The sequence below is a fragment of the Dioscorea cayenensis genome, chromosome 19, assembly GCF_009730915.1.
Source record: "Dioscorea cayenensis subsp. rotundata cultivar TDr96_F1 chromosome 19, TDr96_F1_v2_PseudoChromosome.rev07_lg8_w22 25.fasta, whole genome shotgun sequence".
Classification (NCBI taxonomy): Eukaryota; Viridiplantae; Streptophyta; class Magnoliopsida; order Dioscoreales; family Dioscoreaceae; genus Dioscorea; species Dioscorea cayenensis.
This window is the reverse complement of record NC_052489.1, coordinates 24,386,196-24,658,838: the sequence shown is the minus strand read 5'-3', so window position 1 is coordinate 24,658,838 and position 272,643 is coordinate 24,386,196. Positions and strand designations below refer to the sequence as shown.

Genomic DNA, 272,643 nt, shown 5'->3' with positions numbered 1-272,643 from the left:
GGGTGAAGGGACAACCTCTCCGAGTTAATCAGGGAGTAATCCAATTTTACCCATATTATAGGACCCATTTGACCATTGATCGTTGTGAATCTCCTGCTGAAGACTAGTGGTTCAATTATGTTCAGGCTATGAAGATCTTGGGTACAATATTTTCTATATTTGGGGTGCTATTATTTTTATCATAAACAAAAAAAAAAAAAATAGCATTAAAGTTTTTGCAAATTCATAAACAAACTTATTCCTTAAACTTATATAAGAAAATTTTGAATTAACAAGACTTTATTATAGAATGACTTTGAATGCCTACGTTTTTGGAAGAGAAAACTTGCTAATATAGAATTCAATAAACAAACTTGCACATTAAAATCATGCAAACTGAAATTTTAGATCACTAAAGAATTAATTTCGTTTGAATGCCAACAATGAATTGATAAAAGACACATGCATAAATAATTTATAATTATATACTCCTTATTTTATGGAATGCAATTAATAAATTCAAGTTTACCATTGGTAAAATTCATATTATGTTAGTGTCAACAACATTGAGCCATCTAAAAAAATTAAATTACATGTTATTAAAATAAATACATTGACTATGTAATTAACTAAATTCAATTTAATTATTTTATAATAAGCATGTGGAGTGGCTATACGGGCTGATTTGATCGCTCCTTATTTTATCAAATCATTTCTTAAACATAGTAATTAATTCACCGTCTATGTGTAAATAGTTGAACAAATATTAAAAGACAGTACCCCTTAGTAGAAGACTTGGTACTAATTATGATTAAACATAATTAATTGACGTAATCTCAACTTGACCACACATGCCTTTTGGATCTGGATTCATCTACTGCAAACGTGCAAACACCCTTACAATTTGCTCATGTGTTTGCACATGCTATATGTACATAAAAAATGTATATATATATATATCTATTCATGAATGGATAAACTATAAAGTATGTTTTCTTGAATAGAAGGCTTCAAAGTCCAAGTAAGTGCTGCACATAACAAGGTAGCTGCAACAAATCTTCACAGGTGGATGAACTCAAACGTAAATCACTTTTCATCCGGTTCTAACTCCTGTGACTTATTTTTTTAATTCAAATCTCCAACCTTAAAATAGAAACAATGAATATAAAAAGCATCCTCTCCTCGAGGGTTACATGGCATAAGTGACTTATTTACTCGATTTGATTTTTGTAAATCTTTTAGATGTGCACGTGATCAGTTTTTATTACTTTATGTAATACCTGACCTAGTTTATAAATACCTAAATAATCAATAAGTTATTGTATCTGGTTCAAAAACGTATTTATCTGTCTTTTAATAAACTTTTAAATAATTAAAGAGCACTTGTTACTTATTGTTAAAAAAAAGTTTATATATATGTTTATATACATAAATAGAATAATAGCAAATTAATGAACCCGTTATTAACATGCTCCGAAAGGATATATATATATATATATATATGGGTTCCCTCTTTTATGGAGCGCAAGTATTAAAAATTAACTCTAAGAAGAGCCATTTACTGGCATAAAAAATCAAAACGTATCAACACGAATCAAGCAACTAAAAATAAATAAATAAATAAATAAAACAACGACTAGTTTAAGATAAATATTTTATATATATTAACTTGTGGGTTGTGCTACATAGTTGGATGTACCATTGAGCCAACTATTAACTTTACATTAAAAATAACTTTTTAAATTATTTAGGATTTAAATGAACCTGTCAATCAATCTGTTGTAACACCTATATAATATACGCGCATGAATATTGTGTGTTTAGTTTGACTAGAAGAAGTCTTCAAACTCAAGTATAGGTTTCCACCTCACCCAGTTCAACTCCTCCTCCTCTGACTTTCAAAGATAATAACTAATTCAGTGACCTACCATTCTACCAATCCCAACGTCTCCAAGAGAAACACTAAAAATAACTGTTGCTGCTGCTCTTTGTGGACCAATCATCATTTATGCATACCAAAGACCAGTTCAGTCTTCTTCAAACATTCATGTACATGCATCATGGCAACTTCCAAGAAATTAAACCATCCTTAAACTTAATCTCTCCTATAAATAAGACCCAAAATGGAAATGGCAATACATTCAAGTCACACCTTCATCTCTAACTTGGCCTTCTTCTTCTTCTTCTTCTTCTTCTTCTTCTTCTTCACAAATCATCATCATCATCATCTCTTGGCTTAATAATTCTCACAATGAGTTGTTGCAGTACTGTTACATTGGACAAGGCTTACTCCTTCAAAGGAGAACAACAAATCAAGCACATGCTTTTATCTCCAAGAGTAGAGAAGGAGATAAAGATGGAACCATGCAAAGAGGACAATTATGAGCTTGTCAGCTTCGATGCCTTACCAAACTTTCTCAAAGATAATGAGTTCATCTTGAACTATTACCGATCTGAATGGCCCTGGAAACAGACCCTCCTCAGCCTCTTCTCTGTCCACAATGAAACCTTAAACATCTGGACGTAAGCTACTATACATCTACTTGATTTTTATCTACTCTATATAAACATATCTATTTATATCTAATATATGTTTAAATTCTGTATGTATTTCAGGCACTTGATTGGATTCTTCATCTTCTTAGCTCTCACTATATGCGCTGTTTCAATGGTTCCCTTTGGATCTCAACCTGAAGTGAATGGCATAGAGATTAACAAGACAAACTTGTCAGTGATCACCTTGCCTTCAATTGATCATATGATCTCATCTTCATTCAATTGGTACCTCCCAACATACATAGAGAAAGAGATTGCTAACGAAGCACAAGGGACAGTAACAAGATGGCCTTTCTATGCCTATTTGTTTGGAGCTATGTTATGTTTGTTCACCAGCAGTGCTTGTCATCTTCTCTCATGTCACTCAGAGAAGTGTGCTTATACAATGCTTCGACTCGATTATTCCGGCATCTCGACACTCATTGTCACCTCCTTCTACCCTCTTGTTTACTATTCTTTCATGTGTTTACCATTCTATCGAAACCTCTACATCGGATTCATCACCGCCTTTGGTATTGCCACCATCATGGTCTCGCTTTTCCCGGTCTTTCAGACGCCACAGTTCAGGTCTGTCAGAGCATTGCTCTTCTTTTGCATGGGAGTTTCAGGCCTGGTTCCAATCATGCACAAGGTGTTTGTGTTTGGCCATCAACCAGTGGCCATGATCACCACAGTGTATGAGTTAGTCATGGGGCTCTTTTACGGTGTCGGTGTCATCGTCTATGCTGCGAGAGTCCCTGAGAGATGGTGGCCAGGGAAGTTCGATCTCATCGGACATAGTCATCAGCTATTCCATGTGCTTGTGATTGCCGGAGCTTATACACACTACCTTGCCAGTGTTATGTACCTCAATTGGAGGGACATGGAAGGGCAATGTTAAAAATTGTATAAACATTATTGATTCATTAATTTATTCATTGAATTTGAATTCCAATACAAGAATCTTGGCATCTTTGTTAAGATATCCACAGGAATATAACTTGAAGTATTCCACTTTGTCCCCACTTTCTTCGAATGTCTTCTTCCACATAATCAATTAAATTCACACCAAATTTGCAAGCTATACAGACATACACACATTAGTGGTTGTGAATTCTTTTCATCTTTCATTACTTGTTTATTGGAATAAGAAAGGTTCCTACTATTCATCCTCTTCAAAACCTCATTGTTTGGAGATAATTAGATGAGCCTTCTCTTATTGTTAATCATCATCATCATCATCATCAACATCCAATGGAGTTGAAGAATGATAAGCTAATGAAGTACAACTCTTTGCCAGAGTACTTGAAGGACAATGAGTACATCTTAGATCACTACAGACCAGAATGGCCATTGAGACAAACAATCCTCAGCATCTTCTCCATCCACAATGAAACTCTTAATATTTGGACGTAAGCACATTCAAACACAAATTATCATATTTCAGTATATATATATATATATTAATCTCAAGCTTGATAATATTTTTATGCAGGCACTTGATAGGATTCTTCTTCTTCCTCATCCTCGCCATTCTCACTGCTGCCATGATACCAAGAGATATTCATGCATTCACAATCACAAGGATTGAAGAACTAATCATCCCATTAAACACCACCACTACCAATCCATATGTTCTAATGAGCACCATGATATCACCAATACTAAAAAGACCGATAACCCGGTTTCCCTTTTTCACCTTTCTCTTCGGTGCCATGTTCTGTCTACTAACAAGCAGTCTTTGCCATCTCCTGATCAGTCATTCTGAGAAAATTGCATACATTATGCTAAGACTAGATTACATTGGAATTGCATCTCTAATTATCACCTCATTCTACACTCAAGTGTTCTACAGTTTCATATGTTTTCCCTTTTTCTTCAACCTCTACATGAGCTTCATCACCGTCTTCGGTGCGGCCACCATCGTCATCTCACTCCTTCCAATCTTCCAAACTGCTCTGTTTCGCAACGTAAGGGCCATGCTATTTTTTTCCATGGGAGTGTCTGGAGTTGTGCCTATAATGCATAAGGTAATAGTCTTCGGTGATCGGCCAGAGGCGATGTTATCAGCATGGTATGAGTTGCTTATGGGGGTTTTTTATGGTCTCGGAGTCATCATCTATGCGGCGAGGGTGCCGGAGAGGTGGATTCCGGGTAGTTTTGATCTTGTTGGCCATAGTCATCAGCTATTTCATCTCTTAGTTCTTGCAGGAGCATACACTCACTACCTTGCAGGTCTTGTTTATCTCAGTTGGAGAGATGTTGAAGGTTGTTAGTATGTTATATATATATAGTTGTAGATGGATCAATTAAACATATGTTCCTATTCATTTCATTGTATTTGATATGATATAAATCAAACAATTGATCAATTCATCCCATAAATTAATTAACAGATTCATATAAATACATATGTATATATATATATATCAAGTTAAGAATCTGGCCTCCACCTCAAATCATATATTTTATATGACTAATTGATTCAATTTAAACAATCATATGAAAACTTTGTGGAATGAGTATCTAACTGATGAAATAAAAAGCTGTTAAATTGTGTACTGGAAGGTGAGTGAGTGAGATCTGCAGAGTTGAATAAGAATTTATAAGGACAATATATCTCATGTGAGTCCTACATTTCATGCCCATGACACCCACTTCTTGCATTTGTGCAGCCATCTAACTTATTTTGCTCACCTAATAATACCATGATTTTTTTTTTACAAAGGCCACAATGCCTAATAACATGATGTATTCAATAAATTTATTAAAATTAATTAATTAAATGGTTGTGTTCAGACTTGGTAATTAGGTGCAAGGGAAAATTGCAAATATATATATATATATATAATACCTTAAAATTTTTTCTATTGGTTCATATATCCCATAAAAAATATATTTGTACGTGTACTCTCACAAACCACTTATATTTGCCTTAGCACCCCTATAAACCAGTCAAATATACCCATATATCTTTGAAGTTTAAAAAAATCAAGACAAATGGAAAAAGGGGAAAATAATTTTGAGTTCTTATTTATATATATCACTAAAAAATTTTAAAAGTATGTGTTAATGAAAATGTTACAAAAAATATTTTGGATATTTCGTGAAGTAAATTGTTAAATATGATTGCAGTTTGTATATCCTAGCATATCTTTAATATTGAATAACCATAGTAATATATGTGCAAATATTAGTGTTTTATAAGAGTAAGCAAATATTATTTTTATGAAATTATGGGATTTTTCAAAGACATATGTTAAAAAAAATCTCTACATATAAATCACATAATATGTAGGTGATATATAATGCATGCAATTTTTTATAACACAATAGATATATATTTTTAATATACATTTTTTTTAAAATTTAAATAACAGTTGTGGAATATTAAAAGGCATATGAGTGCAAAGTAGGAAATTATTACACCAAGATATTCAACATACAACTTGAAAAAAATAAGTGGTGAAGATTAGGTGGGAGCCATATCTTCAATGGCTTTCCATTTGCATTATTTGGCACATGGGGGATTTGATTCATGAAGCATTTTTAGATCATACCTCCACTATAAGTCTATAACATGGAACCCACAAAATTTTTTTTTCTCTCTTATTTTTTTTTCTTAATTTAATTCTTTATTTAATGAGATATTTGAGGGTTTGCTTTAATTTATACTTTGACTATTATTATATACTAAATTTACTTTTTTGTTGGAGTTAAGTAAACCAGTCCTTTTTTTTTTTAATAATAAACCAGTCCTTTTTCCCCGGTCTTGTCAAAACCTAAATTTACTTCTTATTTTTTATTTTTTTGAAAAATATGCAAATATTTCTCTCTTAGGTTTACAAATAGATAAAAAAAAAAAAATTAATAGGACGTTAAAAAATAAAGTTTTTTATATTTATTCATGAAAGCAATGGATTTTTTTTTTAATAAAAAATTTTGGCTATTGAGTCAGCAAACAATCTCCTCATTTATTGTAAATTTGAAAAAATTCATCTGGTAACATTTTGCCATGGTGTTTAAGCAACTCAACACTCCACAACCAGAGAGACTGTGGAGCAATTGGATTTGGAGTGAAACTCATCCAATAAAGCCTGTTAGGATTTTCTAGTAAACTGTAAAAGCAATCACTTACCATATTGAATTTGCTAATAATGAATGCATTTTAATTGTAAAACTTTTTATCCTTTTAAGTCATTTGGAAAATTAGTCTTATATTTTTCTTTTAGATGGACATAGCTCCTGTAAGTAAAAAACAGTAGTTGGAGCACTTGGCAAAAGTGGTGAGGAGGGCATACAGTTCTTAGGAATTTTCATAAGCAAGGATACGCGCGGCCCTGATATATAGGCTCTAGACTCGATAGCCTACATGTAGACCAGTCTTGTTGGATACACCAGGATATATAGGAGAAACTTTCTACTGCAGGCATTCTTGTTCTATTATACTTTTTATCTGTTGTTCTTTTCTGTACTGTTTTTTTACACTACTGTTTGCCTTTGTTTTCTCTTTTGTTTCTTCTATCAGTTTTTGTAACTTTGGCTTAGTTGTTGATCAAAAATAATTAATTGTTATAAGAAATTTCCAATCGATTTCACATGTTTCTGCATCAATTTATTTTTTGTACATGTTTTCTCCTTTTAATAAATTCATGGTCTATTTTCTTTATAAAACAAAATGTTATTTGTCATATGTGATGTATTGTCCAATTTCACGGGGTCCCTAGTTTCTAATTCTAGTGAGCCGGACTCCACCACCTCTATGGCATGTGATTAGAGTGTTTGACCTCATGCGCCTCTTGATATTGATGTAGTTTGATCAATTGGGTGTATTTCTCCAAATTTTTTTTTTGTTGGGTCTTTTACTATAAGTTTCCTCCATAGTTACTTCTTTTTTTTACTTATAACCTTCTTTACGACTGCTTCCTATACTTTGAGTCTTATTTTATATTTTGATCTTAGTTTTTTTCAATAAATTGTTGTTTATCCATTAAAAAAACTTAAATTTTCAAAATATTGAATAATATCTATAAGGTAAAGATCTTAGTAATAATATTATTTATAAATCCAGATATAAATTAATCCATTCAGTGCAGTGTATATATTCATTTCCCCCGCAGTTTCTTTTGCTCCGGTGCAGTGTTTCAGAAAACACTTCTTTTGGACTTAACCACAGCTTGCAAAGTGAATAAGAGAGAGAGAGAGAGAGAGAGAGAGAGAGAGAGAGAGAGAGAGCGAGATGACGGTCCCTCCATGTGGCTTCAACTTAGTATACCTGTACTGGACATGATGATGCAACCCTGCAAGGAAATGCTTGTATTAAAGACATTCATCTTCTTTTCATTTTATTCACTTTCCTTTCCTATTATGAGAATTATATCACCATTATTATGCTTATCAATGCTAAACAGTAAACACTTGAAGAGTGAACAGAGTTGTATACTTATGAAAAGGGCCCCCTCATATCCCCCATCTGCTCTTCTTCATGTGATGTGGATTATTATGATTGTACCACCTTTCTGTTTCCTTCTTTCATAATGCATATATATTTATATGCAAATAAAGCTTTGCATTTCTGGTGAGAGTTCAATTCTCGGCTGAGGGCACATTTCTGGGAGTTGTGAATAGTGGTTGTGTATGGGTGGTTTCAGCGTTCACGTGAGCGCGGCCCCATCCCCATTTATTCCACCGAGGCTTGTGCACGTCCCTGGGTCTTTAGTGGGTTCGCCCCGCTCCTCTTTCCCAAAAAAAAAAAAAAATAAAGCTTTGCATTTCAATATATGTTTTATCAACTTGGATGTTCATGCATTCAATGTATGTACCATGGATTCAAGTTGATGATTCACAAGAAGTGTGTGTGTGTTTGTGTCTGTGTTGGTGTGTGTGTGGTGAGTAATGGCTCTTCTTCTTTAGGTGAAGATGGGACAGTGAACCCTTAAGTCATGTGGGGGATTGCACTTTGATGGAGGTGGCCACATGGGAGCTTGAGCTACCTTAAAGATATATTTGGCAAAAGAGTTATCAACAACTTTGTTATGCCAATCCATCCACATTGAATAAATTAACTACATTGACACAATATATTTCCACTTTTTTACATTTATGAAGATTCCCATAATTTTATCTAAAAATCAAAGATTACATGTCTATGTTTAGTAAAATCTAATTAAGAAACTAGAAAAAAAATCTTGATGTTGATTAACTTATTAATAGTAGAGGTTCTAAAATGTTTGCATTGTAACTCTACATCATTTATGGTGTATATATGCTTGATGTTAATTGAGTTAATTAATTTATAGTAATTTAGAGATATAATTTTGTTGAAGGAGATGAAAAAGCAGTGGAGGTTGTCATCAAAGTGGTCCCTTGTTTGAAATGGCTATCTGTGTTCATGTGCTGAAGTTTCTCAATGGAGAGGTTTGGGTGGACTTTGTGTGGCCATAACCATGATGATGGCAGTTAAGCTTTTCAATGCACTTCATCAATATATATTTAGGGTTTCATTTCTTTTATTCCCGTTTTGGTAACAACTAAGTTTAATTAGAGACTACTAATCATTTTTTTTTTTAAATCCAAACTATGTGTGAACTGCAACACATTTGATGAGAATATTCTTAAAGTCTTGCCAATAAAAGTTAAAAAAAACTAAGTCACAGATTATATATATATATATTGTTTGAATATAAAGGAATTGTAACAAAGAGGTATTAAAGTTCAATTTCCATGGCTACTAAATGAATGTCTTTAAATGCATGTATACAGTATAAACCCCACAAGAAAAGACCAGAACTGATCCCCTCCTCACCCCCTCTAAAGCTTTGTCCCATCTTCACCTGAACATATATAGCCATGTACATACTAATTAACACCTTCATTTGTCTAATGCTCTTTGGTCTCTCCGGAGTAAAATCTAATGATAAAAGCAGTATAGACAACTTAACTTAAAATAGTAAAATCATACATAGTTTAATTTGCAGTAATATCAATGAAGTAGACTTGAGAGTTTACCGTCCTTTGCTGTATTGCATGTGAGAGTGTCACAAGTGAGAACTAGATATATATATATATATATATATAGAGAGAGAGAGAGAGAGAGAGGAAAGGGAGGTGGTGGTGGTGGGATGGGTAAAGGACAAAACAGGTCTGGGATTTTGGTAGGACTAGAGAGAGAGAGAAGGTAGAGTAGTAGCTAGCCATTGTTAGAGCTTGAGAAACAATGTGGAGAATGGAGAGCTGGGAAGAGATGGAGGAAGATGGCTCAGAGTGTAGTAGTGGGTGTCAATCTGGATGGACTATGTACTTGGACCAGTCTTATGAGAAACACCACCTTCTTCCTTTTGGAAAAGCTGGAACTCAGCTTGAACATGAAGATGAAGGTGAAGATGAAGATGATGATGAAGAAGAGGAGGAGGAAGAGGAGGACCTTTCTATGGTCTCTGATGCATCTTCTGGTCCTCCTCATCTACATGAAGAGGATTACCATCATTGCTGTTGTTGTAGTAGTTCTTTAATGGTTGATAAGAGTGGTGGTAAGAGGAAGAGAGTTGGAGAGAAGAAGCACCAAGAGTTAAACAAGCATGAGGACTTCTCTTCCTTTCTTGATGATACTGCTAGTTCTCCTCTGTTAAGCTTCCCAGAGGTTTGTTTATTTGTTTGTTTGCTTCTTTTTCTTTTTTGTTTTTTTAATGTTTTGTTAAGCTCTTAAAGTTTGAGGTTTTGATTATGTTTCTTTTGGTGTTCCATTCAGAGTGGCTTCAATGGCAGCATTAGCAGAAGCATTAATCCACCAGCCATTGATGGTGTTTTGGAGTTCTCTTCTTGTTTCTCTGCAACTCATTTCAAGTTATGAAGATTAGAGGAAGAAGAAGAAGAGCAGAAGGGATCTTTTTTAGAACTTGTTCTTTGTTTTGTAGTTTTTATTTTTTCCTCTGTGAATGCAGTGGGAAACAACATGAGCAAAGAGAAGAAGAAATAAATTTGTTATTTTTTTTTCAATGACATTCTTTTGTCTTGAATGTTCTTATGAAACAAATACCAAAAATTCTTTGACGCAGAACAAGAGTGGTCACTTTCAAATCACCCTGCATTGTAATGAAGAAAAGAGAAAAAAAAAAAAGTGAAAGAATAATTCCAGTCATATCTCAGTAATTCAATTCAGGTTCTAGAAAGAGCTAATGTCTCAGTGTTTGATGACAAGGTTTTAAGTTGCTGCTCTTTAAGCTTCATTGGCCATTAGAAAGCTAAAGATGTCGAAAGCTAAAGATGTGCCAACGACCTTAGGGTCTATTGGTACACGGGTCATCGATAGAGCTCTCATCGAGTGGTAAGAGTTCGATTCTCGGCTGAGGGCACATTTCTGGGAGTTGTGAATAGTAGTTGTGTACGGGTGGTTCCAGCGCCCACGTGAGCGCGGCCCTGTCCCTACTTGTTTCACCGAGACTTGTGCACGTCCCTGGGTCTCTAGTGGGTTCGCCCCGCTCCTCTTCCAAAAAATTCAATTTTCTGCTAAATTGGTTCAGATTCTTTTCATTTTTTTAAACTTTGAAAGTTGTTTTGGCTCTTCAAGGTTGTCCCCTTTGGAACTGGCATTGGGTCATGTGTCATGCTCATCTTGATTTTTACTGTTTTTCCAGTCAAAATTCTTGGCTGCTGAAATTGATTTACAGAATAAAGAATTGAAAGGATTTGAGTTTCTGGGAATGAGAATCTTAAAAAGAGGTATAATGGAAACAAAATGGCTTCTCCCTCTTCATCCAAACAAAATCTTTGGCTTATTTCATACCTTCTCATCCTGCCACTTAAACTCTCTTCTTTACTGAGATTTATGCTGCTCTGCATGTGCTCTCACAACCAGCACACGCTCACATGCATGCACGTGCACCATGGCGCGCATGCACACGCTCACATGCGGACACGTGCACACGTGTGTGCTAGAGCTCAGGTTGTGCTTACCAATGAACTTGGATTGAATTAAGAACAAGATTTCAGAGTTGGCAAACAAGGACAGACCACATTAATCTCCATAACAAGCCTTGATCACAAATTGGCACATGCTGTGCTCTCCTCAAAAACAAAATAATCGTATCACACCGACAAATCCAAAGTAAAATTCTGCTAAGCACACATTGCATAAACAAAGTTTGGTTTCAAGTACACGACCGAAAGGAATAATAACATATTGATGAAAATATGATAAAAATTCGATTTCCTTGGACTCTAGCTATGATTGCATCGTTTCACATTCATCAGCATCTCTTGGGACTTCATTGAACATGTACTCATTCTGGTACTCCATCAAGTACTGTGTTGACCTCTTCACATCAAGAAATAGCCCGTACACCCTGCTTATGTCGTCTATCTCGACGATCTTCCCCTTCCTCTTTTGGCATGCCAGTGCAGCTGCAGTGATCAAGTGGATTGCATACCTCAATGAGGTCTCAATGCCTATCTTTGTCAGTAAAAGCTTTGCATCTTTGGACATCTCCACGTCTTCCTCTTCGCACCGTATGCCAAGAATCTGATGGATTTCATCCTCTGTGAAAGGTTGAGTAGATATGATGAGCAGCCGGTCGAGGAAATCTGCAGGGATGCCATGGGGTGACCTGTAGTTTGTGCCACGGATGGTCGTGATCCCTCGATTTGTGGCAATCACCAGGATTGGAGCCATCTCGTTCTCCAATGCACGATTTAGGAAGGAGAAGCACTCGATGTCGAGCATGTGGACTTCATCAATGAAGAGGACACCAGGTATTATTTCAGCCTTTCCTTCCTCCCTCCACTCTGCAACCTTAGTATCAATCTGTTCCCTGACTTCAGCACGGATTTCACCAGTATCACCGGTGAAGAGTGCCAAAAAACCCTGTGTTCTGAACAATAGATTCCAATAAAATCAGTGTAATCAAGAGCATTCACTGAAGAATGAACCAGAACATAACAAGTGAAGCTGTCAGACAGTAAAACATTGGCTTTAATTGCATAAAAGTGCACTTTCTCCTTAATAGACTTGTTTTCAGAAGCTCTGTCTCCACAATGTCCTCTGTCAATTCCTTATTTCTTTATGCGTTTCATGGAACTGTGGGTCCAACACTAAATTTATTCTGTTCACTTGAGAAATATATATATAAAAATATTTCAACATTTCTTGTTCTCATATGTGAAGTTCTTAAATCTGCAAAAGCTATCAAGTCAATTGTGATAATTTCCATAGATAATTTTATCTTTGACAAAACAAGTTTGAATAGCTGAGATCGTACTAGATCATTTCTCCTAAAGATTTAGGTTCCTCAATAGGTGAAAGCAATAACAGACTACATATCCAATCAATATAGGCATAAAACATAATGTTATCGAACATGAAGAAAAGGCCATTGCTCTACGACCTAAAATGCAACAGTATTACATTGAATTTCAAAGTATCATGTTCCTTTGTGAAGAACAACAGGAACTAAATCAAGAGAACACATGCAATAGGTGAATGCTAAACCATTTGTTCGACTGCCCTTATTTCAAATTTGAGAGAGAGAGAAAAACAATGGTAGACCACCTTAGATTGCACAAAGAACCAGCAGTCCCATAACAAAAAACGGACATCATCTAAGCAGTTTATAACAGCGAACTGAGAAAATTTACAACCCAAACAAAAAAAAAGAAAAAGAGAGACAACCAAAGATCAAGATCATGTAAAGTATCTTGGTAACTGATGCATAAAAATAATGAGGCCTACAAAAGCAACTTTTTGTTAAAAAGAAAAGGCCATGAATTGAACAAGTTGCATTAAATTATAAGGTTGTTTCATGCTTCTAAATCGAAGGGGTTCATTTGGAAGATTATAAAAGAGCCTAGTATCACACAGCCCACTGATTAGTTACTCCAAAGTAGGGCTGTAAACGAGCCGAGCCGAGCCGAGCTTTGCCTTGTTCAAGCTTGGCTCGTTACTATTTAATCGAGCTTGAACTCGAGCCGAGCTTTCTTCGAGCTTCATTTTTTATGTTCAAGCTTGGCTCGTTACTATTTTAACCGATAGTAACCGAGCTCGAGCTCTAATCGAGCTTCTTTCGAGCTTCATGCTCGAGCTCAACTTGTTAAGAAAATTCGAAGCTTAGACTTAGCTAGCTAACTTGATTAAGGCTTGACTATTTTTTTTTTATATTTTATTTTTTTATTTAGTAAACTTATTTAATGAATCATTATCAAGTGTGACTCAACTCGATTTGAGTTTGATTATATTAATGATTGTTACAAATAAAATTGTAAATGATACTATAAACGAGCTTTTAATTATACAATAAACGAGTTCTTCACAAGATTTAATGAGCCGAGTTTGGTGGTGTACAAGCTTGGCTCGTTTATCTTATGAGCTCATTTAACTTAATGAACTAGTTGACCTGAGCTTTTAATGAGCTTAGCCTTCGAACAGTAGTTTATAGCCCTATATGTGTAACTCAAATTGACAACAATGACATAGTCACATATACACCTTAATATACATATACATAAACATATATATATATATATATATATATAAACGAGCTCACAATCGAGCTTATAAACGAGCTTGTTCATGAGCTTGGTCACGAGCTGTGTTCGCGAGCCAAAACGAGCCGAGCTTTTGGCTGCTCAAGCTTGGCTCGTTTATTAATCGAGCTTGAAAATGATGCTTGGCTCGTTTACAATATGAGCTAAACACGAACGAGCCTTTATCGAGCCGAACACCGAGCTACTCACGAACGGCTCGGCTCAAATACACCCCTACTCCAAAGTTGAGGATTTCAAGATTGAATCAACATCCGTTTATGAGGACAAGACAGAGAATTCTAGAATAAGGAAAAGGACACTGGACATGTTTTACATTTCTGACCACTGACAGAATTCTAGATTTCAAAATTGCTAACACATCAACTTACTATATGAAATGGGTAGATCATGGGCCAACTACTTAAGTTTTATCGGTGTCTCCGTCCTCCATTACAAAGTCCATCAAAGATGGGGCATGCTGCTGACAAGAACAGGTTCATAAATGGCAAAATAATTCAATGATCCTTGAGAAAAATATCATAGCTTACAGAACCCAACACTAAACCTCTAAGAAATTAGCCATCTAGCATCATGGGAAGGAAGAGAACACACTAAACAGGGTCATAAACACCCACCAATATCTTCCATCAACTGTCCATCCACATGAATAATGATGAAGAGAATTCAACACAGATGTCACGTTATAAAGTGCAGAACACAAACACCAAAACAAGAACATAATCAACTATACATTGCAAGCTATGGTTAGTAGTCATGGATACCTAATCTACATTTGCGCTTGTCAAACCCTACTTATACTCTTAACAAACCCTAAAACGAGCCAGTACCTAACTGAAACTGAAACCTAATGCGAAGCAAAGACTTGATCTTTACCATGCCACCACTACAATCAATCAGAGCAAAGTAACTACAAGCAACGAATAAACAAGCTTGAAAAATTCTTTAATTAGCTCTATTGAAAGGACCTAGGAAACACAAACCTGCTGTTGATGACATCGATCTCATGGAGGGTAACACAGTGAACAACCTCCTTGCGCTTCTGCAGCTCCCCCTCCGGGCACCGCACAAACTTGGTATGAGGCCCAACCGCATCGTAGTCTCTAGACCTACCAATTGACCTCCCTAGTTTCGTCACTTTCCCGCTGGCCTTATCAAGCGCTATAACGTCGCCACTCTGCACCTTCTCCCTAGTCAGCGCCTCAATCATCTTCCCTCCAAGCTCGTACACCGTCTCCATGTCCGTTGTCTTCAAGGTCAGCTTCCCCGTCTTCGCTGCCGCTCCTCCAGCAGCCGGGCGATCAATGGTGATCTCCACGACCTCGCCCTCGATGACCTCGGCTTCCTCCTTGATCCGCACTCCGATGGCCTTCCGGAAGGCCTGGGTAAGGGCTTCGGTCTTAGAGAACTCAAGGGAGAAAAGCTCCGAAGCGGAGAGCGTGGCGAAGGGTGTCTCAAGGCCAAGGGACTTGGCGAGGCCCATGGCGATGGCGGTCTTGCCCGTGCCGGGCTGGCCGGCAAGGAGGACTGCTCGTCCGGCGATGCGGCCCTCACGGACCAACTGGAGGATGAGTCCGGCGGCGCGGCGAGCGGGAAGTTGGCCAACCATGCCCTCAGAGGCGGCGCGCGCCTCGAGGGTGGTGTCGAGGCCAAGGCCACGGATATGGGAGTGCGCACCGATGCGTTCAATGCGCGTGAGGTCGCGGCTCTCCGCGAGCTTCTTGATCTCCGCCATTGATGGCTCCAAGAAGCTCCAAAAGCTAGGGTTTTGGAAGGGCTTCTCTTCTCCAGTGGCAAAACTCGCACCTTTTCTTCTATAATCTGGTATTTGGCCCTTTTTATCGCACAGAACCCCTTATAAAACTTCATATTTTCACTTTCAGCCCTATAATTCATAAAAAATTTCTTCACATGATTTTTAATTAAAATTTTAGGTTTTCTTTTATCGGCACACCCCCTAAAAATAATCCAAATATATACATATATATATATATATATTATATAGTCTTCTATAGAAATAAAGAAAAAATGTAGTATTTTTTAACTTTTCAAAGGAGATGCTTAACAAAGAAGTACATGTATAATTCTGAACTTTTGCAGGGATATAAATATAAAATAATCTTCACATTTTTAGCAATTTCTGTGGAATTTATTAGATGATTAGCTCTCATTCAACATATAGATCAAATTAGGGTTTCCCAGACAAATGATCAAATGCTCTGAATTTAAAGGGCATAACTGCAGAAAAAGCTCATCTTTTTCAGAAACAGACACTAAAAGCTACAAAGGTTCTTTATCAGTAAGCATATACATTACAACAGTTTAAGAAACCAGTCACTAGTTCTAGCACCAACCACAGGATATACATGTGACAAGAATTAGCCTCCAGATAGAAAGGCCAAGTACTACAAATCAGTTAGTGCAGAAGGCTAGTTTTTGTTTTTTCGATACTTTTTCGCTGCCGATTAATTGCAGATTGTCGTCTTGAGCCGCTTGGCTGCTTGAACAAACCCAACAATCACCTGCAACTCGTCCAATTGCTTTGGAAGAAAGCAATCAGTTTAGAATGATTCAGTATCAAAAGTTTTTCAAGTTGAATGCAATTCATGATGGTTTGATGACATACCTGTGACATGAAATGCCTTTGGACAGCATCTATTAACTGTTCCTTTGAGGGATTAGGACTCGCATCCATCTGTAAACAAGTTGAGAATCATAGCATTCAGAAAAAAAAAATAGTAAACTGATGTTTGAATAAGGTGAGTTTTTTGAGTTCATGGATTTACAAGGTTGAAGTGATGTGAATATCTCCAGAGTGCAGTTGTTTCCAGCTTGCTCAAGTCTACTTTCTGCTCCATAAGTTTTACATTTTAGTGACGAAGATATGAATACATAAAATTAAACTGTTTGCAGAGGTTATTAATAGTTCGTACTGTGGTACTGCCAGAGGATGAAATGGATCCCTTAGAGTGCGAGTCCCAGGAAGGTGAGCGACTCAAGGATTTGGGCGTTGAACCTTTGTTTGTTCTGGATCGAGATCTCTGTGGTTTTGGTGGTCTTGTTTCAGCGAACGCTGCAAGAAAAAGAGTAGAGAGGAAGATGCATCAGAAACATAATGATAAAAAAGGACCCAAATAGAGGCTCAAGTAAAAGAGCAAAAGGAGCTGAAAGTGTTGTACCAGCAAACTCCACCTTAAGCAACAGAAATGATGCATTTCAAGGAAAATCCTCAGCCTCACATGATAACCCAAAGAAAAGATGTTTATGCTTTAAGATTCATTAATAGTACCAAAGCAGTCGTCCTAATAATACTTTAATTGCAGGCATTAATGTGTACAGAAATAGAAGTTCATATATTAACTTTCTCTTTAATCAAAATGGACTCAAAATTTGCAAAATTTTTCCAAGCAGAAACAGAATAAAGAAAAAAAAAAAGGTTACCTTGAATATCAAGTTTAGAGGTTGGCATACTAAGGGTGAGGATTATGGGTGCAAAAATCAAATGCTATCAAGTTTTAAGATATTAGGAATGATAAAAAAATATGAAGACATTCTCACAACCAGAAACTACAAGCATAAATAATAATGACGTCCAGTACATGCTCCCTAAATCAAATAATATTCAAGAAACATCTTTGGCAAAACAAGTCAATATACTCTGCCAAGTGCTAACAAAATTTTATCAACTTATAGGACTATCAATCAAGTAAATTAGGCTCAGCAAACAGTTTGATAGAGAACAAGAGCCTCATTCATTAATTTACAGAGCTAGCAGGATGAGCAACAAATGACATGTACTTTTTCCCTCTACATCCACATATCTTACTATGCACTTATGAAAAGCAAACAAGAAAAACCTGCAAAAATGCATGATGGACAACAATTCAAATACTAAGGAACACTCACCCAAATCAGAAGTATTCCATTGCATGTTTTCACATTCAAGCTCATCGTCCTCTTCATGACCAGTTGGTGCTTCAATCACGCTAAGGGCATTTCTTTGCAGCTTTACTTCAATGCCATTTGTTAGAACCTGAAAGCTTATGAATCAGGTAACTGCTGAATGACTTAATATGCATGAATTTCATCAGATAAACTTCCTTCCTTGACAAGATTATATTAGTACATTCCTCACTTATAAGCACAAAACAAAGAAATACAGAAGGCAATTGATTATGCTTATAAATACAAAAATCAGAGGAAAACATCTCTCTAACACAAACATAAAAATCTTCAAAGCAACTAAATTTCTGGACCATGATAAGGAACCAAAGAGTATAAATCTCAAGTAGAGAATATTATGCAATAGGAAGAAAAATTTATTGACAGCTGAAATATCAAATAACTCATACAATGCAGTGCATACACAATTTTTTCAACTACTCATATAAACATGTAATATAGGATTGACGCATCAGAATAAATAAAATGCATTAGTCAGCAGGGCTAGTAAACTGACATGAATCTTGAGAACTATGAAGCTTAAGGATAAAAAAAAAACCCTAAATTTGTGTTGGAAACGTATTAATTACAATGTTTGGCACAACAAACATTTATCATCATGCATATTCTGCCAGCTTGAGATAAATAACAAACAATTCCACAAAATTTAACTAAAATCACATCGAAATCATAGATCAGCGCAAAAGTATGAAAAGGATGATCCAACCACAACCAAGGATATAAGCCAAAACATTTTTATGAAGGGTCTAATTAATTTTAGAGGAAAAAAGATCATGCAATACAAGTTAGATTTTTACAAAATCAGTATCATTACTGATGCCAGAGAAAACATCAAATTTCAAACTGATAAAACTTCAAAATGAGAAGGTTTTCACCCAAAACAAATCTTAAAAATTTAGTCATTACTCAAGAGGAAAAAATCGATCAAACCTTCAGGAATCAAAACCTTGGTGATAAATTAGGGAAACATACATTATTTCAAAGCAAGGAATTGCGGATAAGGACTAGATGTCCGAATTAAGCTCCAGTAATTACACAACCCAGAAAGCCCTGATTTTCCAAAGAGATTAATTGCATTAAAAAGTTTGAAACCCAAAAACCCTAAGTGCTCATTAATTTGCAATAAATGCAGACACAGGACACGAAACCCTAATAACTCAAATCTTCAAGACAAGCCAAAAGCACCAAAAGTTTTTTTTTTTTCTTATTTGTTTTGTTAGCGAAAATCTGATAAAATAATAGCATATGTCTGAAACCCTAGGATTGCAAGCTAACTAACAAATTATATTAAAAAGAAAAAAACCCAATGCAAGTCACCAAAAAAAATATATGTTTTTCTTTTTAATCACAGACCATCATGGATAGCCCTATTGCGATCTAAATTGTACCAAAACAAGAGAGGAAAAGAAAGGGATGGAGGGGAAAAAAGCTTCACCAAGATCCAATTCTGAAACCCAAGAAAATTTTTTGAATAGAAACGCATCAATTCAAAGCCATACACTCGAAAAAAAACACCCACATTGTCAAACAAAACAAAAAAGAAGATAAAAAGAAAACCCATTTCATCTAATCACTCATCTAAAGACCATCAGACTATAATTTAACCAAAAAAAAAAGAACCCAAAATTTTTACCCCAAAAATACAAATAAACATTCAAAAACAAGATACAATTATCCGAAACAAGAGAATTACCAGCCAATGCCAGCCTCCAAGCCCAACAGCCTTCTTCACAACCCCTTGAAGCCCAACAAGCACCGACTTTGTGCGATTATTCCCAGTAACCACAACCTTCGTATGCCTCGGCAGCACCGAGAGTTCCTCCTCGCTGCTCTCCCCGCAGCTCTGGCCGTACCACCCACTCATCCCCCCTTCCAGCATCACACCAACCCCCAAAAAACACCACAAAAATGCACAAAATTCACGCCATAAATCAGCTTAAACAGCAGCAGAGAGCATTGGGAACTGAAAAAAGTTGTGATCTTTGAGCGAAATTGAGGGAAAGATGAGAGAAATTTGTGGAATTTTGGGGGGGAATTGGGAGGAGAGGGACAAAGGGAGTGTGTGTGTGAGTATGAGGGCTTGGGATTGAGAGTGACTCTGCTTTTCCTCTCTACCTCGCTGTCTGGCTTTCGCTTCCCATGAATCCTTTACGACCGTAAAAGCCCAGTAGAAAGTTGACGCGTGTCCACTTTCTCAGATTAGTGGGCCCCCTTCGCCTCGGATGCTGGTTAACGGTTACGGTCCTGACGGTTGCGTGTTCTCTCTCGTGCTCTCGTTACGTTACCTTCACCATGTCTATTTTAGTAAAATCAAACAACTCACTCACATCTATTTAAAAAATTAATTAATTAATTAATTAATTTTTAAATTCATAAAGATTTTTTTAGGCATAATACCATAGTTGGTCATTCTATTTTTTTTTTTTTAAAGATATTCTATTTTTCTCTCTCTTCTCTTTTGGTCCCTCTACTCATAAATACTCCTGACTAGTCTCTCTACTTTTGAAAATATACACTGGGCACATTTCTAAAAATAGAGGAAATGGACATATTTTCAAAAGTAGAGGGACTAGTCGGGTGTATTTCTGAGTAGAGGTACCGAAAGAGAAAAGAGAGAAAAGTACCGGAGTTATTTTGATGTATATATATATTTTTTATTATTTATATGTTGAAATGGTGAGAATATACTGCCACGTGGCATGCGTGAATCGGGTTGAGTTCAATCTTAAAGGCTTATCTTTCTCAATGAATGAGTGGCAGCGGAGTAAATATGTAGGTGGCGAGGAGTAAAAGTGGTAGGCAAAAAATAAATAAATAAATAAATAAGTAAGACTAACGCCGTAACGTCTCCAGCTGGAAGTTGTCGTTTGCGGGGCCCACGTCAGCAAAAGCACACCACGTCTCATTCCCACGTCAGTTTTCCCGCCATCCCCGCACTAGGCTTCCCCGTTGATCACGCCCGTCCGATGACGCGCGAAAACATACAGACCGTTCGATATATTAATAAATTATATGCTACTTCATTTCATAAAATTAGGAAATCCTTTGATCTTTGACAAGAAATGCACATTTTCCTTGCTTTTTTTTTTTCTGATAATTTTATGAAAATCAAAATCCAAAGCAAATCTTATCTCCTCATCAAAATGGCCCACAAAAGAGTCCTTCATGTCTTTGATCAAACATGCATTACGCCAAGAGCTCCCTGTTGGGATGATAAGATGCCAAAAATTGGAACCATATCTACTTAATCATGTCTCAAATCTTTGGAAATAACCAGAGAATGACCACAAATGATTAGCAAAACAATTTATTTCTCTGCAATAAATAAGCAGGCTGTCACAGTAATTTTGATTTTACAACAGTTAAATTGCAGATGATGATGAACTGTAAGTTATAAAATATGTTGACAATTTGTAAAACTAAGAAGGTGATATCGAAACCGAATGAGTAAACAATGTATCAGAGGTGCTCTCAAGTATTTTCAGATATTCACTTCAAGGACCCTGCGGTATGTGATGGACCTCGTCCATTATTGTCGATGAGTGATGAGCGAAAGACGACATTTTGTATTATCAGATTACCGGCGGTCAGGTTCTGCACAAGAAACAAAGATTTGTTAGGACAATATGTTTTCGGCATCGAGCATTCAAGGACACTTGATGCACAGAACAGACAATTTTCTTTTTCATAATATACAAAGACAAATATGGAATACAATTGTTGATTGTGATGAGCTTAAAATTAGGTGCATCATGAATGTGCCTAATAGAATTAGTAGAGAAGTTCTCACGTCTGTGGGGACATATGTCGTATTCGTAGAACTAACAATAAACCATAGAAAATAACAATCAATGATGAGAGAAACCAAGAACAATAACTGAAAATTTCACAAATTTGAAGCAAGAAGCCAATTGGTCAAAAAAAATAAATGGAAAGTAATGATGCAACTTTTATCAAGTAATTGAGAGATGTTAATTTCCCACACAAAGGCTAGACATGGAGAACATTTCACTGCATATTTGGAGCAACAGTTTCGATGATTGATAAATCCTTTGTAATCACAAGTTCATTATTCTGAGTGCCGACCAAAGTAACTATGCTTTTCCTTGTCTTTTGACAACTTGTACAACTTGAACCAAAATTCAATTAGACTGCCTGTTAACTGATAAAATTCCTGTTCTGCAAGATGTTTATGAGACTAAAATTAATTGCATCTATGAATCAATTAATAATTAAATGAAAGAATGGCTAGACAGTTCATTTAAGGAGATACAAGAAGAACCCGAATTTTCACTGATTTACTGTTGTAGGTTGAAAAAACACTCAAGAAGAAACTCGTAAGTGCCTAATGCATCAAGAAAATCCAAGCTGAAACCCGTTTTCCATGAGTTAAGACAACCCACCAACCATGTATACCAATGTTTGATTCATGAAAGCTAAAAGAACTCCACAGTCCACCAATACATTCAGAATCAAAATCACTCTAAGTAAACAATCAATACAAACATTTGAGTTCTGAAACAGAGATAAGTTCCACACTTTACGCTAAGACTAACACTTGATAATCCAATAATAAATAATAAACCTTCTTTCTAGATACACCATTATGGAATGTTTACTTTTTACAACCCCAATTAGATTCCCCATCTTCTCATCAGGAATAGAAATCCTAGAATTCTTATGACTTCAATGAGAAAAGAACACGTATATTCAAGTGCGGCGCAATCCTACCATATTGATGTGGAGTGATGATCTATAGTACAAATTGGGCCGTAGGATCCCTACACGAAGCCACAAACTTGTCCAATTTATACTAATATTCCTCTGATCAGTGGCATAGGTATCTGAACTTTTCAATTTTTCCTTTTCCAATGATACCTTCATGCATGAAAAAATATGTATAATATTCACTTTTCATTGACTAGAAAGCTTTCACTGACTCCAGCTAACCAGTAAATATTTTCCCAGAGGCACCTGAAATATCATACATCCTTTCATAACTATTACAAAAATATTCCAGCATCTGATCATAATATATTTGGCAGTCGAGAACCTCCACTAACAGCTAAAACTATCAGAATATCTTATTATAGAACTAAATATCAAGGATCTCGATTTTGTGAGTTTGGTCCATACATGAGCGTCTGCAACGTCGTTTCTTAAGTTGCAATGTTATATGTTCGAATAAATTCAATCGACATATGGTACGATGAATGCCATATATTGTTGCATATGCCTATACTATTAGGAATGTAATGCATTTCTACTACCACCCACAAAATCTCCAACATAATGAATTTAAGCATCCATTCAAATCATTCATGCAGTATAAAACCGAGTTTTATATTATTATCAGAACAAAGATGGGTGACATACAGAGTATAAATACAATCCATGAAATTCCAGAGATGAAAAAGAATTTATTAACAAGTAGAAGACAAGCAAGCAGCATACCAGGCAGCCTCATTACTTCATTTTGGATGCCTGATAATCCTCTGCAAGACAACAGTCCTTGCCTTCCTTATATCCCTGCTACAATGATCAACCTGCTCACCCAAATCCTCGATGCTCTTCATAAACATCCCGAGCTTCTTCTTGATCTCCTCAACCCCGAACCTCACTGCCCCCTCCTCCTGCAATGCAAAATCAGCACTTTGCAACAATACATTAATATGATTCTCCAATTGATCCACAAGAACCCGAATACTATCCAAATCCTTGATTGTAATATAAGTCCCCACTTGCATTGAACTAATAACCTCCCTCTGCCCTTTAAGCGCATCCTCATAATCCTTCCACAATGAATCAAACCACTTGCCCATTGAACCGAGAGGAATTGAAGTGGCGGCAGCGAGCGCTGCTGCAACTGGTGGCGCAGATATTGCAGCTGCAACAACCGAGCAGATAAGAACAGTAGCAAATGCAGCAGCAAAGATAATGCTTGACACCTTCCTCCATGATTTCACAGACTTGAGCTTTTTATCAAGCTTTTTCTTCCTCTGCTGCAGCTTCTCAAGCATGCAGCGCTGCTGCTTGTGGACGGAGTGGAAAAGTTGAAAGAATTCATCAGTGAAAGGATTACCAGCGGCCTTGAAATGCCGGAGCTCTTCCATTGTGCGCAAATACTTATTTTTACCGTCCTCTTGGAGGGAGGGATCAGCGTCTTCGTCCTCGAAGCGCTGAAGGGCGACATGGACAATGAGCTGAGAGTCACGAGCGCGTTTGAGACAGCGTTCGAGAGCAGTGCAGAAGTCTAGTGTTTGAAGAGAGTTGTCAAAGTAGTCCTCGACAAGATCGAAGAGCTCAGGGCTACGCCAGATGTCCTTCTTGCAATCAAGGATGATCTTGACGACCTCCTGGTTCATCTCCAAGAGGCAACCGGTGACCTCCTTGAGGGAATCGAAGGAGAGAGAGCGAACCTCCACGCCCAGAGCTAGAGACGAGATGACGCGGCTCGTGCGCTGCTGCAACGTGGTGTCGAACGTTTGCAGCTCTGGATCAAGCCTGCACGCCGCTTCATAGGAGCTCAGCTCTGCAGTGTACTCATTGTTCCCACCCGACGACACGCCGGCTGCCGTGTCCCGCGGCGGAGCAAGAGGAGGAGGCGCCTTTTGCCTGCTGAATTGGCTACCCATGGAGGAGAAGAAAAATTGGATTTTGATTGAACTCTGGGGTTGGATTCGTACTAAAACCAAGAAAGATTGAAGCTTTTATTTGGATTTCTTGAGTAACTAAAAATGAAGATGAAGATGAAGATGATGAAAAAGGAGCAATCTTTATCAATCCAAGCTCATAAACATCTTCAAAAAGGGCAAGATGTAAGCTTATAGAGAGTCAGTGATATGAAATGATGGAGCCATATAGAAATAGAAAGATAGCGAGAAAGATATTATATAGGGAAGAGAGGAGAAGGGGAAGAGTGCGGTGAATGGCGATGTCTTGTACGCATGAGAAATGAGGAGAAGAGGTGGGGAGGCAGCCTATGGAGAATCTGGTAAGCAACATCCCCCCCTTCTCTCTCTCTCTCTCTCTCTCTCTCTCTTCTTACCTTATCATATTTCTCTCTCTAGAACTGAAGTTTCTAAGCGGGAAGCAAGGCTGATGAGGTTGGCAAGAGGAGGAGTGAGGGAGACAAAAGCGAGAGAGAGAGAGAGAAGAAGAAGAAGTCTAGAAGAGGAGGAAGCCTACCTAGTGTGAATTTGGATAGGCTTGTCTTTTTACATGTTTTTTTTTTTTTGGTATGTTTTCCATGTCTGGTTGTGTATGAATTTCAGAATTTCAATGATTTACAAAGCTTCCAAAAATAACCAACTTAATGTAATGCAAGTCATGTGGAGATTCATGTATATCCTTATATAATCTTCCTCAAAGTCTCTTATTTGCACTTTTATTGTTAAACTAGTAAAACATTTTATTTTTGTTAAATTTCTCAATATTAAAGGAGAGTTTTTTCAACAAACACGAAATGTGAGAGTACAAATGAGTTGGGTTAATAGTTTTTTAACTTTATCTGATCTATAAAAAAAAATTATTTTATATATTATTTTTTTTTGTCTAAAATTACTATTGTAAAGAGATAAATTTATTAATAAATATATAAAAGAATATTTTAAATTTATCAAAAGTTGATGAGTACCACATGACATGTTAGATATTGAAATGCTTATTTTTATTTTTTAATTTTTTTTAAATTATTCAAATGCTTATCACACATGATAGATATAAAAAAAATGATTTGTTGACTTTCTTAAAAAAAAGCAAAAAACAAAAAAACATTGATGCATGAAGGAATCAAAATAATTGTTCTCATATCTTTTTAAATATATTTTTATTTTTTTATTTTTATGAAACAGTTTAATTTTAGATTTATTTAAAAATTGAAATAATTTCCAAGATTGTGTAAAAAGGCATGGTTTATATCTAGAACCCTGTAAAATATTTTCATAAGGCTTTTTACATATACACTCCTACCAAATCCCAAAATTAAATGCATGTACCACAGCCAAATGTCATTTTCACCGGCGGTTCCGCCCCGAAAGTAAGTGCGCGACGCGTGGCGTGACGTAATTGGTTCCAATTGAAAGCCACGTCAAAGCCGCCCTCGCCACCCAATCTTCAATCATATTCACGTCAAAACAAATAACAATTGGATTATCTCTTAACCAACCAAAGCCCAAACTTTCAATGAAACATAAATACTTACAAACAATATATCTAATTCTCGTTTTCAGTAAAAATCATGTTTATATACTTGAATACAATACATACAATAACAACAATGATTTTTTTTTTTTTTAATTTAAAAAAAAACAACAACAACAACAACAATGAGATTTCCATAGTTTGAATGGTGTACAATTCTAACATCTTTAATCATTGTTTTTCCTGGAGATTTCTGCTAATAACTAAGATGCTCAGAAACTATGATCAGTTGAGGTAGTTTGAACTTGTAATTGGCTAAAATGATGCAAAGCAACAGTATCTCTTCCCAAGTTTGGTGATCCTGCCAACAGAACCAGATTTTCCAGAGCTCTGTTGAATGTTTGGAGATTTATCAGGTTTAGGTGGCTCTTTGTTGTTGTTATTGTTGTTGTTGTTGTTGTTGTTGCTGCTGATTATTGAACCTATGAGAGAAAATTTTGCTGATCAGATTTTTGTTTCCATACAGTGAATGTATATTGATATGGAAGCATAAGTTTACCTGCTGGAGATGGCCTGATAATTATCTGGTTTGATTTTGCCGAAGCAGAGATGTTGAATTTGCAGTTTGTATGCTTATCATTTGTGAGTTCCTTTAATAAGGCATCTGCATCAAAATATTCATTGGAATCCATCTCCATAACGCTGGAGTTGCATGAATTTGAAGAAGAAGAAGAAGAAGAAGAAGAAGAGGACTCCTGGTGATCGATATCATTCAGTTCAATGTATTCCTCATTTATGAAATCAAGGTTTGCATCCTTATCCACCATGGTATTGTCTGAGGCTGCTCCATTTCTCTGATCCTCCCCATGAACAGCCTACAAACACATTTTGGGGTAAAATGAATCACTGAAGCTGTTTGCATAACTAAGATGGTTTACATGGCTTCATTGGTTGCTCGTGTATTGATAAACATGCTTTGTGGGGTAAATATCTTCAATAATAGATTCAAGACAATTCACCTTAATGCATGAGATGTGATTAAGAGACTATACTAGTAATTTAACATACATTCTATGCTCATGCATAAATGACTCGCCTTTTAGGCTCTCTGGTGATCTCATATTAGAAGCTATGGTCTACTTAAAATGTTCTCTAGTTATTTCAAGCTACCTATAGAAAAGATTATGGTTCCTATAAGATCTATGCACATAATCACCTTTTCTAACAGCAATCCAAAATGAAAGATGTATTATAAGGTTTGAATTCTGAAGCCTGACAAAAAATATATTGATTATGGAGTGAAAAACTCATGTCAAACACAAAGCAAACAAAGGCTCCAATTATGCTATTATCATGAAACCTTGTAAATCATAAAGGTGTCTATTTGCATGCACAAAGTCTAAGCAGTTCGATTATAAGAATTAACACATGAAAACCAAGAACATGGCTGAAGAGAAACAAATCTTTCTCAGAATTAACAAAACATATCAGCAGTAAACAGAATCATGTCACTTCAAAAGAGCACTTCAAAGAATGCCATGCTATGTTGGACAGACTGCAGATTTAAAAGGTAGCCTATACCTGGGTCGAGTTTGCATCATAATGAGGAGAGAGGTTTCCTTCATCCTCTTCTAAAAGGGACAGCATTATGGCTTCCAAATATTCAGCATCAGCATCATCCGTACAATCTAAACCTACAGAACTATGTTGTTCCTCATGTTCTGGCCTCCAATCACTTTGCCAGAACACTTTGCACAATGAGCTATATTCCTGTAACCACCAACCAAATCACACTATCACAGTCAAATCCAGTTTTAACAAACACTTAACAAATATAAGCTCCCATGAACATGAGGAAAAATATATTGCTCATCTCACAAGATACCTGTACAATTCTGATTCCTTGGCATGTCTTCCATTCAGTTTGATATTCATGCATCATCCAACAAGTTTTATCACCAAAGGGCGGGCTGCCAATATAGAATTCCAGGGCAGTTTTCCTACCCATCACATCACTTCCTGTTGAAATTTTTGAAACTTCACCCATAGTTTTCCAGTATCCATCTTTTGTTTCCCTAATTTCATTGCTTCCCTTTTTCCTTTGTCCGTCATCCAGATTGTACAGGTATAATATATGTTCTGCACACCAAAAAAGAACAAATCAAGTACTTAACCAGGAATGAAACAGGAATAGTGAGCTCTACTACCGTTCAACACTTGAGAAATCCTAAACAAATGAAACTACCTTGAATGAAATAATTCATCCATGATAATCAAAAAACAAAGTCATCAGGAACTGGAAGAGTAAGACAGCACTAGCAAGATACAACATGCTTGATCATAAGCAAGGACGAGAATTTACACATCATTCCAATTCTTCAAGCAAACAAGCAACATGTTCAAGATAAGAATGATTTAACTAACAATGAAATTAACTGGTTCAATGAAGGCAACAATAAGAAGGGTAATTAAAGTTCCTTCATTCTAGAAACACTCTTGGCGATCATCAGAGGCATCAATAAAAACACCAAGAATCCAATTTGCAATTTTTATCAAATAGATTGATACCAACCGGGAGAATTCCACGGCTCAATGCTAAAAGGGTTCACTTCTGTGATAACTGTAGCTGGAATGGGATCTCCAACTCTCCGACCTCCCAAGAATAACACAATCTCCACATCAGTTGACAAGGCATTGATGCCCAATACCACCGAATTCGAAACAGAGGTACACATCATAATCAGAAACCAACCTACACATTCAACAAAAACCCCAACAAAAATTCAAAAATCAATCAATCAACACCAAAAATACGAATTAAATTCCCCCACAAACCGATTGAACCCAAAAATCCAATTCCTTGAAACAACGAAATTCCCAAAACAATCAAAAGAACAAACACACAACCTCCATCTCCCATTTCTAAATAAATACCAAAAACCGCGGAAAAAAAAAAAAGCGGATCGAATGAATCGAGGCTTGAGATCAGCCGTGATTCCGAATTGGAAATCAAATGAAAAAACTCGATCACAATAGAGAAAAATCAACCTCCGGCGAGCTTCAATAGGTTTTCCGGCGTCCTTTTCACGCTCTCTATCTTCCCGCGTCTTTCTCACTCTCACTTCGCTCGGGAAAGCATGAGTTTATAAAAGCGATAAAATTCACATTTATATGTATATATAAATATAGCTCACAAATTATTAGTCAAAAAGTTTAGTCTTTGATCTACATTTGGTTTAGAAATTCATATTTCTGTAGGGGTGTATAAGTAAAATTTAATTTATCAATTAGCCTAAAATTTTATGATATATTCACGGATCTGCCATCAAGACATTGACTTATCGGTCAACGACTCCGAATTCGTTCTTGGCAACTTCCTGGTGTGTCATGTGTGTGTGTGTGTGTGTGTGTGTGTGTGTGTGTGTGTGTATGGGTCCCATTTAATTAATCTGTGTATTTTTGTTTCCTTAGTTGATATATATTATAATTTATAAATAGATAAAATAAATGCACAATTACTCACAATTAAACAGCCAGGTTTTTTTAAAAAAAAAAAAAACGGAAAAGTTATTATAGGCCAAGGAATATCGGTTGATGCTAGTTTGAATTTATTTCTTGTGGTTTTTTTTTTCTTGTATATTTTTTTAAATATTGCCTAATTTATATTTTAAAATACTTTTTCAGCTCAAGGAAAAACTTAGATTTGCAAGTAGTCTTGCTATAAAATTTATGTATTTTAGAATTATGCATCTATAATTTTTTTCATCACATTATATTTTTAAAAAAATTATTTTAGTTATTAAACATACACTTAAAAAAAAAATTCTGATTTTTATATAGATAAACAGGAAAGAGTTTTTTTTTTCTCCCTGGGCGTACACACATAGAACAATTTTTTCAAATCAAAGTCATTTCTTCTTACATAATATTCATTTTCTTTTAAAGGTAATATTGGCGCCTTACAATTTCAGTTAAAATAACTCATTGTCAGCTAAAACAAACAAGATTGAGATTATTGCAATAAAGGCAAAGATTTAAGAGAGAATTTTACGTAAGTAAAATACAAAATTATACCCCCTCCATGATTGATAATTCATTCCCCTCCCAAATCAAATGCAGAGGGTTCATAGTCTGCCCATATTTATTCAAATATATATATATATACATCAGTGCATAAATACAAGTAGAAAGAATTATAAAGGAATTAATACTTCTCCCTCCAAGGCCAATACAGGAACTAACGCATCTTTCTCCCAAGGTAAACTATAAAGCGGAAAACTGAAAGAAATATTCTTGGCATGAAAAAGCTAAAAAGCAGATGAAGTCCCTACCTTGGAAAGTAACTTCTAACTGTCCACTTGTTAATGTTGCTAATCACTTTTGTCAAATTGATTCTCTAATTTTGGAAGATTGTATAGCATCAAACCCACCACCAGAATACCAGTGCCGATTACAAACCAAAAGTTCAAGCTTGCACCTTGAGGAATATATGGTAATGGAAGTGAAAGGATAAAGATCGACATCGGCACTGCAAAAGCAAAAATTTTAAATATTGTTGCTCCAAAAAAGAGTATGAACAAGAGTTTGCTTTAAATTTTGTTTCTTTGTGAAAATAGTGAAATAAGCCTTATAATGAAAAGTAAAGGTTGAATTGTGAATCAATCCTCAGAAAACTAATCAAAGATAGAATGTAGGTGTGCAAGTGGGAGACAGAAAGAGAAAGAAGGAACCTGCTAATGTCACAACAAGTGAAGAAACTAAAGCCGATGACATCTTCACCAGGTTAAGCAAAAATATGTTGAATGCCATGTTTGTTGCAATAAAAAGCAGAGGCAGCAGTGGAGCTCCTTCACAACCTGAAAAATGTTGTCAAATGATCTATAAATAAGTTGTCTCTATGAAGGAAGAGTACTGAAAGGAATAAAAAGCATTGCAATAAGCTCAAATTTAGTCTTGTACAGTAAACACAAAAACCATTGTAGTTAAACCTTTCACAATTGAAGCTTTACTTTGGAAAGAAGAAAAACTTTCCCTTGGATAAGTTGGCTTATAATTCATTAGGTTCATGCTGGTGAAATTTCCAAGAGCGAGACAGATAAGCATGAAAATTCTAATTTGTTTTGACATTACCTTCTTTACCATCGTCAATTAAATTATTTATATTGATTTGCCATTTTATTTTCCAAATGAACACAATATTGCGTAAAAATCATGATCATGAAAGAGACTTGACTAATCCAATGAGAGTTTTCACTGAGTAATCAAAAGAGAAGAATTTCTGAAATAATTGACCAATGTATTCAGCTTCATCTAAAAATTCTCCCTTTTGTCCTGATAGTGAGAGCACATAACTTACACATCGATACCATTGGAAGTAACAAATTCATTCATACAACCAGACATCAAAAAGCATATAATTAATGTGATATCAGAGTGAGTTAGCAAACTTGCCTGTCTTGCTGTGCCCAACATTGAAAAAACATCCAGCCCCATCTTTGAGGTAAGTGGGGAGTTCAGGAAACGGAATACCTCTCAAGTGTGAAAGAAAGGGAAGAAGAAGAAATACAAAAAGAGCCTGCATATGGAAAAATGGGAATATAAATCATAATTAGGTGAAATGTCCCCCAATTTCCTAATAAATTCTAAAGAAAGATATCAGATATGAGATTACACCACCAAAAAAAGATGATAGGGTACAACATAAACCTGTTAAAAATACAATAATAGAAGCTGCCAGTCTTCACCAAAAACCAAAACATGGTTAAGAAAATGGAAAGCAAATTAAAAAACAAACCTGAAAACCAGATCCAAAGGAGTTGACGATAAAAATGTCAAGAGGCTTGCCCTGCACATTGTATTCATGACTAATTAGGAATTCCATGCACACCAACACGAGAATGAATCCACAGGCATTTGAGTAGAACCAAATAGAAAAGAAAAAACGCTACCTGAAGGCGCCTTGCACCATCAATGAAAGCGAATTCCTGACACATAAGGAAGATAACACGGTTTGAACTTTGAATAATAATTTAGCTTCCAGCACATCATAACTAATTGTTCGGACAAGAAAAGGAATTTACTTTGAGAATGGAAGCGCCAGCTTGAAAAGCAGAGGAAGCTACCATCAGAGCTGGCCAAAGAAAGCCAATTTGAGATAGAAATTGGCCTTCACTAGACCCACTACAGTTAATTCAACAAAGATAAGTTGCGCAATTTAGAATATAATATTGAGAAGAACTAAATTGCTTGATGTTACAGCAGGGATTGAAATCGAGTTGGCACTCAAAACTGATAAAAGCCAAAGACTGTGTTTCATATGCAGTAAAGTTCACAAATAAAAAGTATGTCACAGGACATCCATATGAAGACTTGATATCAAATCACACAAGATTTGATGCTCTTTGTAAGTGGAATAGTAATAGGAGATAAACAATATCTTCAGAGATAAATTGCCCCTGGACAACAAACCTCACTCTATATCAAGTCAGGCCGTCAATCATATACCTGAGAATTATGGTCCTCTACATGTTCAATAAAAAAATTCACTTTTTCCTAGGGGAAGAAATACTGGTAAAAAGAATCGAAGCACCTAGTTACTTAAACACATCCAATGGATGATAATGAAAACAAAGCAGCAATGTGAACTGGTAGTAGCATGTCTTGAAGGAATCAAAGCGTTATACCTTGCCACAGCTAAGACCACTCCAGCTATCACAAGTGAGCAACCAAGAACTTGGTTATAAGAATATCTTCTGCCCAAAATTAAAACCGAAAAGATAAGCTGCCAAACCAAGAAAGTCTGCAAATGAAGAACAGGCAATAATTTAATATACTTATAATGCATATCAACATGATCATGCAGAGAAAAACAAAAATATGGACATTTGGAACAGATATATGAGTAGAGAGATTGCCACATGATAGGAACGATCAAAGCAAACACAATTTGTCAATCATATTCAATTGGAAAAGCACAAAATCAAGCAAAATCTAGATACAAGGGTGACATATCTGGTTTAAGAATGGCTCATTACAATTCAAAGGTCAACTTCCAAACTACTTTTTTTAGGGCAGTTCAAGAGTTCAAAGTTCCATCATGCTAGACAGGGATCTGATTAATCTTTAAAGTGCATAAATTCTTATTTTAAACACAACCTAGCATACCCTGCTAGCCACCACTTTCAACTAATATGGCAATTCCATGACACAGTCAGCAATCTAATGCTATGCCAGGGATTCACAGAATAAAGGAAACTAATTTTAGCACATATATTGCTTTCAGAACAATGACAAGAGAAAACTAATTTGGTGAAGAACATGCATTGATCTTATTAATCAGGATAAGTTGTCTAAACTAAAGATCATGTGTTAAGGTGTTAGAAAAAGTTTGGTAATTTCAATTTTTGACTTGCATAAGTGTGCCAAATCATGTGGGTTTGTCAAGTTGAGTTTAATGATAAGTTTAGAAATCTAGATTTAAATTAGCCTTTTCCCTATTTGGAGTCAGGCCTTGCTTATATAAGTTCTCAAAACTCTATAAAAAAAAAGGAGATGAGTCTTCTAAGGAAATCAATCAATGAATTATTCTCAGATTTTTTCTAAATGCTTTATTTCAAGGTGCGATCATCTTTCATTTTAAGTGTGATTGCTTAAATTCTCTGGATGTTATTCCCAAGAACCTCGGGGTGATCATGTAACATATCTTGCATCACAATACCTAAGTATAACAACCCAAACCTTAATCTAAGTAAACTAAAATCAATTGGAAATCAACATTACCTGAGACAAGATAGGAATGGCAGGTCCAGGGAGCTGTGCTGGAGATGAAGGACAATAGAAAATGATGAAATTAATATGCAAAAAATAAAAAAATAAAAAATAACAAGGAGAACAGGCGAACATAGCTTGATAAATAACAGGGTGGCTTATATGGATTGAAAAAAGACAAAGTATAACATGAAAGACCCTCCAAAACTATAGTTTCTACATGTATTTAACTTGATTGATTAATTACATACTAAATGTTTTGTGCTTACATCCAGAATAGTGCATATGCATTGAAATGATGCAACAAACTCCTGCATGAAAAATTTTACTCCCCACCGACTGATAACTCACATGACATAATCAAAGGAGAGAAAAACACAAGAGCCACACAAAATTCATAATTAATTAAAAGGAAAATCAACTTTAGTTCTGTCATTTTATGTAGTTAGCTTTTACAAGAAAAAGGACGTGACATATATTACCTCCGGCAGCCATTCCTGCAGCAACTCCCAGGGCTTCCAGCAAACCAATCGCCATGAATTGAGATTTTGGCACCCCCAGCATTCCCATAGTCACAATACCCACGCGATACCTTACATATAGGATAGTGAAGTATACTGCCACATACCTACAATACGCCACATGTTATACTCCACAAAGAGTAAGTCTAAGAACATAGTTGAAACAGATCGCTTGCACTGAGCTAAATCAAAAGAATTTCAATTTTGATCATACGCATGAAATCAAACAATGTTACACTAATAATTAAAACAAATGAAATATAATTCAAGAACACTTTCCAAGTGTACGTCATTTACACTACCAATAATTGCAAGACATGATCTTTTGACGCAAAAAGAAAACAGAAGAACTGCGCGATTACCCAAAAGTGGTGACTTGGGCGAGAAAGAAAGGGTACTGCTTCATGGGAACAAGAGCAAGCTTATAGAGCACCCGATTCGCCACTGCCAGAGCAACAGTGACCATCGATCCAGCCAGAATCTTCCCGTCCACGACATCAGGGACCTCGGATTCTCCCCTCACAGCATAAGTCTTTGATAGGAGATAACGTTGCCTCAGAGGAGCCGAAGAGGTCCATCTCCGGCCGATGCAAACCCTAGAAGCTCCTTCACTGAGACGCACTGTGGATGATCGGAGCGAAGCTGAAGCGTTCCGGAGGAGCTTGGGCTTGGTTCGGAGGAGAAGAGGATGGAGGAGAGATGTGGCAGTGGCGACCTCCATTCGTCGGTGGTCCGCACCCTCGAAACGGAAGGAGACAGGGAGAAAGGGAACGGAAAAGGCGATGCTGAAAAGGAGAGGCCTACGTGTGACATTAACGGATTCGGGTTTGTGAGTCCAAAGATCCGATAACTATATGAAAATCCTTATATAGGAATTTAATATCAGTACTAGCTTCAGGAATCAGGGTTAGTTAGAAAATAAAATGTTATATATATGTTTATGTTTTTGTATTTTAAATATGATTTAAAATAGATTAATGGATGTAAACAACGGGTCGGATTTGAAAACCCGCTACTGACGAATCCGCATCCGATATGGGACTCGACCCACAAAGCAAAGGTTCAGATCTCCGAGCGATTCATTCTTCTCCTCCTTCCGCTCCCAACAAAGCAAGACGCCATTTTCAGAGCTCCATTTTCCATTCCTTCGTTTCATATCTCGATTAGCGCTCTTGTGCTTTTCTTCATCTTCGCAAGGTATGCTTCTTATCAGGGACGTCTAATTCTATTGTCTGGTTTTTGTTCCGTTTTTTGAATCACTGCAGTGCTATGACCGGTTTATTTATTTCCATTTTTGAAATTTCTGATTGAATTTGGGGGAAGAATTGACAAATTTCGTGTAGAATTAATTATTTTGTTATAAAGCTGAAGTCTTGTAATGTAGTGCATCTGTTTTGAGGTGGACCTCTGGATCGAAGCTTCTCTTAATCTGAAAATCAACAATGTGATGGAAGAGAAAGGAAGGAGAAGAAGATGAGAATTGGAAGGCTTGGCAAGCTTAGGATTAATCATGATCTTGCATTGCTAGTTATAAAGTTTAAAACTTGCAATTTATTGATATGTTTTTTAAGTTGGGGGCCTAGATCTAAAGTTTTTTGGGGTCATTTAACTCTGAAATTGGGAAGATGTTTGGAGATTGTGGTTGGAGGAGGTGGAGGAAGAGCTAGAAGAAAAGGATGTTCATGACCAAGGATCATCAAACTAATCATATAATTATGAATTTGCAATGTAGCTTGCTTGAAGTGAGGATCTAGATCGGAGCTTCTAATTGGAAAATCATCTCTATGACAACAGCTACTAATCCCAAACTAGTTCTCTGGTTGAAGGGGATTGATCCGTTAGCTAGAGAGAATGGAAGAAAGATTGTCCCTTGTGCTCAAAAGTTGTAACTAGGAGCAATTGTCTTGAATGTACTTTTGCATAAGAACCTGATACTGAGGGTCAATAGGACTAGTTATAAACCTACAAGTGACACATCAAAGGCAGAAGCTTATATTTTAAGGTGGTGTTTGGATTGGTAGAATAGAAGGAAAGATAAGAAAAGAATGGAAAATGATGGAAGGAAAAGCATGAATGCCCTTTCATTTACTTATCCAAATACACTGTAATGGTTTTGTTCGGTTTGATATATGTATAGGTGTATGTATATATTTGCATCTTGTTATCTTGTATTTTGATTCTTGGTGGATTTTCTTAATCAGTTTTTATCATAGTGTGTTAAGTAATAGCACTAGCTGTTGTTTGAGGAAGAGAAAAAACCAAGGAAATTACCATCATTACAATCAAAGTGTTTTAGCTGACAACTGGATTTTTGCTTGGAAAAAATCTCCTATTTAAGCATGGATTCTCACCCACATTGCAGCCATGAATGACAATATTGGAAACCCGGCTGGAATTCAGAGACCCCATCCTCCCGGTCCATTTGGGAATGCCTTCTATGGAACTGGTTCCGGAATAATTCGTGGCGGCCTGGGAGCATATGGGGAGAGATTCCTTGGCTCTAGCTCAGAGTTTATGCAAAGCAATGTAGGTGCCTGTGGAAATAGCTTGCAATTTTTTTTCAAATGTTAGTATTCATGTATCAATTGCCATAAATATTGTCCAATTAAACTTTGTATCCATTCTCATGAACAGATCAGTCAGCATTTATCTGATTCTCAATATTACTTCCAAGTGAATGGCCAATATGTGAGGAACAAGCTGAAGGTCATATTGTTCCCCTTCCTCCATAGAGTAAGCAATGGCTGACTTCCAAAATTTTTGCCATCATCAATAATGACATCTTTTTGCAGTTCTCACCCTCACTTTCTCTGGTTTCATTCAGGGGCACTGGACAAGGATAACAGAACCAGTTGGTGGGCGACTTTCATACAAACCTCCAGTTCATGATATAAATGCCCCGGACCTGTACATTCCTTTTATGGCATTTGGTACCTATGTTGTCTTAGCAGGATTCATGCTCGGTGTGTTAGGAAGGTGAAATAAATTTGGTTGTGTACTTATTTTACTCATCATGAACTTCAATTGTTTATTTAAATCATTGTGTTTATCGTATGGTTATAGATTTACACCAGAAGCGCTGAGCTTGCAATTTACAAAAGGACTAGCAGGCTGGTTTTTCCAGATCCTGCTTCTAAAAGGACTGCTGTATTCTTTGGGCAGTGGCGAGGCGCCGCTGTTGGATGTTGTAGCTTACACAGGATATGCATTTACGGGCATGTCTGTTGCTGTTTTCGCAAGGATCTTCTGGAATTACTCATACTTTTTTCTGCTTCCTTGGATTTGCGTTTGCATGGGGATTTTCCTGGTGAAGACCATGAAGAGGGTTCTCTTGGGAGGAACGAGGAGTTACGAGAAGCACACCAACAGGCACCATTATCTTCTGCTTTTCATGGCTGCAGCTCAGTTCCCCTGGTTCTTCTGGCTCGGCAATGTTGGTGCATGATGCTCCATGTTTCCTACCGTAACAAAATTCTTTATATTCAAATTTTTTTGATTGTTGTAATGAATCAGATAGTGCCATTGTCTGGTTCAATGACATGTTTGGCATCCAAGTTTCTGTATTTGTTGAACATACAAATTATCAAAATTCTTTGATTTCAAGTTGCCTCTTTTATGGCAGTGTCACATAATCTTGGATTCATTCAACTGGGAATCCATTGTCTGGTTCAATGACATGTTTTGCACCTAACATCGGTATCTGTTGAACTTACAAATGAACAAAAGCCTTTACTGCCAAATTGTCAATTTTAATACAGCATTCAAAATCGTCTCATTCTAAATCTTTAAAATTCAGGTTATCATTGTTGCAATGAACCAAAATGTGCTGTTTATTCATTGAATTTAGAAACCGTTGTCTGATTCAGTGACAGATTCTTCAAAATCAACATCTGTGTTGGCGGATCATACAAATGAAACACTCATTGCTGAGCCGGCCAAATAATTAAAGATATATATTTTTTTTAATCTGCTATTTATTCAGTAATTTATCAAAACCATTTTGATAGCAACAAGAGTGTCCACAATGCACATGGGATGAACAAAAATCAATGAACTGGATGAACAAAACTACAAATTTGTACACTAACAGCTACTCATTGCCCAACCAAAGATCACATGCTCCTTGACAACCAAATTCATCTGTTCAAAACTTTCAATTAATTAATTAATTAATTAATAATAAATTGACAATTTCTATAAAAGAAATTTATTTTTTACACAAATATTATTATTTTTACTTATTAATAAACAGTAACTGTTTTAACGGTTTTTCTTTCTTTCAGATAGAAAGAAGGGGGAGAAAGTTTGGCAAGCTTTGATTTTTCATCGCTTTGTGGGTCTCTGGGAACCTTCACACGTTTGTTTACTAGAAATCAATGCGTTCCTTCCGACAAAGAGCAGCTCTCGCGTTTGACGCCAGCTTCAATCCTTTGAAAAGATCCAAGCTTTCGCTCTTTTATTAATCTTAGGGCAAGAGCCCTTGTTTCATTGCCCCTTTCTCTTCGTCTTAGATCCCCAGATCCCGCGTTTCTTGGGCTTTCTCGGAGGGGAATTTGGGCGAATTGAGGATGGAATCGGAGAAGAAGCCGCTGGTTTCTAATGGCGGGGCGTGGGCGATGAATGTTGTTAGCTCTGTTGGGATTATTATGGTGAATAAGCAACTCATGTCTTCCAGTGGCTACGCGTTCACCTTCGGTACCAGATCTTCTTCTTCTTTTAATATCTTTTCTTTATATCTCGATCCGAGTTCGTAGATCTTCAATTTAGGGCTTTGATTTTGATAAAGTTTTGATCTTTACGAGGAAAAGTATGGTTTGATATCTTGATCTTTGTAACCGTATTTCTCTTTCATCTTGTTTATAGAAATCTAAGAGTTAGATCCTGATTTCAGTGTGCTTTTAATAACAAAAAAATCTGGCCTTGATTTGAAGGTGCGTGTTTGGGAGCTTGTCAATTTGAGCACTTGATGTTGTTTGGATACTTTTTGAAGAGATTCAAGGGAGAAACTGAATGGAATTTGTGGATTTTGACCTTGAAATCAGGACCTTTTTTTTCCAAACAATTTTTTTTTTTTTTTTTCATTTTGTTAAATTTGTATATGCTTGACGGTGTTTAGGGCATATGTGAAGGAATAGAAAGGAGAAACTAATTGGTTGTTTGGAATCTTCATGGTGTTTAGGACCTGCCAAGAGGCAGGAAGAAGAAACTAATGTGAAATTTGTTATTTATTTTGATAGTTAATGGTGTTCCATCCTTTATTTTGGTACCATTTATGCTTAATTGGTTTTAAATTGCCTCTTGATTGATTTTTGCAGCAACTACATTAACTGGATTCCATTTCATGGTGACCGCACTTGTTGGTTATATTTCAAATGCCGCAGGCTACTCTGCATCCAAGAAGGTCCCCATTTGGGAACTCTTCTGGTTTTCAATTGTTGCTAATATGTCAATTACTGGCATGAATCTAAGCCTCATGTTGAATTCTGTTGGATTTTATCAGGTATATTGTCTTTACCCATCTTTGAATGATATTGTTTCTATTGCATGATTCACATAATGAACCTTGTTTTGTTGTTAAATTGAAGATATCGAAATTGAGCATGATACCAGTGGTTTGTGTGATGGAGTGGGTACTTCATAACAAGCATTATTCAACGAGAGTGATAATGTCAGTGGTGGTTGTGGCATTTGGTGTTGGTGTCTGTACAGTGACTGATGTGGAGATCAACGGAAAGGGTTTTATCTGTGCATGTGTCGCCGTTTTTTGTACATCTCTGCAGCAGATTGTGAGTAGTTCACAATCCTTTCTTGTTTCTTTGTTTCCTTAGCAAATTCTATGGACAATGCTATTTGAATCTTGTTATTACTGATGCTAAACTTTCCCAATTTGACTTTCATCCTTCTTCAGACAATAGGCTCTTTCCAGAAGAAGTACAACATTGGTTCCTTCGAGCTTCTGAGCAAAACTGCACCAATTCAGGCAGCATCTCTTCTAATATTTGGACCATTTGTGGATTACTACCTCAACAAGAGCTCTCTATTGAACTACCACTTTACTGGTGGAGCTTCTGTAAGTTCTTAAGCCGGATTCATGAGCTAGACTAACCTTCATTTTAGATCTTCAACTTATGTTTCTAGCCATGGTTACATCTTTGCATTCATGATTGATAGAGATTAATTTAATGCAGTACCAGTGAAACATAGTCCCTATGTGATACTAACACTCATACAGATAACCTGTGTCTTGCCTAGATATGAACTCATGAACTGTGTGTGCATTTTTGCTTTCATAAGATGCTAACTTTTTAACAACTTGATTTCAAGGTTTTCTCTCTTTTCTTTGCATTTATTTAATGATTTATAGCTCTTATACCTCAATGAATTTATTTGCAGCTTTTTATACTACTCTCATGCTCTCTAGCAGTCTTCTGCAACCTGAGCCAATATCTGTGTATCGGCCGCTTCTCTGCAACTTCCTTCCAAGTTTTGGGCCACATGAAAACCGTGTGTGTATTAATTTTGGGCTGGATTTTGTTCGATTCGGCTCTCACAGGGAAAAACATTCTTGGCATGTTGCTTGCTGTGGTTGGCATGATAATTTACAGTTGGGCTGTGGAATCAGAGAAACAAACCAAGATGTCTTCGCACGTTAGTGGTGAAAGTTTAGCACAAGAAGAGGATGTAAAGCTTCTGAAAGAGAGAGTGAATAGGATAACCGAATCCGACCTTGAGCTTGGACAAGCAAAGAGTTGATTCTTTCTTCAAATTTTGACATTTTGTTAAAATTTCTACTCGATTATTTTATAGTACTCTGTCGCTTGATTGTTCAATTCTTTCGCCGCTATTGTGGCAATTAGAACTACCAATTCACTGTATCAAGTTGTAGCCATTCTTTTACAAGTAAACTATCATGTCCATTTGTTCCTTTTTTTCCCTTCTTTTTTATTTTGGTATTAAAATAGTTACCAAGTAGCTTGGAAAACCAGCACACACACACTTGGGATAGAGAAAAAAAACTATCAAAAATGAAAATCAGAAGAAATACTACACAGCTTCATTAACCACTTTGGAAGATCCCTTCCCTGTTGGAATAAAGCCAACTCCGGTGATCCTTGAGCAGCAAGTCTATCTGCCAGAACGTTCCATTCTCTCAGAATTAACTCGATTTTGTGATTCTCTACATTCCTTGAGCATCCGTGAATAACAGCAGGTCAGAAGAAAATGATTAGCCAAAATTTATTAAGAACTTTCCCATTTTGCAATGAATCCCACTTCTATACTCCTTGACATGCTCCAACAGAAATTCAGTTGAAGTCTGGTTGAGCACACCTGAAAATAAAGGTCATACCTGGCCTTATACACCAAGCATAACGTTGCAGAAAAAAAACAGATGTAGTAAAATTGGACTCACTAGTCACTAGTAGTAAATATAAGGCCAAATTAATAGCTTGAAGAAAATTATAAGTCTAAAACCTTCCATGCAAGATCAACCAAGTGAAAATTTTCACTTTTAGAGCCCCATGAAGTTTCAAGAGTCTATGCCATCCTTGCCAATAAAAGGTTTCTATATATCTGCAATTCAAAAACCTGTAAACTGTAGAAGTAATCTTATTATTGTTTGAAGCTGGGTACCAGACCCAATTAATTATTAGCTGAATTTATGACAATGGCACCTATGTTCCAAATTGGAGAATTTAATCAAGGTCCAAAAATGAATTCCAACATCAAGCGATCCCAATTGTCCTTCATCACCTTATCTAAAATCTGAAGATTACGTAAATCGATATTTATATTAATAAATATTGGTTTAAAAGCAAAGGAGTTTCAAAATATTGTAGATCATTAAGCAAATGGTATCTCAGTCTATTAACACCAGATTTATTGCACATGGGCGGAGTTTAGGAGTTGATACTTACGATTCTGACCAATAATATAATTAAAATGACTGAACACGCCAATGGCACGCGGCTTGTCTACATTTATTATAAAAACAAAATCATGGATTATTAAGAAATTATATTTTTTTCATTTGTTGTTAATGGACATATTATTCCTTCTGAATTGTCTTATCACAGACTGTGATCTTATCAGGTTCTTAAAAGTAACTGAATTTGGCCTTTCCAAGTTGTTCTGCTGTAAATCATCTGGTGTTTTTCTTGAGGTGGTATAGGAACTATGCAGAAATTTCTTTGATACTTTTGGTACTGATTTAAGATCATCCTCATTTATTGCAAGTTTCTTTGATCCTACTGTTTACACTTGTTCAATCACATCTTATTGTTTCTTTTTATATAATATTATGTAAAAACAGGGGGCAAAAAACACATTAATAGGAAAAGAATAAGAAACAAATAGAAAATAAAAACCTTAATTTATATATAATCTATCTAAAATAATAGACGTCTCTAATTATTTGTCTAATAAGTATTTAAGATAAATTTATTGTTCTAGTTAAGACAGTGAAAAAGGGATGAATAGAATGTCAATATAATTTTAGAGTTATTTTTAGCTTTTATTACTAATTAAAAAAATAATTGATACAATTTATTTATTTATTTATTTATTTATTTTGAAGTCAAAAGATAAAAAAAATCATATAAAATTTAAATAAATTACCAATAATTTTTTAGTTTATTGACATTATATTTCGTGTAAGATGTTTGTATTTTATTGATAAGACAGTTTCGAACTATAACTCGTATAATGTAAAAATATATGTAAGTTTTTAATACCGAAACATTGAACATCTAATAAAATGTGAAAACATTAAGAAAGATTGGAGCAACAACTAGAAGCATAATCACATCTGAATACATATAAAATATATATATATATATATATATATACATACAGTTCACTACACCCATTGTCCTGGTCACTTGAGTCCTTGATAAAACGTTACTAACGTGTTCCACATCATCTCACGCTAAAACGCCTAACACTTGCCTTCCAGGCCCGGACCACGTGTCATGAAATAGTTAAGTCAATTAACCTGTTCCATTCTACAGTCTCTTCTCACTATATATTATATTATATTATATAAATATATATATATATATATATATATATATACTTCTTCCTTTAGGCTTTAAGAATGAAATGGTGTGATTGGGATTAGGATAGGGATAATGCTATCCCCACTACTACTACTACTACTACTTATTCCAGTTGTTTGTTTGAGTTGTTCCTAATCTTCTGCTCTTATTCTGGTTCCGTTTTTTTCTATCACTTCTCTGGAAAACGGGAATAGCGCTTATTCCGATTTCTCAAAGATGATGACTTCCTGGATTCCCGCCACGTGTCCTCTATCCCTCGTCCCCGCCCCTCTCCGCAGAACTTCAATTGCCGCTATCCCGGCCGGGAAGGAGGCGGCGGCGGCCGTGGCGACGGAGTTTGACTTCAAGGGCTACATGCTTAGCAAGGCGGCGGGGGTGAACCGCGCTCTCGACCTCGCTGTGCCCCTCGCTGAGCCCCGACGGATCCATGAGGCGATGAGGTATTCCCTCCTTGCCGGCGGTAAGCGTGTTCGCCCTGTTCTTTGCATCGCTGCTTGTGAGCTTGCTGGTGGACATGAGTCTGTTGCGATGCCGCCTGCGCTTGCGGTTGAGATGATTCATACGATGTCTCTTATCCATGATGATCTCCCTTGCATGGACGATGATGACCTCCGGCGTGGCCAGCCGACGTGCCACCGTGCCTTTGGTGAACCTGTTGCTGTGCTTGCTGGGGATGCTCTGCTTGCCTTGGCTTTCCGTACTTTATCGAACCCGCAATCGTACCCTTCGAACCTCGTCGTCCCTCCGTCGCGTATCGTCAACGCTGTTGCTGAGCTCGCCCGCTGCGTCGGCTCGGAAGGCCTTGTCGCTGGCCAGGTCGTGGACATCGAGTCCACTGGCCTCGCTGAGCCCGTCCCCATCGATAGGCTTGAGTACATCCACCTCCACAAGACGGCGGCCCTCCTGGAAGCCTCCGTTGTCATCGGGGCCATCGTCGGCGGCGGCTCCGACTCGCAGGTCGAGCGGCTGAGGAGGTACGCGCGGTGCATCGGGCTGTTGTTCCAAGTGGTGGATGATATACTGGATGTGACCAAGTCGTCGCACGAATTGGGGAAGACTGCGGGGAAGGACTTGGCGAGTGATAAGACGACGTATCCCAAGCTCATGGGTTTGGAGAAGTCCAAGGAGTTCGCGGAGGAGTTGAACAGAGATGCTAAACAGCAGTTGGAGGACTTTGATCGGGAAAAGGCTGCACCTTTGGTGCATTTGGCTAACTACATTGCCTACCGGCAGAAGTAGGAGTGTTTGCCTTCTTGTTTAGATGATGATTCTGGTAAACTAATGTTCAACTCTTTCTTGTTGTTATTGTTGTTGTTGCTCTTCTTCTTCTTTCTGTTATTGTTATATTGTGTTTCTTACCTGCATTTAAATGCTGTGTCTTTCGTGATAAGTTTATCTGAGTTCCATTTACAGTGTACTATGTAGTTTATTAATAGCCATGCCAATTATGATTCAAGGGATTTTTATATGAATTGGTATGCCATATGCAATGGGGTTTTGAGGTTTTCCCAATTCTTTTCCTTGTCATTTGAGGTGAAGTCAGTTATGTTCCTTTTATGGGTATCTGAATATGCTATGCTTTCTTGTGAGTTGTGAGATTGAATGCTTTGAATTATATTTATGTTTTTACTGTTTAAGATATTGGTAGCTATGTCAATAATGATTCAATAATTTCTTTGTTGAATGACATGAATGTGCAGCTGTTTTACTCAAATTCTATTATATATGAAATGCTTGACATTTAAACTGTAGTTCAATTCTTTGTTGTTATTGTTGTTTTGCTTATTGACATTGAAATGCTATGCCTTTCTTAATGAGCTTGTAATTTTCTTCATTGAGTTTTATTTTCAGTTGACTATTCTGTACATTCAAGGCCACGCAATTAATGGCTCAATAATTCCTAGGCTGAACAATATGAATGGATGACCATGATATGGAAATCCTTGGTCCGGGGCCCTGGAGATATGTGGATTTGGATTTTTTTTTTTTCCTCAAATTAGGTTTTGATCCTTTGATGCAGATTTTTAACATTTAGGCTGAAGCTGGACTCTTTTAGTTGTTATTGTGGCCAGTGATGACAGTCATTTGCAATTGAAATATTGTTTTACTCAAAGCCTTTGTGTGCGCTTCAATTATCGAGTAATAATATAAGCACTCAATATATATTCAAATGTTATCTTTCTTTGTTGTTGATGAATATGTAAGAGTTCGATTTGTCGTGTACTATTTATTAACAGTATGCCTGTGCTGCTTTGAAGTGTGATGATGAATGGTATAAGACTTGGATCTTGGTTCCTGTTTCGATTTGTTGATGGTGATTTCTTTACTTATAGTGGTTAATTTTCTACTTTGAAATGTTATGATTACTTGGATTAAATGACATATTAGGTTTGGCACTGAAAGAGATTGAAACATATAATGCCATCTTCCTATACTTTTGTCACTGAAAGTTGGAAAAACTCTCTTTTGAATCTATCTGTCTATCTGTTGCATGGTGTCTTATCTTTGCTTACTTTATTACTAAGTTCTTTATTTGTAAGTGGTAACCAATGATTCTTGAACACAGGATCTACTAAATATTTTTTATATGAATACAGAGCAAAATTATAACCAGTTCTTTTGATGAATGTCTATATTGGAAATGTTATTCTTAATAGCTTTGATTTTTTTTTTTTTATACAAGTTATTTTTTCCTTCACTATATAGAGTGATGGATTCTTGATGAAGCTCAAAATATAATCTTCAGTCTGTATATGAAAGTACTTTTACATTGCCAGAAGTTTGTGTTATAGAGGAATTTATAGAGCGTATTCTGCAATTGTCTCCTCATATCACAGATGTTGCCTTTTGATTGCTCTTAACATTTATTATAACCCAAAAGACCCTTTTCATATGTAAATACCAGTAGGAAAAATTTTAAAATATAAAATGAGTGAAATAACATTCTGCGGTGAAGCTAGCCAATGAAGGTTGAGTTGTACAAGGGTTACTAGATACATGCCCTTCTTGGAATTTCTATAATTTCGTCATCACTGTATGTCAAGAACCTGTTTTACAGTTATTGATTCTTTTCCCTTTATCATGGTTTAAATTAATATTTTGTAACTGTGTAACAAAGAAATATTAATGCAGTAAATGAGAAATTTATATCTAGTCATCGTGTATGGTTATCCATCCATGCATTTACAATTTGCATCTTCCATGAGTTTGTGATGCTTATAATTCTTGTTGCGAAAGGCTTATAAAGCCTGCAATCTATTTTTACAAAATGCAGCTAAGCGTGAGATGTGTTTTATATTGACTTGATTGAATAATTTGATGTGCCTGACTGAATTTATCATCTTTCACAAGACATCTATTGTATTTTCTTTAGCAGAAAATGACTATTCGCAATTGAGTTCATAATGAGGATTCAGCACTAGAGTTCATCAACAAATGCAATCTTGGTGGGTGAGTTTATGTGAGATATCTCATGTACAAAGTTCCAGGGAGCATTTGTTTGATGAAAATAGAATAATCAAATATCTTAATCGGCAATAACATGGAGGGTCTTATCTCTAAATTCAGAAAATTCTCATCGTGACTTATGTGCCTTTGATTATCAGCTCCCACTGTTACATTGTTCTACTTGTGCATAACTTACCATTGTCAGTCAAAGTTTGCTTGTGCGGAGGTTATCACTGAATTTACTCTGACTCGGTAATTGCAGAAATAACCTTGATACATTTCTCTGTGATATTTCTATATCTTCAGTAAATATTTTTGTGGATATTTTTGCTTTGAATTTTCTCTCTGAAGTCAATTTGATGGTATTTCCCTTTTAAAATGATGAAGGCAATGGTGTATTCATGCTTATGCTACTTTGGTTTGAAATTTGATGCTTCCTCTTGTACAGTTTCTGAAGCATGATGGAACAATACGTGCGTTCATGCATGCAAAGCACCAATTCAAAGCTCAAACCATTGTTTTAAGGCTATTATACTCATTCATTACTCTCTGTAGAAATCCGTAGTAATTCCAACTAATTAATGGATCTAATTGATATGGGATGATTCATCAAGGTGCTTAAATTGCTTTGGGAACATGTTTATTCTGCAGAGCAATGTCATTTTAACTTATGTTGGAATACTAACATTCAGTATTTCTTATATTCATCTTTTCCAGATCAAAGTAGGATGTAAATCTGATGCCAAGGTTCTGAGTAATAACTGAAGATCAAGCACAATACTCATGATACAAATGAGGTAAGAGCTAGTGCCTACTTCGTACAATTTAAAGTTTACACATAGTAAAAAAAGAAATTACAAACTATTATCTTTGGATGCCTTTGATCAGCCTGTTCTACTTGTCCTGACTTCCGATTAATTTGTTTCTGCCATTTGCATCATCTAAATAACTTGTTAACTTAGTTAACAATCAGGTGTTGTTTAGCCTCATTGTATTAGATTTTGTTGATTGATCTTTTAGCCCAGTTGTTGTTCATGCAACCAAAGGAATAGCAACAACATATGGTGAATGCTTCCAAATGGTGCCATGAGTGGGACCTTTAACATATACCATAAATGCAAATATAAATAATCCCAACTGCTCCACCACAGACAATTACTTCATTCTGTTGATCATCATGCCATTGAAATTGTTTGAAAATGATGTCCAAATCCATCAAGGTCAGGGAAATTTTCTTTTTTTTCCCAATCTAATTTGATGCTGATTTCCTTGATGTAAATGATTCATCATTCTATTTTTAAGTGCAGACATTGGAGAAAAATCCATGTGAATGTTTCAATATATGTGGATAAATATATCTAGGGAGTGGTTTAGAGGCAAGGGAGTGTCTTTCTCATGAGAGAAGCATGCGTGGGCGTTTGGCTGAGAAAACCCCACACGTGCTTGACCACCCAAGTGCAATAATTGTTAGATGTGTGGGCCCCAGCATGTGTCTTGTCACACGTGTGTGGTGGCCCAAAGGAAAACAAATCACAAGCTCCTCCTCCTCCGCTTGTCTTATTATATCTTAATGGAGGAAAAGCAAGAAGTTTCCTTCTCATCAACATTTTTGCTAGATTTTTAATGCAACCTACTAAGATTTTACTGTCATTATACTAATTAGATACATCAGTAACATAGTCAGTGAAAACATTGAAGTCAAATGAATGAATGAATGAACTGGGTAAACTTCCTAACTGTTTGGAGACTTTGAAAACTTTTTCTTTGTTTTCCCCTTGTTATGATCTTCTTCTTTGTTGTGCTTTTTCCATGTCATGGGTCCCATGTTGGGTCAAATATTCAATGTGACTGGGAAGACCATCCCACTTGCAATTCAATCTAATCCATGCACTTACAATGAAGAAAACTAATTACAAAGTTGGTAAATGCATGAACCAAAAAGCTCTCTCTCTCTCTCTCTCTCTCTCTGTGTCTTTCTCTCTGTAGACTGAGTCAGTATAGACTATAGAGAGTTACAAAAGAGAATCCAATCAATCTGTATGATCTGCTTGCAAGTTAGCAATAAAGAAAAGAGAGAGAGAGAGAGAGAGAGAGAGAGAGAGAGTGAAAGTACTTCTCGTGAGCTTTTATTCCTTCTCTTCTCTCTCTCACCCTCGCCAAGCTCTCTAGTACTCATTGGAGTTTCTCTTATGGAGTTGTAAAGCAAAGAGGAGGAGGAGATGACTTCAGGAGTGGGGAGAATGCCAACTTGGAAGGAGAGGGAGAATAACAAGAGGAGGGAGAGGAGAAGGAGAGCAATTGCAGCAAAGATATTCTCAGGGTTGAGAGCTATGGGGAACTACAAGCTACCCAAACATTGTGATAACAATGAGGTTCTTAAAGCTCTCTGTGCTGAAGCTGGTTGGATTGTTGAACCAGATGGTACCACCTACCGCAAGGTACCTCCTTTTCCCAATTTTTCTTCTTTGTTTCCTTGAATTTGATCTGATGTTTTGGAAAGGTGGGTTTTTTCTTTGTGTTTCTCTTGTTTTTGCTTCTGAATTTGATGTGTGTTTGAGTAAGTTGCCTTCTTTTCTTATCTGTGAGATCTGTGTTGTGTTTCTAGGGTTTCTTTCTCGGTCTCTGATTAGATCTAATTGTTCTGATGATGGATTTTGTTCTAAGTTTTGCCTATCTATTTCCTGGTGCCTCGAATTCATTTGTTCATTTTGGAAATTGAACTATTGATTCTTTTCTAAGCTATGAGAATCTATCTTTAGCTTTGCTTTCTTTCTCTCCCCAATGAATATAAATGATACTTTTGTTTTCATGATTTCAAACCGACAGCCCTGTTCTTGATTTTTTTTTCCAATTAATTGATTGGGTTTCTTTCTAAAAGTTCTTATCTTTACCCATTAAAACAAAAAAAATTGCTTATACTTAACAACCTTCCGCCCTTTTTGACCAATTTCTTTTTCTTAGATTGTGAGATTCCGGTCTTCTCTGCTACAAACTTTACCTTCTTTTTCTCTCTGTTCTTTTGCTTCCACTCATTCAAACACTGTTCTTGAGGTCTTTGAGTAACTGTAGTCTTTCTCCGCTCCGTTTCTCTCTTCTTTAGAGATAAAGAAAAGAAGAAAAAAGAAGAACCCAAAAGACATCACATCATTTAGTTCCAACACATGCATTGAATTCAAGCAATGTACTTAATCAAATATTGTGTTATTTATGCCATCTTTCTTTTTTAAGTAATTCATAAGTGCTTCAAATTCATGCAAAAACACAAACATGCACCTCATAATTACCCAAGCAAATGAATTGAAAGTCATGCAACATAAATGCATCTAATTCATGTAGAAGAAGCACATGCATTTCATAATTAGCCAAGTGAATCAAAACTGAGAAGAAAGAGCATCTCAGTGAATTACAAGTCATGCAATGTGTATCTAATCTCTTTTGATGTTCTAATGAAACAGGGTTGCAAGCCAACACCACCGCCACCAACCGGTGCACCGCCACTCGGCCAGTCTACTAACATAAGCCCTTGCTCTTCCCACCACCCGAGCCCCGTCCCTTCCTACCATGCCAGCCCAACATCATCATCTTTTCCGAGCCCCACCCGTGTCAGTAACCCTGCCGCCGTCAACCCTTCCTATCTCCTTCCCTTTCTCCATAACCTATCGTCCCTCCCGCCTCTCCGTATCTCCAACAGTGCCCCAGTTACACCACCTCTTTCATCCCCCACTGCTTCCCGCCCGCCTAAAATCCAAAAGCCTGACTGGGATTACTCTGCATTTTGCCACCCTCTATTTGCTGCCTCAGCTCCTGCAAGCCCCACTCGTGCTCGGCAGCACTTCTACCCTGCAACAATTCCTGAATGCGATGAATCTGATGCATCCACTGTCGATTCAGGCCGTTGGGTTAGCTTCCAGCTGAGCACTGCTCCTGCATCCCCCACATTCAATCTAGTTAAGCCTCTTGCACCTGTGCAAGATACTTGCATTGGAACCAATGCCAATGTTAATGCAAGCATAGCGGAGATTTCCCGGGGTGGTGGTACAGAGTTTGAGTTTGAGAACAGGATGGTTAAAGCTTGGGAGGGAGAAAGGATCCACGAAGTTGCCGTTGATGATCTTGAGCTCACACTTGGAACTCGGAAGAATCATGGATGAGTTTGAAGGATCATATATATATATACATCTTGACGCATTGGTGGTTGTTGTCTCCATTTAGGAATGACTGATGAGTGATAATGTATTCTCTTCAGAAATGAGTTGTGTATGATGAGTGCATACATATTCATTCATTCATTCTGTTAGTTCTCAGGCTCAAATTATTGTGTTGAGAGTTCTATGTTTTGTTGATTGAGTAATGGTCTTGTTTGGTTTGTAAATGGGAAGAATACGTCTTGGGGAAGAAAGACATCTCTTCTTGTTTTATACAACTTGGATAAGTGGGAGTTCAAATGTGTTTTTCTTTTTATTCTTTAATTGCAAGATAATGGATTTAAGCGAGAATGAGACTCACTTATCATTTGCTACTTTCTGTGCATTTAGCTTCTTTATTTTTTGTCCTGAAAGAAATTTTGATTTTATTTTCAAAACCAGAAGTTTGTCCACTTCATGTAGACTTCAATCAACGCAATTCAAACAAGCCTTTGAGTTTGGAATAATTCTGGAAAAAAATTTGATTAAAATTAACAAAAGATAAGGATAAGCACAGTATTTTTTTTTTTCAATCTAAAATCCATCCCGAGTTCCATACAATCAAGAGAGGATAACTCTCTCTCTCTCTCTCTCCTCCTTCATCCTTTCAAATTTCAATACACGAGTTCCAAATTAAAATAAGTTTCATTCAAGCTAGGGAGTGAGGGGGTCCACCTCCCATGTGAGTTATGAGAGTTTTGTGTCAAAGAGTGTTACTGAACTAGGTAGTTGGTACCTGTCATGGGCCACATACTGCAAGTAACCTCCATTTCCCCCAGTAAAATTTCCACATCACCTGGAAAAAGGTCCCCTGTAACTTGGATGGAACCATTTCAATATAGACACTGCCACATCTTATGCAATGCAGAACATAATCAAGATTAATATTTCTAATCCATCATCAAATTGAAAACTAAACAAGTAATAAAAACACAAGCACAATCAAAGCTGACTTGTATTAGTAGTATTATGTTAGCATTGTAATGATACAAATGAGCAGGAGAGCAAGACAACAGGATAATACACAAGCTATAAAAACACATACATTGCATGATTGAGAACTAGCTTTATAAATTTCATCTCATGTCTTACTTATCATCTCTCAGTGTCTCATTGTCTGCTGGTTTGAACTCTTTGCCATGTGATGAGATGCAACCTTGAAACCTGAAGCAACTTGTTAGATGATCATTAACAATGCCTGCTGCTTGCATGAATGAATAAATAACAGTTGGGCCAACACATCGGAAGCCCCTTTGCATTAAGTCCTTGCTTATGTTCTCAGCTTTTGGAGACTTAACTGGTACTTGACGTGCGTATCTAAATCCATTTACAATTGGTTTGTGATTCACAAAGCTCCAGAAGTAGTGATTGAATGATCCAAATTCCTCAATGATCTACAATCACAGCTCACAAATAGATAAGAATCAATATATATATTGACAAATGACTTTGAGCAATTTGACAAACATCAATAGTATCAATGCTTGACAAGTGTGGTCCAATATGCAGAAATGGCGAAGCTTTTGTACCATAACTGCAAGATTCCCATCCATTAGGTACCATTGGATCATGATGAAGGAAAGCGGGCCCTAGTGTGCTTTGGATAGCAGGCCAGACAGCTACCATGTGATGCTTAATGGATATAAAATTCACATAATTTTTCTCCGAATGCCTAGCATAGAAGATTACACTGGAACATGGGCAGGTCTACTGCCAAGAGGACAGTGGTCCATGTTTTGGAGAATGGAACAGGATCAGAGTAGCATTGAAGAGTTTTACAAGATTTCATGCTGCAGTGAAGTCCTTATTTATTCCCTTTCTTCTTTAAAAATTGATAGGCAGCACAAAGAAATAATAGGTGCCTCTCAGAGAACCATTTAAACACATACTTAATTGATGGTGGAAATCCATGCTACGCAAACTATGGCAAAGGAGATGTCTGACTGAAAGAGCGCTCATCTTGTGGCTTGACTCATCTATGAGTGTATTCCACAAGGAGATATCCATGCAATGCTAGTCAAGAACCCTATTCTAGGTTTTCAATTGCCTCATGTGGTAAACCATCAATACATATATCCAAGAATCTTGTAATGACTTGTGTTTTCGTTAAACATTAAACCCAAGGATTTTACAATTAAATAGAGCTAGCAAAGGCAAATAAGAAGACATTGATGCTAATGATCACAAGGAAATGAGCAATTTTTCTAAGGAAAACAAAGGAATTAAATCACAGTGTAGTACACTTAATTGCACAGGTTGAAATTTTACCTTAAGTGTCTGCTTTGCATTCTCAACAACTGCACACATTTTCTGTTCAGATAGCAAAGTGCTGCCACTTGTTCTGATTGTAATTAGCTTCTTCTCATCAAACTTTGCAACAGATTGAGGGTCGAAATTGTCAAATATTTTCCTGCACAAGTTAAAAACAATGTATCTTATCATTCTTCTCCCAAGTAACAACACAAATCCATCTTTACATAAAACTACTTTGATAGAAACAATCACAATTTCCCCTTTGATTGATTGATAGAGAGAGTTTGCACGGTCGCATGCATGTGTGTATGTAAGGGAGAGAGTACATGTACAATTCGAAACAATGGTGCATGAATATTAAAGGCAGTGCATCACACCTGAATATGTCTCTGTTGCTAAGAATAGCGGGCCACCTTAGTTCGGCCAATGCCATTGACAACACCAGAAGCTCAAAGAGCTTCCGGTCATCATGCACAGGAACTCCCCATTCTTCATCGTGGAAAGAAACATAGAGAGGTTCTAAGAAAGACAACCATAAATTTTCCAAATTAGCGAGGCATGGCTAACAAGAGTATTAAACTGTCTTGAATACTTATTTAAAACAACACTCAATGCTACTCCTAGACCTCCAATTTTCTATGACAATTATGGGAAAGGCTCAAGAACACTAATCCAAATTTGTTGGTACGAAATTCTTTTTTAAAATTGGTTTGGGTGAAAATTTTTTGTACAAATTGACAGCATTGACTCAATTAATACTAATCAAAATTAAATTAATACTATATGTATATATAATATTTTAAAAAATAATTAATTAATATATTATTTAAATAATTAAATTTTACAAAAATGAGTTGCTGGGATAATTTAGAGGTGTTTAGATGGAGAATGTTGATAACTCACCAACCAAACATTACCTAATCACAATTAATCCACTATATAAGTTTGTCATAATATAGTAAAACCAAACTAAATGTCAGCATCTAATTTCTACTTTTAAAAAAATTCTTTCAAGAATAATCCTCCACATTACCATAATCAAATTTACGCAAAGGAGAAACACTAGCACTTTGCGCTCATCTCCAGAGGCACGTATGAAACTAGCTGAATATGCTCAATAATACTTCATCCTCTAGTACAGACGGAACCGTTCAAAAATATCTCCTTTTAAACAAATAATTCTTAAAATGTTTATTTTCCTCTTAAATTTAACATATTTAGCTCTGGAAATTTGGTGTAGATTTCTAAATGAAGTGAAATTTTGGAAACAAAATAGCATCTAAGACTCACCGGAGAATGGCGTGATCCAAGCGCACCTCAGCGAGTTCATGGTCAGCACTGGTAACGATAACGACGGCACACGCACGGAGTTCAGCGCCGCTTTAACAGAAGACTTCAATCCCGGTCCCTTCTTCAAGGATCCTCCACTGCGAGATGAATCCTCAGACGAGAACGAAGAATCAAGCCGTGTTTCCACAAACCGAGACTTCATCCCCCTTCCCTCCTTCCAAGCTTCCTTCTTCTGCACAGATCTGGCCACCTCCTTCCGTGGCTTGCATCTCGGCTTCACCGAGGACCTCACCGTCGCAGCGCCGGCCATTTTCAACAAAAACAAGCTCAGATCTAGCTCCAGAAACTCACAGAATCAATGGATTTCTCGGAGGAACAAGAGAGAATTTCAAAGAGAGAATGCCAGAGATGAAGGAAAGTGGGGAGCTTCAGAGGGTTTAAACAGCACAAAAGGCGGTCATTTTGGCTACCGTTTATAACAGGTTGATACATCCACGTGTCGGTTGCTATGGAGTTCTCTCGATTTGAAAATGACCGGCCCCGAGTAGAATTCCATTTCTGCCCACACTCTCTCTAGGAAGAGGTGTACAACATTTGGTAATTTTAAGGTTGAAGTAGGGGCACAAGAGTCAATATGAAGAACAGACAGCTTAGGCAAGGTGTCACTATCCCTCGTTTGGTGAACCGTTGAGAGTGGGGGGAACATAACTTCCACCGGAAGTTGCTTACCGTTATGTACAAGCATTGAAAATTTAAAAAACAAATAATTTTTTTTAATTTTTATTTTAAATTATGAATCTCCCTCCCTGCATACTTACTTCATTGATTTAGCAATAAGACCCTAAGAAAAAATAAATAAAAGAGTAAACCAATGACAAGCATTTTTTTTAATTTTTTTTGCATAAAAGAACAGAGTTTTTGAGTGCTGAATTATGACTAACGTACGAATAAATAACATGCTAGTGAAAAATGCTTATGAGGGCGGTAATTACGCAGATGTTTGTCCGAAGAGAACATGAAGATGTGTATATCATGGAGTTCAAGCAGTTGCGCCGATTGGTTCAGTAGCTTTATTCAACCATGCCCTCTCTTGTTCGTTGAGACGTGGGGCTAAAATTTGTCGGCAAGCAGAATGGTATGAATCGATCCACTTGATTTCTTTAGCATTCAACAAGGTCAGATCCATCAATTTTTTCTGATATGGTACCTGCATTTTGTCAAAAAGAAACATTAAGTTTTTCGATAGGACGAAAAGAAAATCTTAAGGTGCAGAGTAAGACAGATGTTGAAATTGGTTGCTGGTGTGAGCTTACCCATGTGATGTTTTCGAAAGATAAATAGCCTTTTTGTCCGAAGTTAAACTTCGTATTAGCATCTTTGACTATAAGAACATTTTCCAGTCTTATTCCAAAACACTCATCCTCATAATATCCAGGTTCTGCAAGAAAATATAAACAAAAAGCGGCATACAATTAAAAGCCAAAAGAAGAGGCATTCACTACATACTTTAAAAAACAAAGAAAAAAAAAACTAAGACTTACCATTTGTCACAGTCATTGAAGCCTGCAATGGCACATTCCGAGCATAAGGTCTAAAACTAATTAAGTGAGGCCCTGCTCAACATGAATGTCAATGTAAAAACCACAGGCAACAGCATAGGCTCTATGAAACAACATGCAAAAATTTATAGAGAGATATACTGCCAGACCCTCATGAACATTTAGGTATGATCCAACCCCGTGACCAGTCCCATGTCTATAATCAAGACCATCCTTCCACAATGGTACTCGAGCAAGAACATCAAGAGCATGTCCTGTTATAATAAAAAATGCCTGTGACTTTGCCTACACTTCTCAAGATACAACTAGCTACACTACCAAGGTTACTGGCAGTCCCTCTTACCGGTTGTTCCATTAGGAAATACAGCAGTGTCCAAAGCAATATGGCCTTGGAGGACCTACAAAACCATAATAAGTAGATGTTATGAATTGATAGCTATCAGAACTCACAGATATACAAATTTAAAAATCGATGCATAAATTAGCACAATAAACACTGAATATGTTGGTATTGTGTCTTGCATCACAGATTGAAAGGATCATGTTAATAGTTAAAGGGTCAAACAAAAATCATTGGAAGTAGGTATAATTAAATGGAAATTATCTGGCATTAAAATGGTAACTGAAAGCATACTTACAGCAGTATAACATGCTTTCTCGTGATTTGAGGGTGTGCCAAAATGGACAGTCCTTGTTATATCAGTTGTTCCATCTTGATACTTCAAAAACAAGCAGCATCAGTAGATTGGAGGACAAAATCACAATTTTAAAAAAACACAGACACACATACTGACGCTAGAATATTAAGGGTTTTAAACAGACCTGTGCCCCTGAATCAAATAAATAAATGCTCTCCGCATCAAGTTCTCGACATGTTTCGGCCTTTGGGGAGTAATGAATAACTGCTGCATTTGGCCCAACAGATGAAATAGTCGGAAAACTCAGGCCTTTGAAATGCTGCAGACAAACCATATTATGTGAACAGACCAGCAAATATTTCAGCATAACAATAAAAATCAAGGGCAGGATAAATTTGGGTCAAGGAGTCAAGGAAAATCATATTAGTGACAAATTTTCTGGCAGACGGGAATTAGCAATCTTGCCACCTCATTCAACTCAGGTCAAGTAGCATCCCTAGGCAAAATACTCTATGAAAATTAACCGGATAACCCATCTGAAAGAGAATGAATGAAAAAAACAACACCCTAGCTTCAGCTTCACTTCATAATTTGGTACAGAAGGAAAACAAGAGCGATTGTTAGCCAAATGCAAATCAACTAAATGTGCAGTTCTTTCTTCCGGGAACAGGGGCATCATTAGATATTTAATTTAACAAATATGTGAGAAGTATTATAGTACAAACAATTAGCTGATACAAAATCATGTGTTTAAAGAAGTATCCTTGATCAAACTGTGAGAATAAATCTTATAAATGGATCATCTTTCTTAAAAAACAAGGACAAAGAAAGATGAAACAAAGTCTTGAACCAGTAATTTAAATAGTATGGTTGACATGAACTATCAAGTCGGACTATCTCAACCAGAGATCATAACAATATAGGATTGTACATGCTTTAAAAAAATGTCATTGAAACAAAAAGAAACATACCTCTTGCTTAGCACGGAAGCTCTCCAACTTATCACTTACAGTTACCTCTGTTAATTTGATATAACCCCTGATGATACAGAAACCGATTAATAAACGAATGACACAAATTCCACTTGAAACAAAATAAAGGCATATATAAGAAAAAATAAGGATTCAACAACCAAGACGCATAGATATGCAGTGGAATGTAACTTTGCTGTTGGAGACGTACAGAAGGTAAAGATAGTAAGAATTTGGTAAAATAGACCAGAAAAATGGATATAGGGTTCAGTGAAAGCATATTGAAATACCTCTACAAATATCAAATGAATAACAAATTACATAGATGATGCATTGCTTTACAAGCTTACCATTTCTATCTTGTATAAATTAGCAATCAAACAAGCTACTTTAAACTGTAGTCTTCATTTTACTACATTTTAAAAATCAGAATTTCCGTTTAACAAATCAGATGGCTCTTTTATCTTGAAGACTGTGATTCAAATATCAACTCATTTCTCTCTTTAAGCGTGAAAGTAATTGCTCATAATGGGGCAACACATAATTTGGTTTATTTATTAATCACAGAAGGGCAACTATGCAGTATTATCTACAAATTGCGAATTTTTAAATAATAGAAACTTCCTTATCCAAGTATTAAGGATTTGAGCATGTGATGCTTCTTTAGATTGTGGATTCATTTTCACTTGTAATTGTATTTTTGTTATAGACTTTCAAAGACTACCTGTAACTGACTCAACCAGTAAGAGAGCCACCTTCAACAAATATATTCAGGGTTCAGAATTAAGAAGCATAAACAAAATCAGACGACTACCATCCAGAATAATCCATGCTACTGCAAAAAATCAAACCATGTAAAACACTAATAACAGTCACGGGGCTAGTGATGTGAAGTATTAGATACATTCATACATGAGAACCATAATAAAAGTTTTAATTACTTAACATGGATGAAGACATAAATACATGAATGAGTGGAAAACAAACTTACAATTTGTTACTTTCACAAGTTTTTTTGGGTTCCAAGAAGTAACCTGAAGCCCCACAAATTTCTTTCATCTGCAATATTACATAAACCAAGGATAATTAAGTTCGGATACACAATTTTTGGAGATGCAATGAAACAAAAGCAGATGAGCCAATGCTATTTGAGGGCCAAAACTTATAAATAAGTGGCAGAATGTGGACTGCCTAATTGAAATTTCTCTTTTATCAATCAGGGAATATCCAATTAGAAATGAAAGTGTCCTCTTATCAACAATTATTATAGCTTATTATTAATATCTATTATGGGTTTGAGCATCAGCTACAATAAGGAGAGGCTAATCATTAATTAATAAAATTTGAGCATGAATATGATAAGGCCATTTGCAATTAAACTACAGCGAATTTAATATCCACATCACTCAACTTGATCTGAATTGTTTCTAGTGCATGGAAATCTAAATCTAACCCTATGAGCTTCTAACCTTTTCATTAAATAGTAACAAAGTAATGGTTTTTGAAGACTCAAGCTAAAGCAAGATACGAAATGCTCACACCAAGTTAATTTTGATCCACATGTGCTTAAACATGGTTAGATGGACCTCAGTATCAGATACCTGATTTAAAGGGCCCGAGATGTATCTTTTATATCACTTTTTGAATGCTTGATCACTAAGTAAGACACCGCAAAAAAGCATGGCTATTTGCTCAAAATATTTAAAATAGTGTAGATTAACATCAACAGTTAAATTTTGAATTCCTATAAGATTTATGCATTTGTGAGTAAAATAGTGAGCTTCATGAATTCTTTTGTACAACCAATTGCCTCACAATCCAGTACATGTTACTACTGTTGTAGAAAAAAACAGGAGCCGTTATTCATGTCTTGAATTAGATGGTTGATAAAATCACTCAATATCCTATATTGTAAGAAAAAACCGTTATACCAGTTTTATTGCATTTACTACTCCAGAAAGTACGCCTGTAATTACAAAGATAAGATTTTCCTTTCATAACCTTTTTTAAAATTTAAATTCTCAGCTATTATCATGTATCGCCACAATTAGTTTATAAACACAAAATAAATGATAATCAACTCACAAAATGTCATCAAATAAAAAAGGTCAAGTGCAAAAAATGCTTGAAAAAAAAATGTAGAAACACCTTCACGTGCACAGTTTTAGGGACAAGGAAGACTTAAAAGAAAAAAACATGCCCAAATTTGATTGTTCTTATTCTCAAGGATAATAGCTTGACTACGTATGTGACATCTTAAGAATTTAGTGAGATGCAACATATGTAGACTGAACCAAAATAATAAACAGACTACATATTTGCCATAGTGGCGCTCAACTAACCTGATTATCGAGCCAAACAAGATATTGTACAACAGCCACACCATCTCGAACATGTGCCTTTCTCAAGCCATCAAGCTCAATTGGATTCTATTATTTAATAATGAAAAATGCAGTCAACAAATATTTTTCAAGCAATAGATTAATATATGATTGTTAAAATTCTGTTTACATGTCAAATTAGTAGCTTCCGAAATAACAATTAACACAAGGTATTCATTGCATGTGTACCTTAAGAGCTTTTGGCAGTGCCAAAGGTGACTGCTGCATAAGCACCTGATCAGAAGAAAGCTTCGAATACAGCTTAAGGCAGCATGAGTTAGGGTCAATCCATGTGACAAGATGCTTCACCTCCTCACCTACACCAGAACAAGACAGCTGCCCAGATCCAAGCAAACTAACATCAAATTCAACTAGATTGTACTCCTTGATTTCAATTCCATTTTGAACCATGTGATTATGGACCTGTGCCAGCAAACAAATGCATCAGACAAGCATAACAGATGCTTGGTATCTTAAAAATAATAACAATATTATTGAAGATGGAAAATTCATTCTAAATGATGATTCAGATATTGTGAGTTTTCTTTCAAATCCAAACTGACCTCAGAAGAGACCTTTCTCTTGTCAACATAAAAGAAAGCAGACTCTATTGTTACAATGGCAAATGCGTGAACAACTGGATTGTAATCAACATCATTCCCACGTATATTATATAACCAAGCAACCTGCACACAGTTTGAAGACAATGGAATTGGGGAATAACATCCAGTCTAGAAAATACCAAGGCCAAAATCTTTAAAGGCACAATGTTAATTGAACAAGTATAATAAATGAACAGTTAATGACCATAAAAAGAGCGTGAGAACAGGATACCTCATCAAGTGCTGTAATGATAATACCATAAGCTTTCTCACGAGTAAGTTTTTCTCTCACATTCACCAACTTATCTGAGACAGCTTGGCCTGCAAATTCCAAAGGCTGTACAATGACAGGGGAATATTGTGCCGGAGGCCGATCTTTCCAAACTTCATCCACCAAATTAACAGACAACTGAATTAATCTTTGATTTTTCTTTGAGAAGGCCTGCTCCCATCTCTGAGCAGTTTCTACAGATACACACCATGGGTCAACCCCTACAGCAGCATCTTTCGGCAGATTCTGATAAGACAATAGCATTAGAGTAGATGTCAAATTTAGTTACAAACTTGAAACAGAGATAAAAAATCCATCATAAAATAACCTGAAACCATCTACAGTTAAACAAATTGCTGACAAAGAATTCAAAGCATTGTCAGTCCAAGAGTTCAAGTCTTCTTACTAAAATAAAGCATGTCTAGCATTAGTTCTGCAGACATCTATACGAAAAAATTGATCATTTAACAGAATTCTACAGCAATAGTAAATAACAAATATGAAATTTCAAGAATTGCAGAGACCAACAAGTGAGTTCAATAAAAGAGTAGTATAAATGGCTCACGTCAGCTATCCAGTTCTCAACAGTTGGATCTTCTCCAATTTTCATGAGCTTCCACTGATCACTCAGCTGCTGTGTTGCTTGTAAGAAATACCTTCCATCAGTCCACAAAAATGCCCCACTGGTTGTTATAAGCGCCAAACCTAATGAATGAGGCATAGCAGGTTAAATGAATCACCACAAACATTGTTCACAGGAATATTCTTGATTGAAACCATATATCCAAGTAAACAACACAAAACACAAACCCAACTTTGAAAACCTTCAACAAAATCGCACTTTTCCTATAATTGAATAATAAGAAACATAATTCCAGCCATAATCAAAAGTTCAAGATGAAAATCTCACCAGCACTACCAGTGAATCCAGAGACAAAGTGGCGCCTTTTATCCCTCTCCGACACATACTCGCTCTGTAAAAGCAAAACGTAATCACAAAAACTTAAAAAAGAAAAACACAAGAAAATCACGCGATCCGGCAATGAAATCGAGTGACAATCTAAAGAAACCCCCATAAAACCTGATGGCTGTCCTCCGAGGGAACGATGAGCGCATCGAGCGGCGGCGAGTGGGATGCCATCAGGGACCGAATGGCCGCCAGCGTGTCCGCCATCGCTCCGATCTCTCCGAGGGATTGTTAGCGATTGGATTGAGAGGGGCTTGAAATCGTACTATATTGGAAAGGAACGCACTGATTGAATGAGCACCAGTGATTATACCCGCAATGAGCTCTAATGACGCTTGTTTTATGGACCCATTTCGCGCTTTGGTCCCTCTTAGTTTTCATATTTTCACAAGGCACTGGTCCTTTTTTTTTATCAGAATTTTGTTATATTTATATTTTTATTTATTTATTTATTTACACACTTGTTAAAAGTCTTAATTAGTGGAAATAATTCCCAAATTTAGCATGGAATTCCTTTTATCTTATATATATGCGACGATTAATAAAAGCAATTTAAAATAACAATTAATGATTATTTTCTAACTGGTTGATAGTAACGGGCCAAATCCAATCCACATTAAAACTTCTGAATGGTGAAATGGGCCAGGCCGGCCCAGAAGACATCCTTATATTTGTTTGCAAAACAGCCCAATCTGTTTTCATTATCCTTTTTCCCTTGAAGAAGTTTCCTAATTTTGGAAATATCTTCTCAACTATCTTTGATTGATCATCAATTGTATCTTTCATAATAATATCAAATAATTGAAGGAGAGTTTTTTTGAAGTACATAAACGTGGAATCTCCATGCTCGCCACTCACTTCAAAAGAAAACTTAGAAGTTCACTCAGAACATAATCAATCAGTGAGAGACATATACAGTAATTTCTCACTGATTGATGTTTACAAGGCGAAAGTGACGCAGACTGATGTTGATTTTAGCATGGAAGTATCATGAAAACAACTCCAAATTGATAGATTAACATGAGTTCATATAAATTAATAGCTAGTTCATGCCTACACAGTTACTACAAGAGGTACTTTTTTTGAGCTAAATGAATCATCTTCCAAATTAGTATATTAGAACACTAAAATCAGTGACCTCTTTGGGAATTCTCCACCTTAGTATCGTCAAAGGGTGTTGCTTTCTCAATCTCTTATTATACTTGTATAATCCGCTACTTTTCAAATATGCATGTGTTACTACTTATTATTATTATTCAATCCTCACCACAATGACTCTTTGTAACTATTCTCTATACATCGTTTTGTTTCTTTGTATTTTTGTACCTCTTTTTCTTCAAATAAAAACTCTTTAGAAATATGTTGTGAGCTCCACTTTCATCAAGTGGATCACAACATAATTGTTCTATTAAGTGACAATGAGGCAAAATTTCATTAAGTTTTATAATTGCTCTAATTTTTTTGCATTTGCTGCATGAAACAATGAAAACAAGAAATAATTAATTCTGAAATAAAACAAAGATAAGTGCAAACATTGTTATTACAAAGTTTTTATATTCTCTGGAAATAAAAGCTCAATAGAGTAAAGAAAACAAAGAGATACTTTCGCTAGGAGGTAATATAGTATAATGGCAATAACTCAGAGCATATGCTCACCTGATTCTTTTCTGACGCCAAGCATAAAAAGCAACGCTCCTCCATTGTTGCTTCACAAAGAATGTAAACAATGAGAAGAATCCTTTCATGAAAAACAAGCCAAATTGAATATCTTTTCAAACATAAAGAGAGAGAGAACAAATGTCATTATCAATAAAAAAAATACTAAAAAAAGAATCAACCAAAACCTAATCCTTTTTTAAAAAAATAATATAAAAAAAAAAACAACCCTAATCATACAAAAGAAAATTGACCAAAGAATTTTTAATTCAACAATATTAATTTCACCACATAAAAATATGGGGTAGAATTTTTAAATGTACTGAATTCAAGTCTCGCTGAATGCATGTGATGATAATTGATCCTCAATGTGGGTACTGGCTTACACTCTAAAATTTCACATCACTGAATAAGAGTGTACAGACTGAATGATCAATTTCTGACCCACATGCACGGCCCTGACTAACTGCCTTTTATCACATTTGTCTCAAAATAAAAATAAAAAAAAATTGAAAGAGAAAACTTATAAACACCGAAGAATGACCTACTTATTCAGTTATACCAGTTATGGTGATGTTTGGGACAGAACATCATCCACACAAAAGATCTTGATTCTCCAATCAACACGTGTGAAGACTGCCTTTCCTCGTACCCCGTGCGAATCACCAAACATATGGCACGCTTGCGTCACGCACTAGCTCACTTGTTCATAAACAAGTTGATGATTAAAAGGTATCAGAGAAAAAAAGAAAAAGTAGTTTAAATAAAAGATATCATTCTTCTTAACCAAAGTTTTATGGGCATAATTAGGACACGTTTCGTGATGGCAACACTTGTACATGTCTAAATCTCAGCCTTAATCTGGATTAAGAACAAGCTTAATCATGTATTAAGCATAAAGAACTCAAATGATTTGTTTAATGACCCACCAAACAGCTTTGAGAAGAGGTTCTCCTTCTTTATCTTTATCTTTCACCTCTCAACTAGTGGCTAAACTAGGGTTAGCTAAGTTTTCCATCATTAATTAATGCAAGCATTGCCCATTGGGTTGTTGTTCTCTCCCTTGAATTATGGCATGAATCATGGCACCATTCAAGGGTTAACAAAGAACTAATTACCATTAGTAATTAATTACCGTTAGTGACTTGATTAACAAACATATTATATATATATATATATATATATATATAAATACATACAACATCTAGAAGATGATGATATATCGCTATCGTTATCCATTAGAGCACACATTCAATGATCATATAATCAAAAGAGATGATATTGAGGAAATTGACTAGAGAGAGGGTGACACCGTGGCACGCGTGCACCTCGGATTGCGAACCGATTATATAATGTCTTAAGTCAAGCAAGGACAAAGTCATACATTATTAAACAAATAAACAACTTGGCAAATACTTGCAAGATGGTAAGAAAATTGCTTTGCCAAAAGGTGCTTAGGGACTGACAATATAATAAACAAGTAATAAACCTCGATTAGCGAAGAATCAGGAGGTTAAATTTAAAGTAATGAAGACTATAACATTAAGGATTAGGGGTTGGTGGTTAAGGGGTGATGCATGGCAAAGTTGGAGATTAGGAAACAAGGACTAATGGTGTCTGGGATAAGGATGGCACTCTTTGTTTAAGGCCTAAACATGATTTGTCAAAAGATTTGCAAAATTGAGGCTGCTAAGCCATGTGAAGGAATCCCTAGCATGCGCATCTCTTTTCAACTTTTTCTTCTTATAAAAAGTAGCATGCTTAGCAACCAATCAACCTAAGTTGCTCAATTCAATTGGACTCTCTCTCTCTCTCTCTCTCTCTCTCTCTCTCTCTCTCTAAATATAAATGAATATCAAATATATAACATGACCCACCCAATTCACAACCTTATATATATAGTAATGTGACTCACACTTAATCTCACAACTTTTAGCTAAAACCTCAGCAACCTCATCCAGAATTTCTAAATTTGATTATGTTGACAACATCAATACAAACAAGTTAAGATAATGAATTGGATTCTTTTTAAATACATGAACCAAATAAATGAGAGGAGATAGAGTTAAAATTAGGATAAGAACAAAAAAGAAATTTCATATAATTTTCATCTACATGCAGTAAAACATGAATAATCTCTAAAAAGTTTTTGATTGGTCAAAGAAGGCAGTAGAAAAGATGCCACAAGTGGAAATGAGTACCACCCACACCCACACCCACACACCACCCACACACACACACACACACACACACACAGAGACACACACAGAGCTCTCAACAAGTCATCAAGGCACCAAAGTCATAAGTCACAAGTCATCTCTCAGAGTGCCATATTTCTCTTTAAAAGGATGAATGAGAAGAAAAACCCACCAAACACCAAAAGACCAAGACCAAAACCTACTACAGGATGACACGTTTAAATGCTCACCCAACCATCAATCTCTTTCTCATGAGACTTTTTGTCCACCCTCTCTTCACATTCTTCCCATCAATCTGACCCTTTTCCCTTCACAGCAATACCTTGAATTATTCCACCTGACCTACAAAAGCAAGTCCACTTCAAACCTCCCACATTTTGGGTGTACACCTGTTAGCCCTTGTCAATCGATAGTTTTTAAGGTTGTCCCTGTCTAATAAGCCCGAAAACCCGAAGCCCGGTTGCTTCGTCACTCGAAGTTAAATAGTTAATACTAATCCAGAGCCAAACCCCAGCAAATCAACGAGAAATCAAATGAGTAAATTAATAATTGGAAAAAAGAGAAGCCCAATTGATGAAAATCTTCTTATCCACATTGCCAATTCAGGTGAAGCTACACACGTAGCTACAGAATGCAAATGTGACAAGTTAAATCAACCAAAAGAAAAAGAAAACAAAGTCATAAAGGTGGGGAAGGGATGGAAAAATGGTTGGATTGGATGTGGATAAGAACATACTCAAGAAGGCAAGCCAAATTCTGGTCTAGAAAACAAGGGACCATCAAGTTTCCATTTTTCCTTATTTATGCATAGAGGACTAAATTCAAATGAAGAACCAGGTGCAGAATCTCTGGAGAATGTAGTCCATATGCATGAATGAATATACCATAAATTTAAATATGGTTTTAATGAAAGGCCACCAAATTTTATATTCAAAAGACAATGAGAGAAAATCATGCAACTTTAAGACTACACAGCTCTAATGTCACAACTATCCCTTTCTATCCTTTTGGTACAGTCACAATTATTACACAACCCAACTCTTCATCCTTGGACAAGATAGAGAGAGAGAGAGAGAGAGAGAGAAAGAGATGAGACTTAGAAAGAAGCTCTGATCCCACAGTAACTGAGAGATAGAGAGCTGCCACCGTAAGTGGGTGGGGGCTTTTAGAGTGAAAGGGAGAGGAGGAGGAGGAGCCGTTAGTAGCTGAAATCAGCCCCCCACCAACAAGTGATTGGATTGGAGGGCGGCAGCCAAAAGCCACGAGGAGTGGACACGTGTCTGGACAGGGCCCTTGGTCCCCTCTCAGACATGTCCATTCTCACCAACACGTGTTTATCTTCCATGCCACCTTCCATGTGCCCCCCCACCCCTCCCTCTTACGGTCCTCCTTCTCTACACTCTCTCTCTCTGCTCTCTCTCTCTCTGCTCTCTAAACTAAACAGGTATCCTACCAACTACTACATCTCCTTGAAGCTCTATGTCAGCTTGGCTAATGGCTTGAGAGTTTAAAACAGGGATGTTTAATTTGTTCACGCAAAAAATAATAATAATAATAATAATAAGGCCGTTTAACACTACTATAATACGCGGCGAGTTGCAAGTCACTAAATCATGCATGTGGCCTGTACACATCAAGGTTAACTGAGTGAGCAGCCAAGCTTGTGTTCTTGGACAATGACCTAACAAATTACATCTAGTTTCTGTCTTTGCGTCACATATAAATGTACTGAGTAAGAAAAGGATTGGAGTTCAGCTTGGCTTGGCTAGGTTGCGTGAGATGTGTGTGTGTGTGTGTGTCATCCTCTGGACAGGAGAAAAAAAGATACCCATCAGACCGTACAGACATCGTTTAAGGTGACCATGACAGCTAGTGAGAGTGAACCCAAATGTACACGTCTCAAACCACGACTATATATAGATCAAACAATCAAAGGAATGGCTTACAGCTAGGCCTAAGAGAGGCTGGCAGTGAGGGCCACAAAAGAGGATAAACAAAAGGAAAAAGATATTTTGTTCAAGTATGCATAGCCATTAATACTTTGTTGGTAGTCTTAAGAAGCATGCAATTCTTTTTCATGAAGTGTACGTACTACTTGTCCTATACTAATACAATACGAAGAAAAAAAAAGCAAATGACAACGTAGCAAAAACTTTATTTTATTTCATTTATGATCACGGACTTCTCCAATCTTGATCCACTTGATGAGAAATGGAGAAATGGCTATCTAAACAAATAAGATAAATCTGAGGGGCATTCTCCTACAAGTGCTCATATAAATAAACCTCGAGACTTTCACCCCAGGATAACAATCCCCATCCTCAGCCCCACCAACAACACCCTCCTTTGGAATCACCAACACATAGAAGAGGCACTAGTAAGCCTAGAGTGAGAGAGCTTTGGTTCTTATTACACTAAGATGACCAAGCCTACTACCATTACTCATCTTGACGAGAAGATGCTGCTCTCTTCCCTCCTCACCTCTGAACTATACTCACAAATGCCTCAAGGTTTGTGCATGTAATTTACTGTCTATATCTTTGAATGGAGAACAAAAAAAAAAAAGAGAGACATGTGTATATGTATATGATCAGTGTGTGTACCTTGTCAACTTGTTGCATTTGCTTGAAAGATGGCTTTCTGTGAATGTGTAGGAGAGAACAAGGTGAGAAGAAGGCGAAAGAAGGCGAAAGGCGATGCAGCGAGCAGCGAATCGAAGAAACGGAGGCTCAGTGATGAACAAGTGAAGTTCTTAGAGATGAACTTTGGAAAAGAACGTAAGCTTGAGTCAGGGAGGAAAGTGCACCTGGCTACGGAGCTCGGCCTTGATCCCAAGCAAGTTGCTGTCTGGTTCCAGAACCGGCGTGCCAGATGGAAGAACAAGCAGATGGAGGAGGAGTACCAGAGGCTCAAATCCATGCATGACTCTGTTGTCCTTGAAAAATGCCACCTTGAGAATGAGGTCTCTTTTCTTTTTCTCTTTCTTTCCTTTTTCTCATCTCTATCTATAAACAGAAACAACAAAAGTGAATTGTTAGTTTGAATGCAATATTTTCTTCTTTCAACTTTTGAAGGTATTGAGGCTCAAGGGGAGACTCTCAGAGGCTGAAGAAAAAATAAGGAATCTCTCAGGAGGCCCAAATGGAGCAGCAGCAGTGGCCAGCCCAAGCTCTCCTCCATCAACAGTAACTCATCAACCTCTGTACCAAGAGCTTGGAATGGATGGAGAAGCTGATCTTATGTACATAAACGAGTACAATTACAATAACTATCTGATGGATTTAAGCTGGTATGGGATGTGATGGATGATACCATTGTTCGCAAATATCATTAATTTGTGTGATTAGTTCATAATGATGTAGATTAGTATTAGATTAGTATCTTTCCCCCCGAGGCTTCTCCTCACTAACAACAGTTCCTATTGTCCTGCTGTATCATTATTAGGCTTGTAGGTATACAAATCCCAGTGGATGGTGTGATGTAGTATTGCTTCTAGATGTAATTCTAAGTGTTGGGAATTAATAATTGGAAAGTGCTAAGTTTGTACAAACGCTGTTTTCATATGAATATATATATATATATATTATATTCTAAGTTAGCAGTAATTTGAGTATCAAGTTCAACAGCTCTTTTCGCAAGTCCTGTTTGTGATGGTTCTCTGTTATCTCTAAACGAATGATGTGCATATGATTTGACCATTGGCATGCTGTGCAAAATGGAATGGATTTCTACAAGGGAAGAATGAAAAGACAATGCCAAAGCCAAAGGTGGCAATGGGTGTTCTCCTTTCTTTTCACATACCACAAAGACAATTCAGTCATGGTGTCCTTTCAAGTGTTGCCATGTGTCATGGTCCCGCTTCATTATCTGTCTTTGTCGCCCATCCATGTGTGAACTTTGAAATGAAATGATCCAAGTCCCTTTCCTACCAATTACTCCACATTGCTTTCTCTACTTACTCTCCTTCCTCCCTAGACTCATTCAATCTCTATTTATCGTGTGTGAATAGACATAAAGCAGGACTATGTGTTCCCCTTTCTTGACTGATGGCAATCAATCCTCACCCTCATCATCTTCCTTTCTGATAAGATATGAAATTAATAGACGATTCCTCCATGGCTAAAAATTCCTTAAACCTTATATTCTCAATAACAGGTCATGTAAAATGGTAACTACTAACTGCTTTCATCAGCAGCAAAAGAAACAGCAGAAATAAGTTAAAGGGAAAACTTTGATCAATGTATTTCTAGTTCCATGTGTTTTCACACTTTGATTGCTTAACTTCGTGTTCATGTCAGCCAATTAATCCCTCGCATGATTGTCTACCTTCTGTTCTTTCACTTGAGAGTGGCCCAAATGATTCCACATCAATGTGTCAACTTCCTACTGGAGCTATCCCGAACAAAAGTTTGGAACCCAGAAAAAAAAAAAAGATTTTTAGAGAGGGCCACCCTCTGGGAATCATCGAATATGAAGAGCTACATGGAAAGGTCTAGAGTGCAAAACACCATCAAAGAATGGTTCTGAGCAATGCTAGAGTGAGAATCATTTCATAAAAATGGATCATTCAAACTAGGGAATCATTATAATTTAATCAAGGAACATTTATGATCATAGAATTTACTGGTAAAACTAAAGGCTGGCTAAATCTAAAATGCAATGTGATAAGACAGAGGAAAGTCATCAATGTATGATCAATGTTAGATAATGTTCCTGTTGAGTCAAAGTTCACCAAAGACTTCTTGTTTGTCACAACTGTATTATTTATATGTAAGTCCTGTAGACATCAACTATCCTCATACAGGAAATCGCTTCTTCAAGATTAAGAGGAATTATGGTTTCAAGCATTTACTTATGGGTTCTTGGACATGATACTATCGATAAAGATTGTTGCCAAAGTCAATATAGATGAATATTGCGAGTTAATCAAGCAGGGTTTATGGAAGAAAATATGTTATACAACAAGACATTAATTGAGAATTAGTATATGAAAAAATGGGAATAGAACCAGTTATCATCATAGAAATAGAACCCATCTCCTTCTACAGCTGCATGATAACAAACTATAGACATAAAAGCAGCGCATAAAATCATACAAGAAATAATGCATTTCTTTATCCATTGGCATGAAAAAGAACATCCTGAAAGCATTTCTTTATCCATTGGCATGAAAAAGAACATCCTGAAAGCATTTCTTTATCCATTGGCATGAAAAAGAACATCCTGAAATAGGTCCCCCATCCATAGCAATGTCTCTTTTTCTGATAAATTTCATAAACCACTTTCATTAAGCGAAGCTTGAAACTCATTAAAATCCTTATAGGAAAAGGGTATATTCAAGTATCTTGCATGAGGAGGTATGACAAGTAGGTAAAGAGCTTTCTTACCTCTTGTTTCAATGAAACAGTGTCAAGCCTTTTATCTCCAGTGGCAGAATGGAACAACTTACGAATTCGAGAAACAGGAATCATTTTCAAGAGGAATAAACGTAAATCTGAATGGCTCCAAGCAGATGGAAAATGCACAGTGCACCTGAAGAACGGAAAATTATAAAAGTTTGATGAAGTATATGGTCAACATTAAAATAAGTACAAGTGTTAGAAAGATTATTTATCAAGTCTCAGATCAACAACCATGATTCATGATCTGTTGTAAGTTAATAAAATACTTTACCAAGCTGCTAACTTAATGTTGATAAGACTGATAACATGACTAAGTTGTACCAATTTAGAAGCACATTGATATTCATCCAAACCTGTGTGATGATAAAGTTTGAAATCCATGTTCAGGCACCGTAAAAGTGAATCAGTTAGTACGAATCACTTTTAGTAAAAGGATAGCATTAAAATATTGGCAAAAAACTAAAGTAAACTTCAAAATGCCCACTAGTAGCCTCTATATGCCTTTAGCTAAAAAAACCACCACAAGAGGCATGATAAATGTAAATTACAATTCATAATCTACCAAACTATATGACAACATTTTGCTCTTAAGTCAAAACCTCAAACCACCATTACCAATCATAGCTAGTTGGTCCCCCATTACCTATCAATCCAAAAATGGTCACAGCTTTTAGCAATCAAATGAAATGTTTTACCATACTCTGTCACCAAAAGAATCCCCACAACCCCAGGTCCCAGCCTGAACTTAGTCTAAGCAAGTAGTTCCTATAAACATAAGCTTCCCCGAGGTCAAAACACACACATTGCGATTTCTAAAACCTAAACAAAATGTCACAAAATAATAATAATAATAATTACTAATAATAACATTGTGCATAAGCCCTAGTAAGAGAAGTTCAAAATGCATCATTTTCCACATAAATCCATATCATTAAGGAACAACACTCCATGATAGCCAGGTAAGAGAAGTTCAAAATGCATCATTTTCCAAATAAATCCACATCATCAAGGAACAACATTCCCATGATAACAAAGAACACCATCATCAATGCATAGAAATCAGAGCTAAAAACCAAAGGAACACTGAACAAAGCCCTAATCGGGCAGCATTCCACACATGAATCACCACCAAATTTGGAAAACAAACAAGAGGAAAATAGAGAAAACAAGGAAATACCAGCATTTCCCCCTTGATGAAAGGCTCTCACTTCGTTGTGGAAGACACAAACCCACATCCATCGATGAGAATACCACACAATCTAGATCAAAGAAGAACCACAAATCCCAAACTTTTTGAGAAGAAAGAGAAGGGGTGCTCTGTTCCTCACTGTCCTCTCTGCAGTAAAGATAGATGCATCCCCCTCTTCCTCCCTTTCGCGCTCTTGAAATTTTTATTTTTTTTATTTTTTAGGAAATTTGAGATATTTATTGATTTAGTCCCTCAAAACATAACAAATTTCCAAATATCCAAGTTGGACTAAATGATAAAACTAGTGTTATCACGTGAAATTTACGTGCATCAAGAAATATTTTATAAGTTTATTTTCTTAAAAGAATCTAATAATAAGACAGAATAATAACGGTGTGGTAATAATTTTTCGGGTGACTTTAAAATGAAAAACAGATCTAAAAATGGTATTTTATAGCACTTTTTCATCGATAATAAAATAGTACAGTACATTTTATGATTTGAATATAATAAATATTGAGACTAAACTTGAAAAATAAAATATCATAATTCTACAAATTATATATGTAGGTCCCTAGCGTATTGTTAGTAAATTTAAATATTTTAAAAAAATAAAACTAAAAAATTATAATTATAAAACACTGGTACCATACTTATAAATATGAAAAGGGCTGGGGTAAATTTCAAAAATACATAAAACCAAACATAATTTTCTTATTCAAGGAGTTCACTTGTAATATCAGATATTTAAAAAAAAAAAAGCATGTCTATTGAAGGGGTCAGTGGAAATTAAAGTTATTAAATTACAATTTGAATTAAATTTTCTTAGAAATACTTGAATCTTAACCTATAACATCTCAGTTTAATTATGTTCTTTACATTGCATTATGTTGAAGATCTGTACTAGTGATAAAAATGCATGCGTTTTCCACAATCAATGTTAGTTTCAGTGATCTTTCTAATGATGCTTGAGCGGAAATATAAATAAAAATATAAATACATGGCTAGAAGCTCATCCATAAAAGTTCACCAAGTTTGCATGGAAGCTTTTTTCCAATAAAAGAAGTTCGCCAAGATGTAAATTTTTCCTCTAGTTTCCAGTGATTTGTATGAATATTTTGCTTGCCTGTTACACCAGATTGCCAATCTAATAAGAAGTTCATCAACAAGTAGTTTATACAAATTAATAAGCTGGCAAACATATTCTACTGCAAATGTTCAGTAGAAACTGATAACTACCATTCTGAACCATCAGGGAAAGGATCAAGTGCAGTTTGCTTTCCATTGACATAGAATTCAACAACAGCTTTCATTCTTGGGAGCTTATCAGGATGGTAATTAACATGGACGATTACCGGCTTCAACTTGCGAAGATTAGCATCTTTTCTCACTGTCTTGAAAAGAACCTTGCTATTCATAAAGAGATACATGTCCATGGTTCTTTTAGAAGCATGAAGGCCGTCATAGCCGGGATGCGAGGGGAAAAACAGCTCCTCATTGAAAACCGCTTGGTCCCATACATTTTTCTGAGTAGAGAGGCGAGTTGCGACTCGATCCAAAAGTTCAATTGACGGACTTGTGGGTCTAATATAGAAAAAACCGGAATTGTAAACCCAAATCCTCATTGTATGAGCATACCTTGCCCACCCCATTGAAGGCTCGTCGAAGACATCATTATAACCATAAGCTGTCATGTTATTGTGACCATCACTCATGGATTCTACATCAGAATCCCTGAAAAGATGACCAAATGGGTTTTGTAAATAGACTATGTCAACATCTGAGAGAAGAACACTGTAACCAAGCTGCAAAAACTCTCTCAGTATGCGGAACTTCAAGCCCGAGACAGCATGATTCCCTCCCAACTTTCCAATGGAATCAACATCTTGATCAGGATTTCTTCGGTAAACAGGAACATCTTTTGATTTGCAGAATTGCTCAATGCTATCATCTAGTGCTACAACTAGGTAATTACGAATGCCCACTCTTTTGATATTTTCAAACCAGACCTCCAACATTTCTTTTACATTGGAATTGGCTAGTGCAACTATAAGCTCTTTCTGAACAGCAATATCTTCCAGTATCTTTGCCAACCTTGGGTTTACAGATTCATCAGGAAGTACTGTTGGATTTGTCCTTAGACCTTTGACAGTGCCAAAAGGTCCTGCTTTGCCCTGTGGTCCCAAAGATAGAAACTGCTCTTGGGCCTGATCTCTCTTTCGTTCAGTCAATTGAAGCTTCATATTTAGATCCCTGACCTGCTTCTTAAGTTCTGCGGTCTTGTCAGATAATGACGCCAACTCGGACTTCAACATATTTACTCTCTCAGAAGACTCACATTGCACTGAATTATCCTAAAGCTCACAAAAAATAAAACCAGAATAGCATTGTCCATTAACTAAATGCTTAACAAAGCAATTTCAGACTTCAAGACCAACAGTGTCACAGACAAAAAAAACATCATAATCATCATATCATTTATCCTTAAACATAAACAGAAAAACAATTAAGGTCTGAATGGTCACATCAATTAAGGAAATAAACTATAATATAAAAAGATAAAGAGAACTAAAACCATTCATAAGGTGAAATCATCCTAAGAAAATAATAGAACAAACCCTGAAGGTCGATGTGTATTAAAATTCAGTCATATCTATATATGAATCACTGTTCTATTTGTTTATCAGGTTTATCTTAGCGCAAGGCATATCAGTCATCATTTTCAATGTTACTGCTGGATATTCAGATAAAAAATTTTACTGCAAATTGCTAAATTTCCTCTTAATTACCAAAATCCAAACTCTATCAGAAAACAGCACTCCACTCCATTGATCAATTCCAACAAAAATAACAGTAAATTAACTTCATCATAATCAGCAAAAAAATGGCAAAATTTACTACATGAATTTTCAAGAATAATTAAAATGGATAGAAAACAAAAACGCACAAACGAATTGCAACTACAGATCTGGAGGCGTGAACAGGTATTTCGCCAAAAATTCATTGAATTTAGAGGAAAAAGGAGAATACCTGAAGAGAATTGATGGAGGCGATGGTCTGATGGAGAGAAGAGGAAGAAGAGCGGAAGAGGCCATCGGGATAGAGGTAGGCGCAGACGCAGCCCACGAGAAGGCCAACGGCGATGGCCACGAGAAGCCGGGAGCGGCGAGAAGGCGTCGACGCAGCGCCTCTCATCAGAGGGCCATCCCTCCTGGCAGCCATCGTCGCGAGAGGGAAGCCTAAACCCTATATCTCGCTGCCTTTTAGTATGTGAAGGGAAAGAGGAATGGAGGACGGCGCGACAGAAGACTTAGAAAGAAAAAGAAGAAAAAACCGGGAGATCTGGAAACGGAGAGAATCTACAAAATAAAAAAAAATAAAATTAAAAAAAAAAAACGAAAATGTTAAGGTGGAGCCCACTTTATTCCTATGTGGCAGTCAACTGCCATAACCATTAATTAATTAATTAATTAATTAATTAAAAGTAACTCAAGAACTTGAATATAAAATTTAATTAAAAGTAACTCAAGAACTTGAATATAAAATTAAACATGTAAAAAAAATGATCTCATGACAATTTTATAGTATTATAATAGAACAGAAATGTGATTTATTCTCATTTGTTGAATTATCTTAATTTAATGACTTCAAAAAAAATATTTTTTTAATATAATTATTCATCCATCTAAATATTATATAATAAATTAATAGGTTAAAAAATAAACCATAGCCTATGTCTGAATACTGTAATAGTTACCACATAATCAAATCAACTAAATTATATTTTTCTTATTTATTATTTATTATAAAATATGTTATTATAAAATATGTAATAAAAGAGGGAGAAATAATAATAATAACTATATAATAAAGAGTTAAAAATTTATTTAATTGGGGGAGTGGCCGAGTGGGGGCACAAATATAAAATTATCTCAATCATTTACAAATCTCATCTCAAAGAATTTGGCCATACCACATAAAAACTTACATTTATAAGTATATGGATAACATTTGGTATGTAATCCAAAATTTTAGATCAAATTTAAAAAATAAGTTGTTTTTTTTATTCAGTACAGTATCCTCAATTTAAGAAACGTACTACTATAAAATGGCCTTTGAAAAAGATAAGCATCACTCACCAACTCCTCTTCTTGGAGTTGTTGGCACGTCGACAAAGCCCACAGCTAAAGATGCCCAAGTCGTGATCAATCCATCATTGTGTACATTCTTTGTCCTCGGTGAAACAACAAGCAATTATAAAACGCTGGACAGGATAATATTATTCAACAGAGCGAGATATGAAAAAGATTAGAGTAAGAGAGGTTATCAGGAACAGGAGACCACAACAACCTTTATCTTTGACTCAAATATCAAAGACAAAAAGAATAATAATGAGTTATTGAAAGCAAAGCAAGGCAATCAGCCAAACAAATGTAAAGTTTACATTACAATACCAAAGCTGTTGCACTGTAAATAAACCAAATTCAAGTTCTTGACAGTTGTTTGGACCCTACACAAGTCCTACAAGGCAAGCTCAGATTAGAAATCAACAAATCATAACAGAGACTAACAGGTGCACCACCAGAGCAAAAACGTCCGGTCAGGTCAGCTGCTTCAAATGGGATAGAAAGACAAAAGATAGTATATATAGTTAAATAGTAGAATTGGCTAAAAGCTTTGATTTAATGATTTATCCAAGCAACCTAGATGCCCACATTGCGTTCATACAACAAATATGGACAGGCGAGAATCCGTATGTACATAAATTATGCAGGCTTTTCTAATAAAAATCGATTTTGCTTGACAAGAAGTTATGCCGATAGAAAGTTCAATTGTCAGAATCCGGATCTGGGTCTTGGTCTTGGCTTTGGGAACTAGTGGATTGGGGTGCATTGGAACCATTTTGGATCTGAAGTCGATTGGGTGCAGGGTTGTTGGGATCATCATTTAGATTTCGGCCCTCAGTTTGTCCTGGTTGAATAATGTCTTTCACAATCTGACTCGCTGATTCATTAAAAAAAAAAAAGGATAAGTTGTTGTGATAGGGTATAGTACCAATGTTAAAAATGTTGGCATACTCGAGACAGATGGTTATAGAAAAGCTTCCCAACAACAAACATGCACCATAGTATGAAACTCAACAGTTACACACAACCTTTTCAGAAAAATCTAAGGCTATGTGGTGACAACACAGAATATACATAATATGCCCACAATCCAACATTGGGCTCTTCCTAATGAATCAAAGGCTCCGTTATCTCATTCTACCTTGTAAAACCATCATAAATTCTTTGCTTGTTGATCACCAGTTCATGTAAGGTACACCAGCTAATTTCAAGAAAAGCAGTGGGGGGAGTTCATTACTCCCAGACCATGGCCCCATATGATCATCCAGAGAAAAAAAGGCTATTTGTCAATCATCCACACTCAGGTGTTGTTGCAGAAACAAGACTATATCTTAAGTACAATCACATATAGCAAAACAACAATAGGATGGTCACGAATTTGGTTCTTAGATATGATTCATACAATAGACCCATTAGGTTTCTGGTCCATACAGCAAGGTGCCAGTGGTCTTATCAATTGTTCTATGAACCAAAATCCTGTTGAGGTAACTTTTTTATTGAAATTATGAACCCACGTAGCAGTCAGCAAGAAACTATCATAGCAAATTACTTATGAAAAACATGAGCTATCTGTAGAGAAAATTCAATGTTTTGTCATTGTACTCAATGATTGTACTTTAAAAGATAATGTGTTTTAGCAGGAAAGCTAATGAAAATCACTAAATGGTCTCCAAATGTCAGAAATTACCATAACAGAAGAATTGATACCTGTTGTGGCGCACTTTTCAATCACAGACTTCAAAACTTGTATTTCATTCTGATGAGTGACAACAAATTTGGCCTGTGTAAAGGTTTGCATATGATAACATCAGATAACACACAGAAATTCTTGTACAAAATCTCACAAACATTTCAGCAACTATGTATGGTAGGTATAAATTGAATAGATAAAGTAACACGCAAGTAACTAACTGTCCAGTAATAATATTATAACATAGCAAATAATCATCTTTCAAAATTAGGATGCAGGACACCATAGACCACCTTAAAGAATAAGATTTCTTCCTTTTAAAGGAAATTCTGCATAGTTGCTGCCCAAACAGTTATTCACTATATGGAAAAGCACTTATTCTAAACAAGAACCCATTATTATTTCATTGCATGCAAAAGAGACCTATAAATGACTAAGGATCAGAAGAACCTCAAAATATTCAAGCATAAAATAGGTTGATAAGAGAAGAGACATACGATTTCATTGGAGGTGGCACCAAGTAGCTGATCAAGTCTAGCCTGATGTCTCAACAGAAAAGGACGCAGATATCTTCTGTAAATCATCCTTGATCCCTGATAAAGCAAACAACCAGGAGTGTCACATGGGGTGTGTGCGCCTGAGGTGCGCACAAGAGAAAGAATTCATTAATTGTCAATGTACTCTCTGTTCTCCAATTTCATAATATTTCTTTATTTATGTACTATACATAATCAGTCACAAAAGTTATATGAGGCGCTATGTATCTAGCAGACACATTACAGCTGGAATCTAAATTAATTTTTCTCAAAAAGATGAAACCATCGGAGGGAATTTGTTATTTTAGCTACGACAGTGATAGTGACCAAATAATATGTTTAAAAAAGAAAATTATATATTTGAATCGAAGGTTTCTTATAAAGGTCTTTTACATTACATACATTAGTGGTTGGTAGTTGCAGCCAGACAAGAAAGGCAAACTTCATATGATAGTAAAATGGGCACCTGCAGACAAAAGAAATTATGAGGTTCAGAATAAATTATCACTCAATTTAGAAGCAAAGTATCCCCACAGGTTGCTTAGATAAAATTATAAAATTGAATTAAAACCACTTCCTATAATAGCTTGAAATTGGAGGAATGCAAAGCTGAAGATATATCGTGCACATAATGCATCCCATATGTTCTACAGTTTTAGCATCTTGGATGATTAAATTCAGCAGGTTTTAAGACCCTTTCAAATCAATAGTCCATAAAGTTTAGCCCTTTCTTTATCTTTAGCAGTTCAAAAGCCAAGCAATTTCTTAGTAAATAGAAAATAGATGCAGTCAGGTATACAACCAAAGGGTTTCAGAGAAATAAAAGTTTAATATAAGCATTGAGTGACTTTAAGCCTGGATCCTTTTTTGTTGGGGGTGGGTATTGGTGGTGCGTCTGTGAATATATAATGTGACCATAACCAAATTTGGAATGTCAACATAAATTGGGAATAATAATTATGTATTTATGTTGGATAAAAAAACATACCAACATAAAAATTTATCCAGAAAAACCTCAGCAAGACTGAAAGATCCATAAGCTGCACATATCAGCAAAAATTAGAAATTTTAACCGGCAAAGAAACTAAGGATTAAGACCAATTACACAAGCATAGGAATACCATAACTCGACGCTACCAAGGTAAAAACATTAATGCACACCATTACTTGACCATTAAGCACTTAACCAAAACAAAGAAATATACTTCAACTACAAACCCAATGGGTATGCAACATGCTAAACCACAAATTTGTGCCATAGAAAAGGAAAGCAGTTTGGCTAGGGCTTGGCTACTGGTATTGAGAAGGGATCCTTTGAAAGAGGCTTAAAAAATCAAGAGCAATCCAACCACATGTGTAAAATAAAAGTATATGATTCATCTATAACATAAACAAATAAAAATAATATAGAGTTTCTCATAAAACAGTGCTGTATTGGGCATATAAACATTCAGAAGCAAAAGTTCCTCTAATCATTCCATAAGTCATACTAATTCATTAATAACAATCAATTGTTATCCAGATCTAATGTTTTAACGGCAAAAACATATTGAAATTTTAACATTTTTATAAGAGATTTATGGAGCTTGAGGAAACTAAAATCTAGGATGTGTGTTCATAAGTGACAAAAAGAGATGTCCATTGACATGCTGCATATCCTACAAATATTGAAGAACAAAACAAAGTTAAAAAATATTAAGAGCATGTTAATAGATGAATTCCTGATGCAAAAAAAAAGGAACTTTAACCTCCATCAATGAAATGACATAGCATTAACAAATGCGGTGCTATGAAAACTTCAAAACAAAAATTTAAGACAACCTGCCCAATATACAAGCCATTTATGCTGTTCACTGCAATCTCTGTTCTCTATAGCCTTAAAAGTTGAGTATACAGGCAGCCCAATCCCCACCGTGCAGCTACGCACCAAAAAAATATGAAAAATTCATAATAAAATCATGAAATAGTATTCAGGTGATGAATCTCATTTAGGAAACAATTCAAATCAAAACCAACAGCATCAATTGCATTAAAGACATGCAAATGTTATGAAGCCATCGGATTAGCAAGTCAATTGAAAGACTATGGATCAGTATCATACAGTTAATTCAACCTAAATGAGATTAAAACTCACCAAGCAGTTCTGATGACAATGTTACTACCAAATGGGCAAAGTAACAACCGCAATCCAACCTGCAAGGTCAAACCATTAGACTCAAAGAAAAACCGCAGAAAATACAAGGCATCTAATTCATCAACTCCAAAGACTGGATCTCTCGTAGTTAGAACTAGTTTACTACGCAATGAACACTCCAAATAATTTTTTTTTTTTTTACATAAATAAGCGATAAATGAAATAAATTCAAGTAGATTGATTAGAAAAACCTAAGAAGCACAATACTTCTCCAAACGAGAAATTCACGCAAAACTGAAGGGAGAAAGGAGGACAGATTAGGGTTTGACATGAAGCACACCTCGCTGGGGATGGCCGCCCCGAGGAGAGCCATACCGGCGGCGGATCCGATCGGAGAAGGGGATGGGCCGGGAATCTGGTGACGGTTTGTAGAAAGATCAAAGCCCTCGATGTCGCCGAGAGATCGCGAGAGCGGGGTCGCACGCGGGGAGAGAGACAAAAGGGGTGAATTTAAATGGATCGGGTTTTAAAAAGTAAGGATCCGAATCCGATAACTTTCGGACACACTACGGATTTGGGCACCGATTTTAGCTGGTTGAAATTATCTTCATTTTTTTTTTTTGGTAAATTATCTTGATATTTTTGGATAAAGGAATTTATTAAAAATAATCTACACTAATCCGAATTGTGGCCCGGGTAAATAGTACTTGGTAGAATCCCCAATGTTACTGGCGGTACCTTTTTTAGTAAAATTTTTTCGTAATTTCCTTATTCGATGGAGCCTTTTGTTATTAATCAAACAAGAACGTCTGGAGAGGTATATGTCCAAGAAAAGGAAAGGCTTTTATTTGGCTAACACAAGATAACAATATTCTCACCCTAAAAAATCTTACAAATAAAAGATGCAATAAGTTTTCAATGGCCACTTGTGTACTTTGTTATGTAAATATTGAATCTATGAATCACTTGTTTTTTCACTTCTCTTTTGCAATGTAAATTTGAGAATATTTCTGTGCAAGTCTGGTCTATTTTTGCTTGTAGCTTTGAGCTAAAAAGACAAAAACTAAAAAGTCCTTCAATATAGTCAAAGTATCATGGAGTTTGAATATCTTATAAGAGGTGAGACGAGTTGTCACGCCCCGAACCTGGCTCCCCAGGCCCAGTGCACTGACAAACAGCCACACACCCACCAAGCTGAGGCCCGAGAGGCATGTAAGGCCTCAAAACCCCGTTCTCAACAAATGACAAAAAAAGTCTAACAGAGAGCAAAAGGCTGAAACAAGAATGGAGTTCAACACTAAAAGAAATAACTAAGTGTCTTTGCATGATTCTTACAAATTTAATCAAATAAAAAAACTATGCCCACAACAACGGGACTTATTACATGCTAAGAAGATTGACGGTGCCCAACGATCCTTTCTAAGCTATCCGTCATCGACCTCTACTCCCCGATCCGAAGAAAAAAATAACAACAAAAAATTTATGAGCTCGATGACCAAGAAGCACCCACTAAAAAAATATAGGGATCACTTATCAAAAAAATCATAATTTAATGATTTGCAAAAACCAACCATAAGTTTAATTCACATAACATAGATGTCAAAAAAATTAAGCATATAGGTCCCCCAAACAACTATTGCCCAAAAACAAATCACAAAAATTCATATATTTACCCTCAGTGACCCGAGACAAAAACAAAAAGTCATATTTTTTTACCCTCGTGACCCGAGCCAAAATTAACAAAGGCCGATATTCGCACCGACGGCAAGCGGTGGGAAACTATAGTTTGTAGAACAAAAATACGTGTCGACACGGTCGAGTGTTTAACCCATGTCGATAGGGTTATTGCAAAGTTATTTGGGGACTAGTTTCTATGTCAAAATACTTTCGCTCACAAAACGATGAACTAACAAAAATTCAAAAACAAGCAAAGTACAAGAATTTACGATGAATATGATCCCAATTTTTGTCATATCAAAATACACCCAGCTTAATGGAATACAAACAAGAATAGATAATAAAAACAATAATATTCTTTAATCAAAAATTAAATAAATACCTGAAATTCAAAATAAATCAATAATTACACAATCTGAACTTTAAACACCTGAATTCAGAAATTTAAACAATTATCCGAAATTTAGAAATTTTAAACATTCATGATACAGTATATGAAATTTCAAAAGTAAAAAGGATCAGGATTTAAAAGAATTATTTGAAAATTTGAAATTTAATTAAATCAACACGTGGGGATTCGAAAGAATCTCATTAATTTGAATATTAAATAAATTAAAATAATTCCGAAAGTAGTATAAACAATATTTGAATAATAAACATAAACCTAATTATCACAAAATAAATAAATAAAATATTTGTTTTCACAAATTTAGCTAGTTTAAAAAAAAATCGTATAATTTATATGTGGATACTTACCTAAATGTCTCACAAATCCAAGACTCCAAATCAGATTATCCAAAATCAAGCACTCGAAGGATGCCCTAACAAACATAAAGCATGTGCATAAATGAATGAATAAACACAAAGGTTGGTGAACACATATCAAATTCCTTAAGGTAGTCTATAGGGTGGAAACTAAGGATGAGAATAAGTAAGATCTCACAACCACAATAAAATTCAAGCACCTACCTTGGATCTTTGGTCACAAAATTCAACGATGAACAAAATATAAGAGCCTGCCGCCAAGGTCACCACACGACACAAGAAGAGATAGGGTTTCCTCCGGTTTTCTACTCTCCTTTAATTTTTAAACCAAAACAAATATTGAGGATCCTCGCTCGGGTGTTACGGAACGATAAATCAGATCCGGGAGGCTGGGATAAGATAAGGGTCTCCTTTTAAAATATAAATAAGTAGATAGATTTAACTAAAAGTAATTTAAAATTAATTAGGATGATGGGGTCCACACGAGTAGACTTTGTTGGATGAGTGATAGCGTCGGTCAACGATATATTAATGTTTAAACTTGAAGCGCTCCCATGAATCTCTCTCATTTTCTAGAAAGAATTACTTTTTTGTTATATGTGGGCCTTTAGATCTTTATTTTACTTAGTGGGCTATTATATTTGCGTGCATTCTACTTATGTTGCTCTTGTGATGTATTATTATAATAATTATTAAAATTAAAATGTCACATATCCACTTTGTGGGGAAAAACATCTGCATATAACTGATAAAAGGAAACAGTATAAATAAACCTACAATTAAAAAACTTATAAATAATATGTCAAACATGTTATAAACAAATATTTTTAATGGATGCATACTGTAGCAATTTCACTGTAGCAGCCGGCATTACTATAGCAACTTCTAGATATTACTGTAGCAGCCGCCCATGCGGTACTGTAGCAGCCGTCAGTACTGTTACTATTCCACCAACCAGGGTATTTTCGACCGTCGGATCGAATCGATCCTGGCCGTTCATTCAACTCTTGTAACCCTATTAATACCCCCTCATTTTGTATACTTTGGAAGATATAGAGAAGAGAAAGAAAAGAGAGAAATAAAAGAAGAAAGAAGAAGAAGAACTTAATTCTTCAGGGTTTTTGGGTTTTTGGTAAATACTCTGGCTGTCTATTCTTATTACTATCTTTACATTTATAACATATATATATTCTTAACACGTTATCAGCACGAATTTGCTCATATGATTTTAATTTTCTTTGGCTTATATAATATATATATTATATATGTGGAATCCATTTCTAACACTGAATGCAGGAAAGTTCGACAGGTAATATAATACTGGCAAACCATACATTTTATTATTACATAATTTCAATCAACCATACATAGGGTTTTCTTAGAAGCATACATAAAAAACAGACAGTACTAAAGCCACTAAGGCTAATATTACCAGTACTTTTAAAATAAACAACAAAAACAATAAAATTATTATTACAATGAAGTTTTCCACCAAATCTAAATTATCAAGCATCATCTTTTCCTAAGTCTTCGCGGCGACCCTCCTATCCCGGCGATCGTTGACAAAACCTGGTAAAGATCTGTCGGGCCCCTTTTTTTTTCTCTTCTCCGACGCCCTTCTCACTACTTCGCCGGCCCCTTCGAGTTTCTCCATCGGCAACTCGGCCGGCTTTTCTCCGTCGGCCCCCCCTACTTTCTTCTCTCCCCTATTTTTACTTCTTCTTCCCTTTTAAATTATAATCACTTTCAAACAAATTTTAATTCCCAATGCTTTCTAGATAATTGCAGTGTATGTAACAAGATCAGTATACATGAACAAGATCAGTACATAAAGCAAGATCAGTATATAAACAGTATAAATGTTTTATATTTTATTCTGTACTCTCTATTCTAATTACATGCTGTATTATTATTTTGAAGAGAAAATGGCAAATATTGCAAAAAGAGAATTTGAGGCCCTTCAAATCTCGGGGAGCAATTATATATCCCGGAGCCCTCGATATCAAGCTCCATCTCGAAAGCAAAAAAACCCCGAGTAAAACTATTGAGGCTAATAACAATGAGCCTAGTGATAATAAAGGCGAAGGCCTTAATATTTATAAGGCATCATATTGATAATGGCCTGAAGAATGAATACTTGACCATTGAGGATCCACAAGAATTGTGGTTATCCCTGAAAGAGATTTGAACATCTCGGGAATGGTCTACTTGCCCAAAGCACGCAATGATTGGTCAAGCCTCGGGGTTTCAAGATTTTTAAAAAGCGCAAGAATATAATTCCGAGCTATTTAAAAATTGTTTTCAAGTACTACGTCTCGTGGAGAAACAAAGTGATGGAAGGAATGATGCTCGAGAAACATTTACAACATTTCACGCATCGAAATGTTATATTACAACAACAATATAGAGAAAAGAATTTTTACAAAATTCTCGAATTAATTTCTTGTCTCCTTGTGGCGGAGCAAAAACAATGAATTGTTGATGCGGAATCATCAATCTCGACCATCCGGATCGGCACCACCGCCGTAAATTAATTTTTGGGCAAAGAAGATGGGCGTGGTCGCGGTATTGGTTTTTAAAAACCGTGGTGGGACGAGGGTGGTCGAGGACTACGCGGTCGTGGTGGGGGCCGAAATAATATCGGACCACGCGATAACAGAATTGATGTACATCAACAAAAGCAACAAAGCCACAAGATGGGGTTAGAGACAAAGAAAGATACATGCTATCGTTGTGGCTCGGAAGGTCATTGGTCCGAATTTGCGGGACCCCAAAACATTTTTGTCCACCTTTTACCAAGAATCACTTAAAAAAACAAGAAAGGTAAAGATATTGAGACAAATTTTGCTCGACAACCCCATAGTTGATCCAATTGAGGATAATTCCATAAATAATTTAAATGTAACTCGAAAAATACATATTTAGATATGTCGATTTCTTATAGACTAGTTTGTAATATGTCTTTATGTTTTTATTAAATTATATTTTTTTCTTTTGTTTTGTTAGAATATGGTCGATGATGAATCGATTATTGATCAGGGACAACGCATACTATTTTGACAAGAAAAATATATTTTATATCCTTATCAATGAGAAAGGCATGTATAGCCACAATAGCAGGGTCATCAGACCTGGTTGAAGGTTCTGGAGAAGCAGCATTGATGTTGCCAAATGGAACATCCTTGCAGATGAAAAATGCTCTCTATTCCCCTAAGTCTAGGAGGAACCTTTTAAGCTTTAAAGATATACGTCTCAATGGATATCATTTAGAGACAGTTGATAAGGAAGGAAAAGAATATCTTTATATTACACAAGTTATTTCATGCCAAAAACGTGTACTTGAAAGCTTTCCCTGTATATCCTCAGGATTATATTTTTACACGTATTAAAAGTAATGGAATCACATACAGTATTAACCCGGGAAGGTTAATGACCCGAGATATTTAAAAATATGGCATGAAAGACTTGGACATCCGGGTGCTATTATGTTGCTGCCGGATTATTACTAGTTCTCATGGACACCCACTCGAAGGATTATAAAAATCCTAACACATAATGAATATGCATGTTCAGAGATGTTCAATGGGAAAAGCTAATAACCGGACCTTCTATAACAAAGGTGAGTGGTGAATCTCCTAAATTTTTTTAGAAAGAATACAAGGAGACATTTGTGGACCAATACATCCATCATGTGGACCATTTAGGTATTTTATGGTTTTAATCGATGCATCGACTAGATGGTCCCATGTTTCACTGCTGTCTACAAGAAATGTAGCATTTGCAAGGTTATTAGCACAAATTATCAGGCTTAAAGCACAATTTTCGGATTATCCCATAAAGACAATTCGCTTTTTTGATAATGCTCGGTGAATTTTCATCAAAAATCATTTTATGATTATTGTATGGCAGTTGGAATACATGTTGAGCATCCAAGAGTCTCATGTACATACCCAAAATGGGTTAGCGCAGTCATTAATTAAAAGACTCCGATTATTGCTCAGTCCAATGTTATTAAGGACGAAACGCCTACAAGTGCGTGGGGTCATGCTATTTTGCATGCTGCAGACTTTTAATACTGGATCCGACCCACTCGCATGTAATTTATATTCACCACACCAACTTGTTATGGGTAAAGAGCCCGATATTTCATATATAAGAATATTTGGTTTGTGCAATGATATGTGCCAATACCACCACCAAATCATACAAAAAATGGGTCCACAACGCAGACTTGGTATATATGTTGGTTATGATTCCCCTTCAATTATACGATATTTAGAACCATTAACAGGGGATGTATTTATCGCAAGATTTGCATATTGTCATTTTTGATGAAGTCGTCTTCCCCTGCATTAGGGTGAGAAATGATTACTCAAAATGAGCCAAAAGAAATTGAATGGAATGCATCACGATTACATACATATGATCCTCGTACCAATGAATGTGAACTTGAAGTTCAAAGGATCATTAAATTGCAAAAATATTGCAAATGAAATACCCGATGCATTCATCGATACTAAAAATGGTAACTAAATCATATATACCACTGCGAATGCTCCCTGCAAGAATTGAGATTCCTAAGAATCCATTGAAAGAAAAATCAAGTAGAAAAATAAACCACGACAAAAACGTGGAAGACCAATTGGTGCCAAAGATTCGACTCCTAGAAAAAGGAAGCGAAAAAAATAAAGATAAGGATCTCCCATGTGAAAAGGGAGAGGAAATTATAAAACCCTCGAACACGTTAATGAAGAATCAATGGGGGATGATATTTCGAAAAATGTTGAAAAATTCAATTTGCTATGTAGATGATGGTCAAAGATTCAATCGGCATGAGACCGAAATAAATGATATATTCATCTACAATGTGGCTACGAGATATAGAAATAAATCCGATAATGATCCGTAGTCACGATCCATCGAAGAATGTCGACAAAGAAATGATTGGCCAAAATGGAAAGAAGCTATCCAGTCGAGCTAAATTCCCTATCAAAAGCGTGAGGTGTTTGGGCGATAGTGCCAACACCGGAAGGGATAAAACCAGATCGGGTTATAAATGGGTGTTTGTGAGAAAAAGAAATGAAAAATAATCAAATTATGAGATACAAAGCAAGACCTGGTTGCTCAAGGTTTTTTTCTCAAATGCCTGTATTGATTATGAAGAGACATACTCTCCAGTAATGGATGGAATTACTTTTTCGATTTTTTTAATTGCCATGGCGAAAAGTAATAAATTAGATATGCAGATGATGGATGTTGTCACAGAGATATCCGTATGGATTACTTGAAAATGACATATATATGAAAAATCCATGAAGGATAAAGAAAAAAACAAACATTACAAATAATCATCATTTATACTCTATTAAATTACGAGATCTCTTTATGGGTTAAAAAACAATCCTGGACGGATGTGGTATAACTGTCTCAGATGAATATCTTATAAAAAGAAGGATACCAAAATGATAGTATATGTCCATGTGTGTTTATTAAAAAGTTATACTAACGGTTTTTGTTGTGATAGCGAGATATGTGGATGATTTAAATCTTGTAGGCACTCCTTCCGAAATTGCAACTCGCAAAGATCATATCTCGAAAAAAAGAATTTGAAATGAAAGATTTGGGAAAGACCAAATTCGTCTAGGTATACAAATCGAGCACTTATACTCGTGGAATATTTGTGCATCAATCAACCCTATACGGAAAAGGTGCTTGAAGAGATTCAATATGGAGAAGGCGTATCCACTCGAGTACGCCAATGGTCGTCCGAACTCTTGATGTTCGAGAAAGATCCATTTCGCCCACCGGAAGAAGGAGAGATCATTCTTGGTCCAGAAAGTCCATATTTAAGTGCAATCGGTGCATTAATGTATCTTGCAAATAATACCAGACCAGATATAGCTTTTGCAGTAAATCTTCTAGCGAGATACAGTTCTACACCGACGCGAAGACACTGGAAAGGAGTAAAAGATGTGCTATGTTATTTACGAGGAACTACAGATCTGGGTTTATTCTATCGACATGAGTCGTCATCCAACCTCACGGTGTTTTCTTGATCGTTTGGGTATCCGTCCCGATCCTCATAAAGGGCGATCTCGGGACTCGGATACATGTTTTTCTTACAATGGTACAGACTATCTCATGGCGTTCCACAAAACAAACTCTTACAGACTACTTCATCAAATCATGTCGAAATTCTAGCTCTCCATGAAGCAAGTCGTGAATGCCAATGGTTACGATCTATGATTGGGCATATATAATATCCCCGCAAATTACCATCAAGAACAACAAATGCTACATGAATTTATAAAGACAACAATGCTTGTATTTCTCAAATACAAGGAGGTTATATTAAAGGTGACTGAATCGAAACATATATCACCAAAATTTTTTTCTACACTCATGATCTCCGGAAAGAAGGCGTTATAGAAGTTCAAAAAGATTCAATCCAAAGTGAGAATCAGTCGATCTATTCACAAAAATCACTTCCCTAAGTGCATTCACCAAAGACTTATATACAAAATCGGGATGAGAAGACTTAAGGATGTAAGTACTTCGATATGAGTTAAAAAGTTATTTATTTGAGTGCTAGACTGCACTCTTTTTTTCCCTTCGCCAAGGTTTTTGTCCCAATGGGTTTTTTTCCGAGGCAAGGTTTTTTTAATGAGGCAAGAACCCTCAAATGTGCCAGGATAGTGTACTCTTTTTCTTAGCTAGGTTTTTATCCCACTCGGGTTTTTTTCCTAGCAAGGTTTTAACGAGGTATATCCTTTCGGTCGTAGGGCATCCAATGGGGAGTGTTATAAACAAATATTTTTTTAGTGGATGCCCATCGTAGCAATTTCATCAGATAGCAGTAGGCATTACTATAGCAACTTCTAGATATTCATCGTAGCAACCGCAACATCGTAGCGTACCGCCCATGTGGTACTCTAGATAATCGCCGATCAGTATTATTCCACCAACTGTAGTATTTTGGATCGTCGGATCGAATCGATCCCGGCCGCTCATTCAACTCTTAGTAACCCCTATAAATACCACCTCATTTTGTATACTTTGGAAGATATAGAGAAGAGAAAGAAAAGAGAGAAATAAAAGAAGAAAGAAGAAGAAGAACTTAATTCTTCAGGGTTTTTGGGTTTTTGGTAAATACTCTGGCTGTCTATTCTTATTACTATCTTTACATTTATAACATATATTCTTAACAAAACACACTTTAAAAAAAATATAACAAAAAAATTATAAAAAAGGTAAAGATATAAGAAGTTGCTTGTTAAATTTAAAATAATGTAAGCTCTAACTTATTTATCAAGAATTAATCATTTACTTGCCGAGTATACACAGCCAATATTTTTCTTTTTAATGAAAAAATTGGAAAAAGTGAATTTATGTAATTTAATACTTCTTTATGCATTATTTTGAGTTTACTCTTTTAATATAGTAAAATTTATAATTTATATGGATATAAATTTTGAAGAAGAATGTAAATGTCTTTATTATAGCGATAATGACCCCACCGTATAAGGCTTAGTCTGCAGAATTTTTATTACTCAAGTAAATACATATCAATTGACAATCATTATTTTTATGCACGTACCCTTAACTATATCATATTTGTTAAAAACAATTTAAATAAACTGTACATATTTATAATCCAAGTTTTTTATATAAATAAATAAGTTTGATATATATTGTGGTTTTTTTTTTGTTTTTGTTTTTTCTCATTATATTCAGTAGTCTTTTGAGAACCATGATTTGGTGATGTTTATTATAAAAGACGTAAAACTTATTTCTAAAATTTTTTTTTTCTAAAATTTCATAAATTGAAAGAAACTCTGTTGAAAAACATGCATTTTCAATTATTCAATGGTGTATAATGTGTATGATGATATGCATTTTAAGTAATTTACAATGAAATCATATCAATCTTGAAACGTATTGTTGCCTTATGGCTTAAGGTGCCCTCTGTCATATTACTGAAGTGTTGATCAGTATTCAACCTAAACAAACAGGAAGGACACATATTGATACTATAAACATCTCAAAGAACACACACCACGTATACATGTTTACCAACAAAAAAAAGTAGTAATATGTTTTAATTCTCAATATCCCAAAAATGAGTGTATATGTAATTATGTAAATACCACCATTGTAAATTTGTAATACATATGCAACTTTTTAAAATTTTCCAACCACTGAAAACAAAATCATAATATTATTTATTTATTTATTTATTCCAATAAAGGATATTTCAAAGCAAAAGAAAATCACAACACTATCTAAAATAATAACAAAAAAAAAAAAAAAAAAAAAAATACAGAATATGATAATGAAACACAACATCTAAGTTACTGAACAGGTATTTAAGGAGAGACAGTAGTGGCTAGAAAAAAACCGACTACGGAACTGACATCCAAATATGGAGGCCGGGGCCCACTTCCAGACTAGCACTTCCAAGCTGACGTGGCAGCCAGTTCCCTACCTCGCCAGCTCAGCACCATGGCACCTTCCTTTCCTTCCACGTCGAACCCATCCACTGGGGCTCTTCTGAGTAAGCACTCGGCCTGTGACTCGGTGAACTCGCTGAACGGCGCCGGCGAGAACCCGGCGGAGGCGAACATCTCCGGCCACGACGTGGATAGAGCCCCGCAAGAGGCAACAGTAGAGGAAATCCTGGGCCGAATCAAGAAGCGCTCGATTCGCCGGACCGAGTCGTCCCCCAACCCAGTAGCCGACGCGGCCGAGTCGAGCGATTCAAGCAACGCTGAGTAAAACTCAATCCCACTCGCAAACCGCCGTTTAAACGACGGCCGCGGCGGCGGCTCCGGATTGGAGCAGCAGCACGGCTCAGTATCAACAAAGACAACGGCGCGCGGTGACGCGCGGCGCAGGAAACGGAGCAGCGAGGCGGAGGTGTCCTCCGGCTCACCGGCGGATCCAAGGAGGTGGAATATGGCGGGAGTGAGGACAGCGGCAACTGACTCGCCGGGGGAGAAGCGGATGGCGGAGAGGGCTAAGGTGCCGAGATTGGAAACGGGAACAAGGTCGACGGAGAAGCGGAGGCCAAGAGCACGGGCGAAGTCGCGGAGGTTGTCGGCAGCGAGGGAGGAGTCAAGGGAGTCGGTAGGGACGACGGCGGTGAGGCGGAGAGATGGAGGAGAAGTCCGGGAGAAACGAGAACGGACGGCGAGCTCTTCGGCGAAGGAGGACCATTGACTACCGAGGCCGAGTTCGAAGTCGATGAGATGGAGAGACTTGGAGGAGGAGGAGGAGGAGGAGGAGAGGGATTCGAGTAGGATCTGGTTGGTGGTGAAGCTGGAGAATTGTGGGAGAGGGGAGAGGTCGGAGAAGGTCTTGTAGGCGGTGACGCGGAGGAGGAGGTCGGCGGGGAGGTCGGTGGGGAGGTAGGGATCGGAGAGGAGGGAAAGAAGGGAGTCTCTGAAGTGGAGAGCAGAGCGGTGGAGGGCGGAGCCGGAGATGGAGGGGAAGAGGTGGGTGAGATGGGAGAGGAGGAGGTGAGCGGTGGTGAGGTTGCCGGAGTCGATGGAGGAGGCGGCGCGGAAGAGGATATCAAGGAGTTGGTCGTGGTTGGAGGAGATAGGAGCAGGAAGAAGAGGAGGAGGAGGAGGAAGGGTAAAGTGGTCTTTTTGAGGGATGAGGAAAGAGCAGTTGTCGGTGGTGGAGAAGTAGTCTAAGGTGGCGGTGAAGTCCGTTGGGATGATGGCCGGACTTCCGGCGAGGTTAGAGTCTAACACTGAGGTGGGTTCGTCGTAGTAGTAATAATAATAATAGTCATCCACGTTAACAGTAACATTGGACTCTTGGTCTTCTATGTTTTGCTTGCTCATGTTCTTTAGTTTCTGTGTTTGTGTATGTGTGTGCATGAGATGGAACTTGGAAGAGGGGGGAGGTGGGAGAAAGCAATGGAGGGGAATTATAAAGAAGGTGGCAAATAGAATTGCATGAGTGTTATTTATTTATTTATTTTTAATTGAATGTTATTATTGGATTATGTTTTGTTAATGATTAATAGTGTGAAAGATTAGTTTGTTTTTTTTCTTTTCTTTTACTTTTTTTGTTTATGGTTGCCACGCCCTCAAGATGCTTTCCTTTGCTTTTTATTGGAGAGTTGTTTGGTAAGAATCATGGAGAAATTGACATGTTTGAACTTTGATTGCATGGAGATTGGAGAGAGAGAAAAACAGGTTGATTTGAATATGAATGAGACTCTTCTATGATGATTCATGTGTAGCATATCATGCATGATAATTAGTCTTAATTTTATTTAATTAGTTGATTTAGAATTGATTTTTTCATTTTCTCATAGTTTATATAAATATTTAACGATTATAAATCTCTAAATATTTTTTTATAAATAAATAAATAAAAAATATGATGGAATGTTCGTTGGTTTCTTAAGAAGGGATTTTGCTTGTTTCTTATGCTGTGTTCATGCCCTGAGACACCGTATATTACACTCTTGCATGTCCATCGTTGTCGGAGGGCCAGCGTGAATCTCAAAGCTGCTCTTCGTACTGTCTCATACTGAGGGGGGGTATCTCAGGTAATTTCCATGGAAGATAACAAGAAGACGACAAAGGTTGGCACATCTGTGAACAAGTCATCTAGAATCTCCTCTGATTAATTTTTTTCTAAAAATAAAATAAAATTTTTTACTCCTGTGAAAAGTTTGAAATTGGCATTTAGCCCGTCTTTTCCCAAATATTTTATAATTTTTCATTAGCTCTTTCATGTTGGGTTGCATGTGTACTACTCACTGTGTAAGAACCTGATAATCAATAAGGATTAGTTGTGTAATAATTTTTTTTTTTAAAGGAGTTGTCAGTTGTGTAATAATTGTAACACTATATTCGATTTAGAGTAGTAATAAAAATAAATTTTAAATTAAAATTTAATTATAAAAATTAGTCAATTAGATATGTACATTTATATAATAATGTGTAAAATTTTTTGGGGTAAAATCATTTCATTACTTTTTTAACGTATGATCAATTAAAAATGGTACAAAAACTACTATTTTTTTTTTATTTTTCAAGTAATTTAAAAAAAGAGTCTTAGATTATTCTTGTTAAATTCCACCATTTCAAACTTAAGTTTGTGGATGTCAATTCCCTACGTTAGGAGCAAAGTGTGAATTCAATTTATTTTATTTGAGATTGAAATAAATAAAACTTATCTCACACGATCAGTTATTGATAACCGTCTTTCAAGTACTTAGGATTCCATCAACCAATAAACATAATAAATTTTTAATATAAATAGACAATATAATCAAGCAAATTTGTTGTTAGTTTTGTTTCATCTTGTTACAATTTTAAAATTTTATTTAATTATTTATTTATTACAATGATGGGTTGGAAAAATTGGATTGATTTAGACAGATATATCAATATGATAAAATCAAGAAAGTTTAACAAGAAATTTAAAAATGTTCTCTTTGTATTCATTCATGAAAAAAATGTATATATTTTATACACGATAGCGTGCATACGCCAATCGTAGCATTTTTTTATTTGGAAAGAAGTCATATAAAATCATGAATATATTGTAGTTTCAATAATTAGATGATTTTATGAATAAATAAAATAAAAAAAACAATTTAGTAGTCATTAAGAACTTATTAAGTACCTTTTAATATTCTAATGATCACTCTAGTTAGCTTTTAATGTTTGGCTGAATGGCACACTTTAACCTAAATCACTTTCAAGTGGACAGGGACCAATTTTATCTAAAAAACAATCAACAAAACAAAATTGGAAGCTAACTTATAATTTGTCTTAAATGTCATGTTATCTTTGACCATATTTGTAAAACCATGGGCTAATCAAGTTTTCAAGTATTAATTAATGAACAGCGAGGAATCAAAGCAGTGGCACTCTTTGCATTGTTCCATTTTTTTTATTAAATATTTATAAAAAATTGATATAATATGGTTATTCGTATTCTTTTGGTAATTTTTTATTATAAAAAAGGGTAAAATATACAGATGTAATCACCGAGCTATATGGGTGTTCCTATCCTTGTCACTGAATTATAAAAATTTACAATTAAATCACTTAAGATTTGAATATAGTTTTTGTGTTTAAAGATAAACTAACATGGCATTCCAAATCAGCACTGCGCTAAAAATAGTGACTCGACCAACATAATCTTCTTTCCTATCAAAAGTTCCCTCCACATCATTGTGATTCAATGTGGTATAGATATTAATGCTATCTTGTTAATTTTTTAGGATAACATGTATGCAAGCACATTGTGTCACATATAAATACATCATTATAGGTGTTTATTTTTTTAGTGGGCAAAAATCCTTTGCTAATATATATATATATATATTTTGCAAGCTGCATTATAAGGATAAAAATCAATATAGGTAAAAAAAAAAGAATTTGTTGCATCTTCGTCATAATTAACCTCAGCATCCAATTTTTAATCAATCTCAAGTTTAGATTATTTTGGATAAAAATAAAATCAAATTCTTCAAAAAAAAAAAAAAAACTTCTTTATGGATCAAAGAACTTCTTTATCAACTAAAAAAATCTTCAAATAAGTATAATTTTTACAAAACATTGAGATAAATTGGATGCTTCTTCTATTTTATAGTAGATATACACCATACAAAGCCAAAAAACTTAGAGGGAAAAAGAAATAAGAAAAACAAGGGAAAAAACACCTATCTCCTTTTCCTAATTTCCATGGGCACTACTTTGCCCATTGTTCTCTCTCTTGCTTAATGATAGGGTTTCGATACTAATGACGGAGGGAAAAAAGGATTAGAGTTTTGGAGAAAGAGGAGGAAACTTAAAAAAAAAAAATATTAATCTCATTGGTTATGATGTATGATATAGCGAATCCCTTCAGCTTGCAATTAGCACTATAAGTGTCAAAAAAAAAATAAAAATAAAAATATAATAATCAAAACTTAAATGATGTAATTGTAATTTTTTATAGTTCATTAATCAAAATAGATTCACCAATGTAGTTAGGTGTATAATTGTATATTTTACAAATAACATTATTCATTTTGATTTCACTAAATGTCTATTAAAATACAAGTTAGGTTACATACGCCCATTTAATAAAATACTTTGTTTATTCTGTCTCGTGGTTATTTTTTCAATATTTATGATCTCTTAGTTATGTCATATTTTTTGATAAAATTATGTATATATATATATTGAGTTTGTCTCAATAATTTGGGTAAGCCCAAATCAGATTATGTTTGGTTAGCCACATTAGATTGTTATAAATTTAAAATATAAACGTTTATGTAATTGGTGAGTTAGTTAGCCTTATATATGTTTTGTTTTCAAAACTAGGGTTTCTGTCGTCATTGAAATTGTGAGAGCTTTGTAATTACTTATTCTCCATATTATTGAATATTTTCATTAGCTTACCGTCAGAGGTTTTCTCCATGCATTGGGGGTTTTTGGTACATCTTGTGTGTCTCTTTTATTTTTTTTTATACTTCATTGTGTTTGGTGCTCTTGTATTGTGTTTCTCCTTTGTCGTTATAATCTTTCGTTCGCTTCGGTCATAACAATATATATATAAGAAAAAGAAAAATTGATGAAGCAGTATGAACCTGCCTGAATTAATCTGAACCAGAAGAATATAATGTTGGATCATGTCTAAAGCAAGGGGAACAAGTTAGTGTTGGCCAACTTTAATGGTCTGATTTGGGCTATAAAAAAAATATCAATCCTTAGTCCATCAGAAAGGAATAAAGCGTTTGGTCACACAGATCGTTGATGGCATGCATGAGCATGATGAACAAATCATAAGAGATAAAGAAATATTAATAATATTTCAAGGAAAAAAAAAAGTTAGATAAAGCATGGGATACAGTGTATCACAGACCCACCTATCAAAAGTATCCTGCAAAGTATCATCCTCTTTTCACCTTTCGCGTTATTATTATTATTATTATTATTATTATTATTATTATTATTATTATTATTACTTATTTGTTTATTTATTTATTTATTTACTTTTGAGAAAGACGATAAGCGCCGGAACCCAGGGATGAACACGTGGGAGAGCCGCGCTCACCACCGAACCGGGCCCTCACCTTGCGTGAGATGGGGATCGAACTCGGGGAGCTACGCTCGACACTCGAGACAAACACTCTATGTAAAAGACCCGATGCCAATAGACCACATGGTCGTTGGCTATTTATTTATTTTTTTAAGTATAAGTAGTATTCAAGATACTACTCCTTCCAAATCAAGGGATTTTTAGAAATATAGAAACTGTAGTGGCTTGTTTTGTGGCTGGTTTTTAGGATATAGTTGTGTCAAATCATGTCCATGTATTTCTTTCTATCAGTCAGTGATTTTGTTGTATTTAAGCTGAAGTTAGATTAATGAATTACTATCTTTTCTCAGCAAACTATCCTTGTTCTGTTTTTCTCCTTTAATCCTCCAAGTCTTAAGCTCAAACTTCCAACAAATTGGTACCAGAGCTGTCTTCTTGAGGGACCTGTGAGTAAGAGAAACCCATCTAAACACCTTTCTTTTTCCATGGATTCTGAAACACCCTTCTCATCATTGGCACCACCTGTCTTTAATGGTGAAAATTACCATGTTTGGGCTGCTAGAATGGAAGCTTATTTGGAAGCAAATGATCTCTGGGAAGCTGTTGAGGAAGAGTATGATGTTCCTGAATTGCCAGCAAACCCAACACTGGCACAGATCAAGAATCATAAGGAGAAGAAGGCAAGGAAGTCGAAGGCTAGAGCTATACTGTTTTCTGCTGTGTCACCAGAAATCTTTGTCAGGATCATGACCAAGAAATCTGCATTCAAAGTCTGGAATTTCCTCAAAAGTGAATATGAAGGAGATGAAAGAATCAAAGGGATGCAAGTTCTCAATCTGATCAGGGAATTTGAATTGGTGAAGATGAAGGATTCAGAGACTATCAAAGAGTATTCCAACAGATTACTCAGCATTGCCAACAAAGTAAGATTACTTGGCACTGAATTTCCTGATTCTAGATTGGTTCAGAAGGTTCTTGTAACTATTCCTGAAAGATTTGAAGCCACAATCTCCTCTTTAGAGAATACTAAAGACTTGTCGAAAGTCAGTCTGGCAGAGTTGTTGATTGCCTTACAGGCGCAGGAACAGAGAAGACTCATGAGGAATGAAGGATCAATAGAAGGGGCATTACCGGCAAGAGTCCAATCAAGCCAAGTTGGAAAAGGAAAGAAGATCTGGAAAAGCAAGAAAGAATGTGCAAGTTCAGATTCTCCAAACACTAATGGAGAATCAGAATATGATTTTCCTCCTTGTAGGCATTGTGGAAAGAAGGGTCATGCACCCTTCAGATGCTGGAGAAGGCCAGACGTGCAGTGTGAAAAATGTCAAAAGATGGGGCACCACCAGAAGATTTGTAAGAGCAATATGCAGCAGAGAAATGTGACTCAAGTCAACCTTCAACAGAGAAATGTGGCTCAAGTTGCAGATCAGGAAGAGGAAGAGCAACTTTTTGTGGCAACTTGTTTTGCAACAAATAGTTCTAATGAAAGTGGAAAAATGGTCGTGGATAGTGGGTCGCACCAACCACATGACCTTTGATAGAGATCTCTTCAAGGAGCTCGGACACATCATATATCTCCAAGGTGAAAAATTGGCAATGGAGAGTACCTTGTCAGCAAAGGAAAAAGGAATTGTGGCGGGTTGAGAGTTTCTTAGGTACAAAAATTAATCAAAGATGTGTTATTTGTACCTGATATCAATCAGAATTTACTGAGTGTTGGTCAACTACTTGAAAGAGGTTTCAAAGTGATCTTTGAGGGCAAGCAGTGCTTAATCAAAGATTCAGATGGTAACGATGTATTCAAAGTAAATATGAAAGGGAAGAGCTTTGAGTTAGATCCTTTGGAGGAGGAGCAAGCAGCATTTTTTACAAAAAAGATGCAGGCTGAAATCTGGCACAAACGGCTTGGCCATTTCCATCATGTTGCAGTGCTGAATATGCAAAAGAAGAAATTGGTTCAAGGGCTACCTCACTTAGAAGCTGAGTTACCAGACTGCAAGGCTTGTCAGTTTGGGAAGCAAGCAAGACTTCCTTTCAAGCAAGCAACCTGGAGAGCTACTGAAAGGTTGAGATTAATCCACACAGACTTGGCTGGACCTCACAGAACTCCTTCACTCAATGGGAGTAAGTATTATATAGTCTTCATTGACGACTATACTCGAATGTGTTGGATTTATTTTTCTCGGGGTTCAAATCGAAGTTCGTCGGTGTATTACGGAGGTTCAAGCAGTGGATAGAAACTCAAAGTGGATGCAAAATTCAGGCCTTAAGGTCAGATAATGGCAAGGAGTACAACTCTGATAAGTTCAACCTGTTTTGTGAGGAAGCAGGAATTGAACATCAATTCACAGCTCCATATACTCCTCAACAAAATGGAGTTAGTGAGAGAAAGAATCGAACAATTATGGAGATGGCCAGATGCATGCTTCATGAGAAAGACTTGCCAAAGGAATATTGGGCAGAGGCTGCAAACACTGCTGTTTTTTTTGCTCAATAGGCTACCAACCAAGGCAGTGGAAGAAAAGACACCCTTTGAGGCTTGGTATGGTTACAAACCTTCTTTAAAAAACCTCAAAGTATTTGGGTGTTTGTGTTTTGCTTATGTGCCACAGATTAAGAGAGATAAGCTTGATAAGAAGGCGGAGTCGCAATCTTTTGTGGGATATAGCATGCAGCTTAAAGGCTTACAAAAATTTTTCCGACCTCATACTAGGAAAAATTCGATAAGTAGAGATGTGCATTTCATGGAGAATGACAAATGGAATTGGGCAAAAAGCGGAACCAACTACATCTCCTCGGTTGAACGAAGAAGAGTTGGTGGATGATGAACACGTAAGAGGCACAAGATTGCTCTCGACATTTATCGAGTTGCAATGTTGCAATCCTTGAACCCTGCAGATTTTTGGGGAAGCTAAAAAAAGGATCCAAAAATGGAGAGCTAGCAATGAAGGAGGAACTTACCATGATTGAAAGAAATCAGACCTGGAAGCTTGTGAAGAGGCCAAAGGAAAGAAAAGTAATAGGAATGAAGTGGGTGTTCAGAACTAAACTGAATGCGGATGGCTCCATTAACAAGCACAAAGCAAGGCTTGTTGTCAAAGGGTATGCTCAGATCTTTGGTGTCGATTTTTGATACATTTGCTCTCCGTAGCTAGATTGGATACCATAAGATTGCTACTTGCTATTCTTTGCACAAAAGGAGTCGGAAAGTGTACCAACTAGATGTCAAATCTGCATTTCGAATGGTATTCTCGAGGAGGAGATTTATGTCGAGCAGCCTGAAGGATTTGTTGTTAAAGGGCATGAAAATGAAGTCTATTTACTCAAGAAGGCCTTATATGGCTTGAAGCAAGCTCCAAGGGGCCCTGGTATGCAGAAAAATTGATGAGCATTTGATGGAGTTGGGTTTCAAAAAAAGTCTAAGTGAAACAACTCTTTATATCAAAGGTGATGAAATTAATTTTGTTGTGATATCTCTATATGTTGATGATCTGCTGATTACAGGAAGCAATGTTGAGCTTGTTGAGGAATTTAAAAGGGATGTGCAAAGTTCCTTTGAGATGACAAATCTGGGTGAAATGACTTATTTCCTTGGATTGGAGATCAAGCAAAAAAAGAATGAGATCTTCATATGTCAAAAGAAGTACGCAAAGGAGATCTTAAAGAAGTTCAGAATGGAGGAATGCAAGAGCATGGCTACTCCTATGTGTCAGAAGGAAAAGCTAAGCAAGCTTGATGAAGCTGAAAGAATTGATGCAGTCCTCTACAAAAGCTTGGTTGGTTGTCTCATGTACTTGACAGCAACTAGGCCCGATATTTTGCATGCTGTAAGTCTATTGTCTAGATTTACAAATTGTGCAAGCTGAAAACGCATCTTAGAGTCGCAAAAAAGGATCATGAGATATGTTAAGGGAACACTAAATTTTGGCATAAAGTATAATGCAAGCCAGGAGTGTTATTTGCATGGGTATTCAGACAGTGATTGGGCTGGATCTGCTGATGATATGAAGAGCACTTCAGGTTACTGTTTTAATCTTGGATCAGGTGTGTTTTCCTGGTGTTGTAAAAAGCAAGAAATAGTTGCACAATCCACGCAGAGTCGAGGTTTATGCACTACAATTTGCTGCAAATCAAGCTTTATGGCTAAGGAAAGTGCTGATTGATCTGAATTTGAAGCAAGAAGGATGCACTGAGGTGTTTGTGGACAATCAGGCTGCAATTTCTATCTCCAACAATCCTGTTTTTCATGGGAAAAACCAAGCATTTTAACATCAAGATGTTCTTTCTTAGAGAAGTGCAAAAAGAAGGGTTTGTTAGTCTAAAGTATTGCAGAACTGATCTTCAGTTAGCAGATTTGTTCACCAAACCTCTACCAAGAAGCAAGTTTGAGTTCTTAAGGGATAAGCTTGGCATTTGCAGCAACTAAAGCAAGGAGGAGTGTTAATGTATGCTTCGATTCATTTGTAAGACTTTAGCTTTACCAATAAGTCAATGTTCTTCCTTGTTTCCGCTTGTTTTTCATTCGGTTTTTTTGAGAGTTGTGTAGTGGCTTGTTTTGTGGCTGGTTTTTAGGATATAGTTGTGTCAAATCATGTCCATGTATTTCTTTCTATCAGTCAGTGGTTTTTGTTGTATTTAAGCTGAAGTTAGATTAATGAATTACTATCTTTTCTCAGCAAACTATCCTTGTTCTGTTTTTCTCCTTTAATCCTCCAAGTCTTAAGCTCAAACTTCCAACAAATCAAAAGTATTTTTTAGAGAAATTTAGATGAATGAGACGTTTATGAGTATAAGATACGAAAATTTCAACCATTAGAGTGATATACGAGAATTATTTTCTTAGATGATAGAAAACTAACTATGTTATTTATAATTTCAATTTTTATGCACTAAACTTTGTCTTTTTTTATCTTAAAAAAAATCAAATTATTTTTTTTAATGGAGCCATGGACAGGAAAAAAAACAATATAGCATATTAATGTCATGCTTATCCATATCACCTTATTTATGAACATAATATATTTTCTAATAATAATATTACTAAAACATGAAAAAATAAAATAAAAACATTCATAATGTTTAAAACATCAAACATATATGTAACACTCAATCCTCACCTAATTCTTTGTTGCTTTATAATGGAAATAATTTAAATTTTCATTAGAAAATTAATGGGATTGTGAGTGGGTGATGATTGTTACCTTTAAGAGCGTTGGTTAGATAGTAGACTCTTTGTAGGTGTTCTTTTGTGTTTCAGAAGCCATAAAATTTTGTTAGAACTTTGATGGGTGGGTTAGTTGAAGGCCCCAACCAAGATATACTTTGAATATGATGACCTTCATGCATGGTTCAATTTAGTCAAGTGATGAGCATCTTAAGGTCCATTATAATTCACATGTTGTCCCCCATGCTTGATGCTCTTCAAATATATATATATATATATATATATGTGAGAAAAAATGCTAAAGCAATGCTAAGTAATTAATTTGTATGATTTAAGTTTGATGTACGTATAAATGTTCATACGTGACTTATATAATATGATACTTGAATTTAAAATTAAAACTTCCCATGAATTGATCCAACTTTATCTTTTCACAAAGTTATTAAAAGATATCAACATAGCCGTCGCGTCATATATACTTTTGAATACCAAAAATTAAATAAAAAAGAAAACAAGATCAATTAAGATCTTATAGTTGCTGATCATTCTATCCTTTACTTAATTACTTGATATCCTTAATCACCTTTCCATTAGATTCTAAACTCTCAATTATGCTTTATTTATCCAAACTTCACTAATTACTATTAAGTATTTGAGTTTTATTTCAATTAACTTAATGGATCTTTTTTAAGTTGAATTAATAATATATATATATATATAATTAATAACTCTCTAATAAAATAAGGTCAGTGTTGGAATATATTCTCTTGCTCACATGGTCAGCGTTGTCTCCACGCGCAACACAGAGACCCATTAATTGTTAGTCTTGGCCATGCATGGGCTCAATGTATGAAGTGGAAACCCTAAGAGAGATTTATGTCACCATCTCTTTATATCTCTAGCATTATTAAGCCTTTCCCTTTTCTCCCATTTCTTATGGTCTCTTTTTTCTACATGTCTTACAGATTGGCCAAGTGGAGAAGATGCTTGCATTTTATGATTTGATATATGATCAGATAGTTTGTAAGGAAGTTGTTTCCTTTTTTTTTTATTATATATCTGTGTGTAAATAATATTGATTAACTAAGCTCGTGTTGTGCTTGTATGAGCATAAAATTATTATATAATTATTTTATTTGTAAAATACTTCTTCTGATTTATTTATTTATTTACTTTAATTAAATCACGTAAATTAAGAAACATAATTAAAATCAGTTAATAATATAAAATTTATAAAAAATTATACTAACTTTTTTATATCATTTTTTAAAAATATAATATAATTTAGTAAAATATGTAGTTGAACATAATTTAATAGAAGTTATTGAAGAAAAAAATAATATTTAATTTTTCATAAATTTTGAAATAAATAAATTAAAAAATAATAAATAATAAATGAAACAAATAAAAAAAAAAGAGTGGAAAGAGTATAAAATAGTTAATCATCAATCAGTGAATAATTTCTGATGCGGTATGAGATGAATAAAGCTACATCAGTGGAACAAGTCCAATTAATCTAACTATCAATTTCATCACAGCATGCACGCATTCCAAAGTCCAATGAAGGGCCATAATGTGCTAGTGAACCAACAAGTCAACACCACTTTAGCAACAACAAAGACAACATAGCAATCACAAGCAAAGTCCACATGCAGATTGATAGACACTGCCACGTGTCAATCATCCATGAAGATTCCCTCAGCCCTGAAACTAATCCTCTTTATCGTTCAACCATGCAACGTGGCATGCATGCACATCCAAAACCCACCACGTAGCTCATCATCTTCGTTTTATAAATTGAAGCTCACCCCCATTCTTCCCCACTTCGTTCTTAATTATCTCAAGTCAGAGATAACCACCAAAAGAAGTGAGAAAACATGGAGGGAAAACCAAAGATCAGATCCATAGTCTTTGTTCTTGTTCTGAGTTTTCTTCTCTTTGAGGCAGTTATGTGTTCAGATCATGAGTTTCCAAGTATTAGACCTCTTGTGGACAAGGAAAGCAGGAAAGTTTTATCTTCCAGCGACTCTGGATTGATCTCTGCTCTTGATGTGCTTGATAGATACAAAGGGGTTTATCATCTTCAGTTCATCACAATGGAGCCTGGCTCTTTATTTCTCCCTGTTCTTCTTCATGCTGACATGGTGTTTTATGTGCACACAGGTATATATATATATATATATATATGATGAATTAATTCATTGGTGCATGTAGTTTTGAGTTTATATATGTATATATCTCTATTAATCATTAATGTGTGTTTGAAGGGAAGGGGACAGTGACATGGGTGGGAGATGATGGAACTGATAGTTTGGATGTGAAGAAAGGAGACATTTATAAGCTTGATCAAGGTACTGTGTTCTATGTTCACAGCCATCCTGATGCTACAAGAGAGAAGCTAAGGATTCATGCTATCTTTGATACACAAGTATGATATTATGATTGTTATCTTTAATTTTGATCTTCATATATATATATATATAATTTGACTTGGTGGAGCTTTAACAATATTGTAGGAGAACTTTGTGGATGCTTATTCAAATCTCAGTGACCTTGTTCGAGGATTTGATGATAAAGTTCTTCAAATAGGCTTTCAAGTGAGAGAAATATATATTAATTAAGCAATGATAATAATTGGTACATATATGTATATATGTTGGTATTATTGTGTATATTTATGTTTAATTTTATGCTTGTTTGATTTAAAATTAAGGTTTCTGAAGAAGCAATTCAGACAATCAAAGGGGTAGAGAAACCTCCACCAATAGTTCCATTTAAGGTTGAGAATGAATCAGATGGCCGGTTTAAAAATTGGGATGAGAGATTAATGAAAGCCATAATTGGTAGTCAGAGACCACTAGACATGATATACAACAAAAAGAAGAAGAAAACAAGAGCATTCAACCTCTTGACAACCAAACATAATGTGGAGAACTGCAATGGTTGGAGTGTTGCAGTCACTAGCAGTGATTTCAAAGCTCTCAGAGGTTGTGACATTGGAGTTTTCATGGTCAACTTAACTAAGGTTAATTAATTAATTAATTATTATTCTATACTTCAATTAATTATGATCACTAGCTATAGCATGAATTTATTATGTATGTATATGTATAAGTGATGATTTTTATTCATGTGGTGTAGGGATCTATGATGGGACCTCATTGGAATCAAAGAGGAACAGAGATTGCAATAGCAATACATGGGCAAGGAATGGTGCAAGTTGTTTGTCCAAGTGAAGTGGGAGGGGATGAAGGAATAAGTAAATGCCAGAATGAAAGGTTTAAGGTGAAAGAAGGGGATGTGTTCATAGTGCCAAGGTTTCATCCAATGGCACATATATCATTTAACAATGACTCATTTGTGTTTGTTGGGTTTAGTAGTAATGTGGAGAAGAATTATCCTCAGTTTCTTGCTGGGAAGTGGTCTGTGTTTAGGACTATAAGAAAGGATATATTGGCCATGTCTTTTAATGTGGGGAATGAGACAGTTGAGGAGCTGTGGGCTTCTCAGAATGATGCTGTGATGCTGGAGTGTGCTTCTTGTGCTGAGGAAGCTGAGAGAAAAATGGAGGAAGAGATTGAGCGGAAGAGAGAAGAAGAAGAAGAAGCTAAGAGAAAAGAAGAGGAAGCTAAAAGAAGAAAGGAAGAGGAAGAAGAAGCTAAAAGGAGAGAAGAGGAAGCTAAGAAAAGAGAAGAAGAAGAAGCTAAGAGAAGGAAGGAAGAAGAGGAGGAAGCTAAGAGAAGAGAAGAAGAAGAGGAAGAAGCTAAGAGAAAGAAGGAAGAAGAGGAAGAAGCTAAGAGAAGAGAAGAAGAAGAAGAGGAAGAAGCAGCTAAGAGGAGAGAGGGAAAAGAAGAGGAGGAAGCGAAAAGAAGAGAAGAGGAAGAAGCTAAGAGAAGAGAAGAAGAGGAAGAGGAAGAAGCAGCTAAGAGGAGAGAGGAAGAAGAAGAGGAAGCTAAGAGAAGAGAGGAAGAAGAACAAGAAGCTAAGAGAGGGAAGGAAGAAGAACAAGAAGCTAAGAGAAAAGAAGAAGCAGCAGCAGCGACTAAGAGAAGAGAGCAAGAAGAACAAGAAGCTAAGAGAAGAGAAGAAGGACAACAACAAGAAGTCAAGAGAGAAGAAGAAGAAGACGCCGCCAAGAAGAGAAGAGAAGAAGACATAGAGATTGAGTACAAAGAGAAAGGTGAAGGGAAGAAGAGGGTTTTATCAAGGAAGATGATCAGTAGGGTTTAGTACTTCATATATATATATAGTGTGTACGTGTGTTTGTGTGTGGTGCTTGAAATAATATCATGAAATCTTCAAACTAGTTTCGCTTCTTGTGATATAACTTTCCATGTTCTTGTGTTTTGTTGCCTCTTTAAAGGGAATCATGCATACTAATGACAGCACTAGAAATTAAGAAAAGAACCATATTAATGAGTTGAATGTTTATACTTTTCATGAATCATGTGTGCTTCAATTGAATGATTGTGAAGCTGAGATGACTAGCTAACAAAGCACTATGTTTTGTTTGTATCTGTTTCGCCCCATATTATTTGGATTTTTTGTGCTTTTTCCTTGTTTGAATGCTTGATATTCTTTTGTCCTATTTCTTGACAATTTGGTACACCAAGACTTTGGTTTCTAAATCACATGACAATAACAATCCTGTTTTAGTATGACTGGAATTTTAAGTCAATGTAAAAAAACTATATAGCTTTGGTTTAGCCATCATGTTAGTTTCTTTTCATTAGTTTATATGCCAAAACTAAAGTAGTCAAAAAGGCTAAAAGATTCATTTAGTATCAAGATTAATCTTAAAGAAATGACTAGCATAATTACTGCCAACTTTTTTTAAATATAAATTCAACCACCAGTTTAATTTTAAACCATATTAATTAGCTGTTAGAAGTAGAACTGAGAAGTAATCCTTTTGATTAACTGGTTCATTAACCATCTCATGTCATGATTAGCCTCATGTAAAATATAAAGTAGATTAAAAAAAACACTGAATAATATCATCATGTAAGACAAGTATGAGGGACCATTAGGGTAATTTCATTGTTACCTGGAGTTAGTCATTCTCATTGTATTTTTTTTAAAATTATTGTTATTATTTTAACGAGATGTCATGCATTCGTCAATTTGAAAATAAAAATATGAATAAAGTACAATTTCATGTTAGAAAAAAAAAGGTTTTAAAAAAATACTTGATGGCGTTTTCATGTTTAACTAGCTAGTCTATTTCCCTTTTTTTTGTTTTGTTTTTTTTTTTGCCGATGAAGTTCACACTCATTATAAGATCATATTATTAAATCAAATTAATGCTAATTCAACTCAGCATTGACCAAGATATTTTCAAGAATGAGCTCTTAATTGGGATTCGTTTAGAGAAAAAGCTAGTTCCATCATGGGAATATGGATTACATCTGAATGCAATTAAACTACCATTGACCCAACGTGAAATGAATTTTTTTTTAGACAATTCAATATTTGAATGTCTTACCGTTTTACAATATAATTTTTAAAACTATCGAATATTAGGACCTCATGTTCCGAGTAATTTTGTGGAATATCAGAATTAAACGAAATACTCATATTTTTTATTTGAATGCCTTACTATTTTACAATATATTTTTTAAAACTATTAACATATTTTTTTTGAGGTTTCAACAGTTGCTGATAGTCAACAGCTATCTCTTAATAAAGCAATCTAGAATATTAAGCCCTCACTCAATTTTTAAGCACTAGAATCTTAAATCAAGCGGGCAATTCTGACCTTGATCAGGCACATGATTAGGCGTTTCATCTGATAGTTTGGGCAGGCCTGAGGGGCTAGACGGTGTCTTTCGTCTTTTCAGCTATTTTTTTTTGTATTTTTACTTCATGTTATACTTTGTTTTATTCTTCAAGCGGGCAATTCTGACTTTGATCTTGCACATGATTAGGCGTTTCATCTGATAGTTTGGGCAGGCCTGAGGGACTAGATGGTGCCTTTCGCCTTTTCAGCTATTTTTTTTGTATTTTTACTTCTTGTTATACTTTGTTTTATTTTTCACTTCTCGTAAGAGTATTTATCTTATGTTTCATGTTGTTCTTTTTATCCACATTTATTTAAAAAAAATCACTAAAGAAAACAACAAAATGAAAAAAAGGAAGATAAATTTGCAATTTAGAATCATGAATTTTAATATAGAAATAGAATAATGGAATTTTAAATTATTTTTGGTTTGGTTTTGGGTGGTGCGTTGAATGTTTTAAATTTTAATTTGAAAGTTAGAAAAAGAGGCTACAAAGAGTTGTACGGTCGGATCGAACAAGATGCCACCACTACGCGACAAACCATGTCCGTCCAAAAAGATAAGCTTCGATGTACTACCTCGGGATAATCACCCCCAAATCTTTACTATTCTTTTTTTTTTTTAATTATTTTATTATTTTTTCTTTTTGATCCCTATTACTATTCAAAATTACTTTTTCATTTATGACCCCCTCTCTTAAGTACTTGCACTGTTGCACATGCGTTGAAACTATTAAGAAAAAGGCATGTCGGCAACTAAAAAAATATTTGAAGGTCTAATCTCTCAAGATTAAAGATTAGCACGATGAGATGAGATTATAAACCATCAAGTAAAAAGTAATTAAGAAAGTGATTAAAGGAAGCATGGCTTTCAGAGCTTGTGGGAGTTGGGAAAAAGCTTTATGAGTGTAACAATAGTGTACTTGAAGGGGAATGACAATGCATTAATTAGGTGGGTCCATTACTTAATTACAAACTTTTGACTGGTCACATGCCAGACAACTCTCTTATACATATGCCACGTGTCAATACTTTACCTTAGTACCATTACATGGTTTTGTTTCTCAGCTTGCTGAGAAAGGTATGCATCCTTGAAGGAAGCAAACTCCATCAAAAAGGTACAAAATTTGATGCTTTAAATGAGATTTCCATCCGCTCTAAAGAGTAATCCCGGAAACATATTTTATCTTTAATTTATTACCCTGATTTAACCCATTCTAATCCAATCACATTCATTTATTGTTATATTGTTATTGTGACAAGAGTTCATGTAAAAGGCATTTTATCTAAGGAATGATAAAACTAAGGCTTTTAAATGCAAATTTAGGAAATGAGAGATTGAGACTCTTGGAAAATAAGGGGGGTGGTGGGGGTTAGTATAGCATTCAACTTGGTTTAATTGACAGGCCAAGCACTTCCATGATGGAACCCACTCCCCAACGAAAAGTAAGTAGTCCTCATCTGAACCCCCACTTTGGGTTCTACGGAAACAGTGGACCCACTTCACTTCCTCCTCTTTGTAACCGTCACAGCAACCTCACTTGCCATGTTTCTAAACAAGTAAACAACAAAGACAAACGGTTCTTCTCTTCCTCTTCATCCTCAAATCAGACAACAACCATTCCCACATTATCCTCAAATCCAGCTGAAATTCTCATATATTAACTTCATATAACAACAAAAGAGCAACAAATTAAACCAAAAATAAAAAAAAAAAAGATGAAGAAAAGAACATATCTAAATCCTCCTCTTCGTAAACAACTTGCTTCCTAGTTCCTACCAATAATACAAAATAACAGAGTAATGAACACGTTCACTCGTCTGTGTCCTTCCCTATACACTGGAGGGTTATACTTCCAGAGCTCGGCACTGCTACAGTAATGCCGGGCTGCTGGGTTTGCCATCAGCACCATCCCATGGAGTAGCAGGGCCAACTGACATGTCAAGGCCCGAACCAATCGAAGTAATCAATGCCGATAGGCCGCTGGTAGCGGAGCCACCATGACCCATTCCTAGGCCTAGAAAATCCATTGTTGCTGGTTTTGCTGTGAACAGGGACGATGGGCCCATCATCAACTCTGGCAGTCTGGTGGCATTGTTATCGTAAGTAAGACCGAGACGGAGCCCGGCTGAAAGCATATGTGGCTCAGGTTCAATCTGCTGGTGGTGTCGCCACTGCAAGCTTGTGTCGGGGGCACTGGTTTCTTGATGGGAAGGAGATGTTGAAGTACTGAGACCGAAACCACGGAGAAGTGATGCATTTGTGGCAGCTGCACCCATTTGTGCGGCCTTCTGCAGCAATGCAGTGGCGGATAAGTGGGGTGATGTTGGTGCTGGTCCATACTGCCTGCGCTCAGGTGGTTGTGAGAAGATGGAAGCTGAGCCATTGGATGAGAGACATAGTGAAGGTGTATCTAGAATTACTCCACGGTCCTGACGACTCATGGCTCCAATAAGATCAGAGAATGATGCACGCTGCGTGGTTGTTGGGGCAGTAGCTGGCACCACCGTAGTGGCAGTGGTGGTAGACGGGGATGTCCACAGGCTGGCAAAGAGACTAGTGGAGGCACTGTTACCACTGCTGTTAGTACTGTTCATTGTCACAGTGGGTGCTGGTGCCGCAGCTGCTTGAGGGATGCATTGCAGAACCACGGGGACAGCGTTGGTGGTGGTGGTGGTGGTGGTGGAGGAGGACTTCACCTCAGGTGGTGGCTCTGAAAAACAAAAAAGTTAGAGAAAAAGAAAGAGAGCAATGATGGGTGGAGAAGATTTGGTGCGCTTTGATCTTCATGAGGATTAAAGATTTAAAAAGATTTAACAAAAAAAAAAAAAAAATCAAAAATCTCTCTCGACTGCAGCGAATGGAAAGCAACTGGAAAGTAATGTTAAACAGAGGGATGCCTTTTAGGGACGTCTATCCAGAAAGGAACACCACCACCACCACCCAAATCAATCCTTTTTCTATGCTTTCCCGCTTTTGATCCCCCTTAATCCTTCCCTCCCTTCTATTAACAAGTGTATGGGATTCGGATTGGGTTGGAATGATTTAGATTGCTTGCAAAGCAATGGAGAGAGTTCTTTATTTTTAAAGAAAAGAAAAGAAAAGAAAAAAAAAAAAATCCAAAACTTGCAAACAGATCCGACAAAATTCTACGGAAACATAGAAAATGATCTATTTTTGGTGTTGGATTAGTCTAAAAAACTGAATAAAAGAATCAAGATAAATACAAACTAGAGAGACGCCTACCTGGTTTTTGTTGCTGTTGGTGTTGGTGTTGCAGCTGCTGCTGCGGTTCCGGCGACGCGGCAGGAGAAGAGCACGACGGCGCTTGGGCGGTGTTCACGGCCTCGTTCTCGGCTGCCGCTGCTGTGGCCGCCGCAGCCGGCGCGTGCGCCTGCATCTTCGCGCCCTCCACTGTAAGAGCGTCACAGAACGCTCTGTGAGTGATGAAGCTGTCTCTCCTGCACAAAGGACCATGTATAGATATCAAATTCAAAGAATAAAGGCGAGAAAGGTAGCGTTTGAATCTGGGACGTACATACCGAGAGAAAAGAGTGCCACAATCGCAGCGATACTCGCGAGTGCCGCAGGTCTTAGAATGAGCCTTCCAATCAGACTGGACTGCGTACTTCTTCGAGCACTTCTCGCATTTCCATTTCTTCTCGCCATGTTTCCGGCAATAGTGCTTCTTGATCCCGGTGAGGTCACCGAGCGCACGTGATGGTTCGTGGTGTACGCACGTTGGTTCCGGGCAGACGTACACCCTTTTCTTCGCCTCCTTCCCCGTTCTCTGCCTCAGCTTCCACGGCAAGTTATGCCCCCTTCGATGGAGCTGTAGGTTTTGATCTCGTTGAAACCCTTTGTTGCAGATCTCACACACAAACCTATTCGTTGCCATCAACGTCTTTGGCGACAACGCGATCACCTCTGCGTCCGGATCTGAACGGGAACCAAAGAAAATTAGCACAAAAACGTCCGATCATCGGATCATTTGTTAATCAATCCCCAAATCCTCTCCCGTTTCTTAGTTTCTAGTACCTGGCATTCCGGGGAGGTTACGCTTCTTCTTCACTGGAGCAACCGGCGCCTGCTGACCGGAGGAGGATACACTAGCCTCTCCAGATACCGAGTTCGACGCCGTCATCACCGAAGAGTTCTCCAATTCCGCAGGCATCACCACTGCTGCAGCTCAAACCCTCAAACCCTACGAAGAAAAAGAAATCACCAAAAATACCAGCTCGGTTAGCTCAGCTTGACCCTAGCTAGCTACCAGTCATGGAATCCAATCAAACCACTTACCTAACAATCCACAGCTAGAACACCTCCCTCCAGCTTCAAATCCACCACTCCGATCGCCCTAATACCTACCTGATCGGAGAACCCAGAGATCGTAACCTCTAAAGCTTACACTTGGTAACCTCGCTTCCAAATCCAAAGGATTGAACGGAAGCCCATGAACAGGAGGATCAGAAGCTAACGGCGAGTTCTCCGGCGAAGTCCGGCGAGAGGGCTCAACGACGACGATGAGTAGGAGAACCAAAGCCACAGCGAAGAAGAGGAGACTTTTTGAGAGGGAGGAGGATGATGGAAATAAAAATTATAATAATAATAAATAAACTAAGGCGGCGATGGTGAGAGCTTGAGTTTTCTTACACTTAACCATGGTTAACTGAACCCTTACCCTGGGTTACCGCTTCTTACTAACTTGTTCGCTGGATTGATCCTGTTCGTCCACGTGGCACCCGACGCAGCGCCCCTGGGAAGCGCGGCATCTGGCCGGAGGCCCGGGTTTAGTTTCGAACTCCCTTGTTTTGTCGTCTAGTGACAACCTATTTTTCGCCTAATTTTTATTATTTATTTATTTATTATTATTCTTTTTGGGACTTGAGTGTAATTTTGGTATTTGTTTGGGGGTTGTGGTGGTAGAACACTGTTGTGTTATTGTAGTCAATTAATGGGTCTTTGCCAGGCTGGCTCATTATGGTCCGCAAGTTATCCGGTTTGGGTCCATTGTTTCTTATATTGGGTCGAGCCCGTTATTTTTCATATAGGGCCCTTTATGTTAGTCGGAAATTACCGTTCAAGGAATCAAGTTTCATTTGGACCAGCGAAAATGGTCAAAGTTTGCCTAATTTATAAATTTTAAAAAAAAATTATTAAAAGAATATGGTAAAATTACTTATACACCCTATAAAAGTAGGGAATTGGTAATATATCCTTCTTATGTCCTTTTATAAAAATATTAAACAAGTTTGGTCTAGATTCTAATATATTTATTTCTCAGAAGCAAACAAAAGATTCAAAATTTTCAAAGGGTGTTAATGTAAAATATGCCGAACAGAAAAAGAAAGGCCAGCATGTTCTTTCCCTGCACCTTACTCATTGACTAATGCTTCAACAATTATGTTTAAAACTCTTAAATGTTATCTTATTTTTTTAATTTACTTGGTTTAGTTTGCTTAATCTTGATACCCTGAGATTTTCTCTATTAAACTCCATTAGTTTAATTTATTGTTCTCCTTTACATTAGCTAGCACTGACCAACCATGTCCAATAGTTTAATTAATTAAACACCGGTTGATGTAAGTTAATATATCATTTAAAATGTTAGACAGGGCCAGACAAAAAAAAAAGATTAAGAGCTGATGCCAAATCTATTAAATTATGAAAATAAAACAAGGGAACATTGAAGCATTCATCATCAACATGAGAGTACTTAACTTAATTTGATAATGACTACTTAAACCAAACTCTTTTTGGTTACTTGCTTGCATGGAAACCATTTTAAGTCCTTTTGGGCTTCATTTGTTATTTGGCTTGCTTTTTATTGCTGCTGGTCCTGGGACCATCTCTTGCTGCATCTTCAGCAGCAGGAAAGGAAAAGATTTGAGATAATGTATTTTAGTAGTTTTGGATAAAGGACCTCTTTAACTTCTTAACTATTTTTCAAAATTACCAAAGTAGATCATGTTTAGTTTTTTACATGGGTGCTTAATAAAAGAGTTGGTATTTTTTTTTTTTTCAACACTAAAAATGCACACTTTAAAAATTAACGTTCAAATTATTTTTCATTTTTTATTTGAAAAAAAATAAAATATAAATTTAATTATTACAGTGATGATGCTACAGAAAGACTAAAAAGAGAAAATTTACATAAATAAATGCAATTTACCCGCAAAATTTTACTTTGTACTTCAAGTAACGATGCTGGTTTTTTATTTCTTTATCAACACAAACATAATTGAAGTGTTCGTAGGACATGCATGCAATTGTTCATTATATTTTTTATTTTAATTAAAAATTACTCGTATAAATTCTGTCTATGAACTGTACTATTGGGCCCAGCCCAATATAAGGAATTGGTTGGATCAACCAAAAAGCAAAAGGCCCATGAGTTCCGGCCCAATTGTTCACCAAGCGAGGGTTTAGTGTTTTTCCCGGTGGCCGGGAGAGAACAAGGACATTGAGAGCGGAGGAGGAACGCGAGCTTAGGGTTTTCGGAGCCATGAGCGAGGAGGGGAACAAGGCCATGGAGAGCGCTCTGGCTAGTGCCTCATCGATCTCCGATCAGCGGCAGAAGATCGAGCAGTACAAGCTCATCCTCGCCTCCGTCCTTGCTTCTTTGCCCTCGGACATCTCCCATGCCAAGCGCCTCATCGATCACTGTAAGAGTTATGGATGTTTTCTTTGGTTTGTGTCTTTGAATTGCTTTTGAATCGAGGTTTTGGATTTGTGGCAGTGGTATCGGATGATGTGCCGCTGGTGGTGTCAAGGCAGTTGTTCCAGAGCTTCGCCCAGGAGTTGGGAAGGTTGGAGCCGGGCGTGCAGATGGAGATTGCGCTGTATGCGTTGGCTCAGATCCAGCCCCGGGTTGTCTCTTTTGAAGAACAGGTTTGTTTCTCATGATTTTGTTGTGCCATGAAAGCTTTTTATAGAACAGCAATTAGGGTTTTGACAATGAATTTATCGTGTATTGTGTTGAAAGTTGAAACTCCTGCGGTTGACTGAAGTTTTCACGGTGTTAACAAACAATTTAGGCAGTATTTTGCATATATTGTTGGCTGGATTAATCATTGAACAATCTTGAGAGTGTGCTAAGACCAAGGGAAAAGAAGATGGGGTTGGTGGGGTGGGAATTGTTTTCATATTTTCTTGTTAAATGAAGAAAATAACTTAATTGCTTTGCTGGCCTCACCTTCATGGTTGTGCATTGCTACTGGATACCGGAGTTTGTAATTGGTTTGGTAGTTGCACACATGTCTTCGTGTTGGAGTTCATCACATGTGATTCTATTTGTTTCTGATTAGACCATGTGTATTACATTTTTGAATTATCTCCTTAGAACTCTGTAGTGGTGAATCCTATGATATAGAATTTAACCTGTGTTTCTGATGACTGAATACCTAAAACATATTTGTATAAAACGATTTACGCTTCATTCAGGTTATAGTGTTACGGGAGAAGCTTGATACAGAATTTAACCTGCGTTTCTGATGACTGAATACCTGAAACAAATTTGTATAAACCGATTTATGCTTCATTCAGGTCATAGTGTTGCGGGAGAAGCTCGCAGAAATGTATGAATCTGAGCACCAGTGGTCAAAAGCAGCGCAAATGCTAAGTGGAATTGATCTGGACTCAGGAATAAGGTTGATTTTGAAATTCTTTTTGGAAGTTATATATATATATATATATATCGGGCAGCTTGTTTGGATGCATTTTTAATGATATAATAAAATTTTGGCATACAATCATATTTTATCAGGGTGCTTGATGAAACATACAAGCTGTCCAAGTGTGTGCAAATTGCTCGCCTTTATCTTGAGGTTTTTCCATGCCCTCTATATGAATTGACCAATTATTCTGGTTCAGTCACATCTGAATGTTATTTTGTTGCTGTTGCTTATTTCTCAGGATGATGATGCAGTAAATGCTGAAGCATTTATCAATAAAGCTTCTTTTTTGGTCAGCAACAGTCCACATGAGGTCTTGAATTTACAATATAAGGTGTAGATAATGTCAAATTGTGTTGAATACTGAAATCTAGTGTTTTGCATATGGTATTTGAACTGTCTTTGTCTAACTTTTTGACAGGTTTGTTATGCAAGGATATTAGATTTAAAACGGAAGTTTCTGGAAGCTGCACTTCGTTATTATGACATTTCACAAATTGAAAAACGACAAATTGGGGACGAGTATGCTAATTTTTCTATCTTTGTATAAATACTGATCTATATAACACTGAGATTCTTCATTGAATCAATGAATCTGTTGTCTGTTTTATTTGTTTCTTTTGTCTCATCCACTGATTTATCCATGTTCTATTTTTTCTGTTATGTTTTAACCTATTTCATTCCTTCACTCCCTTGGTTTATATGAATGCAACTTTTCATGTCAACTTAACCCTCATATTGTGTGTGGTAACTATGCTTCAATAGTCTGTGGTAACTATGCTTCAATATTTTAACCTTCGTTACTATGGCTCCATATCTTCTAAGTTGCTTTCCTACTAGAGTCTTAATGGTCTAGTAGAACTTTCCTGTTTTATTAATACAAAGCTGTTGTAGATGAATGGTAGTATGCTTTTGCTCTTCCACATGTTAACTAACTTTGCAATGAATTGAATTTTTATGCTAATGGTTGCTCATTCATTTGTATGAATGTATCATTTGATCTTAGAGAGATCAATGAGGATGCACTAGAGCAAGCTCTCAGTGCTGCTGTCACCTGCACTATACTGGCCGCTGCAGGTCCGCAACGGTCTCGTGTCCTAGCTAACTTATACAAGGTATGTATACAATCTCTTATCTGGAGGACTATGTGCTAGTGCTTCATATGAGAAATGTGTGATATGATTCCCGTCTTTCAGCATACACTTCAGTAAGACCTTTTGTGATTTAGATCATGATGCAAAAATTTGTAGCTGTAAACTTGGTTTATTAACTTTCAGATTTGCTTTTACTTATATTTGTTTCTCTTGCATTTAAAACCTATAGGTTATACCTGCATATTTGGTTCAAACTTTGAAGGTCAATCTACTGGTTGTGATTTTATTTTTAGTTTGTCTGAAATGTCTATCATATAAAAAGTGAATCTTGTATAGATATCAGGTTTTCATTCCTTGCTTGTTTAAGGATAAGCTACATGTAATTTGATATCTTTGGCGTTCATGATCAGGATGAGAGGTGCTCGAAGTTGAAGATTTACCCAATATTGCAAAAGGTACTCACAGTACAGAGGCTTTTATGGCTGGTGAAGTATGACTTGCATCTAATGAACATGGTTATGAATGTGTTCAGGTATACTTGGAAAGGATATTGAGGAAGCCAGAAATTGATGCATTTGCTGAAGAATTGAAAGCACACCAGGTACAATGGTCCTGCCTCATGAACATGATATGCTTTCATTTCATCTTTCTTTTAACTAAGTAATTGAGCCATCATGTATATATTTTTTTTTCCAACAGAAAGCTCTTTTACCAGATAATGTCACTGTGCTAGATCGTGCCATGATTGAGCATAACCTTTTGAGTGCAAGCAAGCTCTATACAAACATAAGGTTGACAGGAGATAGTAATTCCTTGCACACTAAACTTTCCACCATCAATATATCTCCTTATTAACTTTTACTTTCGTTTTCATCAGTTTTGAAGAATTAGGCACTTTATTGGGTATAGCACCACAAAAGGTACTGAATGCATTGACCATGTTTCTTCTTCCTTATTGTTAGCCGATCACTATATTGGTGTTGTTTCGTTTTAGTTATAACACCATGTTTGGATCAATATGCTAAGCTACCTTTCTTTATTATTCTTATTTTTGAGCTTCAAAGAAAATTGGGGCTTGTTTGTGTATTCTTTTTTCATAACTTCAATGAAGCTGTAAATCAATGTGAATTGCTAGATTGCTTGCCTGTTAGGAATGCTAGTTCTTGCTTTTTGATTGCATTGATTAACATCTCAAATTTGTTCTTACTGAAACTTGGGTGGAATGTTCTCTTAAGCATGATTGCTGTTAGTAAAAAAACTGGCATCCTTATTTATTCTCTTACATTTGTGTCGGCACGAACTCCTTTTGATTAACTTTGTTAAGAGAATTGTTTGATGTATTTTGGCAATGATTTTGTAGTAGTCTACTTTTCTTAGATATTGCCTATTGCACACTTAATTGACAGCATTCCTGAAAGTTGATATACCATTGAAATTTTATACTGTGCTGGTTGCCATATCTTGACTTTTAATTATTGTTTGCTTTGTGTTTGCTGGTATTGTTTTTTTAAATAAAAAAATCAAGTTCCTGACAGTCTTAGGCTTGAATATTCTTGATAGGCTGAAAAGATAGCTTCACGGATGATATACGAGGATAGAATGAGGGGATCAATTGATCAGGTATGTTGTCACAATAGTTTAGTTAATTGCTTTTGATACACGAAGCAGGATTATGCAGTCTCAGTATTATACAACTTCTAAAATGCCACTCTAGACATGCATATTCCAAAAGAATTTTTCTTATATACAATTTATGTATCTGACTCAATACTTGAGATATTAGATCCCTTTGATGTTTTAGTTCTCCAGATTATAAGTTATATTTTTCCTGTTTGCCGTTATTGTTATTCCATGATTTTTTAGTAGAGCTGTCTGTTTTTTCAGGTTGAAGCTGTCATTCATTTTGAAGATGACACTGAAGAACTGCAACTGTGGGATCAGCAGGTGAGTAATGACATTGCTGGTTACACGATACCTATCCAAAATACCGGTGATAACTTTATAAACAAGAAAAATCTTTTCCTCTGTCATTGGACTAAAAGTCAAGAATCTCCATTTCCATCATCCATTACCTATCAATAGCATGATATAATGACCACTTTATCAGAAAATGGTCGTATGTGCTTTTACTTCTCTGTTTCTGTTTGTCTGGAACCATGATTCACTGCCATGGGCTTGCAGATTGTGGGTTTGTGCCAAGCACTCAATGATATCCTTGACAGCATGACAAGTAAGGGCGTTATGGTACCAGTCTGAATGGACAGTCCTACGCAAGCATGCAACCCGATGGCTGACAAAGCTCAAGTACGGTGGCTCCCACACCCAAGTAAACCGGCTTTTTGATTTTAGGGAGATTTTTCATGGAAGAAACACTGTGTATTGTTCATGGATCTGGATTTCAACAGAAGAAAAAGAATAGGAAGGAAATATCATTGCTTTTTCTTTCATTTTCCTTGGCATTGGATTGTCTTATTTCATTATCATCATCATTATTATTTTGGCAAGTCTGTTGATGGATTGAGTTTATTCTGTGTTTATTCCACCAAACATGTAGCAATTTTATCCGTTATGAGAACAGTGTATGATCACAAACTGTCTTAATTAGCCATGTTACTTTTTAACTCTGGAACAGCTGATCTGGGTGCAGTGTTCCATTATTCGTTCAGACCGTTGTAAACAAGAACACTACCAACAGAATAAAACCAAAGACATAAATGCCATCTTAGACTATGACAAAGCAAGATGTGATCTGTGCATAATTTCAGACTGCACTCTATGGATGTCATAATCAGCCACAATGATCTGCCTTGTAGCATGTGCTAAATGGACACAGGTCTGGGTAGGTACCGGTTGCATTGGCCATTTGTTTTCGTCATATTCCTACTTCCAAGGTCACTGGAAGGAAAATGGGATAAGGATCAATGACCCAACCATCAACAACATAAATGATGAAAAACACAAAGACAATAGAGATAGAGATATACAGGCAATGCAATGCTTGTGCTTGCACTCTTAAACATGACACTTATTATCAGACAAGATTCGCGCTGTCCTACAAACCATACACTGCCTCTTTGTCAAAACGCAAGTGGTTGGGCAGATGACAAGATTTTCACTGCTTCATCTGCAAACATAGCAAGCCTGTGTCAAACTTAAAAGTTAAAACTGTCTAAATAACTACCATAACTGATAGGAGAACCTCTGAGCACAATTAAGCTCTTCAAATGACTTATAGCTCCCATACCTTTAATTGTTGTCAAGCTATATTTTGCGGGCACGTTTGATTCGGCTTCCACAGCTGCTTTTGCTACCGTTATGCCCACAGCGATACTTTGCATCACATCTATTCCAGCACAGATCGATGCGAGGATTCCACCAACCAAGCAGTCTCCTGCACCCGTTAGGCTTACCACTGATGCAGGAAGAGATGGAAAATGATAGGCGAAATAAGATGACTTCATTCCTGTCTCTGTGTAACAATGAAACCGGTTTGCAAGAGAGTTATTATTCACAAGTTCATATAGCTGCCTACTGGAACAGCTAGCTGTTCTTCGATTCAATGCTTCATTGATAAAATCTGGACCTCCTGTACAGCATACGAATACACCATATGAGCCCAGAGTCACGATGAGCACTTTGACACCCTTCTCCAGCAAAACACATATTGCTGGTTTTAGCATTTGGAATAAAGTTTCTATGGACTGGAAACTTTTCGTTATGAAATCAAACTTCTTGTTTAATGATAAAGCATTTGCCATAGAAATAAGCTCATTGACATTAGGGGAAGCAAATGTTATCTGCACAAAAAACAGTGTGTTGCTTGTCAAAAAATAATAAATAAAACAAACATACCATTATGACAAAAACTGTGAAATGTTTTGGGCCCAAAGCACTTACATAATTTATGATAGATGAAATTCTCACAGACTTGGTTATTGAGACTGGTTCAAACCATAGAGGAATGCTAAATTCTCCTGCCACTGTAAAATGAAACTAGATGTAAAGAATCAATATGGCTAATGATAGAATACAGACAATTGGCAATTAGTACACGAATTGGAATTGAGAATGTGTAAGCTAGTCCCAGAACTGTAGACTTTGTCAAGTCCAAATAACATTATTTTAGTTTAAAATAAATCGGATAAATTAGGCATATTGTTAAAGACTAGACCTTCAATATATGAAGTTGAATTAAAAGTCTTTAAGCAGATCAACAATATGATTTTAAAGAAAAACATAAAAATTTGACCACATCTTCAGACAAAGGTCAAGGATACCACTGTTTAGAACAAAATACAAGCTATAAATAATGGAAGCAATAGCCATTAAATTACGGTTAGTGGGGAAATACATGACTTCAGAAAGATGGAAGAAAGAAGACTGCAGATGATGCAACATACGTTGACAGGCAGCTTTAAGTGCTTGAGGATTCAAATTTGCATCAACCATCACCACTGGCGCGGAACGTATTTTGTGACTAAATTTTTGAATCCATTGTGGAGTCACAAATGTTTCCTTTTATGAAGATATCAGATTTTCAGAATGTAAGAAATACATCATTAGCAGTTTAAGAGATCCATCACAGTAAAGTTCTTCGGATGAACAGGTTAAGTTTATAACATGATAAACCATCAAATAACTTACAACTGCTTCAACGCTGGCCACAGCTGCAGCCAGTTCACCACTACAGTCATATACATTAGACACAACAGGAGTTGCCATGCCTTGAAGCTTGAGAATTCCTATATAAACATTTTACAAGAATGGCTATTATGGGATATGGATAAGCACTAAAATTTCAAATCATTAGTCCCTTGGAAACCCAGAAAGAAATAGCTAGAAGAACCACATGATACTTCCAACTGAGGGAAATTCAACCTCTGGGGAAAGTGTACAAGTCTAACTAAGATGCTTCCTTGGAGTAAATTGCATAAAAGTTCATAACATGGTTGGGACAATATATTAGAAAAAACAAAGAGATAAATAAATGAACAGAGGCAATAAAATTCAAACTCACTGGCATATCTTTTGTAAAAAATTGATAACAAACACATAGTAATAAATACTACTGCAAATAAGACACAAGAACTAGTAGTGTTGATTTCCTACAACTTCTACACAGTCATCGAAGCAAAACAATAACTACAAACCAATTGATATCAGATATTACCTTCTGTGGAAAAACCAGCAGATTTCCAGTACTTTAACAGCAATTCCCCTCAATTTCAGAGAACACAAAAAAAAAAACACCAGAATCAATTAGCAAATTTAATTCACAAAATGCAACATATCAACAGTGCAAAGGAAAATTCAACCACCAGCCATATCAAGTCCGACAACACTAATAATAAAAGGTCTTGTCCCAAGCTTTGACATGCATTCAGCAACATTCCTAGCCACTCCTCCACTGACATACTTAACCTGAACAACAAACCATTGCAAGATATCCAATTTACTGCAAAAATTTACTACTAAACATCAGGTAAACATAACCAACTATAAATCCAATCACTTAAAAAAATCACCTTGCCAGGCGTAGTGGTTCCAGGAACCGGGTGAGCATTAGGAACAGCATTGATATCCAATACCATGCCTCCGATAATGATCGGAGAAGAGGCATCATCGATTTTCTCCGACGAACTCACTGGATTCTGAGATTTATAGAACACCAATGACAATAGGTTCGCTAGATGATTAAACAACGAAAATCCAACAGACAAACGCAACGAGAAAAAAAAAATGAGGACTGGTACCCGATTGAGGAAGAGATCTCCGGTTAGGGTTTCCGATGGTTGGAGATGGCCAGCGATCGATTTGAGCCTCCTCAAGGCGAGGTTCTCCATCATCACTCCTCTCTCTCTCTCTCTCTCTCTCTCTCTCTCGCTCTCGCTCTTGCTCCCAGAGAGAAGAATTACTAATGTTTTTCTAATTAAACCCCATGAAATATCAAAATTATTTGAGTTCTAGAATTATTTATTTAAATTGTACACACTTGGAGGAGTTTTAATTTTTATTTTTATTTTTGAGAAATATCAAAATGAAATGGACTTCTATCAATTTTTTTTTTTTAATTATAACACCAATTCAATAGCTTTAAATTTATTATTGCTTCTTTAAACTTAATTGTGATAATTGCGACTATCCTACACTACTGGTTGAAGAAAAGTGAGGTTCAATTGAGACGGATTTAAAAATTTTGTTTAGTGAATGTAAATTAAAAAAAAAACTAATTATATTTTAATTTTTAATTTAAGTAAGAATAAATTATAAGAAATTAAATTTTTTTTAATTTATATACAATATATCCTATAGATTTTTTAAATCTCATATTTTAACAGCGCATCTCCTTATGTGGATCCGTTTGCTCCTTATGAGAGTCTACTAAATTACTAATCTCATTTTCTCTATTCATCTAATCACTAGTTATTTTTTTTTTAAGTATCAACAAATATATGGAATTCTATAACTATTTTTTTAAATATAATTTTGTTGTTGATTTATTTATTTATAACACCAATTCCATTTTAATGATCACTCTGTATGTGCTTCAAATCCCCAATTAATCGCAAATATTTAAGATCTTGTTAGTTTTGAATAATTAATATGCTTAATTTTTTCAAGCTCGAGTTTGTTGTTAGTTTTTTAGTCTGAGAATATATATATTGACATAGAACTAACTGTTTAGATATATCTATATCTATATAATATAATATTCAAATTTTTTTTTTATGGATAAACCACAACTTTATTGAAAGAAAGACAGTACAACCAAGCAAAGAGCGAAAAAACTAGAACACACTGAAACTCTCACCAGAGATGAAGCAAAACAAGGTAATTAAAAAGTCAAAAAACAACTATGTAGATAGGAACCACCAAAAGGAGATGTAAGTCTACAAGGCTGAGAGTAGAAAACTCTACTCTAACACTGGAGTAGGATATAGATCGCCGGTAGCATTGGAAACTCTAGCGCTGATGAAATTGATTAAGCGCTTGATCTTCTGGGCAACCTCAGCCTGAGTCTGGTGATGATTATCTGTAGCCGTTGAAAACCAAGAAAGTAGCATATTAGCAATTTTTAATAGCAATGCATGAGTAGGTAGTGCTATGAATTGAAATATGCGATTGTTGCGTTCAAGCCAAATATTCCAAATATTCCAAATATTAGCTCTAATGCAAAGATCCCAGAGAGGTTGACATTGAGGTTGTAAAGAAGTAATCCAGGAAGTCCAAATCGTTAAAATTGAAGGAGAACTGGGATTAACTTTCAAAAGATGAGCGAAGAAAGACCAGAAATGTGAAGAAAAAGAGCAATCAAAGAAGAGATGATCAATAGTCTCAGAAGCTATGTGGCAAAGTACGCATGTATCAGTTGTGCTTTGAGAGATACACCCTTTTCTAAAACGGTTAGTAAGGGTGGGAATTTTATCTTCCCAAGCAAGCCAAAAACAAGGATTTATTTCTTGGGGGTGGGAGAAACAGAGAATATTCTAGCGCTACAAGAAAAATAGGAATTTGGCACGGTAATTTTGGCACGGAAATAAACCAAAAAACCGTGACAAACTGATTTTGGCACGAATTTTGGCACGGAATATTAACCGTGCCTATAGCATGCGTGACAAATGTAATTTGTCACGGAATAGTAAAACCGTGACAAAATTGTCACAGTTTTTGTCATGATTGTTGACACGATTGATTTTGTCACGGTTTTTGGCACGATCGAGTTTGTCACGATTTTTGTCACGATCGATTTTGTCACGGTCAAATTTGTCACAGTGTTTGGCACGGTCAAATTTGTCACAGATTCTGGCACGGTCAATTTTGTCACGGTTTTTGGCACAATTGATTTTGTCACGATTTTTGGCTGTCACAAAAATAATTTTTGGCACAATTTTTATCACGTTTTTAAATTTAACATGATTGTTGACACATTTTTTGTCACGGTTTTTTTCACAGATTCGAATTTACTGATGCTATTGACATAATTTTTTGTCACGAAATCTGGCACAATTCTATTTGAAAAAATAAAATAACTCACAAATAAATTTATTTAATATTAGAACCTGCATTTAATTTCATCAAAATATAAATTACAATATTCGTTAAATATGCAAAATGTTATTACAATCATAGCACTATTACAATAATAAAGTCCAATCTAACATAACTCTATACATCATCATAAACCCTATACTTAATCTTAAAGAAATACGAGCTCTTTTCGGAATTGGACAGTGCTTAGCTGCTTCTTCAATGTCACTGCATATCGTGTAAATTTCATAAGATAATGCCAAATTAATATCCAGAGCATCAATACAATGTTTAACGACACATTGCAATTACTGTACAATTTCATAGAAGAATAAAGTCAGCAAGTTAGTTCACAAAGACAACATATTAAACCAGAAATTCCAAGGTAAAATGAGACAAAAGAATCTTGGGACAAGATAAAGATCCAGAGTATCAAACATTAGTACACAACAATCACAAAGAGTGCCTTCAATTCAAATATCTAATGTTGCCGTAAAGCTTCAGGGTGGAATTTATAATTGTGCCGGGAAAGGTGAAACAGATACACTGAATTAAGTACATCAAAGGTAATCCATAAAATATCCACCAGATTGACAACTATCTATTTTTAAATATGTTTTTATTTCTTTTCTGAAGATTGTCTATTAAGTACATCAAAGGGAATCCATAAAGTTTTTAAGAAATATTTCTCTTCTAAGTATGCATTAGGTTTTTAGTGCAGGGAAGCAATGAAGGGATAAGGCAATGCCATGGTAGTAGTGCAACAATCAAAAACTACCAGAAAAATACACACATCAAAACAAAATTAACCTATACTACAAATATGATATAAGATATATGTTTTTACCTATGTGTCCTTTTTGCCTCTCCTCTTTCATGTTTCATTTTACTTGTTTTTATCCACTTGTCATGAACTACATATATACACACACAAATGTAATGATAAAAGAAAGATAATTGGTATATAATGGGGCAGAGTAGCTTTTTAGAATTTCAAGTTGAAAAGAGTTTCATTGGAGTGTGGAGTGGCATGTAAACCACTCAAAGTCAAGCAAGAGCCGTAGCCCATAGGGAAGTTGTCTGATTGTTTAGTCATTAGTCCAAAATAATTCCTCACACTGTACTATGATTAATTTATCAATCTAACTTCTAGTCCTTCACCATCACCAAACCAAACAACTTGTGTAGTGACCGTCTTTCAAGTTTCAACTTGACCTCTCTACAAAGACATTGATAAAGATTAAAACAAAGAAAAAGATCCAAACAAAACTGAGCACATCATGACATGGTATATTGATAACAATATATTATTATTATTGTTAAAACAAAGAAAAAGATCCAAACAAAACTGAGCACATCATGACAGGGTATATTGATAACAATATATTATTATTATTATTATTATTATTATTATTATTATTATTATTATTGTTTATAAAGACATGTAAAGGAAATGAAGATGCCCTTTGGAGAGGAAATATATTCTATACAGAAATTGAAAAAGGATTTCAAATTTTGTATAATCTAAGAATGGACAATTGGCAAACACATTGGGAATTTATTAGCTTAAAAGTTTCCAAATTTATTTCATATTCAATAAGCAAACTTACCTCCAAAAATCATGTGTTCAGCAGAGAAATCTCCTTGGAGTGGAACATCTCCCTGAAATAATCAGATTACTAATAATTAAGCTGGAACTCTCAAAGAATTCACAAATGAACATTAATTTCCAAATTATTCCTACAGATTTCCAAAAAATCAGCAAATTTTATGCATTCCTAGTATTCACTCCTCTAAGTATCCACCGAATTTCACTAAATGTATCAATTTGGATCTTAGAAAAACTCACAGCTTAGCCAATGGTCTTGCTCCAGATCTTCAACAACGTCGTCGATTTTAAAGACATTAGATCAAATAGTATCGTGTGAAACATAAATATAATAACTGACCGTGCCATCGATTTTAAAGCCTTTTGTCCATTTGATAAGAGATCCTGACGCAATTGATGATTGTAAATGACTGTAAATGAGCAGAACAAATTTGACTTAGAATTCAATGAGAAAAAACATGGCAAAATCTTTGAAATTTAACATGTAAGAAAATGGACTCACATATTTGCAAAAAACTCAAAAAAAAAAAAACCTTCACTTGACGACAAGATCTATAACTTTCAACAAGCACAAGACAACATCTAAAAATTCAGATAAAACACGAAGAAAATACACCAATCAGGATTAGAGAAACTTTCAAAAAGAAAATCCCAATTTTAAGAAACTGAAAAAGAAATCTTTCCCAGCCAAGATCTTCAACAACGTCGTCTTTCCTGCAAAAAAAAATTCAAAAAAAAAAAATCAAAACCTAGAAAACCCAAAGCTCATGCGTGAATTAGGGTTACCAGATCCATTGGCGCCAATGAGGAGACAGCGCGATCAGGGTGCGATGTTGAGGGTGAAGTGGGAGAAGAGTTGAGGCTGGGCATCGTAGGCGAAGTTCATGGCCATCACCTCGATCCCGTTTGTCTCCATCTATGGATCCCTCCCTCTTGCTCTGGCGGCCGCGGTGGTATGACGGTGAGTGAAGCAACGAGCGGCTTAGAAATAGAATAGAAACACCCGGGCAAACACGTAGTTGGCCTGGTAGCTTCACAATTAGACGAGGAGTTTTGGGCGACGTAGTCGAGGACGCCGAGGGTGACGAAGAGTTCGCAAACGGTGAGTTGGGGCTGTCGCCGGAACCGGTGTCATCGGAGGAGGATGGTGAGGATGTGGAGGTGGTTTGCAGTGCCGTGGAGTTAAAGGGCAGTGGGTATGGGGACCAGATTTGGGGGTTAGGGTTTGGGGTGAAGATGGAGGAGAGGATGGGTTTTTGTTTGATGGAGGGCTCTTGATAACTTTGATGTTGGTTGTGGACCGTCGGATCTTGATGCCAATCCATCAATCAATTAAACTAACACATATCTATATTTTAATATTTCAAGATTAATAAAAACCGGAAAGTGAAGACATTGTTAAGAAAATTAGCAAGGAAATTAGGGATTATTATGTTTAGTTATGGAAATGAAAATTTTGACATGTTCCTTTATTTCTCACGGTTTTTGGCACATCCAAAACTTAAACCGTCTTAAAAAGCCGCCTTAAAATGTCAGTATCTTTCTGTTATCAGTGGTTTTTGAGCGCAGTTTAGCAACGCAAACAAAGATGACAATGATGAAAAAGGATGGTGTGTTTATCACGGTTTTTGAGCGAGGCAAGCCTAATGCAGCAAAAACCGTGCTAAAATGCCAGTATCTTTCATTATCGCGGTTTTTGGCATAGTTTGAAGCTAGCCGCTGCTAAAAACCATGACAAAGAAAGGGATGGTGTATTTGTCATGGTTTTTGGCACGACCAAGCCTAAACTGCGCTAAAAAACCGTGTCAAATACCATGTACTCTATTGTCACGGTTTAAGCTTGGCCGTGCCAAAAACCGTGACAAAGAAAGAGTTGGTGTGTTTGTCACGGTTTTTTGCACGGCCAAGCCTAAATCGTGCCAAAAAATTGTGCCAAATGCCATGTACTCTATTGTCACGGTTTTTGGCACGGTTTAGGCTTGGTCGTGCCAAAAACCGTGACAAAGAAAGAGATGGTGTGTTTGTCAAGGTTTTTGGTACAACCAAGCCTAAACCGTGCCAAAAATTGTGCCAAATGTCATGTACTCTATTGTCACGATTTTTTATACGGTTTAGGCGTAGCCGTGCCAAAAACCGTGACAAAGAATGAGATGGTGTGTTTGTCACGGTTTTTAGAGCACGATCAAAGCCTAAAGCGCGTCTAAAAAACGTGACAAATGCTATGTACTCCATTGTCAAGATTTTTGGCACGATTTAGGCTTAGCCGTGCCAAAAACCGTGACAAAAAATGAGATGGTGAGTTTGTCACGGTTTTAGGCACGACCAAGCCTAAACCGTGCCAAAAACTGTGCCAAATGCTATGTACTCCATTGTCACGATTTTTGGCACGATTTAGGCTTTTAGCCTTGCCAAAAACCGTGACAAAGAATGAGATGGTGTGTTTGTCACGGTTTTAGGCACGGTTTTGGCACTAGTTTTTGTTTAAATTTTAGACGAAAATATAAATGGTGCTAAATACTGTGACAAAATTGTCATGATTTGGTAATCGTGCCAAAGACTGTGACAACTTTGTCACTATCTTCAGCTTCGTGCCAATTTTCGTGAGAAATTTGTCACGGAATAAAAAACGTGCCAAATAAATGTGCCAAATTTATGTTTTTCTTGTAAGCTAGATTAGTGGCAAAATAATTAACTTAAATTATTTTGGCCCAAAAGTTGTTAGGGCTAGAAATGTAATATTCATGTCTTATATTCAACTCTTTTAAGTTTTATTTGATGTTTTATATTAAAGCACAAATTAATGTTTGACACATCTATTAATTGTTATGTCAAAACAAAACATGTCATTAGTGGCTCTAATCTTCAGAAATCTATTTCAACAAAAGCCTAATAATATTCATGTTAAATTTAATTTCCATTGAAGTCCCATGGCTATGTCATAAGATATTAGTACGATACTTATTAATCTTATTGTCTGCATTATTATAGCATATAATGAAGCATCTCATGTGACTAATATCTAATAAACAATTGCCACTCAATGATTATAAATTGGACTTGATTTATTATAATTTTGGTATTTGCCTAAGTTGGCATGATTGACCAATATAATTATACATATATAATATCCTTTTGTTGAGCTCTCTACGATATGTTATAATTAAATCAATCAGAGGCTCATCATCATGAACTTTTTATTTTCCCATCATTAGACGTTTTATAATATTCATTTGTCTTTGGTTGAAAATTCAAAACAATGTGTGTGGATAATTCAAGGACGATTAACAAGCCGCCATCTCTATGTGCTCTAGAGAGGGTTGGTAAAAGCTAGTAGTTTTCTCTCTCTCAATCAACATTTAACACTATATATATATATATATATATGTATGTTTATGTATGCATGATAAGATGATGGACACCATTGACAAACATGCATGAAGAGATGCAAAGATGAATGATCATTATGTTAGGCATACATGATACATGCATGCATGCATAGGTATGAATGCATGCATGCATGAGCTTATTTCTATAAGAGCAAAAGCTCAAAAGGGTGACAGGAACCAACCTTAGGCACACTTGATTATTTCATGAAGGCATACCATTATTCCAAACATGGATGACCATGTGAAATTCTATCACCTTTGATCATCTCTCAAAGAGAGAAGGTATGAAACCCTAACTCACTATAAGGTGGCTTTTACTTATTCTACATTGGGTATTGCAACCTTATCCATCATTAAGAAGATGATGGTGGATTTGGTCTTTGTATCTTTCAAAGATAACTCACTTGGCCATGCATGCTCTTCAAGTCTTTTAAGTTTTCTACATATATATACACCAAGGATGGTGTAGTACAAGTAGTACTAGGTTGTGTTAACTTTATTTGCTTTATTGGATGTTAACATTTCTGCATCAAATTAAAGATAACACTAAATTTTTTGGGGCCACATGAATCTATGCATGCATATGTAGATATTATATCCTATTCCTAAGATCTTGCTTGCATGAAATAGCTTTTTTAATATATATATATATATATAAAGAGAGAGAGAGAGAGAGTTAGGGTTTGTGAATATAACACATAACTCATTGTTGAGGTTCATAAATGAATAGCTAAATCATGATGATTTTATTATTGAAAAATTGTGGTTCAATTGCGAGAAGTCCGATTTCGGTTTAGATTGGACTTGTGGAAGTTTCGAGTTTGTATTTAATTTCGTACAATTATTTTACCTTATTTGAAAAGATTTCATGACTGATTTATTTCGTCGGTAGACTTAAATTTGAAAATTCGAAGGCGGAAATTTCAATCTAGCCAAATCTTGTGAAACCCTAGATCTAATAATAGTCCCCACAAAAAAAAAAGTCATTGTCTTTGAAGGCTTATACCTAATATGCATGGAATTTAAGTAGCAAGGAAAGTGAGCCCCCACTATCCTCTTTGATGATGCAGAATACCAGAAATATGCTCAACCAAACCCTAATATCATAAGAAATGATATTTGACCATTTTTTAAAAATTATTTTTCAATTCTAGAACTGATTGATAATAGAACACATTTCTAACTACCAAAGAACAAAGAGAGTGGTATATTTGACCATTTTTAAACTTCTATACCCAAGAGTACGTAAAGAGAGTGATATATTATACTATTTTTAAACATCTATAATTGTTCTTCTATAGTCTTGGAATAAATTTTTGGGCTAATAATTGGGCTAATTAGTTTCCTGTACTAAATTTTTCTTATTTTATAGCATAATTAATTAACCAATGTTTTTATGAAAAATTGGTTTATACACACACACACACACACACATAAATATAAGAAATTTCCCACCAATTAAAAGGGAGTTTGAGCATGCAAACTCTGACACTACTCCACTTGCTCTTTTTGTATTCATGCTGAAAGGATTGGTTGTTATCAACAATGATTTGCATCAAATGTTGTGAAAATATGACTATCCCCCTCACACAACTCACAAGAAGAAGCTCACAATTGTAAACTTTATGTTCAATATGAGTGACAGTTATTTTTCATTAAGTAGTAGACTCTCTTCTCTATAATTCCTCTTTTGTATCACTGTCTACATTGTTAATTAATCTATTCCCTTGAAAGAGCCAAATACCTATCAATAGGTGGTAGTAGTATATATCCCAGCCTTTTATTTTATTTTATTTTTTTGCTTTTCTGCATGTCTTCTTCAACACATTAATAGAACCCCATTGAATTTGAACTCTACTCCACCTTCTCCTATTTATATGCCTTCCTCTTAGATCCATAGACCTCATCTCCAACCTCCCAAAAACACTCACTTCCAAGTCAAGCTTATACTCCATGGCCAAAGCTGGTCACTTCTTTCTGCTCAGTCTCAGTATGTTTCCACTTTCCTTTCTCTAGTTTATACTTGTTCTCACTTTCAAAGCTTTTCTCAATCCAACTATGCATGCATTCTTCATTGTTCATTAGTATCCCTTCTTCAACTCCTCCATCTTTTCTAATATCCAAACATAGTTCATGAAAACTTTATCTATAGACTGTAAAGCTCTCTCTTTCTCTTTCTCTTTCTCATAACAAAGAAGTAGCTAGAGCTTGCAAATCAAAAGCCATATATATATATATATATAGATATATACTTATGAAGATCATGGTGTCAATGAAATGAGAAGCAACACAAGAGAATATATGATGAAACTAAACCCAAAGAGAGTATGGGTCCCCGGACCCTTGATAGTAGGAGCAGGACCTTCAGGGTTAGCAACAGCAGCATGCCTTAAAGAGAAAGGAGTGCCATCTCTGATACTAGAGAAAGAAGACTGCATAGCTTCTTCATGGAAACTAAGAACCTATGAACGTCTAAGGCTTCATCTCCCCAAACAATACTGTGAGCTTCCTCACATGCCCTTCCCCCCTGGCTTCCCTACTTACCCTACAAAACAACAGTTCATAAACTACTTAGAAGCTTATGCTCAGTGTTTCTCTATTGAGCCTTTGTTTGGCATGGAGGTCAAGTGTGCTGAGTATGATCATAGTATTGGGTTCTGGAGAGTTCAAGCTAATGACTTGGAGTTCATCTGCCGATGGCTTGTCGTTGCCACCGGAGAGAACTCGGTGCCTGTTGTGCCGGATATAATTGGTTTTGCAGACTTCCATGGGAGAGTTCTTCACTCTAGCTCTTACAAGAAGGGAGATGACTTTGAGGGTGAGAAGGTTTTGGTTGTAGGCTGTGGGAATTCAGGCATGGAAGTTTGCTTGGATCTCTGCAACAATCATGCTCATGCTTACATGGTAGTCAGAGGCAAGGTATATGTGTGTGTGTGTGTCTATATATATATATATATATATATATATTTTGTGAATAATTCATGAGTTCATGCATGTTCATGTGATGTTGAAACAATGATTTGTTTTTGCAGTTACATATCTTGGCAAGAGAGATATTTGGAATATCAACCTTTGGGTTATCAATGTGGATGATGAAATGGTTTCCTATGAACTTTGTTTATAGTTTATTGCTCTTCTTTTCATGGATGATTCTTGGAGGCACTGAGAAACATGGACTTGTTAGACCCAAAGTTGGCCCCCCTTGCAACTGAAGATGACCTCTGGGAAGCCCCTAGTTTTGGGTATTGGAACTTTTGCAAGGATCCAGAGTAGTCACATAAAGGTACTATAATCTATACATTATATACATTTATATATACAATGAGTAATTTATATGGTTTGTTGCAGGTGGTTCCAGGTATAAACAAGTTTGTGGAGAATGGAGTTGAGTTTGTAAATGGAAAGCATGAAGAATTTGATTCAATAATACTGGCAACTGGTTACAAGAGCAATGTGCCCTCATGGCTTAAGGTATGCTGTACGCTTAATTATATTAGAGATTTAAGAGATTAGAAAACTTTCATATTAGAGCTGCATGATGAGCTCGAACCGGAGACAAAGATGAACAAGTACATGCTATGCACATGATAGGATGCCGATACCGTATAGGCGAGATACATGTTATACACATGAGAGAACGCCGATACGGTATTATCGGCAAGATGACAAGCCTCCCTTGTACAACCTAGAATTTCCCTTTCAATAATATCAGTTAAGAAACATAAAAAGAGAGATCACAACATTAAGAAAAAAAAAAAGAAAAAAGAAAAGAAAAGAAAAACTCTTCTCCCACGCTTGAATATTGATGTTAAATGAGTAGGTATGGGCATAGACTGTGATTTCTTAAGCTAGGAAAAAGTAGAAAAATGTGCTTGGCTTGATGCTTGATGTTGATTTGATTACCCTGCAATCAATGTATAAAAAAGCCACATAGTCGATAATACAGTGACAAAATGATAGAAACTGAGTAGTTATGGGCAAATGCTAGTATGGACCATTTGTAGTAAGGCTTACTCTGAGCAACCCTGACCAAGGCTCATGTGTGGTTAGGGTGAAGGCTTGAAAGTCTTCAAGTATTTTATTAGCTTTGGCCTCGCTCAACGCTCAGGTGGTCCTCAACCGGTGTTTCTTCACGTGGCGTCGAAAACCACCAGTTCTTGGACCAACTACTATCGTCCTGCTATCATGGCATGATTCACTCTGTATCCATTAATCAAAATGTATATGTGTTTTAGTAATTGTAATGCTTACATGCATGAGATGAATTTTTTGACGTTGGAATTTACCAGGAAAGTGAATTCTTCAGTGAACAAGATGGTCAGCCAAAAGCACCGTTTCCAAACAGTTGGAGAGGAAAGAATGGGTTATATGCAACAGGATTCACCAAGAGAGGTTTGCTTGGAGCTTCTATTGATGCACAGAGGATTGCAGAGGATGTTGCCAGACAATGGAACTTCAAGACATGGCACTTCTCTCTGGAGTTTTAGACACTGTTGTCTGTATGTATAACAGTAGAAGACCATTAGTAACTAGTTTTCACAGTCATGGTTGTATGAAATACATCAAATTAAGACAAACAAGTAGCAGTAGCATCTCAAAAGTATGTATATATTTGGCTTTTTTTACTACAACTCACCTCTGGGGAAAAAAAAGAAAAAGAAAAAAGTCTTTGTTCATTGTCTGCCAAACCTTCACATAGGTTCACGTCAAGCCTGATCATGAAAAGCACCAGACATGATGATCACATGGTTGTAATTTAACCGTGGTAAAATTTGAAGTTAATTTGAGAAGACATTTGTTGGGCACCTTCATGAAAATCAGGGAATTCACTGTGAGCAAGTCTTTTGATGTGTACCACTACCATCTAGGTTAGAACAACCATGTCATTAGGTTCTCTCTCAAGCTAATAAGGTTCATTCTTCAAGAGACAACAACCACATAAAGCAGCCTATTTTAATCGGAGAGAGCGTAGCAACATAGGTTTGCAGGGGATAAGAATGGCCAAACACGAGGAAAAGACAGCACTAATGACAATGCTTCTGGAAAGAAATGGACATGCAATACTAGACAACAACTCAAATGCAAAAGGGACATAGACAACAAACCATAAACGTTTAAACACAAGCTCTGATTCAAGATATCTAAATGCAGTGAACATAGTACTGATTTCAAGCACGCAGATCATGATGGCAAAAATCTTGCTCCTCGTACATTTGAAACTATTGCTCTAAATTTTTAGTCTAGCTCTTATAGCACTATGAGAATATCAGAATGTTTAAATGTGTAGGTTAGTACTCTGGAATCTAGTGTCTAGGCTGGAAACTAAATGGCATGCGAGGAGATGAAGAATAATACCTTCAACTCTGTTTACCGCTCTGCTTTGTGTCAGCCTTAAATGCACATTGAATCATCAAAAGCAAAAATGGTACAGAAACTGAACGCTGCATGATCCATAAGGTGGCATTGGTCCCTGGAATCCCAGCATGCTTGACAATTTCAGAAAAAAACAAATAAACAAATAAGAGATGAAAGAATCTAATGGAATTCTGGGAAAGACAATTATCTCCTCGTGTTGAGTCAAAAAGATGAGATACTGTTCAAAATTTAGCAAAGTTGGCCTAGTGCAAAGTCTCTGTCAGTGAGCAGAAGGTTCACAGCCAACTGGTTTGGTCCCCATCCCACCTCAACCAGTTGATCAGGACAAATCAAAGAGATCTCGTCATTTTCATTTCGCATGCTCAAGAGGCCACACCCAAATTTTCTTTTTTCTTTTTTTTCTCTCTATTAGCTGGTTATGAGTCATCTGGTCACATAAGACTCTTCATCAGCCTAGTGGTTTCAATAGGGAATAGTATACACATCAGCATCCTCTTGTCCTTGACAATATCTTCAACTCTACTCCTATGAAGTGACTTATCATTTCATAACTATGATTGGTTTCGGATGCTTTCGCTTTCTCCAACAACCTAACCTACTCATGAGTTCAGAATTGTGTTCTGACTGCAAAGATTTGTGCTAATATAATTCCCGCAGAAAAGAAGATGCAAAGGATGTGAAGCTCATAATTTTTCTTTTAAACTGATGTTTGAAACTATTAATGAATAGAACATAAAAGTTCAGATATAGCAATTTATGTTGGATTTGCAGGAAATAGACTGTTCATCAAATTTCAGATTTGCATGAGTAACAAAAAGATATGATTAATATTATGAACAAAAGTTTACATAGAGATTATTTGATGGTCACAATAGTTTCAGTTTCACTTTTTCTGAACAACTTGAAGAATGAGGTTTGTTCTTCCTGACCTCCGGTGAGAGATGACTCTACCTTTGTTCTTCTGTTTTTTATTTCAATAAATCTGTCGTTTATCCACATTTAATTAAAAAAAAAACTTGAAGGATGAGGATTTCTTATCCTTTTTATTTTACAAAAAGAATAAGAAATCAATTAGTGTCCCAACATGCGAATTGCAAGCAAACAGATAGAAGCTACATCGTTGGATAAATTCTTTCCTAACTTTAATCAATTTCCACACAAAAAAAATGGTAAAAGGAATGGAAAATTGACAAGAAAGAAGTAAAAGCAAACACAATAACTGATATATACATGGAATTGAACTTTTCTACTATTCTTATACACAAGCATGAATCAGCGTGCATATAATAATGGCAGCAAAAATGTAACCATAATTCAGATGAGGACAAATGAAAATTCGATGGAAATTAGGTATCCTTGAGTATCATAAAAAAGATCAGGCTTGATATTGACCTATGACACAGTAGCTTATACAGAAAGTCCAACAAACAAACTGACAGGTGTGTTTATTACAATGCATAAACGTGTATAGTGTCATTATTCTCTTAAGGCATATTCTTCTTGCTTTCAGTATTGCCATCATTATCCATCTCCATAATGTGGCAACGACGCACCTCAATCATGGGCCCTCAGATTTTTACCAATAGCATGTGAAGATTCCTGATCAAAACAGTCTTATTTTGATACTTTTGCAGATAGATAAAGCTTTGTGTATCAAGTGAATCTGGCAAAATTCACAAAATCACCCTAATCTTCTTTTACTATTGATGCAGATAGATGAAACTTTGCATATCAAGTGAATCTGACATAATTCACAAAGTCCTCCCAACTAATATTCTTCATTACTACTTCCTTTTGGAGCTTATCCATCAGCATGCCTGCCACATGTTCCTATCTTTGAAACCAAGATAATTTTCAACGACAGTTTTGAAAATAGCCACTTAGTTCTTATCCATATTGTTCGGACAAAATCCGTCCACAAACCATTCTATGTTTTACTAAAAACTACTATAAAAAAAAGTACCTGAATAATAAAAGTTCTGGTAAAATAAAGAAACATTTGATTCTGCAGTAGATAACAAATGCTATGAGATGCCTGAATGCAAAGCTTGGTTTAATACAGTGATGATATAAAACAAAGTTCAAGAGAAGCTCAACTTTCATCTCAAAAGGAACAAATTACATAAAGCATGGTCTCTAGTATCGCTTTGCTTGATAAGCTAAAAAGAATCCATGGTCATACCAAATTAGAGTGAGTTGATTAACAAGTAAAGCACAAACACAGGCCCATGTTACCATGTATACTATTGTAAGCCAACAACATAAAGTTGAATCATGATTTCAATATATGTATCAGTTAACATGAAACCCAGTAAACCATATTACAAGCATGCCTGTTTGAATGGAGAGTTTGAGACTTACCGCCAACCAAGACTACTCAATCACTCTCCCCTGGATTGCTACATGTTATAGGGAGATCAAGGTTGAGACATAACACGGAAAAGACAAAAGTAAAATAATTCATTCTGTCAAAAGCAAATTCAGAAGCCATTTTCTAAAACTTTTGATATATCACTAGCCCAGAGAGTTAATGCACTCAGTGGATCTGATTAGTGCCCCTAAATCTTACCAAAAGGAGTGGAACATTATAAGACCACTAAGGTTATCTCAAATCAGAATAGAAGCAGGAAAAATTGTAGTTCTCTTGAACGTTGAAACTAAATTAAATGGAACCTCATTTCAGCAAGATGCCTCAGCGTCATTTCAACTATATTATACCTGCATTGCCAAGTGCTAATAACAAAACTCTTATCCTAAACATATCAAGCTAATCGATTAGCATAGCAAGACATAGTGCTGATAAAACTTTCACTAATTAATCTTTGATTCAGTAAAGATGAACCCACAGGATTTGCTGTGAAGGCACAAGGAAAAATGACTATTAAAAAAATACAATCATACCAGTTCAGTCTGTGTAATATTTGCATAATTGTACCAAAAAAAAACTTTTTATTTTATTTTATTATGTTAAAGTATTAAACCAGTCTTATTGACATTCATTCAAAAATATGCCAATATTCATAATTTTCCTACATGAAGCAGCACTAGAAAATTTAGCAACCAATCAATTTTGTTGGGCATTAAGTGGTTAAGGGCCAAAAACATGTGGCCTCACAAGACCAACTTCAGAGAGCATTCGGTTTTGATTTTCAGTCAGAGGGATGCAGCAGTCAGAGGTTAAACGAGACAGACATGCATCATTCAAGGTCACTTCCCAAGTTTTGGGAGAAGAGGCCAACAGTCATCCTGATGTTTATACCTCGAAAAAGACTTTAAAGATATCTAGCCTCTCAAAAACCTCCAATGTGAGTTGCACCAACCAATGAACAGCAAACAGAAGCTTTGACTTACATGTCTGGACATGTGATTCAGAAAATGGATGAAGACCACTTGAGTAAAAAACCTCAGGTCAACAACAAATTTATTTGACGATTTGCAGCAATGGCTACTGTCTACTGAACTACTTATACATCTTATGCAGGATCTCTGCTTTTCAACAACCAGAGACGCAAGTTTTTTTCATCTTGAGGTAAATCAGCTAGACAGCCTAGACCTAATAGTGCCTACTCTCATTCATATCTAACGTTTGAAGTTCATGATATTCTGGTGGATTTGACATATATTCAAGTTACAAATGAACATTTGGCACCATTTTTTATATTCAATGGCCAACCAAGAGTGCAGCGACCAAATTGAGAAGTATGGATGATGAGTCAACAAGCTTCTTGACTTCATGAAATTTGTGTCAGGAGGGATCTGTCAAAGCACTAAAAAAACTGTGAAACAGTGAATAGGTGTCCTCAGAACATTCTGCTGCTATTCTTCAATCGGTTAAAAGCCCTGGCAGAACCCAATGCATATACAACATCTCATACAAATATAAAAGACATTCTACTACAAGCAATTTACAACAGTAATAAAGTTGGTTTATTATCAATACAGTTATATACTTAAAGTAACAAAATAAGGCATAAACATAGGTGTTTGTTCCGCGGAAAACACAACGTTCTCATATTTCCATCACAAACATAAAAAGATCAACATAAAAATGGTCATCAAGGGCCCAGTCCTCAAATTTTGAAGTGCAAACAATTGTTGTTAAAATTATTAAAAGAACATTAACAGTTAACATTGAAAAAGTACAAAATGACAAACCAGAGAAGCAACAATCTAAATCTCACTGTAAAAAGAATTGAACAACTTAAAGTCCCAACCCGAAATTCCATGTGCTCTCAGCAACTATTTTTGGATCTATCTTTTGCTCCGCCAAATTCATAGATGCAGATATCTGACGACAAGTAGCAATGCCAAACACATCACATAAAAATTCATTGGCAGAAACAAGATAAGGTACGGCAAAAAAGAAAGGCCAACATGACAGTTTACTGAAAAACTTGAGAACATGAAAGTTTACAACATTTTTTTTTTTTGGTGTTTTCATAAAAATGTTTAGCCTGCAAACGAGAAACTTTGTAAATGTAATACATTAAAAACATTCAAGTTTAGAGAACCATTCATTCTGCTCATTTAAAAGGCAATGGTGATATACATACAAACAGACATAAAGATTTGATTTTTTATCTTGAAACATAGCAAAAGAAATACCTTGAAGGACCCATTGATGCTGGAGTCACGATTCCACTCAAGCCCCAGCAATTTCGTGGTGGTGTGGTAAGTGGCTTTGATGGAATCCCCGCCTTTACACTGATTGGAAACAGCAAAATCCCAAGCATTCTTTGAAATATCATAGCACGGCTCAAACACCGTCCGGCGAAGCTCCCCATGAGCGTATGCGTACTTCACCCTACAATTCCCAGACCCAAACTCATAGTTCACCGATACCTTATTTGCTGGATCGACCACCAGCGATCCATCAAGCGTCGTGAGATTATCCCCGCGAGCGTGGGTGTAGGTGAGGTTGATTGGCTTCTCAAAAACACTCACTGTGTTCATGAACTGGAATCGAACATCCTGCGCGCGAGAGAAGACCATAGAAACCAAGGAAATCAACGACAAAAGCAGAGCTCAATCTAGAAATAGCCCACCTTTTTGGGGACGTCGTAGTGTAATGCGAAGCAGGAGGGCTTCTCGAGTGAAAGGACGAGGCCATGATAGAGCGCAGGGGCATTGAAGAGTGTGGCGTCGGTGACGGAGGTCTTGAGCTGGAGGTCACCGGCGGGGATGGTGATGACGGCAGCGGCGGAGCTATTCTCCGGTTCGTAGCGTGCCTTCACCATGCCCTTCATCTCTCTCTCTCTCTCTCCCTCTCTCTTTCCCAGAGCTTGGGTTTGCTCGTCAATGGCGAAGGACAAAGGGCACTCGCGGTTTATACTTGGCGTGTGTTTCTAGGTTCTCTTGTCGGATTCCACTACCAACTTAGTCGCATGCGGTTTAGAACTCATGGATCCGATAAGGCAGTCATTCGGGTTATCGGATTTGGTAAGCGAATTCTCTCTTGTTGTTAGGGCTATTCTATGAGATATATGGATAGAATTTTTTACAATAAATTTATGGGTTTTTCATTTTTTTTTTAATTTATATATAGTTAGAACGAAATGCTCATATTTTCAATGATAAATTCTCGCTACATGCTTATATTATTATTAAAGTTATTTATATGTTTTATCGTGAGTTAATACTAACTCCAGAGGCTAAGAAGGCAAAATTGGAAAACTCTGTTGTCTCAGCAAAGCGCAACTTGGAGTTTTTAAGAATCCAAATGGATTGAGGCAATTATTGTGAGAGAGCAATCTAATTAGGACTTATCTCTATTGGTGTTTTTTTTTTATTTTAGTCCTTTTATAATATCATGGTTGTAGTTGTTGTGAGTGTTGTGCTTCTATTTATCATTTAGATTCACCCCTAATGGATTGTGTTCTGTCGTTTTTGTCTATGTTTTCTATTTTTCTCGTTTTTTTTTGTGTGTTTATTGTGTTTATTTGTCTGTACTTTTTTAAAATTTTAATTAACTATGGTTTACCATTTTTTAATAAAAAAATCTTACTTTTCCTAAACATTGTTCTTGAGAATTCATTCATTAAAAATAACTATTTGAATTTAATCTATTTTAGTACTTTTACCAATTATTTTTTAAATGTTTTACTTATTTCATAAAATGTGTATTTTAAAAAATATTAAAATATATGTTTTGCTGGTCTTGCTTCCTGAATGACAGTCTCTATTTGCTTATAAAATTAAGTATTTACAAAAAATGTCAATTTTATTAAAATCTAATTTCTAATCGCATATGAATTTCTTTTCATATAAATATAAATAGGTTAAGCCAGGGTGTCTTTCTACATATTTTTTTATATATTTTTATTTTTTATTAAAAGATGCCTACATGCTTAATAATTAGATTTGAATCCACTTTATTAATAATAGCATAAACATTTTACGTAAAAGACTCAATGCTAATAGATGGAGCAATTATTGACCGATTTTAAATTCAATTGACCACCATTGTTTCTAATAAAATTCCAATTCTTAGTTTTTAATTAAAAATTGCAGGCTTCCTATTTTCTAGAATTTCTCATATATTATGGTATTTTATATTTTCAATAAAATTATTATTCTCAGGGAAATAAAATGCATTGAATATGTGACATTACAAATTGCTAACTTACAAAAATATAGGTTGCTAAAAATATGGCCTCTATCTTTTTTTTTTTCCCAAACAAAATAACCCTAACTTTTATTGAAAATTAAGAAACCCCTTATTTTCATAATTTTCTTTCCAAATTTAACAACAAATTATTTCATATTACCTAAAATACCTTTCATTAAAAATCCAGCTGTAAATATATTCCCCCTTTAATGTCATACTCTTTTTATCTATCTCTTATATATCATTTTTCATGGTACCTCTTTTTCATATTTGCTCTTGGATCATCCATCATCACTGCAAAAGGTTAGGTTTTTATCCAAATATTATTTCTTTGTTGACTTGTATACATGTTAGTTGAAATATATTTGACTTGATATTTTTATTTTTATTTTTCTGTCTAATATTAAATACAATTCAGCACTTACATCTCTTCACAACAAATTTTCTTTAATTAATTTATTTATTTTTATCTTGCCTTTATATCTGTAAATTCAAATTGATAGATTTTTTTAAGAATTATGGATAAACCATGAGTATGATTTGAACCTTCTGTTTTTTAAGTAGAAAGAGAAACAAGATATTAATTACTTTATTGCAAATAGGTAGGTCTCAGTGAAAACTTCACATAAAAAATAAAATATATGAATATTATGCATTTTCTATGTTGATATCTTGAAATAATGTATTTTCACTGGTTAGGTCTTCTGCTGTGCTTATATGTATGTCATTCAAATAAAATAAACAAATAATTTCTTGGTATATGACATTAATTTAGTTTTGCTTTTCATTGGTGAAAAAGATTTTTTTTATCTTTCTAATCTGGAATAGGTATTCTATTGATCTCCAATTTCATTGCTCACAAGCCAAGTAACTTTTAAATGGGGCAATTTCAAATATTAATGCTGCAAAAGTGCAAAGGTATGTAATTACATTTGAGCATCTAATTGTTCCTGATTTCTTGATATCATGAAAATATTGTTATTCATTTATATATATATATATATATATAGCAAGTGCTGGCAAGTAAAAAACTCTTAATTGATTTTATAATTATTTTAAAATAATTTTCATATATTTTTTTTTTATCATATAATAAAATAATATTAGTTAAATAAAATTTATGATTTTAGAGTATTAAGAAAAACCTATGTAGTAATAGTGGTATTTCATTCTCTTTCATATGAAGTTTAGGAAAAATTAAAATATAATATTTTATACTATATAAGTAATGGTAATTTATGTTGAATGAAATGAATTTTGAAACATTATAATTTTAGAATAATATCAGTTAATTAATTAAATATTTTTAAATATTATTTTTTTACAAATATAAACAAATCAAGTCTCAGTAATTGAGAGGATATAACTTAGAGCAATAAAAATCTTATATCATCACCTTACGCAAATGAAGCAATGTGCCGCTAGGCTATAGTCTCATTAGCTCATCTTTTTTCAAAATTCATATTTATGTCTCTCAAATCATTTTAATTGGATAACACACAAACACAAACACAAGCACATCTTGATTTAATGGTCACAATTTTAATTGTAAATTACACTTTATTATCCGGAAAAAGGAAAAGATTCAGGAGAATCCAAAATTCAAATATATCTACATCTAAGTGACATGCAAATAGTAAAAATGTCAAATAAATAAATTTTGGTCAAACTTTAAAATTCAGTCCACCTTGTCATGCCAGAGATCATAATGTGAGTGGCAATATCTCATTGTCAGTTTGTCACCTTGGTTAACTACACAACCAAAAGAGAAGATGCTTACAAAATAGGGTAGGCTCCCTGTTTCGATCTCTTTTTTGTCTGCTTGCATGTTCCTGCTAATTTAATATATATGTTAATGAAAGATTAAATTAAATTTTACATTTAATTAATGTTCTTTTAAGTAGGGAGAAAGCACAATCAAACACCAATCTAAGCTAACCTGAATTCAGGTTAGATGCATGGCAATCTTAGACCAAACCCAAAAGAGAAACAAGGTGGCAGTTCCAACCTAACTATATATAGTAACCAATTGAAATTATAAGATGAAGCGTGAGATGTGGCCAAAATGGATAAGTCCAGCATGAGATCTTGTTTTTCATTCCTACTATTCCGAATCTCAAGTGGACTGAGTATTCAATGTTCTTTTCCCAAATTAGATGACATTTTGCTTATCCACTTGTGCTTGCCTCTGACCCATGCATGCATGCATGTATATATGGACTTTAATTTAATTGTTTTCCAGTTATATAAAGCAAGGGGAAGTCATGATGAGGAAACCAGTTGAGCAAGGTTCATCAATGGAGATGAAAGGAAAAGAGAAGAGGAACAAGTATGCTTGTGCTTGTTCTATCGTTGCTTCCATGATCTCTCTTTTGTTAGGCTATGGTAATTCATTAATCACTCACTTCATTTTCTTTATGTTTATATATATATATATATATATATATATATATTAACAAGAAGAGTCTTAATTTCAGACACTGGGGTGATGAGTGGAGCAATGTTGTTCATCAAAGAAGACTTGAAAATCTCTGATGTGCAAGTAGAAGTGCTTGCAGGGATCCTAAACTTATGTGCTTTGATAGGTTCCTTAACAGCAGGAAGAGCTTCTGATTGGATTGGCAGGCGTTACACCATTGTTCTAGCTTCAGTGATCTTCTTCATTGGTGCACTTCTCATGGGACTTGCACCATCTTATGCAATTCTAATCACCGGACGGTGTGTCGCCGGAGTAGGTGTTGGATATGCTCTGATGATTGCTCCAGTATACTCAGCGGAGATCTCATCGCCGTCTTTCCGGGGTTTCCTTACCTCAATGCCAGAGATTTGCATTAGTCTTGGTATTCTTCTTGGTTATATATCAAATTATTTGTTTGCTAAGCTTCCATTGATGTATGGATGGAGAACAATGCTTGGCATTGGAGCAGTACCATCTTTGATGCTAGCCGTAGGCATCCTGGCTATGCCGGAGTCTCCGAGGTGGTTGGTCATGCAAGGCCGGTTAAAAGAAGCCCAAGAAGTGATGCTCAAAGTATCAAATAGTGAAGATGAAGCTGAGCTAAGGTTTCAAGAGATAAAGACTGCAGCAGGGATTGACCATGAATCTGAATTACCGAAAAGGCCAACTGGTGAAGGAGTTTGGAAGGAGTTGCTTCTACGGCCTCCACCTCCGGTTAGACGGATACTAATCGCCGGCATCGGTATTCATTTCTTCGAGCATGCGACCGGTATCGAGCCAGTTGTTCTATACAGTCCTAGGATATTCAAAATGGCAGGGATACAAAGCAAGAACAAGCTGTTGATAGCCACAATAGGAGTAGGGGTGACAAAGACTTTGTTCATCTTTGTGGCTACATTTTTGATAGATAAAGTTGGAAGGAGACCACTCCTGTTAACAAGTGTTGGAGGTATGATAGTGTCCTTATCTGGATTAGGGTTTGGGCTCACAATGGTTGAACATTCAGAAGAGAAGTTAATATGGGCTTTAGCTTTGTGTATTGCATGTTTGATCACATTTGTGGCATTCTATTCTATAGGTCTAGGACCCATTACTTGGGTGTATAGTTCTGAGATATTTCCTATGAGGTTAAGGGCACAAGGAGCAAGTTTAGGGGTTGCTGTCAATAGAGTGATGAATGGGACTACATCAATGACTTTTATGTCACTGTATAAGGCCATTACTATTGGTGGGAGCTTCTTTATGTTTTCAGGGATTGCCGTCTTAGCTTGGTTCTTCTTCTTCTTCTTCTGTCCTGAGACTAGAGGGAGGTCATTGGAGGAGATGGAGGAGGTGTTCAGCCATGCATGGTGGAGTACTCCTAAGCCTGTGAAAAAGGATGGTCATGAAATGGAATTAACTAGTTAATTAGTGTCTTTGTTTTCTTATGTTTTAATTCTTAGATGTTAGAAAGATATATAATTTTGTACCAATGCAAATGAATGGTGGCAATATATCTAAGCCACAATGTTTGACTTGTGTGCTACTAAGCTACTAGCTAGCTCATTAATTTTGCTTGGACTTTTCTATGGAGGAAAACCAGTTTGGTTGGACTTATCTTTCGCACGTGTTTGAAGTCAAAGAGGGAGTGTTTGGAAGAGGGTGAAGAGCAATTTGTACTTGACCCTACACTTGATTTGTGGAGCATTTAATATAACCACATCATTTTCACTAGAAAAATACATTGGCTGTGATTGGAATCTTTCATAATTGGTATGATACTGTTTTCAAGCAGATGGTATCACAAACTGTTTGTTTTCCAACTAAAATATCATGAATTTTAAATATATTTTTTATTAGATGTAGAGGTATAGTAGCTGTTTACAATTTTTTACTATAAATGAAAATTAGAATGATCATATAATCGGTTACTTATGACAGAAATTTAATGGTTATATTTTCAAGAATTGTATCAACTTGTTTTAGATTATTTTTATTTTTTATTTTTAAATTATTTTTGTTTTATATTATCGTACGTTTGTTTTGTGAATGTTTTTTTCCCACGGCCGCTAATGAGAAAGTTTTGACCCATGAGTTATTTTATGATTGAATTGAGTGAATGCTTTTGCCAATTATATTATAATTAAATGCACTTTAATTTGAGTCAGTTTTTGTTTAGTCCTATGTAGGTTGTTTTTTTGTTGTTTTTCTCATGCTTGCTCCACTTGTTAATGAATTGCTCTCTATTTGTTTCAATGTTTTTATGTACTTTTATTTGTGCTCTGTTTGCTAGTTAATTTTGTACCATTTTTTAATTTATGATTTATTTAAAAAAAATAAAAATTTATAAAATTTTGGGATCTAAACTAAAAAAGATTTTTTTAATTTTTAAATATGAGAATTAAAAGAAAATAAATTTAATAAATAATAAATAATGACAAACCAAACCAGTTCAATTCACCATCATCAAGAACCTCATGATTTATTGATATATATATATATATATTTTTTGAGAAAGGCGACAAGCACCTGAACACAGGGATATGCACGTGTGGGGAGCAAGGCTCAACGCCGAGCCACGCGCCCTCACCTTGCGTAGGACATGTGATATTGAATTTTTTTCAATAGAATGTTTTTGTTCTTACTAAACATATAAATTTAAACTTTAACATTTAGATGACATTTTGCTTATCCATGGGATCCCAATTGGGGACTCTGGTATCAAAATGTGCCATCTACAATATGCAGATGATCTCCTGGTTATGTCTACTGGAGGGGTGGAAGATCTTAGGATTATTAAGTTGATTCTCTATTCTTTTGAGGGGCTTTCGGGTCTAGCTATTAATTCTGAGAAGACATGTCTTTATTCTTCACAAAAAAATATGGAGCCTCAAGCCTTTTTAGCTAGCTAAGACGCTACATTGCTCAGTTGGCGTTCTCCCGTTGACATATCTTGGGATACCTATTTCTGGAGGGCGGCCACGGAAGCAATACTGGGATATCCTAATCGATAAGGTTAGATCCAGACTAGCACTTTGGAAATCTAAATTACTTTCCTTAGGGGGAAGATTAGCGTTGTTGAACTCTGTTCTTACTGCTATTCCCACCTATTGGATGTCCTTGTTCAAGTTGCCTCGCTGGGTGATTAAGAGCATTGACAAAATCATGAGAGATTTCCTCTGGTCTGGTCCGGACCTGCATCATCCCAAAATTCGCTTAGTTAGCTGGGCGAGATTGTGCAGATCCAGAGAGCAAGGGGGTTGGAATATCCTCAACTTGGAAGTGTTTAATAATGCTCTTCTTGGTAAGTGGTGGTGGAAGATCATCTTGGGTGGTCGCTGGTGTGGGGGTGAGATTTTTCGAGAAAATTACTTTGGTAGTAGGCCAACCTGGAATCTTTACCATAAGCAGTATGGTAGAAGATCGGTCTTTTGGAATGGTATTCTCAAGGTCTTACCAGCTTTTCGGAAAAATATTAGCTCTTCAGTTAAGGGGGGCTCTTCCACGCTCTTCTGGCTTGATAATTGGGTGGAGGGACGTGCCCCTGCAGATATTTGGCCTCATCTTTTTGAGTCTTCTAGGGACAAGGAGGGTACGGTCAGGGACTTGCTCAACATGGAGTTAGCTTTCCCTTTTGGGGATTTCCCTCGGGAGGGTAGTTTGATTACTACTTTTCGTCTTCAGAATAGCACGATCAAGGATGGTCGACATTGGAAACTCTCCTCTAATGGGATGTTCTCTGTCAAATCCTTTTATCAATTCTTGAATGATGGAGGGCTCCACTGTAGGCGGACTCCCTCCATTCTCAAAGGTGGCTGTACTAGAAAAGTTAACCTCTTTAATTGGTTGACCTGGGATAACAAAATTCTTACTCTGCAAAACCTTGCTGATCGGCGGTGTAATGTCCTTCATGATATCACCTGTGTGATGTGTCATGCAGAGGTGGAATCTGCAGATCATCTTCTCACCCAGTGTTCGATGGCTTCTCAAATCTGGGGTTTTTTCTGCCAATTATTTGGAGATCATCGCAGGCCTAATTCCCTGTTAGACATGTGGGGGAATTGGCGCTCCCAATTTAATAAATCTCTTATTTCCTGTTGGGATTTGCTCCTTCGAGCTGTAACTTGGAATATTTGGTTGGAAAGAAATGCGCCCATTTTTGATTGTGCTTGTTCTTCTGCTACTTCTATCATCATTAAAATTATTCATTTGGTGCTTATGTGGATCAATGCAGCTCCTGACTCAAAGAAAGCTAAATTGGAGGAGCCAAGTGGCAAGCTTAGAAGAAGCCTTGATTTCCTTTTCTCACATGACTTGGAGCAGGGGGCTCAGTCAGATCTGGTTCCTTCTCAGAGTGAGGGATAGTGTTCTGATGCTTTTTTTTGCCCTAGAGGGGGTCTGTCCCCCTAGTGGTTTGTGTTTTCTTTTTGCGTCTTTTTTTACTATGTTCTGTGTTTTTTTTTTCCCACTTCTGGTGGGCCGATTGTTGGCACTTTTTTATTAATGTATGTGGTTTATCCACTTTTTCTAAAAAAAAAAAGAAAAAAAGAAAAAAGAGTTATGAGAGTGGGTGTTAGTGTATGTGTTGGGATGACTTGAATCAAGTCTTTGTAGATCCAGCAGGAGAGAGGAGTAGATTCTCAGTATGCATATGGAAGTATGATTTGTTTACTTCCTCCAAAATAAATAAATAAATAAATAAATAATAAATAATGCACCAGTACACCATCTTGGACTTGACTAACAAGCACATATTTTTATCAGAACTAGCACTAGGACATCTAACTTCCTTGCCTGGCCTTATCTCCGTATCCTTCCAAAAACAAACCAAAGATACTCCTCTTCACCATATAAGTCATGTGCATCTGTTCCAAACTTCCAAGTGAGCCAAGACATGAATCACCAGCTTATCTTACCCAGACTATTCCAAAAATAAATAAAAAAAAAGGACAACTCTTTCCTCTCAACTCTCAAGCTCAACAATCAATGAGGGTGCGTGCAATCAACATCCCATTGATGATCACCACAAGTGGCCTTAAATGAAGTTAAGGTACCAATCAAACAAGGAAAGCCAGAAACCATCTCCATTCTCCACCTTGGCTTTTTGTTTCTCTTTCTCAGCCTTGTGAAGTGGATCAAAGAAACAAAGCACTAGACTTGAAAAAAAGATGCCTAAGATTCCAGGAATGATGCAACGTAGCCATTTGCAATTAGCCCTACATCGTCCTTCTCTCTTTATCATATAAGGACCACACCAAGGGATGTGATCCTCCCAACACACAGCAAATCCATTTTTGGGGCCATCTCCTTTGTTTGGCTTGATCCACCACATTTGTTGGTCGGATGATTTCTCCACCATTAGACTTCCTAATCTTGCTCTGTGTTTTAGTTTTCTCAAACTTTTCTTTTTTTTAATACATGTTTTATGTTATTCAATTTGATGTATTAATACTAGTTTTACCAAAAACTAAAAACTTGTTGAAGAGTTTGGTGGTGGAAAGTAGTATCATCATGTTTACTTACCAAGAATGCGCTTTGTTGTCACATAGAGAAAAATATATATAACTAACTATTTGAATTAAGTGACTTTCGTGTTCCATGTTACATGTTGGGAAAAAATCTACTAAAATTAATGAACAAGGCCTGGTCTATTGATCGATTTACTGTTGAAAGTTACAGGCATTACCTTCGGACAAAGACATGACAGCCAATGGTGAAAGGAGCTTGAATTCAGGAGAAGTGATCAAGGGCATAGATTAGTCATATAATTATAATGTAAAATAAATCAAAACCTGGAATTGAAGAGATTTTGATATATTCATTCAACCTAACATGACATGTGGCCTGTGTCCTTCCTGCTCACCAGCCCTCAATCATTAACCACCAACTTCATCATCTATTTATCCCTGCTTCCCGCTCCCTTCCATTTCCATCATCCTCCAAGCTAGCTCCATCCCATGGCGAAGCCACTGAAACCAAAGAGAAACAAATATGCCATTTTGTGTGCCGCTCTTGCTTCCATGAACTCAATCATCTTAGGCTATGGTGAATCTATATCTATATGACTATATATATTTATATCTTGGAACACTCACACTTGTACTCACTGAGTTAATTTCTCTATGATTGATGCTTGCAGATGTTGCAGTGATCAGTGGAGCTGCACTCTTCATCAAAGATGATCTAAAGATAGATGACACAAAGCTAGAAATCCTAGCAGGGATCATCAACATCTACTCACTCATCGGCTCACTCGCCGCCGGCAGGACTTCAGACTGGATAGGTCGGAGATACACTATAGTATTAGCATCGGCCATCTTTTTCACAGGAGCTCTAATCATGGGTCTTGCTCCAAACTACGCCCTCCTCATGGTCGGCCGTTTCATCGCCGGCATCGGTGTTGGTTATGGTCTCATGATAGCTCCAGTTTACACTGCTGAAGTCTCACCAACTTCAGCTCGTGGTTTCCTAACCTCCTTCCCTGAAGTCTTCATCAACTTTGGCATTCTCCTTGGTTATATCTCCAACTTCGCCTATGCTAATCTCCCTGAACATCTTGCATGGAGAATGATGTTCTTAACAGGCGCAATACCACCCATTTTCCTCGGCGTTGGCGTGCTCGCCATGCCGGAATCTCCACGGTGGCTTGTCATGCAAGGCCGTTTAGGCGAAGCCGGTCGTGTGCTAGGCAGAACATCAGACACACCGGAAGAAGCCAAGCTCCGGCTTGCCGAGATCAAAGAAGCAGCCGGAATACCTGAGAGCTGCACCGAGGAAGTGGTGGAGGTGCCGAAAAGCAAGAGTAGTGGGGAGGGAGTTTGGAAAGAACTCTTGATATCTCCAACGCCTTCTGTCCGGCGTATACTCGTCGCCGGCATTGGCCTGCAGTTCTTCCAGCAAGCCTCTGGTATCGACTCCGTCGTGCTCTATGGACCCCGGGTGTTCGAAAAAGCCGGCTTTCAAACACAGTCAAGAACTAAGCTCTTAGCTGCCACCGTCTCTATAGGTTTTACTAAAACTATATTCATATTAGTAGCAACGTTCCTTCTTGATCGAGTTGGCCGGAGGCCATTGTTGCTTACTAGTGCTGGTGGAATGGTTGTTTCCCTCACAATGCTCGCCACCGGGTTGTTTGTGATAGACCATCACACTGAGAAGCTGCCATGGGCTGTGGGGCTATGCGTTAGCATGGTTTTGTGTTTCGTGGCCTTCTTCTCCATCGGTCTTGGACCCATCGCTTGGGTTTATAGCTCGGAGATCTTTCCCTTAAGGCTGAGAGCTCAAGGAACCAGCATGGGAACAGCCACAAATAGAATAATGAGTGGAGTTATCACAATGACCTTTATATCTCTTTACAAAGCGATCACCATTGCCGGGAGCTTCTATCTCTACGCCGGTGTTGCGACGGCAGGATGGCTGTTTTTCTATACTTTCTTGCCGGAGACGAAGGGAAGGAGCTTGGAGGAGGTGGGGGAGCTGTTTGGTGGTAAGAGGTTGGAGAGAAAGGCAGAAGCTGAGCTTGTTCATGGTGATGTAGTTGAAGAACCAGTGAAGAAGAGTGTTCAACCAGTTTGAAAAATTGTATTTTTTTTTTTTTTTTTTATTAGTTCTCTCATAACTTTGCCAGTTTGAGATTGTTTGAAAGTCTTTGTCTTGCCTTTTATAATTGCCTGGCAAGTACATACCATCTTCATGACCAAACAATATGGAACGCAAGAAGAGAACAAAATACTTTGTTTAATGTATTCATGCCTCCATTGCTCCTTCAACCACTTGCCTTAATTCCCTATGAATCTCTGCTTCTTCTCCTCTTTCTTCTATAAATCCAACTTTCAGTTGTTTTTTCTCACTGCTGATGCATATATATATATATATATAAATAGATGGATTCAGGTTATGGTATCCTGAATACTTTTGCTCCATGTCTACTGGTGAGTTTTGAATTGTTATTTGATTTTCATTGTCTATGTTGATTCCTTTTTTTTGTTTTGTTTGATTTACAAAGCAGAGCATCTGGAGTTCAATCATTTGGAGGTTTTGCATGGGTGTATTTTGGTACTCTCTTCGGCTCCTTCTCAGAGTTGTGCATATTGGGCAAGATCTCACTCACACCATCTTTTGTTATTCAATTTCAAACGGGTTGATAAATAAGTATAAGAACTTGGACTTGCATAATCTTCGATGTCTAGCTGTCGTCATTGACAGTGAAGATGCAAAGAATATCGGAAAAATCAAGAAGCTTTTGCACTCTTTGTCAAAGATTGGCGCAATGAATGTAATCTTGTATGACACCAAAGGTAAAAATATGACATCAGTTATAATTAGTATTTAGTTACTGCCTTAATTGATCATCATAGTTGACAAAACTCATGCTTAATTGTTTCAATTAGAATGCCATTTTTCATACATTCAAATGATCTTATGAATCTAAATGTGAATTCTGCTAACATTTTCTGTTCTAGGCGTGCTGAAAAAGTACATGGCATCTTCAAAGCTTTTCTGTAATGCAAAAACTACCTGCTTTGTGAGTTATAAACCTTATACAATTTGATGCCGAAGCGATGAGAACAACAATTTATTTTCACTAAAATCATCATAACATGCAGGATGCCGATCGAAGAACTGTGACTTTGATTCTACATGGAGATCAAATAACAATAGAATTTCTATCCTTTTCCGATAACAAAGAGATAATCAGTAAAGCTGCTAATTTCCTCTGTTCAAGACAATTGAAAAGCAATTTACTTGCACCCCATAAAATAGAACCTGTTTTTACTGATACTGACTTGTTAAATGCTCTGAAGATGGCAGGTGAACTCTGTTTCGATATACACGGTGTTATAAATTGCGAAACAATTGGTAAATTTTATGCTGTGATCTTAGGTTGTGGAGGATTGCATCCTGATCTACTTCTTGTTTATGGACCTGCTAGATGTCACTTAGGCTTTCCTGCATGGAGATTGCGATACACCGAAATTATGTAACCATTTTATTTTCATCATCTATTCAATGATGAATTTGATTTATTCTTTGACATAGATATGATCATGAATTTAATTTCAGGTATATGGGACCATTGAAATCTATGAAACATGGTGCCATTGTGAAGGCTGTTTATGATTTCTCAAACAGGAACAAGAACTAGAGTGAGTATCAAATTAACAAGCAAATGTGTCTCATTACTGAAGAAATTTTAGGACAATGTGTTTGTTCTTTTCTTTTGAATTAGGTTCTTGAGAGATTCTCATGGTCTTGTTGGAGAAAACATGAAGAAATTTGTCACAGATTGATGCTGCTCTTCTTCCGTTTAATTTGTTTTTTTTTCTTAGATAACTTTCTGATGTCTTATATTGATAAAATTGCATATTTAACTATCTTCACTTGCATACTCTTAAATAAGATCTAATTATCTATCCAATTATGAGTACTACTTATCCTTACTAAGTAAGGATTTTTTAAAAAATTTACATGACAGGATTTTAACGCTTGTTAATTGGATTTTTCATCAAAGAAAATTACAAGTATTTTGAGGAATATACCTGAAAAGAAAACAGTAAAAAGGAAAATGTAAAATGGTACCTATATAATTATAATAATTTATAAGGGTATGTATGAAAAAGGTCCAAACCTTTTCTTTTCCCATGGCTTCTCCTTCATTCCTCTCTGCTACCCTTCGTCTCTGCGATCCCCCTTTCATCCATCTCTCCATTAGACCTTTGCTCTCATTCCAGCTCCAAACCCCCAAATCTCTCCCGAGAATCCACGCCGACTCGTCATCTTCTCTGGATCTCCCGAAACCTATCTCTTCCGGCGAGGTTTGGTGATTCATTACGACTTCTTCTTTCTTTTTTTCCATGATTTTTCTGTGACTTCTGCGGATTTTGTTTGATTTCTATCGCTCTTGTGGAAAAGATCGGAGGATCGGAGTCTTCATTGTTATCATCCATCATGAATGATTCCGAGAAGGTATTTATATCCTAATCTTCTTCTTCTTCTTCTAATTGTCTCATTATTCACATATTCTGAAATTCAATACTAGTTTATCAAAATTTCAACAAAAAAAAAAAAGAAGAAATTTTTTTTTTTAACCCAAATTGTATGTAGAATTTAGCTACAAGATTGATGGTTGATGATCTATTATGATGTGTATTTCTTGTATGGCTATGAATTTCATGCTTATAGATCCATGATTCACAGTCCATATATTTAAGATTTGATGTTTTGTGTAATAGACCCACACGTCGACTATTTGAGAGGGTGGTCATGTGAATTTAAGGGTGGGGCTAACCCCTCACTATTGAATCGGTCCCTAGGAGATGTGGATCCCATTCTTGTATGCACTACTATGGTGTTTTTATTGAGATTGGTCAGTGTGCGACCCGAGCAGGTCTGGCAGGCTGCGCATTAGGGCCTGACAAAGGCTAAGTACCTTTTAGTCCCACATCGACTAATTGAGAGGGTGACCATATGCACATAAAGGTGGAGCTAACCCCACACTATTGGATTGGTCTTTTGGGATGTGGATCCTATCCTTATATGCACAACTATGGTGCTTTTATTGATATTGGTTGGTGTGCGTAAAATTCGGTCTGGCGGGCTGCTCAAGTAGGTTAATTGGCTGCGCACTGGGGCCTAACAAGGGTGTTAGGCTTCGATCGGGTGTTATGTACTCTTTAGTCCTACATTGACTAATTGAGGGTGGCTATATGCACATAAGTCTGGGGCTGGGGCTAACCCTCACTATTGAACTGATCGGGTTGCATGCTGGGGACTAACGAGGGAAGGCTTTGATCAGGGGTGTTGGGTAACAGACCCTTAAATCTCACATCGGTTAATTTAGTCTCACATCGCTTAATTGAGAGTATTTATGTGCATATAAAGGTGAGGCTAATTCTTACCATTGGACTGGTTTTTTGAGATGTGGATCACACCCTTGTGTGCATAACATGTATTTAGGATTATGCTCTTAGCTAAAAGTTGGTGCTTTTACCTCAAAGCTCTGTTCTGGTTTGATTTTTTTCTTAAAATCTCTTTTCCTTGTTAAGCCAAAAAAAAAAAGAAACAAAACAATTAGGTGTCTTCTTTCACTCAATTTTGGCTATGCATCTATGTCCATATTGTTTCGTTGAATGGTAGTCTGTGTAATCTCCTGCAACTCTAATCCTATAAGTTCCTTCTGTTCTTTAGAATTTTTTTGGACGTCTTGTGTAAGTATACATCTGACTAGCTTAATACTTTATAGGATATTGATTTAGCTGGCTTCTTTTGTTCCTCCTTCTGCAGATGACCTTTGGAGGTTGTTCTAGTGATTCAATTGGGAGAAGTGACACTCAATTGAACTCATACACCGACGGTACTTCACAACAGAGGATATCAATAAAGAACAATGTTGGGGAGATTCTTATGGGAATTTTACATGAAGCTGGTTCGGATGATCTTGTCATTCTGTGCCATGGATTTAGATCCTCAAAGGAGAGCAAGACCATAGTGAACCTTGCTAAGGCATTGGTAGAAGAAAGATTCAGTGTCTACCGCTTTGATTTTGCTGGAAATGGCGAAAGTGAAGGCTCATTTCAGTACGGTAACTATCGAAGAGAGGTTGAAGATTTGCGTGCAGTGATACTATATTTTCAGAAACAGAACCGGAAAGTGTGTGCTATTGCTGGTCATAGCAAAGGGGGGAATGTAGTCCTGTTATATGCTTCTGTTTATAACGACATTCCTCGGGTTGTTAACATCTCCGGCAGGTTTAATCTGAAGAGAGGAATCGAAGATCGATTGGGGAAAGATTACATGAGAAGAATCAAAGAAAATGGATTCATCGATGTTAAGGACAAGTTTGGAGCTTTCCTTTATAAGGTGACCGAAGAAAGCCTTGTCGATCGTTTAACTACTGATTTGCTTACTGCATGCCTTTCAATTGATCAAAAGTGCAGGGTTATGACAGTTCATGGTTCAGATGATGATATTGTACCATCCGAAGATGCTTATGAGTTTGCAAATCACATTTTTATCCACAAGCTTCATATTATAGAGGGGGCTGATCATAAATACATGACACACCAAGATCAGTTGGCCAAACTTGTACTGGACTTCGTCAAATCAGATTTAAAGGAAGATGACTCTGCATAGGAAATATTGGCATTCCATTTCTTGATGTTAATTGCTTGAATTGATCGTATACTTTTTTTCTATTGTCTTTAATTTATTTCCAGTTAAGCTCCCATTTTATTGAACTAAGACCATATAAACTGACAAAAGAAAGAAAAAACATAATGGAACTAAATAACCCAAACATCTAAAATATAAATTTCATAATGTCATTGATGGAAACTGATGATGTTCTACATTATGGGATCATGAGACAGAACTAAAAGAAAATGTAAATGTAACAGTTTGACAAAGCTAGGCATTTTCAATAATACTTTTTGCTCTTAATATAAAATACCATTTACTATCTTCAAGCTGCCCCGCCACCCGTGGCCATTCGGATAAACTGAAAGATGGCTGCCAACAAGAAAAACGAAATCAGGGTAAACGTATGCTGAACAAGAAGTTCAAAATATCATATCATGCCCAAGTAGAATTAATTCTTTTCATCTATATTACTATCCTCTGCCCTGTTTGTTTATTGAGACCAACTTATAGGTAAAATTAATGTTGTCTTAATAGTCTGCAGTGTTTATTATAGCAAGTTATAGGTAAAATTATCCTTGACTATTAAAGAAAAAAAAACAGTAGATCTATTAACCTAGATAGTTTATTTTTCACCTAATTTAGTTCACTAACAAGAGTTGTGGTGTGAAAAATCCAATAACACAATCAACAAAGTAGATCGACGAACTTACAGGATCCGATGACCACAAAGATGAAGAAGCCAAGCATAACTGGTCCAACAGGATAGTCAGATCCCTTCTTTGCCCTCGTCTCAGGAACAGAACCCCTCTTTATGATATTCTTCTGAAAAGCTGCTATTTTTTTGTCTGCAATCCGCCTTGAGGTCGTCTGATGAACAAGAAAAATCACCATTATAACCATTGCTAATTCAGTTCAACCAAAAATAAATAAGTAAATTAATAAAAGAGTAACACAATACCAAATACTTGAGATATTCATAAAGAACCAAGAAAAGTTTTTTCTATTGATGACACACATTCTTGTAACTTTCACCATTATAGTTTTTTCTTTGAAAATTTTGTGGAAAATATCACAGAAAACACACTTGAGACATCCTGGGCACTTGCCCTAAAGCACCCAAGTAAAATGCAACCATAAAGTTCAATATGTAAAGATGATAACTTGATTATGTAGAGTGAGCTAGCATAAATTGCTTCCAATGGTTGTCATCATTATCATTTCAAGGACTACGAGCACAACTGGTGGGAACTGACTGACTGATAGCCTAACTTCCGGATAAATTGATCCCCTACAACCCAGGTAGGCTTACTAAAAATGGCTGGGGTTTACCGATGTGAGGTTTAAGTCAACATTTTAAACTCAATATAATTACACAAACATTTGGCAAATATATGTGTGTAGTTAATAGCGCTATTGTCGGTTCAAGAACTATGAGTTTAACCACAGAAAGAGTTGGTAATTATTAAAGTGAAACATGTTTTTTTTTTTTTGGGAAAGAGGAACGGGGCGAACCCACTAAAGACCCAGAGATGTGCACAAGCCTCGGTGGAATAAATGGGGATGAAGCCGCGCTCATGTGGGCGACAACCACTATTCACAACTCCCAGAAATGTGCCCTCAGCCGAAAATCGAACTCTCACCACTCGGTGAGAGCTTTATCGGCGACCCGTGTACCAATAGACCCAAAGGTCGTTGGCAAAAGTGCAACATGTTAATAGCACACTAAAAAGACTCAATTTTCTTTCTTTTATTTCACAATTCAACATAAACAGCCAGGTGAAATATGATCACAAAATATGAGTGCAGCACATCAAGTACTAAAATCAGTATATCAACCCAAAACAACTACAAAGAATCCTATACTGACCAACACCATACAAGCGTAGTTGCTGGTATTCGCCAAAGCATAAACAAGAAGTTATTTCAAGAACTATTTTGAGATTTTTTTTTCATCTTCAATGTCGATCTGAATTCCCAGAAATCAACAAGGACGAAAACCATCAATTATTTCATGAATTATTTTGGGATCTTTGCATCGTCATTGTCTTTCTAAATTCCCAGAGATCAAAAAGTACAAAAAAGCATCAATTATTTCATGAATTATTTTGAGATCTGCGCATTTTCAATGTCGATCTGAATCCTCAGAAATCAACAAGCATGAAAACCATCGATTAATCACAAATAACCCAAATTCCCTCCAAATCTAGGCATCCAAAGAACACAATTGCATAAAATTGGAAGAGATTTCCCTTCAAATCACAACCCCATCAAATCAAAGCCTACAGATCCAATTCCAACCAAACCTTAACAGTTTAAGCCCTAATAGATCAAGCAAAACACATCAAAACATTTAAAAAAAGGGGGAAGATCCAGTGATTTACAACCATGAAATTAAAAAAACAATAAATCAAAGATCAACAAAAAAAAAATTAGGAAAACAGATCAAAACATTAGAATCAGAGGTTACCATGATCGTCGACGAGAGCAAGACGAAACCAAACAACAAAGAATGCAGCGAGTCGAAGAAGGAGCTTATCTGCGGTTTATATTAGAAACGTCGAACGCGGAATTCGAGATTTTTCTAATTTGGTCTAGTATTAATCATCACTGAATCACCGATAAAAATTGACTAAATAATCTAAATTATCCTCCCCTAACTTTTTCTATTTTAGTTTTTTTGAAAAGGTGGATAAACCATCGATAAAAATAAAAAGAAAGTACAAACAAAACACAGTCTCCCCCACGAGTAGGGAAAGGACACCCAACCACTAGCAGTGGTGCCAACAACACAAAACACACAAACTAACAGGAACAACGGCGAATATGCGAGATTAAAAAAGAAGGAGAAAAGGGGCCTCCTCCCCACCTAACAACCCAGAAAGTGGATTACTCCGTTTGCTGTCCCGGCGCCTCCTCGGCCAAAATAAACTCAAGATCTGTCGCAGAACAATGCTCCACCTCAGCACGGGGGACAGCGAACTCCAGACTCCTCCGAACACTCCCCATGGCCTCATCAAGCTTCCCCTTGTCACCCTCAGTTATCGTACCAGGACAATAATAAATGATCAATTTTAATAATGAGAATATGCACATGCACGACATTGGCATTAAAAATAATATCATTTCTAGCAAGCCAAATTGTCCACACAATAGCTTTCACAAATAAATCCACAAAAGTCCTGGAAGACGGCAACACCGACCACCTCCACGCGATCCAGAGATCGCTCACCGAGAGAGGTGGCTCCGGCAGATTGACCAAATTAACAAAGAAATCCCAAATCCTTCTAGAATAAGAGCATTGGAGGAAAAGATGATCCGCTGTTTCAATCGCCGAATGGCACAAAACACACGTAGCAGTAGGCAGTTTGTTACATTTCCTCCTCTCCAAATTCTCCAACGTGAGGACCCTATTCTTCCACACAAGCCAGTTATGGAGAATGATCTTCTGAGGGCAAGTCTTGCGCCAAAAAAACCTCGCAACTGGACAAACGATACTACCGTTACTGAGAAAATTATAGAAGGATTTCACCGAGAAAAGCCCGTTACCCGTGAGCAACCAGCTTTTCTTATCACACCTAGCCCCCCTATTCGCCTTTAAACAATCAAAGACCTGAGTGACACAAGCATTTGCAGAAAAAGGTGGATCTTCAAGGAGGGAGGACAGCTCATGAACCGTACCGTTCGGAAGATAACTACGACGAAATTCCTCCGGCCACAAATTCATAGGGGCAATGCCATTAACCCATCGATCCTTCCAAAACAGAGTAGTCTCACCAGAATTGATGATGTGCCCAATGCACCCTCTAAACGCTGGTAGACTGTCAAGAACACCTTTCCAAAAGAAAGAAATTCTACCCGTCAACCTGGGGTAGAGATGCCAGTTGAGAAGCCCATAGTTGAACTGCACAACATCCGCGCCACACCAACTAGGGTCCATAACAAACTTCCACCACCATTTCTCTAGTAACGCCAAGTTAAAAGTGCGAAGATCCAGAATCCCCCATCCTCCCTGATCACGTGGCCGGCATAAGTTCCTCCACCCAACCAGTCGACACTTAGGGTGATCAATATCCGGCCCCGACCACAAGAACTCTCTTCGGAGATAATCCAGCTTTTTAACAACCCACCCCGGAAGTCTAAAGATAGACATCCAATATGTCGGAAGTGCAGACAAAACAGAGTTAACCAACGTAAGTCGACCTCCCAAGGAAAGATGCTTAACCTTCCAAGAGTAGAGCCTCTTCCTCACTTTTTGAATCAGCTCCTCCCAATCCTGTCTGCGAGGTCGTCTTCCCGCAATCGAAACACCAAGATAAGTGACTGGAAGAGACCCAGTTATACAGTTAAGTGTAGCAGCGGCTTCCTCCTGCGGTAGTTCTCCCAACTTGCTCGAAAACAGGTAGGTTTTAGCAAAATTAGTCGCCAAACCAGACATACTTTCAAATAAAAACAGTATGAGTTTAATAATCCTGAGATCCTCAAGCCCTCTCGTGGTCATAATTAGAAGATCATCAGCGTAATGAAGATTACACTTACTTCCAAACTCACCCAGAGGAACACCCACCAGAATCTTGGAGCTAAGGGCATGAGTAAACATTGAGCTGAGTACATCAGTGACAAGCACAAACAACAGGGGAGATAAAGGGTCACCCTGACGAAGACCCCTATGATACCTGATGTACCCATGAGGGGATCCATTAATCAAAAGATTAGCCTTAGAGGAGGATAAGATACTCATAATCCAGCCCACCCATCTACTGCCAAAGCCCCTAGCCTCCAACAGATCAACCAAAAAGTCCCAATCGACCATATCAAAGGCTTTTGCAAAATCCACTTTTAAAATATGCCCAGGTAACCTGCGTTTATGAATGCTAAAAAGAAGCTCTTCAGCCGTGGCAATATTATCCAATATACATCTCCCTTTCATAAACGCCGATTGCTCTGCCTCTACCAAGGAGGACAACACCTTGCTCAAACGGTTCGCCAGAATTTTAGACAAGATCTTCATTGAGGAATTAATAAGGCTAATTGGACGGTAATCCGCTGTAGTCTCCAGAGTGACAACCTTTGGAATTAACGCAATACTAGCCCAATTAATTCTCTCCAAATTGGTGTGCCCAGAATAAAAGTCCTCACACAGTTTCAGGAGATCAAACTTTATCGTGGCCCAGAACTGTTTAAAGAAGAGGATCGGGAAGCCGTCAGGCCCGGGGGCCTTATTACTTCCTAAGTCGAACACCGCACACTTAATTTCCTCCATTGTAAAAGGTTGCTCGAGGTGCGATAAATCGACCTTATTCCTGGATACCGTAAGTCTCGCAAGATCGACCCTGATTCTCTTATCCCGTTTCTGTCCAAACTGCGTATTAAAATGCTCTGTGAAAATTCTCCCAATTTCACTAATCTCCTCCACCAGCGTGGGTCCCTGACGGATGCCATGAATGAGATTCCGGTTTTTCCGACCGTTAGCCACCGCGTGAAAAAATTTCGTATTATCATCCCCCTCCTTCAGCCACTGCAGTCTAGACCTCTGTCTCCAATAAATCTCTTCTTGCTTACGAATTCCCCTTAAATTCTCTAAGGTCAGTTGCTCTTGCTGTAGCTCTGTTAGAGTGAGTCGACGACTCTCTTTGATAATATCCAACTTCTCGACTTCCTCTAACAGCGCACGCTTCTTTAGTTTAATCGATCCAAAACTGGACCTCGCCCATTCGCGTAGATGGTTTCTCAAATACATCAATTTCTTAGAGAAGATAAAAGCACCACAACCCATCGGTGCAGTAGCGCCCCACCATTGCACCACCAAATCCTGAAAACCCTCCGCCGTTGTCCAAGCCAATTCAAATCGAAATGGCCTCGGCCTGAAGCAATGAAAGCCGACTTCCAATCTAATTGGGACGTGATCCGATCCCAATCTTGGGAGGCTTTTCTGTACCAATTTCGGGAAGCGGGAAACCCAGGCATAATTTACCAAAAAACGGTCCAGCTTCACCCACAAAGGGTCCGCCTGCCCATTAGTCCAAGTAAATTTCCTCCCGGAAGCCGGGGGTTCTAACAAAACTAGATCAAACATAAAAGCATTAGCACAACTAATATCATCGAGATTCGGAACACCAGAAGGTTTGTCCTCCAATGCAAAAATCGCATTAAAGTCCCCACAAACAACCCTCGGCAGCTCAGGATCAATGCAACAATCTCTAAGTTCATCCCAGAAATTCTTCTTAAGAGCTCTCACATTAGGGCCGTATACCGCAGTGCAACACCATTTAAAATTATCGGACCTAGAGCAAAATTCCACCGTTAAACTAAAAGCCCCCACCTTGACCACAACTCCGCATAAAAGACCACTGTTCCAACCAATAATAATACCACCCGCCGAACCTCGCGCTGGGGCAAACGCAAATTGATCAAGATTACGTCCCCCAACCTCCCGCCACTTAGATTGAGAAATCTCCTCAAGTTTAGATTCTTGAAGACAACAAACATCCGCGAAATGGAGTTCCAAAAAATCCCTAACTAGAAACCTTTTAGCCGGTCTCCCTAGGCCTCTAACATTCCAGGAAATAATATTCATTAAGAACTATTAGGAATCGCGGCCCTCAAGAGAGGACACCGCCGGCCTCTGAACTGAGGCAACACGTAACTGTTCTAACATACGAATATGCGCAATGCAATCAGAAACAGAATCAGTAAATACAATGCCACATGCTTCACAATATTTGGCAATTTGAGCATTAGACCAATCGGACAGAAGAAGGGGATTAGAGGTACCTTCCACGGTGTCCCCACGAGGTGTTATTTTCTTTTTAGTTGACTTTGGTGGCTCAGCAACAAATCCAGCATCTTCAGTAAACCTAGAAGAAGGCTTCTTTGGTCTTTCACTTCGACGGGTGCCAATTCGCTGATCAGCGGTAGCATCCTCAGCAGCACACGGCAAATCCGGAAGAAGAACTCTGAGCTCACGTTCAAAGACCGACACAGAGTCCTCAGACTCTGCACTCTTAGAAGGAGATTCCTTCACCATGGACTGAGACCCAGTACCACCCAAGTCATGCTGTTCAAGATCTGTAGCTGAAACCTCAGTAATTGACACACCTGGTACCATTGCCCAAACTCCCTCTAGAATCTTCCAGCAAAACCCCGGGGGCGGCACAAAGCATGGTGGCCCAATGCTAGCACTAATTACCTTCCTGGGGGCGTTAGAGACCATTGACCTTTCATTCCTATTAGGTATCGGCCCAGCAGAAGGCCCAGCAGCTTCTATCAACGGCCCACCCTCAAAGCTTAGCCCATCAGCACCCAGTGCTGGAATAACAATTGTCGGGCCCGAACTTGAGCCCACCTCAACAAGAAGAAGAGGATCAACAAATAGGCCCACTTCATCAATATGATTTCTCTCATGGCCCAACGCACGAAGAATATTATCATCCAAATCCACCGGGTCCTTTAACGCGCCAACACACCCCTTAAAACATTCGTCCGTCTGGACATTCGTGTGCATGACAGCCACTTGGCCCACCGGAGGAGCCGCCACGTGGCCCAGCGGAAGAATCTTAACTCCTTCAAACCTCGTATCCTCAGAACGTCCCCCCATCTCAACCGCGTTTCCCCCAGAATTCAAACCAGTCGACTTGCGAACCTTCCAACATTCGACACGTTGGTGCCTCGAGACCCGCACCCTCTCGTCATCACGCTTCGCCGACCTCCCCTCTCCGGATGACTGAGCCACGATCCGTGACCCACAGTACCCATCGGTCACCCGCTAAGACACCGCCGGACCAGCGGTCCTCCCAGATGACATCGGCAATCGCTGCCCAATCACCACCCCATCGGCGAGGGAGCAAGGCTCTACCGACACCGACGCTGTCATCGAATGCCCAACGCCGTCATCCATCGCATCCTTGGCATCACAGGCAATGATCCCCTCTCCCACGGCTTTGATCACAGAGTCCTTACACACCCCCTCCTGGCAAGAGATATCATCGTTAGGTCGGGAGCATTGCTCTACCGTCACCTTCTTCTTATCTCCTCGGTCCCGAACCACCAACGCCTTATTACCTTTATCTCCACCCACAGTCCCATGCCAACCTCTCCGGACGGTCTCCCCGGCACTCTCAGAGAGGACGTAACGACCTAGATCTCTCCTGAACAAAGGAAGAGTCTCTCGCTCCGCCGTGAAGATAACAGAGTACTTCCGCATTCCCAGGCTAAGGTCCATCTCCATTGGCAAGCTAACCCCGAGACGTCGACGAACTAGCACCGAGAAAAAGCGCTTGTGCGATGTCGACGCATGAGAGAGGGCAACTAACTCCCCCACAGGTCTCATGACTTCGGCAATGACATTCCAACTCCACGCGTGGAGTGGAAGGTTCCAAACCAATACCCAAAGTCCTTCCCCTGATGCCCGCCCATCGGCTCCCAACTCCGCCGTCCACGGGGTCAAACGCAAGGTGCAGGGACCGTCCTTAGTCGCAACCGAGAACGTCCCCAATTTGCAGACTTCCTTGACCTCATCCCGGCTCGCCAACGGCACAAGAAACGCGTCCTCGTTCAACGGCGTGATCGGGCCAGCTAACTGCCTATTAATGAAAGAAGGAGCCACTTCCAACACACTGTTCTCGTTGACATAGCCTGACACCACCGTGAGAACGGCCATCTTAGCTAACTCATCCCGAGTCACATTAATCTCCGGGGAGAGCGCCAGAGATAGCGCAACAAGGCGCGGTCGCTGCAGCATTAGAGCGTTGGAGCCGTCCGCTATCATGTCTGGGATAACTTCTGGACCAACCCCACTTTTGGTATGCGCATTGGCCTCCATAATCTTGGAACGAACATGGAGACGCTTCCTCTGTGGGCTTCTCCTCAGCACCACCGAGCACCTCGCAGCCACATGACCCACCCCAGAGCACCGGAGACATACAACTTGGTGTCGACATTCAGAGGTTTTATGCGACATTCTGAAGCACCGTCCACATGTCTTCTCAGCCGGAGATCGAGCACGCTTGGACCCCGCCAACTTCATCGCCGCACCACTCTGGCCGGACGAAGCACCCCCCGAACCCCTACCCTTGATCTTCGCAAACGAGGAACCCTCTTCCGATGATGAGGAGCTAACCACCTGCGCAAAAGTCATACCTTTTTCTTTGAAGTTCGTCAGTTCTTTTTTAGGACGAGGATGAAGCGCACCCTCTGCCTGACTGCCGCCGTTACCTCCGCCGCCTCCGCCAGCGTCGCGACCGCCACCAGTGTCGCCCCACAAATCACGGAGCAGACTCATGTCGCCCCCGTGAGATCCCTTGTTCCCCCGGGCCTTCCTATTTTAGTTACTTTTACAATTTAGTTCTCTATTTTTAATTTTTATTATAATTTGTTCATCCGACTATATACTATTAATGATGATCATATGCCATATATTATATGGCATATCTTTACTCAAAACTGGCATATGACCTGATATATATTGTTAAAAATGTATGCTCAGATAATAAAATCATAATAAAAATTGAAAGTATGAAACTAAATTATAATTTTTTAAAATAAGTGATCAAAATAGAAAAAATTAAATAAAAAATCATAAAAATTTTATAATAGTAAGACTTAAAAAAAAATATTTAAAGATATATTTATGAGAGAATCCCATTATCATTTGCTACCTAAAATTTACAGGTCTTGTCTTTTTTTTAACCGCTTAATCACTGATCTTGGTAAAAAAAAATTGATCCAATATTTATTTATTATTTAAATATCTTTATTTTAATATAAGATTGAGTTTTGGTTGGTCATGGGCCGGCCAACAATCTTGACCGTCCAACAACGTGCCAGCCCGGTTCCGTTATAGTTTAACGTCAGCGTGCAGATCCATCAATCTTGACCGTCTATCATATCTAAGGATTTTTAATAGATGATTTTTTTAAAAATAACTTGAGATCTTTTTAGGGCACTTTAAAAAAATAGCATTTCTCATACTTATATCATCCAAGTGTACGTGCTTGACGCCCATTATATATATTATTTACTATTTCAATTATTCCTAATATATATTTTATTATAGACATATTTATTTTACAAAAATATTTTATTATTTAATAAAAATGGTAAATTAATATGTTAAAAAATTCCATATTTTAAAAAATATATTATTAACATATTTTATAAATAATAAAACTCATTAATTAAAAATTACAAAAATAATAAAATTACAATACATTAAAAATTCAGGAGACAAATATTAAATATTATATTTTGATTTTATCACAATAGTTTTCAAATTGGTTAGCATTCATATGGCTAGTATTCATCTTTAGAATTTGATGATCGACAACCATTTCAAAAGATTTCTTTAAATAGTAGACTTCACACTATTTTTTTTCTCCATTCTCATAATTTAGTTCATCTTTTTTCCATTTCTAAATTCACATTTTTACAAGTGACACTTGATTTCCTCTTTCTCTTTCTTTGCCTTTGCTTTTGCCATTTTCTGACTGATGGGACAAAGTTCAACCTTGTTGACATCTATATTGAAACTTGTATCTGTTTTAGATGAAGAAGTGTAGGCATCACTTTTGTTGATCTTTATTTTCTTTGAAGACCTTGGAAGAGGATTGTTTACTTTCTATTTTGGATTAACTTTTAACATCAACTAAACATACTTGACATAAATGTCTTTTATGATTCTGAATGTAGAGTATGAGCATGTTCCTTCAACTGGTCACCGCTCCAACTTTTTATTCATGAAAACTCTTTATTTTTCAAATTATTTATTTTTAAATCCAATTTTATATGAAATTACTAAATTATCTCTAATTTTGTTCACTACGACAAGTGTTGGTAGGCTTGAAGAGTGGCAAGTTCATATTGACCGGCTAGATAAGTGGTGAGCTCACAAATGCAACTACAGTCCGGCTTGAGCGTATGTGCTTATCCCCTTGTGGCTAGGAGCAAGAACTGGCAACTCACCCTGCATTGGGTGTCCCTTGCTCAAATGGAGGATGGCGATCTTAAATGTTGGTAAGATATGTTGACCCCCCCCACCAAACCCCAAGAAAAAGTACCCCCAAAAAAAAGTAAAGTTTGATCATAATAATGGTTATAACCTTACAAAAATTGATAGCTAATTTTCTCTTCAAACATCTCTCAAATTTTTATTATAAATACCATTATATCCTAGTTATTATAAAAGATAGGTCAAAAACCAACTATTACTATGGTTTATTATAATTTTGATGGTGTTTGAATTAGAGAGAAAACAAATTGAGGTTAATGTCGATGTTTGGACTAACATGACGATTGAGGTTGGCATTAGGATTGGAGTTTTTCAAAAATGGATAAACCACCTTCATTCATAAAACATATATAAAATATAACAACCAAATAGGAAAAAACAATAGTAATCCACTAGATGTGGAAAATGTGAGTAGACTATAACAACACCAACAGTAGGAGAGAATACAGAAATAAAGGTTCAACATGACAGTTACAATGGGAGGAGATAGAGAAAAGTAACAAAACAAGGAACTTGGGAAAGGGGGAAACGAGACTAGGAGCTATCCTGACAAGGGTGCTCCTTATTATGTTTTCCTTAATTTCTTCATTATCGCCCGATTTTGAGTGATCTAAAGAACTCCAAACTATGTTTTGCTACAATAGTTAAGTCTTCCATCTCGCTTTCTTAACTTCTATAGCTACTGTAATTTATGACATAAACATATAAATAATTTTAACAATAATTGAATAGCACATAGAGAATTTATCATGGAAAATGCAAGCATTCCTTTCTAACTAAATATTCCAGGTTATAACATTGGCTAGGTTATAACATTGGCTAGTAGATCCCCGTTTCTATAAGGTGATGTGACATTTGGGTTTTCCAAATACCCCATAATTTATGCAGGGATCTCGGCGAATTTGAGAGTCTAAACACTTAGATGAAAAAGTGTCAAATGCAGTCCTCCACAGGGCAAGGGAGAAGCAAGTGATCAACAGATTCATTTATCATGTGATAGAAAACACTAGTGATAGTTAGGTGACTATGTACTTTCTAGTGGTTAGATTTTTTAATATAAAGATACTATTATTCAAGCCATCTAGTTCAAGAGATTGATTGAAATATTCTTTAGATGAGATAATTGTACTTTATAATTTGTATATTGTTTAACTAATTTGTAAAAAAAAAATTTTAAAAAAAATCATCAATTCTAAATTTAAGGTTGTGTAAGTAATTCCGATGAATGAGAGTGAGAAGTCAATATTTATTTATTTATTAAAAAATGAATAAATCACCATTAATGAAGAGTTATAAAAGAAGAAACACATTAGCAACATAAGTTAAAAAAACATGAGAAAAAGGTACAACTTGAAAGGCTCACAAAGACCAATAATAGTTCACTAGCAACAGAGGAGTACAACCCTTGACAAGTGTAAGAAATAGAGAGAAGACCTCATTGTTTTGCTTTTATTATTTGAGGTATTACTTCAATCTTTGCTTCACCTATATTCTACTCATATTTTCAAAAAAAAAAATCACTATAACACAGAAACTATTTCTTGTTAATAATACCATGTACAAGACTGTCATATCCACAATGAAATATTGTTTAACAACTACAAAAACAAGAAATCACCCCAAAAAAATACACCAACTGTTCATTATGATGCACACATTATATTGATTCAACTCATCAAACTTGTTCTGAACCATGGACGATTGATTCCAGCAATCAAAAACTCTAGCTTATTTCGAAGTTCATCACCCTGCATACATTAACAATTAACAATATAAGATTCAATTACTACAGTTATGAATAATCTAAATTACCACCGAGAATAAATTAATATAACAATCCATCACCTTATTCAAAACTTGAATAGCTGTTTGAATGACATAGTTTCCATAAAAATTCCTTGCAATTTTCTCTACCTCTCTTAGCCTGATATTTGCCAGTTTTTCAAGAAGTAACTTCCCTGCTGAGGATCTCATGCATTTCTCCACAACATAACTCCCTGATTTCATTATTGAAAGCTCCTCCATGTCTTCCTTAATTCTTGAGCATATAGCTTCATCAATACTTGGATCTTCTAGTTTCAGAACATGTAGAACTACAAAGTTCCTGCCATGGATCAAAACATGAAATATCATTAGTAATTAAAATTCATAAAACAGCAAGAATGCTAACAAGATACATGATTACACTGTACTCACCCATAAGGATCTCTAGAAAGTCCACGGCAGTTTCTTATAACTGCATCCAAGAGTATTATTCTTTGAGTTCCTGTCAACTCTTCTATTAACCTTTTTAGCCATATACATCCCACTTCATGCCTTGCAACTATGTGAAAGTTTTTCATAATCTCTTCAAAAATTATCTGCCAAAATATACATTAAATTAATATCATCACACACACACACACAGAGACATATACATGAGAGATACGGAGTAGTTTGGCATACCAATTTGTGCTCATAACTCAGATTGTCAAGGCAAAAGTTCACCAAAGAAGAGTAATTTCCAGCAATCATCAAATCAGAGATACCAGAAGCAAGAATACTTATCACTAAACCTAGAGTTGGAGATCTCTTCATAATGATAATAAGCTTCCTCAAAGATTCTCTCCTGCATGCATGCACACGTAAACACATCATAAATCTCATTAATTAACATAGTATGAACATGAAATAGCTCATTCATTTATTCATGCAAGCATGCATGCATACGTACCCATAAGGACTCATTGCAACTTCCAATAGTTTGGTTTTATCTTGAACCAAGCGCATCAAAATCATTTCCTTCCTAGTTTCATTGCAGACGTACAAGAACTTCTTAAACACCCTGTGAGCATGCATGTACTTCATGAACTCAAACACAGAGTCCAGAACTCCATGAAATATATAATCCTTAACTTGTGGTTCTCCCTCTGTTAAGAGTTCCCTCAAGCACCTGGTGCCCAATTCAGTCATTGCCCATGAAGGTCTGATCCCCCCCAATTCCAGTATTGATGCACTCATCTGTTGCTTCAGACTTGTTGTGCTCACTACTTGATCATGGTGGTCTTCTTGATTTCTTGTAAACAAAGTACATGTATTTGGAGTTCTTGAAGGGAAAGCGGAGTTCTCACAGCTGGTTAAGAGAGAACTGAACCTTCTTGTGATTTCTGAAAGGTTTACTGCGTTTGTATTCTCCATGGCTTTGAGAAATTAACAGAGAGCAAGAGAAGCTGTAGAGAAGAATGGTTGATCACTTTGATTCTTGGGAATATATAGAGATTTAAAACCACAGGTAAAAGATTGAGTTATTCAAGGACTAGGAGTCAATGATGAAGTTGGAGAAGGATTTCCATAATTAATCCTTCTTTGAATCAGAGTTGAATTCGGAGTTTGTAGGGACTTTGCTTTACTTATTTTGGAACTCTGTCAATTAAAGAGGTTTTTTTTTCAAGGGCTTTCTTGTAAAATTATAGCTACTTTTTTTTTTATAAAGGATTTGCTTACAGATAGCAACTTTTTTTCCGAGGGCTTTCTTGTAAAACCATAGCTACTTATTTTCAAGGGCTTTCTTGTATAGCTACTTATTTTCAAGAGGTTTCATGTAAAACCATAGCTACTTTTTTTTTCTAGGGTTTTCTTGTAATAATACGTACCATAGCTACTTTTTGAGGGAAAAGAGCTCGACGAGCTGATTTTATTAATATAAAAAATAATACAAAGTCCAAAAACCAGTCAGACAAAACAAAGAAACAAACAATCACACAGACAAAACATACAACCAGAACCTAGAACATCCTAAACCCATTAGCAAGGAAAACCTTCATAAGCCACCTAGGAAGGTCTCTTCCCTGAAAAAACAAAGACAGGGAATGCAGAGAAACATTATGACTAGCCAGACGAGCAGCACACAGGTTCCAATCTCTGGGGATGACATGGATCGAAGGAAAATCCATCTCACAAAGCTGACTCTGAAGGCCGGAGAAAACAGCAGCAGCAAGCCAGTCGTCCACCACTCCATCCGTCATCAGAGAAGAATGTAAAGCAGAGCAACTCAAGAAAATATGCCTGAAACGCACTCCATGCAATCCGGCAACCTGAAGAGCCAACGACAGCGCCTTGATCTCAGCATCAGTCTCTGAATTAATCAACACTGGACCACACCCTGCCAATGATACCACATAATCAGAATTAACAAGAAGGAAACCGGCACCCCCCAGCTCCAAATCCCTAGAACAAAAGGATGCAGTAAATAAAAAAGGCCCATCCAAACTGATAAAATTATTAAGTATAAGATTCTTCCCAACATTCCGGCCGTTAGCATAAGAGTATTCCTGAGCCAGCGCAAAAGCCCTACGCGCGATGAGTCCAAACTGTGGAGGTTCCAACTTAAAAATGGAATTACATCTTGCCTTCCACAGTAACCAGCCGGTAGCCACCACAACAGCCTTGACAAATTTGGAGAAGCCTCCATTAGCAGAGACAAGCCACTGGCCTGCAGCAAAACCTTCTGGGAAAGCAATATTCTTCTTAACCAAATTACCAACATTAACCCAAATGGCCTGGGCTTTAGGACACTGATGAAGAAGATGTTCAATAGTTTCAGGAACAAGTCCACAAAAAATACAAAGCTCCAAAGGGCCAATGTTTAAGGCATGAAGGAACTCAGAAGTCTTAACTTTGCCCTTAAACACCAGCCAAGTAAAATGTTTAGCACGAGAGCGATATTAAGAGACCACAATAATTTCCACCCCAACCAGTGATCCCCAAACCCCGAGCAATTGACAAGCTGGCCATAGACTTTGCTAGAAAGACTACTGCAATGAGGGGTCTTAGGGAACCAAACCCAATGTGAAGAGTCACTGGCATATATAGAACCAAGTCGGAAAGCCTCAGTATTGATCTGCTCTCCAAAAACCCTCTGGAGAGCAGCCAAGTTCCAGTGAATATCCACCACAAAATCATTAATAGAGAAACCATCAAGATTTAAATCCATATTGAGGTAGGTTGGTTTAAAAGCTAACGGGATTTCAAACAGCCAAGGATCAAACAAGAAAGAGACATCACTGGGATTAACATTCTTAATCCAAAGAAAAGGTTTAATCTGAATCAAAGTACGACAAAGACCCCGAAAAAACCACGAACAATTCACCGGAATTGAGTCCTTCCAAACATTAAAACAACCATATTTATGAAAAATTAAATCCACCCAAATTGTATCCCGCAAATTCAGATAATTAAAAGCATGTTTAGCCATCAAAGCCACTTTAGAAAACCTCAAATTCTTAATAGAGAGGCCCCCCTCAGATCTACCAAGCATAGTATCTCTGCTGTTAACCAGGTGCATGCCACTACGATTACCACTAGAGGACCAAAGGAAATTCCTAGCACAAATAGAAATCTGGTCAAGCATAGTATCTCTGCTGTTAACTAGGTGCATAATATTAGATTTGTGCCAAGTAGCAATAGATCTCTCAACTTTCTCAACCATGCCCCTAAAGCAGGTCTGCGCAAGCCTTCTGGGAGAGATAAGTACTCCCAGATAGGTAAAAGGAAAGGAACCCTGCTGAAAGGACAAAATGGCACAAATGCTCTGAATAACCCTCCCATTAGCCCAAGAAGGAAAGAACACTTCCGACTTCGCAGAATTGGCAACCTGACCAGTCAACTGACCATAAATTTGAAGACAGAGCTTAACAAATCGAGCAACCTTACGAGACGCAATAGTGACAAGGATCAAATCATCAGCGTACATTAAGTGATTAAAGTTCTGGCGAAGACCACAACTAAAACCCGGGATCATATTATTTCTAAGGGCATAATTAAGCATAGCAGTGAGATTTTGAGAAACCAAAATAAATAGATACGGCGAAATAGGATCTCCTTGTCTCACCCCACGCGAAGAAAGGAACCAAGCAGTTGGCTGCCCATTGATGATAATAGAAAGGGAGACAGAACTAAGGCAACCCTTGATCCAAGAAATCCAACGAGGCGGAAAATGCATTTTAGTCATAGTGGCAAGAATAGCAGACCAGGATAACGTATCATAGGCCTTTTCAATATCTATTTTAACTAGCATCCTAGGGGGCTAACCAACTCTCTATTAAAAGAATGAGCAATTTCCTGAAGAGCAATGATATTATCAAAAGCATTCTGACCCGACACAAAGCCACATTGCTCCCGCCCAATAAGCTTAGGCAAGACATGCTTAAGACGATTAGCAAGCAGCTTGGAAATAACCTTATAGCTCACATTGCACAGAGAAATAGGCCGAAAATCAGAAACACATTTGGGATTAGGCTTCTTAGGAATAAGAGTAACATAGGTCCTGCCCCAGGAAGCCGGTAAGGAGCCAGTTTTAAAAAAATGAGAAACAACATCAAACAAGTGGTCCCCAACCACATCCCAGAAAAACCGATAAAACTCAACATTCAAACCATCAGGACCAGGACTCTTACCCGAAGGAAGAGAAATCAACGTTTGGAAGACCTCGTTTTTAGAAACATCCTTGACCAAAAAATCAGCATCACAATCAGAAAGCGAAATCAAATCATCAGGCAGGGCAAAACAAACATCAGAAACATTTTTCGGATCAGACTCAGACCACAACTTACCATAAAAATCAACAAAAACCTGCTCAATCCCCTGATGCCCAAAACACACATTACCATTAGCATCCAAGATATGGGAAATAGAATTAACATGCTTACGAAACCGAACACAGTTGTGAAAAAACCCAGTATTATGATCACCATCTTGAACCCACTGGAGGCGAGCCCACTGGGCCCATTTACAAGCACTTTGCCGCTGCAGGGCAGAGAATTTGTTATACAGAGAAACCAAAGAGTTATGTATTTCAGGGTTAGCAGGAGAAGCACTGTCAAGTAATTCAAGAGCATTAATCTCTAACTCAGTATTCACAAGACTCTTCTCAAGGGAGGACTTACCACTAGCACGCCACAAGCAAAGCTGTTTCTTACAACGAGCCACTAAATGATAAAAAGCATGCAACGGATTAGAGTTAGGCTGGAAATTCCAAGCATTACGAACTATACCATGACAATGTAAATAGTCCAGCCAATAATTATCAAACCTAAAGATTCTGGTTTTACCAACAGGCCGAGCAGACATCTTAAGAAGGAGGGGAGCATGATCAGAGCAAATTCGGGGGAGATGAACAGTAACATACACATCAAAATTCGCAGCCCAAGCCGAGTTAACCAAACACCTATCAAGCCTAGCCCAACGACGAGCTAAACCCGATTGATTATTACACCAAGTAAACGCCGACCCAGTATAACCAACCTCTAATAAACCATTAACAGCAATGAAGTTCGAGAAAAGTCTGGCCTTACGGGCATAATAACGAAACAAACCCCCTTTATGCTCATCACCATGCACAATAGAATTAAAATCACCAATAATAACCCAAGCAAGGTTAAGGGAGGACAAACCTGAAAGTTCATGCCACAACCGCCGTTGACCACTAACCCTACTATCATTATAAATCACAGACACAAACCAATCAGAGTTACTATTATCAGAGATAACCAAATGAAGAGCAAACCTGGATATCGCCATCGGAGTAACACAACCCACTTGGCGCTTCCAAAGGACAATAATGCCACCGGAGTAACCGTTAGCTGCAACAGTAGCCCACTCCCACTCCTTACCCAACTTAGCACAAAATCGCCGCAAACGAACCTCATCCGCACGCGTCTCCACAAGACAACACAACAGCGGTTTATGCTTGACAAGAAGTCTACGAATATGAGAAATAGTATCACGCCCTGACACGCCTCTGCAATTCCAGCACATAATAGGTCTAAAATCTATAAAAGAAACCATAAAAACAAGAAAAGATAAGAGATAAGAGACTCCCATGAGAAAACTCTTCATGCAAAACCAGAAGACAACAACCACAACCATCAAGATGTTAAGTAGCATCAGAGCTCAACTCCACTCTCCCCTTCTTCTGAGGAGCTCCCTTAGCTTGGGAATTCTTACGAACAAGGGCCCTGCGACGAAAGCTGAGAGGCACCTGATCAAGCGTCATCGCATCATCCAATTCATCCTTCCCGGAGTCACCAGAAACATAATCCCCTTCCTCCGACCCATCCCCAGACCCCATGTCAAGATCACTACTGGCCGAGGCAGTCGGAGAGGCACGAAGAGCATCCGAAACTCGAGCGACGAGCGAGAGGTGACGCTCAGAAGAACAGGCACGATCAGCACCATCAGTATTACTAGTAGACGAGATGAGAACAGGCGGAGGGGAAAAGACCCTAATCCCATTCCCTTTCTCATCAGCCGAAAGTCTCTGAGGAAATGGGCCAGATTAAGGGGCCCGAGGAGACTGCTCACTCGGGACACACACCTTCAGTAAGGCATCAGAGCCGTTGGATTGATCAGGAACCGTTGAAAAATCAGGAGGCACAGGAACCAAAGGGACGACCTCCCTTGGCCCCGTGTCAGACGACATCAACTGCTCCTGAGCCGAGCTTGCTTCCAGGAGAAGCAAGTCCTGAGAAACAATGCGCGAACCAAGGTGGCCGCCCCTACGACGTCCTCTCATTCCGCCACGTGTCGTCCAAGTCGCATCAGCCTGAAAAGCTGGCAAGCGAGAAGGTTCCGGAGGAGTACCGTTGTCACCCACGTGCCCCTCACGAGACCCCAAGTTCCGGACGCCACTGCGGCCGCGAACACGGCCACGCCGCCGTGCGACTAACATCCATGGCCCGAACTCACCATCCAACTGCACAGTAGTCGGCTCCACAGAAACCTCGTTTGCCCCCATGACTACCTCCGGACATACCAGCCCACCCCTGACCTCCGACCCATCCTGATCCCCAGCACCAGAAATAGGAGGTTGAGAGGGGCGAGCTTGGTCCTCCATCGGTCGCCGATTGGAAGTGAGGGAACCATGACCCACTAAGCCACAGTGGTAACAAAATGTGGGCAACTTCTCATAAAGGACCACAACAAAGACCCTCTGTTCATCATCCCCGACCCATAGACCTCGCTTCAAGGGGTTTGGAGAGATCTAACTCCACACAAACCCGAGCAAATCTCGATCGGGACAACGAAGAAGTGTAATCATCGATCTTCAGGAGCCGACCGAAATGGGATGTGATGGTATCTAACGACTCCCCATCCCAGAAATCGACGGGCAAATTATGCAACTGAATCCATATAGCCGCAGTGTTCATCTTCGCAAACGCAGGTTCAAAATACGGATGCCAAGGAGCCATTTGCAGGGTAACTCCATTGACAGTCCATGGACCCTCAAACAGAATCCGCTGCATGGCTTTATGGGCAGCACACCTGATTAGGAGATACCCATTCGGAAGATCCGAGATGAAGATCTCACCAAACTCCTCCCACCTCGCAAGCAGGTTAGCTTTGACAATATCAAATGGAGGAGCCTTACCAAAAAATTTACCATATAAAGAGTGCTGGAATTGCATCTTCGCCCGGTTCTTAGCTTCCAGATCCATGAAGACAAAGTCAGACGTCGTCTCCTTCAGTTTCGACAACATAGGGCCTTCCACAAGAGGAGAGGGGGCCACCTTGCCCTTACTCGCCGCAGCAATCTCCGCCCAGCTAGGCGGAGAAGGATTGTGGCCCTCACTTGCCATGGCAAGTGAGGACACCAGCCAAGCACCGAGGACGGAGGCTCAGAGGAAAAGACAGAGGCTCAGAGGAGAAAAAAAACAGCTTTCGGCTACTTTTTTTTTTTTTCAAGGGCTTTCTTGTAATACCACAGCTACTTTATAGCTTTTCTTTCATTAAAAAATAAAAATTAAAAAAAAATAAAGAGGTTTTTACAGGAAAGCCCCTGATAAATACAGACATTATTTTACTTTTAATTTTATTTTACTTACCATATTTAAACAAATTGGAACGCTTTAATATTGGTCAAAATAGTTTGTTAAGCTTTTGTTTATATAATATATATATATATATATATATAAGAATGTCTTCTGATTTTAATTAAAGAAAGCCAATCAATAATGTATTTTTTTTTATGAAAAAACCATAATTTTATTTAAATTAATTATATATGATATGCTTATTAGAAACAACTTTTTTTTTTTATAAACAAAGGATAAAAGAAGGCCTTCTAATCCAAGTTAAAACATCAAAAGCTGTTTCATGAATACAAAATAAAATAAATTTTTTTGATGAACAACAATTAATATTTGATAAATCAAGGTGTGCAACAGTAAAGTAATTTTTAGCTATATCTCAGGTGTCATAGGAAAAAACCAAGTAACTTAATAGAGATCAACGTCAGCAGTAAACAACGGCACAACAACAGAAGAGAATAATTGAGAATTCTTTTCATATATAAAGCTCTGCTGTTTATTATTACACAAGAGTCAATTTTATGAGTCACAATGAATAACAAATTTGACATTTATCATATATTACAATTACCAAGAGAATCAATACCTTGAGCAACAAAGTTCAATCTCATCTGGTACCTACTAAAACTAAGCTATTTGTGCATCTATAGTCCCTGAATAAGTTTCAACAAATCAAGATCAATTAAACAATATCGACAAAAATGACTATAAGCCTGGCATCATCCATGATCAGCTGTCGACTCGGAAGTGATGTACAAGGTTCATTTGGTGCAGTATTCAAGCTCTATCTTAACTTTGCTTCTTGAAAACAAATGAGAATGCCGTGCTCGGGAATTGTCTGGTTTCTGGATTCAAGACCATCTGCAACTGCAATGCTAACAACCTGCAATAGATTTCAAGTTTGAGGATGAAAGGAATGAACACTTTCAAACTGAGAAGTAGAAATGTTTTGTGTGAATAACCTGTTAAGAGGGCAGTTCTATAAGTAGAATTTAGAACTTAGGAACCCACTCTGAAGCTTGTCTTTCGGCACGCTTGGTCATATAGCCTTGCACCTGATTCAGTCAGTCAAACAATCCATTTAAGGCAAACGTTAGCTTTCTACAAATTTGGGTCGGCTTGTTCAGAATCGGGCTCGAAGAAATAAGCTACAGCTGAGTAGAGCTGTTCTTCCTCAAATGGTTTGGAGACGAAATCATCCATGCCGCACCGAACACATTCGTCATGTGTCGCTTGAAAAACATCTGCTGTCATGGCCAATATGGGTATGTGCCAATGAGCTACATTTCCAAACTTCTCGGCTGATGCCCTGCCAGACTTAATCAAGTCATTGACATCATTTTCCATGTTGCGGATTTTTCTTGTTGCTTCAAAGCTGAAAAAATTGAAGTTAGTAGCAGTAAAAAAAAATTCCATATTACAGATCATATATGAAGAAAATAACAGATGATTACCCATCCATCTCCGGCATTTGCACATCCATAAAGCAAGCATCAAACTCATGCGGAGGCTTCAGATATTCCAAAGCAGCTTTGCCACTGTCAGCACATGTTACAATAGCTCCGTATTTCTTCAAAGCACCCTCGGCAACCTTGCGGTTGACTACATTATCATCCACAACCAATATCTTCTTCCCATTCAACAAACTTTGAAGGATTGTTAGTTGTTCTTTGTCTTTTTGCTGTTTGTTACCTACACCTAGAGCTTTTCGGAGGCAAGCAGACATCATATTAAGGCGAAGTGGTTTTATTATACTATCTACATATCCGGCTGCCTTTAGCTCATTAGCCTCAGTTGAACTCATGGAAGTTGCCAACAAAACCATCTTCGGGAGATGCTCAGGATGTTTTAATCTACCATTTTGTCTGAGCTCTATCAAGGAGTCAGGAAATGCCATACCAGACGCCTCACCCCAAGCTTCTTTGTCCACCAAAACCATGTCCAAACGCCCTGATCCACTGAACAAGCAGTAGAAGAAAACATCAGTGACATGTTAGGAGAAAATATCATAAATAACTGTTGAAAAACAATGCAAAAATTAGAGATCAATTGAGAATGTGTAAATTACCTTGACCTACAACTATCTATTATGGACGAAATTGCTGCTTTTTCATTATTTGCGATGTCAACATGCATCCCTAGTCTTTGCAAATGATATTTCGCAACTTCGGCCCGTATGCATCTTCTGTCAACAACCAGTCCTCTCATTCCTCGGAATTCTGATGTGATTGAATCAGGTTGGTGCCTCTTCATATCCACTGAACTCCTCGATCCTTCTTGGAAAGCAGCAGTGAATGCAAAAGTGCTTCCAATGCCAGGGCGACTCACAAACCCAATCTCTCCACCCATCAGGTCTACCAAACATTTGCTTATGCTTAAACCTATACCGGTACCACCATATGTCCTGGAGGTTGAACTGTCAGCTTGCATGAATGGCATGAATATACGGCCCTGAGCATCTTCCGGAATTCCTACACCAGTGTCCTCAACTGTCACAAGCAAGTTGACCGCATCGGTAGCTTCACTTGGAAATTTGAATGCTTTAAAGTTTTCCCAGCTCTTCCATCTGTCAACTACTTGAAACCCGCTAAGACTCATGCGTGATACGTCTGTGTCACTCCTCAGTAGCTCAGGTATTTGGTTTAGAGCTTTGTTGCTAACATCAGATGAATTCTTCACTTCCTCCACCAAATGCACTGATACAAAGATATGCCCTTCTTCTGTAAACTGCAGTAGTGATCATCCAGATTATTTATAAGTTGTTATATACTGAAAGATGAAGGTTTACAATCAGGACCTTTCCCCACTCCAATTATATGATATTCTACTATCGATGGTGCCACCAAAAGCATCATGTGGGGCATCATATGGTGTGAATTTTGTACATTTCGGTTAAAATCTGCTATTTTATACTGTTATATGAACCAAATCGAGCAATGTACCTTTACTGAATTTCCAACCAAATTTGTAATGATCTGTCTGAAACGCCCAGGATCGCCAATAAGAACCTCTGGAACCCGATCTGAAATATACACGGCCATCTACCATCGCCCAAATGAAAGGAATGAAAATTGAATGAGATATCATGTGGATGAATTAGAAATGACTGAACTCGAAAAGAAACTGTACACGATAATTATTCTTTACCTCAATGCCTTTGGGCTGTGACTTATCAGAGAAAATTGGTAGCACGTTGTCGAGAACACCACGAACATCAAAAGGGACAGCCTCTAGCTCAAGTCTCCCTGATTCTATCTTAGCCTGGTCGAGAACCTCATTAATAAGAGATATAAGAACTTTCCCACTAGATTGTGCAGTCATTGCATAATCTAGTTGAGTCGCATCCAGATCGGTATCCATCAGCATCTGTAACATTCCTGAATGGAGCAAGGAAACAATTTACTACCTTTCAAGTACATCAGCCAATTCAGAATAAGAGAAAATAACAGAAAAAATAGGTGCTCAATCATCTGAAGCACTCTTACAAGTTACATACCTAAGACACCATTCATCGGAGTTCGGATTTCATGTGAAACTGTGGCCAGAAACTACAATAAAGATCAACATGCCCATAAGTTAATGAAAATCAAAATAAATTTTCCACCATAATCCATAAAATAAATTGTGAGGACTAAGGCAGGCAGTTATCCACTAGCACACAATAATATTATGTCAGAAGGGTTCATATGTCCAATGACTCCAAACCCAAACAACATTGGGATGGCCGAGCAACAGATTCAGTACCCAAGGAATTGCCCTCATGATGAAGAGTGATCCACAGCAGAAAAAAACTCACCCGGGACTTTGCAACATCAGCAGCCTCAGCTCGACCTTTTAGATCTCTCATTGCACGATAATCATCTTCAACTTTTTCAATTCGGTTTATGGCTGCATGAAATATATGACCAACAAGCAAGACAATCACTGCAACCCCAAGAGATGTCGTTATTGCTGACCAAGGTGGTGGCGGCTCTTGCTTGAATCTAAAATTGACAAAGATACCTCTAATTAAGATAGAGGATTTCCTTGAACAGTGATCTGAACCTAAATGAGAACAGTTACCTGCAATGCATTTCGTGCCTCCGGAAGGGATCTCCGAAGTCCAAATTGCTGACATGCATCTCACTAGTACTAGAAGAAGTAGGACCATACATCCTAATAGGTCCTGATGAGTTGGTTGTGTCATAGACATTAACGATGATCTTTTGTTTGCTGGCAAGCTGTTGAAGAAGCTTCTCCACCAAAGATGGCACATCAAAGGATGCACCAAGATACCTGTTCAAGATGACAAATTTCAGTAGTCAGACTCCAAGCAATAGAATAACTAAAGAGTCCTCTAACAGGCATACGGGCTGTAAAGCAATGAGAAACAGATTGCCACAGGTAACTCACCCTTCAGTTGCATTAATCCGCATTTCTTGTGTAGCATCAGCAGGAAGATCAGCATTATAAACCGCAAAAGTAAGAACCACACCAATATGATTGGATTTCAAAAGGGGAAAGGGGGAAGTCAGAACCCCCTTCCCTGTCGCTCTTGCACGCAATATATTCTCACGATCTTCCTGGGAAGAGCAGCAAGGAACAAAAACAGACTTCAGCAGATTGTAATTGATTGTGCTATAATCAAACACAAGCCAAAAAATACTAGGTTGCATGCATCAATGTTGACAAACAAGGGCTTGTGAATGAAGTTTACTGTCTATCTTCTCCTACAAGTTGCAATATTATGTTTCTGATGCTTGAGTTCAAATTCAAAGGTGACAAATGTTATATTTCTCAAGGAAAACAAGATATGGTACTTTGACATATAATGACTTGTGCATTTTATGGAAGTAATGGACTATAACTAATTTGTTGAAAAAAAAACTTGAACAAGTCAGAGACCAACTCAGGCGAAGGGTCTTTTAAACATGATAAAATGAAATCACCTTCCCGGACATCATATCAACAGACACGATGTGAGACACAGTTTCCTGTGAGAATATAACTGGTGCATATTCATCTTGAACAGGTGAAGGGTCAAGCTTTTCAGGTATGTATTCATCCTGAACAGGAGACTGATCCTCTGTCTCCATCTTCTTTATCCTCCATCCATGTTGTTTTTCAAATTGCTCCCTTTGTGAGTGTGGTACTCTCAAAGCATAGGCAACACCACTCATTAATGGCCTTTCAAACGCTGTTCTTGCTGTAAACTCTGCAAATGTTTTCTTCCCGATAAATAAAAAAAAAGGTCAGAATTGCCAGGAATTTAACTAAGAGTATGTTCATAGTACTTCAACTATAATGATAACTTCGTCTGCTTTACAGCTTAGCAGCCTTATTCATCTAACTATAAAAGTCAATTCAATAAAAGGTTTTAGAGAAGAATATCTTTCCATAAAGGTAAGTGGCTCCGAAGCTTCAGAATGGAACAGTAACAAATGACACAACAATATACAAATAGGGCTAATTGCCAAAAAACATTAGCAATAAGAGAAAGTGCATTAGAATATGCGAATACCTGGTCAATGGCGGAAGGGTTCTTGCCATGGTGAAACGTCGAGACTAAAATGGCCAATGCATTCACGTGGTTCATGCTCACATTGAACTGTTCTTGCAACATCCGTGCTCTCTCATCACACATGTTCTCTAGAGTCTCCTTCCTCCTTGAGATGATATTTGCATTCATGCTCAAAAATATCCATATGGAGACCAAAATTCCAAGAACAACTCCTAGAAAGAGCAGCTTCTTCCTCCACCTTCCACCACCCTTAGAATTTTGAGGCTGGTATTGCTGCTTTTGCAATTGTGACGGTTGTTTAACTTGCTGATCTTGTTTCTTCCATAATTCTCCAGAAAGAGCGAAACCTTTACAGCCAACAACCATTCCTACCAAAATCCACCAAAATATCTTTGACAAAAGATTTGTAAACCACTCATAATGCAGAGTCTTGCTAGATGCCATGTCCCTTGTCTGTTTGTTTTCATTGCCCTAAAAAATTAAACAATGGATGACATGGTGATCAACTTGGAATCAATATGCTCAACTCACAAAATCTCATCAGCACTCCAGAAATATGAATGCAAGAATTGGAGTCTGGTGATCAGTCAATAGCCAATGCCATACATAGCACTCAACACAAAGCTTTATAATCCAGTGGTCATATTAAAATGCACCCGATAACAAACCTTGGTGCAAAGAACCAAGATCAAAGTTGAAATCATATACGGATTATTTAGAAGGGGATGAATGACTTGTGACACCATTTATCCTCTAATTTAACTTTCTTTTAGCATCAACACAGACATTTGGAATCCTCCAAGTGAAAATTAAATGGTTGAAGTGAAAATTCATAGCTCCAAGATTATTTAATAATATTAGCCTAATTTCCAGACAAGGTTCTTGGAAATCTTTGAGGTTCAGAATAACAGCATCATTTCAGAGTGAAAGGGCATACTATAGATAATTTTCAGATTGGCATGGACGGCATGGTGTGGGAATCTATCCATGCAAGTCTACAAATAGATTAGTCAGGATAGAATTCTGGGATAAAGGATCATCACATGAAAGCATAACATCCTTAAAGAGAAAACAAGTGCAATTGATGGTGATTCGTGAGGTGCTTTTAAGCCGTTCCCAAATTTTCATAATATATAGACGTGGAACATGCTCATTTCAATTCTACCTACTTGAAAAAACTTGCCAAAGTGGCCTTTTCCACATTTCCTGAAAAAAAAACTTGTAATTTTACCTCTTGATTGAGGAAATTCTTGGGTTTTGGCACAAAATCTTTGTAGAAAGCAAATGGCATTTCCCATTGTTCTACCGATGAGTGCTTGGTCTGCTCTAGCACGTCAACATCAGGAATAGGACATTTCTCATGAAGGTCTATCTTTTCTCTCACCAATGCTTGCTGATGTTGGGAATTCTCCCCTTTGGAGAACAGAACATTCAGAGCATGAGAGAGGCCATTACCGAGTCGCCTTTCAGATAATGTATTCACTATACATTCAGATAGTGTTCTCTGTGGCACAAAAAAAGAACGGGAAGTAGGAGTCAAAATAATTTCCAAGAGCTGTGATGACGTTCTCACATCTTTAAACAAATAATTAACATCTATTTTTAGACAATATTAAGTTTTGGGCCATCTTCAAAATCACAGCACTTATGCCAAATAAAAAATACAGAGCAACAAATTAAACCTATTGATATTTGTTAGCAAGTACACAACTCATTCTCATAAATATTGAAGCTGATCCTTAAATTCAACAGTGTATTCCCTATGCTAAACCATGAGACAAACGACAGAAAGAAACTGGATGGATCTGACAGTATGATGCAGCAAACATGATTGATATATGGTACCACATGAAACCATAAACTCACCAGGCCGCTAAACAAGCATAATTCCAGTTTAGTTCTGTTAATTTTCCTACAAGTGATACTTTTAAATGCGCATTTGCCAATAAGCACTTAAACAAAATAGTTTTGATGTATATAAGTTTTAATATAAAGGAGTAGATCGTTACTTCAGACTTCTGAAAGTGCATCTCTTTATGTTTGATTGGTCTTTTTCTACAGAGAGCTTGGTTGAAAAAAAAAACTAATCCAAAGATTAAATTAGTAAACTTCCTTGATGAAAGATTCCAATGGTTTGTCAAATATTCAGATAACTACAGCTCAGAGCCTCAGACTAAGAAGGGAGACACAAAAAGCAACTCTGATGATCAGCTACTTAAGACAATGATATCTTCTGGCAAGCACAGGCAAAGCAACAACACAAAACAGCCATTCAAACAACAAAGCATCATGAATCTACACTTTTTGAATCATTCCAAATCAAAAGATTCAAAACACATCAGAAGAACAAAGCAGGCATCAAAGATCCAAACAAGACGAATCAATCATAACTATATTCCTCAAATCAACTCGGGGAGGAAAACACTCTACTTGGTTTTCCCATAAATCATTTTCAAGTCAATCATAACCATGGATCAAAGAATTGTTATCCAAATGGAATAAAAAACAGGAACTTTCACTGAATTGACAACAGAATCCACCTTTGGATGTCTACAGGTCCACAGGAGAGCAGAGGGAAGAAGGAAGTACCTGATCCGCGGATGATAAAAGAAAGGCCAGGGCCTGAAGTTGGGCCATGCTGAGATTGAACTGCTCTCCCAAGACCTGAGCTTTCTCATCCCATGAGCTTTTTCTAATCACACCCTCCCTTCTCTTCCAAACGCCATACTCTACCAAACCACAGGAAAACCAAATGGATCCAATAACACCACTCAACACCCAGAGAAGCATGAATCTAGCCCTCCACTTGCCGCAAGCCTCACATTTCTTGACCGCACTCCTCTTCCAACCCATCCTAACAAGAGCCCACCTTCGAATCCTCCCAAAGAGTTCTGAAACGGCCGAAAAACTCATGAAGAGGATAAGAACTCAAGAAGCCAACTTCAACTTCAACTTCAACTTCAACTTGCCTGAGATTTATCATCACCATACCTTCTCTTTCCCCTTCCTTTACCTGTCCCCAGTTTGAAATCCCATCAAGACCACACCTTTTTTGGAGAGAACCCAGTCCAGAGATCTCAGGAATTTCAATAGAGTCTCAGACCGTGGAAAAAAGCCGGGATTTTCATCTCAAGAGTTTCTCCAGAATTGCATCTCTATGTGCCTGAACACCCCAAAAACCTCATCAAGATCACACCTTTTCGGAACCTCAATGTAGAAAAACCCAGTAACAAGTTGGTTTTTTTCTCAATCAGGGCTGGAATCATTGACCACAGTATCAAAAGCAAGATAAAAGGAAAACATATATAGATGTCTCCTTTATTTTCCTACTTTAAATGAAAAACAATTTATATATATATATATAATAATAATAACAATAAACAGCTAGATAAATAGATAAATAGATAGAAAGAAAGAGAGTTTCACACTCCAATCAACTTCTCTCTCTAGCACCCTCTCTTGTTTTGTTCTTTTCTCTTCTCTCTCTTTCTACTTGTGCAGGTTGGTATGGAGCATTTGTTATTGGATGGTGCTCCTTTTGAAGACTCTTTGTTATTGGGGTGTTGGCTACATCATTATCTCATCATCTCTGTGGGGGCTGCTCAAGGGTCCCTTGCTCATAAGAAAGCAGAAATTTTGCACCATGTCTGCAAAAACTTACACCCAAAAATGAAAAACTTCAATAATCAAATAAACATAATGTTCATTACTAAACTCTACTCTTGACATTCCACATATTGTGAAATCTTTGTAAGTGATGCAGCAAACACAAAAATACAAATTTTAAGAAAGTTACAATTGAAAGAATTGCATGTATATTTGTACGGCAATTCTTGTCCTCCTCCTCTCCTTCATTTGAAGATTGATAAAGAGTGATAGTGAGGACACACAATACACACACAGGACAAAAGCAGGGGAAAAAAAAGCATGTGAAATAATTACCAAAGTTTCTTTCATTCATGAATCCACCAAGATAACTTCTCAAATACACACATGCAAACACACCCACACCCAGAGAGGCAGAGAAAAAGATAAGGGGCCAAACTCAATAATTTTTCCTTCTCTCCATTGTTTTCCTTTTTATCACTTCCAACAGGGGACAACTAAAAAGCAGGTAAGTAGATGTATCAAATCAAATGGTTAAGGGCCAACCATTGGTTCATGAACAAGTCCAATTATTCAACAAGGTGACTCTTTTATCTTCTTGCTAATTCAACATAATCATACTTATTTTACTTTCAAACAAAGCAATTGACCAATTCATTTATATATACTTGTGATTATATTTACTTTTAAAAGGTTTGAAAACCCATGTCTGGAGAAAAAACAAAAGTACATCACATCTGTGTTGATGAAGTGTAGTGGGGGACTGCTTGGAAACAAGAGCTTCAGGTTCTCAGTTTATAAATGAAACCCATGTCAAATAATAATAATAATAATAATAATAATAATAATAATAATGTTGTTAAGAAAGCTAGGTAAATAATAAGTTACTATTTTTAATTATTGGATAGCCCAATGATATTATACAAAAGTAAAAAAAAATAAAATAAAAGTTTGAATCTTTCCTATAATAATATTATTTATGTTTAGTTTATGCACTGTATATTTGGCTCAATAATATTCATATACTGTTTACGGATATAAGTGTAAGTTTTTTTTGGGAAGAAACAATAGTTTCACCGCTCCATAATTAGAAAAAATGAGATTTTTTATGAGGTTTATAGGCCACCGTAACTGATACATCATTATATATATATATATATGTTCTTTTAACAATCTTTTAAATGGAGCCACTTGTCGTCTATTAGTTAAAAAATAAATAATAATAATAATAATAATAATAATAATAATAATTTTACCATTTTACCAGCCTCCAAAATGGATCCTCAAATTATTGAGATGTGATCATAATGGCCTCTTGGCCCCCCCGCCTTGCCCAAATAATTGGATCTATGTCCAAATAATTGGATCTATTTGGGGTAAATGGGTTTGGGGGCCTTCCAAGTACCAAGACATAAATGCAATTAAGGTAATAACTCACGTGGTACACGTGGTCAGGTCAGTGGTAGCGATTGCCAATTGGCTAAAGAAAGCTGTACCCTGTTTGTGAACAGAGAGCTGATCCCAAACCTTGTACTTTGGACGGCCAGGATATTGTGGATGTGGAATTGATTGTGAGCATAAAAACGTACGCATGAAATTGGTTTCATTGAATTGGGCGTTTGATGATCATGGTCCCTTTTTGGATTTTGCATCAAATTAATTGTGGCTGCAAGATCAATTAATGGACGGTAGTGATGAGAATTGCAGGGTTTGACAACATAAGTACACATCCATCTGGTGTAAAATTATATATCATTTATATATGATATTTTATTTATGATTATTGTGAAATATGTCTATGTTATTTTTTTTATAAAAATAAATAAACTACACCATTGCGAGAAATTAAAAAAGTACAGTTATAAATATACACTGAATTGATTATGATGCTATGTTTTCATGTACCATTAATAGTAAAAATAAGAGCCGATAAAAAAAAGATATTGTAACTATCAATAAATGAATTACAACTACAATAAATTATCGGTGATCCGAAAGAAGCACAAAATAGTAAATACTGAATTGTTTTTTGTATTTATTGTTATCGTATCACCCCATATCAAAAGTTAATGTAATCATAAATTTTAATTTTGCAATATACAAGCCATAGTGGACTAATAAACAATGGTTAGTGCATGCATGCACTAACCCTAAGCCTAACCCTAACCCTAACTTTACTTTTGTTTAAGATTGTTGAAAGTATGGGGTTGTTGACAAATTGACAGATATCCAGATAATAAAAAATGTGGAATGAGCTCATTCTTGATATTATATTAAAAATTTCACATGAAGGAGAGAAAAGTAAACAACAATGGAGATGCAAGGATGGCAGCCGCATCATATTTTCAACTTTAATCCAACTTCATTATTATATATATATATATATATCTTCAAATTAATATAATATTTTTACACCTTGTGACAAAGTTCTTTGATGGTGTGTACATTTGTTTTTCAAACCTCAACCAATGTTGTGGTTCCTTACAATGCATCACTTAATTGACTTGTGTGAACTAATTTTGATAAATAAAATATTTATATCATTTCAAGGTTTGTGTTTCATGCACAAAATTTAGGATCAATAAAGACATCCAAAATATTATGATTAATTTTTTTTCTTTCTCCTTGGAAGTTTTGCACGCATAGCCAAGATATAGACAGCAACTTCCATTCACATTAACCTAAATCAATTTATTTTTAAATCAAATGAAAATTATAAGTGAACTTCTCTTTCAAAATATATATATATATATATATATCTTGACCGGTGATGGATAGTTGACCTTTTGGGAATCATTTTCTGAAAACTCAATTTCACACTTTATTTTAGTAATGTTCAATGATCTCTCTGGTGGTTTGGCTTGCCTAATTTTTAATTTTTTATGAAGTATTTAATAAATGAAAAAATTAGATATTTTCCCTGAAAAATAATATAAAACAATTATTTAAATATTTTTCCTAGAAAATAATATTGTTGTACGTGGAAATCTCATTCTTTAAAATTGAAAGAACGTGGTTCCATGGGAATGGAAAGTAAATCCACTTGTTTGTCCTAAATGCCCTCACTCACATTATTTCATCATAATTACTCTCTCGCCTAGGATTTTTCTACTTGTTTTTATCGAAAATATCAATTTTTAATAAACTATAGTGGGTATTACATATTATAATAAAATACAAGTTGTTTTCGATGAATTTTTAATGTGTATGTAGTGTATAAATATTGCAAGTTTGAATTTGATGATTTTTAGCTAAATGTTGGTTAATGTTTATTACACTAATGAGATTGTTAATGTATATGAAAGATTAATATTGACTATTATATCAATATTAAAAAATATTTGAGAGGTCTATGATTGTAGAATAATGTAAGAGCATTTTTGTTATTATGCCAAAAAAATCCTTAACAAATGTCTTTTCACACTAAACATTGAAATATTACCAGATTTTTCAACATGTCAAAAAATATATATATATATATTACTTCTTTGTCGTAAAAAAAAAAAATACTTTTCAAGAATCACTTTTTCATCAATTACTTTTTCATATATTAAATTCCATTAGTCTCTACTTATCATACCTCCATTGCAACATATATAAATTACTATTTTCACACATGTTGTAATTTTATTTATATATACATTGCTATTTTCGCACTTGTTGTAATTTTATTTATTTAATATATATATATATATATATATTTTGCTCAATGAGGTTTATCCTCTCCACTTGTGTACCTTGTCTGCAATCTATTTGTACAACTATTTTTGCACATAATGTAATTTTTTTCTCTATGTTTGTAAAATTAATTTTGTCTAACACATTTTCAGCGCTCTTTTTAATTAAAAAAAAAAAAAGATCCATAGGGTTGTTGTATTCAATTTTAATCTCTTTTTTCCCCAAAATTCACTTTTGACATTAATGCCATTAGCACACTAAAAAATTATAAATAAAACCAAGTTTTAGTTTTAATATATTTTTTTTTAAATAAATAAGGCAGGTACTAAAAAGTCTAAGCCCAATCTCAAGAAAAACCAGGCCCAAGAAGCCATAATACAAAGAGGTTAATATATACATATATATATATTTATATATTTCATTAATGAATGATCAAGAATAATCATCAAATTATATGAAAGTAATTAAGTGCCACTCAAGGCTAAAAGAATCTCTCTAATGGCTTCAATTATTTCACAATTCACACAACTTTTACTGCAATTAAAATATGTTTGCAGTTCCTCTAGAATACTAATCAGTACTTAGCATTTCATTTGTTTCTTCAGTTATCTTTTCATTCAACTCTGCTCACCATGTGTTCTTGGGTCCCTTTGTCCAGACTTTCATGTGAATTTTGTCAGTTAACTAATACTTTTTTTTTTCTCAACACTTTGTGCCCAGATTGATCCTTTTGTCAGATAACCACAATTGGCACAAAACATTCTCACTAATTGAATCTGAATCAGGTTCCATATATGCCTGCATTCTTGTCCTTCATTTCTTTCCTCTAAAAAAGTCATCTAATTATTAATTTCTGACTAGTGTTTCTGCTGATTACTGTTAATTTTATTTGAAAACTCTCCACAGAAATGAAAGAAAAACAAAAAAAAAAGGAGATGAATATATGTATATATATATATTCTAATTGTAATCAGATAAAACTACAAATTGAGCAACATATATATATATATATATATACTGCTTACAAATGAAGAGAAGTGTCAACATATGATGTTGTCTCCCTGACATTGTTAGTAGTAGCAGTAGCAGAAGTAATAGTAGTAGTTGCAGGCTTATTACAAGGCCACAATCCAATGGAGAGTGAAGTATCAAAGTTGGTAGACACATGAGACAAGTCATGCTGAAACTTTGAAGGATGAAGCAAATCAGGGTGCAAGAACAAGCTTGGTTGTTGCTCATTTTGATCAACAAGTTGCACATTTGGTTTCGGCTTTCCGGCTTCTATAAACATCTTCATGAGCTCCTTCTCCTCCCTCAACTCCTTCATCCTTTGAAGCTGCCTAAATCTCTCTTGCAAAAGAGCAATGGAGGAATGAAGAGTTGTTGCATTAGTAGTAGTGCTAGTAGTTGGATGCCTTCCCATGTTAAGTGTGTGTTATATATGTAAAGAGTTGTTGTTATAGAGAGAAAGGAAAAGGAAGGAGTGGAGGTATTTATAGGGAATGGAGAAGGGGGGTCTTGAATCTTGATGGCAAATAGATGAAGAGTTTATTTATCTTGAATTGGATTGGAGAGAATGGGAATCATGGAAGGGTGTGCAAAGGCCAAGAAAGAAAGGTTTTTGTAGTTGCATATGAAGTTGGGTTGGTGGATGAGTGTATGAGGCAAAGGGACTTTTAAAAGGGGTGGAAAACTTGGATGTTTGCATTTGGATGTGGAATAACATGTTGGATTGATGGAGAGGACCTTTGCCTCCTTTTCTTTTATTATTATTTTTATTTATTTATATGTGTTTTCCTTTTTATTTCATTTGAAACATTACTAATTCAAATTACATGTATAAAAAAGAAATTGGGGAAGAGAAAGGACAAGACAAAGGGGAGAGATAAGGAGGGAATGTGAGGATAAACTATTGGGTTTGATGGAGATGTCTTTAGAGAAGATTAAGAAGGCTTTCTCTTGTTCTATATTTAATTTAATTTAAATTTTTTTTTTTTTAACTCTTCCTTACTTGTCTCTCTTTGTACTTAATTTCTCATTTGTCTTGAAGTTACTTGGATGAGAATGGCATGGATTTTCTATTCCATTTTATGCTCTTGTCTTCATGCTCCTCTCCTTGGCCTCTAGTTTCAAGCATGATGTTTTTTTAAAGCACATTTTGTAAAATATATTGAAATCAATTTGGTATTTCTTTCTTTCTTGCTTTCTTTCAATCAATCAATCAATTCATGAGGTAATTTGCAATCTTATAATGATATTTTCTTATTTATATAATTATTAAAATTATTGTTGTTTATTCCAAGATTCTCACCCTCATGCTTATGTACATGCACATGCACAACAAGACACTTGTTTTAAGTTACTTTTGACTTTCTGAATAAGAGATGAGTGCAATTGACAAGCAAGATAGAGATGTCTCACTAAAATTAGTTTTACAATAACTGATTCAATAGTTTGGTTCTTTAATTTATCTCATATTGGTGTTGAATTTTGAATCATTCAAACAAACCCTGATTTCTTATTGTGTCTTGTGTTTGCAGAGAAGATTCTGCAAATTCCAGGAAGTTGCCAAGACTTTTTATCATCTAAAACTTTTGAGCTTTTTTTTTTTTTGGGTCTGCAAACAGACACAAGAATCACATAAACAACTCAATTCAAACATACACTTCCTTCAATTTCTTAATCTTTAAACAATTTGGAGCAATATGAGACCTTAAACAGAAAAAACAAATAAATAAAAATAAATCCTGTAACAGGTATTAATACAAGGAGATAATTCAATTTATCTCATATAAGACCTGCTGTAGAACTTCCAGGAAGCACAAAATTTCTATACATGAACCAATCTTTGAGCACACAGTTAAAATTAACAGAGGAATACAAACACATCAGATAAGTGTTGGGAACATGAGAAAACCATGAAATGATTTTATATCCATGTAAGAATTAAAGAATGCGATTGAGAATTACAATGTGATCCCTCCAAGTGATTCTCAAGTTATTTACATACAATCGAAGGGATATACAACAACATGAACTCAATGACAGGATGATGTCAACACGTGATTTATTAACTTCACCAAGCAACAAACATGGTTTTCTTTCTTTAATTACAACCAGCAAGCTAACTCCTCTTATTGCCTTTTTCAGCTTTCCGTTCTTCACTGGAAGACGTGCATCTGTTTTGAAGATATTTCTGTAACCATTAAGTATTAACTGTGACATAACAACAAGATCCCATGTTTTCTTTAATAAATGAAGGAATTGAGCAGCTTGCACTCACAAAACTCAGCAAGCTGTTTTAGTTTTGTTCTTAATGCCTGTCAACACAGAGAAAAAAAAAAGGAACAACTTAAGTTCTTATGACTAATAATATTGAAATTATGCTCCTGAAAATGTTGCATATATATCCCTCACCCTCAGTACATGTTCCAAGTATATAATTGTGATTCAACTAATAATAACAATGGCAAGGGCATGGACATGAACAGTTGGGATCATGTTTTGACATCAATGTCATTTTGGAAGCATTAAAGTGGAACTGATATGTGCGTGTATATATAAATTCTAGTGCTAGGACAGGATTCAAAGTAGCAAATGGTGACTATCAAAGATAAGGAGATTTCAACAATGAAGCAGAGACGCAAGCAGTATCTCTCATACTAATTTATTAAGTCAAGCCAGATGGATAGGGAGGCTAGCTATGTTGTTGCAAAATAGAGACAAAAAACCAGGTGAAATTAAGGAAACTGCAGGCTTTTGTTATTCTTTCAGTGCTAGAAGATAAAGACAAAACAATAAAACGAAGTTGACCAAAGGAATTGAATATGATTGGGGAGCAGATCGATGAGCAAAGCCTATCAGTTAAGTCCATAAGTTAAACCAGAAATTATAGTTTGAACCTTATATTTTAAACAGCAGTATATGTGTGCACATTTGTATGTGGTGAATAAACAAATCATTTCTAAGTGGATTTGCCTTCTAACTTACCATCATTATGCAGTTGAATCCGAACTTGCTGCGGCTGAATAAAATTCCTCTTGCTTTATTGAAGGATGAAAACTTGTGGTTCCATAAATTGGTTCAGCATTCTGTGCCCTTCCATCAATATGCAGATCTTGATCAATTTAAACTTCCCCAATTCAATGGCTTATTCTCGGGCCGAATTATGACAAGAGGGAATCCACAGATCCTCACATCACAAGCAAAAGAAACCATTTCAATGGACTACCCTTCATTCGGTATTTCTCTAGCCAAAATAACATACGTTTGGAAAGTGGGGATACAGTTCCTAGCTTCCATCACATGGAGAAATTTCATACACAAATCTGGTCCACAATCTTTGAACAGACCATCAATGATGACCGTCCATGCGATCTCATCAGGATTCCAGCGGTGAAGCAGCATGCCTTCAAAAAGGGTTTGAGCCTCTTCCACCCGCCCCACTTTGCAAAGAGCACATATCAGTCCCTTGTACCCAGCAAGACAAGGCTCAAAGGCCTTGGCAATCATTGTATTAAATATTTCTAAAGCAAGATCTACTTGCAATTGTTCGCAAGCTACAAGTAACAGACTACTACAAATTTCTACATCAGGAGATAAGCCTTGATCTTTCATATTTCTGACCAACTGATCAGCCTCATACCATCTACCTTCTCTACACAAACCACTCACCAAAGCTCTGTAAACATCAGTTAGTACATCATGTTTGAACTGTGACAATCTAGCTATTAGAGTAGAAATAATGTCAATGTCCACAGTCTTTTCTTCCAAACTGAAACTTGAGACTGCATTTGGGAAAGCTGCAAGTCTTTGTTCTGTCATCTGATGCTCCTTTAGCAATCCTTTCAGCAGAACACTGACTGTCCTGTAGTTTGGTTTACAACCTGAATCAACCATTGTCTTTAACAGAGAAAAGGCAAGATCAGTCCTGCCTAACATAACATAACCATCAATCATGGATGTATATGTGACTTCATCAGGAACCAATTGTTTTTCTTTCATCTCACTGATTATTTTCTCAGCGTCCTCAATCTTGCCTTTTTGGCACAAGCCATAAACAAGAACACTATATGTGTGAACAGTGGGCTTGCAGTTACTCTTTATCATCTCATCCATGATTTTTATAGCAAGAGAAGTAGAACCATTCCTACACAACCCATCCATCAAAGTAGTGTAAGTAACAACGTTAGGCAACAGACCTTTCTCTCGCATGTCTGCACACAGACTATCTGTTTCTGTTAACCGGTTTTCCTTTGAGAGGCCGTTAATTAGAGCATTGTATGTCTGTATAGTTGGTTCACAACCATTCTGGTCCATCTTCTCAAGTAAGGAAAATGCAAAATCTACTTTCCCATCCTTGCAATACCCATCTATCATAGCAGTATAAGTAACCTCATTTGGCTTTAAACCAAGACCTACCATTTCCTCAAACATCTTGTAAGCTATATCCAGCTTCCCTCCACTGCAGAAACCACAAATAAGTTCAGTATAAGTCCACTCATCAGGCTTGCATCCATTCTCTTTCATCAGATCAACCATTCGAACAGCGTTACTGAGATTGCCAACTTTACAATACCCATCGACTATAGTATTATATGTCACTTGGGTTGGCAAAGGACCTCTTCTGATCATCCTATCAAACAGAACCATCGCCTTTTCAGTCATTCCTATCAAACAGAACCCCCTTATGAGTTCATTGTATGTCTGGGAATCTGGCGAGCAACCCCTCCTGTCCATCAAATCAAAAACCTTCATGGCAGTGTCAATCATCATCTTCTGACACAAACCATTTATCAGAGCATTATAAGTCACAGCATTTGGCACCAAAGCATCCAATGCCATCCTCTGAAACAACCCAATAGCCAATCGAAGCAAATCTGAGCCGCATGATCCACTGATAAGTGCAGTGTAACTCTGAACATTCAGCGGACACCTCCTCATCCTCATGTCAGAGACCAGCCCAAACGCTTCTATAAGCCGCCCGCAGCTACCCAGAGCCGCAATGGGAACAGTATAACTATACACAGTAGGCTCAATACCCTTGTCAACCATCTCACTCATCAAATCCAATGCCTCATCCAGCCTCCCATCATCGCAAAGCCCATTGATCAGAGTCGAATAAGTCACTGCATTCGGCTCGCACCCTTCCTCCGGCATTCTATCAAACACCTTGAATGCAGAATCAAGATCAAAATTCCGGCAATGCCCAAGTATGAAAGAAGTATGGGTGAAAGTATCAGGCTTGAGACCACTCTGAACGAGCCGATTCAAGACTGAAGCCGCTGAGCGAACCTTTCCATTCTTGCAGAGCACGTTGATCACGGTATTGAAAGTCACCAGAGTCGGCTGGACATCGCTGTTGAGCATTTGGTGATAGAGACTCACGGCATCCGCAAGCATATTGAGCCTTCCGAGCTGGATCAGCATGGCGTTGTAGCTGTAGAGGCCGAAGCGGAACTCGTTTACGCTGATTGGATTGAAGAAAGCAATAACGCGGGACATGTCTTCCCTTGCGTCGCAGGATTTGATCGCGAGGACGCGAAGGCGGTCAGCAGCGGAGAACATCCTGTCGAAAAGGAGCCTGTTTGAGAGAGTGAAGAATGCGTCGAGAGGGTGTTTGATGGAATGCCGCTGAGAGAACCAGTGGAAGAAGTGTAGAGCAACAGGAGAGGGCAGAGATGGGGATCGGAGGAGGAGAGGGAGGTGGTGAGGAGGGAGGGAAGGAGCAATACGGAGGAGTTCAGGATTGGAAGGCCAGTTGGGGAGGGTGAGGATGCGAAGGATTTGGGGAATGAGAGGAGAGGAAGAGGACGATACCGAGAAGAAGCGGCCGATGGGTTTGCTTAACATCTGAGAAGATCGAGGAGATCATGTGCCGGCCGTCGGCGAACGGCGGCGAGAAGCGGCGGCGAGTAGGTGGAGGAGAAGAAGGGAGTGGGGGAGGAGAAGGCCACGCAAGGGATTGATCGTTGGCTTCAAAAAAATGAGACCAAAAAAAAAAAAATGAAGACCAAAATGATGTGAATTTTTCATACAACCCCCCATCTGAGGCGAATATTTATTTTTAATAACAAAATTTTTTTTAAATTTCAGCACAAACTTGTTTTAATAATCTCTTACCAAAATTTATTTTCACACAGTATTTCTAATTAATCTTTATTGAAGTTTCTTAAAATGTAATTTTTTAAAACAACAGCCACATGGATTGAATATTAGTTCTTGTACTGAGGGAAATGAAATGAAATTTTTTTTTTGTTAACATAAATTTCTTTTAAGAACTATATGTGACGAAATCAAAACACATTATTATTAAATATTAATTATATAATATTTATAAATATTTTAGAGTGTGTACCAAAGTTTTAATTTTTTCCCCTTAAATAGCTCTATAAAAGTAATAATTTCATAAACCCCTTCTAAGTAGTAATTCATTACATAGTCAAAATTTAGATAGATATGTAAAAATTATGTTAAAAAAAAGAAGTGAAATAATATTATATATTATACATAGTACTATGCGTTGGATTAAACAGTAAATACAAAAATATATTATTTGGCAGTATACACTCAAGTGAAATTTATATTTTATTTATTTAAAAATATAACAGCATTCATCTTGTTTATTATTAATTATTTCCAGAATAAATCGTTTGGCTCCAACTCTCAAAATCAGGAAATATAATCCAAGCTTGGCACAATGAAACAAAATAAGCTTATCTTGTTAATATAACAAACTACTGTGAAATTATTTAAAAACTGAGGGGTAAAAAATAATATTGTTATTTTTGAGGGGCTATTGAGTAAAAATATCTTGCAAAAGTGCTTCATTCTCAAGAATGCAGCACCCTCGTGCTTCTCTTCTGGGCGACCATCGCCATGCTGACACTCCCGGCGCCACCCATTCAAGCTCCGCCGTGCTCGCCGGAGTCGCAGCTCGCACTCCTCCATCTCTGCAAATCACCGCGAGATCTCCACCAACTCCACGCCTTCTCCATTAAATCCGGCCTCTTTCTCTCCCCCTCCGTCTCCGCTCGCTTCCTCAGCCTCTACTCCCGCCCCGACCTCGGCACCCTCTCCGAGTCCCTATGCCTATTCTCCCATCTCCCCCGCACTGACTCTTTCTCCTTCAATGCCCTTATCAAGCGCTATGTTGCCGATCACCAACCCCACCTCGCGCTCTGCCTTTTCCGCGACATGCTCTCCATTCCGGGAGCCACTCCCGATGGCTTCACCTTCCCGTTGATCATCAAGGGCTGCGCGCAGGTAGACGCCGTTCACGAAGGTAGGCAAATCCATGCGCTTGTTTTCAAACTTGGTTTTGCTTTAGATGGCTTCGTGCAGTGTAGCCTCGTGAGCTTTTACTCCAAATGCGGTGACATGTGGTCTGCCCATCAGGTGTTTGATAGAATTCGTGACAAAGATTTGGTTACGCGGAACTCGATGATTGATGGGTATGTTAAAAGCGGGGAGATTGATATTGCCAAGCGACTGTTTGATGAAATGCCCGAGAGGGATTTGTTCTCATGGACTTCGTTGGTGAGCGGGTATTCCAGATGTGGGAAGGTTGAGATTGCCAGGGAGGTATTTGATTTAATGCCTGAGAAGAGTGTAGTTTCTTGGAATGCCATGGTTGATGGGTATATGAAGAATGGGAAAGTTGAGGCTGCAAGAGAGTTGTTTGATCAGATGCCAGAGAAGAATGTGGTGTCATGGAATTCGATGATTACTGGGTATGAGAAAGCTGGGTTCTTTAAGGAAGCGACTGAGGTTTATGATGAAATGCTCACAGAAGGAGTGAATCCAAGCTTTGTCACATTTGTTAGTGTCCTCTCTGCTGTGTCTGGTCTGGCACTTCTCGAAAGGGGGAGGCTGATTCATGAGCATATTTGTAGGAATGGGCTCAGTTTGAATGGTGTTCTTGGCATTTGTCTCATAGAGATGTATTCAAAGTGTGGGAGCATTGAAAGTGCTATCTCTTTGTTTGAGGAGATTTCTAGAAAGAAGTTGGGGCATTGGACTGCGATGATTGTGGGATTAGGACTACATGGTATGGCAGATTCAGCTTTCAAGTTCTTTTCAAAGATGGTGAGAATTGGAATGAAGCCTAATGCTATAACATTTATTGGAGTATTGAATGCTTGTAGCCATGCAGGAATGGTAGATGAGGGTCATTGGTATTTCAAACTCATGAGGGAGAGATATGAGATTGAGCCGACAATGGAACACTATGGTTGCTTTATAGACCTTCTTTGCCGAGTTGGTAATTTAGATGAGGCAAGGGATGTGATAAATGAGATGCCCATGAGGCCAAATAAGGTAATTTGGATGACTTTGCTCAGTGGATGCCGGAAACATGAGAACAGCATCAATATTGCTGAGTTTGCTGTGCAAAATATTATGGAACTTGACCCTGGGGCCACTGGATGCTATGTTCTATTGTCCAACATATATGCTGCTTCTGGCCTTTGGGACAATGTCTCAAAGTTACGACAAAAGATGAAGGAGCAGGGAGTCAGGAAGGATCCTGGGTGTAGTTCCATGGAATTCAGGGGCAAAGTTCATGAGTTTTTAGTAGCAGATAGATCTCATCCTCAAACTGAAGAAATATATAACAAATTGAATGAGATGGGTTTGCTACTGAGACATGCTGGATATATTCCTGATAAAACTCAGGTGCTCTTGTGTGTAAATGAGAAAGAAAAGGAGACTGAATTGTCACTCCACAGTGAAAGGCTGGCAATTGCTTTTGGTTTGATCAATATTGAGCAAGGGAGACCAATCAGAATTGTCAAGAATTTACGTGTTTGCAACGACTGTCACAATGTAACCAAGCTCATTTCACGTATTTATGACTGTGAAATTGTTGTGAGGGACAATAGTCGATTCCATCATTTCAGCAACGGAAAATGCTCTTGCATGGATTTCTGGTGATTTGTCCTCGAAGGTTGTTTTTCGTATTCATAGATCAGTCTTGGTACAATTTTTGTTCTTCTTCGATGTTGATTAATTTTTGGAGATGAATGAGTGTGCAAAAAGTAAACAGTAAGTTGTGAAAAGCTGCAGTATATGGTTTTCAATAGAATTGGGAAGCTGAAGAAGTGAATATGGAAACCAAAATGGATATCTGTGTATACTATGGATTTTTGATTGACTGGGGATTGAAGAGGACTGAAAGAAGGATTTTCGCCAGCTTTAAGATATTCCCAAATTTATGAAATTGACCTGTAGATTGTTTGTTGTTTTGGTCAATGGCATTTTAGTTTTGCTGGAACAGTGAAAAACAAGTTGAGTATCAGAAATTTGTATAAATCGCTCAGATTTTTGTGTATGAATTTGAGAATGATGGATTTTTCATGTAAGAGTTTTTGCATCATCTGCTTGTCACTGAGAAATCAAAATACAAATCAAGCAAACAATATTTAATTGTTTATATAAATATATTCAGTAATTAAAATTTTAAAGTACAATATATGTAAAAATATTATCACTAATTAAGAAAAGAGCCCATTTAATTCAATAATCAGGCTAGAAAATCAAACAAGAAACAATAAAAAAAAACATGAATACAAGTCTATAGTGATATTGCAATCAATATCAGATTGAACAATAACATACAAAAATATGTATTATAAACCATTTTTTTTAATAATTTAAATTATGATAAATTATAGGAGCCATTTAAGATGGCGAGGCATAACATTCAAGAGGAATAAACATATTCTCAAAGGCAAATTTTAGCCAATTAAAATACAGCTACATCACAATATAACACCATTTAAAGAAACTGTAAGCACATTGCATTATTGGTTTTCCAAACAGCATAAGAAAATATCATGGTTATGTGTCTTGTAACCATCTTTACATAAAAAAGATGTTATTTTGAGTCTTGGTCACACTGAAAACCTAAATGTCGAGAATAAATAAACAAATACATATTACAAAGCTAAGTACACAAGGGAATACAGAGCTAATCTTTAGACACGCGAAATAGCCCTTAGCTGCAAAGGTGATGAAGGAGAATGATTTGATCTGCTGGTGAATCATGCTTCGAGCTTCAAGGAGACGACTCGAGACTGCCTGTTGCGCTTGGCTACCTTCACAAACACTGCCGATAGACATGATGGAGCCCACCATGGCCTACGAACTTCTTGCTCCCCTTTCAGGCACGCCACTGCATGGGTACACAAAGCCAATTTCATTATGTGTAACTAATCTAATGCTTTTAGCCATATTTGCAACAGCCTTTGTTCACAAGAGTCCGGCAAGCATGTTAAAGTATGACACCATAATAATGAAAATCACATACCATCTGAAACATGCTAAAGCTATAGTCAAAGTAATTACTACCGACAAGGATACATTGTAATGGCATTTGATAATCTGTAATGTAGAGACATGCATTATTTCTAATGCAGTTACAGTATGCCTGATGTAAAAGGCAATCAAAAGGAAGTTGACAGGATATAGTGGTGAAATTTGTCAAGAATGGTTGGCAAAAGCTTGCGGCACTAACTGATTAAACTCTTCAAAAGAATTACTGTAGAAGTAGGGTTTTATAAGCAAGCACTTGATGATGGGGGAAAGATAATTTCGACCATCATGGTAGATTTCATCTAAAAGAGAAGCGAGGAAGATAAATGCAAAATGTATAAAGCCAAGGAGGATATTTGGAGAAGATAACCTCCAACATGCTTACAGAACTCAGAAATGGCAACCAAGATCAACAGCAGTTTGTGTTCATTGTCGAGGCACAAAAAAAATAAATAATAATAATAATAATAATAATAATAATAATAATGATAATAAATCACAAAAAAGCAAAGCTCAGAATACATAGTTTCCAAAAGATCCATACTGGTGACCAAATATGCATCGAGATTAAGGTTTTGTATTTGACAATATGTCAGCAAATAAATGAGGATCCATTTCTACGACTCAAATTTAACAACAAAGAACCGCCAGATTATGTCTTAGTGACTGTTCTTCCTTTCCTAAAATAGGCATGACAAAGAAAACAAGCGATCGACACATGAAGTTCCTCAGACTTAGCCAAGATAAAATATACATATATAGATAGAGTAACCACTAACATATTAATTTGTTGTAGTATTTAAGCACTTGATAATAACTGGAAATTTTAAGGTAAAGTGAAGCTTTTTCATGATTTTCATTACCAACTCATGACCATGTAGTGCCCACTGCATATAAATAATGACCACCACTAGATTGAACTGGGTGAAACTAGAAGTGCGACAATAAAGTATAGGATAGAGATCAGGAGATCCAATTTAGATAATTTAAAGGATAGGTCAAAACCAAATAGCTGATAAAAGTTCCAATACAAACAAGGTAGCTAAAATAAATGGTTAAATGAGACCATATTAATGGTATTCTCTTTTAGGCAACGGCAGGACTAAGGTCATCCAAACCAGAGCAATCTTCTCATCAGGTAATGAAAGGTCTAAATGTTCTATCCTTTTCAAACGTTGTAGAAGAACTAAGTCATACAAACACCATTATTCCTTGATGAACAGGCATGAATTTCTTAGATTTTCCACATGCCAGATTCTTTTATGGCCCAATTAATGGGTTTGTAGAACTTTTGCTAAAAAATGCATCTTAAGCAATACATGTGTGTGTGTGTGTAGAGAGAGAGAGAGAGAGAGAGAGAGAGAGAACCTTTGATGCGCCTTAGCTCTTTGCATAATGTAATAAAATCCCCCCATTTCATGTGGCATCGTCTGATAAACCGCAGAATCTGTTCTGTTGTGAACATGGACAAGCTCTCCAAGTACTCCCCATTGACCCCATTCTCTTCAAACGCCTGTTGATAGCTCCCAAGATTTATCTCCTCAAGCCACATCCCAACATCCTGCAATCAAATTTCTTTGTCAAGAAAGTATGAGTAGCAGATCAATGAAATCTGCTTCTTAATTTTATTTATGCATTTATTTATTCATTTTGTGTGTGTTAACAGAGCTATACAATAGCTAGATCACTAAACCTGGGATACAAAAAGGACCATAAACATTCAAAAGAAGCTGCACCCAGTCTGTTGACTCTGTTCACTGGCCCTCATGACCCATACAGGAATAATATCTGCTTTTGACCGCCAATGGTTTAAGCCTAAACCTGGCAGTTGTTTATTAACTTCATATACCACATTAAAATATATGGCCGAAGACTACTAAGAGACACGAGGTAGAAAACAAGAAGTTCAAGTGTTTGTAAGGTTGGGAATGTTAGTTATGGGACTGAGAATTATAAGAAAATTGACAAATAGCTCAGCATCATCGAACTACATTCAGTGAGGGAAATCCATACTGTAATGAATGCTCATGCCAAAGGAAGCAAGGCATCAGGTTCCGTCATGGTCTTAATCGCAGTGCAATGTCTAACTGCATTTTAATCTGTATTTGAATATCCAATCAAGAGCTGTGTTGAAGTAATCAAGTACAGAAAAGAAGCCAATGCAGCTCGAGTTTTTCCCTCAATACTACAGAACTAAAAGTCTCAGTTCTCCTTCATACTTCCTACAATTGCTTTTGGCGTTCAGGCTCTTTCACAAACAAATCAAAGTGCATTGTATACTGTGATCTCCTAACCAATGATCTTGTGCAATCCAAGAAATAACCTAACTGTCACTGCATAATTATCTCCCTCACAAAATCATTTCCACCGAGACCAGAAGCAGAATAAAAACGAGGTCCCTAATCTTCAAGATCGTTTGAATTGCCATTAGACTTTCATTCATTTTGTTGAGCAAAAGGAAGCAGCACAAAACAATCAATACACTGAAGATTGCATGAAGAAACTCCCATATCCAGTGCCAATGATTCAATAACCAACACTTTATCTTCATACTATAAGCAATACATTCCCATTGATGCCATAGATCACTATGAAATCCAATGCAATGCACACAAGCAACAATTCCTTATATCAGAGAAAAATCATCAGAAAAATAAATCAAAAACCATTCTTTTAGTGTTCATATCACAATTGTCCACTAATTCTCGAGCCAAAAGTCCCAAAGATCAAATTTTGATCAAAATTTCCGGGAACTGGGTAAAAAATACACATGATTAATCTTCAAATAAACACAGGAAAAAAGAAAATCATACTTGCACTGTCCAAATAAAGAAATCCAAGGGCTCCGGTCGGCGCCCTTTGCTCATCTCCCCCTTCTTCTTCCTCGAACCCTACCAAATTCCAACAAATCCAAAGATTAAATCTCGCACACTACCAACTAAGAAACCAAAGAGCTCATCAACAGCGAAGAGGGATTACCGTCGTTGAGGAGGAAGTGAGCCCGCACCGAGTTCGGGAAGTGGACTTCCGGCCGGATCTCGGAAAAACAAGACTTCCGGGAAATTCTCTGAAAGTAGAGGGGAGTACAAATGAACTAATTTTATTTGGCACCTTCCATTTTATGAAAAATGTTTAAGTACTCATTAAATCTCATATATTAACTTTTTCTTTTGTTAGAAGACGTGAGAAAAATAGTTTATCCACTTTATAAAAAATAATAATTAGATTAAATTAAAAAAAGATTAAAAAAATATTTAAGTATCATACCAACTTTTTAGTGTAGGAAAAAAATATTTAAGCCATAAATTTTTTTGAGGAATATGTTGAGGGTTACTTAGTGACATAAGTATTGATGTGATAGATGTGAATTAGTTGAAAATTATTTATATAATTTTTGAGTTTCTATGAAAATAATGTCAATTTGATATGTGAACAATTAGAAAATTAGGAATGTGGGACCAACTTAGACAATGGAAAAATTAATGGAGAACATGCACATTTTGTTCTAAAAAATTACAAATTTTAATTAAATTATAATTTACAAAAACTGAGTGTGGGTGACCTGTACCATAGTCAAAGAAAAAAATAATTAGAGAAGAAAATACTGATATACTAATCCGAGAAAGAAATATTGAGAGTTCTACGTTTCAGTCTTTAACATTTGAGGTAATCACTATTTGATTAATATACAAATATAATTTATGTCTTAGAAATACTTCCTCTATCTCATTATAAATATCCACCTCTACAAATATATATAGTTAGACTTAAAATTTTATTAATAATTTATCTTATTGTTTTAATTTTATCAATTTTTTTCTTCATCCATTAAAATTATGTATTTAAAATAATAGTGGTGGAAAATAGTGTATTTAAGTAAGTTGATAAAATTAAATTTTAAAAAAATTCAAGTATATGGATAAATAATTTGGAATATGAAGGTTTGTGGGCATTTAGTCATTCAAGGCCCAGTATGCACATCACTATACGAGCCGAAAGCCCAAAATGTTCGGGTTTTGGCCCACGGGCCCAAATCGCTCTACATACCACAGTGAAAGTGATATCTCCAAGATATTTTGTCGTGGATAAGCTTCGAATGGGGGAGAGAGGACGAAGAGCTCGAGGGCTCACTCCAATGGCGACGAAGAATGTTCTTCGATTCCTTTAGCCACGTTTCACGCCCTAAAATGCTGTGCTTGCATCCCATTGCCCACCGGCCTTTCGTCCCTTCGCCTTCGCGAATCGCTCCCAGTGTCTCGCACCGTGCCGGCATTGGCTTCGCTGTGTGCTCGTCCCATTCCAACCCCAGAATCCTCAAGCCCAACCGTGGCTATTTCTATGACGATGATGATGGCGGGAGCGAATTGGAAGAGTACCCGCCCTTCGGCGTAAGACCTTCTCTGGATTTGGGCACTGGGTTCTGTGAAATTTTGTTATCTTTGTTTGAGTTTTCCTAGTTTTGTGGTGATTGAGTGAAAGTCTTTTTCTTTTGTTTGATTCATTGGTGATCTTTCTGTGCTGATGGTTTGAGCTTAATTCATGAAAACTAATTCTAGTGATTTACTTTTGAATATAACTATTTTGAGAGAAATAAAAGACAGTCTAGTGAGAGAAGTATGCAATATGAGTATTATATGAGCAGCGTTTGGTGAATTTGATTGATGCCACACTAGAGGTTTCGGTTCAATAGTGAGATTCATATGATTTGTTGGATTTTTAATTTGTGACTTGCCTACTTGATTGCTTGGTATGTTTTAATTTTTTCTAGGGTCTATGTATACTGTGGTAGCATTGGATACTAATTTATATCTATTTTATCATCAAAATTCTATGCTTCAAGGTTTTGATCCAATTCTCTCTCGTATTATTCAAGTCTATCTTATGAAAAGAAGATACTTCTATTCTTCCCATCCCAAAGTTGCCTTTTATTTTGGTTGATTGCAAATTTTAGGTGTATTTGGTATAATGCTTAGTTTGAATCTTCTGAGCACTTCATTTTATGCTATGTTATCAAAGCAACAGCATGTTAGACATCAAACTATATACTCATGCTTAAACAAAGTATTCTGTGACTTCCTTCCATCATTAAATTTAAAGGTGGAACCTTTACCCTTTTGATGTACACTTCAGTTGAAAATTTTAAACTACGACACAAAGCGTTTAGTGAAAATATTCTTTTTGAGAAAGGATCTGATAATGTATGAAGTAGGGCCACAATATTGATAACAGGGATATGTATGGCCATAGGAAAATTCATTGTAGCAAATGATAGAAGGAGAGACACCAGTATCATTTTTAGCTCTGTAAAATTGGAAAGTAAACCTCTCACATCTTAATTTTATGACAAAAGAAACCTAAAAAGATTACTTAGAGCTATCTTTTGTTTCATTTTAGACTTCTGATAAGAGATACCCCAATTATACAATTTCTCTATGACTTAATGAAGGAAAATTTATTAGCAAGGAGTTTTGGGGCCCTGGTGGCTGGCCCTAGTTCTCAGACAGAAAAAGATTCTTATTTATTATTTCTGAGATCAATTAGTGCCAGTCTACTGGTAAGCATTAGGCATACACTTCTTTGCTTTTTCCTACATATCTGTTGGTTTTCTCAATGTTACATATTTCCTTGATAAAATTTTCATATTACATTTCTGATGAACATGTATTCACATCAAGTGCATGTTTATTTCTATTGTGTTTCAGGATGACTTTGACTTGGAAGAGCTCACTAGTAATAGACATTCTGATAAAAAGCCCACAAATTTCTATTCCCTGGTTCCTAATAAGAGACCAGGTAATCTTCAATATTGAACCGTTCACAGCCAAGTAGCCATACTGATTGAAATCCTTCCATGCAGGCAGTCAGAAACCACCAAGGAAAGACAAAGTGATTCCTGCAAAAATTAGTTCTAGAGACCTCAGTTATATCAGTGGTTCTACAACAAAACCTAATCAAATAGATTTGTCTACAAAAGAGAAGGTGTGTGCGTGCGTGTGTGTGTGTGTACATATATCTGTAAAATTTCCTTTTATTCTGTGGTTTGCTTTTTTTTTTTGGATTTAACCTTCCCATCGCATGTATTAATATCAAAAAATGGTCTGATCTTCTTATGGCTGTTGAAGGTTGAGCACGGAAAGTTCACATTGAGTAGATTCCAGAAACTGGCTGAAGAATTAGACTTTGATGAAAAATGGTTTCCTCTAATTGAGTACTTGAGCACATTTGGCCTCAAAGAAACTCATTTTATTTCCATCTATGAGAGGCATATGCCTTGCCTTCAGATAAATTTGGCATCTGCTAGGGAAAGGTTGGACTTTTTGATTGGCATTGGTGTGAAACACAGAGACATCAAACGGATTCTGCTGAGGCAACCTCAGATTTTGGAATACACTGTAGAGAATAATCTGAAATCTCATGTCTCCTTTTTACTGGATATAGGGATTCCCCAATCGCGAATAGGACAAATAATTACTGCTGCTCCTTCATTGTTCTCTTACAGTGTTGAACTCTCTCTCAAACCGACAATTAGGTATTTGGTTGAAGAAGTCAGTATCAAAAGAAGCAATTTGAGCAAAGTCATTCAGCTGAGCCCCCAAATTCTGGTTCAGCGGATTGATAATTCCTGGACTTCTCGATTCTCCTTTTTATCAAAGGAATTGGGGGCACCCAGAGAAAGCATTGTGAAGATGGTTACCAAGCACCCACAGCTCCTTCATTACAGCATTGAGGATGGGATATCACCAAGGATTGATTTTCTTAGGAGCATTGGCATGCGTAATTCTGATATTCTGAAAGTTCTAACCAGTCTTACTCAGGTCATACTTCCCTCCATCTATGATATTCTGATATCTGCATTTGTTTGTTATCTTCTGGAATTTTTTTACATTTTATTCAACTACATTCTAATTTATTCACAGGTGCTATCTTTGTCTTTGGAGGATAATTTGAAGCCTAAATATCTCTATCTTGTAAATGACCTTAACAATGAAGTGAAGTCCTTGACCAAGTATCCCATGTACCTGAGCTTATCTTTAGAACAGAGGATTAGACCCCGCCACAGGTTCTTGGTTTCACTGAAAAAAGCTCCAAAAGGTCCATTTCCCCTCAGCTCATTGGTACCCACCGATGCAAGTTTTTGCCAACAGTGGGCAGGAACTACGTTGGAGAAGTACTTAGCATTCAGACAAAGTTTACTACTCTCAGACTTAGCAAAGAAATACGAAAGGAGACGATAACTCACCACTTGTGTCTTGATTTGGCACTGAGGTTATCAATAAAAAGTTTTGGAAAAATAGAGTGAACTTATTGTTATTGTAAGTTTCTAATTATCAACAGGTACTTTTGTTCGTTTTCCCTACAGAGCATACTAATGAGATTTCGAACAAATGTTTGCAGATACTGACCTTGATCTATGTCAAACATGGTTCTTCTGCTATTATAAGAAATAAGATGCTTGGAGTTACTATCATGGGGAGGTACTACAAATAACCTCTTGTTCATATCTTGTAAATGTGTCTGTAACTCAATTTGAACTAACTTGCTTTTTGGTTGTTTTCAGACTCATTTACAAGTGTTGAATATTAGCCAGCAAATTATCACAAGGATCATACCAAAAATGTACATTTTCTTTTTTCTCTCTATGATCAAATTACTACAGTTTTATGTAGATGAAAACTTTTTATGGAAGTTATGCATGAACAATTTATAGTGTTTGCTTTGAATACATTTGTGAAAATAAATAAAATTTATATTTCTCATTCTGCATTGAAAAAGGAAAAATGTATATATATATATATATATATAGATACTCAGAGATTTACTCCTGAGAAATCGGATTGCATTAATTTGAGCAAGTGGATGATTCCTTCATAACATTTTATATGCAGGATTTTGTCCATTGATACAATTATTTTTCCTTCCTTTTTATGTATAATTACATGCTATTTTAAGAAATGCTTAATTGAATTTGGCTATTTTCTTTTGAAACAAAACAAATTATTTATATTTAGTTTGAAATTCAAAAATGATAATTTGAGATTACAACCAAGTCCAGCCCACCATTCGGGCCAATCGTAACCGCCATGACCCGTTCCGGCGGGAAGCTGTAACACGCTTTCATTCCGTTACTCATCTCCAGCCGGTGGAACCGGTCACCTCCCAAGCTAAGCGCATGTCAAATGACCAAAATAACCCTCAAGAATCCCACCAAATTCTCAACTAATCCCCCCCACATCCCTCCATGGGTCCCATCTTCTTATCCATTTCATTCTTGACAATTTGGAATTTAACAAGGGTTTTTCTGTCAATGTAATTGCCACTGTTGGTATGGATTAAATTTAGCTAGTGATTTGCTCCATTCTGTAAATGATATTTTATTTTTGGGAAATTTAGGAATAAACCCTGGAATTTTGGGACTATATTTTGAATTCAAGAGAGGCTTCAATTTGTGAGATTTGCTTGTGTCACTCTGTCTCTCTGTCTCTCTTCCTCTCCTTCTCTCTCCCTCTCTCTTCTCACCATGAAGACATGATCAGTGCCATGGGAGGAGGAGGTTTGTCTCTCTGTTTTCCCAACCTTCATTTTATTTTCATTGGAAAAGTTGTCTTTTTTATTATCATAGGATGGTTTTGAATTGTTTTGTAGTGTTTTCTTGGGCTCTTATAACCAACATTGTGTTTGTATGAAGAAAAAAAAAAGGATTTTAATGTTTCTTTTATGTCTTTTGTGTGTGTGTGTGTGCGCGCGCGCGTGTGTTTTTTTGCTTGAATGTTCCTCAAAGATTGTTTCTTTTAATTATTATTATTGTTATTTAAGTGATCATACCTAAATATCATGTAGTTTTTATGTAGGGTATGTTGCAACCAACATTGTGTTCATACAAAACCCAGAAAGAATTGATTTATGATTGTGGTTTATTTTGTGGTTGCTTTTGTTTCGTTCTTGTTCTTTTTCTTTACATAAGCATTCCTCACAAAACATTTTAGTAGTAATTGTTTTTATTTTCATTAGGCAGTTTCATTCTGCAACTTTTGTAGATTGAGATTATTTTTCAGAGATTTTTTTTATTAATTTCTCATTGTAGAGATTCAAAGTGATGAACAGTGAAAGGGATCACCATTGATTTCTTGAGAAGATGTTATGTTAATTTGCAGAGACTCGATACTACGAAATGGATGTTTCAGACTTGACGAAGATCATATTCAATAGAATTCAAAAGTTAGAGTCAGAAAATGCTCTCAAGATTGCTGGGTTTCTATTTTTAAAGGAACCTGATGAGCAGGAAATGCGACATTTAGCATTTGGTCCTGAAAATGCATTCCTGTCTATAATTAGTGATGCAAAGACCATGCTCAATATCTCAAATAAGACTAATGCTTCGGCGGCCTCTGATGTTCCTCATCAGTTTGGTCACTATCCTAATGCCTCTGCCGCATCCCGGTCATTTCCTTCTCCTTTAACGCTTCATGTCCCAGCTCCATTCTGGGATTCTGATCAGCAACACTCCATGCACAACTTGGATTACGTCCCCTGTCGATACACTGTTTCTGTTGGAGAGGACTATGGACTTAGCAATCGAGCTCAGTTCATTGGATTGGAGGAGCAAATGGATCAAAACACCATGGGAGCCAACTTTTCAAATAATTTTTATTACCATGATACTGCTATAGGTGGTGCCCTGACTTCAAAAACTAGCAGGAGATCGCCAGGACTTCCTGACTACCCAATCAAAGCATGCCATTACTTTTATAGAGGGTATTGTAAGCATGGCAGTAACTGTAGGTACTTCCATGATCAACCATTACAAGATGGCTATTCACAGGTTTACAGCCAAAGCCTCAATGAGGCTGGTGAAGAACATGGCTTCTCAGCTGGTTCACTTGATCAGCTTGAATTGGAGATAGCTGAGCTCTTGAAGTCAAGGAGAGGGCAACCAGTTTCTATCGCCTCGTTACCCATGCTGTATTTTGAGAAGTATGGCAGGAACATTCAGGCTGATGGTTATCTTACTGAGAGCCAGAGACATGGCAAGGCTGGATTTAGCCTGACAAAATTGCTTGCTCGCTTGAAGAGCAGCATACGGCTCATTGATAGGTACTTTTGACGATTCAATGCAATGAAAACACTTGGTTTGATATAATATATTACAATTGTTTTGATTGAATTGCAGACCACATGGACAGCATTCAGTGATACTTGCAGAGGATGCACCAAAATACATGGGTTACAGAATTGACAGAAGTGATTCTGGTGGAATGGTTTCTAGTTCGCATCAGATTTATCTTACATTTCCAGCAGAAAGCACATTTAATGAAGAAGATGTTGCCAATTATTTCAAGTAACTCCCTATAAACATCAAATTACATGTGAAGGATTTTCATTGACTTTTTTTTTTCTGTTAAGAATGTTTTATTCAAAATTTTCTCCTTTTGATCATAAGGCAATATGGGCCTGTTCGTGATGTGAGAATTCCTTGTCAAGAGAAACGCATGTTTGGGTTTGTGAGCTTCCTTTATCCAGACACTGTGAGCCATCTCTTGGCCATGCGGAAGCCTCATTTTATCTGTGGTGCTCGGGTGCTTGTTAAACGATACCGGGAAAAATCAAGGATCACCGAAAGGTATATGTCTTTCTTTAGGAATAGCTGAGCATCAGCTTCTTCATGTTCTTTCAATAAAGTTTCTAAACATATTTTTTTGGATCTTTTCTTATATCTCACAGGTCATATATGGACAGGATTAAGCCTGCAATGTATTATAATCAGTATGCTCAGTATCTTGAAATGGATCCTGAACTTCATGCAAGTGAGTAGCCATTGACAAGATTCAATTCATTTTTCATAAACTTAAATAAGTTAAAAGGGGATGTTATTACTGACGTTTTTCTCCATGAAACCTTTTCTCTTCGTGTTAAGGGCCAAGAGAATCCGATAGTTCTATGATGCTTAAAAGGCTAGGACAAGAAAAGATGCTTGAACTTGAGCGTAGGCGACTTGCTGAGTTTAACATAGTTCAGAAGCCACTAGTCCAACAGCCATACTACAGTTTCAGCATGGATGAATTTAAACTTCCTGAAGGTCAGATACACATTTCTGACAAAGAATAATCAATCACAATTTCTTCTACCACTTCTTAAAATCTCATTCATCTTATATTGGTTCTTCAGGTCCTGATGAATTTGTCCCTGCTGATCACTTCAGTTGTGTGCTTGATGCTCTTAACAACGGCTCAACAAGCGATGACAAAGCTAATAATCACACAGGCAACAATTTCAGTGACCAGGAGAGGTAAATCATGAATGCAGATACATTGTGCTTGACAAATTCATGAAATGTATCAATTTTTTTTTTTTTAATGTTTCTGCTTGCAGCAATCAAATTGAACTCCCAGAAAGTCCATTCGCATCTCCTGTAGGAAGCAACATTTCTGCAATCATACAATGATGAATAAAGTTTTTAGAGGATATTACACCAAACATGCAACAGAGAGGATGCTTCTTTCTCCATTCCTTACTAGCGCGGAGAAGGTTTGCTACACGACACGAAATGCGAAAGTTTACCCATTAATAATGAAGTAGAAATTGACATGATAAAAGCAGTGGCAGTTGATATTTTAGATTAGCAGTAAAAATAAAAGTCTCATTGTTGTTAGTTGACTCTTCGATAACATAAATGACACCATCGATATTGTAAATATCATTTCTGATCTATATAATCTACTCAGTTGCTCTTTTTTTTTTTCTTTAAATCCTCATTCCTTGTAGTGTTTGATTGGTTTCATAACAAAACTACTTGATTTGTATTCCTTCATCAATAAAAGCAATCCGTGTTCATTAAAACATAATTAAGGTGATGTGGTCATTATGTTTGTGATTTCAAGCATGTAATGTGGGGAATTAGGGTTCATGTCCCCGTCTTTAAATTTTTTGGACCACCAATGTGGGGGTAAGAGACAGCTAGATACTGGAATATGTTCATGTGGTGGAGGTAATGAATCTATCTTAAGGAAATCCTCCAATGGATAGAGTTTCAGATACTTGGGGCCACCTCTACCTGGTTCAATTATTCAAATGTCACACTTGAAACTAATTCTCAATTCTTAAAATTGTTTTTAATTAAATTATAAACAATGAGAATTAATCACTAAAAACATGAATTTAATTTGAATAAAACTGATATTGAAAAATGCTCCTTTGAATATTTACAACCAGTTTCGAACCTGACAGGGAAGATACATTTATTTTAAATAAATATATCAATAATTAATTGTAAACAATATTATTAATTAATTTTTATTTTTATTTTAAAGTATTGAATCCCAACATCTACCTCACCATTTAACCCTCAACCAAACCAATGCTTTCTTCTTCTTCTGCAGGTTGACTCATTAACGCACAATTTTTTTTTCAAAGTCAATGGGAACCTTTAATTGAATTTCTTAGCATTTTAAACTAGTCTTTTTCACACTGAAGTTATTACGCATCACTTCCTAGTCAAAAGCTGAGAAAGAAATGCATAAAGAGTTTCACAGTTTGACCAATCCACATCATGTAGACAGTCAAAAAATGTTGGATTTGAAAAGATCAAACAATACAAACAATGCACAGAGCGCTCAGCCAATGGTCATATTGCTGGGAAGATATAGACATGAAGAGTGGGAGTTGGAATGAAAAGGACTGGAAAAATGATCCTATAAACAACTTGATTCATTAGATCACAACCATTATTTTAACCAAATGCCGACGATTGTTGTCTTTAACTAACAAAGACCTTTCATGTTGTTAAACAGAGCCAATCAGAACGACAACAATGTCCCGATCGAAGCCGCCCGAGGTTGTCGATACACCATCGTCTGATCACTGTCATGGAGCTAGAACCTGTTAGCAATAAACAGTTAACAAGTTCACGAGCATCTCATGTTCTTCAATGTCCCAGACCTCTCATTTAATCAATTTCCACAGCATAAGATGCAGAAAAAAGAACAAACAACCACAACCATTCATAGTGAACGAAAGTGGAAAAGGATTATATAAAAAACAAAGGCATCCAAACCACAGCATTATTGTAAACACAGATACTCTGCAATATTGGAAAGATATACTATTCATTCATTTGCCATATATGATAACTAAAAGGTATTCTTTGCAACTGTTTTGGTGTACATATGTCCATTTCTCAAAACACTTGATGCAGTTTGCTTCTATGATTAACTATAGGCCTCTGTAACTTTAGCTGTATAACATCTTTGAGATCTTCATTGCCAGTTGAGTATTAGAGTTGTGAAAGAGAGAAACTGTTTACTGTCTGTTGTCTGTTCATGGTGAGTATGAGGAGCCAAAAAGAGGAAAAGTTTAGTATAGAGCTGTAGATGGAAAGCAGTCTCTCTGTGCAGCAGAAACTAAATCTTCAATTTACTGCACACCTTCCATCAAAAACACCGACGATTCCTAGTGAGACGCGGCGAATGGGCTTTCAGGAAGTTCAATGTGATCACTACAAGAAGCAGAAATGGGAAGTCATATATTTGCAGAAAATGTAATTTTGGTTCTAGTTTTTGTAATGAAAATTTTCAAGAGGTGCGCAAGTTTACCCATCATGATCACTGAGATTGTTGATGCTAAGTAGATGAGCTTTATCATCACTCGGTGAACCACTGCTTGGAACAAGTTGGGAAGCAAAATTATCTGAAAACCAATGTAATATGAGATTTCGATGGGCTTTCTATTAAGTTAGAGGCTGGCTAGATGATAAAAGACAATTTTTAACCTTTAGGTGCGCTTGATTCTTGTGTTTGATGACCAAGATAGGGAAACTGAGTCACCGGTTTAGGGGTCTTCGGGGTTAGTTGCAGCTCAAGCAAGCGTCTGCTCTCTAGTTCTAATGCGAGTTCAGGATCTTCAGCAAAATGGTTTGGGAGGAATCTTGAATTATCAAGGAATCTTGGCACTGACACTGCAAGGAAAAGCCGTAAAGATAAGTACATTAAGCTGAGTTCAAGAACCTTAAATTTACAAGGAGAGGAAATTCATAGAAGCTACTCACTTGTGTTAATGTCAGGATCCATTTCAAGAAACAGAGCAGGTTGATAGATTGGATGCTCTATTCTCTCTGCAAATTTCCTGCATTAAAGACTATAAACATCACATCCAGGACAAAGAAAAATCGAAGAATTAGCAGAAAAAAATTCTCAAGAAGACAGGATGATAAGGATTACAAATTTCACAGCAATCTGCTCATATTTTCCCATTAGTAGAAGTTAAAAACTGGCCTGGACAAAGAATGGAAGATCATTTGGTCCATCATGAGAACATTTACAACCTAACCGATAAACATAGACCATAAATTTTATAAGTTTTGTCCTGTCCCTCAACCACCATAAAAGAAAATCATTTCATGAAAGAGAAGTTTCCGGCAGAGATTGATCACTCAGAAAAATAAGTACAAGATTCTTTTTGATGCAAAAAATGAAAAAAAAAAATCTACAAAGCACATCCATTCAGAAATGGTTGCAAGTGATTCTCTAAAATAACTGAAACTTACATCATTCTAAACCCACACATGTATAAGCACATTCAGAACATAATCAGTGTTTTGTGCATCAAATATCATTCAAGGACACATTTTATGTTCTATTGCACGATACATACATTTTTAGCACATGATTCACAGAATGTCACCAAAAAGTAAGAAGTTTATAATATGAGCTAAAACCAACGAATCTGAATAAAGAAAGACAAATTCTACTAAATGTTAATAGACCATAACAACGTAACACTGTAAAGATAAAATAGAGATTCCATCAGAACTTTAAGAACTTGGCCATATCAAAAAATCAAAATATATAGAAACAGAATGCAAATTATACCTGTCACTTAGCTTGGGCTTTTCCTTATACGGCTTGGCAAGAACACGTGAACCACAGATGAAATGGGGAGGTCCCTTGTCCAAAACAAGTCTCACAGTCTCTGGGTAGAGGAAGCTCACAAAGCCAAACATTCTCTTTTCCTGGCGCGGAATCCTCACATCACGAACAGGTCCAAATTCACTGAAAAGATGAACACGACAAGACGTTAAAAACAAAAACGAAGCATATCGTCATTGACAAACTCAACTGCCGCTAATTCATCAATTGAAATCCAATTAAAGAAGTTTACTTGAAATAGTTCATAACATCTTCTTCAGTGAATGTACTATCTGCCGGAAAGGTAAGATATATCTGGCAGGAACTGGCAGCTACTTGCAGAAAATCAATCCTGTCATTCCTGTAATCCGCATATTTGGGAACATCTTCCACAAGCACCACAGAATGCTGTCCATGTGGCCTACACACCAATCATTCATTATAAGAAACAGATACTGCATACTAAGAATTCCTCAATATTTTCCAAGAAAATGTGGTTGTTGCTGTTGTTGTTCTAAACAATCAAAGATTATATCATAAGAAACATACCGATCGATAAGACAGATGCTATTCTTCAAACGAGCAAGCAATTTTGTCAAGCTAAAACCTGTCTTCCCGTGTCGCTGGCTCTCGGTGAGATAACCATCAGCCTGCAATGGTCGGCCATACTTCTCCTGATACAGCATTGGTAAAGAAGCTATAGAAACAGGAATCCCGCTCCTTGCCTTCAATAATTGCCTGATCTCTAATTCTAACTTCTCCAGTGAACCAGGCGGAAAAACATGGTCATCATTGGCAAGCTCATGTGCATCCGAAGCATACATAAGGGAGAAGTTATCAGGGCCGGCATGACCATGATAATACCTGCAATTTATCCCATGCCTACAGTATCCTCTGTAAAAGTAATTGCAAGCTGGGGGTGATCTTAGGCCAGTTCTTCGAGCTGCATCCTGATAGAGATAATTGCCAGAGAACTCCGGAGACATTCGGTGCAATGAATTAAACTTCTCCTCTGAACCAAAGAACTCAGCTTGATCATGAAGGCCCATGTCATCTCCAAACATATCATTGAATGGTGGAGAATGGTTAAGATTATAAGTGGGCATCATCTGTTGTTGTTGCTGCTGCTGCTCTGGAGCAAGATGAGCATCCCAAACCGGAGATGGAGCAGCAACACGAAAGCTCGTTGGAGAAGAGAATGGTCTAGAGATTGTAGGAGAAGTTGGCAAGTAATTCATGGGGTAAGGGTGATCAAATTGGGACTGCAAAGGGCTAGAAGCAACTTGTTTAGGAGAGGATGCAAGGTATTCTTTGGCTTTATTGATCAAAGCTAGGATTTGTTTATCAGGTCCTAAGGCACATTCAATCATTTGCCTTTCAGAAAGATTCAGAAGAAGGTAACCCATGATTTTTGTAGCCATTTCTGGCTCAAGCTTTTGAAGCCTGTTAAGCATAATCTTTGTACACTCAGGGACTTCCATTCTTGCCTGCAAATTAAAGACAAGAATGAAGATGAAAAACGGAGAAGATTAAAGCAATATTCAAGAAACAACTTCTCAATCAATTGAAGAGATAGAATTGTAAATACAAAAACCAACACAAAATATAGAGACAAAAATAAAAAGTAAAGCTAACATTACAGATCTAATTGGGAAGGATGACATAAAAAGAAACCAAGTGCTGGCTTCGCATATCCAGCACCAAAACCTCAACATTAAACTCAAGGAAGCAGCTTTACACCCAAAATAGTAAAGATGAGAAGAGAAGGCCATTCAGTGCTGTAAAACACCCCAACAAAAGAAAATACAGAACAATAGATGCACTAAAAATAGACAGTCATGAAATCATTTATGCTCTTTCCAGCAGCACATCAAAAACCGCTCCAGAACATGATTACAGTTTCTACACTATCTACAAATAATGTGAAGCCTAAAAAAATGAGAATTTTTTTCATAAAAGGAACCAAGTTTAAACACAAAACAGAGTTAACAACTTCCATTTGGAGAAAAAAAAACACATATATTAACAGAAAGAAACTCTTTCCCCCAAAAACACAATACCGAGATCTAACCTTTCTAAGGCAAAACAGAGAAACCATCTCAAATTCATTTTGTTTAAGCACAAATCTAAGAAAACCAACCCAAAAGTTCATCTTGAACATGAAAACCAAGCAAAAGATGCAAACAACCTCAAAAAAATTGAAACACTTTTTTTATCAGAAAAGCACATCAGAAGAGGATTGTGGATGACTGCTGGTGCAGTGATCTCCTTTTTTTTAAGAACGCCACTTACTTCTTTGCAGGATGGAATAGAAGAGTACTACTTCGAGTCAAAGGCTTTCTAAAACCTCTTGTCTGTGAAGGACTGCATCATCTCTTAAAGAACAGTACAAGGAGAAGGGGGCTATTAAAATATTATCATAAATGTTCAAAACGAGGAGGAAACATATTATTTTTATTTTTATTATTTTTATTATTATTATATATATAAATAATTTTTCAGAAAGAATCCTTATTTTTTGAGAATTTCATAAATAAACAGATAAATACAAACTTTATTTGCAAACCATTTTTGCAAAATGTTTTACAGGGTGTCCAACACATGATGAAATGCCCAAAATACCCCCCTGAGAATGGTGAAACAAGGTAGTCAGATGGATGTTGAAGTGGAGCCGATGAAAGTAATGGATGTGATGGGTAGGGCCATTATATAAAAAAACACTATTTATCTTGGTTGTATCATTGCACTAACAAGCCTACCATTTGTTCATGCACTAATTATGAATAATGATCAGTATCAAACCATAAAAATGTTCACCCTGACGAAAGAAAAAAAATGGTTACTTTTACCGTTTTCACACTTTATAATTTCAGAAATTCAAAAAAAAACAAAAAAAATAATTTCAGAAATTCTAATAAAAACAAATTTGCTTCAAGTATATCAAAATTATATGCCAAACAAAACAAACTTAGTGATGTGCCTCTATGCATGCAATCCACTTGTCTTCTAAATAGAGACGACAGTGGGGTATTTTGGTCATTTTGCATTCAACACTTTGCCAAAAAAAATCTCAACATTTTTTACAAAAAATTTTATGGATAATCTTAAATTTCCACGAAAATTTTGGGATTTTATTCTGTTGCACAGTAGATTACGCACATGGAGTAATTTAATCAAACGATTATTATTATTATTATTATTATTATTAAGAACTAATGAGCAATGAATGGAACACAAACATCTTAATCTTTAAATCAAATGTCTCTTATCCATTGCCCAAAGTTAATATAAAGAGAGAGAGCTCCTCGTGAGCAGTGTTGACATGAAGGAACCGGCGCTGTTCCGTGTCCTGAACGTTGCTTTAATTGTTGGCCCGGAACCACACCCAATTTTTTTTTTTTTTTCCTGGTTTAAAAGAAAACAAGATCAGGTGGAAAAGAACTTGATTAATTAATATGAATTAGTGATTAAGATAATTATGTTTCAACAGCACTTAATTAGCAACTCTTAGTTGTCAACATTCAATTAATGTCTCATTAATTAACTTTGAAGTTCAATGACATGCATTTTAAAATATACATGAGATACTATGACTACAACTTTTGGTACAAAAAAGGACATCATTAGTGTTGTTGCTCAAGTGTTCATTGATTTTTGTCAGTAATTATTCAAAGAAAGTTAGATTAGAATTGTTGAAAACACTCATATAAACATGTGGGGCCAATAAAGAAAGAAATAAAGAAAGAGAGCAAAAAAAAAAGAAGCAGAGCACAAAGATGGCCACATAATAGTAGTGTCTCTTTTTCAGCCAATGCCTTTTGCTAGCTATCCAACTCACATGTTCTCACCTAATCATCTCTTGCTTTCCAGCAATCCCTCCAAATTGGAAATTGAAAAGAAGGTGAAATAAAATGATTGACATTTTTATTAATTAATGGAGAATGAGAAAAAGTGCTTCTCCCCTCTGTATTTACATGATTAGTTCCACTTTTAGAGGCTCTGAAATCATCAAACTCAATGAGAAAGTTACATTGATGAATTACAAAGTTAATTAATTACACTTATAGAGATGAAGAGCTCTCTGCTTTGTTTTGACAGCAATGTACTATTCTTTTGACTGATAACTTGTGTTTTCAATTACAACATGTCATATTTGGATGTATGAGAGTTGCAACAAAGTAATTGCAGAAACGACAGGGGCAGTCTCAAGGTCCCATAACCAGATTTCCTGCTTTGCTGTAATACTGGTTTGGAGGATGATTGATAGGAGCACTGAAAGTAAAACCATCTCCATTGTTCTCTCTTGATCCATGCAAGCTATGGTAGAAGATTGCATTGAAAGAAGTGGTAGAAAAGTCTTTCTGATCAACCTGGGGAATTTGAAGTTGATGACTCTCTGCATGTTCAGGTTGCAGAGTTTGCTGATTCTCTTTCGATGACCCGTGCCTCGGGCTGATTCCAACACTCAAATCAAGGCTGATTGTGTCCATCTCATCAGATTGGTTGTAGTGATGGCCAATGGATTTAATGTCGCAAGTCCTTAGCATACCATTCAAAGCTAGTGCCATGCAACCGTTGAGAGTGTTGGCACCATCTTCAGCTGGTGCCACAATGGTGTCATGGCTGCTGTTTCTTGAGACAGGTACATCATGGTTGTGCTTGCCCTCATATGTTGTTATAACTGCTTTTGGATCATGTGAGGCCCTTTCTACATGTTTCCTTACAGGGCACCCAACATTTGTACATTTGTAATAACTCCTACAGCACAAAGATAAAAGAGAAGTCTTACGTCAAAAGAGAAAAAACTGAACAAGGAGAACAAATTTAAGAATATGCCGAAGTTGACAGATCAACAAAAACTATTAAATTTGATAAACATTAGGGCTTAAAAATGGGCACATACCTTGGGTTAGGATTTCCTTTAACTACTTTCTGCCCGTACTTACGCCACCTGTAACCATCATCCAAGATATCAACCTCACTCACAGTTTGAACCACAACACGTGGTTCGCGGTTAACTTTGCCAATCTGCATGGAATCAGTGACGTTTGTATCCTGCTTCCTGCACAGAGTTGATGAAATTAAAATGGGAATTATCAGCCTATGCATAGCGGATGAACTCTCATGCATAAACCGGCATTTTAGTTTAGGCAAGGCCACCTGCGTTTTGACTCCGGATCATCACCATCAGCACCCTCATCACCAGTATTGTTCAAACGACCACCTCCATTGGCATCATCATCACTTACTAAGACAGGAGAAAGCTCAGGATTACCATTGGGATCCGCATGACGAGATCCTTGTCCATTTGCATTTAATAACTTATCTGCAGATATTTGAAGATATTATGACCAATGAGCAATTTCATAGGTAGAAACTGGTAAATTTTATAGTGCAAGAAAAAAAATGGAGGAAAGATACCCTTACCTTCAGCATTTACCAATGAAGAAAACCCCTCAGTTTTTTCTTCTCCATAGCCTGCAAGAATTGCACCAATAGCTACTCTATGGCTAGGTTGAGGTTTCAGATGATCATGGTGGCCTTTATAGATTACTTCTGTAATTTGTCCATCATGAGAACGCTCCAATTGCTTCTTCATTTGGCAATTGGGATGAGTACACTTATAATAGCTCCGAGGAAATTCACACCCTTTAACATGTTTCTGCCCATATTTTCGCCAGTTATATCCATCATTGGATAACTTCTCAGGTACAGCGGACACAGAAGAACCTTTGTTGTCAAGCTGCAATAGAGTTAGCCCATGGTCTGAACCAACAGCCTCTTGCAAGTTACTACAAGCAGCTTCAGCTGGTGGGCGTGTCTCTGCCACTGTTAGAGTCAGTTCATGTGCGGAGAAAGCGCAGCCTTCGGCTTTCACTGACTGGGAGCATTCCAACAGCTGCACTACAGATTGTCTTAGAACTTGTCCACAGGTATCATATTCTTGTCGCCTTGAACCAGCAGAAGCCTGCAAGAATGAGTCATGCAGCCACATACGCTCAGGAAACCATGAATATAAGAAAACTTTTCCAATCCCACATAAAAGTAGAGATAGCAATAGTTGCATGGCCTTAGATATACACTGACAGAAGTTCTAAACAATCATGCTCGACGTTTGATCTCAGTCACAAATAAATAAATAAATAAATGTAGGATTTTCTCCATTTGTTTATCTTTTAGTACAGAATGGGATACCTGGTAATACCTCAAATTGTGCTTAAAGAAAATTTATAAACTCTAAGGCAACCAATCAGGGAACAGAAATTCACATGCACAAACAAGAAACACACTTCCACAAAGGCATGCAGCTCTTGCCTCTTGTGAGGAAGCTTTTTATGTTACCAGACAATAGGCTGTTCTAAAGGTTCATGTTGATGAATGATCTCATAAGGTAAAGTGCGCTTAGTCTTCAGACTTCAATTTAATTGAGGTAACATTATTAAAAAGCATTAAAATTAATATTTGAAGAAGCCAGGATTCCAAACTGTTTCATAGACCTATAATTAAATACTGTCACCAAGATGTCTCCACTTTTAGAAATCTAAAATTGCCATGACTGCCAACATTTGCAAGTTTATACTTCCTAAATATGGGGCTAGTGAAAAATCATAATCATAAGCAATAATTAAATAAAAGACCTCAGAGCAGGGCTGCAGGAGTATAATTTCCTTTATATGAAAAGATAACCAAACAACAACATGAAATACCACAATTTCAAACATTCATGCTGCATTCAAACATTAGATGGCCCAATATATCATACATGCACAAGGTGGGAATTGTGGTGGAAAAGAATTGTATTCCAGTCTTCTAATCAAATAAGAAATAGGGACATAAATTACCAAAGGTGCCAATGAGGATAAACCTGACTGTATGTTAAGCTGGAACTCAAAGCTTCCAGAATGACCGTCACCATGTGTGCTATTAGATTGCTCCCCTGGAGGAGATAATGAAGAATTGGCCACACCCTTTACCATAAAGGGCATAGAAAAGGTACTGGTAGTTGGGGAAGGCTCTGCCTGTATATGAGAAACATTGAAATCATAATTCAGAATAGAATACACTTGGCAAATAAAAAAACAGATAAAAATCAGCACAAGAGGTCATTTGTTTGTGGGCTTCAGTGCCCTGATTGCAAAAGGTTCATAACCAGAGAGATCTGCTTCAGCATAAGTGCATTAATAGCAGTAATAATGTTTGACAGGAAAAGCTGACCATACGGAACCTTCTTAAAAGTCAACTAGGGCAAATTATCATATCAGCCTGCCTGCCATTCTGTACCATAAAATTTTAATTTTGACTTTAACCTTCAAATCCACATAAACAAACCAAACTTGCAGGAGGCAGAATATATATATATATATATATATATAAGATCCAAAACAAAGAATAAGAATCTTATAATAAACTTATTACTCTGTCCCTCTTCAAGATAAAAATGCCTCCAGTCTGCAACACCTAACAAGAGACCAGAATTGTGGCACCAAGTCTGACACAAAACAGTAATGGTTGGGGAGAGCAAACGCAAAAGTATATAATTTCACTCATGGCAACTGAAATAAAAGCTGAAAAGTTCACATACAAAGGAAGAAGACTAAGACCACCCTCCTTAAAACTGACTATTTACTAGCTTCACTCTCTAACTATGAATCTTTACTTGGGCAAAGCATTTCGTTGCATTGGCGTGCCCTTACTAAACTGTGCCACATCAATAGATCATTTAGCTCATGGAAGCTGAAACAAAAGCTGACAAAGTTCACATGCCAAAGAAGAAGGCCGAGACCACCTCCATAGAACCACCCTTCACTAACTTCACTCTCTAAATACTAATCTTACTTGGAAAAAGTCTTTGCTTCCATTTACCTTACACCACATCAGTGCACAAACTCCACCAAGGAAAGCACTCCAATGAAATATACTCACGAGAGAAAGAAAAAGTCAATACGTCCTTTTTCCACATTTCAAACCAACATTAAAAATTTTGCAAACATATCAACGTACCAATCAAGGAAATGCTAAGCGCTTCTCTATATGAACCGCTAATGTTCTTCCAAATGCCAAAACAAGATGAAAAGCGGTAGAAGCACCCATGAAAATATGGCTTCCGGATCCATTCCTCCATCAAAACAGGGAAAAAGCAAAAGTTTTACAAGAGGAAGACATATTCCCACTTCAGGTCAATAACAAAAGAAGATGCTGTGATACACCCCACACAACCACATCTGCCGGCATAAAACACAGAAACAGAACAGAGCAAAGCAGGCATGGGAATCTCATTGATAGCTATATGCACGCCAATCTGCCAACTTTTCCGAAACAAAAATAAAAATTGTTCAATTTTTTTAAGCACGAAGAGCATAAACTCGAGAACACTCACCATTCCACGCAACAAGAGGAACATGATGCCTTAGTTCTGTGCACTGATAATACAAAACCAACATAATATACTCGATCGGCGAGAACCACAACGATCCCAAGTCTACATGCAGTTCATACACAAATAAAAATCAAACCTTTCTCATTCAAAAATAGTCAAACTCCAGCTTTTGTTTTATTTTTTATTTTACTTCCTACCCTTATCTCATGTTGAAACCTCAATTCCATAAACTAAAATTGAACAACAAAACATCACCAACTAGAAAGATGGTAACAAATTCATGAAATAAAACGGAAACCCAGAAAAAGAAGACGGCCCCTGACCTTGATATTGGTGAGGAGGACGGGAGACTCGAGGAGAACGGAAGGGCTGAATCCGGAAGGAATGGTGAGGTGCAGGGACCTCGAGATCGGGAGTTTAGCCGGCGACATCGACTTGTACCGTGCTCCAGAGATTTCCACAACCCTAGTAGCACTCCCGCGCGTCTTCTCTATCGATGCATCATCACTCCGCGCACCAAATCCATCAAACTGAAGCTCAGGAAATGGGGAATTCGATTCCAAAGCTTGGTGTGCGATCTCGCCAGATGCAGGCAGTGAATTATCAAGCATTGGAGAAGGGAGAGACAAGCTGAGTGCGATGGTGAAATAGAAAAACGTTGGATTTTGATTTTGCGAGTAAAAGATAAGGATATTATCGGAATTTCAGGTTCGCAGTGGGGTTCAATTCATTGGTTTTAGTGGTCTTGTGGGCATTTTGGGCGGGAGGCTGCGGCGTGTGTTCCGTGGCCTGTGGGTTTAGCATTTTTGTACAGTGTATTTAACTATTTATCTTTTCTTTTTTTATTAAAAAATAAACTTTAATTATGTAGATGCATATTACTCCTGCCGGTTTTTGAATAAGGTGGATAAACCACTAATTTATTAAAAAAAGAAATACAGGGGAAGATGCAGATACAGATAGTAGCTGAGAAAAAATTTAGAAAGATATAAAACCGTAAAAGTTTCACCGGGAGATGAGGGAGAGCAGAGGCAGAGGAAACATGAAAAACACACAATAAAAGGGAAAAATCTGGAGCCGGCGAAGTCAATCATCTGAAGACATAGGCCTGTCCAGAAACGGATGTAACAGATTACTCCTGATTTCGGCTGGGCGCCAGCTCGCTGGAGAAGTCGGTGGATTTGGAGCTCAGGAAGCTTAAGGAGCGCTTGATCTTCTGAATGTCCTCTGAAGCTTCCTGCAGATGAGATTCCGAGTCTGCAAATAACCAAGTAAGAACCAAGTTAGCTGTTTTGTATAAGATAGAAGAAATAGTAGAACAACTATGATTAAAAAGACGATTGTTGCGTTCCAGCCAAATAATCCAGAAAATGGCTCTGGTACAAAGATCCCAGAGATTTCTAATGGAGGGATTCAAAGAGGGAATCCAGTTGGTCCAGATAATTAATTAATTATCTATATTTTATAAAAAAAATTCATTATTTTTTAAAATTATTCCTATTTATAACTTCATCGGTGGAGAATATAATTTAATATTTAGTTGATTTTGATTTATTAAAAATTATACAAGTACATTAAATTAAAGGGTAAATTTGAAAAAAAATTATTTAATATTGCATAAAATTTCTAATGTGACCAGTAAAAAAACATAAAAGAGCTCTAAAATATAACAACTAAAAAGGAACGTAAAGAGTATTAAATAATTAAGTAATTTATTATTTTCATAGGTGGAATTCAAATACATGTGCTATTATCATTCATCAGCATTGTTTGATTAAACCAAAAAGATTTTATCTATTCTATAATATGCTTGGTTCACAAATCAAAATAAATTGCACTCAATATTTTTGAGGGGCAATTTTTTTCATAGTTTTTGTTAATTAAAATATTTTAAAAAATTCAAATCCAAAATCTTTTGAATCACGAATTCCTCACTCATTTCATGATTTATTCATATTTATTAAAAACGAGATAATTACATCAATGCTATCAACTCACCGGGAAGACAAATGCATTCTATTCTAATCCATCAAATTAATTTCACATTTACCATTACTTCACTTGAAAGAAAAAAGTAATTTACAGTTACCTTCCCCCAACTCCAACAATCAAGCAGGCTAACTTAAAGATAAACAAAAATTTAAATAAATAATTAACATTTGCTAAGAAAACCATATGAATAAGTAACAATAATATTAACACTTACTAAGCAAGAAAAAAAAACATCAAGAAGAGAAAAACTTATGAAATTAGACAATTTTGCTATGAACTCATAACCTCTTCGTTCAAATAAATAAATTTTAAAAAAAAAATTTTGAAATCATTTATATTTCATAACACATGCTCGTTCATAAACCCTTCTACTTATATTCTGGTGCGCATCATGCATTTGTTTATCTTATGTTCTCAAATCCTTCAAAAAAAAAAATATATATATATATATATATGCTCCAAAGGTAGAAAGGGGTTTTATAAAACACCATTGAAGATTTAACTCTTCTTTTAATTAGTGCACTTCAAATCAATAGTCATCAATTATCTCAAAAAAATAGTAACTCATGCCACTCCCAGATGAAAGGTTGAGGGTTTGACTGTTGTAATAAAAATTGGGATATTTTTTTGCATATTTATAAAAAAAAAAAAGAAAAAAATCTTACAAAGAAACGATGCAACTTTTATAGAAGAGGCATCTCTCTAAGCATATAGAAGCCATGCACATTGTTTTCAAGTGAATTTGTTAATATATATACATATACATTGGATGAATAACTCTCATGTCGATATATTTAGATTGAGAAGGCAATGAAGGAATGATGATAAATCCAGCTGTTTATTTTATTATTTTTATTTTTATTTTTTATTTTTTGCTTTAACCAAGCAAACAAATGCAAATGCTATTCAGACTTTTGTGTTTTCTTTTTATTTTATAATTTTTCATTAATGGTTTTTTTATAAAAAAAATCCAAATTGGTTAAAAATTTTATAATATTTTCAAATAATTAAACAACATTAATCAATTAATTAATTACTTTTAATATAGATTGAGATAACAATTATATATGTATATAATCATTTCCTGGTTAAATAATAAAAAAAAAGAAAATTCCATTAAGTTGAGATGATATGAGTCTATAATTTATTTTAATTAGAAAAATTATTTAAATCATAAAATTATAGTTGTATGATTACCACTCTATAAGTGAATGAATCTTTTATACGCACACTATTTCCATTCTCATGCCAAGCACTCCCATTGCATGACCATCACCCTATTTCAATTTGTGAGACTGTGTTTGGAAGTGTGGTTCGCAAGACTCTAGACTATAATCCATTATTATAAACAAATTAAATATAATGGTATTATTATTATTATTATTAATGTATTTGAAATTATGTGATATATTGGAGGAAACCAATTCCAAAAAACAGGAATGCCCCTTTAAGTTCTCGGAGCAAAAGTGGCTCCACAAAAATAGGCATATATATCAAATTCAGAAGTATAGCTCTATAAAATTGAAAAGAGTGAATTCTATCAGTTTAGTTATATTACAGCTCTATAAAATTGAAGAGAGTGAATTCACTAACTCACTTAGGAATAATTAAAGAGAGTTATTCACAACATGATTGATAGTTGTCTCTCACTCAATAATAATTGAAGAGAGTTCTGATTCTTGTTTCTAGGAATAATTTTTTATTTAAAAAATAAAAATAAAAAACTTGTTTGATAATATGTTTTGTTAAATTATTTTAAAAAACAAAAAAAAAAGTTTTTGAGAATAACTTTTCTAAATTTTTGTTTTTAAAAGCAACAAAAAAAATTAACATCCACTTTTTTAATTTTAAAATTTTTAAATCAATTAACATAGAAACGATACAAACGATTAAAGATAAAAATAATACCAATCCCAATCTTATCTCAATGGGCCATTGCAACTAGTATTATTTTTATTTTATGTATTATTGTATAATTTTAATTAGGAAGATAACCAAAGAAAGGTTTACAAATCATTGTATTGTTGCAAGTTTTTGTATTTTTTTTTCAAAAATGTTTTTAAAACCTTTTTTAAAATGGATTTTTTTTTTTAATAAATCTGTTCTTTAAACACCTGCATTTAAAACATGTTTTCTTGTATTTTCATTTCCAAACTTGTTCTAAAGAACACTTTTATAAAGTAAAAAGAAAAACAAAATCAAACATGCCCAAACTTTAAAATTTGCAATGCTCTTTTTAAGTGGATAATAAAGTGGGATTTACATTTATTACATTGAAATTTTTTTGGCAATTGATTTTTCTATCATCTTTTTTACCCTTTTCTTATCCATCCTGGCAATAAAAAGGACTCTGGTCAAGTCATTAATTTAAATCAAGTAAGTGAGGGATAATCCCAGCTAAATATTTTGCTACCAAATGCACTATATTCATATATCTTTTATGGACCAAAATCTTTCAAACCCTCAAGTCTTGAGGCAATTTGCTTGATTGATTAAAATTTTGAACACAAACAAACAATGAGTCCATAACAAATGCGGAATAATTAACAATTTTAAATCTTCAACACAAACAAATCATTAATTCACCACATTCGTGTATTTATTCAGATTAATTTTAAAAAAAATGACTAACAAATTTACAAGTTTGATAGAAAGGCTACTAGAACCAAACAAAGGAGGGACGTGAAATATCACCACTCTCTCTCTATATATTTCTAGTGGAGTGATCAAAGCATTATATTATCTTCAATAGAAACACCGATGTAATCAAAATCATTACTCAAAGTCCTCCCTACTGACGTTTCAAAAGGAAAATATGATAATTGCTATAAAGGTGGAGAAAAGAGAAAAGAAACACATGACTTCCAGGAGCTATGGAAAACTTCAAGGCTTTTCCTCATTAACTCCCACATCATACAGAAACCAAAATTTACACAAATGAATATACTTCATACCAAAACAAGGAAAGGAAATGGTTTGACAACTTAAACATGATCAACGAAATCAGTGCACTGAATGCATATACACTAACAGTGAAAAAGAATATAATGCCTCTATGAGAACTATGCATAAGTATAGCAAAGGAAAGGAATGACACAAGTAAATAAATAAATAATACCTCATGTATTCTTCTGAAGTGACAATTGAGGAAATGATAAAGTATTGGAGCATAACCATCTCTTTGCCATTGTAGGATCAGAAGAATTGTCATAAAACCAATATACGCATATCCAAATGATTGTCCAATATTTTGGAGTACCTTGAGTGATTGAGACTGGAAAGGGTGAGACAGACAAATTATGTAATATGGGCATATGCATGTAAACAATCTTGGTCATCAATTGTCACGGGAAATTCAGGTGACAATTGTTGGTTATGATACTGCAGACATTCAATTTTAAGAAGTTCAATAGAAAACAAAGTACAATTGAAGAAATAAGGTGCAAAGACTTCAAAGAAATCACTAATAGAACAAGTCACTAATAGAAAAAAGTCCAAAGGATCAGAATACAGAGATCAATACAATAACAATCAAAGGAAAGTGATAGTAGAAAAAATAAACAAAGAACAAACCTAACATCATGTGCATTATATTTCCCCTCAAAAATAGAAACAACATATTACATACAAAGGCTGATTACAAACACCATTTAATATGTAATGAGCAAATCCAGAGCTGATCACATATATTATGAATCACTTAATACTCAAAACTACAAAAACTCACATTCCCATACAAAAATAACATTCAAAGAGGAGTGGTAAATTTAAGAAATCAACACTAAGAACATCATAAAGTATGAAACAAATATCAGTTTCAGGCATAATGTTGTGACCATGTAAACCAATCTAAATCATCTAGATTGAGGGAACTGTCAGACTTCATTGACAACTTTTATCACTCTATTTGCCCTGTGCCTTGAAAAATATACTTTAAGCTTTTAAATTAATAGAGAATATTAAAATCATTCAACTAACTCAATAACGGAACAAGCAACTTGTCATCAATTATAATCGTTCTCACTTTTTTCCCATCCAATAACTACAACTGCACTATTGAACCTTTACTAACAGAGTGTGCAATTTGAGCAAGAAAATTCATTTTCAGAGTCGACGTTTCTGCCCTTCAGTGATGTTTGTAATAACATGTCCAAAAGTACTGTGGGCAGAAAAGCTTCATATCATGACATGAAAATTATCAGTAAATAGAACAGAATCATAAAAGGACACAGAAAACAAACCAAAATTATAAAGGACTAACAAATTATTGAAGGAGAAAATATAAAGAGATTATAGGAAACCTCACGTGAAGAGAGATCATAATAGTAATGCATCATCTCCATCGCATGTTTAGGCATCAGACCAACATGTCATGAGAATCAAGAAAGTATATACACCAGAAAATTTGCACAATATGAGCCAAAAGTTTTGAGAGCTGAAAATATGACTGTAACATCTTCATGTTGTGAAGTCATGAAGCAAACTAGGAAAATTAACAAGCAAAGACCAAAAGATAAAGATAGAAAATCACCATGTTCCCAAGGTACTTACCTGCCTTATTCTTATATTTCAAAAATGTTTGAATGAAGATTCCAGCTTGTATCAAGAGATACACGAATCAATCAGCAAATATGTTACAACCCAAAATTTGTTTTTGCAGTATCCGTAAAATTGAAGTTAATGAACAACTTACAAGGTTCACACTCATCCAAAGACAGTACCTACATACAGCAGTAGAGTAGCCACAGCCAATCCCTCCCCCCTCCCCAACCCCCCACCCTCTGAACCCTGTCCCACGGCCCCCAGCCCCCTCCCAACTGAAAAAACCCAGCAACAGGAGGAGGTTTTGCCTAAAGAATGATCTCAGAGCATTCTTATATAATCTCCAGCTAAGTTGGGGAGAAAAAATTTCACGCACCAATTAAATGGTATGGTTCCCTAAAAGTATGACATACATACTTAAGAGAACAAAAGCATAAACCACCATTCAATTTCCATGCAACCGAAAAATTTTTCTCCATTCGAAGAGTCAGTTGCTTGTAGAAAGTATATATGCTTTCATGTGAAGGAGATATGAGCAATCCAGTTTCACAAATAAGTGAACAAAATCATCAATCTATCCAGCTTGCAGCTCGTTCTTTCCTGACTTCATTCTCCTCCATTAAATGCCTCACCTTCTCCACACATTCCCACCTTCCAGATTCTGCATGCATATTGGAAACTGATACATAAATCCCTGAACTTGAAGTCTCTAATTCCATTATTCGTTCAGCTACTTCTTTTCCTAACTCTACATTCCCATGAATTCTACATGCTCCAAGCAATGCATTATATGCCCGGATACTGGGTCCATGTGGAATCTTCCTGATCCAATCCATTGCCTCTTCAAAATGCCCAGCTCGGCCCAAGAGATCCACCAAACACAGATAGTGCTCTTCTTCAGGAAAAACACCATGTTTGGCCATGGACCTGAAGCACTCCAAACCCTCTTCGACAAGACCAGAATGACTGCAAGCACTTAGAAGAACAACAAAAGTATTACTATCTGGCTTTGTCCCAACCTTAATCATCAGTCCAAACAATTGAATGGTGCCTCTCCTGTGCCCATGCTGGCCAACAGCAGACATCATGGTATTCCATATAACCACATCTCTATTACTAAAATCTGTACGCTCAAAAACCCATAGCCCTCCAACCAAATCCCCACATTTGGAGTACATGTCAATGAGAGAACTAAGAACAATAGCATTAGGATGAAAACCTGTCCTAATTATTCGAGCGTGGATTTGCTTCCCATGCTTAAGTGAAGCAACAGAAGCACAAGCACATAGACTACTACTAAAAGTGAACTGATCCGGTGAAACACACTCGCCCACCATCAGTCTAAATAAGTCCAATGCTTTATATGAATAACCATTCTGTACATACCCTCCAATCAAAGCAGTCCAAGAAACAGAATTCCTCTGCGGCATTTCATCGAACAGTTTGTGAGCAGTGATAAGATCACCAGACTTGGCATAACCATAGACAAGTGTGGTCCAGGCGAGCACATCCTTGACCTTCATTTCATCAAACAGCCTCTTTGCATCGCTCACATACCCACATTTCGAATAGGCATCAACAATAGCACTTGAAACTATGAGATTCGACAAAAATCCAACAAGCAAAACCTGCCCATGCACCTGCCGGACAACGCACAGCTCCTCAAGCCGCACGCAGGCAGTAAGAAGACCAGAAAAAGTGTGGGCGTTGAAACCAAGCGGAGAGCGGCGAAGCCGGGAGTAGAACCAAACGGCGTCACGGGGTGAGCCATGGCGGGCAAGGGCGATGATGAGGGTGTTCCAGGACACAACATCACGTACAGCCATGCGGTCAAAGAGGCGGCGAGCGGCGCGAGGCATGGCCATGCGGGCGTAGCCAGCGAGCATGGCGTTGTAGGAAAAGATGTTGGGTTGAGGCATTGTGTCGAACAAGTCGCGTGCGCGGTCGGGGAGACGGAGGGCAAAGAAGAGGGAGATGAGATGGTTGGAGAGGAAGGTGAGGGAGGGGTAAAGAGGCTTAAGGGAGGTGAGGTTGAGATGGAAAAGGATGCGGCGGGCTAGGGGGAGGGAACGGGAGAGGAGGCATCGGCGGAGAAGGAGGGAGAGGGAGTGGATGGGAGGGCGGAGGCCGCGGCGGGCGAGGAGAGGGAGAATGGAGACGGCGAGGTCAAGGTGGCCAGCAGAGAGGTGGCGGTGGAGGGCGTCGAGCAGGCAGGAGCGAGGGCGCTGGCGGACGGTGGGGGTGGACGGGTGGGGCATTGAGGGGATGGTAGATGGCGGATGCGCGCCGCCGCCGCAAGCGGCTTCATCAGCGCATCAAATTGGGAGACCGGGCCAACACTAGCCGGTTCATCCATCCAGTGGATTTAGATTAGGATGAGATTAGTATATAAATATGGTTTAATACCCTATTTAGTCCATTTAGTCCCCCTATTATAATTTGTCCCCCTATAAGTCCCTCTATTTTAACATTTGAGCAATGTAGATCCCTCCGACAAACAGCCGTCCATTTGGCCGTCTAAATTGCTGACGTGGCGACATTAAATTTTAAAAAAGTAATAAACAAATCTTCGGTGCTGACGTGGACGAGATTATTATCCCATTAACCCATAAAAGGGCATGTTGCCCTATTTCCTATTCTTCATCCCCCCGATAGCCGTCTCCCTCCCGGATTCCCCAATCTCTCCAAATCATTCTCGCCCCGTTGTCCACAGTCAATCTATCGACAATCAAAAGCGAAAGTTGCCAGCCAAGTTCTCCAATTGCTCCAGTGCTCTTGTTGGACCAGTCCTCTCTCGTTAATCAGGTGTTTCAGTGCTCCCAGTGAACCAGTTCCATCTCAGCAAGTGCGCCAGTGCTCCCGGTGGACCATTCCCAAAAGGTGTGTGTGTTTTAGGCCAGAAATTAGACTGACTCAGGATGTTAGGATGTACAACGTCCAGTTCAACAACTGGTGAAGCCCCAGAAATCTTAACACAACAGAGTACAACAAATGCATCAGTTGGAGAAGACTATGAAGCTTGAACCTTGCTGAAAGTAGCTAGAGAAGATGCAGAACAACCTCAAGCTTCCTAAAGGCAGCTGGAGAAGCTGGAAAAAAAAATCCTCAAGCCTGTTATGGATGTTTTTGGATAGAATAGGTTAATTATGCACACAAACCTATTCAATATGGTTTTCTTTTGTGTGTTTTTGGAAAGCAAATCTTAATTATGTACTAAACCTTTTAAAGTGTGAGGGATGAAAATTGCACACAGCTTTTGTATATTCTGTGCCATCAATGAAATTTGCAAACATCTTTTGTTTGTTTTGTGCCATCCAATTATATATGCACCCAATTTGTATGTTCTGTGCCATCAATGAAATTTGCAAACATCTTTTGTATGTTTTGTGCCATCGAATTATATGCACACAGCTTTTGTATGTTCTGTGCCATCAATGAAATTTGCAAACATCTTTTGTAAGTTTTGTGCCATCGAATTATTTGTACTAAATCTTAAAAAATTCAAAAACTTTTGTATGTTTTGTGCTATCAAAGTATCAGGGATTTATTACATGATCAAATTAACAACTGTATTAATGCAAATTGTCTTTCCAGAAATACAAATACAGCCATTGAATAGTTGTTTACAAATTACAACAAGCGCAGCCAGGTTTGTGTATTTCTCAATCAAACAAAAAATCATTCCGTTGAAGCACCACCATCACCAGAACGAGGATGTATATACATTAGCAATTGTCGAGCTTGGGCATTAATGAGATGAGAGGGGATTGGAGCTTGGCATACGACTGTGGCTTGTGGTGGTGGGGAGGTTGCCATCGGATGATGATGCTTGGGCAAGCTCTACGAACCCTATGCGCGAAGGTCTTCGGGAGGGAGGCGGCTATCGGGGGGGATGAAGAAGAGGAAATAGGGCAACATACCCTTTTAGGTATCGGGTCCGGATCCAAATCGGATCCGGACCCGATAGTTATGGGTTAATAGGATATTAATCTCGTCCACGTCAGCACCGAAGATTTGTTTATTACTTTTCAAAATTTAATGTCGCCATGTCAGCAGTTCAGACGGCCAAACGGACTGTTGTTTGACGGAGGGATCTACATTGCTCAAATGTTAAAATAGAGGAACTTATAGGGGACAAATTATAATAGGGGAACTAAATAGGCAGATTGACCATAATACAGGGACTAAATAGGGTATTAAACCTATAAATATCTATGTGATTTAGGGCCGGTTTAATGACCATATAGGATATGAACAGATATGATATGAAAACTGGATAAATGTAAGAAAGGATATGGGCATAATAAGCTTATATCCTATCATATTTAATGCGCACCGAATAAACATTAGATAGCATTCTGTTATCCTATTTTATTTTATGTTTGAAATGTGGACCGGATAATAACTGAATATTATATGAATGGTATGTAAATAAAAAAAATTACTTTTTAGTTATATATATATATATTTTAAATAATTTTTTTTGAATTTTTCTTTAATGATTTAGTTATCAGTATATTTTAAATTTTTAAAAAATAAATAACCTATAAATAATGTCCACAAATTTATAGCTTGTAATATCACCAACTTGCAAAAATTATATTTAATACCTATTTCATTGAAGAAAATCATACACAAAGCCATCGATATGATATAAAGCTAAAGTAACAAACTCATTAATAAAATTAATAGATCACATCAAAATCAATTTGAAAAAAAAATCATAAGACTAGAGAAACTAAAAATAAGACATAATTAAAAAACTATATTTAGATGAAAAATAATTTGTTCAAGCACGAAAATTGACTGAGAAACCTTTAACCACTTTAAATGGGTAAAATCCTACCTAAACTAGTAAAATTAGTGTTATATCTAGTTGTTGACAAGCTTCTTATCCAAACACAGTGTTTAAAAGATTAAAAGAAGAGATACAATGAAACCTAGATAAGGTAAACAAACTAAATAATATGGTAAAAAGGTAAATATATTTTTTTATCATATCCTTTTCTATCCTGACTCCCCCACATGATTCATTATCATGTGTCCGACATGATAAAGTGGGCCAATAGGATAAGACTATCATATCCAATTGGCACACCAAACAAAGGACAGCAACATGATATGATAGTCTATCATATGATTCATATCCTATCGTTCTTATCATGTCTACTAAATTGACCCATATATCAAAGCAAGACATGGGGTTGTTTGCTAACCTAACATTTAGGGGACAAGCGCACAAATAGAACCACCACCAACATCACTAGTAATCAATCTTGATAATCAAACCCAAAGCTTCGATAATTTGGACGACATTGCACCAACTCAATCTCTTAATAATGACACACCAACAAGCTCTACTTCTAGGGCTAGGGAGTGTAAAAAATGTGGAAAACGTGTTAAGGCGGAGGAAGAAATCATACAAATTGAGAAGAATTGCAAATTCATTAAAAGCGGACAAGAGTCAATTTATTGGTAAGCACTTGTTTGATGAGATCATGATTTTGAGTGATTACTATACCGAATATGATCTTGAGCAAACATATGACTACTTGCTCTAGAATATCTTTTAGCAAATGTGTTTATGAGTAAAACCCATTCCTTTCGTTGTCTTTGGATGGATGATTTTCTTTATTAATTGAGGGGTGATCGTTGAGCATGAGTTATTATAATACCATCAGATATCATATTGTATTTTCTTTTAAAATTTGGACAAGTGTTATGTTATATTTTATTTTATTGTTTAAATTAGTGTCATGTTTGTAACTTGTAGGATGAAAAGCTGTGGGGTTTTTCAGTCTGCTTTAAGTTATCATGTTGTTATAGATTTTTAATGTTTTTAGGGCATCTTTAATGGCTTAAAAATGGCTTTCATTTTATTTTATTAATAATATTTAAGATTTTTTTTTCTAAATTATTTTAAATTTAGATAAAAAAAAATCTAAATTTTTTAATTTTTTTAAAATTTAAATATTAACCAACTTCAAATTTTTAAAAGATTTTAAATCATAAAAAAAAAATTAAAACAATATTTTTTTAAATCAAATATTTTTATAATTATTTAATACTCTGCTTAAAAATTAATTTATTTAATAAACTTTATAATAAATATAAAAATATTTAATATTTTAAAAAAATATTCTTAATACACATAAAAAATATAATAAAATAACAGAGATCCTGGGGGTTATTGTTGTAACCCCACAACGGGTTATTAACCCTGATCACGAGGTTACTATCACCCATAAAAAAAAATATTATTATTCATATATTTTTATTAATTTAAATATTTATTTTCAATTTTATTTTTTACAATACATTAGATAATAATTTTATTAATAATATTTAAGATTTTCTTAAATAAATATGTTAGGTGTTTCCATATACAAAAATAATGTTATTAACATTAAATGTAGAATGCTATATATGCGGATGAATTTTAATGATCTTATATTTTGATTTAAATATTTTGTGATGTAATTTTATGTTAAAAAATATTATTTGTTAATTAAATTTAATGTTTTTTTTAAATAAACATTAAATATTTTTACATTAAATAAATAATGTATTTAAGTTAATTAATTATTAGCTTAAATTAATTTGTAGGATAGATATTAAATAATTAGTATTAAAAATTAATGGAGATAATCTCACTATATCACTATTCTCATTTCTCACACTTACATCAAACTAAACACATGAGTAAATATAACATTTTTATTTACATCAAACTTAACAACAATGATGTAAGTTGAAATACAGTATTTTCATTTACATTGTGAGTCCACTTACATGTAATTTAATTTACTGACAACCAAACAACCCATTAAAGAAATAGTGGTTTTATTCGTAAAAAGCTATTTGTAATTTAAAAGTTGATCGTGATAATAACTTATATCTCTTTCCCATTTTTTCCCCTTCCCACCAATGACGATTGACCTAAATTTTAGCTGCTTAAATAAGCAAAGGCTTTCCATGGGATTATTAACATTATACCAATTTTAAAATTGAATAACATACATAAATGAATGTAAGATGTAATATTCATATTGATATTAAAAAAAAAATTATACAGTATAAAACACAAGATTTAATTCCAAATTTTATGTATTTTTGTAAATTGAAATATGCAGAAACCCCCAATGTCTAGAGTCTACAAATGAAATCCCCCTTGGTTTTCATTGGACGAGCGCAGCCAGAGATGGCATGACCCACTAATTTGCGAGAATTCGAATAGTTACCAAACGCAATGGCGGAGTGAAATGCGTGAGACCTATAAAATCTCAGCGGTTCGTAACGGCAGAGGATTTTCCCCTCAGGAACAGAGAGAGCCAGAGGGGAAGCTTGCCAAAGAATCCCTCTCCTCTCCACCTCCACCTCCATCTCCATCTCCATCTTTTCTCAGGTCCTCCTCCAACAAACCCATCCCATCCCACGTCCCATCCCTCAAAAGGACCGAACCAAATGCATTAACAATCAGCATCCACATTAACAGTCGGCCATACAAACCAAAGATTACCAAAAGGCGAGAGAGAAAGACAGACCTGGGGATCAAACGATACAATGATGGGGGACGGGACCAAGGCGATGCTCGCCAAACCGATCCAGTTAGCGGACCAGGTCACCAAGTTTGCCGACGAGGCGCACAACTTTCGTCAAGAGTGTTTGGATCTGAAGCCCAAGACCGAACGCCTCTCCGCGCTGTTACGCCAGGCTGCGCGCTCTGACCTCTATGAGCGTCCCGCACGCCGCATCACGGACGACACCGAGCAAGCGCTCGACAAGGCGTTGTCCCTCGTGCTCAAGTGCCGGCCGCACGGCCTCCTTCGCCGGGTGCTAACTATCATCCCCGCTGCCGCGTTCAAGCGCGTGCACACCTCGCTCGATAACTCGATCGCGGATCTCTCTTGGCTCCTTCGAGTCTCGTCCACGTCCCACTCGGACGAGGACGATGACGACATCCATCTTGGGCTCCCACCCATCGCGCAAAACGAACCCATTCTTTTCCTAATCTGGGAACAAATCGCGGCGCTGCAGACCGGCGGGTCGCTCGAGGCGCGCGCGGACGCAGCCGCGTCGCTCGCTTCGCTCGCTCGCGACAATGATCGGTACGGCAAGCTCATTGTTGAGGAGGATGGTATCTACCCGTTGCTCCGGCTCGTCAAAGAGGGCCGCATGGAGGGTCAGGAGAATGCGGCGAGAGCCATCGGACTTCTGGCGCGAGACCTCGAGAGCATCGATCGAATGGTCCAGGCCGGCGTTTGCTCCGCCTTCGCAAAGGTCCTCAAGGATGCGCCCATGAATGTCCAGGCCACGGTTGCCTGGGCCGTCTCGGAGCTCGCCGGAAACTGCCCTAATTCGCAGGATGTCTTCGCGCAGAACAACGTCGTGCGGTTTCTCGTCGGTCATCTCGCCTTCGAGACCGTGCAGGAGCACAGCAAGTACACGATCCAGTCAAAGGTGAACTCCATCCACTCCGCCGTGCTCGCCAACAAGGACACCAGCAGCGGGAAACCACCTCACATTCCTGATGACTCGCTGGAGAGTGGGAACCACGGCCACGTGGTAGCCCGGCCGACGACGGCAGCGAAGCCCTCGAGATCCAACAATGGCTCCCTCTCCGGAGCGAGCATCAGAGGAAGGGAATACGAGGAGCCAGCTACAAAGAACTACATGAAAGCCATGGCCGCCAGAGCCCTCTCGCAGCTGTCCAAAGGCAACCTCGCCATCTCCAAGAGCATCACCGAATCCAAAGCCCTTCTCTGCTTCGCTGTCTTGTTAGAAAAAGGGACAGAAGATGTGCGTTACAACTGTGCCTTGGCGTTGATGGAAATCACCAAGGTCGCAGAGCAGGACGCCGACCTCCGCCGATCCGCATTCAAGCCCACAACCCCGGCAGCGAAGGCAGTAGTAGACCAATTGCTGAGAATCATTCTCTCCGAGAAACCAGAGCACGACGAGCTCCTCGTCCCTTGCATTGTAGCACTCGGATGCTTATCAAGAACATTCAGAGCAACGGAGACAAGGATCATCGGGCCACTGGTGGGTTTCCTGGACGACAGAGAAGAGGTGGTGATCAAGGAAGCGGCGGTGGCGCTGACCAAGTTCGCGTGCACTGAGAACTATCTCCACCATGATCACTCCAAGGCCATCCTCAAGGCCGGAGGAGCAAAGCACCTCATCCAGCATGTGTACTTCGGAGAGCAAGGTGTTCAAATGGCGGCACTCATCTTGCTCTGCTACATTGCACTCCATGTGCCGGATAGCGAGGAGCTCGCTCAGGCAGAGGTGCTCACCGTGCTGGAATGGGCTTCCAAGCAGGCGTTCATGGTGCAAGATCCAAAGGTGGAGGAGCTCCTGCATGAATCCAAGGGAAGGTTGGAGCTTTACCAGTCCAGAGGTTCTAGAGGATTATATTGATTGGATTATACTTAACAAAACACCATTCCATTTTTTGCAACTTCATAGTTTTCCAGATTGTTTGTGTGTATATACTATATATAATAATAATAATAATATCATATTATATATAAATGAAACTCTAATTTTAATTCAATTTTAGTTCTTGGTTTTTCAACATTCCTGCTCAACTCTCTGCAGATAATTAGTTTCATATTTGACCAAGAGATAAACACCAAATCTCAAAAAACCATAGACAGAACATTTAACCATAATAGTTGTTAATTATCCTACAAAATGGGGGTTACTCTCTTAGAGCCATTGAGTACTATGTGAACTTATAAATTCTCTCCAGATCTGTAAGGTTTTACTTGATGTTTAGATTTATTTTTAGGGACATATGCACATGATGAAGAACATGGTTTTGGGGGAACATGCCAGCTACAAGAACTAACTCTTTTCTCTCTTCATGTAAGTTATTAGGGTAGGAGTGTTTGAATTTTATGCAAATTAACAGCCTCTTTTTGGAAACATAGAGAAACCAGAATGTCATGAACAATTCTAGAAATACATAATTGTTGATTATCATTAGTTCAAGGACAATACTTCTTCCAGCACAGCTATTGTGCACAAATGTTGATTATGATTACCCAGGTTTCAATTGTTTTGGGGTTGAAGCTGTTACTTGTCAGCTAGTTTAATAAATATGAATATAAATTTACAAATTTGGGTTTTAATTTGTTAGCTTAAGTAGTATATGGTTGACTTCAGTGTAACAAAACCAAGCATTCTTGTGAGCATCTTCTATATCGTTAGGAATTTAGATCAGGGACTGTTACTTGGAGCATCCATGAACAATTACTAGATGCCTTTTCGGAGTATTTACTTTTGTACCTTTCCCTTGCAGTTACACAAAATTTAAGAAGAGGGGTACATCTTAATTAAATCATCAAAATGAAGTTAAATGTTGTAGAAACTGTAGATACTGAATGACATCAAAATCCATATGTATAGACGTGGTTGAAGTTGTCCTATCATTCAAAAACAAAGGTAATAGCTGCAATGGGATTGGCTAAATTTTTTGCAGAAAAATAAAATTAGATTAAGAAACAAGACTTGGTAAATGGTTTGCATGGCAGATATTAGCATGGGAAAAAATTTATAAGTTATAATATTTTGATGAGAAAATATAAATAATAGCTTCAAAGATTTTAGCAAATGAAAATAAAACAATCATTAAATGTTGAAAGAGTGGAATAGAATGAAATTTAGAGGATATTTGTATGGATATAGCCTTAAACAAGTGTAAATATATGACCTTTCTTGCTCAGACACCATGAAAATATCTCAACTACTAAACATCCATGCACATATATATCGACCATACTACTCTCGATAATACTAACATTATCCCGGGGAAAAAGTAAAAGGTCTAGCTCCATCAGTTTTGGTGTTCACTATTTTGAAAGGTATATATATGTGTGTCTTTAATTTTGGGTGTATATATTTTAATGCAATATTTGTAAGCATAGATCTTTATAAAGAAAACCAAAGCTTAGACTCCCACTACCTAGTACAGTAAATTGTTAGTTAAATAGTAAATACACAAGCTCAAAATCAAATCTGTGGTTAAATAGTGAATAAGCAAACTCAAAATTAAATCAGTGGGTTGATAATACTATTGTTTAAGGGATTGTAAATCACAAAAAAACTAGTTTTAGGGAGATGTTGTCGTTTTTGTTATAAAAAAAATTGGTTTATACCTCGATTTTATTTTATTTTTATAAAGTGTATAAAATATATTCATTTAAATGAAAATGAGGAAAATACAATATTGTGAAAAAAAAAATACATCAATCCACTAGAAGTGGACATTGATTATAAAGTAGGAAAAAATAAAAAGCATGTAAGCGTCTGATCATGTGAAATTTTGGCACTGCTTATATAGTGTTTTCTCAACATGTGATCACTTGAGATTGAATGGTGTTATAAAAATTTTAAGCTATAGTTTGCGGTCATAGTTGAGTCTTCAATCTAGTTTTTGCATTTAGAGAAAGGATGATCCGTGATAATATCATATAAATAATTATTTATAACAAAATATATATATATATCACGAGAATATTCTAGAAAAGCTTTTCATACAAAATATCATGGGTTATCTTGTAGATCATTGATCTTACAGTAAACGTTATATGATATACAATAAATACCATATTTAATGTCAACACTGTAACCACAAATGAATAGCAAATACTTTAAGAAAAAAATGATACTGGAGTTATTTTATTGTTCAATACCTCACATAAAATACTACATATATCATTATAATTTGTTTATAATAAATATATATATATTTTTTAAAAAAATATCTCAATGGATTTTCCTTGAAGTTCCTTTCACAGCAGATTCCACAGTAGAATTATCCATAACAAACCATTGTATGTATTGTATTCAAACAAACACAAAACACAATATCCAACAGCACTAGACTAGCAAAGTACTTATACAAATCCTATTTAGCACTCTCTCTAGATATGCTATCAACCACTACCATGCTCCACCATTCTCCTCCACCCATCTGAATTCTCCAATCCTCTCCCATCCCCTCATTAACAACCTCTTCTTTTTAATCCATCTCATCCTCCTTCTCCTTCTCTACTACAATTGTAGTCTCCTTCCACTTCCATCTCCACTGCAGGACCAATGGCTTCCACTGCAGTGACAGCCTCAGTCTCCCTCCCTTCCTCTAAGACATCATCCCTTGTTCTTCCTTCAAGGACATACATCTCCTCTTCAGACAAGCTCACTCTCAACAAGGTACTAATGCAGTAATTCATTTGCCTTTTTTTTCATTCATTCATTCATTCATTGATTCATTCATTTTCGTCTTGCAGACTTGCTTGTACACCAAAAGTGTCTCCTTTTCTACCAGGAAGTTGGTCACTGTAAGAGCTCAGGTCACCACAGAAGCCCCTGTCAAGGTAAAGAAGGAATCCAAGAAGGATGATGAAGGGGTTGTTACCAATAAGTACAGGCCTGCAAATCCTTACATTGGGAAGTGCCTTCTGAACACTAAGATCACTGGTGATGATGCTCCAGGAGAGACTTGGCATATGGTCTTCAGCACTGAAGGTACTGTCGCTTCCTCAATATTGATTTATTTTTTTGTGGTTTTCTTTTGGTTTTTGAGTGTTGAGGATAGTGGTTTTGTAGGGGAGGTTCCTTACAGAGAAGGGCAGTCTGTTGGTGTGATTGCTGATGGAATTGATAAGAATGGAAAGCCTCACAAGCTTAGGTTGTATTCAATTGCCAGCAGTGCTCTTGGAGATTTTGGTGATTCCAAGACTGTGAGTTTGTGATTTCTCCATCTTTGATTTATGTTCTTGAGAAGCCAATGATTTGTTTGGATTGATTTAATTTAATAGTTGTTTTATCAGTTTGATGTTTTCTGATTGCTTGAGCAGGGTATCAGCAACCTGTTTAGGTTGTCAATAAAGATGTGAATGTCTAGTTATTGATACTTTCTTTCATGCTGCATGGATAAATCTCTAGTATGCATGGATGCATCATTGCTATTTTGGTAGGTTCTTATTTGATGATTCCAGAGAAGACCACGTTTTTACATGAAGTTTCTTCTAAATGAACTGTTGATGAAGAGCTTAACTAGATGATTTGTTAGGATAATGGGAAAAGAATATGCAATTAAAGATGATAGCATGACACAAGAGCATGCAAAAATTTGATGTTTAATATACGAGGAACAGCTTGAATGGTTATGTAGTGACACATTTAAGAAGAAGCCATGTTAATTACTTCCTGCACCTATTATACTTTAAGCTTCGTTCTTCGACTGCTTTCTCTTTTCAATATTGTTCATGACCAATATAATCTCAATTGGATTCAACTTTTACAAAGGCAAAATACAAACTAAGAAAACGAGTTCCATATTAGGACGTGAACACCTCAAAATATTTTATGAGGGATTTTATCTACTGAACATACCATTAGCAATTTATAGTTCCAAATCTGTTAACTGTGCCTTTGTTAGTTTTTACTTACTGAATTTGTTATTCCTAAACTTATAGATTTATTTTTCGTGTTTGTTTGTAGGTTTCATTATGTGTGAAGAGACTTGTATACACAAATGATCAAGGAGAGATAGTAAAGGGAGTGTGCTCTAATTACTTGTGTAAGCTTATCTGCTAGCACATGGTCTATTCTTATATTATTTGAAAACTGGTTTTTCTGTTCTTTGCCATAACTTGTATCTCACCTACAAATTGATCCTCAATTCTTCGTAGGATGTTTGACTGTGTTTTATATTGCAAGTGTCCTTGTTATTCTTTTGCGTTAATCTTTATGCATTTCAGGTGACCTGAAGCCGGGGGCTGATGTTAAACTTACTGGACCAGTAGGAAAAGAAATGCTTATGCCAAAAGACCCCAATGCAACTATTATAATGGTAGTTGCCATTCTCTTCATGTTTTACTCTTTCTAAGTACTGTATTGTGCTTAAGGATGTAAATTATTGGGTATTCCGTTTCAGCTTGCAACGGGTACTGGAATTGCTCCTTTCCGAGGATTCTTATGGAAGATGTTCTTCGAGAAGCATGAAAATTACAAGGTAAAGTGTATGGCCGTGAATGCTTATTTATGGATATAATGATTGGTTCTTCAAACACTTTTGACAGTTAAGTTAGTTGCAATTGTATCTTTTTGCAGTTTAATGGGTTGGCTTGGCTCTTCTTGGGAGTTCCTACAAGTAGCTCTTTGCTCTATAAGGAGGTATGTCTTCTAATGAATTACTATTCATTTTGAATCAATTTCTCTCTCTTTCTATTGTGCTTCTTACTCCATTCACTTTTCTGATGGCCAGGAATTTGAGAAGATGAAAGAAAAGGCACCTGATAACTTCAGGCTCGACTTCGCTGTAAGCCGAGAGCAAACAAACGAGAAGGGAGAGAAGATGTACATCCAGACCCGAATGGCACAGTATGCTGAAGAATTGTGGGAATTGCTAAAGAAAGACAACACTTTTGTGTACATGTGTGGACTAAAAGGAATGGAGAAAGGAATCGACGACATTATGGGGTCTCTGGCTGCCAAGGATGGTAAGTTATATCAAGTATTACAGATAATAGTCTCGTACCGGTTGTTTAGAACCAATGCTGACATTTTATTATATCATTCTTACTTAATTTTGAATCAAAATGCAGGAATTGATTGGTTGGACTATAAGAAGCAATTGAAGAAGGGAGAGCAATGGAATGTTGAAGTTTATTGATGCTTGCTGCTACTTTGTGCAAGCTGTTTCCATTTGCCAAAAGGACCGATCTTTTTCGTCTTTGTGTCTACTCAATGTAGATAGGTGATATTTTTCTTTTGTGGTGTATTTTCCTTTGTTTGGTACTTACTTGTAAGTAATCTCAACTTCAATTTATAAACTTTTTCACAAGTTTGATACAATATTTTCTCATCTTTTGTTCTCTTACTTCTTGTACCTTCAACCTTTTTCAATACAGATTGCTTTCAATATAATTAGATAATATTAAAGAAGCTGTTTGATAATGCCTTTTGATTCAATCATATTAAAAAGAATGAAATTAGACAAGATTGCATTCTACATTTGGGCATCAAACAGCAGGGGAAGGGGGTCTGCTGTTTGATGCCCAAATGTAGACGAGCTCTCCTGCAAACATGGGAACTATATTATACATTTGGCGCCGTGGGTCGTGCAACGGGAGAGGGCCAGTGGGTCCATATCTGGAACCTCCCGTTGCATGCATGGTGCTGGTCCATCCTTGCTGAAGTTCTCAGGCCGGTGGGAGAACTGGTGGCCATCTCGCAGGCGGAGCTTCATCATAAGTTCTTCATTTCAGTGTTAGTGCATCGCCAGACTGGTGTTTTATTGCCTCTTGAGCTTGATTTTAGTATGGGTATGAGAAGGTATCAAGTGCTCTTCACGGGTGATCGTGGGGCTTTGCCGGTGTTCCGGCGTGAGCTAGGGAGGTACATGGTTCCGGACTCTGATGTGTCTGCAGGGTTGAAGCAGGGGACGGTGGTGGAGAGTGCGCGGATGATGGTAAAGAATGTTGTGGTGGAGCCGAGCTCCCACAGCAAGCCAAGTGATCACAGTGATAAGCCTGAGAGGGAGGCGCTGGAGGTCGTTCCGGTGAGGGACCAGGATGATACGTGTTTACCGGTGGTCGAGCACGGCTCCCACGGTGGGGACGAAGCGAGGATTCCGACTGGTCAGAATGCTGCGCGGCGGACCGATGGTTACTCGGAGTTCCGGAGAGGGACCGATGGTCACTGGGGGGCTCGGTCTCCCGAGCGGGGTTCAGCAAAGAGAGGAATATGGGTGAAATCTCAGTCGGGAGACGTGTCGACTGTGGAGTGGTTCGGCAGAGTAGGACGCTGGACCAGGTTAAGCTGCTCATACGTGGCTCCCAGGTTTCGTCCGAGGTTTCCGCGGGGCACGTTAAGGAGGGTCCGGTCCAGGTTAAGGATAAAGAGGATTACTTTAAGGTTGGGCTCGTGTCGGGATTGGGGGATAGTGCTTCGGCTGTGCCGCTGGTACAGGATAAGGTGTCTGTTGGGCCCTTTTCGGTGTTATTGAATAATGAGAAGTTGGGGCCGGTTGTAGTGGAAGAAGACCCTATTGCCCTTCTTGTTGGGCCGTTTCCAAACTTGGGCCAGGAACAGCTTGTTCACTCTAACCCTGATCCTGGTGATCCGGTTTTGTTGTGTGATGTGGACCGTCAAGTGGGACCGATTCTTGTATCTAAACAAATGGAGATTTCAGGAGGGGACATGGATAATGGTGAGAATGGTTATTCAGGGGTCAAGGGCCTTCTTCAGTCGAATTTTACACTAGCAAAATTAAAAGAGGTGGACTTCAGAGATATTTCCGCAGCCCCAACTTTGGAACCCCCTATTGGCTTCTCTTGGAAATTTTTGTCGGGGGCTTGGGTCCTAGCTCCTGTTGATTTACCTATTGACTCTGAAGACCCTAATGGGGATGAGTTACTTTATGATGGGGAGGGAGAGGATGGATCAAAGGCCCGGTCTACTGATGCTATTTCACAGGGGGTCGATGTAGAGTCGGATGACTCTATTACTGATTTCGAGAGGAACCTTCGGGTGCTGTTGCCGGGATTTCAGGGTGGCAACACTGAGCAGGAGCTAGCGGTGGGAACTAGGAAAAGTGAGAGGCCGAAGAAACCTTCTTCACGTTTCACTGAGGATGTTGGGTACCTGACTGAACCACCAAAGTCAACCAAGAAGAAGGGAACTGGAGGGGAGAAAGATAAAAGTAATTACTCTAAACCGCTGTTTATTTCTGAGTGGTCCAATGTCCAAATTGCTAAATATTGTGATACATGCGGTATTTCTTTTTCTGAATCTGTGAATGATTGTGTGAATCATATTCGCTCGTTAGAAAAGTCTCACTCTATGACCGGTAAGGGTCCAGTGGTCACCCCCTCAGGGGGGTGTGGGAACTAGGTGGTTGTTAATGAATATTATTAATTGGAATGTGAGGGGGCTGGGTCGGCCAGCTAAACGCTTTTTGGTTAAAGATTTTTTTCACTTGCATTTTGCGGATGTGTGTTGCTTGCAAGAAACAAAACTTGAGTTGGTTCAGCCAGCTATCTGGAGGGAGATTGGGGGTTCGAGTCTGGACCAGTTTACCTTTGTTCCTGCTAAGGGGTCGGCTGGGGGTATTGTTTTAGGATGGAACAGTGCCTTGTTGATTGGTACTGTGGGACAAGTAGGGGAGTTTTGCTTGTCAGTTGACTTTGTGGTTTGGAGGGATAATTTCAGATGGCGTTGTACTACGGTCTATGGGCCTACTGAGAGATCTCGTAAGCGGGATTTCTGGGAGGAACTGAGTGGTTCCAGAGGAGTTGCGAGTGTTCCATGGATAATTTGTGGAGATTTCAATGCGATTTTCAACGTGGCAGATAAACCCTCTGGTAACATTAGTTGGAACGATTTCCGGAGTGCCAATGCCTTCTTGAATAAATTGGAGCTACAGGAACCCCCTTCAGTGGGGAGGAAATTTACGTGGACCAATGGGCAAGTGAACCCTATTTGGGTGAAACTGGATCGTTTCCTGGTTAATAATGAATGGTTATCACATTTCCCTAGAGTGACTCAATTGACTCTCCCTAGGCTGGGATCCTATCATGTGCCGATTCGGCTTGAGGTGGGTTGCCATATTTCTAGGCCTAGGCCTTTTCGGAATGAGCAGGTGTAGACCACGATTGAGGGCTTTCATGATCTGGTGCAGCATTGGTGGTCCGAGATTGAGCATGGGGGATGTGGTGCCTTCATTATCTCTAAGAAAATTGTTGGGGTGAGGGATCGGTTGCGTCAGTGGGCTAAATACAGTTTTGGATCGATTAAACTCAGGAAATTAGCTCTGATGCAGGAGATGGAGGCTCTTGATATTATTAAGGAATCCAGAAGTCTTACCTCTGGGGAGAGCCAGGTCGAACTTGATATTTCCTGCAAGTTAGAGGAAATCCGTAAGCAGGAAGAGATTTACTGGAAACAAAGATCGAGGATTCAGTGGATCAAAGAGGGTGATGAAAATACCAAATTTTTCCATGCGATTGCGAATGGTCGGAAGAATCGCAATTTCATCCCTTGTATTTTGCAGGGAAGCACCCTGGTTAGGAACACCGGTGAAATTGGCAAAGTGTTTACTAAGCACTTTAAGCATCAGTTTGGCTGTAGTAGGTCCTTCAAACTTAGGGTTGATCTCTAGCGACTCTTCCAATTGAAAAACACTGTTGATTTATCTATTTTGGAAGGTCCTTTCTCTGTTGAGGAAATAAAAGGTGCAGTATTTGCGTTAGGGGGGGGACAAAGCCCCAGGGTCGGATGGCTTTCCAATCCATTTCTTCAAGCAATTCTGGGATACGATAAGTGCGGATCTTGTTCGGCTTTGTGAGGATTTCTATTGGCACTGGGCCAATTTGGAAAGGATTAATTGGGCTTGTATTGCCCTTATTCCTAAAGTGAGTTCGCCAGAGTCCCCGAGCGACTTCAGACCCATCAGTTTGATCAATTCTACTTTGAAAATTATTTCGAAACTGTTAGCGACGCGATTGAGTAAGGTGATCAACTTGTTGGTGGACAAGGATCAGTCTGCCTTTCTTAAGGGGCGGTGCATTTTAGATAATATTGCAACGGCTGAGGAGCTCATTTTCAGTATTCACAAGTGGAGTATACCGGGGCATATTTTGAAGGTAGATTTCAACAAGGCCTTTGATCGAGTCGATTGGGACTTTTTCTTAGAGCTTTTGGAGGCTCGAGGCTTCGGGGAACGTTGGTTGGGGTGGATAAAATGTATTCTTAAGTCGTCTAAAGCATCCATTCTGGTTAATGGTTCCCCGAGTGGATATGTGAGGTACAAGTGTGGGTTGCGACAAGGTGACCCGTTATCGCCGTTGCTGTTTGTTTTGGTTACTGATGTGCTGAGTTCGATGTTTGCACACGCCCTTCAGTCGAAGGTTTTGATTGGTGTACCTATAGGGGAGTTTGGCAATAGATGTAATTTGCACTATGCTGATGATTTGCTTGTGCTGACCACAGGTGGACTTAAGGATTTGCGAATTATTAAGTTGATTCTCTACATGTTTGAGGGGATGACTGGGTTGGCTACCAATTTCTCCAAAACTTGTCTTTATTCTTCAGAGGTGGGGGTGCTTCCTGATTTGGAAGCCGCTGCTACGCTTAGCTGTGAAAGGGGTATGCTCCCTATTAATTATCTGGGTATTCCAATTTCTGGGAGAAGGCCACGGAGACAGGATTGGGAGCAACTCATCTCTAAGGTGCGAAGTAGGCTGGCGTCGTGGAAATTAAAGCACTTATCTATTGGGGGACGCCTTACAATGGTAAGCTCAGTGCTTACTGCTGTACCAACGTACTGGATGTCTATGTTTAAGTTACTTGGTTGGGTTATTAAGGAGATCAACCGGATTAGACTTGACTTCTTGTGGTCTAGGACGGACATTGATCACCCGAGTTGCAGACTGGTTGGCTGGAATAATATCTGTCGTGCGCGAGATCAAGGGGGGTGGGGTATCTTAGATCTTTAGAATTTTAATCAGGCGTTAATGGGAAAGTGGTGGTGGAAGTTTATGACGGATCCGACTTGGTGTAGCACGGAGGTGATACAGTTTAATTATGGTATGAGTCGGTGGAATTTATTCCCTAGGCAAGCGGATAGAATTTCCTTTTTCTGGAAAGGGGTACTGCGCTGTCTCCCAGCTTTACGGTGTTGTATTGCTCATGATATCCATTCTGGGGAGGCGACCCTGTTCTGGAAAGATAATTGGGTTGATGGCAGAGCTCCTATGTGGTTGTGGCAGGAGGAATTTCGAAGAGCTAACTCCCCCGATGGTTCTATTAGGGAGTTGCGTTTGCTGTTGTCGCAGGCGCCTTTCTCTGAGGAGGCGGGTATACTGGCTGTCAAAGATCGATTGGAGGCTCAGGACCGGGAGGCTGGTGACACCAAGAGTTGACGTCTGACGGGGAATGGCTGCTTCTCGGTTAAGTCCTTTTATATTTTCCTAAATGATGGTGGCCTCAGATGTCCCGTGGCGAAGATCTTCTGGAGAAGTACATGCCCAAAGAAAATTAATATCTTCAATTGGTTAGCTTGGAAAGATAAGATTCTCACCTTGGAGAATTTAGAAGTTAGAAGATGTAATCGGCTCCCAACTGCTACATGTATTTTGTGTAATGCGGCGACGGAGACAGTGGACCATCTGTTTCTATTTTGCCCTCTGGCAAGACAGGTGTGGGGGTATTTTGGTAGGCTATTGGATCTCCCGAATCCGCCTAGTTCGCTGAGTCTGGTGTGGGCTGAGTAGAGATCAAATGTTAGACCAAACTCTAGGTTTTCGGGGAGTTAGTGGTGAAGGCGATTGTGTGGAATATTTGGCTTGCGCGAAATGATTGCATGTTTAATGTTTCTAATATTACTGCACATGCTATTATTCGGAAGATTGACCGTATGCTATTATACTGGGTTTCTGCAGCTGCTGAGGGGCTTCGTGCAAAGATGGAGGAACATCTCCCAGCTATCAGGCGTAGCTTGGAGTCCTTTGGTACTGCGGTGGAGGAGCTGGGTGTGGAGCCGACTCCGGAGGAGGATTCAGAGATGGGCATGTGCTAGAGGGTTTCTTGTCTTGGGTGGTGGATGCAGCTGTTTTGCCTCGTTTTGTTTGTTTTGTCTTTTGTCTTCTGTTCCACTGCTTGTGGGTCCTTTTGTTCCCATGTTCCTTCTGGAACTGGGGTTGTGGTATTCTTATTATTTTTTACTTTAATTGAAGTAGTTTATCTACCTTTTCAAAAAAACAAAAACAAAAACAAAAGCAGAGGGGAATATTTGTGCCATGTTTTTAATTGACAATGTGGGCAACTCACTTCCCCACACACACACACCGAAAATCTTCAATCATATTTTAAAAAAATTATATAAGTTATGAAAACCACATACCAATAATTAAACATTGCCGAACAACATAAGCACTTCAATCACCGAACAACATAAGCACTTCAATCACACAGACATATTTGAAAGTGATGCACAATGAAAGCTTGTTTAAGCCTCTTAATTCTCTTTATTTGTCACGTTTTTACTAAATATTTAGCCCCTTAATTATGCATATGCATAATTCAGTAAATATATATATATATATATGCACGTATAATGTGCATACATATATACATACTTATTCTCTTATAATTATTATCATTATTATATTATAACTAAATTATTTGTCAAGTGTATCTTGAATTTTGTGGGGACTTGATTGTATTATTCAAGCTGTTTTGAATTTATTTCAGAATTTTTTTTTAATGATAGATTAGGCTTTAGATATGTTAAGGTTTATGTGTGTTTAAGCGTTTTTGCTCTTGTATTCCAATAGAGATTATTCTATAAAAACACCATTGAACTTTGTTACTTCTGAAACTACGGAAGGCACATCATTCTCCTGAACAATATTAATGATGATGATAATAATAACACTTCTAAGTCTTCTATAGATCATAATATTTTAAATAGTTGCAAGACTAATATTAATAATAATAATTAACATCAATAATAATATTTTGTTTTATAATAATATTAATATTAATATCAATGATAATATTTAAATAATAATTTTTTTCCTCCATTGAATATAATTCTAATTCCAAAATCTCTAATCAAATACCCCCTCCATTGACTATCCCAAACACCTTTCTTTCAATTTTCTTTTCTATTAAAATAACAAAAAAAAACTTTATTCAAAATTAGTATCTTAATCCAGTCCTGCTCTATTTTTTTCCTTTTAAACACACAATCAATAATTGTGGAACAATTCAATGGATTTACACAAAATATATATATATATATATATATGAAAAAACTTGCAAACTATTATAAATACTTTATTTCGATGAGCATGTCTAATGATGCTAGTTTATGAATTTCCACATGATTCATTTTGTGTATTATTAGCAACTACAGGACAGACAAAGTTTTTTATTTCTTGGATAATGGTCAGAAAATTGCATTCAAATTTATTATAAAATATATGGTTTATAATTTCAAAAATTTGCATATATATATATATATATATTGCAGAGGAAGAAGTTATTTGTATATTTATGATCATTGGTTATATTTAATATTCTAGGTTACAAGATGTGTGGGTATATGTTTAGACATATACAGACTAATAACCCTAATACACCCCCTTAAGATGGTATCCATTCTGTAACACCAATCTTGTGACAACACGTAATTAGTTTAGGACATGCAGAGGCTTAGTGAGAGCATCTGCAAGTTTATTAGTAAAAGAGACATGAACAATACGAAGTGTCAAAGACTGAACAAGATCACAAACAAAAGTGGTAATCAACAACCAAATGTTTCATCCGAGTGTGGCAGACTGGATTAGCACACAAATAAGTAGCCCCAAGATTATCTGAGTAGATAGTAGGTACACGTAATACAAGGATATAAAGCTCGGTAAGTAAAAATCGAATCTATTGTAACTCAGCAGCAGTACCAACAATAGCACGATATTCAAAGTTAGTGGAAGAGCGGGCAACTGTCTGCTGTTTGGTGGAACGCCAGGAAACGAGATTGGCACCAAGAAACATAATATAAGTTCCAGTAGAAGTATGGTTGTTAGGATCACCAGACCAATCATCATCCGAGTAACCATGAAATATAAAGATGTATCAGATAACAAGTGAATCCCAAGATTTCGAGTGCCATTAAGATATTGAAGAAGACGCTTAACAGCACCCCAATGAGTTTCAAATGGGGCATGCATAAACTGAGAGAGTTTATAGCATAGGATATATCTGGGCGAGTCAAGCAAAGATATTGAATACCACTAATGACCTGTCGAAAACGAGTGGGATTAGTAGCTGGGGATCCATCAGATATGGATAATGAGACACCAACAACAATAGATGTAGAAACTAGTTTGGAATCAAGCATGTTATGGTGCAGAAGGAGATCAATAAGGTATTTATGCTGAGTAAGAAGTAAACCAGTAGAAGTTGGTAGAACTTCAATACCACAGAATTGGCATTCAACTATTGAATGATGTGGTCGACCAAGGATAAATCACTGCCTATAATAATAAGATTATCTGCATATACCACAAAGTAGATTATGTTATAATTCTTGATGAGAATGAACAGTGAGGTATCAGCCCGAGAGACAACAAAACAAAGAGTTTGAAGAAAACCTGTCAGTTCATTATACCAAGCATGCCTTTTTAAGGCCATAGAGAGCTTTGCATAAGCGACGGACATGTTGAGGGAATTGGGGATCAATCATACCCTATGGTTGTTCCACAAACACCTCTTCAGTAAGATGCCCATTAAGAAAGGCATCATGAACATCCAGTTGTTTAAGAGGCCACTAATAGAGTAGGGCGATAGAGAGGATCGTACAGATGGTAACAAAATTGACAACTGGACTGAAGGTCTCATGCAAAATCAATGCCAGGATGCTAATGAAATCCTTTTGTAACTAGTCGTACCTTGTATTTATCAATGGAGCCATCAGGATGATGTTTAATGCGGAAAACCCACTTGTTGCCAACAATATTTTGTTTTGGATCTGGAGAAACAAGGTTTTAAGTGTGATTCCGAAGAAGAGCGTGATACTCATCATGAATGGCCTGTGCCCACAGTGGATTCTGCATCGCTTGGGAGACAGTGAAAGGCTCAGTGTCACCAGAAACTACAGTAGCAATACCATATTTGGGATTAGGCTTAATGATGGAATTCTTGAGTCTGATGATCATGGGATGAGATTTCCCATGAGAAGAAGCTTTGGGCTCCAAGTTAGAGGTGCCAGGAGTAGAAGAAGCCAGAGGAGCAGTGATGGTGCCTAGGGAAGCATCAAATAAGGCACACTCAGCATCCAGGATTGGTGCTACTTGTAATGTGACTGAAGAAGGAAGTGTCGGATCACTTGGTGCCAAACAGTCAGATGAAGATAATTGTGGTACAGGAAGCCATGAGGTAGCATTTAGTACTGAGTCCGGGGTGGAGCAAGACAAGGATTGATAAGATGGATATGTGAACTCATGTTCAACAATATGAACATGTCTGAAAACAAAAACACGATGATCAGAAAAACCAAAGCATAGAAAAGCACTATGAGTGAGAGAATAGTCAAGAAAGAGACACAGATGAGATCGAGGAGATAGTTTGTGAAATTGTAAGGACGTAACCACGGAAAACAAAGACAACCAAAAACTCAAAATTTGATGGATAGCACCTGTTTGTCGAAGAGCTTTTGGAAGGAGGACAAAAAGGAAAGGTTCTCCTTGGGCATTAGATTAATGAGATACACAGTTGTGGCAAAAGCATGAGAACAAAATGTTGTTGGGAGAGATCCATGATGTAATAGTGCAAGGTCGGTTTCAACAATGTGTAGATGGTGACGTTCAAAGTAGCCATTGTGTTCAGGTGTATGTGGTGGAGTGGTGAGATGAGTGATGCCACTAGTGGAAAGGAGTGAGCGAAGAGCGACATATTCTCCTCCATTGTCTGTAAACAAAGTTTTGATGATGGAAGAGAAATAATTTTCAACAAGAGCTTTAAAGGTAATAAAAACAGAGTAAACATCATATTTGTTTTGGAGGGGATAGTAGGAAAGACAATAGAATAATGATGACCGGATCTATGAGGAGATGGCCTGATGTTGAGAGAAAGGACAAGAATGAGACCTGATCTATGTTATGGGTGACCGGATCTCACTTGTAGATGCCCGATCTAGGAGGAGATGGCAGGATCTTGAGAAGAGAGAAGATAAAGAGAAAATGACCGAATGTTGTAGATGGCCGGATCTTAGTTGATGATAGCAATGTCGGTGTTGTTGATGATGTTGTCGGTGTCGGAGGAGGAGCTTTGGATGGAGTCCAATCGGTAGACGGCATGAGGATCGTGAGTTGTTGTTAAGGCTCTGGTGCGATGTAAAGAAAGAAGTTATTTATATATTTATGATCAATGGTTATATTTATTATAAGTTACAAGGTGTGTGGGTATATATATATATATAATATCACTGAAACATATACAGGACTAATAACCTTAATATTTTTTACTTCAACTTAAAATAGATGATTTCTATAAACTATCAAAATCAATGTGCGAAAAATAATAATAATAAATTCATAATATTTTTTTATAAGATATGAATAATTAATAACATGAATAAATCTTTTAATATATTTGTCTCATGATTTTATTTTACTTTTTTTGGGTAGGATATAAACACCATGGAGAGAAGACCCATTAACAACGGACCAAGAGATTATTTATTTTAAATAAATGAAGGGTACAATTAATTTTTTATTTTTATATAAGTCATCTTGACTATTGCAGTGTGACTAGCCTGACTCACCTGACTAGCCTTACTAATATGACCGTCCTCGCAGTTGACCAGACTTTGGACCCAACTGAGACCTGACATGATCCCAACCCTCCATTACACATCCAACGTTCTAGATAGCACAAAACAACATTATCCAGAAGAAAGCAAACCCTAACCAATCTGACGGCCCAGTTTTCATGCTTATCGATTTTCCTACCGTCCGATCTCTTTTGGATGCCGACTTGACCGGCGATGTGATCCTTTCGATGGGACCCGCGGATAATTTCTTTATACTTAAACCCCTGCAAACATAGATAATTATATATACTTCTTCAACGCAATAATTCTTGCAAAAATATTTTTAAACAAATCATGTAGTCTTTTATAAAAAAACATCCCTATCCCCTTCCGTGTTTTATTGCAAAATTAATTAATTAATTAATTAATTAAATTAAAACAAAACAAAAAAAAAGTTTCAATATTTAGTTTTAATAGGGGTTAGAATGCAAAAAGAAAGAGCACGGTATAAATAAAAGAAAACAATGGGGGGGTCAGCATCGACAAGGGCAGGAGATCACGGTGATCAGCAATGGCGGAGAAGGAGAAGGGGACGGTGAAGTGGTTCGATTCGTCGAGGGGTTTCGGGTTTATCAGGCCGGACAATGGCCGTGAGGATCTCTTCGTTCACCAGTCCTCGATCCAGTCTGATGGCTACCGAACCCTCACTGATGGCGAGAAGGTAGAGTTTTTTATCAGCGAGGGAGATGATGGGCGAACCAAGGCTGTCGATGTTTCCTCTATTGATGGAGGAGCTAGCCAGGGTGGAGGTGGCCGTCGGGAAGGTTATGGCCGCGGCGGTGGGAGGAGAGGTGGTGGGGATGGGGGTTTTGGTGGTAGGGGAGCGTGTTATACCTGTGGGGAAACGGGGCACTTGGCTAGGGATTGTCATCAGCGTGGTGGAGGCGGCGGCGGCGGCGGCAGGTATGGAGGTGGTGGTGGTGGTGGTGGAGGTGGTGGTGGGTGCTATAATTGCGGGGAGACGGGGCACTTTGCGAGGGAGTGCCCCGACTCCAAGCAAGGGTAAGGATCTCTGGATCTTCTAGTGTTCATTTCGTTGTTGTTGCTGCTGCTGTTGTTGTTATTGTGGTTGTTGTTGTTGTTATGGTGTTGCTTTAGATCTTGGTCAATGTTTGGATGATGAATGTCGTGTTTGATGGCACATATATATGGATTTTGATCTGTGGTTTTTTTTTTTTTCTTCTCTTTGTGATCTCTTGCTTCTGATTCTGGATAAATTCTCAAATGTATGATTGGTGATTTCTTTGTTCTCTGCTGGCTACTTTGATTTCAAAGTTTATTTCTAGATCTACTACGTTTTTCCTTGTTAATATTCTATGTTCATTAGAAACATTTGAGACTTCCACTGAATTGCATGTACTTGATTGAAGAGGATCAGATAATTCTATTTTATGTTTATCTTGTGATATCTAAGAGGATCTAGCATCAGTGAGGAGGTGTTTATTTGCTTTGAAGTGATTTGAAGTGAAGAAGTGCCTGTGAGTCTTTAGAGTGTTTTGGAAGTAGTATCATTTTTAGCTAGTAGTTTTGTTGTTCATTTTGCATTTTGTGAAAAGTGAGAGTATTGAAGTAGCAGAAGGGAGTTTTTATATACTACTCACTGCCTCCTTGTCAGTGAAAATAAATTTTGAAGTAGATTTAATTCATATTAAAGGAAGTATTAAAGTAATGGAAGTGTCGTCACTTCCCCCATTTTAAAGGCATATAAGCATTTGAAGTAGGTGAAGTCAGTCCACTCCAATGACTTTCCCACTACTATAGTGCAAATAAACTTTCTTGAGGATAAGAAGGAAAGCAGTAGTTGAATCTTTTCAGTAAAATGGGGTGATAAAATGTGTTTCCCATGAATCATATTACTCTCAGAGTGACGAGTGCTTCTATATGTTTGGGGTTGCCAAACATACAACGTTTTCCTTTTTTATTTGGCGAAATTTATGTGTTAACTAGAAACATTTGAGAGCATTTTACTGACTTACATATAGATGATTGAAGATTACCAGATAATTCTTTTACTCATCAATTATCAAGATGGGGAACTATCCATTATTATTATTATGAGGAAGAAAAAATGTATTGATTTAATTTAATTTTCTGAACAAATTGCTTCTGTTATGAACCATGATCTTATATATTTAATGAATGGTGTGCTACCCATTGGTTTGGATTGCAGAGTTTGATGCAAGCTAGCATTGTTTAAACACAAAAGTTTGTCTTTTTTTTATTATTATTATTTTAATGTTTGAAGCTACAGGTCCTATGGATTTTATCCGTTGTATGTGCAACTAGCTTTTGCGGTCAAAAATTTCCCTCACCCTTCCATTGTTTGGCACAATATATTATTGCTTTGCTTACAAGTGTTTGGACAGGAATAAATGAGAAGTAGCCCTTTCCTAAATGTTCTATATTTTTTTATCCTAAGTAGCTTAAAGCGTTTAGACAGGAATAAGTGAGAAGTGGCCCTTTCTTAAATATTTTATTTTTTATGTTAACTAGCTTGAAACGTTTGGTCGGGAATAAGTGAGAATTATCCCTTTCCTAGATGTTCTATTTTTTATTCTATCTTAAAGCGTTTGGATGGGAATAAGTGAGAAGTAACTTTTTCCTAAATGTTCTATTCTTTATTCTAACTAGCTTAATCTATCTTGCGCAGTTATGTGGATTAAGGGTTTAATTCCGAGATAACTAATCCAATTCCTTTTAGATATTAGCAATAGGTTCTCTCCCATGTGTGGTTGAAAGCCATGATTTTTGTGCCTTGCTTATAGGAAAATGTTGCCAGCTCGTAGGATTGAGGTTTGATTTCTAAATATTCAGTCTGAAACCATCTTATAGGTTTTTTATTTTTGAAGCGAAGATAAAACGAAGTTTGGTACAATTTATGTTTTTTAATTTGTGAAATAATGTAAGAGTGAATCATAATCAACTTCCAAGTGGATTCGCGAGGCTCAAAATCTGGTGCCAAAGAGCATGGAGGTTTGATTCCTCAAGGTATAACATTGAGAATAGAGCAATTCAGGAACAGGTTTCAGATCCATAAGATATTGACATACCAAGTATCTTATATGTTGATGTGAAGCTTTCGAATGATTACCGGTAGAATTGGAACAGGTAATACAGCAAATTACAAGATCTTGGTGATATTCTCTATCTAATTAACAAGGAGTCTGTTTTAAGATTGGCAACCTAACCATTCAGTGACTTTAGCACTTAGGAATCTTATACTTTATTTTATAAATAGCATTTTTCTGATGAGATAATTATAATGGAATTTTCATTGATTTTTGGACTTTGCCCTTTGTTTCTGTGGAACATGGGTTGTAAATGTTGATTATACTCTAAAATTTATTGATAGTCTCTGGTTATTTGCACCATTTCTCTGGCCTCAGCACCGGGCTAAATGGAATTCCTTCTGACATGAAGAACTGGGTCTAAAAATTATATCTTTCTTCTTTTCTCATTCCTTTTTAGTCAACCCAAAGTCATATGTATGGGTGTGTTTATATGGGAATATTAGTATTAGACTTTGACAGTGGGCAAAGAGTAAAGTTGATAAAATTAGCAGTGTTAGGTTTTGGTATTTGTTTCAGGTGAAATAAGCTTTAGAAATTAAGGCAATTATCGCCCGGCATTTCATATGTTTCTTTTTGCCATAATATGAATGGTTTGGGTTTATTTTCAGTCCAAAAGATACAAAACTACTGAACCAGGGAAGTGGGCGTGCCGTACCTTACACATATGTTACTTACACTCAATTACAGACGCATAAAAAAAGGTGCCATTCCCCATGAGCTGTGTGTATGTTCATTAAAGTATCTGAAATCTATCTGGGGTGAAATGCTCTCTGTTATATCCCGGATTCATGGCCTTTTGGTGTCCTCTTGGTTGGAGGTAGAACTTTGTTGCTTTTATGTGGTTTGTTGCTCATAGCCTCATACTGTTTTTGTGTGCAGTGCCATTGGAAATGAGTTTTAAAATGTGTCGTGTTCATAAAAACCAACATATTCTTTGTGTAAATCACTCTTTCATGTGTGTGGAAAACCTTATTTTAATAATAATTATTTTTGTGTGAAAAAGGAGTTTATCACTTATCACTGCAATCAACGCTTCGACATGCACAATAACAATAATAATAGTTTGAAATTTGGTTTTCCACTTAATTAATCATGTCATAATTTTTTTTTTCTTGCACACTGATTTGCCACAATAGTAACGTGTGGTAAGATAGACAAGAATTCAAGACTTCAATTCTAATATTTATCCACATATCCATATGTATGTTTCTTTATATCGTTTTGATTAAACCATATGAACAGTTAAATGGATTTAATAAGTTGCTGTTCATTATACTTATGATGTACTAGGAATATATATTAAGTGTGTCACATGGGTCCAATCATGTTGTTTAGTACTTAATAAGCGGGATTTGGGTCAAATATAAAGGGATTGGTCAAAAAACCTAAACTCTCCCTATCAACCTATTCCAACACATTTTCTTTTGGCGCTGCCAGGATTACATCATAGGGAGACAAATGCGCTTCTTGAAGCTTGAGTGAATTTGAACCATTTATTTTCTATGGATAGTATATACTTGATAGATCAAAATCCTTGAATGTGTTTTAGTGTTTTAAATTTAAAAGTGGTAATTAATAGAAGGGAAGTATAGTAGCATGTGATAATGATAATTATTGTCTAACCTTTACTTTTGGAATGAACCGTTGAAATAAGAAAGTGAGATTGACAGGATCATTTATCATTTCATTTCTTCAGCTTTATTTTTTTCTAAGTTGAAACAATCCTGTCAAAAGATGCGTATTCTATTTATGCAAGAGGGTAATAGTTCTTTTTGGGAAAAGCAAGTACCCATTACTGCTGTCTGCATTATATTTCATATTTTTGGCCAGACTTAATTTTTATAGCAAGGCAATACACCAACAATAGTTTCTTTTCAGTTTTCCTTCAACACGGTGGAGGTTGGAGATGTATTTGGAACAAAAATAAGAAATAAACAACAAGAATAACAACAGTAATACGAGAGTGAAATGCATAGGATTCAGTTAGATTACTGTGGTGGATTTTAAACTTGCATTTCTCATCATTTATGTTTGGAAAATTATTTTGGAGATAAGCCAGCAAGTTGTGATCTGAAGTGTTTCATTATTTCAATTGTTAATTAATGCAATAAAATGAAAGGTGTCCTTTGAAGCAATGACAGTCCTCCACTCCATTCTGCTACCTCTTTCCTTTTTCAGGTGAACAGAGGCTACTGATTCTTGGGAAGCAGTAAAGTTAGTAGTCATAACCCCAAAAATTCCAGTAGGACTATTCTATCAGAATAAGAATAAAGTAGAGCAATAATGCAACAAGGAGAAAACCAAAAATAAAAATTAAAAAAAAAATAAAAAGACAATAGTGCGCATGAGCAGAAGATAAAGAGAAGGAAAGCATTTAAAAATTACAACTCAAACCTGTTTCATTAGAGTAATACAGTATTGTTTTGAACAATCAAATAAGAAGTACTCTCTAGTCCAATGCAACAATGCCCATTAAACTCTCTACTACTACGTTCTACTGATGAACTAGGAGCTTCTCTGCTAGCTTGACAAAATTAAACCGAGTCCATTTCATTTGAGCTTGTCTTGAACCGGTTCACGGCCTATGGTGGTGGTGGTGGTGGCCATGACGGAGAAGCTGATGAACAATAAAAGCCGGGGACGGAGCCGGAGACGGAGAAATAGCTGCAGTGCTTGTGTAGTTATGTGTGCTTGAAGTTAATGGTGATAGAATTGGTGCAATGGTAGTAGGAGCAGGAAGCATAGATGGCATTGTTGGTGGAGGTGGTGGCGGTGGAGGACATTGGTAACACTTTGTGAAAAGACCAAATGTATCAATTTGGTGGATGAAATTAGTCATGCTAGCCCATCCACCGAACCCAAACCCAACCACAAAGACCCATGCCACAATTAACATGTTGATCGCATAGGATCCAACCCATCTTCCAACGAACCTTGGTGGTTGCTCGACCGCATTCTGCGTTTCATTAAAACTATTAAATTATTCTTCTTAAATAAATAAAATAATTAATAAAATAAAATAAAATACCTCACGAGCAGTGGCAGAGCGGAAGGTGAACATGTGAGCAAGAGCAGGGATGATGTAGACAGTGAAGCTAACAAGAAGAGAACCAACAGTGGAGTTAATAGGACCGAAGAATGGGAATATGATGGCCAAGAACCAGATCGGTATCACAACGGGCAAGCGCGCAGCAGCGCGCTTGCAAATGCTCGGGCAATCGTGCATTCCTATAGCTTTCTCCCAAACAAAGTAGAGCGGTGTGCAGGCGAAGCCGAAGGTGATGAACTGGTGCACCAGCATTAGCACCACGGCAGAGTCGCGCCATGGCGTGCGTGGTAGCAGAGCGAACGCGTTAGACCGGTTGAGTAGCTCGTCGCCGAAGGCCCAGTAGACACTTATGGCTGAGGGTAGTGTTAGTGTTAGCACGTACAACGTTGCCATCAGGTATATGGCCTTGAACTTTTGGGGTTTCCACATTGCATGCATGATCTCCCTGAGTTGCATTGATTCATTTAGTTCATTAATCAGAGTTAATTATTGGTTTTTATTATGTTTGTTGTTTTGTCACGTACAATCTATGCCAGGGACCGGAGAGGGAATACTGATAAAAAGTGAAGTGGCCTGTTTGACTGGTTATGTTTTGCATGAAAATGTGTGTGTATAATGTGTGTGTGTGTATATATATATATATATATGAAAGGGAATCACATGAATGGGTTGGCGGGAAGAGACAGCAAAGAGTTGTTGTCGTTATGTGATAAGGAAAAGGCAAAGTTCGAGGAGGTGCTTTTTTTTCTGGTTAAAGATTAGAGTTAGGGAGTGAAAAGAGACACACTTTGTGGAAGAGAAGTCACATGGAGAAGATATTTAATAATAAAGTGGTGGAGCTTTTGTTTAAGATGATTCATAAAAATGGAGTTGTTTTTAGAGGTGTACTTTGGGAAACAGAGTGGGGTTTGTCGCCTTACACTGTAACAGCGTGCCCTCCGAATGTGTAGAGAATGTTGGTGGCTCCTGTAAAGTATAGGACCATCTTCGTAGGACCAGAATGCTTCACTCCCTCAACCTGTGTATTATAAAATTATAGCATATATATAATAAGTATAAAACCTCTTTTTTCTTCCTTTTTTTTTTATTTAAAGATGATATACGTATATATGTATATATATTTATATATATACCTGGCCATGGAGGAGAGAAGCAACGGTGAGATACCAAGCAGTGTAGGTGGTCATGACTAAACCTAGAAATGACCACATTCTATAGTTATGGAATGAAGGGATGAACACTGTGGTAGCACAGCAAGCTCCAAATATGTATGTCCATGTCCTCTTATCCAACTTGTCATTAATGTAATATATATTGCTGCCATGAGAGATGAGACATAATAAGCTACGGACAAAACATTGAAAAATAATAATAATAATAATAATAATGACTTTGAATGAAGGGACGAATGACAAACCTAGCACAAGCAATCAGTTGAATGACAGAACCAAAGAGAAGAAAGGTGCAGTTAAACGCTAACCCCACATTCCTCCACTGTTTTCCCAGAAGTCCATCCAACACTTCAAACCACTTCAAACAAGACATCAAACAAATATCTTAACAACTCTTTAAATCATTCTAAACTTCTTATGCGTGCATGAACATATAAAAATAAATTTATACCTGAATAACATGGTTTCTGAAGTCCACCTTCTCTCTTTCTTTCCTGGTTCTATACTCCACATAAAGGATGCTGATGAGATAGGCTGTCCAACTTCCCAAGAGTCCATAAAAGAGTTGTAATGTGATCCCACTGGCCATTCCCAGTTGGGAGAAGGAGTATGGCAATGTTAGTAACACCTGAGCAACCTGAAAACAAACACCATGCATGCAACCCCAACTTCATTCATTCACTCATTCATTCATTTCATTTCATTTTAGTTCATGAAGGATCATGAAACAAAGAAAAGAAAAAGTAATGAAGAAAATGACCTGGTTGGAAGCACAGCTAAACCATGCATCATAGGCTGAGCCACCATGCCAAAGAAGACCAGAGAGACGAGATTTCATGGTTTTGTTCTCACCATCCCTCTCCATCTCTATGTACCTTCCAACCATCACTGTTTCCACCACCTTGTCATCTCCTCCATTTGGAGCTGATCCCATTTGAACTTCTTTCTATCTATCTCCCTTGGGTTTTCTCTCACTGGTTTTCTGGAAGGAAGAAGGGTTAATATATCCTCTATTTATAGTCGGAGAAAGAGACTTAAGGAGTATTATGATCATGTTCATGATCATATAAGTAAATATATTAAATATATATTTTTTTTAAAATATACATATATATATATATATTAAATAGGTGATTATTTTCTCAAATTGAAAAGAAAAGTTATCTATATATATATATATATCCCTCGGATTCTTTCATGTGTACGTCTTTACAAATTAGACTATTTGCTCTTCAGAATAATATTTTATAATTAATTTTCATCCCAAAACTCATATTATGTAATTATTCACTATTTTTAATATATTATATAATTATTATTTTTTGTAATCCTGCATGTGAAGAACATAAATTTATATAATTAAGTACATTAAATTTTGAAAGTTATATATATTTTTAAAAAATTTTAAAGGGGTTTTTTTAATGTAAAAACTCATTAAAAATTGATCTTGTAAAAATCTATTTTAAATAAAATTGTATAAATGATAATAATAATTATATAAAAATAGCATATTTTAAATATAACAAATATCATAAACGAATGGAAGAATCTCATCATACCAACTCATTATATTACATAAAATCTGAATCTGATCCAAACCCAACCTGCAAATACTTTTTAAACTTTGCTTTGGTTCATTGATTCTTAATAATATAATAATATATATATATATAAATTAATTTTGGGTGGATGTGAGCATGGGGGCAGTAAACCCACATTCCAAGCAAGGTCCCCTCACACGGACCACCCAAATGGAATTAAGAATGAGGAAACAACAATGAATATATGAATTAAATTATGTTAACCAAGTAAACTATGCCGGATGCTTGTCTTTCTTTCTATATATATATACTCTCTTTCTCTGTCTCTCTTTTCTTTTCTTTTTTTTCTCTTTTTGTTTCTTGGTTTTTGTTGTTGATGCTGCCTTGATTACTGTAAATATACCAGCTTTTAACCTTGTTTGGAATGATGAACTTGAGTGCCCCCCCTTATTTACTCTACCACCATTCTTTTGTTTATTTTATTCTCTTTTTACAATGTTAAAAGCACTTGTACTTTCACCAGCTTCACTTTGTTCACTTATTGGTCTTTTGTATTTTGCTAATCTTTTCCTAAATAGTTGTGGGTGAATGAATAAGGTTAATATAGACACCTCTCAGCTCTAACTGCCCGGGAGAAAATTATAATGCTACAGGGATGTGTGAGTGAGAAAGAGAGAGAGGGAGGGCCGGAGACGGTGGCTTGTCCAAATTATCCTAAAAAATAAAATAAAATATAAAATATAATGTGATGTTTTCTATTATTAATTAAATATGGGTTTTTAGTTATTCAAAATATGGATTTATAATTATTGTAATTTTCAATGTGTATCTGAATATATATCCATCTATATATATTGTTTGGTTAGATGAATGTATTTACAAAATGGCCTCTTTTAGGATTAAAATATTAAAATTTGGATTTAATAAATTTGAGACAGGCAAATATAAAATCTTTAATTTCTCAAACCAAAAATAAATATTAATATTTAATGTAATGTTAAATGATCCAAGTAGATTTTTGGCTTCACATACTGATTTTCATATATATATATATATATATATCACAAAATCCACTTGCTTAAGTATAATTAATTTGTTGTTAAAATATAGTTGATTGTAGTTTATTCATATACTATGATAATTAACTATGCTGCTAGAAAATCTCTAATATTATCAACAAAAGATTATTCGAGACTCCAAGTGATAGAAGTTTGGGTCACATAAGTTAAAACATTCTCATATATAGAATGTGATACATTTTTTTATAAGACTTTTAATATGTCATTTGTTCGTTTAAAATTGGTGATTCATAAAAATTGGTGGGGTAAAAAAAACCTAATATTAATTATCCATGAAGTAGAAAGAAAAAGAAAGAAGAAGAAGCAGCAGCTACATATTTTATATAATTATATGATGTTTATTAGAAGGAAAAAGTTGGAAATGAAGGCAGGCATGCCAAGAGGGAAGACATGAGGTGGTATAAAAGGTGGTGAGCCATGGATGAGAAATGTATAAAAGGAAAGACGGTTTGAAGAAAGGATGAGGGCCACATGATTGCTTCTGATCCAGCATGGTTTCAACCACATGTGTGTGTCCATCCATAAACTTAGTTTATCAATAAAATTAATATATATGACTATGTATATATATATACACAAGTTTAAAACATCATAGTTATATATATATATAGAGAGAGAGAGAGAGAGAGGACCCATCAATTAGGGACGTCCCTAGATTTCAAATCTAGGTATGTCCATAGTAGCCATTGGATGGTAATCTGATGGCTCTTATCATTATGAACAGTAGAAACCGCGTTCTACAGTGTTGTACAGTAATCATAAAAAGTAAAAAAAAAAATATACAGTGTTTAAGTAAACAATCAACCATCAAATGATGATCCAACGGCTTAGATTTAAAACATCCCTAGATTTGAAATCTAGGTACTTACCTAGATGATGTTTTTCTATATATATATATATATCTATTGAGTATGAATGAATAAAATAAATAAGCAAATAAATAAATGGTTCCTTAAAATAAAGTTTAATTCTCTCACATGGATACCTTAAGATTGGAGATTGGGTTTAGAAATTGAGAATTTCGGAACAAGTGATGCAAGGACAAGGTTTTCTCTTTAGGAATTTTTTAAAGATTTTAATGGGAAAAAAAACAAAGGAAATTGTCAAAACCAAATCAGTTTGATAAATTAATTGGATGATTAATAAATGCAACTAAAATTATAAAAAATAATTACATAAAGTGCTAATTCACTGATAAGAAATAATTACATAAATATAATGATCTCATATGATGTACTCTAGTTAGATAATTTTAAAATATACAAACCAATATTATTTTAATATGTTAGCAAATATATATATATAGTATTATAATTTTTTTTTAATGAAAATGAGTAAATCACAATTTATTAAAGTGAAAATAGTACAAACTGACAAGAGCAAAACAACAAACATCTATAATAAGAATAAATTGAATAGTTTATATAAAATAGGACAGAGATTACAATTCCATCATAAATGGATAGACAAAATTACATGGGTAATTACACCAAAAAAAATACGATTTAATTGAGACAAGAGGATTAGTTTGGGAGTTGCTAGTATTATGAAAGGTTACTTAACTTCATAATAATAAAAAAAATTAAAAATTCTAATATTCTTAAAAATAATGATTTAACAACTCTAGATTCAAATTACAAAATATTATTTATGAACCTACAATAACATTTTCAGAGATTATAACCCAAAAAACCCACCGAGGCCCTAATTAATCACTTAGTTAAATCTCCTCGTATTAGAATGAAATAATGAAAAGAGCTAGTATTAGATTATGAATAATAAACATTAGTAATTAGCATGAGTTAAGCCTCTTACAAAGATACGGTTGACAGTGTGCCATAATTAACAGCATCCAACGTATGAAATAACTTATGAAGTACTATGTGGTTCAGCTATTGTTGTACCAAATATGAGCAAAACAACTTCATGATTCAAAAGAAAGAGTTGCATGATTTGATATTTGAACTTTAAATAGTCATTGGTTTTGTAATTTGAATTCTATATATGTAATTAACTTGAAATCTTCAAATCTTTTAATCTTAAAGCTATAAATTATTCAAAAACTTATTCGTGTAATACCTTGTGTTTTTACTTCACCTTGGTTCTCATGATCTTAATTGGATACACATATATACATAACACGTGCATGGGTGATTATGTTGAGCTAATGTTTGATTCTAATATTAATTTGACAAACTTCATTCAAACTGAATCATTAATTTACAATGATTGAAACCCCACCAAGTTCCATTTCTTCTTCATCTGCTCGTCTTTCTTCTTCCATGCTGCTATTATAAAGTCACTGCCCCTTTGCTCTAGAGGTTTGAAAACACAAAGCTTTATAACATGAACATCAATCCCCTTTTTTACCTATCTTTTTAATCCCTTTTATCATACAATATTAACCATATAGATTAAAAAGAAAGAAAGAAATTAAGTTAAACATATAAGATGAAGTAAGAGTAATGTTTGTATTATATATATCTTTGAATGGTGAGTGATCCCACTGCCACTATTTCCACCCTTGCAATACATTGAACCTCATGATACATGCAAAGGTTTGATGCTCTGACTAGAGAGAAGGTAAAGGGTCTTTATCTTTATAACTTTAGCCACACCACTCTCCCTAAGCAATGAATACAAGGGTGGCAAAAGCATGAGAAGGAGCAAAGCCAGGCTCATATGATGGTCCCTCAATGGATCACTTTGCCTCACTTCACATACACAATATCATTAGATTTCTTGTCACCCTTCTCTCCAAACAATATCATGTTGTCTTTCTCTCTCTCTCTTTTTTTTCTTTTTCTTAAAAGATTAAAACCTTTCATGCACCATGTCCCTCTCTACTCTCTCGCAGAGACAATTAAACTTATCATCACTTGTATATATGGTCAAAAAGCTCAGCTTGATCCAAAGTTAAAGACTCAAATTATGGGTAAAGGAGAGAAGCTTTGCATAGTTTAGCTACATGATTTTGACTGGTGGTCAATGAGATTACATCAGCCATGGGTCCTTGTTTGGGTGGTGTGGAACAAAAGGGGGACAAAGGTGATGCAATGGTGATGAAACTACTTGAAATAAAGCATAGGTAGGAACAAGAATATATGTGAACTCTACTATTATTACTACTGCTACTCTATAGCATACTTAGCTTTTGTTTCTCTATATTCTTGCTTTTTCACAAGCAAAAGGATGACTAGCAACATGTGCTGTTGTTCTCAAGGATAATATTAGTAGGCGTGGGATTTGCTTTCAATTTTTTCTTTTTGTTCAACCTTTCATATAAGGCAGTGTGCATGCATAAACTGGCAGCATGCTCATGGACTAGCCAGCATGATCAATAGTTACTAGTTCTTGATGGATAAACAAGCCTTGCGATCCAGGAGAAGCTGTGTTTGCGGGTGTGGTGTCGTTGATGCTGCTTATTTATTTATTTATTTATTTTATTTTATTATAAAAATTTTAACCCACGGAAACACAGCTATGTGAATTGAGACATCTATTAAAGAAATAATAATTTTTTTTTTAGACCTCCACCACAAAAGCTATCCTTGTTGATTCAGGATTTTTTTTTTTGCAAAATAAATAAATTAGAAACGTGTGCAAATAAAGATTTAATACTTTAACTCATATATGTTGAATTGAGTTTTAAATCCGTCTATTATGTAAAAACACAAATACTTTAAGTAATAAACCCAATAATAATAAACCAAGAGATTGTCGACTCATTACCAAACAAGACAAAGTTGTGATTTAAAGAAAATCTTTGTTAAATTTCTAATTTTTCACTTGATTTTGATTTAGAAGTGATTTGTTGATAAATAAATAAATATGGTTTGTTTGCTTTACTTGTGATGTTTGAGAGGATAAAAAAGTATAAAATTGAAGAAAAAAAACATGAGAGAGTTTAAATTTAACATAATATTGTTTTTCAAATGACATTATTATAATAATTACTCCCATTACTCAAATAATTAATTATGTCTATTGAACAGTGAGATTATGATTCTATCCTTGGGTAGAATTTTTTTTTAACCTTCAAATTAAGCACTGGAGTTACATTATTAATGGATTCTGAATATAATTCTTAAGTTAATGATGAAGGTTCAAATTTTAAGGACATGTTTAAAAAAAATTCCAAAAACCTTACTTTACTTTTGTTTTCATAACATATTTCCTATTTTTATTTTTTATTTTTATAGAATATCAAAATATGTTTGTTAGAGTTGATTTATAAAACAAGTTTTAGAACCACCAAATGCATTTGTTATTTTAGTGAATAATTTTTTTTATTCGTTGCTATGATGATGAAAAAAATTGAGATATCTTTTGTTAGTTTTCATTCATGATTATGATAATCAAGTAATCAATATATCTTTATTGTCTTAGATATTAAAAAAAAAAAAAAAGATTTTTGTACATATCCATGTAAGTTACTAAAGCATATATAAATATTTTTATTTATATCATTATAATATACTTTGCAAATATATTTAGATTCTATTTAGACATGGAGTTTAAAAAATAAAAGAATAAAATCCAATATTGTTTCTAATGTTTTTTTAATTCTAATATGGACAAGTCATCTTTGAAAACCTAGCTCATTTTTTTTTACTTTTATTTTTTAAAAATATAGACAAGTCATAAATTGAATTCAAAAGCTAGGCCAATGAGTTGATATGATAATGAAATAATTATTATAAATTAAATTATTACTGTAAAAAATGTACATTCTAATTGTTTTTTTTTTAATAATATGAGCAAGCCCATCTCAAAAACACATTTATTATACTTCAACTATGAATGCATTGAAAGAGAATTAAACTCTCAACTTCGTACATAGAAATCAAATATCTTATTGCTCACATGTTATAAAAGTGAAAAGTTCTGATTAAACATGACTTTTTATTCACACCAAATGCACTTAATTTGGAAAACAACAAAAAAATACACTTCGAAAAAAAAAGATTTGAAGATAAAATCAAGAGTTTTAAATGAGGAGCAACTAGATGAATAACAATGGAAGGCCAAGATGATATTAGACCATCTTAAATAGTTATACTGTTTTAAAAATAAAAAAGGTTTAAATTAAGAAAAAAAAAAATCTATCCGTTTGATGGTGCAATGGTTAAAACCTTTAATTTTTTTAATTTTTTTTAATTAAAAAATAGATCCAATTACATTTAAATTTTAAAAAAATAATTTAAAATATAAACGGGACCTACTAATTAAACGGTTAGTGGCCACGGAGCACTTAGTGGTCACCAAGAGCCAATGGTCACTTATTTTCTTGAGTGGGTAGAAAAATGTTTGAGTGCTCAATGATTTTTTTTTTTTTTTCCATTAAAAATGTTTCTAAACTTTATATATTGTAAAAAACTAAAAGAAGTTATAAGAAAAAAATTTATCATCTCATTTACTTTATATTGGCTGGTGTGACATGGGGGATGTTGAAATTATAGCATGTAATTAATTTAATCAAAATACTAAATATAAACAAGAGTATTCAAACGTGATATTAGACTGATTAGAGTATTAAAATCCAGCTTTGCACTTCTTTTGCCGGTTAGGTGGGGACCACCACCATGGTAGTGTAGAGAACAGGGGTATATTAGCCTTGTTTAGATTGACTTATCAAAAACGTGCTTAGTTTTAGTAGAAGTGTTTTACTGAAAAGTCATTTCTTCGAGTAATTTCTAAGACTTTTTAGTATTTTTACGTCGGATTAAACTTTTTACGTAAAACGAAATTGTCAGAAAAAATAGTTTCTAAAAACATCATTTTTCATAAGTTTCAGAATGACC

The 272,643-nt window shown here is 36.6% G+C and overlaps 47 protein-coding genes and 2 long non-coding RNA genes across 66 annotated transcripts; 22 read left to right on the top strand and 27 right to left on the bottom strand.

The window, feature by feature from the left end:
- Positions 1-2,132: 2,132 nt before the first annotated feature.
- Positions 2,133-3,457, top strand: LOC120283839 (heptahelical transmembrane protein 4-like). The gene is made up of 2 exons (XM_039290602.1): positions 2,133-2,502; positions 2,596-3,457. The coding sequence occupies exons 1-2, from the start codon at positions 2,231-2,233 to the stop codon at positions 3,413-3,415; spliced, it is 1,092 nt and encodes a 363-aa protein (XP_039146536.1). The 5' UTR covers positions 2,133-2,230; the 3' UTR covers positions 3,416-3,457.
- Positions 3,458-3,719: 262 nt separating this feature from the next.
- Positions 3,720-4,812, top strand: LOC120250363 (heptahelical transmembrane protein 4-like). The gene is made up of 2 exons (XM_039259169.1): positions 3,720-3,926; positions 4,010-4,812. The coding sequence occupies exons 1-2, from the start codon at positions 3,769-3,771 to the stop codon at positions 4,788-4,790; spliced, it is 939 nt and encodes a 312-aa protein (XP_039115103.1). The 5' UTR covers positions 3,720-3,768; the 3' UTR covers positions 4,791-4,812.
- A 4,799-nt stretch (positions 4,813-9,611) lies between these two features.
- Positions 9,612-10,509, top strand: LOC120250290 (protein SOB FIVE-LIKE 6-like). The gene is made up of 2 exons (XM_039259090.1): positions 9,612-10,153; positions 10,262-10,509. Exons 1-2 carry the CDS (start codon positions 9,731-9,733, stop codon positions 10,361-10,363), a joined length of 525 nt encoding a protein of 174 aa, XP_039115024.1. The 5' UTR covers positions 9,612-9,730; the 3' UTR covers positions 10,364-10,509.
- A 995-nt stretch (positions 10,510-11,504) lies between these two features.
- On the bottom strand, positions 11,505-15,859 carry LOC120249826 (ruvB-like 2). The gene is made up of 2 exons (XM_039258495.1): positions 15,030-15,859; positions 11,505-12,380 (listed from the first exon to the last, which is right to left on the bottom strand). Exons 1-2 carry the CDS (start codon positions 15,779-15,781, stop codon positions 11,735-11,737), a joined length of 1,398 nt encoding a protein of 465 aa, XP_039114429.1. The 5' UTR covers positions 15,782-15,859; the 3' UTR covers positions 11,505-11,734.
- A 414-nt stretch (positions 15,860-16,273) lies between these two features.
- On the bottom strand, positions 16,274-20,125 carry LOC120283322. Its single transcript, XM_039289972.1, has 6 exons — positions 19,703-20,125; positions 17,953-18,079; positions 16,980-17,119; positions 16,833-16,895; positions 16,673-16,741; positions 16,274-16,586 (listed from the first exon to the last, which is right to left on the bottom strand). The coding sequence occupies exons 1-6, from the start codon at positions 19,886-19,888 to the stop codon at positions 16,512-16,514; spliced, it is 660 nt and encodes a 219-aa protein (XP_039145906.1). The 5' UTR covers positions 19,889-20,125; the 3' UTR covers positions 16,274-16,511.
- Positions 20,126-21,300: 1,175 nt separating this feature from the next.
- LOC120250120 (UPF0496 protein 1-like) lies at positions 21,301-25,081 on the bottom strand. Its single transcript, XM_039258901.1, has 2 exons — positions 23,464-25,081; positions 21,301-21,603 (listed from the first exon to the last, which is right to left on the bottom strand). The coding sequence occupies exon 1, from the start codon at positions 24,642-24,644 to the stop codon at positions 23,481-23,483; it is 1,164 nt and encodes a 387-aa protein (XP_039114835.1). The 5' UTR covers positions 24,645-25,081; the 3' UTR covers positions 21,301-21,603; positions 23,464-23,480.
- A 1,161-nt stretch (positions 25,082-26,242) lies between these two features.
- On the bottom strand, positions 26,243-29,291 carry LOC120283632 (NAC domain-containing protein 83-like). The gene is made up of 6 exons (XM_039290341.1): positions 29,200-29,291; positions 28,724-28,903; positions 28,037-28,290; positions 27,733-27,921; positions 26,711-27,026; positions 26,243-26,633 (listed from the first exon to the last, which is right to left on the bottom strand). Exons 2-6 carry the CDS (start codon positions 28,887-28,889, stop codon positions 26,467-26,469), a joined length of 1,092 nt encoding a protein of 363 aa, XP_039146275.1. The 5' UTR covers positions 28,890-28,903; positions 29,200-29,291; the 3' UTR covers positions 26,243-26,466.
- A 974-nt stretch (positions 29,292-30,265) lies between these two features.
- Positions 30,266-35,321, bottom strand: LOC120249675 (protein CLT2, chloroplastic). Its single transcript, XM_039258264.1, has 11 exons — positions 34,802-35,321; positions 34,401-34,546; positions 33,931-33,968; positions 32,835-32,950; positions 32,232-32,331; positions 32,100-32,135; positions 31,946-31,996; positions 31,603-31,726; positions 30,882-31,007; positions 30,483-30,679; positions 30,266-30,397 (listed from the first exon to the last, which is right to left on the bottom strand). Exons 1-10 carry the CDS (start codon positions 35,158-35,160, stop codon positions 30,522-30,524), a joined length of 1,254 nt encoding a protein of 417 aa, XP_039114198.1. The 5' UTR covers positions 35,161-35,321; the 3' UTR covers positions 30,266-30,397; positions 30,483-30,521.
- A 43-nt stretch (positions 35,322-35,364) lies between these two features.
- LOC120249676 (protein YIF1B-B-like) lies at positions 35,365-38,053 on the top strand. The gene is made up of 5 exons (XM_039258266.1): positions 35,365-35,636; positions 36,802-36,965; positions 37,074-37,172; positions 37,264-37,415; positions 37,503-38,053. The coding sequence occupies exons 2-5, from the start codon at positions 36,804-36,806 to the stop codon at positions 37,882-37,884; spliced, it is 795 nt and encodes a 264-aa protein (XP_039114200.1). The 5' UTR covers positions 35,365-35,636; positions 36,802-36,803; the 3' UTR covers positions 37,885-38,053.
- Positions 38,054-38,753: 700 nt separating this feature from the next.
- LOC120283955 (UDP-rhamnose/UDP-galactose transporter 2-like) lies at positions 38,754-41,373 on the top strand. Its single transcript, XM_039290776.1, has 5 exons — positions 38,754-39,134; positions 39,755-39,939; positions 40,025-40,225; positions 40,348-40,509; positions 40,833-41,373. Exons 1-5 carry the CDS (start codon positions 39,008-39,010, stop codon positions 41,190-41,192), a joined length of 1,035 nt encoding a protein of 344 aa, XP_039146710.1. The 5' UTR covers positions 38,754-39,007; the 3' UTR covers positions 41,193-41,373.
- A 2,160-nt stretch (positions 41,374-43,533) lies between these two features.
- On the top strand, positions 43,534-45,633 carry LOC120283957 (heterodimeric geranylgeranyl pyrophosphate synthase large subunit 1, chloroplastic). Of its 2 annotated transcripts, none has more exons than XM_039290777.1 (2): positions 43,534-44,768; positions 45,347-45,633. In XM_039290777.1, exon 1 carries the CDS (start codon positions 43,712-43,714, stop codon positions 44,732-44,734), a length of 1,023 nt encoding a protein of 340 aa, XP_039146711.1. In that variant the 5' UTR covers positions 43,534-43,711; the 3' UTR covers positions 44,735-44,768; positions 45,347-45,633. The 2 variants fall into 2 exon arrangements, with proteins under 2 accessions (XP_039146711.1, XP_039146712.1); XM_039290778.1 differs by having other exon boundaries at positions 45,400-45,632.
- A 3,358-nt stretch (positions 45,634-48,991) lies between these two features.
- LOC120250268 (protein BZR1 homolog 1) lies at positions 48,992-51,403 on the top strand. Its single transcript, XM_039259064.1, has 2 exons — positions 48,992-49,380; positions 50,398-51,403. Exons 1-2 carry the CDS (start codon positions 49,162-49,164, stop codon positions 51,091-51,093), a joined length of 915 nt encoding a protein of 304 aa, XP_039114998.1. The 5' UTR covers positions 48,992-49,161; the 3' UTR covers positions 51,094-51,403.
- Positions 51,404-52,163: 760 nt separating this feature from the next.
- Positions 52,164-55,461, bottom strand: LOC120249547 (probable GMP synthase [glutamine-hydrolyzing]). Its single transcript, XM_039258099.1, has 4 exons — positions 54,670-55,461; positions 53,757-53,898; positions 53,395-53,536; positions 52,164-52,520 (listed from the first exon to the last, which is right to left on the bottom strand). Exons 1-4 carry the CDS (start codon positions 54,977-54,979, stop codon positions 52,215-52,217), a joined length of 900 nt encoding a protein of 299 aa, XP_039114033.1. The 5' UTR covers positions 54,980-55,461; the 3' UTR covers positions 52,164-52,214.
- Positions 55,462-55,533: 72 nt separating this feature from the next.
- LOC120249546 (aminopeptidase P1) lies at positions 55,534-62,369 on the bottom strand. Its single transcript, XM_039258098.1, has 16 exons — positions 62,173-62,369; positions 62,002-62,065; positions 61,657-61,796; positions 61,053-61,337; positions 60,782-60,904; positions 60,408-60,641; positions 60,180-60,266; positions 58,829-58,896; positions 57,838-57,904; positions 57,051-57,185; positions 56,867-56,947; positions 56,572-56,626; positions 56,378-56,482; positions 56,211-56,282; positions 55,983-56,107; positions 55,534-55,876 (listed from the first exon to the last, which is right to left on the bottom strand). Exons 1-16 carry the CDS (start codon positions 62,263-62,265, stop codon positions 55,709-55,711), a joined length of 1,902 nt encoding a protein of 633 aa, XP_039114032.1. The 5' UTR covers positions 62,266-62,369; the 3' UTR covers positions 55,534-55,708.
- A 1,251-nt stretch (positions 62,370-63,620) lies between these two features.
- LOC120250601 lies at positions 63,621-68,601 on the bottom strand. The gene is made up of 3 exons (XR_005533045.1): positions 68,516-68,601; positions 64,263-64,416; positions 63,621-63,764 (listed from the first exon to the last, which is right to left on the bottom strand). It is a non-coding gene; the product is annotated as an uncharacterized LOC120250601 (long non-coding RNA).
- On the top strand, positions 67,998-69,462 carry LOC120250599 (homeobox-leucine zipper protein HOX12-like). Its single transcript, XM_039259424.1, has 3 exons — positions 67,998-68,422; positions 68,567-68,874; positions 68,987-69,462. The coding sequence occupies exons 1-3, from the start codon at positions 68,332-68,334 to the stop codon at positions 69,212-69,214; spliced, it is 627 nt and encodes a 208-aa protein (XP_039115358.1). The 5' UTR covers positions 67,998-68,331; the 3' UTR covers positions 69,215-69,462.
- A 1,438-nt stretch (positions 69,463-70,900) lies between these two features.
- LOC120250600 lies at positions 70,901-72,641 on the bottom strand. The gene is made up of 3 exons (XM_039259425.1): positions 72,492-72,641; positions 71,300-71,444; positions 70,901-71,173 (listed from the first exon to the last, which is right to left on the bottom strand). Exons 1-3 carry the CDS (start codon positions 72,551-72,553, stop codon positions 71,027-71,029), a joined length of 354 nt encoding a protein of 117 aa, XP_039115359.1. The 5' UTR covers positions 72,554-72,641; the 3' UTR covers positions 70,901-71,026.
- An 881-nt stretch (positions 72,642-73,522) lies between these two features.
- Positions 73,523-75,823, bottom strand: LOC120249435 (arabinosyltransferase RRA3-like). The gene is made up of 2 exons (XM_039257942.1): positions 75,534-75,823; positions 73,523-74,857 (listed from the first exon to the last, which is right to left on the bottom strand). Exons 1-2 carry the CDS (start codon positions 75,723-75,725, stop codon positions 73,739-73,741), a joined length of 1,311 nt encoding a protein of 436 aa, XP_039113876.1. The 5' UTR covers positions 75,726-75,823; the 3' UTR covers positions 73,523-73,738.
- Positions 75,744-81,477, bottom strand: LOC120249436 (HVA22-like protein k). 5 transcript variants are annotated; one of them, XR_005532838.1, is made up of 9 exons: positions 81,331-81,477; positions 80,991-81,049; positions 80,678-80,775; positions 79,845-79,896; positions 79,259-79,322; positions 78,818-78,913; positions 78,338-78,410; positions 76,643-76,737; positions 75,744-75,862 (listed from the first exon to the last, which is right to left on the bottom strand). XR_005532838.1 is itself a non-coding variant. In XM_039257944.1 (8 exons), the coding sequence occupies exons 1-8, from the start codon at positions 81,361-81,363 to the stop codon at positions 76,709-76,711; spliced, it is 504 nt and encodes a 167-aa protein (XP_039113878.1). In that variant the 5' UTR covers positions 81,364-81,477; the 3' UTR covers positions 76,474-76,708. The 5 variants fall into 5 exon arrangements, 3 of the variants coding, with proteins under 3 accessions (XP_039113878.1, XP_039113879.1, XP_039113877.1); XR_005532839.1 differs by having other exon boundaries at positions 76,643-76,730; XM_039257944.1 differs by lacking the exon at positions 75,744-75,862 and having other exon boundaries at positions 76,474-76,737.
- Positions 81,478-91,735: 10,258 nt separating this feature from the next.
- Positions 91,736-93,350, bottom strand: LOC120283638 (scarecrow-like protein 15). Its single transcript, XM_039290346.1, has one exon. The coding sequence runs from the start codon at positions 93,317-93,319 to the stop codon at positions 91,880-91,882; it is 1,440 nt and encodes a 479-aa protein (XP_039146280.1). The 5' UTR covers positions 93,320-93,350; the 3' UTR covers positions 91,736-91,879.
- An 11,169-nt stretch (positions 93,351-104,519) lies between these two features.
- Positions 104,520-106,887, top strand: LOC120249267 (vicilin-like seed storage protein At2g18540). The gene is made up of 5 exons (XM_039257776.1): positions 104,520-104,820; positions 104,925-105,085; positions 105,174-105,254; positions 105,371-105,682; positions 105,799-106,887. The coding sequence occupies exons 1-5, from the start codon at positions 104,535-104,537 to the stop codon at positions 106,885-106,887; spliced, it is 1,929 nt and encodes a 642-aa protein (XP_039113710.1). The 5' UTR covers positions 104,520-104,534.
- Positions 106,888-110,065: 3,178 nt separating this feature from the next.
- LOC120249873 (zinc finger protein GAI-ASSOCIATED FACTOR 1-like) lies at positions 110,066-113,051 on the bottom strand. Its single transcript, XM_039258564.1, has 5 exons — positions 112,737-113,051; positions 112,476-112,641; positions 111,980-112,376; positions 111,684-111,898; positions 110,066-111,150 (listed from the first exon to the last, which is right to left on the bottom strand). The coding sequence occupies exons 2-5, from the start codon at positions 112,609-112,611 to the stop codon at positions 110,309-110,311; spliced, it is 1,590 nt and encodes a 529-aa protein (XP_039114498.1). The 5' UTR covers positions 112,612-112,641; positions 112,737-113,051; the 3' UTR covers positions 110,066-110,308.
- Positions 113,052-114,869: 1,818 nt separating this feature from the next.
- On the top strand, positions 114,870-119,699 carry LOC120284152 (COP9 signalosome complex subunit 4). Its single transcript, XM_039290948.1, has 14 exons — positions 114,870-115,102; positions 115,177-115,328; positions 115,983-116,086; positions 116,203-116,263; positions 116,352-116,444; positions 116,532-116,632; positions 117,117-117,225; positions 117,615-117,659; positions 117,737-117,805; positions 117,904-117,995; positions 118,082-118,124; positions 118,765-118,824; positions 119,089-119,148; positions 119,386-119,699. The coding sequence occupies exons 1-14, from the start codon at positions 114,943-114,945 to the stop codon at positions 119,458-119,460; spliced, it is 1,224 nt and encodes a 407-aa protein (XP_039146882.1). The 5' UTR covers positions 114,870-114,942; the 3' UTR covers positions 119,461-119,699.
- Positions 119,700-119,786: 87 nt separating this feature from the next.
- On the bottom strand, positions 119,787-123,107 carry LOC120284151 (pseudouridine kinase). Of its 5 annotated transcripts, none has more exons than XR_005543418.1 (10): positions 122,958-123,107; positions 122,730-122,855; positions 122,523-122,625; positions 122,375-122,422; positions 121,849-121,946; positions 121,605-121,719; positions 121,102-121,184; positions 120,449-121,001; positions 120,189-120,328; positions 119,787-120,099 (listed from the first exon to the last, which is right to left on the bottom strand). XR_005543418.1 is itself a non-coding variant. In XM_039290947.1 (9 exons), exons 1-9 carry the CDS (start codon positions 123,048-123,050, stop codon positions 120,282-120,284), a joined length of 1,266 nt encoding a protein of 421 aa, XP_039146881.1. In that variant the 5' UTR covers positions 123,051-123,107; the 3' UTR covers positions 120,186-120,281. The 5 variants fall into 5 exon arrangements, 1 of the variants encoding a protein (XP_039146881.1); XR_005543420.1 differs by having other exon boundaries at positions 122,523-122,659; positions 122,958-123,094; XR_005543419.1 differs by lacking the exon at positions 122,375-122,422 and having other exon boundaries at positions 122,520-122,625.
- A 2,162-nt stretch (positions 123,108-125,269) lies between these two features.
- Positions 125,270-128,126, bottom strand: LOC120250195. Of its 2 annotated transcripts, XR_005532964.1 has the most exons (5): positions 127,628-128,125; positions 127,344-127,555; positions 127,082-127,251; positions 126,843-126,894; positions 125,270-125,460 (listed from the first exon to the last, which is right to left on the bottom strand). It is a non-coding gene; the product is annotated as an uncharacterized LOC120250195 (long non-coding RNA). The 2 variants fall into 2 exon arrangements; XR_005532963.1 differs by having other exon boundaries at positions 127,082-127,555; positions 127,628-128,126.
- A 3,935-nt stretch (positions 128,127-132,061) lies between these two features.
- LOC120283656 (indole-3-pyruvate monooxygenase YUCCA2-like) lies at positions 132,062-134,885 on the top strand. Its single transcript, XM_039290366.1, is given in 5 exon segments — positions 132,062-133,146; positions 133,260-133,424; positions 133,427-133,510; positions 133,576-133,698; positions 134,517-134,885. Coding segments are annotated over 5 exon segments (1,212 nt in total). The 5' UTR covers positions 132,062-132,504; the 3' UTR covers positions 134,715-134,885.
- Positions 134,886-139,646: 4,761 nt separating this feature from the next.
- Positions 139,647-140,907, bottom strand: LOC120250012 (outer envelope pore protein 24A, chloroplastic-like). Its single transcript, XM_039258745.1, has 3 exons — positions 140,649-140,907; positions 140,209-140,574; positions 139,647-139,891 (listed from the first exon to the last, which is right to left on the bottom strand). The coding sequence occupies exons 1-3, from the start codon at positions 140,847-140,849 to the stop codon at positions 139,805-139,807; spliced, it is 654 nt and encodes a 217-aa protein (XP_039114679.1). The 5' UTR covers positions 140,850-140,907; the 3' UTR covers positions 139,647-139,804.
- Positions 140,908-144,504: 3,597 nt separating this feature from the next.
- LOC120250188 (probable polyol transporter 6) lies at positions 144,505-146,210 on the top strand. Its single transcript, XM_039258980.1, has 2 exons — positions 144,505-144,595; positions 144,688-146,210. Exons 1-2 carry the CDS (start codon positions 144,508-144,510, stop codon positions 146,073-146,075), a joined length of 1,476 nt encoding a protein of 491 aa, XP_039114914.1. The 5' UTR covers positions 144,505-144,507; the 3' UTR covers positions 146,076-146,210.
- Positions 146,211-147,761: 1,551 nt separating this feature from the next.
- Positions 147,762-149,012, top strand: LOC120249266. Its single transcript, XM_039257775.1, has one exon. The coding sequence runs from the start codon at positions 147,762-147,764 to the stop codon at positions 149,010-149,012; it is 1,251 nt and encodes a 416-aa protein (XP_039113709.1).
- A 1,489-nt stretch (positions 149,013-150,501) lies between these two features.
- Positions 150,502-152,392, top strand: LOC120250532 (polyol transporter 5-like). The gene is made up of 2 exons (XM_039259356.1): positions 150,502-150,692; positions 150,787-152,392. Exons 1-2 carry the CDS (start codon positions 150,605-150,607, stop codon positions 152,220-152,222), a joined length of 1,524 nt encoding a protein of 507 aa, XP_039115290.1. The 5' UTR covers positions 150,502-150,604; the 3' UTR covers positions 152,223-152,392.
- A 114-nt stretch (positions 152,393-152,506) lies between these two features.
- Positions 152,507-154,017, top strand: LOC120250534 (dehydrodolichyl diphosphate synthase complex subunit NUS1-like). Of its 3 annotated transcripts, none has more exons than XM_039259359.1 (7): positions 152,507-152,578; positions 152,656-152,944; positions 153,110-153,171; positions 153,254-153,458; positions 153,531-153,627; positions 153,687-153,793; positions 153,877-154,017. In XM_039259359.1, the coding sequence occupies exons 1-6, from the start codon at positions 152,531-152,533 to the stop codon at positions 153,790-153,792; spliced, it is 807 nt and encodes a 268-aa protein (XP_039115293.1). In that variant the 5' UTR covers positions 152,507-152,530; the 3' UTR covers position 153,793; positions 153,877-154,017. The 3 variants fall into 3 exon arrangements, with proteins under 3 accessions (XP_039115293.1, XP_039115294.1, XP_039115292.1); XM_039259360.1 differs by having other exon boundaries at positions 152,513-152,578; positions 152,653-152,944; positions 153,711-153,793; XM_039259358.1 differs by having other exon boundaries at positions 152,513-152,578; positions 152,653-152,944.
- A 190-nt stretch (positions 154,018-154,207) lies between these two features.
- On the top strand, positions 154,208-156,871 carry LOC120250533. Its single transcript, XM_039259357.1, has 3 exons — positions 154,208-154,462; positions 154,560-154,613; positions 155,931-156,871. Exons 1-3 carry the CDS (start codon positions 154,259-154,261, stop codon positions 156,777-156,779), a joined length of 1,107 nt encoding a protein of 368 aa, XP_039115291.1. The 5' UTR covers positions 154,208-154,258; the 3' UTR covers positions 156,780-156,871.
- Positions 156,872-156,946: 75 nt separating this feature from the next.
- LOC120250535 (stress-associated endoplasmic reticulum protein 2-like) lies at positions 156,947-159,410 on the bottom strand. The gene is made up of 3 exons (XM_039259361.1): positions 159,253-159,410; positions 157,496-157,652; positions 156,947-157,154 (listed from the first exon to the last, which is right to left on the bottom strand). Exons 1-3 carry the CDS (start codon positions 159,253-159,255, stop codon positions 157,108-157,110), a joined length of 207 nt encoding a protein of 68 aa, XP_039115295.1. The 5' UTR covers positions 159,256-159,410; the 3' UTR covers positions 156,947-157,107.
- Positions 159,411-169,454: 10,044 nt separating this feature from the next.
- Positions 169,455-170,964, bottom strand: LOC120249265 (putative pumilio homolog 10). Its single transcript, XM_039257773.1, has 5 exons — positions 170,501-170,964; positions 170,233-170,395; positions 169,984-170,147; positions 169,633-169,891; positions 169,455-169,535 (listed from the first exon to the last, which is right to left on the bottom strand). Exons 1-5 carry the CDS (start codon positions 170,962-170,964, stop codon positions 169,455-169,457), a joined length of 1,131 nt encoding a protein of 376 aa, XP_039113707.1.
- Positions 170,965-171,551: 587 nt separating this feature from the next.
- On the bottom strand, positions 171,552-173,518 carry LOC120249264. Its single transcript, XM_039257772.1, has 2 exons — positions 172,550-173,518; positions 171,552-172,448 (listed from the first exon to the last, which is right to left on the bottom strand). The coding sequence occupies exons 1-2, from the start codon at positions 173,516-173,518 to the stop codon at positions 171,552-171,554; spliced, it is 1,866 nt and encodes a 621-aa protein (XP_039113706.1).
- A 4,579-nt stretch (positions 173,519-178,097) lies between these two features.
- Positions 178,098-186,480, bottom strand: LOC120283620 (probable histidine kinase 5). The gene is made up of 14 exons (XM_039290325.1): positions 185,722-186,480; positions 184,364-184,636; positions 183,133-183,603; positions 182,561-182,839; positions 182,025-182,194; positions 181,695-181,907; positions 181,429-181,615; positions 181,129-181,180; positions 180,780-181,009; positions 180,575-180,673; positions 179,701-180,359; positions 179,087-179,590; positions 178,595-179,007; positions 178,098-178,515 (listed from the first exon to the last, which is right to left on the bottom strand). Exons 1-13 carry the CDS (start codon positions 186,043-186,045, stop codon positions 178,734-178,736), a joined length of 3,735 nt encoding a protein of 1,244 aa, XP_039146259.1. The 5' UTR covers positions 186,046-186,480; the 3' UTR covers positions 178,098-178,515; positions 178,595-178,733.
- Positions 186,481-191,388: 4,908 nt separating this feature from the next.
- LOC120249812 lies at positions 191,389-192,019 on the bottom strand. Its single transcript, XM_039258475.1, has one exon. It carries the CDS (start codon positions 191,837-191,839, stop codon positions 191,438-191,440), a length of 402 nt encoding a protein of 133 aa, XP_039114409.1. The 5' UTR covers positions 191,840-192,019; the 3' UTR covers positions 191,389-191,437.
- Positions 192,020-193,259: 1,240 nt separating this feature from the next.
- Positions 193,260-197,385, bottom strand: LOC120249811 (pentatricopeptide repeat-containing protein At5g65560-like). The gene is made up of 2 exons (XM_039258474.1): positions 194,407-197,385; positions 193,260-193,736 (listed from the first exon to the last, which is right to left on the bottom strand). The coding sequence occupies exon 1, from the start codon at positions 197,266-197,268 to the stop codon at positions 194,644-194,646; it is 2,625 nt and encodes an 874-aa protein (XP_039114408.1). The 5' UTR covers positions 197,269-197,385; the 3' UTR covers positions 193,260-193,736; positions 194,407-194,643.
- An 811-nt stretch (positions 197,386-198,196) lies between these two features.
- Positions 198,197-200,772, top strand: LOC120250698 (pentatricopeptide repeat-containing protein At2g29760, chloroplastic-like). Its single transcript, XM_039259533.1, has one exon. It carries the CDS (start codon positions 198,295-198,297, stop codon positions 200,347-200,349), a length of 2,055 nt encoding a protein of 684 aa, XP_039115467.1. The 5' UTR covers positions 198,197-198,294; the 3' UTR covers positions 200,350-200,772.
- Positions 200,773-201,192: 420 nt separating this feature from the next.
- On the bottom strand, positions 201,193-204,864 carry LOC120283308. The gene is made up of 4 exons (XM_039289953.1): positions 204,709-204,864; positions 204,543-204,620; positions 203,098-203,290; positions 201,193-201,589 (listed from the first exon to the last, which is right to left on the bottom strand). Exons 2-4 carry the CDS (start codon positions 204,594-204,596, stop codon positions 201,459-201,461), a joined length of 378 nt encoding a protein of 125 aa, XP_039145887.1. The 5' UTR covers positions 204,597-204,620; positions 204,709-204,864; the 3' UTR covers positions 201,193-201,458.
- Positions 204,865-205,815: 951 nt separating this feature from the next.
- On the top strand, positions 205,816-209,490 carry LOC120250417 (transcription termination factor MTERF9, chloroplastic). Its single transcript, XM_039259236.1, has 7 exons — positions 205,816-206,117; positions 207,432-207,522; positions 207,587-207,708; positions 207,852-208,544; positions 208,647-209,042; positions 209,125-209,204; positions 209,288-209,490. The coding sequence occupies exons 1-5, from the start codon at positions 205,878-205,880 to the stop codon at positions 208,962-208,964; spliced, it is 1,464 nt and encodes a 487-aa protein (XP_039115170.1). The 5' UTR covers positions 205,816-205,877; the 3' UTR covers positions 208,965-209,042; positions 209,125-209,204; positions 209,288-209,490.
- Positions 209,491-209,843: 353 nt separating this feature from the next.
- Positions 209,844-213,539, top strand: LOC120283719 (zinc finger CCCH domain-containing protein 18). 2 transcript variants are annotated; one of them, XM_039290442.1, is made up of 8 exons: positions 209,844-210,280; positions 210,882-211,821; positions 211,898-212,065; positions 212,168-212,347; positions 212,449-212,531; positions 212,642-212,803; positions 212,893-213,013; positions 213,097-213,539. In XM_039290442.1, the coding sequence occupies exons 1-8, from the start codon at positions 210,256-210,258 to the stop codon at positions 213,167-213,169; spliced, it is 1,752 nt and encodes a 583-aa protein (XP_039146376.1). In that variant the 5' UTR covers positions 209,844-210,255; the 3' UTR covers positions 213,170-213,539. The 2 variants fall into 2 exon arrangements, with proteins under 2 accessions (XP_039146376.1, XP_039146377.1); XM_039290443.1 differs by having other exon boundaries at positions 209,845-210,280; positions 210,812-211,821.
- Positions 213,540-215,026: 1,487 nt separating this feature from the next.
- On the bottom strand, positions 215,027-219,057 carry LOC120250070 (zinc finger CCCH domain-containing protein 18-like). Its single transcript, XM_039258832.1, has 8 exons — positions 218,919-219,057; positions 217,176-218,113; positions 216,880-217,047; positions 216,591-216,770; positions 215,768-215,844; positions 215,492-215,677; positions 215,316-215,409; positions 215,027-215,218 (listed from the first exon to the last, which is right to left on the bottom strand). Exons 2-8 carry the CDS (start codon positions 218,105-218,107, stop codon positions 215,173-215,175), a joined length of 1,683 nt encoding a protein of 560 aa, XP_039114766.1. The 5' UTR covers positions 218,108-218,113; positions 218,919-219,057; the 3' UTR covers positions 215,027-215,172.
- Positions 219,058-220,634: 1,577 nt separating this feature from the next.
- LOC120250033 (WRKY transcription factor SUSIBA2-like) lies at positions 220,635-225,719 on the bottom strand. Of its 5 annotated transcripts, XM_039258769.1 has the most exons (7): positions 225,327-225,449; positions 225,004-225,105; positions 223,469-223,645; positions 222,054-222,594; positions 221,787-221,952; positions 221,530-221,688; positions 220,635-221,384 (listed from the first exon to the last, which is right to left on the bottom strand). In XM_039258769.1, exons 2-7 carry the CDS (start codon positions 225,025-225,027, stop codon positions 220,832-220,834), a joined length of 1,620 nt encoding a protein of 539 aa, XP_039114703.1. In that variant the 5' UTR covers positions 225,028-225,105; positions 225,327-225,449; the 3' UTR covers positions 220,635-220,831. The 5 variants fall into 5 exon arrangements, with proteins under 5 accessions (XP_039114703.1, XP_039114702.1, XP_039114705.1 ...); XM_039258768.1 differs by lacking the exon at positions 225,004-225,105 and having other exon boundaries at positions 225,327-225,719; XM_039258771.1 differs by lacking the exon at positions 225,004-225,105 and having other exon boundaries at positions 223,492-223,645; positions 225,327-225,459.
- A 6,080-nt stretch (positions 225,720-231,799) lies between these two features.
- Positions 231,800-233,878, bottom strand: LOC120283341 (pentatricopeptide repeat-containing protein At2g21090). The gene has a single exon (XM_039289994.1). The coding sequence runs from the start codon at positions 233,793-233,795 to the stop codon at positions 232,107-232,109; it is 1,689 nt and encodes a 562-aa protein (XP_039145928.1). The 5' UTR covers positions 233,796-233,878; the 3' UTR covers positions 231,800-232,106.
- A 4,777-nt stretch (positions 233,879-238,655) lies between these two features.
- Positions 238,656-241,052, top strand: LOC120250716. Its single transcript, XM_039259554.1, has one exon. The coding sequence runs from the start codon at positions 239,101-239,103 to the stop codon at positions 240,955-240,957; it is 1,857 nt and encodes a 618-aa protein (XP_039115488.1). The 5' UTR covers positions 238,656-239,100; the 3' UTR covers positions 240,958-241,052.
- A 2,457-nt stretch (positions 241,053-243,509) lies between these two features.
- Positions 243,510-246,415, top strand: LOC120250180 (ferredoxin--NADP reductase, leaf-type isozyme, chloroplastic). Its single transcript, XM_039258969.1, has 9 exons — positions 243,510-243,756; positions 243,834-244,071; positions 244,153-244,286; positions 245,050-245,128; positions 245,310-245,401; positions 245,486-245,563; positions 245,662-245,724; positions 245,816-246,050; positions 246,156-246,415. The coding sequence occupies exons 1-9, from the start codon at positions 243,643-243,645 to the stop codon at positions 246,221-246,223; spliced, it is 1,101 nt and encodes a 366-aa protein (XP_039114903.1). The 5' UTR covers positions 243,510-243,642; the 3' UTR covers positions 246,224-246,415.
- Positions 246,416-257,388: 10,973 nt separating this feature from the next.
- On the top strand, positions 257,389-258,177 carry LOC120250025 (glycine-rich protein 2-like). Its single transcript, XM_039258761.1, has one exon. It carries the CDS (start codon positions 257,439-257,441, stop codon positions 257,931-257,933), a length of 495 nt encoding a protein of 164 aa, XP_039114695.1. The 5' UTR covers positions 257,389-257,438; the 3' UTR covers positions 257,934-258,177.
- Positions 258,178-262,391: 4,214 nt separating this feature from the next.
- LOC120283585 (auxin transporter-like protein 2) lies at positions 262,392-265,189 on the bottom strand. The gene is made up of 7 exons (XM_039290293.1): positions 264,980-265,189; positions 264,671-264,856; positions 264,465-264,577; positions 264,181-264,364; positions 263,968-264,065; positions 263,027-263,492; positions 262,392-262,954 (listed from the first exon to the last, which is right to left on the bottom strand). Exons 1-7 carry the CDS (start codon positions 265,151-265,153, stop codon positions 262,574-262,576), a joined length of 1,602 nt encoding a protein of 533 aa, XP_039146227.1. The 5' UTR covers positions 265,154-265,189; the 3' UTR covers positions 262,392-262,573.
- Between the last annotated feature and the right edge of the window lie 7,454 nt (positions 265,190-272,643).

What these genes read in the sequence shown, in the direction of transcription:
- LOC120283839 (XM_039290602.1), top strand. Translation starts at nt 2,231, where the DNA reads ATGAGTTGTTGCAGTACTGTTACATTGGACAAGGCTTACTCCTTCAAA. An exon ending in GAAACCTTAAACATCTGGAC is followed by an intron (nt 2,503 to 2,595) that starts GTAAGCTACTAT and finishes TATGTATTTCAG; the next exon opens with GCACTTGATTGGATTCTTCA.
- LOC120250363 (XM_039259169.1), top strand. Translation starts at nt 3,769, where the DNA reads ATGGAGTTGAAGAATGATAAGCTAATGAAGTACAACTCTTTGCCAGAG. An exon ending in GAAACTCTTAATATTTGGAC is followed by an intron (nt 3,927 to 4,009) that starts GTAAGCACATTC and finishes ATTTTTATGCAG; the next exon opens with GCACTTGATAGGATTCTTCT.
- LOC120250290 (XM_039259090.1), top strand. Translation starts at nt 9,731, where the DNA reads ATGTGGAGAATGGAGAGCTGGGAAGAGATGGAGGAAGATGGCTCAGAG. An exon ending in CTCTGTTAAGCTTCCCAGAG is followed by an intron (nt 10,154 to 10,261) that starts GTTTGTTTATTT and finishes TGTTCCATTCAG; the next exon opens with AGTGGCTTCAATGGCAGCAT.
- LOC120249826 (XM_039258495.1), bottom strand. Translation starts at nt 15,781, where the DNA reads ATGGCGGAGATCAAGAAGCTCGCGGAGAGCCGCGACCTCACGCGCATT. An exon ending in ATCGATGTCATCAACAGCAG is followed by an intron (nt 12,381 to 15,029) that starts GTTTGTGTTTCC and finishes TCTATTGTTCAG; the next exon opens with AACACAGGGTTTTTTGGCAC.
- LOC120283322 (XM_039289972.1), bottom strand. Translation starts at nt 19,888, where the DNA reads ATGCTGGAAGGGGGGATGAGTGGGTGGTACGGCCAGAGCTGCGGGGAG. An exon ending in CATCCTCTGGCAGTACCACA is followed by an intron (nt 16,896 to 16,979) that starts GTACGAACTATT and finishes CTTATGGAGCAG; the next exon opens with AAAGTAGACTTGAGCAAGCT. An exon ending in AAAGGCATTTCATGTCACAG is followed by an intron (nt 16,587 to 16,672) that starts GTATGTCATCAA and finishes TTTCTTCCAAAG; the next exon opens with CAATTGGACGAGTTGCAGGT.
- LOC120250120 (XM_039258901.1), bottom strand. Translation starts at nt 24,644, where the DNA reads ATGGGTAGCCAATTCAGCAGGCAAAAGGCGCCTCCTCCTCTTGCTCCG.
- LOC120283632 (XM_039290341.1), bottom strand. Translation starts at nt 28,889, where the DNA reads ATGATGTGTACCTCTGTTTCGAATTCGGTGGTATTGGGCATCAATGCC. An exon ending in TGAGCCGTGGAATTCTCCCG is followed by an intron (nt 28,291 to 28,723) that starts GTTGGTATCAAT and finishes TTTGGTGTGCAG; the next exon opens with AACATATATTATACCTGTAC. An exon ending in AAGGAATCAGAATTGTACAG is followed by an intron (nt 27,922 to 28,036) that starts GTATCTTGTGAG and finishes TGGTGGTTACAG; the next exon opens with GAATATAGCTCATTGTGCAA.
- LOC120249675 (XM_039258264.1), bottom strand. Translation starts at nt 35,160, where the DNA reads ATGGAGGTCGCCACTGCCACATCTCTCCTCCATCCTCTTCTCCTCCGA. An exon ending in GTGGTCTTAGCTGTGGCAAG is followed by an intron (nt 32,332 to 32,834) that starts GTATAACGCTTT and finishes AATTAACTGTAG; the next exon opens with TGGGTCTAGTGAAGGCCAAT. An exon ending in CCTTTGGATCTGGTTTTCAG is followed by an intron (nt 31,727 to 31,945) that starts GTTTGTTTTTTA and finishes TTCCATATGCAG; the next exon opens with GCTCTTTTTGTATTTCTTCT.
- LOC120249676 (XM_039258266.1), top strand. Translation starts at nt 36,804, where the DNA reads ATGAATGACAATATTGGAAACCCGGCTGGAATTCAGAGACCCCATCCT. An exon ending in CAGAGTTTATGCAAAGCAAT is followed by an intron (nt 36,966 to 37,073) that starts GTAGGTGCCTGT and finishes TCTCATGAACAG; the next exon opens with ATCAGTCAGCATTTATCTGA. An exon ending in TGTTCCCCTTCCTCCATAGA is followed by an intron (nt 37,173 to 37,263) that starts GTAAGCAATGGC and finishes GGTTTCATTCAG; the next exon opens with GGGCACTGGACAAGGATAAC.
- LOC120283955 (XM_039290776.1), top strand. Translation starts at nt 39,008, where the DNA reads ATGGAATCGGAGAAGAAGCCGCTGGTTTCTAATGGCGGGGCGTGGGCG. An exon ending in TGGCTACGCGTTCACCTTCG is followed by an intron (nt 39,135 to 39,754) that starts GTACCAGATCTT and finishes TGATTTTTGCAG; the next exon opens with CAACTACATTAACTGGATTC. An exon ending in GTACATCTCTGCAGCAGATT is followed by an intron (nt 40,226 to 40,347) that starts GTGAGTAGTTCA and finishes ATCCTTCTTCAG; the next exon opens with ACAATAGGCTCTTTCCAGAA.
- LOC120283957 (XM_039290777.1), top strand. Translation starts at nt 43,712, where the DNA reads ATGATGACTTCCTGGATTCCCGCCACGTGTCCTCTATCCCTCGTCCCC.
- LOC120250268 (XM_039259064.1), top strand. Translation starts at nt 49,162, where the DNA reads ATGACTTCAGGAGTGGGGAGAATGCCAACTTGGAAGGAGAGGGAGAAT. An exon ending in ATGGTACCACCTACCGCAAG is followed by an intron (nt 49,381 to 50,397) that starts GTACCTCCTTTT and finishes CTAATGAAACAG; the next exon opens with GGTTGCAAGCCAACACCACC.
- LOC120249547 (XM_039258099.1), bottom strand. Translation starts at nt 54,979, where the DNA reads ATGGCCGGCGCTGCGACGGTGAGGTCCTCGGTGAAGCCGAGATGCAAG. An exon ending in TTGGATCACGCCATTCTCCG is followed by an intron (nt 53,899 to 54,669) that starts GTGAGTCTTAGA and finishes TGTCTTTCTTAG; the next exon opens with AACCTCTCTATGTTTCTTTC. An exon ending in AGCAACAGAGACATATTCAG is followed by an intron (nt 53,537 to 53,756) that starts GTGTGATGCACT and finishes TAACTTGTGCAG; the next exon opens with GAAAATATTTGACAATTTCG.
- LOC120249546 (XM_039258098.1), bottom strand. Translation starts at nt 62,265, where the DNA reads ATGGCGGACACGCTGGCGGCCATTCGGTCCCTGATGGCATCCCACTCG. An exon ending in GCTTCCGTGCTAAGCAAGAG is followed by an intron (nt 57,186 to 57,837) that starts GTATGTTTCTTT and finishes GTTTGTCTGCAG; the next exon opens with CATTTCAAAGGCCTGAGTTT. An exon ending in ATACCTAAATGTTCATGAGG is followed by an intron (nt 56,283 to 56,377) that starts GTCTGGCAGTAT and finishes CATGTTGAGCAG; the next exon opens with GGCCTCACTTAATTAGTTTT.
- LOC120250599 (XM_039259424.1), top strand. Translation starts at nt 68,332, where the DNA reads ATGACCAAGCCTACTACCATTACTCATCTTGACGAGAAGATGCTGCTC. An exon ending in ATACTCACAAATGCCTCAAG is followed by an intron (nt 68,423 to 68,566) that starts GTTTGTGCATGT and finishes GTGAATGTGTAG; the next exon opens with GAGAGAACAAGGTGAGAAGA. An exon ending in AATGCCACCTTGAGAATGAG is followed by an intron (nt 68,875 to 68,986) that starts GTCTCTTTTCTT and finishes CAACTTTTGAAG; the next exon opens with GTATTGAGGCTCAAGGGGAG.
- LOC120250600 (XM_039259425.1), bottom strand. Translation starts at nt 72,553, where the DNA reads ATGGATGTGGGTTTGTGTCTTCCACAACGAAGTGAGAGCCTTTCATCA. An exon ending in TCATCAAGGGGGAAATGCTG is followed by an intron (nt 71,445 to 72,491) that starts GTATTTCCTTGT and finishes TCCGTTCTTCAG; the next exon opens with GTGCACTGTGCATTTTCCAT. An exon ending in CTGTTTCATTGAAACAAGAG is followed by an intron (nt 71,174 to 71,299) that starts GTAAGAAAGCTC and finishes GAAATTTATCAG; the next exon opens with AAAAAGAGACATTGCTATGG.
- LOC120249435 (XM_039257942.1), bottom strand. Translation starts at nt 75,725, where the DNA reads ATGGCTGCCAGGAGGGATGGCCCTCTGATGAGAGGCGCTGCGTCGACG. An exon ending in CCTCCATCAATTCTCTTCAG is followed by an intron (nt 74,858 to 75,533) that starts GTATTCTCCTTT and finishes TGTGAGCTTTAG; the next exon opens with GATAATTCAGTGCAATGTGA.
- LOC120249436 (XM_039257943.1), bottom strand. Translation starts at nt 81,363, where the DNA reads ATGGCTCTCCTCGGGGCGGCCATCCCCAGCGAG. An exon ending in TGCAACTACCAACCACTAAT is followed by an intron (nt 78,914 to 79,258) that starts GTATGTAATGTA and finishes TTGCTTTATCAG; the next exon opens with GGATCAAGGATGATTTACAG. An exon ending in GTGCCACCTCCAATGAAATC is followed by an intron (nt 78,411 to 78,817) that starts GTATGTCTCTTC and finishes ACCTTTACACAG; the next exon opens with GCCAAATTTGTTGTCACTCA.
- LOC120283638 (XM_039290346.1), bottom strand. Translation starts at nt 93,319, where the DNA reads ATGCACACACATACACAAACACAGAAACTAAAGAACATGAGCAAGCAA.
- LOC120249267 (XM_039257776.1), top strand. Translation starts at nt 104,535, where the DNA reads ATGGAGGGAAAACCAAAGATCAGATCCATAGTCTTTGTTCTTGTTCTG. An exon ending in ATGCTATCTTTGATACACAA is followed by an intron (nt 105,086 to 105,173) that starts GTATGATATTAT and finishes ACAATATTGTAG; the next exon opens with GAGAACTTTGTGGATGCTTA. An exon ending in TTCTTCAAATAGGCTTTCAA is followed by an intron (nt 105,255 to 105,370) that starts GTGAGAGAAATA and finishes TTTAAAATTAAG; the next exon opens with GTTTCTGAAGAAGCAATTCA.
- LOC120249873 (XM_039258564.1), bottom strand. Translation starts at nt 112,611, where the DNA reads ATGCCTGCGGAATTGGAGAACTCTTCGGTGATGACGGCGTCGAACTCG. An exon ending in TAACCTCCCCGGAATGCCAG is followed by an intron (nt 112,377 to 112,475) that starts GTACTAGAAACT and finishes GTTCCCGTTCAG; the next exon opens with ATCCGGACGCAGAGGTGATC. An exon ending in CCAACAGCAACAAAAACCAG is followed by an intron (nt 111,151 to 111,683) that starts GTAGGCGTCTCT and finishes TTTGTTTTTCAG; the next exon opens with AGCCACCACCTGAGGTGAAG.
- LOC120284152 (XM_039290948.1), top strand. Translation starts at nt 114,943, where the DNA reads ATGAGCGAGGAGGGGAACAAGGCCATGGAGAGCGCTCTGGCTAGTGCC. An exon ending in TCCTAGCTAACTTATACAAG is followed by an intron (nt 117,226 to 117,614) that starts GTATGTATACAA and finishes GTTCATGATCAG; the next exon opens with GATGAGAGGTGCTCGAAGTT. An exon ending in TGCAACTGTGGGATCAGCAG is followed by an intron (nt 119,149 to 119,385) that starts GTGAGTAATGAC and finishes ATGGGCTTGCAG; the next exon opens with ATTGTGGGTTTGTGCCAAGC.
- LOC120284151 (XM_039290947.1), bottom strand. Translation starts at nt 123,050, where the DNA reads ATGATGGAGAACCTCGCCTTGAGGAGGCTCAAATCGATCGCTGGCCAT. An exon ending in TGTCGGACTTGATATGGCTG is followed by an intron (nt 122,423 to 122,522) that starts GTGGTTGAATTT and finishes TCTGAAATTGAG; the next exon opens with GGGAATTGCTGTTAAAGTAC. An exon ending in TTTCATCTATCATAAATTAT is followed by an intron (nt 121,002 to 121,101) that starts GTAAGTGCTTTG and finishes TTTTTTGTGCAG; the next exon opens with ATAACATTTGCTTCCCCTAA.
- LOC120250012 (XM_039258745.1), bottom strand. Translation starts at nt 140,849, where the DNA reads ATGAAGGGCATGGTGAAGGCACGCTACGAACCGGAGAATAGCTCCGCC. An exon ending in ACTACGACGTCCCCAAAAAG is followed by an intron (nt 140,575 to 140,648) that starts GTGGGCTATTTC and finishes TCTCGCGCGCAG; the next exon opens with GATGTTCGATTCCAGTTCAT. An exon ending in GCATCAATGGGTCCTTCAAG is followed by an intron (nt 139,892 to 140,208) that starts GTATTTCTTTTG and finishes ACTTGTCGTCAG; the next exon opens with ATATCTGCATCTATGAATTT.
- LOC120250188 (XM_039258980.1), top strand. Translation starts at nt 144,508, where the DNA reads ATGGAGATGAAAGGAAAAGAGAAGAGGAACAAGTATGCTTGTGCTTGT. An exon ending in CTCTCTTTTGTTAGGCTATG is followed by an intron (nt 144,596 to 144,687) that starts GTAATTCATTAA and finishes TCTTAATTTCAG; the next exon opens with ACACTGGGGTGATGAGTGGA.
- LOC120249266 (XM_039257775.1), top strand. Translation starts at nt 147,762, where the DNA reads ATGTCCTTGTTCAAGTTGCCTCGCTGGGTGATTAAGAGCATTGACAAA.
- LOC120250532 (XM_039259356.1), top strand. Translation starts at nt 150,605, where the DNA reads ATGGCGAAGCCACTGAAACCAAAGAGAAACAAATATGCCATTTTGTGT. An exon ending in CTCAATCATCTTAGGCTATG is followed by an intron (nt 150,693 to 150,786) that starts GTGAATCTATAT and finishes TGATGCTTGCAG; the next exon opens with ATGTTGCAGTGATCAGTGGA.
- LOC120250534 (XM_039259358.1), top strand. Translation starts at nt 152,531, where the DNA reads ATGGATTCAGGTTATGGTATCCTGAATACTTTTGCTCCATGTCTACTG. An exon ending in ATGCAAAAACTACCTGCTTT is followed by an intron (nt 153,172 to 153,253) that starts GTGAGTTATAAA and finishes CATAACATGCAG; the next exon opens with GATGCCGATCGAAGAACTGT. An exon ending in TTGCGATACACCGAAATTAT is followed by an intron (nt 153,628 to 153,686) that starts GTAACCATTTTA and finishes TCTTTGACATAG; the next exon opens with ATATGATCATGAATTTAATT.
- LOC120250533 (XM_039259357.1), top strand. Translation starts at nt 154,259, where the DNA reads ATGAAAAAGGTCCAAACCTTTTCTTTTCCCATGGCTTCTCCTTCATTC. An exon ending in AACCTATCTCTTCCGGCGAG is followed by an intron (nt 154,463 to 154,559) that starts GTTTGGTGATTC and finishes CTTGTGGAAAAG; the next exon opens with ATCGGAGGATCGGAGTCTTC. An exon ending in TCATGAATGATTCCGAGAAG is followed by an intron (nt 154,614 to 155,930) that starts GTATTTATATCC and finishes CTCCTTCTGCAG; the next exon opens with ATGACCTTTGGAGGTTGTTC.
- LOC120250535 (XM_039259361.1), bottom strand. An exon ending in CTTTGTGGTCATCGGATCCT is followed by an intron (nt 157,155 to 157,495) that starts GTAAGTTCGTCG and finishes TCTTGTTGGCAG; the next exon opens with CCATCTTTCAGTTTATCCGA.
- LOC120249265 (XM_039257773.1), bottom strand. Translation starts at nt 170,964, where the DNA reads ATGGAGAATACAAACGCAGTAAACCTTTCAGAAATCACAAGAAGGTTC. An exon ending in GTTGCAATGAGTCCTTATGG is followed by an intron (nt 170,396 to 170,500) that starts GTACGTATGCAT and finishes GCATGCATGCAG; the next exon opens with GAGAGAATCTTTGAGGAAGC. An exon ending in CTATTCAAGTTTTGAATAAG is followed by an intron (nt 169,536 to 169,632) that starts GTGATGGATTGT and finishes TAATGTATGCAG; the next exon opens with GGTGATGAACTTCGAAATAA.
- LOC120249264 (XM_039257772.1), bottom strand. Translation starts at nt 173,518, where the DNA reads ATGTACGCTGATGATTTGATCCTTGTCACTATTGCGTCTCGTAAGGTT. An exon ending in GCAAAGTCTATGGCCAGCTT is followed by an intron (nt 172,449 to 172,549) that starts GTCAATTGCTCG and finishes CTGGTGTTTAAG; the next exon opens with GGCAAAGTTAAGACTTCTGA.
- LOC120283620 (XM_039290325.1), bottom strand. Translation starts at nt 186,045, where the DNA reads ATGAGTTTTTCGGCCGTTTCAGAACTCTTTGGGAGGATTCGAAGGTGG. An exon ending in AGAATTTCCTCAATCAAGAG is followed by an intron (nt 183,604 to 184,363) that starts GTAAAATTACAA and finishes TTAATTTTTTAG; the next exon opens with GGCAATGAAAACAAACAGAC. An exon ending in CAAATGCCGGAGATGGATGG is followed by an intron (nt 179,008 to 179,086) that starts GTAATCATCTGT and finishes CAATTTTTTCAG; the next exon opens with CTTTGAAGCAACAAGAAAAA.
- LOC120249812 (XM_039258475.1), bottom strand. Translation starts at nt 191,839, where the DNA reads ATGGGAAGGCATCCAACTACTAGCACTACTACTAATGCAACAACTCTT.
- LOC120249811 (XM_039258474.1), bottom strand. Translation starts at nt 197,268, where the DNA reads ATGTTAAGCAAACCCATCGGCCGCTTCTTCTCGGTATCGTCCTCTTCC.
- LOC120250698 (XM_039259533.1), top strand. Translation starts at nt 198,295, where the DNA reads ATGCTGACACTCCCGGCGCCACCCATTCAAGCTCCGCCGTGCTCGCCG.
- LOC120283308 (XM_039289953.1), bottom strand. Translation starts at nt 204,596, where the DNA reads ATGAGCAAAGGGCGCCGACCGGAGCCCTTGGATTTCTTTATTTGGACA. An exon ending in TCTTTATTTGGACAGTGCAA is followed by an intron (nt 203,291 to 204,542) that starts GTATGATTTTCT and finishes ATTTGATTGCAG; the next exon opens with GATGTTGGGATGTGGCTTGA. An exon ending in AGAGCTAAGGCGCATCAAAG is followed by an intron (nt 201,590 to 203,097) that starts GTTCTCTCTCTC and finishes GTACCCATGCAG; the next exon opens with TGGCGTGCCTGAAAGGGGAG.
- LOC120250417 (XM_039259236.1), top strand. Translation starts at nt 205,878, where the DNA reads ATGTTCTTCGATTCCTTTAGCCACGTTTCACGCCCTAAAATGCTGTGC. An exon ending in GGTTCCTAATAAGAGACCAG is followed by an intron (nt 207,523 to 207,586) that starts GTAATCTTCAAT and finishes CCTTCCATGCAG; the next exon opens with GCAGTCAGAAACCACCAAGG. An exon ending in TTCTAACCAGTCTTACTCAG is followed by an intron (nt 208,545 to 208,646) that starts GTCATACTTCCC and finishes ATTTATTCACAG; the next exon opens with GTGCTATCTTTGTCTTTGGA.
- LOC120283719 (XM_039290442.1), top strand. Translation starts at nt 210,256, where the DNA reads ATGATCAGTGCCATGGGAGGAGGAG. An exon ending in AGCATACGGCTCATTGATAG is followed by an intron (nt 211,822 to 211,897) that starts GTACTTTTGACG and finishes ATTGAATTGCAG; the next exon opens with ACCACATGGACAGCATTCAG. An exon ending in GATGTTGCCAATTATTTCAA is followed by an intron (nt 212,066 to 212,167) that starts GTAACTCCCTAT and finishes TTTGATCATAAG; the next exon opens with GCAATATGGGCCTGTTCGTG.
- LOC120250070 (XM_039258832.1), bottom strand. Translation starts at nt 218,107, where the DNA reads ATGGAAGTCCCTGAGTGTACAAAGATTATGCTTAACAGGCTTCAAAAG. An exon ending in GGATCCTGACATTAACACAA is followed by an intron (nt 215,678 to 215,767) that starts GTGAGTAGCTTC and finishes TTTTCCTTGCAG; the next exon opens with TGTCAGTGCCAAGATTCCTT. An exon ending in AATCTCAGTGATCATGATGG is followed by an intron (nt 215,219 to 215,315) that starts GTAAACTTGCGC and finishes TGCTTCTTGTAG; the next exon opens with TGATCACATTGAACTTCCTG.
- LOC120250033 (XM_039258768.1), bottom strand. Translation starts at nt 225,614, where the DNA reads ATGCTTGATAATTCACTGCCTGCATCTGGCGAGATCGCACACCAAGCT. An exon ending in TCCTCCTCACCAATATCAAG is followed by an intron (nt 223,646 to 225,326) that starts GTCAGGGGCCGT and finishes TCTCATATACAG; the next exon opens with GCAGAGCCTTCCCCAACTAC. An exon ending in AAAGGAAATCCTAACCCAAG is followed by an intron (nt 221,385 to 221,529) that starts GTATGTGCCCAT and finishes TTTGTGCTGTAG; the next exon opens with GAGTTATTACAAATGTACAA.
- LOC120283341 (XM_039289994.1), bottom strand. Translation starts at nt 233,795, where the DNA reads ATGCCCCACCCGTCCACCCCCACCGTCCGCCAGCGCCCTCGCTCCTGC.
- LOC120250716 (XM_039259554.1), top strand. Translation starts at nt 239,101, where the DNA reads ATGATGGGGGACGGGACCAAGGCGATGCTCGCCAAACCGATCCAGTTA.
- LOC120250180 (XM_039258969.1), top strand. Translation starts at nt 243,643, where the DNA reads ATGGCTTCCACTGCAGTGACAGCCTCAGTCTCCCTCCCTTCCTCTAAG. An exon ending in CCAATGCAACTATTATAATG is followed by an intron (nt 245,402 to 245,485) that starts GTAGTTGCCATT and finishes ATTCCGTTTCAG; the next exon opens with CTTGCAACGGGTACTGGAAT. An exon ending in GTCTCTGGCTGCCAAGGATG is followed by an intron (nt 246,051 to 246,155) that starts GTAAGTTATATC and finishes ATCAAAATGCAG; the next exon opens with GAATTGATTGGTTGGACTAT.
- LOC120250025 (XM_039258761.1), top strand. Translation starts at nt 257,439, where the DNA reads ATGGCGGAGAAGGAGAAGGGGACGGTGAAGTGGTTCGATTCGTCGAGG.
- LOC120283585 (XM_039290293.1), bottom strand. Translation starts at nt 265,153, where the DNA reads ATGGGATCAGCTCCAAATGGAGGAGATGACAAGGTGGTGGAAACAGTG. An exon ending in TTAGCTGTGCTTCCAACCAG is followed by an intron (nt 264,857 to 264,979) that starts GTCATTTTCTTC and finishes GTTTGTTTTCAG; the next exon opens with GTTGCTCAGGTGTTACTAAC. An exon ending in GCTCTGCCACTGCTCGTGAG is followed by an intron (nt 262,955 to 263,026) that starts GTATTTTATTTT and finishes AATGAAACGCAG; the next exon opens with AATGCGGTCGAGCAACCACC.